Source organism: Durio zibethinus, chromosome 28 (assembly GCF_047325235.1).
Source record: "Durio zibethinus cultivar Kanyao isolate XHJ-2024 chromosome 28, ASM4732523v1, whole genome shotgun sequence".
NCBI lineage: Eukaryota > Viridiplantae > Streptophyta > Magnoliopsida > Malvales > Malvaceae > Durio > Durio zibethinus.
The window spans coordinates 2,430,763-2,707,076 of record NC_143189.1 but is presented as its reverse complement, the minus strand read 5'-3'; the positions used below and the strand labels follow the sequence as shown (position 1 = coordinate 2,707,076).

Sequence of the window (276,314 nt, the reverse complement as noted above, 5' to 3'; positions counted from 1 at the left end):
TTATAATTTATTTTATGAGATATCTTCGAAAAAGTTTAGATTTAAATTTCAATACCTATAATATTTTCCTCAATCTTCATACTATTTTCTTCTTTATACTAAAAAAAAAATGAAGAATAGGTCCCATGTATAGTTTAACCAGGAAATCCTGAAGTCTGAAGCAACAGTGAAAGCACCAAATTTAGAAATGTTGGTTTGCGTCCAAATGCCTTCCAATGCCAGAATAGACTGACGACCAACCTTACTGATGGGATGTGATCACTTTTTAAGATAGGACCCCGATTTGGCGAATGTTGTCCCCCTGGGCCTGGTGAGGTTTGTTAAACATATTGTCGTTAAGCTCAGAGCCAGAACTCAACCGCCAAAGTAATTGGCCTCTTGCGGTAATGGCAGGGAAAGAGTGATATGATATTGGGGCTTTTGATAAGAAATCCAGAACGAAACAGCCCCTTGATAACAACAGCTATGCAACTATATCGCCCCACAATCCCACCTTGGCGTCTCACATTTTCTTTTTTGAAGTTTCCCTATTTGAGTTGCCATCATATTGACCATACGGTACTCGACTATGAAAGGGAATTTTTGGTTGCATGATTACTTATAATCTGTAATTGAGCTCTCCTGAATTTAGCCAATCCATCAAATGCCAAGTATCTTCCACAAATTCGTTATAGATAAAAGACAATGACTTGCAACTTTATGATTGGTTATCTATTGTCAATGATATATGATGCCTGTTCCATTATATCCAATTTAACTTCCATCGCAAGTCTTTTTAAGTTTGATTCATATTGCTGATAGTCTCCTTTGATAAATGATTTATAAATCTAATATAAATTTCGAGGAAACTTACAACATACTTGAAATAATATAATCTCCTTTCACTTCAACTTATTTTCTAAGGTTATATAAATAAATAAATAAAAGATCCATCTATAAAAAAGGTGTAAAGCTCAAGCTAACCGTCAAGCATTTACTCTGTTTCTTCGTTTTAGCTCTCCTTCTCGTGAAGCAAAGTACATTTCTTGATGAGTAGATCTAATATAATACAAAGCCTCGTATATAAGAGACGTATACGAAGTTTGGTAAATTTTGTGAAATTTTTTTATTAAAAATGATTCAATAAAAATTAAAATTGAAAATTAAAATTGATGAATTGATAAAGTTTAATAAAAATAATAATAACATATAACAAATATTAAAAATATTATTTATAATTTAAATTTATTGTGTACTTATTTAATAGTAAAAATTACGTCAAAATTTTTACTAAAATATATATCTGAAAAATATATCAAAATTTACTAATTTTACAAACTTAATTTATATAACAAAATTTTTTAATCTATCAATTTTAAAATTTATTTTTATTAAATAATTTTAACAAAAAATTTCATGAATTTCATTAAAAGAACTTACCTTTTAAGTCTTTCCCTGTATATAATGATATCTTGAGTTAGAAATTTGCTTTTTTAAGCAATGGAGAAAAATAGACTATCATCAATATCGTCAGGGTTACATCAACTAATATTTTATACTACCATTATCTTGCCCTAGTAATTAATTTCTCCACTAAAAAATTAAAGACAAAAGTTAAAACCGTGTGCTGGTTGACAGTAGTACATTATTAGCATGTCACATGCAGCCAAATGTAATGTAAAAGAAGTTTAGAAGAGCGTATGCCATAAAAAAATTAACATTTTGATTTCCCCATGAAAACAAAATTAGAAATTCAACCTCCACGATTCCCTACACATTGTACTATAACGAATTCCTCAAGTTGTCTCCCAAATTATGTAAAAATAAAAATCAATGTCTCTAGTTTATTCATCTGAACCACCAAGCAGCTCTTCCCTGGTTTTCCTCTCTCCTTCTTACTCTCTCTGTTCCTCACTCTTAGTCTCTCACACTTGTATATAAACCCTGGGTCAACAGACAACTTTGTTTCATATCAGGAGCTTGGTTTATCTTTGAGCAATTTATCAGGGACACAAAATCCCAGATGGGTTTCAGGTGTGAATGCCTGTTGTGTTTGTTTCTCATATTTTGGTTTGTGTTCTTGCAAGAAGCAAGTGCAAGGCAACCTTACTACAATGTGACTAGATTAAGCGGTAGAAAGCAAGTGAATGGATGCAATTTGTTTCAAGGCAAATGGGTATTTGATCCTTCTTATCCTTTCTATGACTCTTCAGGATGTCCCTTCATAGATCCTGAATTTGACTGCCTTAAGTATGGCAGGCCAGATAAGCAGTATCTTAAGTACTCCTGGAAACCTGATGCCTGTAGCTTGCCAAGGTACCCTTTTTTTCCCTCTTTATTTTCTTTTAACTGTCAACCTCATTGTAGACTCTTTCACTGAGAAAGATTGCTTTTTCTTCTTTTCCTTTGCTGTTAGATTTAATGGGGTGAGTTTTCTGGCAAAATGGAAGGGGAAGAAAATAATGTTTGTGGGTGACTCACTGAGTTTGAACATGTGGGAATCTCTGGCATGTATGATTCATGCGTCGGTGCCCAACTCCAAGACCACATATGTTAGGAAGGACCCTTTGTCTTTTGTTGTTTTTGAGGTGAGTATTTGCCTTTTTGTCTTTGAAAAATCAACTTAGTTTTACACTCTGCACAGGACTGAATGTGTCTTTTTTCATTAATGCTATTCTTTTCATAAATTCTAGTTCCAAACCTCCTTCCGCTTGTTCCACGATTTCCATCTCCTTCTTTTTAGAAACTTTTCTAGTTTCTCCTTCCAATAATTAGTATTTTTTTACTCTCAATCTGTCTACCAGGAATGAGGATTAACAATATGGTTTCCCGAAATAAATCAAGTAGTTTAGGACATTGTTTGTGCGAGCTCATTTTGGGGTTTTATTTGGCAGAAGCCATGCATAAGATTTTGTCAGGACAACAATAGTAGTAATAGTAATAGTAATCATTTTCCTTAGAACTCAGAATTAATCAAGAAAATTTGCTTGGAGCATTTTGTGGGAGTGGCCAAAGCAATTATGAGAAAGTTGACCTTTATTGTTACAAATTTGTTTCCCCATATCCATCATCTCCTTCACATAACTAAATTTCACATAGACTTGGCTCTTTTATTTTCTTTTCATTTTCCATTCATGATCTTTAGATGTTTAGGATTCTAAAAGAGGAGTATGTATTTTCTTTGAAAGAATTAGAGCAAACTGATAAACCCAGTAAGCCCTATTCCTTGTTTAGTATTTCTCTGCTTAGGTGGAATTTTTTTGTTCATGGTCCAGGCATTAATGCTTTCCATCCATTTCTTTCTTCATTTATTTGCTCGTCTTAGGAGTTAGGAGCAAGAACAACTAGGGAAAGTGTTCTCTGCTTTTTGGCGTTTTATTATACTTCATAATTTATTTAATTCGAAGCTCAGTAGTAAGTCCAAATAAATTATAACTAGTAAAAAGTAGGTAGAAAAAAGGCCAAAAAAAAAAAAAACCCCACACGTGGCTTTATTCTCTACTCTCAAGAACAGAAAATGAAGCTTAAATTTGTTGCAGCATTAGTACGGAGTCATTCTCATCCATCACCATTCACCAGACACCACTGACAGCTGTTTTAAACGACCTGCCAACCTGTTTTGTTCAAGAATTATTACTCAAAGCAGCCGTCTACAATCATATAATTCACAGTCTGTCTGTAATTATTTAATCTAATTACTAAAACATTTTTGCTTACCGTTATCGTTGACATTTGCATCAATATCTTTCATTTTCTTTCAATGATTAATAAGATAAATCGTACTATGCAGAATTATGGAGTGACTCTGTATATGTATCGAACACCATACTTGGTGGATATAGTTAGAGAAAATGTTGGTGCAGTGCTTAATCTAGGCTCCATCAATGGTGGCAATGCATGGAAAGGGATGGACGTGCTGATTTTCAACAGTTGGCATTGGTGGACCCACAAAGGAAAATCTCAAGCGTAGGACTTTTCATCTTTATTCGTTTATTTTTCTTCAAATCATAAGGGAAATCAACCTGATTATTATAGTTATAATAATAATAATAAATCTTATTTTACATATGGTAGATGGGATTATATTAGAGATGGGTCTGCATTATACAAAGATATGAACCGTTTTCAGGCGTACAACAAAGGGCTAACAACCTGGGCTAACTGGGTTGACAGCAATGTTGATACCACCAAGACTAAAGTCTTCTTCCAGGGCGTATCTCCCACCCACTACGAGTGAGTAAAAAAGAACCTTGCTCTTCAAAAAATGCTAGAAGTTAACCAAGATACAGCTAATGTCAATTACCTTTTTTCCTCTTTAATCAAACCAGGGGCAGGGAGTGGAACCAACCAAAAAAAAGCTGTTATGGTGAACTACAGCCACTGTCTGGCTCTACATACCCGGCAGGTGCTCCTCCAGCTGCTGCTATTGTGAAAAAAGTTTTAAGGATGATGAAGAAACCAGTTTATTTGCTTGATATTACAACGCTCTCACAATTGAGAAAAGATGCCCATCCCTCGACCTATAGTGGTGAGCATTCGGGCAATGACTGCAGCCACTGGTGTCTTCCTGGCTTGCCTGATTCATGGAACCAGCTTTTATATGCAGCTCTCGTTATGTGAAGGTCCACATTGGGCAACAAAGAATTTATCTCTTTTCTTCTTCTTCATACAATTGTACATTCAGGACGGTACTGAAAGTTCTCATCTACTTTTGGTAGCTGTAACGATGGAGCAAAGATCGGTAGGTGATAATGAGGATTGAGGGGGCAAAGATCACCTGTAAAGTGATTGATTTTTTAAACCAAAAATAATTGCTTCAAGGTGGAAAAAAAAATCTAAACAGATGTTAATCTTCGAAGAATCTTGACCCTTGTTCAACAGTCACATCAAATTTCCATATCAAGGTTTGGAAAAATAAAGTTAGTTTTCCACCATGCTCTGTATCTCCTTACCTCTATAAGCTATGTTTCCAACTCTCCATCACCTACGACCCATAGTCTCACAATTAAAGGGCAGTTGAATTATTAATTAGGAAAACAACAATCTTTAGCAAATAAAGACTCAAAGGACATGTTGAGCGGTAAATTATTATTGTCTGAAAGAGTTTGTACAACAAGAAGATTACTTGTTTTTCTGGCAAAATTAGGGTGTTTAAAAAATCACCATGTTCCGGCTCAGGCAGCAGATTACAAAGACAGCAGTTTTACAAATAATATCTCACAAAAGAATCCCAACTTTCACGTTCTGCATACTCAAGGCTGAAGTCCACCTGCTGCTATGATCCGAGGACTCCTGCAACATATAACAACTAAGACCATTCAAATCAACATATACCAACTTGTCTAAGGTCCAACTCTAATTCAATAAAATGCAAGAGTTTTCTTTGATATGACTGGGCGAGAGATTCTGTCTCCCGAATGACCAAATTAGTCACATTTCAAGCAAAGGGATACAATGAACAAGAACACAAACTAAAATTTTCTGTGAATAACAAATAGACAAGACAACACGTGAAGCAAATCAAATAGACTACAGTCTATTACTTTAATAAAGCCCTTGACAGAAAAATGGTATCTGCTAAATCTGCATTATCAAACTACTGTTCATCTGGCATGAATTAACAACAGCAGATTTTGCATCATAACTGGCAATTAGAAGCAAGACTGAAAACTAACCTTAAAAGAAACTGTCAAGAAGGCATATGGGATACAACTAGTAGCCAACATAAACTGCAGCATTGACTATGTAACAATCATCATTCTTATCTCCCATTTCTTCTACATGCACACCACTTGAGCATATTAGTCCTCCATCCACAACTTCAACGTCCAAAATTTTTCCACTGCAATCAATGGGAAAAACAAAAACAAACAAACAAGAGAAGTTAAGAGTTTTGTAAATATTAATGCACACAAAAATATCTAGAAACGTATGGTTTCTATATCAATCCGTCACAGGATAGAAACATCTAGCAAAAAGCACTAGGAGTCTGTAATTAGTTTGTTTCACGTAGACACTCATTTGAACTCCCTGCATTTGCCAAATGTTAAATTTCAAACTCAATGAGATGAAGTAATGTAAGAAGTAATAAGATACTCAATAACTACTAAAATTGGAGACAAGCATTATGATGGACAAATAGAATAACTGCTTATTGAGAAAAGAAGTATAATTTCATGTTTGTGATGGAGGGACAAGATGGATAGAAGAAAGGCATGTTTAAATAATAGTAGTAATTAGAAGATGAGAAAGGGTTTGGTCACAGGTTTAATTTCAGAGAGTAAGTGATACAATTTAGTCACTGAGCTCATGGGAAAAGAAGGGCTGTTAACTGTATAACTTCATGCTTGCAATATATTGGTCACTATATGTTAAATGCTATTAAAAAAATTAACACCCATGCTAGGGTTAACAAGAATATATACTTAAACCAGTACAGCTGCAATTTCTGAAGGCGAACCATGATGTTAGAATTTACAAAGATGTTTTTCTGCATATCTTTTGTTTAAACAAAGAAAATAGATCACGGTTACAAGAACAAAGGCACCAACTTCCAGAGGTGTGGATACTCACTAAGGAAAAACAGACTTCACCCTCTCAATATCCAACGACTGCTGGAGAGAATTAGGAACCCCTAACTTGATGATTAGTTTCATCTGATCAAATGAGACTCCAGGTATGGATCCTGCGCCAAGTTTGTCTTATTATATCTAATGAAACAGCATTCATAAGAGTTCTTAAATCCAGCACGATTCCCAGAACAATTTATATCATACAAGTTACAAACATGGCGAAGATCTTTATCAATAAGCTGAATTTAACAATTAGAATTTTTTTTTAAGAATTTTTTTGGCCATTGTTGGTTTCATGAGTTTAAAGAACACTGAAGAGAAACAACATAACATCCAAAATCTTTCTGATCCTACTGCAAAAAGTTGAACAACAAATGCATATAAAGCAAATACTTGCCTCTCCTGAATGCAGGGATTGAATTAGAAGAAATAGCATCCCTGCATGCCCTCATTGCTGCTGATGTAATATCTTGCCTGATTCCAAGCAACAATTCAGAAAACCAACACAAACAAAACTCTTTTTATCGGATTAAACCAAACAAGCAAAAAACAAAAAAAAGGCTTTTTCTTTTATACTAAAGAGAACCTAGAAGAGCGAAGAAGACGAACCCATGTTGATCATAACCAACACCCATCTCCACAAACAGGAGTTTCATGAGTGGGTTTGAGGTGTTGCCGGTAGTGCTTGTGCCTACACTTTGATCTGTTTCCATGGCTGCAGTAGCGCTGATTGGGCGTTGAAACCTAGGACGAGCAGGATGCCGGATGATAGAGGAGAAAAGTGGTGGCTTCAATGAAAGTGAAGGGTATGTTTTGGGAGTGGAGAGAGATTCAGTGGAAGAACAAAATGGCGACTTTGAAACCAAACAGACACATATACTCATCTCCTCTCTGCCTCTGCCCCAACAAAACTAGGAAATTTGAGTAAATTCATCAAAATTTCCATTTAAATATACTTCTTTTAGTTATTAAACTTATTTTATCAATATAAAATTAAAAAAAAATGTGGGCACATGAATATTGTTTTGAAAAATAATTACTCCAATAATACATAGAGGGGTCAGGCCCATTTCTTGTCAGGCTTTATCCGATACACTCAAATCAAGCTCAAGCCTGTAATAATCGTGAAAATCTTAAGGATGTATGGTTTTAAGACCAACCCATTGATCGATCATCTCACATTCTCAAATCCAAAGCCCTTTTTCCTGACACCTAACCATTGATATAACAGCATTTATATTTCTTTCTTGTGGACTATATATGAAGCAGATGTTTATCCAACAAGAAATTTCGACGTTTAGGCAAAATTCAAAAGAACAGAAAACTGAGAAAGGGTGAGAAATCAAATCTCATTTCAGTTGGCTTCAATATTTATATAAAAACGCTAGCCATCAAAGCAGTTTTTACACACCATTATTCCTGGTTGGCTTAGGCAAGGTGCCTAAATCCCAAAACCAAGATCCTACAATTATGGAGGATACCAGTAAAATGCCAACGTACAGCAAGTCCTCGATGCATTAGTTAGTTAGTCAGTGTTCTTTTTTCTTACCTGACTCAAGCTACAATACAACCACCAGGCGCATGGAGATTAAGAAAACACAAGTACAACAGCTGGGTTTAGATAACACAATAAAATTCTCTATATCCGACAAAGATATTATTAAAGCTGGTTTAGGTGATGATGCTGTAATTCCAGTTTGAATCGGGCGTCTGAGTAAGAGCTGGCAGCATCGCAGTTTAGCTATAGAGTGAGATGAGGAACAGGAGAAAGTTTTAATGGTAACAGTCCCATTTCACATCAGTTATGCATTGGAATAAATCGAATATTGTGTAGATGGATTAATAGCAGCAGGTTGTGAATTCACAAACATGATGTTTCAATCTTTACAACTAAAATTGAAGCTGAGTTAATTTGCTAAGGAGATTGGCAAGGTGCAGAACTGCAAATAAATTGTTGTTGTTGGTTTTGGCACTGTGCATGGCTCGATCTGGCTTTGTCTCTCAGCTGTTGGAAAGCCCTCATCATTCCAACATCAAATCCTCCAGCAAACTGTCAATAAAAACAAATGTGTTACCTTCTCAAAGCAGATCAAGCAAAACTATAGTCTTGTCCAACTGACACAACAAATTAATGAGAATGTTAACATGAACAATGAAATTTTATTGAACCTGTTTCTTTCTTTTTGTTTTTCTTTTTGGTTGATGCATTTTATTGAGAAAAATAAATAAACTTTTATTGATAAAAAAAATATTATGTTTAGTCGAAAACATAAATACTAATATTTTCTTATTAGTTTAATGGTATGTTATCTGATGGATGGGTTGATATTGGGTAAACATTATATGGTAAAAAAAAAGTTGTACCACAGAAAGATTATTATTTGGGAAATTAAGATATAATATTAGTTATTATCATTACTATTTTTAAATTCAATCAATTTCATCCTATTTTGGAGCTAGCTGAAAACATCAAGCTCGAGAGTTTGAAAGCCTGGGTTCCCGGTTCAACAAAGAAAAAAGTCCATTTCGATCCATTAACATTGGTGTGGGCCCATTTAAGAATAAAAAAGGATAAATTACACGTTCAGTCATCTAATTTCAAATTATTCTTTCTTTTACTCAATTTTGAGAAATTACAATTTGATCTCTAACATTTATGGTATTACTTTTTAGTCATTCAATTGTTAGTATCTAACAATATCTTGACGTTGCCTAGATGCCGCATGGCATTACAATGTCATCTCCCATGTCACATGATATTATAATGTCATATAATATTATTAACATGATATTATAAATTTTTTTAAAGATAATTTTGGAAATTAAAAATAAAGCTAAGTTATTATATTTTTTGCTACTTACCTTTTCAAAAATTTTTATTTTAATCACTTAATTTTGAAATTTTCATAATTTGATCACTAACGTATTTGTTTGTGTAATTTATTACTATTTTTATCTTCATATCTTCATTATCAACGGTTCAATATTGTCATGGATTTCTAATGACTTCATCACCAACATTTGTAAAATTTAATATAATAAATTGTTTTATTATATAAATTGCTTATATTGAATTAAATATATTAAGATAATAGTTATATAAGTTTTCAAATTTTATAAAAAAATTAAAAATAAGCATTTTAATATTTTTATAGCATGGAATTAAATTATTAACTCTTATTTAAGGGTTAATGTCATTGCTAATCCCTCAATTATAATGAAACGTTTAATATGATACTTAAATTTTAAAATTTTTAATGTGATACTTAAATTATAAATATGTTAAGTGATAATTATCTTTAACATCATTAGCTTCAAATGATTACATATGACAGACAAACAATGTTCTAACGATTACATTAATTAACAGATTTATAATTCATGTAAAATTTTAAGTACCACATTGAATATTTTAGCATAATTTAAAAATTAGTAATGATATTATCTATTTATTTTATTGTAATTATACTATTTAAATTTTTAAAAAATTGATGAATATTATTCAATTTATAAAATTACTACATAGTTAACAAATTTATAATTCATGTAAAATTTTAAAATTTTAAGTTCCACATTAAATATTTCAATATAATTTAAAGATCAGTAATGATATTATCTATTTATTTTATTGTAATTATACTATTTAAATTTAAAAAAATTGTTGAATATTATTCAATTTATAAAATTACTAAATAGTGTTACTTCAAGTCTTTGTCATTTAGCTCATCTAAATAAATTCAAGTATTACTTATTCATATTGTTAAGATTCTAATTACAATGAAAGTTCATATATTTTATTTCATGCAATAAAATATTAAAGAAAATATAAATAACAAAAATAATAAAATAATTTATTATATCAAATTTCATAAACCTTTGGCAATTAAATCGCTATAAAGCTATGTTGACAGCGATATCCAAGTATTAATAATTTTTATAAACATTAATGATCAAATTATAAAATTTTTAAAATTAAATTATCAAAATATAAAATATCTAGATTTTAGTTATCAAAAGTGTAACTTACTTTTAATTTTAGTTTACAAATTTTATTTTTTAAAATTTATAATGTTATTTTAACAATGACTCGTGGCATGTTAGATGACATGAGGAACCGACATGATACCTTACATATAATATAGTATTATTACGTTTGCATGCCATTAATCGAACGATTAAGTTTAAAAAAAAAGATATTATATTATATACGGTTTGTAATTTTTCAAAATTTGAAGCCCGAAATGAAAAAAAAATTTTGAACAAAGTTCGTTCGTTGACTAAATACCAGTTAAAAAAAAAAAGTGGGCCTGCAGGAAATCGGAATCGGCGGACCATTCGTTAATTTAAGAAGCGGGTGAAATTAGGCTAAAGGCCGGTGAATTGTCAAAGACGAAAGACCCCTGCACGCGGGTCCAGGTAACGGTCGTATTGTCTTGTTATTTTTCTTTACTAAAGCTATTCAATAGGCCGATGATATTTTTCTATAAGATTTCAAATTCAAGTTTCATCCGAGGTCTTTTCGTTGGTTGTTTATTGTTGTTGTTCATGAAATATTTAAGGGGATTTTGATAGCGTTTTTAATTTACATCCATAACATACAAATTGTAGTACGTTCATCTCAAGTAAATGGTGTTGTCTCAAACAAATCTACTTAAAATCTGGAAATTTATCTCGAGAACACGTTATTTCTATGTGATAAGGATATTATTGCATATTTTTTCGTGTAAGTCATTGAATTACACACATTTTGCCTCGGCAACTGTGTTTAATATATATATATATATATTTGTATTTATATTAACTTGTGATTAAAGTTTGAGGATATCATTTGAGTTTTGACATCAACCAGAAAACGATTATAATAATTTCTAAAAACCAGTTACTAACGTCAACTCTTTCTGTTCTTCATTATTAATTGAGTTTTTTTTTTTTTTTTTCTTTCTTCACTTGAATTCTAGTAAGTTAATATTAGAAAGAGTATCATAATTTGAAAAAAAAAAAAAAGAATCGCAGTCTTTGTCCTTCACCTAAGATTGGAAGAATCAAGAATGTACTTTAAATTTTTATTGCAGAGAAGGATAAATTAAACATGTTCCTAAGTTGGCCTGGTGCATGCGTATATGTCACTACTCACTGGACTTATGAAAGCTTGACTCGTTCATGCATTTGGGCTGATGGCACAAAGGGTTTATATTGTAGACTTGGGCAAAGTCATCGGACGTTATCAAGATCGCCATAAAAAAACAGTTGATATGAAGCCAATCATGACAAGCATGGTTGAGTGTTTGGGGCGTGACAGAGATTTTGAAAGTCATATTTTCTAGAAGTTAATTTGTTTTATGCTTTTAGTTTAGTTCCTCCCATGTTTCTCTAAGTTAGGGCTGACGCACTATATTTTACTTTCTCTCTACTCCAAGTTTCTTTCAAAGTAATAAATCGACTTAAAAGTCATTAGTTGGATTGCTACGCTACCTGATATTCACTTTATCCTGGAATTTGAAACCAATCTGCGCCACAATTACATCATCTATGTTATTTTTCAAACTTATTATAAGCAGGTGCATCAACATATAGGTGTTTTTTGGCCCGTAGGTGCATCATATTAACTTCGACAAATTACAGAGAAAATAATCATACAGAAATAACTTCGTCAAATATGGAATATAAATCAGGACCAAACGTATCAGAGTCATTGGACTAGGTCTCCAACATATCAACATCAAGTGAACTTCACAAGTTACTTAACTTACCGTCAAACATGTTCTGACTTTTGGCGATTGCTGCTTTATCTTTTAGCAGCTTAACTATTCAAATTATAGTTAAAAAAATAGTTGGTTCAGATATATTATGGCGCCTGAAAGGACTTATATATTATCATTCTCAGTCGACTAGGTCACACCTCCAAGCTTTGATTTCTCTAGCAAGTTAAGTATTCCGTAGGGTGAAGCAGGGATATGGAATTGCGTTAGTTGCACATGCTTTGCAAGTGGGTGGAGGGTATGACTTTGTTTTGAGAATCAAAACCAGAAAGGAATCTTTTGGAAAATAAAAAAACAATGGTTGAAACCGTCACTTTTCCCACTCCACTGGCCTGTAAAATGGCAATTGGCAAAGGTTGTGTGGGAATGGTTGTGGACAGACATCTGAATTAACGTAATTTATATCTGCATCGATCCAAATATTAAATAGAATTGTCAGAAGGGATACTATTATAAAAAAAGTAGTACTAATAACAGTGATAAGAACAGCTGGAACTTGGAAGGGAAATTAGCCAGCTATAAGTACAAGGAGATCAGGTGTCTGAAATGTGAGTTGTCAAAGGTCGAGGTTCAGATCTTGTCTAGTAGGAATCTGCATGTTAGGAAAATGAAATCCAACTGATTTTAGGTTAAGTAAAGGTCATGGATTTTTTATTTTACATAGAGTTTTAGTTACTTAATAAAAAAGATGTGAGATTATTTTAAGTGTGTATCAAAAACTAAGTAGAGAAAAAAAAAGTAAAAAAAAGTAGAGAGAAAAAAAAGAAAGGAGAGTTGGTTGAACAGAAGTCGATCTGTGGTCTGATTGAGTTTGAACCTTGTCAGGAAGTTTATGATTCAGAGTTCTACATTCTGAACGGTGAAGATCGGGTTTGAAGCTCTCTAGGAACAAATCCATGGTGTATTTATTGAGTCACTTATTTGATAAGATTTCTCCAATTATTTCTCTAGTTGATTAGCTCTAGTTTTAGCTAGAGAAAAACTTTGTATACCTATTATTTGATAATGAAGATTTTTTTGGTGGTCCATGATTTTTTTCCTCTGCACTGAAGGGTTTTTCACGTAAATCTTGGTGTGCTTTATTTTTCCCACGTTTTTTAATTATTGATTGTTGTCTATTGCTTCTGTATTATTGTGATTATTGTTTCAGGTGCAACAAGTGGTATCAGAGCGAGGGTTATTTTGAGACATCGGTACAGAAACAACCCAGGATAAAAGTAAATTCTGTTTGAGATCATGGAGGGTGATACAGGTTCATGATAAAATTGTCAGCATTGAATTATTCAATTTGGAAGCCTATGATGGAGGATCATCTATACTGTAAAGATTTGTATGAGTCAGTATTGGGTGATTCGACTAAACCAACAGATATGAAAGATGAAAGCTGAAAGAAGCTAGGTAGAAAGACGCTGGCTACAATAAAAAAATGAGTTGATATCAGCGTGTTCCATCATGTAACGCAGGAGTTAGATGCTCATATTGTTTGAGAAAAATTGACAGCATTGTATGAGAAAAAAATATGTATGAATAAAGTTATGCTTATTAAAAAGCTTACAACTTTACAGTACAGGGATGGATGATCTGTTACAGAGCACTTGAGTGATTTTCAAGATATATTTAATCGGATGACTACTATGAAGCTTAAGATGGATGATGAAATGAAATCGTTATTTCTTTTGGGTTCATTACCAGACAGTTGGAATACTTTAGTTGTGACTGTTCTTAATTTAGCTCATGATTATAAGGTGACATTGGAGATGATAAAAGACAGTATGCTTAATGAAAAAGTAAGGCGAAAAGATATAAACCCTGAGAATTAAGCTCTGGTCATAGAGAATAGAGGTAGAAACATTGACAGAGGTCAAGACTCAAAAGGTCGTGATAAGTCTAAACATAGATCCAAGTCTAGAGATAAAGTGAAGTGTTTCTATTATAGTAAGGTAAGTCATATAGAACGAAACTGTAAAAGTTCAGATGATGGCAATATTGTAGTAGTGAATTCAGATAGTGATTCAATTATTTTGATTTATACACATGGTGATTGTAATCATGTTAATGATCCCGGTATTGAGTGGATAATTGACACATGAGCGACATATCATTGTGTTTCTAAAAGAGAGTTGTTTATAACTTACAAAGTAAGAGACTTTGGTTGTACCAAGATGAGAAACATGAGTGTGTCGTAGATTGTTGGGATTGATGATATTATTGTATAAACTAATACAAGTTACATGTTGACTTTAAGGGATGTCAGATACATTTCAGATATGAGAATGAACTTGCTTGCTATTAATGTCCTTGATAAGGAGGGATATGAAAGTCGATAAAAGAATGAACAGTGAAAGCTTCTCAAAGGATCTATGGTAGTTACAAGGGAAAAACTATGCTACACAATGTATAAGATATGGATACAATTGAATGGTAACCAGGTAAATATCATTGAAAATGATGCTTCAGCAAACTTGTGGCACAGGAGGCTGGCACACATAAGTGAAAAGGGGTTACAGGTTTTGACAAGGCAGTCTCTTATTCCCTTGACCAAAGGTATGTCTCTCAATTCATGTGATTATTGTTTGTTTGGTAAGCATTATAGAGTTTCTTTTCGTAAAAGTTCTCAGAGAAAAGAAAATATATTAGAATTAATTTATTCTGACATATGCGATCTCATTGAGGTTGAGTCATTAGGTGATAACATATATTTTGTTACTTTTATTGATGATGCTTCATGTAAGATTTAAATGTATATGTTGAAATACAAAAGTCAGGTACTGCAGTATTTTTAAAAATTTTATGTCATAGTTGAAAGGATGACAGGGTTACCCTTGAAGTGTATTCGAACTGATAATGATGGGGAATACATATCTAAAAGCTTTGAAGAATATTGTTCAAAACATGAGATCAGGAATGAGATGACAGAACCTGAAACACCGTAGCATAATGGTATAGCTGAAAGAATGAATCATACTATTATGGAAAAAGTCAAATGTATGTTAAGGATGACAAAATTACCAAAATCATTCTAGGGTGAAGCAGTTAACACGGCTTGTTATTTACTTAACAGATCACCATCAGTTTCTTTGGGCTTTGACATTCCAAAAAGAGTGTGAACAGGAAAAGATACTTCATACTCTCCTTGAAAGTTTTTAGGTATAAAGTATTCATGCATGTATCGAAAGAGTAAAGATCAAAGCTTGACAGTAAAATCACACAGTGTGTGTTTGTAGGATATGGTGATGAAGAATTTGGTTACAGGATATGAGATCTAGTAAAGAAAAAGACAGTCAGAAGTAGAGATGTTATCTTTCATAAAAAAAACCATAACAGACTTTGAAAAAAATGAGAAGACTACACGGGTTACTGTTGAATATGATATTTTAACATCAACAGAGATTTCACAGGAAAGAGTCACAGATGGTGAAAATGAGCAAGAAACAAAACTTAAGAATATGAATGAGTTAGCCACAGTTGGTGATGAGCCAGATACAATTAGTTTTGAGCAGTGGGAGTAATCCTCTCTACTTGAGAGTGTTAAGCAGAAAGAGCTACCTTTGGCATCAAGTGATGTAGAGTCTCAACCTAAAAGATTTACTAAAGAGCGCAAGCCATCTACCAGGTATCCAAGTTCAGATTTTATTTTAGTTACCAGTGAAAGGAGAGCCAAAAAACTTCCAAGATATGCAGGCTATTTCGGATAGAGAGCACTGGTTAAAAGTAATAAAAGAAGAGACGGAGTCATTGCGAAAGAATGGTACTTATGATCTTGCTAAACTTTCAACAAGGAAAAGGCCATTAAAGAATAAATAGGTGTTCAAGTTGAAAAAAGATGGTGACAAACTAGTGAGGTACAAAGCTCGATTGATAGTAAAAAGTTTTTCTCAGGAACCAGACATCGATTTTGATGAGATTTTTGCTCCAGTTGTAAAGATGAGTTCTATTCGAGTGACACTGGGATTAGCAGCTAGTTTGAATCTTGAGCTTAAGTAACTTGATGTTAAAATTGTATTTTTACATGGTGATTTACAGGAAGACATTTATATGAATCATCCTGAGGGTTTTGAAGTGAAAAAGAAAAGAGCACTCAGTTTATAAATTGAAGAAAAGCTTGTATGGCTTGAAACAAGTTTCGCGATAATGGTACAACAAGTTTGATTCTTTTATGGTGAGTCATATTTATAAAAAAAATAACAGAGAATTCTTGTGTGTATGTTAAACAATTCCCTAATGGTAACTTCATTATCTTATTATTATATGTTGATGATATGTCGATTGTAGGACCAAATGCTAGTATGATTTACAGGTTGAAAGAATAGTTGTCTAAATCCTTTGATATGAAAGATTTAGGTCCAGCAAAACAGATTTTTGGTATGAAAGTTATCTGGGATAGGAGAGCTGGAAAGCTATGCTTGTCATAAGAAAAGTATGTTGAACGAGTGTTTGGTAAATTCAACATGTAACATGCTAAATCAGTTAGCAGTCCACTTGTCAATCATTTTCATCTAAGTAAGAAATCTTATCCAGTGTCTAAGGAAGAACAACTAGCTATGTCTAATATTCTTTATTCTTCTGCAGTCGATTCTTTAATATATCTTATGGTTTGTACAAGGCCTGACATTGCTCATGCAGTTGGTATAGTGAGCATATTTTTTTTTAATCCGAGAAAGATTCATTGGGAAGCAGTGAAATGAATTTTTAGATATTTGAGGGGTACCTAAAAAATGTGCTTGACTTATAGAGTTTCACAACCAGTTCTAAAAGAGTTTACAGATGCTGACATGACAGGCGATCTTGATGGTAAAAAATTTACTTCAGGACATTTATTCACTTTTACAGGAAAAGCTGTATCTTGGTAATCTAAGTTACAGAAGTGTGTTGCTTTATCAACTATAGAGGTTGAGTATATTGCAGCAACCGAAGCATGTAAAAAAATGATTTGGATGAAATATTTTCTTCTTAAATTGAGGTCGAATCAGAAAGAGTATGTGACATTTTGTGATAGCCAGAATGTTTTAGATTTGAGTAAGAATACCATGTACCATGCTAGAACAAAGCACATTGATGTTAGATATCATTGGTTACGTTCAGTAATTGAAGAACAGCAGATGCTATTGAAAAAAGTTTATGTTGATAAGAATGTAACAGATATGTTGACTAAGATATTTTTTAGGAAAAAGCTTGAGCTTTGTAGTAACTTGACCAGAATGAGTTCCTTGGCTAAGGTAAGTTCTAAATGAAACTGCTATAGTGATGAATCTCCTCTTAATGGGGCTGGAAGGGGAGATTGTTAGGAAAATGAGGTCCAACCTCATGTAAGTGGTTTTGGATCAAATAAAGGTCATGGGCCTTGATCTTTCATTTTACACAGAGCCCTAGCTACTTAATAAAAAAGAGGTGGGGTTGTTTTAAGTGTGTGTCAAAAACCAAGTAGAAAAAGAAGAAAACCCAGAAAAAGCATAGAGAAAAAAGAAAAAGAAGAGTTGGTTGAACGGAAGTCGATCCGTGGTTCAATTGAGTTTGAACCTTGTCAAGAGGTTTATGATTCAGAGTTCTACATTCTGAACGGTGAAAATCGGGTTTAAAGCTCTTTAGGAACAAATGCATAGTATATTTGTTGAATCACTTATTTAGTGAGATTTCTCCAATCATTTCTCTAGTTGTTGATTAGCTCTAGTTTTAACTAGAGAAGAACTTTGTATACCTATTATTTGATAGCGAAAAATTTTCTGGTAGTCCGTGATTTTTTTCCTCTACACTGAAAGATTTTTCACGTAAATCTTGGTGTGCTTTATTTTTTTTGTATTTTTTTATTATTGATTGTTGTCTATTGTTTTTATGTTGTTGTAATTATTGATTCATGTGCAACACTGCCTAAGTTCTTTCGCCGCATAAATAAAAAGCTGGTCAAATATAATGTCTACCCGAGAAAATCGTGTTGAATTCAGTTTAGATCAGGCAATACATTAAACCCATTTCTTATATTATCTTGGCTAGTTCCATTTCTTTCTTCAGAGCAGATCTAACAATCAATCTTTTCTCAATATATGAAAACAGAATATACAAGTGCAGATCACTTAATGATCAACTAAAAAAAATTCCCATTTGTAGACGTGGATGTGATTTCAACATATGCTTTGGCCCCCTTTGTATTCTTAACCTGAATTAATTTTTTGGTTACATGAAACCGTGCTCATTCAAGCTTCGACATGATTGGCATAAGGGTGACATATTTCAATTATTTATAGTCTAAATTGACATGGTCTGTCTTCAAAAGACAAATAAAGGGGTTCATATACAATTTCCTTCTTAGATGGAATTTCTAATGAGATGAAGCATTTGTCATCACACCCAGACATGGTCTCGCACACTTTAATGGAAAAAATAGGACCATAATTTTGAATTTTAGACTTTTTACTTGTAATTTGCTGCCTTTTTGTTTTCCTGTTTTGAAAAAATTTGCAATAACGAGTTATTTGAGCAGTCTATTTCTTTGCTATTCAAATAAGAGAATTCAAATTGACCAGTAAAGTATGGAAAATCCCAAATTTAGTAAACAAGCCAAAAATTTTGATGATATTTTCTGTCGTTGATGCTAATCATTCATGAAAGTGAACGACAAGAAGAACTTCCATGAAACTGCAGCAAAGACTCATGGCCATGGAGAAAAAAAAAATTGCTCCTGGCTAGTTATTCTATCCCGAGAGGAAGGGTGTCAGACAGGTTTCACCTTTTATTTTTCTAGGAAAAGAATATGATTATGCATAAGTAGACTTTTCTAAGTTCTATTATGTTAACACTATATGATGCAATCTATTTTTCAAGAGAAGATGTTAGTATCATGACGTTCAATTTCTTCAAATAATTTCCTTATAATCAAAAGTCTTAATTCAAAATTCTTTCCAGACAGTATTCACAGCATTTTCCCCATGGGTGATTTTATTGTCGTTAATCGAACTTATCTATAGATGTCATGTCACAAGGGCACAAAACCGAAGCCTCCCTTTTCAAGTCTGGTGTCTGGCCTCTTTCTACATCCATCTTCAAACATTACTCTGTGAACAGTTAGCCTGATTATTGTATGCAATTCCCAACTTGTAAACTTGTTGCCTTTAGCTTCGGTCCGTTGGCTGAGATGTATACTTTCTTTTGGGGTTCGAAGGGGTAAGAAATTGACCTGGTGAAGGTCAAACAACCCTATAACCGTGGTTTGAAGATCATGATTGAAAATATACGACCGCAAAAGACCACAACCAAATTAACTACCACTTTAATTGATCTAATCTTTAGCAGGACCACTTCAGCTTTGAAGAGAGAGATGTAATATTGTCCACTATTTTCCATGTTCAGTTCAGCTGCGGGTCATTTCTCCTGATGTACAATGACAATTACTCTATTCCCGTTAACCAGAGACTCAGTGTACTAAAAAACTGAATTTGAGGAGAGTTATTCTATTCACATGCATTCTAGTTATATATGGTTAACTGGTTTCCATCAGCTAGAGTCGTTGAACTTGAAGCCATATTTTTGCTTGTAATTGGTTGGTACAAATAAGTGTACAGCGATGGTCATTCTCATACGTTCTTTTTTTATATATATAATTCTCTACCAACAAATTAGGTAATTGTTAATGGCTCGAATGGCCATAAGTTCGCCATTAAACCACCCATTGTAGTCAGTAACAGGTCTAGCGATAGTCTCAGGTCCTTTTGGACAACCAAAATTACCGAAGAATTAAAGTTCTTTGAATCCCACTTCATAAAAAAAGGGGAGATTAAAGCATTTATGTTATATAAATATATATGAGAAATTATTACTACAAATTCATTCAGAATTATTAATGCCCTTTTCTTGGATCTTTTCTAAATCCCTAAAATCAATAAACTTTGCCGATCAAAAAATTCTTAACAGGCGAGTAATTTTGATTGGGCCACTGCTTGTAGCAGCTAAGTAGTCATTTGATGTAGAAAAAAATTTATATGAAGTTGTCAAAGCGAAATTTATAAAAAAAATTTTATTAAAAATGAGTAAATAAAAAATAAAATTAAAAATTAAAATCAATATATTGAAAATTTTCATCACATAGATTCTAAGGGTATAAAATTTTAAAAAAATTTAATATATTTGATATATTTATTAAATAAATATTTTTTGAGTAAAAATTTATTAAATAAATATTTTTAATAAAAATATTAACAGAATTAAATTATAAATAATTTTTTAAATAATTTTTTACATATTATTAATCTTCACATTAAATTCTATCAATTTATAAATTTAAATTTTTTATTGAAATTTATATTAAATTATTTTTAAAAAATTTATAAATTTTACCTAAATAATTTCATATAAATTTTATTCATTTTGACGTTGTCATATATTTCTTGTATGGTTCTTGCGCCGTTTGCCGCTTTGGTTTAATAAAGCGATTTAAAAAAAAAAAAAAAAAAAAAAAAACTCAGTCGACCGGAATAGCCTTAAGCCAAGATATAAAGTGAACAATCTGACAAAATCAGGGGAAAGAAATGGAAGCAAGAAATACTACCGTAAGTTACCCTCGACCAAGGTTATAAGTTTCATCATCAAATAGTAAATTTATAGGCATTACTTTGATTTGTACGTCTTGCCACATCGTTAAAGACTGTCATCTTGTATTATCGGCGTCACAAACAATTTAGCTCTCACTTAAAAATTACGTTACTTCAGCCTACTTGACAAATTCAACCAAGACCGTTGAGAAAGGCATATAAATAGCCAACTTTGCTCTGTATGGGGAGCACAGGACATACACAACTTCAATAGCCTTCTAGAGCTCTTTTTGTAATTCCCTTCTTTTGTAACAACTTCTTCAATATTTTTTGTTCTAAGAGAGAAACATGCAAAACACAGTGAGGTTTTCGAGCTGCAGAGGTGTGTCCTTCGAGATCCAACCTCATGCAGACCCATTTGCCGTTCCTACTCCAGCTCAAAATGAGACTCGCAGCGGGAGCAAAAAATCTTGGTTTCCTTGGTACCAAGGGGGTTTATCCAATTCCAGGGTGTTCCCTTCTGCCATACAAAGGTCTGTGAGTCGACCAAGCAGTCACTTCTGTGACCTTGACCTTGATGAAGATGAAGATGAAAATGAAGATGATGTCATATTAGAGGGACTAGAAGAGGGCAAGGATCAGGAGAAAGAAGAGAAGCCAAATTTTCCATCTGCAAGCAAACGTGAACAAACACCAAAGCCAGCTCGCAAGCAAGAATCAAGATTATCAGTCATTTTGCTTGACCAAGGGCTGTTCACTGTATACAAAAGACTCTTTGTGGTCTGCTTAACCCTGAACATCATTGGTTTGGTGCTTGCTGCCACTGGACACTTTCCATATGCAAGAAATAGAGCTCCCCTTTTCTCGATTAGCAATATTCTTGCTTTGACACTCTGCAGAAGCGAGGCCTTCCTGCGAATAGTCTTTTGGCTTGCGGTCAAGGTGCTGGGAAGGTCTTGGGTACCTCTCCCTATCAAGACTGCTACCACATCCCTCCTTCAAAGTCTTGGTGGGATACACAGTAGCTGTGGAATTTCTTCGGTTGTATGGCTCATATATGCCTTAGTTCTTACTCTCAAAGACAGAGATAACACTTCTTCTGAGATCATAGGTGTAGCCTCTACTATTCTTTCCCTTCTCTGCCTCTCATGCATGGCCGCATTTCCTCTAGTCCGCCACCTCCATCACAACGTCTTTGAACGGATTCATAGATTCGCCGGTTGGACTGCTCTTGCTCTTCTATGGGCCTTTATCATCCTTACAATCTCCTATGACCCAATAACCAAATCTTACTCAAAAGAACTTGGTTCAAGGTTGATCAAGTGGCAAGAGTTCTGGTTCACAGTAGCCATCACCATCCTAATTATTATCCCATGGTTGACAGTAAGACGCGTGCCTGTCAAGATCTCAGCTCCTTCTGGCCATGCCTCCATTATCAAGTTTGAGGGCGGAATAAAGTCAGGTATACTAGGCAGAATCAGTCCATCACCCTTTTCAGAATGGCATGCCTTTGGAATAATTTCGGATGGAAAAACTGAGCACATGATGCTTGCTGGTGCAGTTGGCGACTTCACAAAATCCTTGGTCTCAAATCCACCAAACCATTTGTGGGTTAGACAAATGCACTTTGCTGGCTTGCCTTATCTAGTCAACATGTATGACAGGGTTTTGCTGGTGGCAACAGGTTCAGGAATCTGCGTGTTTTTGTCATTCCTTTTTCAGCCATGCTCAGCTAACGTATGTGTGCTTTGGGTGGCCAAAGGTATTGAGCAAAACTTCGGAAAAGAAATCAAAGAAATGATGAGCGGGCATCCTAAAGATAAGGTGATTGTCCATGATACAGCTGTGCTAGGCCGTCCTAACGTGTCTGAGTTGAGTGTTGATGCTGCTAAGAGATGGGGAGCTGAAGTGGTCATTGTTACAAGCAATCCAGAAGGAAGCAGAGATGTTGTCAATGCTTGCAAGGGAGCAGGAATTCCAGCCTTCGGCCCCATCTGGGACTCCTAAATTCTATAACTGATCTCACTGCACAATAAATTATTTTTCCAAGTTTTCCTTTGATTCCAAATTTATTATGGTTTGTTCTAGACAATCTCCTTTCTTCCGCATCGGCCAACCAAACGTTGAGAAAGTGATTGCTATTAGCATTATGTCACATCAGTCCTAGTTATTGTTAAAAAAAAAAAAAATTGAAATACTAAAACCGGTCACTGAAGCGTCAGTGAGGTGCAATTCCTATGAAAAGTTGTGCCCATTGGAGCTTATTTTTTAAAATGATCCGATGATCTGCTGGATAAAATGCCAGTCATCAACTAGTATTTATGTCCAGTTGATGACAGGCCATTGACTTTTTTTTTTTTTTTAATTTTATCTTTTGAATTATATTATTATATCAAAAATATTTTTATTTTTTATTATTTATTTTGATTTTTTATTTAAAAAATTTGAAATATTTTTTGTTAATTTAATATCATAAATAAAAAATTTCATTTATTAGTAATTTTTATATAATAAACAAAATTTATAAATATTAAATAATTTAAAATTATAAGTATATACATATTTTAATTTAATATCTATAATAATCAATTTATCTCACCATTAATTTTAAATTTAAATATATATTCAATTATTAATTTTAATCTTATGGATATATTAATCAATCTCATCTCATTTTCATCGTTATTTTCAAACTTATCTTACGACCAAACGATCTCTTTAAGAACAAAATATTCAATTTGAAACGTAGAAAAACCAAAGTACAAACAAAACAGACACACACAGAGGGAAAAAGGGCGGATGTTGATGCCAGCATTGCCACCAATTACTGGTACATCGACATCTGCAATATGCAATAAACAAGGCCAATAGCAGGAATCAGTTTTTCCTGAAAGTTGTAAACTTTCCAAGTGTTCTTGCATTTTATTGGCAACCTAATAGAGTATAAATAAAGCGAATTTATAGAGTACACAAAGTAAGAAGATAAATACTACCGGCCACAGTCACTTCAGCCTTTCCAGTATAGAAAGTTTTACTTAGCCCTGACCACATCAACTGTAGTCACACCAAACAACTTCCTCATCATAGGTTCCTGCTTTTTCAAAAACCTCAGCAGCAATAGGGACACTTGAAGTCACTGGATTGCTTATTATATTGACCAGAGCCTAACCCAAAAAAGTACAAAAGTCATGAGCATATGCATTAGGCAAGACATAATCACGGGACGCGAGATAAAGGGAATCATGCTGGGACAATAATTAGCAATGGCTACGCAAAAGGGTTTCACTATTCCAGCATTTATGTTGAAAAGATAATCACGTCATTCCAGGCTACCTTGGAACACCCAAAGGAATAATCACAAGGTCAGATCCTTCCAATGCTTTACCGAGCTGTTCTTCACCCACATAGCCTGTAAACTAATAGCCAAAAAAAAACAACAAAAGTGAAAAACTTCCCTAAAAGCAAGAACTTGAATTGAGAAAACATAACCCTTTATTCCCCACTTAAGAGAACAAAACTTTTTCAGTCCCAAAATTACATAAATGATATGTAATAGTAAAAGGAATTTTTTATATAAAGAAAAAGAATGCTACTTTCTGATTGAACATAAATATAAAAGAAAGGGATGTAAGAAAGAAACCAGAAGAAAAAGGACCTGAGCAGGAGAGTTAATGTGGCTGACATCAGCGGCAACACCGGGTGTGTTAGCTATATCATAAAGAGAAGGGGAAGAGACAAATGGGTTTAGCTTCATTAACAGAGCCAATGGCTGTCCAATACCCCGCCGCTCCCAATATCGCAACTTTCCTTTCAGGGTATCCTGTGGAGTAGTAGAACCGACTCAGGAGATGGGTAAATGCACATGGGCTCGGTTACACTGCCGTGACCTTCTTTAACGCAGCCCTTGCACATCTCAACATGCTAATCTTCATTTTGAGGTAGAAGAGAGGGCGAGTAGGAGTTTTTAAGTTTTGAAGACAAAATGGAGTAATGTAGTAAAGAGATCAGAGAAAATGGAGGCTGTAACCAAAAAAAAAAATGGAGAGTACCACTGAAGAAATTGAAAAGAAAAACGGAAAAAAAAAAGTTGTGGTTTTAGAGTGGTTCGATGCTGCGAATGAAATTTTGACATGTGGACAACTTATTTAAAGTTTTCTTTTATTGGTTATTTTCATCCTGGAAATACTTAAAAGAACTTTTTTATATTTCTAGTCGTCTCCTGAGGGTACCGCGAACGAGGGAGACTAGCCAGGACAGCACCCAATGTTTAATGATCCTGTGTGCAACAAAATGCACTGATAGAAAGTGACTGAAAGTCTGAAACCAGGGAAAAAAAATCGGACTCCAAAATGAAACAGACAATCACTAGAAGATGAAGATGACAGTTTGCCAACTACAAGAATAGACCATACACAATGTTGCCAAAATTTTGGTTGGTTGCCATTTTCTCTGCTTCCCTTGCTTGTATTGTTCGTTGTACTATTCTCACGCAAATGCAACAGCTTCAAGTTTTGAACGATACAACAACGATTCACTTGCAGTTTCAAGTTGTAATGTTAAAATTGGAAAACACAATGCAGAGACATGTTTCCTGGAAATCCCATAAAGAGCATACGCAAATCAGATTTCCTAGTGTTGTTGAGAATTTCAAGAGCCATTATTGTTGGCAGTACAATGACAAAATCCTCGTTTCTTTCTGCTATTCATAGGAACTTGCTGAAAGCCATTCCAAAAAGATGGCTTGGCTTGGGTTGAAACACTGAAAACATGTTTCTGAGCTTTCCACTTAATAGTAGAAATAAGTTTTCGCCGGGTTCTTTCATCGTTGCAAAGTAACAGTCGGTTAATTTCAAGAGACCTCCAAAACACTGGACCTAGTTAAGGCATTCAAGCTTTATTATTTGTATCCCTTCCTACAGCAGCTTCATGACGATCATGTAAAAGAAACAGAAACGGCTTAACATGTCAACACATAGTAATTAGAATCAATTGCTACAATTTACAAAGTATAATGCAGTAACAAGATTGACAGAAATATTATCCAGGTCAAGTAATTCTGTCCTTCTATCTTATTTCAAGCTTATGGTGCTTCAAATTTGCCTCTACTGAGGATTTGGAGGACGGCTGTTAGCAGAGGAAACTCTGGATCCCCATTCCAGCAGCTCTTTGCTAGTGTCATCTTTGTGTGCAAAAACTTCAATGAAACATAATGAATCCTTTTTTTCTCCTGTTGCTGTGGCGATTGCTTCTTTCAGTTCATCCTCTGTTCGCACCTACATTTAACAATTAAAGTATTAAGTCTATGCCTACCAATGAGGTACTCTGCATTAACTGTGGATGCATCTAATCATTTGAAAAATAAAACCACCATATGTAAACTTTGGATTTGGAATTTCTGATCAACATATGCATGCTTTCGTAATAGGCCCAGAAACCTATTGAAATATCCCAAAAACAACAACAGAATCTTTTTTTGCTATGAAGGAGATAAACTGAGAACTATAGCCCAATGGAAGTAGGGAAGAACTAATGATGATGTTTAATGTTTTGTATTCTCTTGATTAAGCTATGGCTTGTTAGGCCTTTAACTATTTATGCTAAGTTACAAACCTTGGTTGTCCAGCATTTGCCTTCACCATTTTGGATGGCATCAACAAGGCCACTGTAATTCCAGTTCTTGATAACATTGTAAGGGCCATCATGAATCTCAACTTCAATTGTATAGCCTCCATTATTGATAAGAAATATAATGTTTCTTTGTCCACATTGGATCATTGTTGAAATATCTTGAGCTGTCACCTGAACAATTGAAAGAAAAAACCATTAAATGACCAAATTCTTTACCTTATCCAAATATAGACGCTATTTGTTACTTCCAACTTCCAAGCAAATATTGCAGTATATGACCATTCTAGCCAAGATTCATCTTCTCTTATGTTTATTATCATATATATGGAGCAACTGTTTCTTGAAAAGCACTAATTCAGTTGCTTCACAACCATGTCAATGAATTGAAACAGTAAAAATTACTTGCATTATTAGAAACTTCCACCTTCTACCACTAAATTCCTTTTCTATATCAGTGTTATATCAAATGCTTGTGGTTACCCTTAAACGTGTCATTGAAGTTCTAAATGAAAATTATCTCGCTCACCTGGAAACTACCATCACCAATGCAAGCAATTATACGCTTGTCTTTAGCAGCCTGAGCATATCCAAGTGTGGCACCAACTGACCAACCAATGGATCCATACTGCATCTGGAATTCATAACTGCAAGCAATAAAAGTAAACATTTACCCTGCTGCAAAATAAACATACACGAGTCTTTTTCGAAACTCAAAGAAATGTACCATTTGAGATGATCTGGCTTACCCGCAGTTCTCTGGAAGACGGAGCTTCTGACAGTTGAACCATGAGTCTCCTGTTTCAGCAATAACTGCAGTGTCTCCACTTAGCATCTCCTGTTAAACAAGGTCAAACAATAAATTAGACAAAAAAGGTAAATGAAAGAAACAAGAATCAAATGAAGTGCCCAAATCTGGTTTTGCATTGTTACGTCTAAATGATTCACATTATAAACTAAAGCAAATGTTTCCACCTTCCAAGAAACCGAAATTAAAGCAGAAAGGGCCAAAAGGCATGTCTTACGCACTTAACTGTATTTGTTTGTTAACCATATTAATTATTCCATATGAAGGCCTCCTAAAGGGCCAATAAATCTCATATGCTCATTCCTTTAGTAAATCTATATTCTAAACTCCAAATAGTGTAGAGGATAATTTCAAATCATGACCTTAGTGCCTACCTGAATGTGCTTAAAGAGAACATTGACTCTCAGAGGCTCATCATCCCCATGCTTCAGAGGCATGCCTGGAGGGATAAAGATTCGCCTATAGTTCTCCACAGCAGTGCTGTTTCTCTTCAGCTTCTTGGCTAATGCACTTAAGAAGTCAGTCATGAAAACCCAGCCCAAAGAAGGACCATTGCCTATAGTCACACGATTAGGCTCCACCATGATTGCTTTCTCCTTCCTGATCAGTAAAGAGTAACCTACAGAGCTGTAATCGTTGAAGATCGGGCCAACAAAAACATAGGCATCAGCAGATTCCACTATCTCCGCGCAAAAGCTGGTGCTAACAGCACCCCAATATGTTCCAATAAAGTGTGGATGGTGTTCTGGCACCAATCCCTTGGCCGAGGGCATTACAGCAATTGGATACCCACTGGCATCTGCAAGCTCTACAAAGGCTTCTTGTGCCTTTGCAACCCTTAATTTGGGTCCACCTACTAGGACAGGCTTCACAGCTTTGTTCAGAAAATCAGCAGTAGCTTGCACAGCTGCTTCTAATCCTAATTGATTGCTTACCCTGCATAATTGTAAAGAATGAGCATCACGAGCATGTAACTTTGTTTCATTCATATCTGAAACAAATATCTATTTAACATGCCATTCTAATGGATGAAAAGTTCACTCAGTAAACAAGGGCAGGGCATCTTCTATTAAAAGCCCTTTGTAATAGTACTGCAAAAAACATAATATCTCTGTTTTTTTATTCAAATTTAAAAATGTTTCAACCATTTCATCTATGTAAACTAATATTTCTCTTTTGTTTAGGCCTGGCTCCTTAGCTTCAAAAAGCCTCCATTCACCAAGTTAACTATATATCATTATCAGCAATACAAGAAAGATAGATTATAATAGTCACAACTTAACAACTTTCTGCAACCATAAGAATTGTTCCTCATTTAGATGAATAGAAGAAAAAGTACCCATTTGCCAATTGCCAATCTCAATAATTTAAATGAAGTAAATTCCTCAAAATATACCACTAGCAGCGTACTGATGATAACTAAGGGAAAGATCAATCTGATTGACCGAAATGGCTAATGCCTAAATACAGTAAAATAAGAAGTTAGAGAAAAACTATACTTTGGAGCAAGAAAGAAGGGCACTGGCTCTCTATCAAATGTTGGATGAGGAATTCCAGGCAAATTGCAGCTGATACTAATGTAAACCGGCTTGCTTTCCTTCAAAGCTGTTGATATCGCAGTATCTATAAGCTCATGTGCATCATCCAAGTTATTGACCACAGCCTATCATATCAGATCACCGCCACAGCATCATTAGTTTATTAACTTACCCTAATATCAAGTAACTTAGAGCAACCATAAAAAGTTACAATCATATACGCAAATTAATACTAACTGAAAAGGTTCCCTTAACTTACTTGGGCACAGGTGACCGTTTGAAAGCATCTTAGTTCTTGGCTAAAATCAGGCAACCCAATAGTGTGATGCAATATCCGGTTGGTCCCGTAGTCATTAGAATTAGGCCCTCCAACTATGCAAATCACCGGCAAATTCTCACTATAAGCACCAGCAATAGCGTTAAGCACACTGAGGCCTCCAACGGTGAAAGTCACAACACAGGCCCCCACGCCCTTAGCACGTGCATAGCCATCAGCAGCATATCCGGCGTTAAGCTCGTTGCAGCATCCGATCAGGTTCAGCTCGGGTTCTGCTATGAGGTGATCCAAGAGGGTCAAGTTGAAGTCACCAGGAACTGAGAACACATCCTTCACACCAATCTCCACGAGCCGCCTTGCCAAGTGGCATCCCAGGGTGCCACTCGAGCCACCCCCACGGACCGGAGGGGGTAAGGAAGTGGGATATGCTGATGAACCGATTTTGTTACCAGCTTCCATGCAGTAGACTTTTTTGTAACAAAATGATTAAAAAAAGCAAGGGTAGGGAACTTTATGAAATAATTGATGTTAATGTTGAAGATGAAGTAATTTGGTGAGTTTTCAAAGGTTTTGGAGTAGGTATTAATATAAGTTTTGCGAAGAGAAGGTGGGTTTGATTTACAATGGGCTGGTGTCACGGAAAAAGACACGGGACCGCTATCCGCTAGAAAAGTTATGTTCAATGGCTAGGCTTCGGTTGGTTTTAGAGTTGAAGGAAAAACAGGATTATGCGGAAACCATGATTAGTTTTTTTTTTTTTTTATTTAAACTATCCTTAAATTTTTTATTTTATTATTTATTTAATTATAAAGGACATTTATGTATAAATTTTTTCGAATCAATAATTTTTAAATATCAATTTTAATAATATGTATTTGATAAAAAAAATAATCAACTCTTTTTTAAAAGTTGGTGGTTTGCTAAACTTTAAGTTTTTTTTGTTGCCTGATTTGTGGTGTAGTTGTCGGTTTCGAACTGTGATTTTGATTATTATAAGATTATAGGCGGGAATATTTAAGATTTATGTCAGGAAATATAGGAAGGAGATGAAAGGGACCACTATATTGGAAAACAGGAGCAAGTTGGTCTGGTTTTACATTACATTTGTCTCCCTTGAATTTCTCAATTCATGGCTTCTTTTAGATTAATAAAAACATTGCACATTGTCCTAAAACTTGAAAATTCTTGTCTTGAGAAATTATTGAATGTCTTAGGCTTGAATGTTGACTGAACTTTTCCATTTCAGAAGCTTATAAATGGTTTTTTTTTTTTTTTTTTCCAATGGGTAAAAATGAAAATTCATTTGGTATGGAAACAAATATACTTCTCTTTTACTTTTTCTATATCAGGAAAAACAGAATTTCTATTCTACATCTCTATCAGCATTGAACGATTGAACCTGCTTACGGATTCTGTTCATAGTGATTATCTATTATTCTATGAATAAATAACTTGCTCTTCCTTTTTTTAGCCCACTGTTTCCTTTCTCCCTCGCCCACCAAAGGTTAAAAAAGAAGACGCATGTGCATCTAGTCTTGGGGAACAAGTAGATTGATAGACATTACCCCAAAAAAAGAGGTCAGAGGTCAGATTTATTTGTTGAATTTGTAAAGCCAAATTTTTTTACAAGTCGCATATATACGTAGAATATTCTATTCTATTTCTAATCAAAGGTGTGCCATGGTGGAACTGGGGTTGATTTTATACAGTGGCAGCCATATGTTTTGTATTGGTCAAGGCAACGAAAATTATTTTGCAACGTTGACCAATTGATCTTATTATTTGTCTGATTAAGTTGGAGATTGTGTGATTGTTAATCTGACATATACCTGATTGAAATAATCCAGGTTGAAAAGAGAAGAAAAAGAACTCATGTTCTAAAATGAAGTACGATTCAATATTTCTAACAAGGGATCTTAGAGGTGAACCACTTGATGACCAGGATGGGAGCCTTGATCAAACCTAGTGCAAACTCAATTACGGTGGTTAAGCACAAGCAAAATGGGCAGATGCAAGTCAACACCAACCTACGGCATCACAAAAACAACCCCATTAAATCATATTAAAAGCAGCAATTAACATCCTACAATCCAGATGCCAACAAGGAGGGATAAAAAGAAGAAGGGCAGATCCAACAGGAAGCCTAAGGGCCTGCATTCACAATCATCACAGCAGCAACAGCAAGACATATTTCTTGTTCATAACTCTCAATCCTGTTCTTTGCTCTTTGTTCATTTTTTTTATTTCAGTTTTCTTGCTTTTCTTGATTAATTTCTTCGATCTCTCATTAAAAAAATCTATAATACAATGATAAATTTGAACTAAAAATTATAAAAACACTTCAACCTCTTATCTCAGAGAAAATATCACTACTGATTAGGTTATATCTCAAATATTAATGTTATATAATGAAATTAAAAGCATATTTTAGGACTAAAGAGGTCAATTAACTTTTTGCAGGACATAACTAGGCCTAAGAACAATTCGGCCTGCCGTTACGTGCTTTCTACCTAAGCCTAATGGATTAGTCTTATAATATGGGCTTCATCTACTTTCATGATAGTTTGGGCTGCAAGGCAAGGCAAGCCTATTGGTCACTTGATTACCTTCAGAAAGCCAAATATAAGAAGAATATCCTAAATGATACTTCTCAAGGATTGACTTTGATTTTCAAATAACAGTTTTTACATTGTCAGTTATCATTCATATGTGAAGATTATCCATGTTTGTGAAGATTACTAATTAACTTAATTGAATTAGTTCAGTCAAGGGCTCACTGAAGGAGTCAAGGAACCTCGACGTTTGGTATTTGCAATCTCAATGCCTGGTGATGGGTGAGAATGACGCACTCCTCATGATTTGGCATGCGGAAAACAACTACTGAATACTAAATATATATAGCTTGTCAAGTAGCTATTTTATAAGCTTTATATTCTTAGCATTCGAGATGCTCTGAGATAAGTATGTACACATCTCGATGATCGAAGTTTCACAATTCTTACTAGAAATTATTGGAAGTGACAAACAGAGCTACCCCGACCACATTGTCTCTAGGGCAATGCTGGTGTATGGTTGATCCTCAAGTAAATGGGAGGTAGCTAGTTATGTTAAGGATCAGGCCCTCCTGTTGAAATTCTTGTTGCATCCGTCAATACTCTCATGTCATGCTTCATTGCGCACAAATCATAGCCTGCCAATGCATGGATGATGGTTTGACTATCAATCTTTTTCTGCATTGTCTTATGCCTGGCATAACTCTTTGCTTCGACAATATTAATTGCATTTGCTGATAAAATGAGTAATATGACTAGTGAAGCCTGCAGTGATGGTTGCAGGCATTTCTAAGCTGAATGTACCGAATCCAAGGAAACTGATCAGTAGTAGATAGATATGGATGGCAATGGCAAATGGCCATTTTATGGTAACATAAATCTCATTCTCATATATATTTGGAAATTCATGGCAAACGTCCAAGATTTCACAGCTCAGGAAACAATGGTGTGGAGTATGCAAGTTGACAAATCCGTAGGGATATTTGTTTTAGTTTTCTAGAAGGTTTATTATTTTTCCTACCATTACCTGTTTACTTTAACTATCCCTTGCATAAAGGCCAAAGCATTTGTCTAAGGTCCCCACACGAGCATACCCACATCTTTGGCTTGGTTATTCATTTCTCATTAAAAGACATAACAGGAACAAAGTTGAGCAACCCCTGAAAATAAAATTGTTAAAGGATATAAAATCCTTGAACCACAGGACGTGAAAGAGACAAACATGGTCAAATTTCATTGAAGTCATTGTTGCGTTTAGTTTTTGTCTCTTGTTGATCACAAAGTGACTCTGAAAAAAGAATGCGTCTTTGCCACTTTACATGTTAGGACAGTGTTCTTCCACGGGGTTATTAATATCACACAGCACCTATTTGATTCCCAATTTGGCAATTTTTACCTTTTTTTTTTCTTTTTAATTAGGTCTGCTTTTCTAATTTGCAACTTACATTTATAAAATTTTAATTTTATCTCATAAAAAATGTCTCACAAATTTAGAACAATATTATTTTTATGCAGACCCGTACTCTTTGTCCCACATAAGGTGAGTCATAAGTTTGGGTTTGTACTATTTTGTAGAGATTTGTATCTAATTTACGAGATATTATTCATTTTGATCCAAAATTTTTATAATTTTATCCTACAAAAAGTTTTTCATAAGTTTAAGTTTAAGCTCTGCTTAAATATTACAGCAAATCTTCAAAATCTTTTGATATAAGATTGAAGTATCATAAATTCCAATCATTGAAGCTTGGCGGGGAGCAAAATATATAAATCTATTGAATCACACTAAATGTTAGGCAAGCTCAACATAAAATACATATAAATCACAGAATCAAACATAACACAAAATACACTCAAATTACAAGATTACACCAGACGTTAAAATTTTAAAAGTGACTCTCATTGTGTAACATTTAGCTCTCGTAAGATTTTAAAAATGACTCTATGATATAGTACTTAGCGCACTCATAAAATTTTAAAAGTAACTCTCACGATGTAACATTCACTTATCGTCCGACTGATAACTATTTTAATATTATTTATAAACATTTATACTTAATCTAAAAAATATTATTTATTATGATTTAAAAATTTTATGATTTTACCTTATAGAAAGTAACTCATATGTTTAAATTTAAATCTCCATTAAATATCATAATAAATTATGAAGACGTGAGGTGTCACAAATTTTTTTTTATTTTTTATTTTTTGGCTCAACGGTGACTCGTAACATTATACTGCGTCCCTAATCAATTGAAAAGTGGGTCTGGTATTTCTCGTTGTCTTGCATAAAGAACTTTCGAACTTTATAAGCCATTTTGTCAGAGGTCGAAGGACGTTGCCAGTTTTTGTCTTATTATTTTTTAAACTCCTAATAAAAAAAAGTAACATATGAATTTTTTTTATATAATCTACCAGAAGGCAAAAGTTATGTCAGTATACACTTGATCTGTACGCCTGATTTTCTGTCGACCATTTTCTTTGTTATGCTTTAAACTATGATATAAACAATACCTGAGTACGAACCCCCATGGCCAGAATCAAATTCAAGATATCCCTTTTGTTTGGGTTTTTTTTTTTTTTTTTCAATTACTTACACTTCTTTTGATTCACGCTTCAGCTTTTTTTTTTTTTTTTTTTTTTTCATTTTATTAAAAAATAACACTCCATTAGTTCAATCAGTGTCCTCTCCATTTTATTGCAAATACATTTTCATTTTGAATAGAAAACTGCTTCGCCTCAGCAAGCAACAGTATCATTTAATCCTGTTAAACACTTAAACTACTTCTTAATGTCAACATCAAAATGCTGGAACCATCGAAGTTGAGGGTTGCAGTTAAGGAGGTGCATCTGCTTTGGAACATTTGTAATAACCAAATGATCAGAACGTCAATTGTGAAATTTGTTCTCTAGGAAGTTGATGATTTAGTAATTAGATAAAACTGTTTGTAAAGATACTGATAGGGTTGAATGAATGAATATATAAATTCAATCATCCAAAAAAACACAAAAAAAAGAAAAGAAAAGCTGCTGAATGCTGATGTATGATGCCAGTGCATGCATGCTGTATGTTCTTCTAATTAACACACGGCTGAAGGCCTGAAATCCTTGAATTCTTAAAGAAAATATTGTGTCCTGATCAGGTCAGTGCTATATGTAACTTGATTTATATGGTATATCATCCATTGCTAAATCCAATTGGTTTTCAACTGCTTGATTATAGGAAAGCTAGACATCTCCTCCTGTGCATGCATTTTCCACTTTGAAATGTATGACTACTCTAATTTAAAAAAAAAACAAAAGTATGGCCACTATTAATTAAAATTTAACTGATGGATACTGCAATCAATATTAAACAAGAATCAGAAGATTGAGAATGTGGAGTTTGAACTTTTAACTTAAAAATGGTCGCTTAAGGTTAGGGATGCTAATCTTATTTATATTTAACAAGGAATTCGATTTCTTACTCAAATGAAGATGAGAATAGATATTATATTATGGATATGAAAATAGAGATGAGTATGATTTTAAATTTTTATTGAGTATAAGGATAAATACAAATAATATAACATTCATTTTGTATCCATACTTTACATATATTTTATATATATTTAGTAAATAAATTTTTTAAAATAATATAAATTATTATTTTAAATTAATTAAAATTAATATAATTTTATTAAAAAATATATTATATATGTTTATAAAAAATTATTTAAATATACAAGATAAAAATAAAAAAATAAATTTTGGTTTTTATTTTTTTAAAGAAGTTCTGGACATGAGAATTATCTATAACTATTAAATACTCACAATGTTGAGGATGAAGATAGATTTATCAAACTCGTATTATCTGCAAATTACTTGGAATAACTGATGAGAACATAAAAATTGAAAAGTGAAACGTTCATTTACTTCTGTCAAAGATAGTATACAAGCATATGTAAACCTACAAAAGGCCCTATGAGAAGATAATTTTTCATATGTAACATTGGTGTCTTGTCGAAATCCATTTTGATGCTTTTTTCCTCCATATTCAAGAGAGAGAAAGAAGGATTATATATCAACAACGTAAAGTCCACTTTAAGAAGAAGAAGAAGAAGATGTGGGTTCGGTTGTACCCGTTAGAGAAGATACCACCTCCCACTACAAAATTATAAACTAGTTATTGATGAAGTGATGATGTTGGTCAGGTCCGCTGGGACTTGTTCTATCAGCATGTTCATACTGGTATTTCGTAGCTTCTTCGTTCAGGTACCGTCTCAAGGCCTTCATAGTTTGGTTTAGATTCTTCTTCTCTATCAGAGGGCGACTCTCTGAGCCTGCAGACAAAAGTAGTAAGACCAAGGTAAGGCATACCAGATACCTAGAGACAGACATTGTGGTTAAGGTGATTAAGTGAAAACCTTGTGCTTTGACATGGTAGCTGAGAGGCTTTGCATATTTATATACTTCGTAATCAACCTTTTTACAAAGTGGATGAGGAATTTTAAATCAATCACTAGACTGTAAATTGTAATCTGACAGGGAAAGACCGTTTTTCCCGTTGGCAGAACTAATGTAAAAATACAAAGGTTTGGCCTGAGATCATTCTGACAAAGCTTTTGCCAATAAGACGTCAAACAGCCCCAAGCCAACATCTATTATTGTAAGTTTGTGGAGTATTATACTCCTTTTAGCCTATTACTGATACTGGTTGATCATTTATAAGATTCACAACTTCACACTTGGATAACTCAAGAATAGGTCAGTGTGAGGCATTGCCATTCGTATGCCATAGAGGATAAGTGGATAAACCAAACCGACCTGTGACAGTTTTGATAATAAAAATTTGAGAAAAACATTACATTAAACCAATTCGTTGAGTTAAAAGTAGAAAGCCCTTCATCTGCCACCTGTTTATCTTTATTGGTAAGGACCTCACAAGGATAAGCCAGGCCTTAAATTAATAGAGAGAACATCCTTTTGGAAAATGAAAGATTTTGCCTTTAATTTTACCATCTTTCTGTCTGATTTGCAATGCAAGATAAGATCAACATCACCGTCTTTCTATTTTGCTGTCATTGATGACACAACAAAGATTGGAACAGATTAAACACAGGCTTCAGATCATTAACTTGACCCGGGCTGTTTACTTTATGCATTAATAATAATTTGCATATAAGTAGACCTCAGGGCTATTATAGCTTACTTTATGCATTAAATGGTTGGATGGTGGGAGTTTGAATAAAATTCTAGATTCAAATTCTAGGAGCTCCCCTCTTGTATCAGAAAGAAAAAAAAAAAGAAAAAGAATCAGAGTTTTGATGTCCCCTCTAATCGTATTGTAAGGTTGAACGAAGGATCGTGAGAGAAGAGAAATAAAGTACATCTCTTCCACCCAGGCAGATGCATACATACTACTTGGTGCAGAAAAACCTATATTTTAATCTGCTTACGAGTTAAAAAGTGCCAAAAGGGGAGTTTTGCTTCAATGCTAGAGCAAGCATATATAGTTGCGTTTTCTATTCCTTTTGACTTTCAAAGTAGCTTAGCTGTTTATAAAGGTACTTCAAGCATGAATTATCCATTTTTTCTAAAGGGAAGAAGGACTGTTCTTCGTTTACAGAAGGGAAGGAGGAAGAGAGACAAGTTTTCGTTGCTTTAGATAAATTGAGACCTCTGATTCAGCTTTGGAGGTGTTGACGATAGGATTTTACAAGCCTTATACTATGAAATTAATTCTATGATTGACAAGAACTCAACAATGTATGATAAAGGTTCCTGGTACCTTTTTTTTTTCTGAATTGAAATCGGAAATGAACATATAATTCTCCTTTCCTGAGGTATCAATGCTTCATTTTATAATATCACTCTGAAGATTTCAGCAGTGAAGAAGAATCCAACCCAACTAATAGGAAATACAGCAGGATATTATAGTCTTGTTTATCTTTCCATGGATCATGGTCACTTCAAGATCCCAATTAATCGAGGTATTCAGCACCAGTAAATAGTGGTTGTCAGTCATTAAAGCTAGTTTCGGTGGTGTTTTCTAATCTATATATTAAATGAGCTAACAGATTTTCTTTCTGTGCACTTTAAGCTTCACGATCAAAGCAATACCTTTTTATGTTTGGAAGCTAATGACTTAAACAAGTTAAAGAGGTCCTTTTTCCCTCTACTATCTCAAAGAGGGCCGGTAAACCTATGAATGACAAAAGGAAAATTTACTGCACTTTTAGTCACTAAACTGCACCTTTCACAAGGAATTTTTGTAGCAGAAAACAAACCATTAAGTCAAGTCAGTCCAAATAAAAGGTTAACAAAAAGTTCAGAAACTGCAATAGGCTTCTTTTTATTTTAAATTTTTAAAAAACTATAGTACTACAACACTTTAGCCACATGCCCTCCTCCAAAGAAAGAGAATACAGCTCTAGTCTCTTTTCTCCAAACTGTAAATATATATATATATATATATATATATATATATATATATATTACATTCTTGATTCCTCACTGCTAGGTACTCTGTACTCCTATATGACTTCCCTCCAACAAATTCATCTCATTTGGAATAGCAGCATTCATAAAATTTGTTTCTCCTCATTTGGAATATCATATCACAATTTTCTTCTCTTGCTGGCAAAATTTGTTCATCCTATATGGTTCTTCTATAGTCGGTAATTGTTTTATATGGTTACTGAAAGGGATCGATAGAGTAAATAAGGAAATGAGAAACGAACAAATAACAACAGTATAGTCCCATTTTGACTTAAGTGTCTAGGCATTATGAAAGCCTTCTCGCAGGCGAATTATTAATACTTTAACATCTCATAGAAGTTGTTTCTGACAGGGGTGGAGTCAGAGTTTTAACACTAAAAGCGTTCCAAGTAAGAAGACTAGAGGGTAGGAGCACAAAAATTTTGGGGTGTCACTACTTTGTTAATGAAGGATGGAGTGATGTTGGGGATCAGGTCAGCCAGGACTCACTCGTTTTGACTCGTACAGGTTCTTGTTATTGTTTTCATTTGCCTGTCCACTCTTAAATGCTTGCCTGGCAGCCAATGCTCGAATACACTTAATCAGGTTTCGTCCCTCTGTGTATGGACCAAGAGGACGACCATCAGACCATGAGAAGGAGACCAGTAATAGTAACAGGTACACATAAAATCTCGAGCTTGCCATTTTCTTAACAAGGTTTCAGAAAAATATAGTACGCTCGTCTTGCAGGAATTCGAGCCGGAGAATTCCATAGTAAAAAACTATCACATTTTGTTTTTTAATTGAAGTGGGTGAAATGGGCCCTGAGAACATAATGGGACTGTTTTGTTGTTATTTGTTCGTTTCTCATTTTCCTATTTACTCTAACGATCCCTTTCGTTAATCATATAAAACAATTCCGACCATAGAAGAACCATATAGGTGGAACAAATTTTGTCAGCAAGAGAAAAAACTTATGATCGATCGAATGAAGATGCAAGGACTTAAAGCTTCTCAATATCCAATCTTTTTTTTCCATTGAACTTTTTTGTTGCGGGTGATGAATGTCAACATGCGAATCATGTGGTTAGAGGCAGGAAATGCTGATGGCAAAGTGCCCTCGAATTGGAGGAGCTCTCAGCTCCATATGAAATTTCTCATTCTCCGATTGGCTTGACATAGTGACATTTGGCTTCTTCTAGAGCACCCCTAAGTCCCAACCGCACTTAAACATATTTTTTGTACCACTGTTTAAGAAACTTCCAATTTTCTGTTGTCTGCATTCGGTATTCTTTGTGGAACTCCAACACCTTTTTTTTTCCCTAAAAGCTTTTTGTGTTCTCTTCAATATATATTCAATTGTGAACTTAGGATGAATCCACTGAGCAATGTAGTGGGCCGGCGATGCCGTCCCTCTTCCTCATAGATAATGAGTACTTCATATGCTCTTCTCTAGAAGATTGAAGGCATACTAGATAGCTGAACTTGGTTGTTGATTGTGCAGAAAACAATAATCTTCTCAAAACAGGTCAACTTTTCAAATGTTTATTTAGACAAATTAAGATGCCCAACAAGCATTATTGGAAGGATGAATAATTAATGATCCTAAATATGAATGGGTGGGTCATTGGGAACTGACATTCAAATACTTGATTATTAGCAACAAATACTTGATTATTAGCAAAAAAAAAAACATATCCCCCATGTGTATGCTTTCAAAAGAAGAAATTAAATACAAAAATTATCAAACCAAAAAATTTAATATTATTTCGCACTAAAATCAATTGCAGATAGTCTTATGAAATATTTAAACGCCATGAAATTTAGTTTATCCATATATATTAAAGGCATTAGTTTAATGAATTATTATTCGATGATCGCTTTTCTTTTAATTTCGTAAGAAGATTTAAGAATTTATAAGTAATTATTTAGAGTATATTTGTAAAATAATAAATAAATTTCAGTAACCTGATCATAATTATAACTTATTTTTAAAATATTAACAAGTAGTTGTTCAATAGATTAATGCCGTTCTCTTCGACGAAGAGATCTTGAATTCAAATCTTACTAATAATCATTTAGTGGAATTAAAGGGACTAAACTCCAGGATATTTTAAAAAAAAAAAAACTTACTTTTAGAATTGTTTATATATTCTAGTTTATATATATATATATATATATATCAATGACCTTCACTTATAGCATGTGAATTTTCTAAATCACAATTGTTTATAAAATGTTACTTTCATTTAGGTTTAGTAAATTGTATATTTATTTTTTATTAAATATAAAAATTATCATATTATAATTTATATTAACATGTTAAATATGAATATATTTTTTGAATTTTATTAAATTTATATATAATTTTTATTAATTTTAAATTATATTAATTTTATTTTTTATATCATACCGTCATGTTTATGGATAAAATTATTTGACGGACCTTCATTTACCTAAAGTAGTTGGCCTTGACCAATGAGCTGTTATGAGCGAATAAAATATATATCTCTACGCATATTATTGATTGAGATGACATCACCTTTCTTGGTTTGAAAAGGCAGCAAAGGTCTACCATTTTAAATGGCTACTTTTCTTCCCATCATCATTAGAGTGGAAAAAGAAAAAATAGTACACTATAGAAAGGCTTCTCCATTCAATGTTGAGTTGCTCCAACCTCTCTCTTTTCTTTTCCACGTTCAATCAAGCTTTATATCTCTTCATTTTCTCGTAACATTATGAAGTATGATCTGTAAGCTGGTTAGAGTATTCACTATTCAAATCCTTCTCAACCACCTCTGGCCATCTATCTAGCTTATATGCAGACCAAAAAAAAAAATGAAAAACCCTATTCTTGTGAGAGTTGCTAATTGAATGTTGCATTGTAAAGCTAAACTAAGCTAAAAGACCTAACAAATTTTCTGGTTGTACTTTGTGGTTTAATTATTAGGTAATTATTGTACTTGGAAATCGTTTAAGTATTAAGTTATAAACTGCATAGCTGGATTTCTGATGGGACATGACCTAATCCAACCTCAACAGAGTGGAACAACCAGATCACTAGTGGATATGTATGAAAGAGGACAGGAATTGATATTCAGAAAATCTTTTGGACACCAAATTGATTTATGAGAACAGTTTTAAAATTGAACAAAATTTCATTCCTTATATAATCATATCCAAAATAAAAACCTTTGCAATTTGATCAGAACATTAATCTACGAGGGAACAGAATTGAACCAGAAAGAGTAAAAAGTTTAACATTAAATTTGTCCCTGGCACTTTCTCTGGCAAACTTGCTTTACACTTAAAAGAACTGCAAAAGAAATTCAATATGAGCTCACTGATGGCACTCAATCTCCATTGTGCAGAAGTGTACATATACATATTGATAAAGGTGCAAGAGAACATTTGCCAAACTAAAGAAGTTAACATTGGGGAGAAAACTTCTCTCTCAAACAAATTTATGTAAGCATTCCATTTTCCAGGAAATTTGACAAAAAGAGGAGCAGGAGTCCTTCAAGAGACTGAGAATACTACTAACAGAGACTGCCAAGAACAGGAGTGCTAAATTTCATAAACCATTGCATATTCTTAATAATTGAACAATTAGTTATTCAGAGATAATCTATTACACAAATTCTATTCAATAAAAATTGAATAGATACAACATATTAATTTGGCACTTATTGCATTTGACAATTAATTTAATTCCTATCATCAGGTACAGCACTAGCTATTTTGTGCCATGATTCTGATAAGTGCTATATCTAGCACTATGAAAATCTCCACTACTAACAATTTGCTGATCAGTGGTGTTTTGGATCCGGACCTCCAGGACTCAGACGTTTTGACTCGTGCAGGTTCTTCTTCGAGTATTCATCTCTGAGTGGAATGCTAAACTGATACACTTTCCCTGAACCAGCAGTAATGGACAATGCTCGAAAAGACCTAGTTGGGTTCCTTCCCTCAGCGTATGGATTAAGAAGGCGACTTTCAGACCATGAAACTGCATACAATATCAGTATCATGCATGCACAAAGTCGCAGGCTAGCCATATGTGGTTTTTATCTTGTGCAGGTCCAAGATTGGAAGAGGTGGTATATATAGACCCGAGAAATGTTACTTTTAATTAACCAATCAAATTGGAGAAAAGAACCTCCAAAAGCATCCAATATGCTTGATTCATACTCGCAGATTGTTGCAAATTTGTCTGGTGCATAGAAATTTTCAGCATTTCTGTATGGTTCAATCTGTCTTTGATTACTGTGAGACTAAATCTTCTAGGCATTTGAGAATGCCGAGTAGGTTAGCTTTTCTCCTTATCCAATGGGGAATATCGAAGAGTCACGTCTTTCAAGTTCGGAGAAGCTTTTAGACAAACCCACTACATCAAAGTGGTGTGTTGAAAAAATAATGTTTCACCTTGGTCGATTCTTGAGTGCTCTATAACCAAGTTCGTCATAGGTTGAAAATTATTGTAAAACTAAGTCAACTCATTTAGGCCAAGTTTGGTCCATTTCATCTTATTCTGAGATCAGATAGTTTTGCTTTGGTCAGTTTACATTGTGATATTATACAATATGAATAGATCCACTCTGGTGTTTTCCTTTTTTTTCTTCCTGCATTCTGTCTTTTGCAGGGGCCAAAACACAGGCTCCCCACCAATAAATTTGAATTAAATTGAAGTCTATTTTCTGATTGTGGGTGAACAGATCTGAAAGAAGCAGAGTGGTAGCATTTTTTGGCTTCTGAAGCCAACTTAATTAATTTGTATCTTATCCCAAACTTTTTATTTTATTCATCGATCAAAGTATTTGAGCCATCAATACAATCACAGAGCAGATTTGGAAAATCATATGGAAGAGGAGAAAACTTAATCACTTTACTATAAAAGGATCATTTAGAAGTGCGATCGAACATATGATAAATGTGCGTAATGTATAATCCAGGTGCACAAACACCCAGATTTAGCTTTCCTTGTGCGTGATCGCCAAACCAAAGAAATTCACTTTGGGCCGGGGTCAATTTTTTCTGTCCAAGTTAAAGTTTTTCTCTAAATCATCATGCACATTCTTAAAACTATACTATTTATATCAAATAGATAGAATGTAAACCAAAGATCTTACCCGAATTGTATTCGAACAACATAAACCAGATGCATCGATCTCATTACTTCATAGTTGTATTTGTCATTGCAAGCAACATATTTTGTTAGTACAACCAGTTCTGATGACAAATTTATTTCTTTCATCATAAGATACTAGCTGCATTTTGGCCTGATATATGCTGATAACTGTATCTGGCTCTCATGTAACTCATTGCTATTGATTTGCAAATCAGTGATGTTTCGGATCCGGATCGCCAGGACTTGGACGCTTTGACTCGTACAAGTTTTTGTTTGTGTACTCATCTCTGATCTCTATATTAAACCGATACACCTTCCTGACCTAGTAGCAAGGGACAGGATTCTAAAAGATCTGGTTGGATTTTCCCCCTCAATTTTTTGATTTAGAAGGCGACATTCAGACCTTGAAACTGAATACAACATCAGTATCAGGCATGCAAGAAACCGCCAACAAGCCATTTTCTTGTAGTGGTTTTAGATACTGCAGTCTTGTTGTACGGATCCATGCTTGAATAGGAAGTATATATATAGGCCACAGAAACGTTACTCTCCATGACAATACCAATGAAAAAGACCCACAAAAGCATGAAATGATTATCATTAAGTGTAGTTGACCCCTGATTCATATTCGCAGATTGATGTATAAATGTCTATGGTACATGTAATTTTCAGCGTTGGAGGACTTTGATTCACGCATTCAAAAAAAGGCGGCCGCTGACTAGCCTTCCTCAAATTCAACTTTTCTCATTATCCATTTTTGAGCATGGAAGAGTCACGTCTTCTCGACTTCTCTTAAAGACTCAAGCAGAGTTTAAAATAATGGCACGAACGGACATAATAATTAATTTTGTCTTTATTAGGAATCGATCTTATCTCATCTAAGATTTTTTTTTATTATTACAACCTTAAAACACATGTGAAATCCACTAAATCAAAGTGGTCTGCTGACAAAACCATTTTTGCTTTGCTTGAATTCTTGAGTTCTTCTTCTTTATGCTCTTGCTATGGGAAATGATTATGAAGATCCATCAATTCATAGGTTGAAAAACCTTGTGAAACTAACAGTCAACTGATGTTAAGGTAGGCCAAGTTTGTTCCGTTCACGATGGACTTTATTGGAGAATAGATCAGATAGTATTTCTTTGAGATTTGATCAAATTAAAATTATGTATAGAGTCACTCTTTTATTCCTAAAGATACGAAAGTGTAAAGATGTGATACTGATAACCATTGGAAAGATGCTCAATCACTTCTCTGGATTGTTTATTTGTTTTTCTTTATTTCTGTCAGTCTTAAGGGCCAAAATATTGGCTCCCCAAAGAAATGTCCATTGGTTGAACTTAACTTCATATCCAAATCTTAAAAACAAGGCTAAACCACCCACATACTTAGATTTGACTAGGCCCAAGTTGGGTTTGAATATGGTAAAGTCTTAAATAAAATGTACTAATAAACCAGTACTATTAATTTAGGCTGGGCCCTAATTTGGGTTTGAAAAATCATAGATTCACAATGCAAGCCCATTCCAAAACAAGCCAAGTTTACGGGTTTTATTGGACCACCAACTCATGAACATAGAAGAGATAAGTTTGCATTAGGTTATGAAAATGATCACGTTTGTCTGATAACCTGATTGCGAGAAAACAAGTCTATTTTCTAATGGTGGATAGGATAAAATACAAGCAATAAACCTGAAAAGAGCACAGAGACAGACAGAGACAGACACTGACAGTACTTAATAGGAGTTCTTTTGAGGCTTAGCTTTTTTTTTGGCCAGATTAGGCTTAGATTAATATATACATTTATCTGAAGCAAATTTAAATAGGATCCAAATGTTTGTTCCTCCAACTCCGTTAGCTAATTTAAAGTAATTTGTTGCGCAGTCAATCCAAATATCCAATCACTCAGCAGATTCTAAAACATGAAAGGGGAAAATCCAATGATTTTATTAGTATAATATAAAGGTCATAGTATTTTGATTTTGAGACATACCATAACATGAAATCTTTGTCTAAATGTATAATTTAAAGTGCTTTAACACTCACAAAAGAAAGAAAATTCTCAATCAGCCGATTTAGAGTGGTTGACAAAAGAACCACCCCTCTGCACTGTGGGTTTGATGTTTAAACTATCTGAATTTTATACTCATATACACCAATTGAGTTTTCTTGGAGATTGACTCGAGTCCATCTTCAGGTCTCCTCTTTCTGCATTTCGGTTGGTAAACCAAAGATTGGGAAGAAACCAGAAGTGTTGTGTTGGATTGATCCAGAGTTGGATAGATTTGTGGAACAACGAGATTGGTAATGTCTTCAAGGGGTTTCCTTATTCTTCCTTTCTGACTGGTGGGAGGTGAAGTTTTTGTGAGAACAGATGCAGGCTTTTTGGAGGAGAAAGGAGGGATGTTCTCTTTGTTGTCATTTTCACAAAGGGAGAGAACAGCCATTTTGTTTTGATTGAGAGAAAGGAGGAGGAAAGAAAGGATAGGAGGCACCGGTGATATGGAGGAGACGAAGAGGAGACATAAGTAATGGTGGGGTTTGGAGGGGAGGAAGGGAAAGATTTCAATTTTCGGGTGTTTAGATTTGTTTTAGTTTTAGACTTTAAGTTTCATGGAGGGAATTTTGGAGGGGAGAAAAAAATGGTTTTGGTTTGGGATGATTTTTTTTTTTTTTTTAATTTTGATTCTATGGAGGGAAGGTGAAGGCGGAAACATTTTTGATGCTTTTTTTTTTATTGGTTCGAATGAATCTGAAGGTCAAAGCATGCTGGATGGAGAAGGCGCACATTTTTGCTGCTGTACATATTGGGGCACGGAGAGGGAAAACTAAAATTTTACTTGAGTTAATGTTATGAAAGATTTTAAATTATAATAAAATATTTAATTTGTATTTAAATTTAAAAAATTTTTATTATAATACATAAAATATGAATATGTTAATTAATTTTATTTTACGACTGAAAATTCAACTCCGTACTTTTGCAGTGTTTTACACAATTAAAGGCAGGGTTTGGGGCTTTTGGAGTCTTCAATTCTCTATGCCTGCTAATAAATCATTGGTTGGACAAGAGTTTCGAATGTTTATTTAGGGTTCTTGCCTTTAAGATATTACAACCAATGAAAATGAGGAGAAATTATGTAAATTGTAGATCATTTTCAACTATCTACATGATTTTTAAGGAAGTTGATCATTGTTTAGTACCAACTTATTGCATCATAAAAGATTTGGTTCAAGTACCAGCTTTCAATGAGTCAAGAGTTAAGCAGGAGTAAGCAATGAGATAAATGCAAGAAGAGAGCTGGAAAACACAACTGTATGCAATCACCATTTATACTGCAAAGTTTCTAACCATGTTGTTTAACTCTGCATGTGAAAGAGCCATCGGTCCTAACTTCCCGGGAGCGGAGAACATGCATCCTAATCCTGAGATTCGCATGGAACAAGAACTTATCAACTAAAAGGGGGAAGAAGTCAAATTACATGTCTGTATGTATGAGAGAAAGAGAGAGAGACCTTATATATGCGCCGTCTTCGCTAATGATCAAGTTGGCATTTCCTTGGATATCAATAGTTCAGCAAATTTCTGAACCATATGAACGTCTTTTCATCGTAAGGAATGTGCAATGTAAGTTAGAACGGAAAATTTTATGACAAGAAATAGTAGTACAAAATGTAAAGGATATCTTGTCTTTGAAGATGGGAAGGTTAAGCATCAGTAAATTGTTGTTGTTCACGACAGCTCGAACCAATATTTCTTTGGCTTCCTCATGTTTCTTTTTTAGCATGCTGCATATCTGCAAAGAAAACAGAACATTTACCAAATATCCGCCTCTGGTGCACAGATAGTTTTCAACTTTTCATATCTCAAATGGACTATAAATCAAATTTAAATTCACTCAAACTGTATAAATATTACTGGATTTTTTTTCCTTTTGAAGTGAAATAGATAAGTGACAATCTGAACTTCAAAGCATCACACTTTATTTTATTTGTTTTACTTACATCTTCAAGCTCCTTTCCATAAGCTTCAGCCTTTTCCACGTTTCCATCAGTTTCTATGCCTGAAGGAAATTCCAGTTCTGCCGTATTCACCTCCTGAGGAACTTCAGATCCAGAGGTTAGATGGTCACAGAGAATATCCTTTGTTGAATCCTCCATGTGAATCTGCTGATTTTGAACCTAGCATAAATGTTTGAAGTAATTAAAGTCAGAATGTAGCAAATACAACTGATTTGCACAAGGATTTCCTGCCTTTGTTCATGCAGAGATGTATGAGTTTGGTTGGTAAGATACCTCTTTATCTGCAACACTTTCAGAAGATTCTTTAAAATTCCTGCAGTTTTATTTAGTTTAAAAAAATCACCTGTTATTCTAGTGAAGAGGCCTGCAATTGGTTACAACATGTCATGTGGAGAGTTCAAAAGTAATAACACCTGCTTTCACTAATTGATTGCGAAAGCCTTTTGAGGGGTTTCAACACCAATAAGTCTCCCTTTGATTCCTATGGAATGGCTTTGAACAAATGTTAGTGGCACATGATATTAATTACATGCACACACACTTTACAGCTGCTTGAACACAATACCCATTGTAATAGCATTGTATTTAAAGATAATTCCGCATTTTTTTAATGGAAAAGATAAAAGATAATAGCACATTGAAAGTAGTAACTCATATCCAAAAGATAAAAGGGGACCTCAAATGTTTTCCGCTTCAAGGATGGGAGCTTTGGCGTTAGTTTCTCAGCATTTCCAACGGGAAGGACAATCTTAGATGTATTTCCTGGCGTATCCTTGTTTTGCTCCAAGTTTCTCAATGCATTGGTTTCCCTCTTAGAGCTTTTTTTATCCTTGTTTGGTCCTATCGTCCTACATTAGGAATGGGCGGCCTTTATTGCGAAAATTTAAGAGAGCATGCCCTCATATAAAGGGCTTGAAGAAGATTGAGATGCTATATCAGCATCATACCTTGTGCTTTTATAGCTAGAGAGACCAGGTGCTTTCTTGGCAATTTTAAGTACTTCTGAAAGAAATTTTGAGTTCTGAATGGATTCTATTTTTGGAACCTGAGGTTTGGGACTTACGGATGTCTGGCTACCAGATTCAGTTGTCTTCTCAGCATAGTTGGGAGGATTAGCTTGCAAACTGCAAGTAATCCACACAAGCTTGCAAAGCTTAGTCAACAATTTGCTAAAGGTTCCAAAGAAATTATGAGCAGATTAAGTAATGGAAAGATTAAAGGCACTAAATGATATACATTAAGTTTTAACATTTTAATAGAAGATGAAGATCAAATTATCGAAATTTCACAATTATGCAAATAAAAGACTCACAAGATAAAACAAGAAACAGGAGAAAAGTATAGAAGTTTTAAGAAATGTTAGCAATATATATCCCAAAGAAAGAAGATAATCTTTGAAAAGATGAAAAAAATCAATAACTAAATCAAAGCTCATCTGAGTAATTTTGATATTCATTTATAAAGTGAGTTGTCCATGATAATTTATGAATAAATGAAACATGCCAAGGAATGAGAATCCCCAATTGGATGCGTTACAAGAACATCTTGACCTTTAACTTGCACAATGATGAAGCTTTGACCAAGTATCAGAGTTAAATGCCAGGTACACCCGTGCTTACTTTGCTTATTCTAAAAATTGCATGAGACAATCATGTTTGTGGAGTTAAGATTGACAGACAAATATAAATATAAGCTCAAATATGATGCCTCACCTAACATTCTTTTCACTTTTTAAAAGGACAGGCTCTCCTTTAGTAGCTGCTGTATCTTGCACACTTGATTTACCAATTAATTTGCTGCCACCATTTTGTACAGCATCAGCATCGAAACCATCCCTGTTAAACATTGCATGTATAATATCATATAAGAAGTGAAATATTACATATTTATTTTTTCTAAACTTAAAATTTCTAATCACATCTCAAAACGGACGAGCAAATTTCATAACACTGTTACAGAAATTTACTAATTTTTCACCTGATATCACTAGAACTTCCAACATTTTTTTCACTTAGAAGCAAAACAGGCCTCCCTTTTGTCAATTCCTGGGTACTTAATTTTGAATAACCAACCAATTTTCTTCCATTTTGTGCTTTGCTACCATCTGTATCCTCCCTGTCGAAGATGAGAAGAGTATAAAGAGTCTATCTATCTTGGAACAGCACTATTACAGTTGTTAGAGAAAGCATTGCACACCTTTTCTTATTTGAGGAACAAAAATGCATGTCACCTATCTTTTTTCTGCTAAATGATGAAACCTCTTTTCCAGTTGGTGATGGTTGATGCAATTGAGATTTGGTTTCTTCTGATCTTCCAAAAAACCTCTAGCAAATAGCCCCAGCTTCTTTGTCTTTTCTTGCTGTCACATCAGTGACTGTTGGTTCACTGCTTCCAGTAAATCAAAGTTAGCAGCAATATGAAACTTGCATATAATGCTTAGCATCAAAGGTGATAGCAACATGTTAGCATAAAATAGCAAGCACTTTGTTGATAAGTGTCGTTTAAGCAGTTCAGTAGCAGGAGTTTTATTTCTTTCTTATCTTCAAACCTATAACTAATAATATGGGATTTAACTTATCATCAGCTATTTCTCTCATTCAATAATTCATCTACAAAATCAATGATTAGAACATTTCAATACTTTTCCTATCTTGTGGCCAAAAGAACATTTCAATAATTAAACATTGATGGCACATTATAAAAGATTTGTGGATTATCTGACCTGTCCGATGAAACCAAAGGAAGTTCGGGAGTTGGATTCTGCATATCCTCCTTGGCTTCAGTGTGGTCTATTTCTCTTGATAAACTTGCAGTGGAAATATCTTTCAGAATTATACCACCTTTCGCCAATCGACTATTGTCTCTTTCTTTAAGGATATTGCCACCTGTCCCTTTTCTGTCATCTCTATCACTCTCTGATAGTGAAAATGAGTTCTTCCAGTCCAATTTTTCATGAATAGACACCTCATTGGTTATCATTTGGTCACAAACATTGTATTCTGCTGCTAAACTGGTATTTATTCTTCTTCCCTGTGAACAAAGTTCTGCCTGCTTATAGGAAACAGTTTCTTGGTTTGAATTCTTCCCACTGAGGGAATCCATGGGTGAACTTTGTAAGAACTTCTGATCATAGAGTTCTGAGGAAACTGCCCTCTCTGACAAGGGACTTGATTTATATGTTTCTTTGGCATTTGAATCCACTGTTTTCTCTGGAGAAATTCTGAAACCTTGTGCTGAAACCAAATTTCCAGGCACAAGCCCCTGAATAGGAACTGCTTTTGAAGGACAGGAATCATCTACGGAATTGCAAGCCTCTACCCCACCTTTGGATGTCTCACCCTTTGAATTGGTTCCATCCTTTGATGCTGGAAGTTTTGCAGTTATGCAATCATCCTCAAGTGCCCGGTCAATTTTAGGAACTTCACTACTCTCAGAAGCAACTGCTTCGCTGTCCTGGCTTTTCTTACAAGTCTTCTCTTCTTTCGTTGGGCTTGAATCAAAATCAAAACCATCCAACCTGCAGTGGACAAGAGATGCAAGCTAACTAATAAAAAATTTTATTGTGAAGTTGACTTATATGGCTAATAAAAGATTTTACAGTGAAAGCATGTTATAACAAATCTTACAAAAAGTTTCTGATAAGATTAGGTTTAAGCTTTACTTAAATATTAACACTCAAATCACAGGATCATACCATACGTTAAAATTTTAAAAGTGATTTTTATCATGTAACATTTAATATTTGTAAAATTTTAAAAATGACTCTTATGATATAACACTTAACATATTTTAATAAAATTTTAAAAATAATTCTCACGATGTAACATTTAATTAACGTCCGATTGTAATTATTTTAATATTATTTATAAATATTCATACTTAATTTTAAAAATATTATCTATTATAATTTAAAAATTTTATAATTTTATCTTATAAAAAATAATTCATATATTTAAATTTAAATCTCACTTAAATATCATAATAAATTATGAGGACGTGAGTTGTCACAACTTGTTTTTTATTTTTTATTTTTTTGGCTCAACCTTAACTCGTAACATTGTACTGCGTCCCTAATCAATTGAAAAGTGGGTCTGGCATTTCTCGTTGTCTTGCATAAAGAACTTCGAACTTTATAAGCCATTTCGTCAGAGGTCGAAAGACGTTGCCAGTTTTTGTCTTATTATTTTTTTAAAATCCTAATAAAAAAAAATAACATACGAATTTTTTTTATATAATCTACCAGAAGGCAAAAGTTATGTTAGTATACACTTGATCTGTACGCCTGATTTTCTGTCAACCATTTTCTTTGTTGTGCTTTAAATTATGATATAAACAATACCTGAGTACAAACCCCCCATGGCCAGAATCAAATTCAAGATATACCTTTTGTTTGGGTTTGTTTTTTTTTTTTTTTTCAATTACTTACACTTCTTTTGATTCATGCTTCAGCTTTTTTTTTGTGTGTTTAATTTATTTTTTATTTTTTGTTTTTCATTTTATTAAAAAGTAACACTCCATTAGTTCAATCAGTTAAGAAAATGGGGTCCAATATCATGTAAGTGATTTTGGACCAAGTAAAGGCCATGGGCCTTCATCTTTCATTTTATACAGAACCCTAGCTACTTAATAAAAAAGAAGTGAATTTATTTTAAGTGTGTGTTGAAAATCAAGTAGAGAAAAGAAGAAAAGCTAGAAAAAGTAAAGAGAAAAATGAGAAAGGAGAGTTGGTTGAACGGAAATCGATCCGTGGTCCGATTGAATTGAAACATTGTCAGAAGGTTTATGGTTCAGAGTTCTACATTCTAAACGGTGACGATCGGGTTTGAAGCTTTCTAGGAACAAATTCAGGGTGTATTTGAGTCACTTATTTGGTGAGATTTCTCCAATTGTTTCTCTAGTTGTTGATTAGCTTTAGTTTTAGCTAGAAAAGAACTTTGTATACCTATTATTTGATAATGAAGATTTTTCTAGTGGTCTGTGATTTTTTTCCTCTACACTGAAAGGTTTTTTACGTAAATCTTGGTGTGCTTTATTTTTTCTGCGTCTTTGATTATTGATTGTTGTCTATTTCTTCTGTATTGTTGTGATTATTGCGTCAGGTGCAACAAGTGGTATCAGAGCGAGTGTTATTTTGAGACATCGATACAGAAGCAACCTAAGATAGAAGTAAATTCTGTTTGAGATCATGGAGGGTAATACAGATTCTATGATAAAATTGACAGCATCGAATTATTCAATTTGAAAGCCTATGATGGAGGATCATCTTTGTATGAGTCAGTATTGAGTGATTCGGCTAAACCAGCAGATATGAAATATGAAAGCTGAAAGAAGCTAGGTAGAAAGACGCTGGTTACAATAAAAAAATGAGTTGATATCAGCGTGTTCCATCATGTAGCGCAGGAGTCAGATGCTCACATTGTTTGAAAAAAATTGACAGCATTATATAAGAGAAAATTAGGTATGAATAAAGTTATGCTTGTTAAAAAGCTTGTAACTTTACAGTACAGGGATGGACGATCTGTTACAGAGCACTTGAGTGATTTTCAAGATATATTTAATCGGATGACTATTATGGAGCTTAAGATGGATGATGAAATGAAAGCGTTATTTATTTTGGGTTCATTGCCAGATAGTTGAAATACTCTAATTGTGACTGTTCTTAATTTAGCTCCTAATTATAAGGTGACATTGGAGATGGTAAAAGACAGTATGCTTAATGAAGAAGCGAGGTGAAAAGATGTAGACCCTGAAAATCAAGCTCTGGTCATAGAAAATAAGGGTAGAAACATCGACAGAGGTCAGGACTTAAAAGGTCATGGTAAGTCTAAACATAGATCCAAGTCTAGAGGTAAAGTGAAGTGTTTCTATTGTGGTAAGACGGGTCATATAAAATGAAACTGTAGAATCTTGAAGCAATAACGAAAAGATGAGAAAGATAAGAGTTTAGATGATGGTAATGTTACAGTAGTGAATTCAGGTAGTGATTCAGTTACTTTGATTTATACACATGGTGATTGTAATCATGTTAGTGATCTCGACATTGAGTGGATAGTTAACACAGGAGCGGCATATCATTGTGTTCCTAAGAGAGAGTTGTTTACAACTTACAAAGTAAGAGACTTTGGTTGTATCAAGATAAAAAATAAGAGTATGTCACAGATTATTGAGATTGATGATATTATTGTACAAACTAGTACATGCTGTATGTTGATTTTGAGGGATGTCAGACACATTCCAGATATGAGAATGAACTTGCTTGCTATTAATGTCCTTGATAAGGAGGGATATGAAAGCTGACAAAAGAATGGACAGTGAAAGCTTCTCAAAGGATCTATGATAGTTACAAGGAGAAAACTATGCTGCACAAATGTATAAGACATGGATGCAATTGAACAGTAACCAGGTAAATACATTAAAAATGATGCTTCAACAAACTTGTGACACATAAGGCTGGCACACATGAATGAAAAAAGGTTACAGATTTTGACAAGATAATCTCTCATTCTCTTGACCAAAGGTATGTCTCTCGATTCATGTGATTATTGTTTATTTGGTAAGTATCATAGAGTTCTTTTTCGTAAAAATTCTCAGAGAAAAGAAAATATATTTGAATTAATTTATTCTGATGTATGTGGTCCAATTGAGGTTGAGTAATTAGGTGGTAGCAGATATTTTGTTACTTTTATTGATGATGCTTCACGTAAGACTTGGGTGTATATGTTGAAATACAAAAGTCAAGTACTGTAGTATTTTTAAAAATTTCATACAATGGTTGAAAGGATAACAGAGTTACCCTTAAAGTGTATTCCAACTGATAATGATGGGGAATACGCATCTAAAGGCTTTGAAGAGTATTGCTCAAAGCATGGGATCAGGCATGAGAGGACAAAACCTGAAACACCACAGCATAATGGTATAGCTGAAAGAATGAATCGCACCATTGTAAAAAAAGTCAGATGTATGTTGAGGATGGTAAAATTATCAAAGCCATTCTGGGGTAAAATAGTCAACACAGGTTGTTATTTACTTAACAGGTCACCATTAGTTTCTTTGGGCTTTGACATTCCAAAAAGAATGTGAACAGAGAAAGATACTTCATACTCTCACTTAAAAGTTTTTGGGTGTAAAGCATTCATGCATGTACCAAAAGAGTAGAGATCAAAGCTTGACAGTAAAGCTACACAGTGTGTGTTTGTAGGATATGATGATGAGAAATTTAGCTACAGGGTATGAGATCCAGTAAAGAAAAAGACAGTCAGAAGCAGAGCTGTGGTCTTTCATGAAAAAGAAACCATAACAGACTTTGAAAAAAATGAAAAGACTACACGGGTTACTGTTGAGTGTGATGTTTCAACACCGACAGGAATTTCACAGAAAAGAGCCACAGATGATTGAAATGAACAAGAAACAGAACTTGAGGATATGAATGAGCCAACCACAGTTGGTGATGAGCCAGATGCTATTAGTTTTGAGTAGGGGAAGCAATCCTCTCTACTTGAGAGTGTTAAGCAAGGGGAGCTACCTTCAGCATCAAGTTATGTAAAGTCTCAGCCTATGAGATCTACTAGAGAGCGCAGGCAATCTACCAGGTATCAAAGTTCAGATTTTATTTTAGTTACCAGTGAAGGAGAGTCAGAAAGCTTTCAAGATGTGCAGACTACTCTGAATAGAGAGCACTGATTAAAAGCAATGAAAAAAAGATGAAGTCATTACGAAAGAATGGTACTTATGATCTTGTTAAACTTCCAATAAGGAAGAGGCCATTAAAGAATAAATGGGTGTTTAAGTTGAAAAAAGATGGTGACAAACTAGTGAGGTATAAAGCTCGATTGATAGTAAAAGATTTTTCTCAGAAACCAGGCATCGATTTTGATGAGATTTTTGCTCCAGTTGTAAAGATGAGTTTTATTCGAGTGGTACTGGGATTGATAACTAGTTTGAATCTTGAGCTTGAGTAACTTGATGTTAAAACTATATTTTTATATGGTGATTTACAAGAGGACATTTATATGAATCAGCCTGAAGGTTTTGAAGTGAAAGGGAAAGAGCATTTTAGTTTGTAAATTGAAAAAAAGCTTGTATGGCTTGAAACAAGCTCCGTGACAGTGGTACAAGAAGTTTGATTCTTTTATGATGAGTCATAGCTATAAAAAAATAGCAACGAATTCTTGTGTGTATGTTAAACAATTCTCTAATGATAACTTCATTATCTTATTATTATATGTTGATGATATATTGATTGTAGAACAAGATGCTAATATGGTTTGCAGGTTGAAAGAACAATTGTCTAAGTCTTTTGATATGAAGGATTTAGGTCCAGCAAAATAGATTCTTAGTATGGACATTATCTGAGATAGAAAAGCTGAAAAGCTATGGTTGTCATAGGAAAAACATGTTGAAAGAGTGCTTGGTAGATTCAACATGCAACATGCTAAATCAGTTAGTAGTTTACTTATCAACCATTTTCATCTAAGTAAAAAATCTTGTCCAGTGTCTAAGGAAAAACAACTAGCTATGTCTAGTATTCCTTATTCTTCTGCAGTCGGTTCTTTAATATATCTTATGGTTTGTACAATGTCTGACATTGCTCATGCAGTTGGTGTAGTGAGCAGATTTCTTTCTAATCCAAAGAAGGTTTATTGGGAAGCAGTGAAATGAATTTTTAGATATTTGAGGGGTAGCTCAAAAATGTGCTTGACTTATGGAGTTTCACAACCAATTCTAGAAGGGTTTACGGATGCTGACATGATAGGCGATCTTGATGGTAGGAAATCTACTTCAGGATATTTGTTCACTTTTGCAAGAGGAGATGTATCTTGGTAATCTAAGTTACAGAAGTGTGTTGCTTTGTCAACTACAGAGGTTGAGTATATTGTAGCAACTGAAGCATGTAAAGAAATGCTTTGGATGAAATATTTTTTTCTTGAATTGGGGTTGAATCAGAAAGAGTATGTGATATTTTGTGATAGCCAGAGTGCTTTAGATTTGAGTAAGAATACCATGTATCATACTAGAACAAAGCACATTGATGTTAGATATCATTGGTTACGTTCAGTGATTGAAAAACAGCAGATGTTGAAGAAAGTCCATACTGATAAGAATATAACAGATATTTTAACTAAGATACTTCCCAGGAAAAAGCTTGAGCTTTACAGTAACTTGGCTGGAATGAGTTCCCTGACCAAGGTAAGTTCCAAATGAAACTGCTATGGTGATGAATCTACTCCTAATGAGGCTGAAAGGGGAGATTGTTAGGAAAATGAGGTCCAGTCTCATGTAAGTGGTTTTGGATCAAGTAAAGGCCATGGGCCTTGATCTTTCATTTTACACAGAGCCCTAGCTACTTAATAAAAAAGAGGTGGGGTTGTTTTAAGTGTGTGTCGAAAACCAAGTAGAGAAAAAAAGAAAAGTAAAAAAAAGTAGAGAGAAAAAGAGAGAAGGGAGAGTTGGTTCAAAAAAAGTCGATCTGTGGTCTGATTGAGTTGAAACCTTGTCAGAAGGTTTATGGTTCAGAGTTTTACATTCTGAACGGTGACGATCGGGTTTGAAGCTCTCTAGGAACAAATCCATGGTGTATTTGTTGAGTCACTTATTTGATGAGATTTCTCTAATTGTTTCTCTAGTTGTTTATTAGCTCTAGTTTTAGTTAGAGAAAAACTTTGTATACCTATTATTTGATAGTGAAGATTTTTCTAGTGGTCCGTGATTTTTTTCCTCTACACTGGAGGATTTTTCACGTAAATCTTGGTGTGCTTTATTTTTCCTGCGTCTTTGATTATTGATTGTTGTTTATTACTTCTGTATTGTTGTGATTATTGCTTCAGACGCAACACAATCCGTGTCCTCTCCATTTTATTGCAAATACATTTTCATTTTGAATAGAAACTGCTTCGCCTCAGCAAGCAACAGTATCATTTAATCCTGTTAAACATTTAAAACTACTTCTTAATGTCAACATCAAAATGCTGGAACCATCGAAGTTGAGGGTTGCAGTTAAGGAGGTGCATCTGCTTTGGAACATTTGTAATAACCAAATGATCAGAACGTCAATTGTGAAATTTGTTCTCTAGGAAGTTGATGATTTAGTAATTAGATAAAACTGTTTGTAAAGATACTGATAGGGTTGAATGAATGAATATATAAATTCAATCATCCAATAAAACACAAAAAAAAAAAAAAAAAGAAAAGCTGCTGAATGCTGATGTATGATGCCAGTGCATGCATGCTGTTATGTTCTTTCTAATTAACACACGGCTGAAGCCCTGAAATCTTTGAATTCTTAAAGAAAATATCGTGTCATGATCAGGTCAGTGCTATATGTAACTTGATTTATATGGTATATCATCCATTGCTAAATCCAATTGGTTTTCAACTGCTTGATTATAGCAAAGCTAGACATTTCCTCCTGTGCATGCATTTTCCACTTTGAAATGTATGACTACTCTAATTTAAAAAAAAAAACAAAAGTATGGCCGCTATTAATTAAAATTTAACTGATGGATACTGCAATCAATATTAAACAAGAATCAGAAGATTGAGAATGTAGAGTTTGAACTTTTAACTTAAATGGTTGCTTAAAGTTAGGGATGCTAATCTTATTTATATTTAATAAGGAATTCGATTTCTTACTCAAATGAAGATGAAAATAGATATTATATTGTGGATATAAAAATAGAGATGAGTATGATTTTAAATTTTTATTGAGTATAAAGATAATTATAGATAATATAACATTCATTCTGTATCCATACTTTACATATATTTTATATATAGTTAGCAAATAAATTTTTTTAAATAATATAAATTATTATTTTAAATTAATTAAAATTAATATAATTTTATTAAAAAATATATTATATATGTTTATAAAAAATTATTTAAATATACAAGATAAAAGTAAAAAAATAAAAAAATAAAATTTATTTTTTATTTTTTTAAAGGAGTTATGGGCACAAGAATTATCTATAACTATTAAATACAATCACTTGAGGATGAAGATAAGTTTATCAAACTCGTATTATCTGCAAATTACTCGAAATAACTGATGAGAACATAAAAATTGAAAAGTGAAACGTTCATTTACTTCTGTCAAAGATAGTATACAAGCATATGTAAACCTACAAAAGGCCCATGAGAAGATAATTTTTCATATGTAACATTGGTGTCTTGTCCCTTCTTTTTAAATGAAATCCATTTTGATGCTTTTTTCCTCCATATTCAAGAGAGAGAAAGAAGGAGTTATATATCAACAACGTAAAGTCCACTTTAAGAAGAAGAAGAAGAAGATGTGGGTTCGGTTGTAGCCGTTAGAGAAGATACCACCTCCCACTACAAAAATATATACTGGTTATTGATGAAGTGATGATGTTGGTCAGGTCCGCTGGGACTTGTTCTATCCGCATGTTCATACTGGTATTTCGTAGCTTCTTCGTTCAGGCACCGTCTCAAGGCCTTCATAGTTTGGCTTAGATTCCTCTTCTCTATCAGAGGGCGACTCTCTGAGCCTGCAGACAAAAGTAGTAAGACCAAGGTAAGGCATACCAGATACCTAGAGACAGACATTGTGGTTAAGCTGATTAAGTGAAAACCTTGTGCTTTGACATGGTAGTTGAGAGGCTTTGCATATTTATATACTTCGTAATCAACCTTTTTACAAAGTGGATGAGGAATTTTAAATCAATCACTAGACTGTAAATTGTAATCTGACAGGGAAAGACCGTTTTTCCCGTTGGCAGAACTAATGTAAAAATACAAAGGTTTGGCCTGAGATCATTCTGAGCTTTTGCCAATAAGACGTCAAACAGCCCCAAGCCAACATCTATTATTGTAAGTTTGTGGAGTATTATACTCCTTTTAGCCTATTACTGATACTGGTTGATCATTTATAAGACTCACAACTTCACACTTGGATAACTCAAGAATACGTCAGTGTGAGGCATTGCCATTCGTATGCCATAGAGGATAAGAGGATAAACCAAACCGACCTGTGACAGTTTTGATAATAAAAATTTGAGAAAAACATTACATTAAACCAACTCGTTGAGTTAAAAGTAGAAAGCCCTTCATCTGCCACCTGTTTATCTTTATTGGTAAGGACCTCACAAGGATAAGCCAGGCCTTAAATTAATAGAGAGAACATCCTTTTGGAAAATCAAGGATGTTGCCTTTAATTTTACCATCTTTCTGTCTGATTTGCAATGCAGATAAGATCAACATCACCATCTTTCTATTTTGCTGTCATTGATGACACAACAAAGATTGGAACAGATTAAATACAGGCTTCAGATCATTAACTTGACCCGGGCTGTTTACTTTATGCATTAATAATAATTTGCATATAAGTAGACCTCAGGGCTGTTATAGCTTACTTTATGCATTAAATGGTTGGATGGTGGGAGTTTGAATAAAAATTCTAGATTCAAATTCTTGGAGCTCCCCTCTTGTATCAGAAAGAAAAAAAAAAAAAGAATCAGAGTTTTGATGTCCCCTCTAATCGTATTGTAAGGTTGAACGAAGGATCGTGAGAGAAGAGAAATAAAGTTCTTCTCTTCCACCCAGGCAGATGCATACATACTACTTGGTGCAGAAAAACCTATACTTTAATCTGCTTACGAGTTAAAAGTGCCAAAGGGGAGTTTTGCTTCAATGCTAGAGCAAGCATATATAGTTGCGTTTTCTATTCATTTTGACTTTCAAAGCAGCTTAGCTGTTTATAAAGGTACTTCAAGCATGAATTATCCATTTTTTTCTAAAGGGAAGAGGGACGTTCTTCGTTTACAGAAGGGAAGGAGGAAGAGAGACAAGTTTTCGTTGCTTTAGATAAATTGAGACCTCTGATTCAGCTTTGGAGGTGTTGACGATGGGATTTTACAAGCCTTATACTTTGAAATTAATTCTATGATTGACAAGAACTCAACAATGTATGATAAAGGTTCCTGGTACCTTTTTTTTTCTGAATTGAAATCGGAAATGAACATATAATTCTCCTTTCCTGAGGTATCAATGCTTCATTTTATAATATCACTTTGAAGATTTCAGCAGTGAAGAAGAATCCAACCCAACTAATAGGATATACAGCAGGATATTATAGTCTTGTTTATCTTTCCATGGATCATGGTCACTTCAAGATCCCAATTAATCGAGGCGTTGAGCACCAGTAAATAGTGGTTATCAGTTATTAAAGCTAGTTTCGGTGGTGTTTTCTAATCTATATATTAAAGGAGCTAACAGATTTTCTTTTTGTGCACTTTAAGCTTCATGATCAAAGCAATACCTTTTATGTTTGGAAGCTAATGACTTAAACAAGTTAAAGAGGTCCTTTTTCCCTCCACTATCTCAAAGAGGGCCGGTAAACCTATGAATGACAAAAGAAAAATTTACTGCACTTTTAGTCACTAAACTGCACCTTTCACAAGGAATTTTTGTAGCAGAAAACAAACCATTAAGTCAAGTCAGTCCAAATAAAAGGTTAACAAAAAGTTCAGAAACTGCAATAGGCTTCTTTTTATTTTAAATTTTAAAAAAACTATAGTACTACAACACTTTAGCCACATGCCCTCCTCCAAAGAAAGAGAATACAGCTCTAGTTATGTTGGTCTTGCAGGAATTCGAGCCGGAGGATTCCATAGTTAAAAACTATCACATTTTGTTTTTTAATTGAAGTGGGTGAAATGGGCCCTGAGAACATAATGGGACTGTTTTGTTGTTATTTGTTCGTTTCTCATTTTCCTATTTACTCTAACGATCCCTTTCGTTAATCATATTAAACAATTCCGACCATAGAAGAACCATATAGGTGGAACAAATTTTGTCAGCAAGAGAAAAAACTTATGATCGATCGAATGAAGGTGCAAGGACTAAAAGCTTCTCAATATCCAATCTTTTCTTTCCATTGAACTTTTTTGTTGCGGATGATTAATGTCAACATGCGAATCATGTGGTTAGAGGCAGGAAATGCTGATGGCAAAGTGCCCTCGAATTGGAGGAGCTCTCAGCTCCATATGAAATTTCTCATTCTCCGATTGGCTTGACATAGTGACATTTGGCTTCTTCTAGAGCACCCCTAAGTCCCAACCGCACTTAAACATATTTTTGTACCACTGTTTAAGAAACTTCCAATTTTCTGTTGTCTGCATTCGGTATTCTTTGTGGAACTCCAACACCTTTTTTTTTTCCCTAAAAGCTTTTTATGCTCTCTTCAATATATATTCAATTGTGAACTTAGGATGAATCCACTGAGCAATGTAGTGGGCCGGCGATGCCGTCCCTCTTCCTCATAGATAATGAGTACTTCATGTGCTCTTTCTCTAGAAGATTGAAGGCATACTAGATAGCTGAACTTGGTTGTTGATTGTGCAGAAAACAATAATCTTCTCAAAACAGGTCAACTTTTCAAATGTTTATTTAGACAAATTAAGATGCCCAACAAGCATTATTGGAAGGATGAATAATTAATGATCCTAAATATGAATGGGTGGGTCATTGGGAACTGACATTCAAATACTTGATTATTAGCAACAAATATTTGATTATTAGCAAAAAAAAAAAACATATCCCCCATGTGTATGCTTTCAAAAGAAGAAATTAAATACAAAAATTATCAAACCAAAAAATTTAATGTTATTTCGCACTAAAATCAATGACAGATAATCTTATGAAATATTTAAACGTCATGAAATTTAGTTTATCCATATATATTAAAGGTATTAGTTTAATGAATTATTATTTAATTTGTCGTTGATGATCGCTTTTCTTTTAATTTCGTAAGAAGATTTAAGAATTTATAAGTAATTATTTACAATATATTTGAAAAATAATAAATAAACTTCAGTAACCTGATCATAGTTATAACTTACTTTTAGAACATTAATAAGTGATTAGTTTAATTAGTTAATATTATTCTCTTCGACGAAAAGATCTTAAGTTCGAATTTTATTGATAACCGTTTGTTGGGATTAAGAGGATTGAACTCTTAGATATTTAAAAAAAAATATATTTTTAGAATTGTTTATATATTCTAGTTTATATATATATATATATATACATATTAAAGACCTTCACTTATAGCATGTGGATTTTCTAAATCACAATTATTTATAAAATGTTACTTTCATTTAGGTTTAGTAATTTGTATATTTATTTTTTATTAAATATAAAAATTATCATGTTATAATTTATATTAACATGTTAAATATGAATATATTTTTTGAATTTTATTAAATTTATATATAATTTATATTAATTTTATTTTTTATATCATTCCATCATGTTTATGGATAAAATTGTTTGACAGACCTTCATTTACCTAAATTAGTTGGCCTTGACCAATGAGCTGTTATGAGCGAATAAAATATATATCTCTACGCATATTATTGATTGAGATGACATCACCTTTCTTGGTTTGAAAAGGCAGCAAAGGACTACCATTTTAAATGGCTGCTTTTCTTCCCATCATCATTAGAGTGGAAAAAGAAAAAATAGTACACTATAGAAAGGCTTCTCCATTCAATGTTGAGTTGCTCCAACCTCCCTCTTTTCTTTTCCACGTTCAATCAAGCTTTATATCTCTTCATTTTCTCATAACATTATGAAGTATGATCTGTAAGCTGGTTAGAGATTCACTATTCAAATCCTTCTCAACCACCTCTGGCCATCTATCTAGCTTATATGCAGACCAAAAAAAAAAAAGAAAAACCCTATTCTTGTGAGAGTTGCTAATTGAATGTTGCATTGTAAAGCTAAACTAAGCTAAAAGACCTAACAAATTTTCTGGTTGTACTTTGTGGTTTAATTATTAGGTAATTATTGCACTTGGAAATCGTTTAAGTATTAAGTTATAAACAGCATAGCTGGATTTCTGATGGGACATGACCTAATCCAACCTCAACAGAGTGGAACAACCAGATCACTAGTGGATATGTATGAAAGAGGACAGGAATTGATATTCAGAAAATCTTTTGGACACCAAATTGATTTATGAGAACAGTTTTAAAATTCAACAAAATTTCATTCCTTATATAATCATATCCAAAATAAATCAGAACATTAATCTACGAGGGAACAGAATTGAACGAGAAAGAGTAAAAAGTTTAACATTAAATTTGTCCCTGGCACTTTCTCTGGCAAACTTGCTTTACACTTAAAAGAACTGCAAAAGAAATTCAATATGAGCTCACTGATGGCACTCAATATCCATTGTGCAGAAGTGTACATATACATATTGATAAAGGTGCAAGAGAACATTTGCCAAACTAAAGAAGTTAACATTGGGGAGAAAACTTCTCTCTCAAACAAATTTATGTAAGCATTCCATTTTCCAGGAAATTTGACAAAAAGAGGAGCAGGAGTCCTTCAAGAGACTGAGAATACTATTAACAGAGACTGCCAAGAACAGGAGTGCTAAATTTTCAAAAACCATTGCATATTCTTAATAATTGAACAATTAGTTATTAAGAGATAATCTATCACACAAATTCTATTCAATAAAAATTGAATAGATACAACATATTAATTTGGCACTTATTGCATTTGACAATTAATTTAATTCCTATCATCAGGTACAGCACTAGCTATTTTGTGCCATGATTCTGATAAGTGCTATATCTAGCACTATGAAAATCTCCACTACTAACAATTTGCTGATCAGTGGTGTTTTGGATCCGGACCTCCAGGACTCAGACGTTTTGACTCGTGCAGGTTCTTCTTCGAGTATTCATCTCTGAGTGGAATGCTAAACTGATACACTTTCCCTGAACCAGCAGTAATGGACAATGCTCGAAAAGACCTAGTTGGGTTCCTTCCCTCAGCGTATGGATTAAGAAGGCGACTTTCAGACCATGAAACTGCATACAATATCAGTATCATGCATGCACAAAGTCGCAGGCTAGCCATATGTGGTCTTTATCTTGTGCCGGTCCAAGATTGGAAGAGGTGGTATATATAGACCCGAGAAATGTTGCTTTTAATTAACCAATCAAATTGGAGAAAAGAACCTCCAAAAGCATCCAATATGCTTGATTCATACTCGCAGATTGTTGCAAATTTGTGTGGTGCATATAAATTTTCAGCATTTCTGTATGGTTCAATCTGTCTTTGATTACTGTGAGACTAAATCTTCTAGGCATTTGAGAATGCCGAGTAGGTTAGCTTTTCTCCTTATCCAATAGGGAATATCGAAGAGTCACTTCTTTCAAGTTCGGAGAAGCTTTTAGACAAACCCACTACATCAAAGTGGTGTGTTGAAAAAATAATGTTTCACCTTGGTCGATTCTTGAGTGCTCTATAACCAAGTTCGTCATAGGTTGAAAATTATTGTCAAAGTAAGTCAACTCATTTAGGCCAAGTTTGTTCCATTTCATCTTATTCTGAGATCAGATAGTTTTGCTTTGATCAGTTTACATTGTGATATTATGCAATATGAATAGATCCACTCTGGTGTTTTCCTTTTTTTTCTTCCTGCATTCTGTCATTTACAGGGGCCAAAACACAGGCTCCCCACCAATAAATTTGAATTAAATTGAAGTCGATTTTCTGATTGTGGATACAACAGATCTGAAATAAGCAGAGTGGTAGCATTTTTTGGCTTCTGAAGCCAACTTAATTAATTTGTATCTTATCCCAAACTTTTTATTTTATTCATCGATCAAAGTATTTGAGCCATCAATACAATCACTGAGCAGATTTGGAAAATCATATGGAAGAGGAGAAAACTTAATCACTTTACTATAAAAGGATCATTTAGAAGTGCGATCGAACATATGATAAATGTGCGTAATGTATAATCCAGGTGCACAAACACCCAGATTTAGCTTTCCTTGTGCATGATTGCCAAACCAAAGAAATTCACTTTGGGCCGGGGTCAATTTTTGCTGTCCAAGTTAAAGTTTTTCTCTAAATCATCATGCACATTCTTAAAACTATACTATTTATATCAAATAGATAGAATGTAAACCAAAGATTTTACCCGGATTGTATTCGAACAACATAAACCAGATGCATCGATCTCATTACTTCATAGTTGTATTTGTCATTGCATGCAACATATTTTGTTAGTACAACCAGTTCTGATGACAAATTTACTTCTTTCATCATAAGATACTAGCTGCATTTTGGCCTGATATATGCTGATAACTGTATCTGGCTCTCATGAAACTCATTGCTATTGATTTGCAAATCAGTGATGTTTCGGATCCGGATCCCCAGGACTTGGACGCTTTGACTCGTACAAGTTTTTGTTTGTGTACTCATCTCTGATCTCTATATTAAACCGATACACCTTCCCTGACCTAGTAGCAAGGGACAGGATTCTAAAAGATCTGGTTGGATTTTCCCCCTCAAATTTTTGATTTAGAAGGCGACATTCAGACCTTGAAACTGAATACAATATCAGTATCAGGCATGCAAGAAACCGCCAACAAGCCATTTTCTTGTAGTGGTTTTAGATACTGCAGTCTTATTGTACGGATCCATGCTTGAATAGGAAGTATATATATAGGCCACAGAAACGTTACTCTCCATGATAATACCAATGAAAAGGACCCACAAAAGCATGAAATGATTATCATTAAGTGTAGTTGACCCCTGATTCATATTCGCAGATTGATGTATAAATGTCTATGGTACATGTAATTTTCAGCGTTGGAGGACTTTGATTCACGCATTCAAAAAAAGCTGGCCGCTGACTAGCCTTCCTCAAATTCAACTTTTCTCATTATCCACTTTTGAGCATGGAAGAGTCACGTCTTCTCGACTTCTCTTAAAGACTCAAGCAGAGTTAAAAATAATGGCCCGAGCAGACATAATAATTAATTTTGTCTTTATTAGGAATCGATCTTATCTCATCTAAGATTTTTTATTATTATTACAACCTTAAAACACATGTCAAATCCACTAAATCAAAGTGGTCTGCTGACAACCATTTTTGCTTTCTTGAGTTCTTCATCATTATCCTCTTGCTATGGGAAATGATTATGAAGATCCATCAATTCATAGGTTGAAAAACCTTGTGAAACTAACAGTCAGCTGATGTTAAGGTAGGCCAAGTTTGTTCCGTTCACGATGGACTTTATTGGAGAATAGATCAGATAGTATTTCTTTGAGATTTGATCAAATTAAAAATTATGTATAGAGTCACTCTTTTATTCTTAAAGATACGAAAGTGTAAAGATGTGATACTGATAACCATTGGAAAGATGCTCAATCACTTCTCTGGATTGTTTATTTGTTTTTCTTTATTTCTGTCAGTCTTATGGGCCAAAATATTGGCTCCCCAAAGAAATGTCCATTGGTTGAACTTAACTTCATATCCAAATCTTAAAAACAAGGCTAAACCACCCACATACTCAGATTCGACTAGGCCCAAGTTGGGTTTGAATATGGTAAAGTCTTAAATAAAATGTACTAATAAACCAGTACTATTAATTTAGGCTGGGCCTTAATTTGCGTTTGAAAAATCATAGATTCACAATTCAAGCCCATTCCAAAACAAGCCGAGTTTATGGGGTTTTGTTGGACCACCAACCCATGAACATAGAAGAGATAAGTTTGCATTAGGTTATGAAAATGATCACATTTGTCTGATAACCTGATTGCGAAAAAACAAGTCTATTTTCTAATTGTGGATAGGATAAAATACAAGCAATAAACCTGAAAAGAGCACAGAGACAGACACTGACAGTACCTAACTAGGAGTTCTTTTGAGGCTTAGCTTTTTTTTGGCCAGATTAGGGTTAGATTAATATATAAATTTGTCTGAAGCAAATTTTATGGATTTATATCGTACCCCAAAATGTTTATTCCTCCAACTCCGTTAGCTAATTTAAAGTAATTTGTTGCGCAGTCAATCCAAATATCCAATCACTCAGCAGATTCTAAAACATGAAAGGGGAAAATCCAATGATTTTATTAGTATAATATAAAGGTCATAGTATTTTGATTTTGAGACATACCATAACATGAAATCTTTGTCTAAATGTATAATTTAAAGTGCTTTAACACTCACAAAAGAAAGAAAATTCTCAATCAGCCGATTTAGAGTGGTTGACAAAAGAACCACCCCTCTGCACTGTGGGTTTGATGTTTAAACTATCTGAATTTTATACTCATATACACCAATTGAGTTTTCTTGGAGATTGACTCGAGTCCATCTTCAGGTCTCCTCTTTCTGCATTTCGGTTGGTAAACCAAAGATTGGGAAGAAACCAGAAGTGTTGTGTTGGATTGATCCAGAGTTGGATAGATTTGTGGAACAACGAGAATGGTAATGTCTTCAAGGGGTTTCCTTATTATTCCTTTCTGACTGGTGGGAGGTGAAGATTTTGTGAGAACAGATGCAGGCTTTTTGGAGGAGAAAGGAGGGATGTTCTCTTTCTTGTCATTTTCACAAAGGGAGAGAACAGCCATTTTGTTTTGATTGAGAGAAAGGAGGAGGAAAGAAAGGATAGGAGGCACTGGTGATATGGAGGAGACGAAGAGGAGACATAAGTAATGGTGGGTTTTGGAGGGGAGGAAGGGAAAGATTCCAATTCAAGTTGTTTTCGGGTATTTAGATTTGTTTTAGTTTGAGACTTTAAGTTTCATGGAGGGAATTTTGGAGGGGAGAAAAAAATGGTTTTGGTTCGGGATGATTTTTTTTTTTTTTTTAATTTTGATTCTACGGAGGAAAGGTGAAGGCGTAAACATTTTTTATGCTTTTTTTTTATTGGTTCGAATGAATCTGAAGGTCAAAGCATGCTGGATGGAGAAGGCGCACATTTTTGCTACTGTACAAATTGGGGCACGGAGAGGGAAAACTAAAATTTTACTTGTGTTAATGTTATGAAAGATTTTAAATTATAATAAAATATTTAATTTGTATTTAAATTTTAAAAAATTTTATTATAATACATAAAATATGAATACGTTAATTAAATTTATTTTATGACTGAAATTCAACTCCGTACTTTTGCAGTGTTTTACACAATTAAAGGCAGGGTTTGGGGCTTTTGGAGTCTTCAATTCTCTATGCCTGCTAATAAATCATTGGTTGGACAAGAATTTCGAATGTTTATTTAGGGTTCTTGCCTTTAAGATATTACAACCAATGAAAATGAGGAGAAATTATGTAAATTGTAGATCATTTTCAACTATCTACATGATTTTTAAGGAAGTTGATCATTGTTTAGTACCAACTTATTGCATCATAAAAGATTTGGTTCAAGTACCAACTTTCAATGAGTCAAGAGTTAAGCAGGAGTAAGCAATGAGATAAATGCAAGAAGAGAGCTGGAAAACACAACTGTATGCAATCACCATTTATACTGCAAAGTTTCTAACCATGTTGTTTAACTCTGCATGTGAAAGAGCCATCGGTCCTAACTTCCCGAGGACGGAGAACATGCATCCTAATCCTGAGATTCGCATGGAACAAGAACTTATCAACTAAAAGGGGGAAGAAGTCAAATTACATGTCTGCATGTATGAGAGAAAGAGAGAGAGACCTTATATATGCGCCGTCTTCGCTAATGATCAAGTTGGCATTTCCTTGGATATCAATAGTTCAGCAAATTTCTGAACCATATGAACGTTTTTTATCGTGAAGGAATGTGCAATGTAAGTTAGAACGGAAAGTTTTATGACAAGAAATAGTAGTACAAAATGTAAAGGATATCTTGTCTTTAAAGATGGGAAGGTTAAGCATCAGTAAATTGTTGTTGTTCACGACAGCTCGAACCAATATTTCTTTGGCTTCCTCATGTTTCTTTTTTAGCATGCTGCATATCTGCAAAGAAAACAGAACATTTACCAAATATCCGCCTCTGGTGCACAGATAGTTTTCAACTTTTCATATCTCAAATGGACTATAAATCAAATTTAAATTCACTCAAACTGTATAAATATTACTGATTTTTTTTTCTTTTGAAGTGAAATAGATAAGTGACAATCTGAACTTCAAAGCATCACACTTTATTTTATTTGTTTTACTTACATCTTCAAGCTCCTTTCCATAAGCTTCAGCCTTTTCCACGTTTCCATCTGTTTCTATGCCTGAAGGAAATTCCAGTTCTGCCGTATTCACCTCCTGAGGAACTTCAGATCCAGAGGTTAGATGGTCACAGAGAATATCCTTTGTTGAATCCTCCATGTGAATCTGCTGATTTTGAACCTAGCATAAATGTTTGAAGTAATTAAAGTCAGAATGTAGCAAATACAACTGATTTGCACAAGGATTTCCTGCCTTTGTTCATGCAGAGATGTATGAGTTTGGCTGGTAAGATACCTCTTTATCAGCAACACTTTCAGAAGATTCTTTAAAATTCCTGCAGTTTTATTTAGTTTAAAAAAATCACCTGTTATTCTAGTGAAGAGGCCTGCAATTGGTTACAACATGTCATGTGGAGAGTTCAAAAGTAATAACACCTGCTTTCACTAATTGATTGCGAAAGCCTTTTGAGGGGTTTCAACACCAATAAGTCTCCCTTTGATTCCTATGGAATGGCTTTGAACAAATGTTAGTGGCACATGATATTAATTACATGAACACACACTTTACAGTTGCTTGAACAGAATACCCATTGTAATAACATTGTATTTAAAGATAATTCCGCATTTTTTTAATGAAAAAGATAAAAGATAATAGCACATTGAAAGCAGTAACTCATATCCAAATAAAAGGGGACCTCAAATGTTTTCCGCTTCAAGGATGGGAGCTTTGGTGTTAGTTTCTCAGCATTTCCAACAGGAAGGACAATCTTAGATGTATTTCCTGGCGTATCCTTGTTTTGCTCCAAGTTTCTCAATGCATTGGTTTCCCTCTTAGAGCTTTTTTTATCCTTGTTTGGTCCTATCGTCCTACATTAGGAATGGGCGGCCTTTATTACGAAAATTTAAGAGAGCATGCCCTCATATAAAAGGCTTGAAGAAGATTGAGATGCTATATCAGCATCATACTTTGTGCTTTTATAGCTAGAGAGACCAGGTGCTTTCTTGGCAATTTTAAGTACTTCTGAAAGAAATTTTGAGTTCTGAATGGATTCTATTTTTGGAACCTGAGGTTTGGGATTTACGGATGTCTGGCTACCACATTCAGTTGTCTTCTCAGCGTAGTTAGGAGGATTAGCTTGCAAACTGCAAGTAATCCACACAAGCTTGCAAAGCTTAGTCAACAATTTGCTAAGGGTTCCAAAGAAATTATGAGCAGATTAAGTAGTGGAAAGATTAAAGGCACTAAATGATATACATTAAGTTTTAACATTTTAATAGAAGATGAAGATGAAATTATCGAAATTTCACAATTATGCAAATAAAAGACTCACAAGATAAAACAAGAAACAGGAGAAAAGTATAGAAGTTTTAAGAAATGTTAGCAATATATATCCCAAAGAAAGAAGATAATCTTTGAAAAGAGGAAAAAAATCAATAACTAAATCAAAGCTCATCTGAGAATTTTGATATTCATTTATAAAGTGAGTTGTCCATGATAATTTATGAATAAATGAAACATGCCAAGGAATGAGAATCCCCAATTGGATGCGTTACAAGAACATCTTGACCTTTCACTTGCACAATGATGAAGCTTTGACCAAGTATCAGAGTTAAATGCCAGGTACACCCGTGCTTACTTTGCTTATTCTAAAAATTGCATGAGAAAATCATGTTTGTGGAGTTAAGATTGACAGACAAATATAAATATAAGCTCAAATATGATGCCTCACCTAACATTCTTTTCACTTTTTAAAAGGACAGGCTCTCCTTTAGTAGCTGCTGTATCTTGCACACTTGATTTACCAATTAATTTGCTGCCACCATTTTGTACAGCATCAGCATCGAAACCATCCCTGTTAAACATTGCATGTATAATATCATATAAGAAGTGAACTTTGTAAGAACTTCTGATCATAGAGTTCTGAGGAAACTGCCCTCTCTGACAAGGGACTTGATTTATATGTTTCTTTGGCATTTGAATCCACTGTTTTCTCTGGAGAAATTCTGAAACCTTGTGCTGAAACCAAATTTCCAGGCACAAGCCCCTGAATAGGAACTGCTTTTGAAGGACAGGAATCATCTACGGAATTGCAAGCCTCTACCCCACCTTTGGATGTCTCACCCTTTGAATTGGTTCCATCCTTTGATGCTGGAAGTTTTGCAGTTATGCAATCATCCTCAAGTGCCCGGTCAATTTTAGGAACTTCACTACTCTCAGAAGCAACTGCTTCGCTGTCCTGGCTTTTCTTACAAGTCTTCTCTTCTTTCGTTGGGCTTGAATCAAAATCAAAACCATCCAACCTGCAGTGGACAAGAGATGCAAGCTAACTAATAAAAAATTTGATTGCGAAGTTCACTTATATGGCTAATAAAAGATTTTACAGTGAAAGCATGTTATAACAAATCTTACAAAAAGTTTCTCGTAAGTTTAGGTTTAGGCTTTACTTAAATATTAACACTCAAAGTTACAAGATCACACAAGACATTAAAATTTTAAAAGTGATTCTCATCATGTAACATTTAACTTTTATAAAATTTTAAAAATGATTCTTATGATATAACACTTAATGCATTCTAATAAAATTTTAAAAATAATTTTCACGATGTAACATTTAATTCACGTCTGATTGTAACTATTTTAATATTATTTATAAACATTCATACTTAATTTAAAAAACATTATCCATAATAATTTAAAAATTTTATGATTTTACCTTATAAAAAATAACTCATATGTTTAAATTTAAATCTCAGTTAAATATCATAATAAATTATGAAGACGTGAGGTGTCACAACTTCATTTTTATGTTTTATTTTTTTGGCTCAACGCTGACTCGTAACATATACTGCGTCCCTAATCAATTGAAAAATGGGTCTGGTATTTCTCGTTGTCTTGCATAAAGAACTTCGAACTTTATAAGCCATTTCGTCAGAGGTCGAAAGACGTTGCCAGTTTTTGTCATATTATTTTTTAAAATCCTAATAAAAAAAAGGAACATATGAATTTTTTTTATATAATCTACCAGAAGGCAAAAGTTAAGTCAGTATACATTTGATCCGTACGCCTGATTTTCTGTCGACCATTTTCTTTGTTATGCTTTAAATTATGATATAAACAATACCCGAGTACGAACCCCCCATGGCCAGAATCAAATTCAAGATATACCTTTTGTTTGGGTTTGTTCTTTTTTTTTTTTCAATTACTTAACACTTCTTTTGATTCATGCTTCAGCTTCTTTTGTTTTTTGTGTTTAATTTATTTTTTATTTTTTGTTTTTCATTTTATTAAAAAATAACACTCCATTAGTTCAATCTATTAGGAAAATGGGGTCCAATATCATGTAAATAGTTTTGGACCAAGTAAAGGCCATGGGCCTTGATCTTTCATTTTACACAGAGCCCTAGCTACTTAATAAAAAAGAGGTGAGGTTGTTTTAAGTGTGTGTCGAAAACCAAGTAGAGAAAAGAAGAAAAGCTAAAAAAAATAGAGAGAAAAAAAAAAAAGGAGAGTTAGTTGAACGGAAGTCGATCCATGGTCCGATTGAGTTGAAACCTTGTCAGGAGGTTTATGGTTTAGAGTTCTACATTTGAACGGTGACGATCGGGTTTAAAGCTCTCTAAGAACAAATCCAGTGTGTATTTGTTGAGTCATTTATTTAGTGAGATTTCTCTAATTATTTCTCTAATTATTTCTCTAGTTGTTGATTAGCTCTAGTTTTAGCTATAGAAGAACTTTGTATACCTATTATTTGATAGTGAAGATTTTTCTAGTGGTCCGTGGTTTTTTCCCTCTACATTGAGGGTTTTTCATGTAAATCTTGGTGTGCTTTATTTTTTCTGCGTCTTTTATAATTGATTTTTATCTATTGCTTCTGTATTATTGTGATTATTGCATCAGGCGCAACAAGTGGTATCAGAGCGAGTGTTATTTTGAGACATCGATACAAAAGCAACCCAGGATAAAAGTAAATTCTGTTTGAGATTATGGAAGGTGATACAGGTTTCATGATAAAATTGACAGCATCAAATTATTCAATTTGAAAGCCTATGATGGAGGATCATCTATACTGCAAAGATTTATATGAGCTAGTATTGAGTGATTCGGCTAAACCAACAGATATGAAAGATGAAAGCTGGAAGAAGCTAGGTAGAAAGACGCTGGCTACAATAAAAAAATAGGTTGATATCAGCGTATTCCATCATGTAGCGTAGGAGTCAGATGCTCACATTGTTTAGAAAAAATTGATCGCATTATATGAGAGAAAAATAGGTATGAATAAAGTTATGCTTGTTAAAAAGCTTGCAACTTTATAGTACAGGGATGGACGATCTGTTACAGAGCACTTGAGTGATTTTTAAGATATATTTAATCGGATGATTATTATGGAGCTTAAGATGGATGATGAAATGAATGTGTTATTTATTTTGGGTTCATTGCCAGACAGCTGAAATACTCTAGTTGTGACTATTCTTAATTCAGCTCCTAATTATAAGGTGACATTAGAGATGGTAAATGACAGTATGCTTAATGAAAAAGCGAGGTGAAAAGATGTAGACCTTGAAAATCAAGCTCTGGTCACAGAAAATAGGGGTAGAAACATCGACAGAGGTTAGGACTCAAAAGGTCGTGATAAGTCTAAACATAGATCCAAGTCTAGAGGTAAAGTGAAGTGTTTCTATTATGGTAAGACGGGTCATACAAAATGAAACTGTAGAATCTTGAAGCAAGAGCGAAAAGATGAGAAAGACAAGAGTTCAAATGATGGTAATATTATAGTAGTGAATTCATATAGTGATTCAGTTACTTTGATTTGTACACATGGTGATTGTAATCATGTTAGTGATCCCGACATTGAGTGGATAGTTGACACAGAAGCGGCATATCATTGTGTTCTTAAGAGAAAATTGTTTACAACTTACAAAGCAAGAGACTTTGATTGTACCAAGATGGGAAACAAGAGTGTGTCACAGATTATTGAGATTGGTGATATTATTGTACAAACTAGTACAAGTTGCATGTTGACTTTGAAGGATGTCAGACACATTTCAGATATGAGAATAAACTTACTTGCTATTAATGTCGTTGATAATGAGGGATATGAAAACCGATAAAAGAATGGACAGTGAAAGCTTCTCAAAAGATCTATGATAGTTACAAGGAGAAAATTATAATGTACAATGTATAAGATATGGATGCAATTGAACGGTAACCAGGTAAATACCGTTGAAAATGATGCTTCAGCAAACTTGTGGCACAAGAGGCTGGCACACATAAGTGAAAAAAGATTACAGGTTTTGGCAAGGCAGTCTCTCATTCCCTTGACCAAAGGTATGTCTCTCGATTCATGTGATTATTGTTTATTTGGTAAGCATCATAGAGTTTTTTTTCGTAAAAGTTCTCAGAGAAAAGAAAATATATTATAATTAATTTATTCTGACGTACGTGGTCCCATTGATGTTGAGTCATTAGGTGGTAGCAGATATTTTGTTACTTTTATTGATGATGCTTCACGTAAGACTTGGATGTATATGTTGAAATACAAAAGTCAGGTATTGTAATATTTTTAAAAATTTCATGCAATTGTTGAAAGGATAACAGGGTTACCCTTGAAGTGTATTCGAACTGATAATGGTGGAGAATACACATCTAAAGGCTTTGAAGAGTATTGCTCAAAGTATGAGATCAGGCATGAGATGACAGAACTTGAAACACCGCAGCATAATGGTATAGCTGAAAGAATGAATCGCACCATTGTGAAAAAAGTCAGATGTATGTTAAGGATGGTAAAATTACCAAAGTCATTCTAGGGTAAAGCAGTCAACACAACTTGTTATTTACTTAACAGGTCACCATCAGTTTCTTTGGGCTTTGACATTCCAGAAAGAGTGTGGATAGGGAAAGATACTTTATACTCTCACTTAAAAGTTTTTGGGTGTAAAGCATTCATACATATACCGAAAGAGCAGATATCAAAGCTTGACAGTAAAGTTACATAGTGTGTATTTGTAGGATATGGTGATGAAAAATTTAGCTACAAGGTATGGGATCCAGTAAAGAGAAAGACAATCAGAAGCAGAGATATGGTCTTTCATGAAAAAAAAACCATAACAGACTTTGAGAAAAATGAGAAGACTACACGGGTTACTGTTGAGTGTGATGTTTCAACACCGACAGGGATTCTACAAAAAAGAGCCACAGATGGTAGAAATGAGCAAGAAACAGAACTTGGGGATATGAATGAGCCAACCACAGTTGGTGATGAGCCAGATGCTATTAGTTTTGAGCAGGGGGAGCAATTCTCTCTACCTGAAAGTGTTGAGCAGGGGGAGCTACCTTCGGCATCAAATGATGTAGAGTTCAGCCCAGGAGATCTACTAGAGAGCACAGGTAATCTACCAGGTATCCAAGTTTAGATTTTATTTTAGTTACCAGTGAAGGGGAGTTAGAAAGCTTTCAAGATATGCAAGTTACTCCGGATAGAGAGCATTGATTAAAAGTAATGAAAAAAAGATAGAGTCATTACGAAAGAATGGTACTTATGATTTTGTTAAACTTTCAACAGGAAAGATGCCATTAAAGAATAAATGGGTGTTCAAGTTGAAAAAGGATGGTGACAAACTAGTGAGGTACAAAGCTCGATTGATAGTAAAAGGTTTTTCTCAGAAACCAGGCATCAATTTTGATGAGATTTTTGCTACAGTTGTAAAGATGAGTTCTATTCAAGTGGTATTGGGATTGACAGCTAGTTTGAATCTTGAGCTTGAGCAACTTAATGTTAAAACTATATTTTTGCATGGTGATTTACAAGAGGACATTTATATGAATTAGCCTGAGGGTTTTGAAGTGAAAGAAAAAGAGCACTTAGTTTGTAAATTGAAAAAAAGCTTGTATGGCTTGAAAAAAGCTCTGTGACAGTGGTGTAAGAAGTTTGATTCTTTTATGGTGAGTCATAGCTAAAAAAGAACAGCAACATATTCTTGTGTGTATGTTAAACAATTCTCTAATGATAATTTCATTATCCTATTATTATATGTTGATGATATGTTGATTGTAGGACAATATGCTAGTATAGTTTACAAGTTGAAAGAATAATTGTCTAAGTCATTTGATATGAAGGATTTAGGTCCAACAAAACAGATTTTTGGTATGGACATTATCCGGGATAGAAAAGCTGAAAAGCTATGGTTGTCACAAGAAAAATATGTCCTATTATTATATGTTGATGATATGTTGACTGTAGGACAAGATGCTAGTATGGTTTGCAGGTTGAAAGAACAATTGTCTAAGTCTTTTGATATGAAGGATTTAGGTCCAGCAAAGCAGATTTTTGGTATAGACATTATCCGGGATAAGAAATCTGAAAAGTTATGGTTGTCACAGGAAAAGTATGTTGAACGAGTGCTTGGTAGATTCAATATGCAACATGCTAAATCAGTTAGTAGTTCGCTTGCCAACCATTTTCATCTAAGTAAGAAATCTTGTCCAATGTCTAAGAAAGAGCAACTAGCTATGTCTAGTATTCCTTATTCTTCTACAATCAGTTCTTTAATGTATCTTATGATTTGTATAAGGCCTAACATTGCTCATGCAGTTGGTGTAGTGAGCAAATTTTTTTTAATCCAGGGAAGATTCACTGGGAAACAGTGAAAAGAATTTTTAGATATTTGAGGGGTAGCTCAAAAATGTGCTTGACTTATGGAGTTTCACAACCAATTCTAGAAGGGTTTATGGATGCTGACATGACAGGCGATCTTGATGGTAGAAAATCTACTTCAAGGTATTTGTTCACTTTTACAGGAAGAGCTGTATCTTGGCAATCTAAGTTGCAGAAGTGTGTTGCTTTGTCAACTACAGAGGCTGGGTATATTGCAACAACTGAAGCATGTAAAGAAATGCTTTGGATTAACATTTTTTTTTTGAATTGGGGTTAAATCAGAAAGAGTATGTGATATTTTATGATAACCAGAGTGCTTTAGATTTGAGTAAGAATACCATGTACCATGCTAGAACAAAGCACATTGATGTTAGATAGCATTGGTTACGTTCAGGTATTGAAGAACAGCAGATGTTGAAGAAAGTCTATACTGATAAGAATGTAGCAGATATGTTGACTAAGATACTTCTCAGGAAAAAGCTTGAGCTTTGCAGTAACTTGGCCGGAATGAGTTTCCTGGCCAAGGTAAGTTCCAAATGAAACTGCTATGGTGATGAATCTCCTCCAATGAGGCTGGAGGGGGAAATTGTTAGGAAAATGAGGTCCAGTCTCATGTAAGTGGTTTTGGACCAAGTAAAGGCCATGGGCCTTGATCTTTCATTTTACACAGAGCCCTAGCTACTTAATAAAAAAGAGGTGGGGTTGTTTTAAGTGTGTGTCGAAAACCAAGTAAAGAAAAGAAGAAAAGCCAGAAAAAATAGAGAAAAAAAGGATAAGGGAGAGTTAGTTGAACGGAAGTCGATCCGTGATCCGATTGAATTGAAACCTTGTCAGAAGGTTTATGGTTCAGAGTTCTACATTCTGAACGGTGACGATCGGGTTTAAAGCTCTCTAGGAACAAATCCAAGGTGTATTTGTTGAGTCACTTATTTGGTGAAATTTCTCCAATTGTTTCTCTAGTTGTTGATTAGATCTAGTTTTAGCAAGAGAAGAACTTTGTATACTTATTATTTGATAGTGAAGATTTTTTTAGTGGTCCGTGGTTTTTTTCCTCTACACTGGAGAGTTTTTCACGTAAATCTTGGTGTGCTTTATTTTTCCTGTATTTTTTATTATTAATTGTTGTCTATTACTTCTGTATTATTGTGATTATTGCTTCAGGTGCAACACAATCAGTGTCCTCTCCATTTTATTGCAAATACATTTTCATTTTGAATAGAAAACTGCTTCGCCTCAGCAAGCAACAGTATCATTTAATCCTGTTAAACACTTAAACTACTTCTTAATGTCAACATCAAAATGCTGGAACCATCGAAGTTGAGGGTTGCAGTTAAGGAGGTGCATCTGCTTTGGAACATTTGTAATAACCAAATGATCAGAACGTCAATTGTGAAATTTGTTCACTAGGAAGTTGATGATTTAGTAATTAGATAAAACTGTTTGTAAAGATACTGATAGGGTTGAATGAATGAATATATAAATTCAATCATCCAATAAAACACAAAAAAAAAAGAAAAGAAAAGTTGCTGAATGCTGATGTATGATGCCAGTGCATGCATGCTGTATGTTCTTTCTAATTAACACACGGCTGAAGGCTTGAAATCCTTGAATTCTTAAAGAAAATATCGTGTCATTATCAGGTCAGTGCTATATGTAACTTGATTTATATGGTATATCATCCATTGCTAAATCCAATTGGTTTTCAACTGCTTGATTATAGGAAAGATAGACATCTCCTCCTGTGCATGCATTTTCCACTTTGAAATGTATGACTACTCTAAATTAAAAAAAAAAAACAAAAGTATGGCCGCTATTAATTAAAATTTAACTGATGGATACTGCAATCAATATTAAACAAGAATCAGAAGATTGAGAATGTGGAGTTTGAACTTTTAACTTAAATGGTTGCTTAAGGTTAGGGATGCTAATCTTATTTATATTTAACAAGAAATTCGATTTCTTACTCAAATGAAGATGGAAATAGATATTATATTGTGGATATAAAAATAGAGATGAGTATGATTTTAAATTTTTATTGAGTATAAAGATAAATACAGATAATATAACATTCATTATGTATCCATACTTTACATATATTTTATATATATTTAGTAAATAAACTTTTTTAAATAATATAAATTATTATTTTAAATTAATTAAAATTAATATAATTTTATTAAAAAATATATTATATATGTTTATAAAAAATTATTTAAATATACAAGATAAAAGTAAAAAGATAAATTTTATTTTTTATTTTTTATTCTTTTAAAGGAGTTATAGGCACAAGAATTATCTATAACTATTAAATACTCACTTGAGGATGAAGATAGATTTATCAAACTCGTATTATCTGCAAATTATTCGGAATAGCTGATGAGAACATAAAAATTGAAAAGTGAAACGTTCATTTACTTCTGTCAAAGATAGTATACAAGCATATGTAAACCTACAAAAGGCCCATGAGAAGATAATTTTTCATATGTAACATTGGTGTCTTGTCCCTTCTTTTTAAGTGAAATCCATTTTGATGCTTTTTTCCTCCATATTCAAGAGAGAGAAAGAAGGAGTTATATATCAACAACGTAAAGTCCACTTTAAGAAGAAGAAGAAGAAGATGTGGGTTCGGTTGTACCCGTTAGAGAAGATACCACCTCCCACTACAAAAATATATACTGGTTATTGATGAAGTGATGATGTTGGTCAGGTCCGCTGGGACTTGTTCTATCCGCATGTTCATACTGGTATTTCGTAGCTTCTTTGTTCAGGCACCGTCTCAAGGCCTTCATAGTTTGGCTTAGATTCCTCTTCTCTATCAGAGGGCGACTCTCTGAGCCTGCAGACAAAAGTAGTAAGACCAAGGTAAGGCATACCAGATACCTAGAGACAGACATTGTGGTAAGGTGATTAAGTGAAAACCTTGTGCTTTGACATGGTAGTTGAGAGGCTTTGCATATTTATATACTTCGTAATCAACCTTTTTACAAAGTGAATGAGGAATTTTAAATCAATCGCTAGACTGTAAATTGTAATCTGACACGGAAAGACCGTTTTTCCCGTTGGCAGAACTAATGTAAAAATACAAAGGTTTGGCCTGAGATCATTCTGACAAAGCTTTTGCCAATAAGACGTCAAACAGCCCCAAGCCAACATCTATTATTGTGAGTTTGTGGAGTATTATACTCCTTTTAGCCTATTACTGATACTGGTTGATCATTTATAAGATTCACAACTTCACACTTGGATAACTCAAGAATACGTCAGTGTGAGGCATTGCCATTCGTATGCCATAGAGGATAAGAGGATAAACCAAACCGACCTGTGACAGTTTTGATAATAAAAATTTGAGAAAAACATTACATTAAACCAACTCGTTGAGTTAAAAGTAGAAAGCCCTTCATCTGCCACCTGTTTATCTTTATTGGTAAGGACCTCACAAGGATAAGCCAGGCCTTAAATTAATAGAGAGAACATCCTTTTGGAAAATCAAGGATTTTGCCTTTAATTTTACCATCTTTCTGTCTGATTTGCAATGCAAGATAAGATCAACATCACCATCTTTCTATTTTGCTGTCATTGATGACACAACAAAGATTGGAACAGATTAAACACAGGCTTCAGATCATTAACTTGACCCGGGCTGTTTACTTTATGCATTAATAATAATTTGCATATAAGTAGACCTCAGGGCTGTTATAGCTTACTTTATGCATTAAATGGTTGGATGGTGGGAGTTTGAATAAAAATTCTAGATTCAAATTCTTGGAGCTCCCCTCTTGTATCAGAAAGAAAAAAAAGAATCAGAGTTTTGATGTCCCCTCCAATCGTATTGTAAGGTTGAACGAAGGATCGTGAGAGAAGAGAAATAAAGTTCTTCTCTTCCACCCAGGCAGATGCATACATACTACTTGGTGCAGAAAAACCTATACTTTAATCTGCTTACGAGTTAAAAAGTGCCAAAGGGGAGTTTTGCTTCAATGCTAGAGCAAGCATATATAGTTGCTTTTTCTATTCATTTTGACTTTCAAAGTAGCTTAGCTGTTTATAAAGGTACTTCAAGCATGAATTATCCATTTTTTTCTAAAGGGAAGAAGGACGGTTTTTCGTTTACAGAAGGGAAGGAGGAAGAGAGACAAGTTTTCGTTGCTTTAGATAAATTGAGACCTCTGATTCAGCTTTGGAGGTGTTGACGATGGGATTTTACAAGCCTTATACTTTGAAATTAATTCTATGATTGACAAGAACTCAACAATGTATGATAAAGGTTCCTGGTACCTTTTTTTTTCTGAATTGAAATCGGAAATGAACATATAACTCTCCTTTCCTGAGGTATCAATGCTTCATTTTATAATATCACTCTGAAGATTTCAGCAGTGAAGAGGAATCCAACCCAACTAATAGGATATACAGCAGGATATTATAGTCTTGTTTATCTTTCCATGGATCATGGTCACTTCAAGATCCCAATTAATCGAGGCGTTGAGCACCAGTAAATAGTGGTTATCAGTTATTAAAGCTAGTTTCGGTGGTGTTTTCTAATCTATATATTAAAGGAGCTAACAGATTTTCTTTCTGTGCACTTTAAGCTTCATGATCAAAGCAATACCTTTTTATGTTTGGAAGCTAATGACTTAAACAAGTTAAAGAGGTCCTTTTTCCCTCCACTATCTCAGAGAGGGCCACATGCCCTCTTTATTAAAAAAACTATAGTACTACAACACTTTAGCCACATGCCCTCCTCCAAAGAAAGAGAATACAGCTCTAGTTATGTTGGTCTTGCAGGAATTCGAGCCGAGGATTCCATAGTTAAAAACTATCACATTTTGTTTTTTAATTGAAGTGGGTGAAATGGGCCCTGAGAACATAATGGGACTGTTTTGTTGTTATTTGTTCGTTTCTCATTTTCCTATTTACTCTAACGATCCCTTTCGTTAATCATATAAAACAATTCCGACCACAGAAGAACCATATAGGTGGAACAAATTTTGTCAGCAAGAGAAAAAACTTATGATTGATCGAATGAAGGTGCAAGAACTAAAAGCTTCTCAATATCCAATCTTTTCTTTCCATTGAACTTTTTTGTTGCAGGTGATGAATGTCAACATGCGAATCATGTGGTTAGAGGCAGGAAATGCTGATGGCAAAGTGCCCTTGAATTGGAGGAGCTCTCAGCTCCATATGAAATTTCTCATTCTCTGATTGGCTTGACATACTGACATTTGGCTTCTTCTAGAGCACCCCTAAGTCCCATCCGCACTTAAACATATTTTTTGTACCACTGTTTAAGAAACTTCCAATTTTCTGTTGTCTGCATTCGGTATTCTTTGTGGAACTCCAACACCTTTTTTTTTCCCTAGATGCTTTTCATTCTCTCTTCAATATATATTCAATTGTGAACTTAGGATGAATCCACTGAGCAATGTAGTGGGCCGGCGATGCCGTCCCTCTTCCTCATAGATAATGAGTACTTCATATGCTCTTCTCTAGAAGATTGAAAGCATATTAGATAGCTGAACTTGGTTGTTGATTGTGCAGAAAACAATAATCTTCTCAAAACAGGTCAACTTTTCAAATGTTTATTTAGACAAATTAAGATGCCCAACAAGCATTGTTGGAAGGATGAATAATTAATGATCCTAAATATGAATGGGTCATTGGAAACCATATTTGATAATTAGCTTGAGAATTATGAACCATCGTTTACTAAATTTGCTTTCAAGGGAGACTAAATTGTAACCAACAGGCAGGGTTTACCATGATTCTGATCAATGATCTCGAGACAAACTGAAGTTAATGACTTATGAGCAAAGTATGAAATGAACTTCGAACTCCATTTTTTTTTTGTGTTCCTAAATCCTAATTGGCTAATGGACATTGGCATACAATGAGGGAATACTAGAATTTAGTTAATGTCGAATTGGCAACGGAAAGAGCTCTTTCAGGGTTTATTTATTTATTTATTTTTAATTTCTGCCAAAGAAAATCAAAAGAAAATAATATGTATTTGTGTTTCTTATTGAAATCTTTTTCATTGTAGAGGGCATGAAAGAGATGCGTTATTCAGGATTAGATCTTTCAAGGGAACCCCTGAAAATGTGGAATATTGTTTAAATTTATTTTACAAAATTAATCGTATAAATAAATTATAATTATAATTAAACAATCCCCAACTTGTCCTGGCAAAAAAATATATATCCCCCACGTGTATGCTTTCAAAAGAAGAAATTAAATACAAAAATTATCAAACCAAAAAATTTAATGTTATTTCACACTAAAATCAATGGCAGATAATCTTATGAAATATTTAAACCCCATGAAATTTAGTTTATCCATATATATTAAAGGCATTAGTTTAATGAATTATTATTTAATTTGTTGATGATGATCGTTTTTTTTTTAATTTCGTAAAAAGATTTAAGAATTTATAAATAATTATTTACATTATATTTATAAAATAATAAATAAACTTTATTAACTTGATCATAGTTATAACTTACTTTTAGAACATTAATAAGTTGTTAGTTTAATTAGTTAATGTTATTCTCTTCGATGAAGAGGTCTTGAGTTTGAATTTTATTGATAATCGTTTATTGAAATTAAGATGACTGAATTCCTAGATATTTAAAAAAAAATTTATTTTTAAAATTGTTTATATATTCTAATTTATATATATATATATACATATTAATGACCTTCACTTATAGTATGTGGATTTTCTAAATCACAATTGTTTATAAAATGTTACTTTCATTTAGGTTTAGTAATTTGTATATTTATTTTTTATTAAATATAAAAATTATCATGTTATAATTTATATTAACATGTTAAATATGAATATATTTTTTGAATTTTATTAAATTTATATATAATTTATATTAATTTTATTTTTTATATTATTCCATCATGTTTATGGATAAAATTATTTGACAGACCCTCATTTACCTAAATTAGTTGGCCTTGACCAATGAGCTGTTATGAACGAATAAAATATATATCTCTACGCATATTATTGATTGAGATGACATCACCTTTCTTGGTTTGAAAAGGCAGCAAAGGTCTACCATTTTAAATGGCTACTTTTCTTCCCATCATCATTAGAGTGGAAAAAGAAAAAATAGTACACTATAGAAAGGCTTCTCCATTCAATGTTGAGTTGCTCCAACCTCTCTCTTTTCTTTTCCACGTTCAATCAAGCTTTATATCTCTTCATTTTCTCGTAACATTATGAAGTATGATCTGTAAGCTGGTTAGAGTATTCACTATTCAAATCCTTCTCAACCACCTCTGGCCATCTATCTAGCTTATATGCAGACCAAAAAAAAAAATGAAAAACCCTATTCTTGTGAGAGTTGCTAATTGAATGTTGCATTGTAAAGCTAAACTAAGCTAAAAGACCTAACAAATTTTCTGGTTGTACTTTGTGGTTTAATTATTAGGTAATTATTGCACTTGGAAATCGTTTTAAGTATTAAGTTATAAACTGCATAGCTGGATTTCTGATGTGACATGACCTAATCCAACCTCAACAGAGTGGAACAACCAGATCACTAGTGGATATGTATGAAAGAGGACAGGAATTGATTTTCAGAAAATCTTTTGGACACCAAATTGATTTATGAGAACAGTTTTAAAATTCAACAAAATTTCATTCCTTATATAATCATATCCAAAATAAAAACCTTTGCAATTTGATCAGAACATTAATCTACGAGGGAACAGAATTGAACCAGAAAGAGTAAAAAGTTTAACATTAAATTTGTCCCTGGCACTTTCTCTGGCAAACTTGCTTTACACTTAAAAGAACTGCAAAAGAAATTCAATATGAGCTCACTGATGGCACTCAATCTCCATTGTGCAGAAGTGAACATATACATATTGATAAAGGTGCAAGAGAACATTTGCCAAACTAAAGAAGTTAACATTGGGGAGAAAACTTCTCTCTCAAACAAATTTATGTAAGCATTCCATTTTCCAGGAAATTTGACAAAAAGAGGAGCAGGAGTCCTTCAAGAGAGTGAGAATACTACTAACAGAGACTGCCAAGAACAGGAGTGCTAAATTTCATAAACCATTGCATATTCTTAATAATTGAACAATTAGTTATTCAGAGATAATCTATTACACAAATTCTATTCAATAAAAATTGAATAGATACAACATATTAATTTGGCACTTATTGCATTTGACAATTAATTTAATTCCTATCATCAGGTACAGCACTAGCTATTTTGTGCCATGATTCTGATAAGTGCTATATCTAGCACTATGAAAATCTCCACTACTAACAATTTGCTGATCAGTGGTGTTTTGGATCCGGACCTCCAGGACTCAGACGTTTTGACTCGTGCAGGTTCTTCTTCGAGTATTCATCTCTGAGTGGAATGCTAAACTGATACACTTTCCCTGAACCAGCAGTAATGGACAATGCTCGAAAAGACCTAGTTGGGTTCCTTCCCTCAGCGTATGGATTAAGAAGGCGACTTTCAGACCATGAAACTGCATACAATATCAGTATCATGCATGCACAAAGTCGCAGGCTAGCCATATGTGGTCTTTATCTTGTGCAGGTCCAAGATTGGAAGAGGTGGTATATATAGACCCGAGAAATGTTACTTTTAATTAACCAATCAAATTGGAGAAATGAACCTCCAAAAGCATCCAATATGCTTGATTCATACTCGCAGATTGTTGCAAATTTGTGTGGTGCATATAAATTTTCAGCATTTCTGTATGGTTCAATCTGTCTTTGATTACTGTGAGACTAAATCTTCTAGGCATTTGAGAATGCCGAGTAGGTTAGCTTTTCTCCTTATCCAATGGGGAATATCGAAGAGTCACGTCTTTCAAGTTCGGAGAAGCTTTTAGACAAACCCACTACATCAAAGTGGTGTGTTGAAAAAATAATCTTTCACCTTGGTCGATTCTTTAGTGCTCTATAACCAAGTTCGTCATAGGTTGAAAATTATTGTAAAACTAAGTCAACTCATTTAGGCCAAGTTTGGTCCATTTCATCTTATTCTGAGATCAGATAGTTTTGCTTTGGTAAGTTTACATTGTGATATTATACAATATGAATAGATCCACTCTGGTGTTTTCCTTTTTTTTCTTCCTGCATTCTGTCTTTTGCAGGGGCCAAAACACAGGCTCCCCACCAATAAATTTGAATTAAATTGAAGTCTATTTTCTGATTGTGGGTGAACAGATCTGAAAGAAGCAGAGTGGTAGCATTTTTTGGCTTCTGAAGCCAACTTAATTAATTTGTATCTTATCCCAAACTTTTTATTTTATTCATCGATCAAAGTATTTGAGCCATCAATACAATCACTGAGCAGATTTGGAAAATCATATGGAAGAGGAGAAAACTTAATCACTTTACTATAAAAGGATCATTTAGAAGTGCGATCGAACATATGATAAATGTGCGTAATGTATAATCCAGGTGCACAAACACCCAGATTTAGCTTTCCTTGTGCGTGATTGCCAAATCAAAGAAATTCACTTTGGGCCGGGGTCAATTTTTTCTGTCCAAGTTAAAAGTTTTTCTCTAAATCATCATGCACATCCTTAAAACTATACTATTTATATCAAATAGATAGAATGTAAACCAAAGATCTTACCCGAATTGTATTCGAACAACATAAACCAGATGCATCGATCTCATTACTTCATAGTTGTATTTGTCATTGCATGCAACATATTTTGTTAGTACAACCAGTTCTGATGACAAATTTATTTCTTTCATCATAAGATACTAGCTGCATTTTGGCCTGATATATGCTGATAACTGTATCTGGCTCTCATGAAACTCATTGCTATTGATTTGCAAATCAGTGATGTTTCGGATCCGGATCCCCAGGACTTGGACGCTTTGACTCGTACAAGTTTTTGTTTGTGTACTCATCTCTGATCTCTATATTAAACCGGTACACCTTCCTGACCTAGTAGCAAGGGACAGGATTCTAAAAGATCTGGTTGGATTTTCCCCCTCAAATTTTTGATTTAGAAGGCGACATTCAGACCTTGAAACTGAATACAATATCAGTATCAGGCATGCAAGAAACCGCCAACAAGCCATTTTCTTGTAGTGGTTTTAGATACTGCAGTCTTGTTGTACGGATCCATGCTTGAATAGGAAGTATATATATAGGCCACAGAAACGTTACTCTCCATGACAATACCAATGAAAAAGACCCACAAAAGCATGAAATGATTATCATTAAGTGTAGTTGACCCCTGATTCATATTCGCAGATTGATGTATAAATGTCTATGGTACATGTAATTTTCAGCGTTGGAGGACTTTGATTCACGCATTCAAAAAAAGCCGGCCGCTGACTAGCCTTCCTCAAATTCAACTTTTCTCATTATCCACTTTTGAGCATGGAAGAGTCACGTCTTCTCGACTTCTCTTAAAGACTCAAGCAGAGTTAAAAATAATGGCACGAACGGAAATAATAATTAATTTTGTCTTTATTAGGAATCGATCTTATCTCATCTAAGATTTTTTTTTATTATTACAACCTTAAAACACATGTCAAATCCACTAAATCAAAGTGGTCTGCTGACAAAACCATTTTTGCTTTGCTTGAATTCTTGAGTTCTTCATCATTATGCTCTTGCTATGGGAAATGATTATGAAGATCCATCAATTCATAGGTTGAAAAACCTTGTGAAACTAACAGTCAACTGATGTTAAGGTAGGCCAAGTTTGTTCCGTTCACGATGGACTTTATTGGAGAATAGATCAGATAGTATTTCTTTGAGATTTGATCAAATTAAAAATTATGTATAGAGTCACTCTTTTATTCCTAAAGATACGAAAGTGTAAAGATGTGATACTGATAACCATTGGAAAGATGCTCAATCACTTCTCTGAATTGTTTATTTGTTTTTCTTTATTTCTGTCAGTCTTAAGGGCCAAAATATTGGCTCCCCAAAGACATGTCCATTGGTTGAACTTAACTTCATATCCAAATCTTAAAAACAAGGCTAAACCACCCACATACTCAGATTTCACTAGGCCCAAGTTGGGTTTGAATATGGTAAAGTCTTAAATAAAATGTACTAATAAACCAGTACTATTAATTTAGGCTAGGCCCTAATTTGGGTTTGAAAAATCATAGATTCACAAATTTTCAAGCCCATTCCAAAACAAGCCAAGCTTACGGGTTTTATTGGACCACCAACCCATGAACATAGAAGAGATAAGTTTGCATTAGGTTATGAAAATGATCACATTTGTCTGATAACCTGATTGCGAAAAAACAAGTCTATTTTCTAATCGTGGATAGGATAAAATACAAGCAATAAACCTGAAAAGAGCACAGAGACAGACACTGACAGTACTTACTAGGAGTTCTTTTGAGGCTTAGCTTTATTTTTGGCCAGATTAGGCTTAGATTAATATATACATTTATCTGAAGCAAATTTAAATAGGATCCAAATGTTTGTTCCTCCAACTCCGTTAGCTAATTTAAAGTAATTTGTTGCGCTGTCAATCCAAATATCCAATCACTCAGCAGATTCTAAAACATGAAAGAGGGGAAAATCCAATGATTTTATTAGTATAATATAAAGGTCATAGTATTTTGATTTTGAGACATACCATAACATGAAATCTTTGAGTAAACGTATAATTTAAAGTGCTTTAACACTCACAAATGAAAGAAAATTTTCAATCAGCAGATTTAGAGTGGTTGACAAAAGAACCACCCCTCTGCACTGTGGGTTTGATGTTTAAACTATCTGAATTTTGTACTCATATACACCAATTGAGTTTTCTTGGAGATTGACTCGAGTCCATCTTCAGGTCTCCTCTTTCTGCATTTCGGTTGGTAAACCAAAGATTGGGAAGAAACCGGAAGTGTTGTGTTGGATTGATCCAGAGTTGGATAGATTTGTGGAACAACGAGACTGGTAATGTCTTCAAGGGGTTTCCTTATTCTTCCTTTCTGACTGGTGGGAGGTGAAGATTTTGTGAGAACAGATACAGGCTTTTTGGAGGAGAAAGGAGGGATGTTCTCTTTCTTGTCATTTTCACAAAGGGAGAGAACAGCCATTTTGTTTTGATTGAGAGAAAGGAGGAGGAAAGAAAGGATGGGAGGCACTGATGATGCGGAGGAGAGGAAGAGGAGACATAAGTAATGGTGGGTTTTGGAGGGGAGGAAGGGAAAGATTTCAATTCAAGTTGTTTTCGGGTGTTTAGATTTGTTTTAGTTTAGACTTTAAGTTTCATGGAGGGAATTTTGGAAGGGAGAAAAAAATGGTTTTGGTTTGGGATGATTTTTTTTTTTTTTTTTAATTTTGATTCTATGGGGGGAAGGTGAAGGCGGAAACATTTTTTATGCTTTTTTTTTATAGGTTTGAATGAATCTGAAGGTCAAAGCATGCTGGATGGAGAAGGCGCACATTTTTGCTGCTGTACAAATTGGGGCACGGAGAGGGAAAACTAAAATTTTACTTGAGTTAATGTTACGAAAGATTTTAAATTATAATAAAATATTTAATTTGTATTTAAATTTTAAAATTTTTTATTATAATACATAAAATATGAATATGTTAATTAAATTTATTTTATGACTGAAAATTCAACTCCGTACTTTTGCAGTGTTTTACACAATTAAAGGCAGGGTTTGGGGCTTTTGGAGTCTTCAATTCTCTATGCCTGCTAATAAATCATTGGTTGGACAAGAATTTCGAATGTTTATTTAGGGTTCTTGCCTTCAAGATATTACAACCAATGAAAATGAGGAGAAATTATGTAAATTGTAGATCATTTTCAACTATCTAGATGATTTTTAAGGAAGTTGATCGTTGTTTAGTACCAACTTATTGCATCATAAAAGATTTGGTTCAAGTACCAGCTTTCAATGAGTCAAGAGTTAAGCAGGAGTAAGCAATGAGATAAATGCAAGAAGAGAGCTGGAAAACACAACTGTATGCAATCACCATTTATACTGCAAAGTTTCTAACCATGTTGTTTAACTCTGCATGTGAAAGAGCCATCGGTCCTAACTTCCCGGGAACGGAGAACATGCATCCTAATCCTGAGATTCGCATGGAACAAGAACTTATCAACTAAAATGGGGAAGAAGTCAAATTACATGTCTCTATGTATGAGAGAAAGAGAGAGAGACCTTATATATGCGCCGTCTTCGCTAATGATCAAGTTGGCATTTCCTTGGATATCAATAGTTCAGCAAATTTCTGAACCATACGAACGTTTTTTTTATCGTGAAGGAATGTGCAATGTAAGTTAGAACGGAAAGTTTTATGACAAGAAATAGTAGTACAAAATGTAAAGGATATCTTCTCTTTAAAGATGGGAAGGTTAAGCATCAGTAAATTGTTGTTGTTCACGACAGCTCGAACCAATATTTCTTTGGCTTCCGCATGTTTCTTTTTTAGCATGCTGCATATCTGCAAAGAAAACAGAACATTTACCAAACATCCGCCTCTGGTGCACAGATAGTTTTCAACTTTTCATATCTTAAATGGACTATAAATCAAATTTAAATTCACTCAAACTGTATAAATATTACTGATTTTTTTTCTTTTGAAGTGAAATAGGTAAGTGACAATCTGAACTTCAAAGCATCACACTTTATTTGATTTGTTTTACTTACATCTTCAAGCTCCTTTCCATAAGCTTCAGCCTTTTCCACGTTTCCATCAGTTTCCATGACTGAAGGAAATTCCAGTTCTGCCGTATTCACCTCCTGAGGAACTTCAGATCCAGAGGTTAGATGGTCACAGAGAATATCCTTTGTTAAATCCTCCATGTGAATCTGCTGATTTTGAACCTAGCATAAATGTTTGAAGTAATTAAAGTCAGAATGTAGCACATACAACTGATTTGCACAAGGATTTCCTGCCTTTGTTCATGCAGAGATGTATGAGTTTGGTTGGTAAGATACCTCTTTATCTGCAACACTTTCAGAAGATTCTTTAAAATTCCTGCAGTTTTATTTAGTTTAAAAAAATCACCTGTTATTCTAGCGAAGAGGCCTGCAATTGGTTACAACATGTCATGTGTAGAGTTCAAAAGTAATAACACCTGCTTTCACTGATTGATTGCGAAAGCCTTTTGAGGGGTTTCAACACCAATAAGTCTCCCTTTGATTCCTATGGAATGGCTTTGAACAAATGTTAGTGGCACATGATATTAATTACATGAACACACACTTTACAGCTGCTTGAACAGAATACCCATTGTAATAACATTGTATTTAAAGATAATTCCGCATTTTTTTAATGAAAAAGATAAAAGATAATAGCACATTGAAAGCAGTAACTCATATCCAAAAGATAAAAGGGGACCTCAAATGTTTTCCGCTTCAAGGATGGGAGCTTTGGTGTTAGTTTCTCAGCATTTCCAACGGGAAGGACAATCTTAGATGTATTTCCTGGCGTATCCTTGTTTTGCTCCAAGTTTCTCAATGAATTGGTTTCCCTCTTAGAGCTTTTTTTATCCTTGTTTGGTCCTATCGTCCTACATTAGGAATGGGCGGCCTTTATTACGAAAATTTAAGAGAGCATGCCCTCATATAAAGGCCTTGAAGAAGATTGAGATGCTATATCAGCATCATACCTTGTGCTTTTATAGCTAGAGAGACCAGGTGCTTTCTTGGCAATTTTAAGTACTTCTGAAAGAAATTTTGAGTTCTGAATGGATTCTATTTTTGGAACCTGAGGTTTGGGATTTACGGATGTCTGGCTACCACATTCAGTTGTCTTCTCAGCATAGTTAGGAGGATTAGCTTGCAAACTGCAAGTAATCCACACAAGCTTGCAAAGCTTAGTCAACAATTTGCTAAAGGTTCCAAAGAAATTATGAGCAGATTAAGCAATGGAAAGATTAAAGGCACTAAATGATATACATTAAGTTTTAACATTTTAATGGAAGATGAAGATCAAATTATCGAAAATTCACAATTATGCAAATAAAAGACTCACAAGATAAAACAAGAAACAGTAGAAAAGTATAGAAGTTTTAAGAAATGTTAGCAATATATATCCCAAAGAAAGAAGATAATCTTTGAAAAGAGGAAAAAAATCAATAACTAAATCAAAGCTCATCTGAGTAATTTTGATATTCATTTATAAAGTGAGTTGTCCATGATAATTTATGAATAAATGAAACATGCCAAGGAATGAGAATCCCCAATTGGATGCGTTACAAGAACATCTTGACCTTTCACTTACACAATGATGAAGCTTTGACCAAGTATCAGAGTTAAATGCCAGGTATACCCGTGCTTACTTTGCTTATTCTAAAAATTGCATGAGAAAATCATGTTTGTGGAGTTAAGATTGACAGACAAATATAAATATAAGCTCAAATATGATGCCTCACCTAACATTCTTTTCACTTTTTAAAAGGGCAGGCTCTCCTTTAGCAGCTGCTGTATCTTGCGCACTTGATTTACCAATTAATTTGCTGCCACCATTTTCTACAGCATCAGCATCGAAACCATCCCTGTTAAACATTGCATAGATAATATCATATAAGAAGTGAAATATTACATATTTATTTTTTCTAAAGTTAAAATTTCTAATCACATCTCAAAACGGACTAGCAAATTTCATAACACTGTTACAGAAATTTACTAATTTTTCACCTGATATCACTAGAACTTCCAACATTTTTTTCACTTAGAAGCAAAACAGGCCTCCCTTTTGTCAATTCCTGGGTACTTAATTTTGAATAACCAACCAATTTTCTTCCATTTTGTGCTTCGCTACCATCAGTATCCTCCCTGTCGAAGATGAAAAGAGTATAAAGAGTCTATCTATCTTGGAACAGCACTATTACAGTTGTTAGAGAAAGCATTGCACACCTTTTCTTATTTGAGGAACAAAAATGCATGTCACCTATCTTTTTTCTGCTAAATGATGAAACCTCTTTTCCAGTTGGTGATGGTTGATGCAATTGAGATTTGGTTTCTTCTGATCTTCTAAAAAACCTCGAGCAAATAGCCCCAGCTTCTTTGTCTTTTCTTGCTGTCACATCAGTGACTGTTGGTTCACTGCTTCTAGTAAATCAAAGTTAGCAGCAATATGAAACTTGCATATAATGCTTAGCATCAAAGGTAATAGCAACATGTTAGCATAAAATAGCAAGCACTTTGTTGATCAGTGTCGTTTAAGCAGTTCAGTAGCAGGAGTTTTATTTCTTTCTTATCTTCAAACCTATAACTAATAACATGGGATTTAACTTATCATCAGCTATTTCTCTCATTCAATAATTCATCTACAAAATCAATGATTAGAACATTTCAATACTTTTCCTATCTTGTGGCCAAAAGAACATTTCAATAATTAAGCATTGATGGCACATTATAAAAGATTTGTGGATTATCTGACCTGTCCGATGAAACCAAAGGAAGTTCGGGAGTTGGATTCTGCATATCCTCCTTGGCTTCAGTGTGGTCTATTTCTCTTGATAAACTTGCAGTGGAAATATCTTTCAGAATTATACCACCTTTCGCCAATCGACCATCGTCTCTTTCTTTAAGGATATTGCCACCTGCCCCTTTTCTGTCATCTCTATCACTATCTGATAGCGCAAATGAGTTCTTCCAGTGCAATTTTTCATGAATGGACACCTCATCGGTTATCATTTGGTCACAAACATTGTGTTCTGCTGCTAAACTGGTATTTATTCTTCTTCCCTGTGAACAAACTTCTGCCTGCATATAGGAAACAGTTTCTTGGTTTGAATTCTTCCCAATGAGGGAATCCATGGGTGAACTTTTTAAGAACTTCTGATCATAGAGTTCTGAGGAAACTGCCCTCTCTGACAAGGGACTTGATTTATATGTTTCTTTGGCATTTGAATCCCCTGTTTTCTCTGGAGAAATTCTTGAACCTTGTGCTGAAACCAAATTTCCAGGCACAAGCCTCTGAATAGGAACTGCTTTTGAAGGACAGGAATCATCTACGGAATTGCAAGCCTCTACCCCACCTTTGGATGTCTCACCCTTTGAATTGGTTCCATCCTTTGATGCTGGAAGTTTTGCAGTTATGCAATCATCCTCAAGTGCCCGGTCAATTTTAGGAACTTCACTACTCTCAGAAGCAACTGCTTCGCTGTCCTGGCTTTTCTTACAAGTCTTCTCTTCTTTCGTTGGGCTTGAATCAAAATCAAAACCATCCAACCTGCAGTGGACAAGAGATGCAAGCTAACTAATAAAAAATTGGAATGTGAAGTTGATTTATATGGCTAATAAAAGATTTTACAGTGAAAGCTAAAACAATGCGATGATTCAACATAAAAGCTTTCCACTCACTCATTAAAATCAAAAGAGAAGCTAAAGCGATCTCTTTTCACTTGTTTCTTCCTGCTGTTAGTTTCCTCTTTAGATTTTTCCTTAGGTTTTGCATTTTGTTTGGAGGGTGATGAGAAGTCAAGATCGGGCATGTCCATTTTGAATGATGATAACTTTTCAAAATCACCATCCAGATTAAAATCCATGTCCCTGAGGAGAAAATATGTCTTCATAAGAGTTTAAATAGCAGTGGACGGTTCATACATATCTCAATTTTTTATCCTACTCCTAAAAGTAAGTTGCATGGCATAAAGCACATTGTTGAATCTATACTGAAGAACACATGGTGTACCAAAAACGAGGGTAAAGTGAAGTCACTATAAAAAGAAACAGAATGAGACCAACCAAGCTAGGTTCTGATATGATACGTGGAAGAGACCAACCAAGCTAGGTTCTGATATGATACAATGAGACCCTCATTTTACAATAGCAAACTAAAAGCTCCAAGAATTGGCAGCACTTACAGCTTGTCAAAGTTAAATGGCTTTTTCTTGCCCTTTGAGATTGTCTCAAAGCTAAAATCCAGAGCATCGTCTTGTGTCACCGTCATAGACTTCCAGGAGCTAAGGAAGTCCCTTCCAATTTCCTCATCTGTTTTGAGTGGAATATAGGATCTCAGTACATAATTCATTTCAATTTTGAAACAGCTAACACTAGAAAGATTACTTCCATCATCCTCAGACTTTAGAATTGATTGACAAATCATTTCTATTCTAGCGAACACCTAGAGATTTCCAGAGTAATCAATCACAAAAGGTTAAGGGTTAGCCAACTCCAAAATGAGATTACAAGATGCTGATATTGTTTCTAACAGTGTCTTTATTAAGGACATCCACTATATAGCTGCAACCTACTGTGCATTTTGCGTTTTTGTCTAAAGCATTTTTTTACGTCTTTCTTATAGATACTAGAACTTTCTAGCACAACCACTAGGGTCAAGACATTGCCAATTAGTTGGGAGTTGGAATGTAAAATTAGAAGATGACCCTAATTTTATCATGCTACTATCTTCTCCAGGACAAGGGTACAGAAAAAAAAACATTAAGTTGAATTTCTTAATACATGCCACGCGTAAGGACAGCCACAGGAATACCTAGTACTGATCTTTTCTCCTTTGCTTTTGAATCAACAGCTGAAGAACTTGTCTTCTCTGGCTCTGCCATCTGCAGGCAACATAAATAAAACTTATTCTCAACTGCAGCCATCCAAAAGACTGTCACTATTAATTACAATAGGAATAAAAGGAAAATAAAATGGTGTTCCAGCAACATATTGAAGACTCAAGGATCAAAGCAACAGTGACAAGTGCAAATATAATGAGAAAAAAAGCGACAAGTGACAACAAGTTCCTCCAAATGCCTGTGGCGAATAATACTGATCCAGTTCCTATAGGTAAGTACAATATCAATGAGCTTAAAAGTCACATGTTAGAAAACCGAATCGAACAAATTTGAATCATGTGATGCTGCTCATCAGATTACCAATCGACCGGATCAATGGACTACCCATTAGGTCATGGAGTAGTGGACCAAATTTGAATCATGTGATGTCGCTCATCAGATGTTAGCAAACCAAATGCTTAGTGTTTATGGAGTAATGCATTACCGATGAGGTTCCTTTGCTTATTCACATCAGATAGCATATTTCATAATTCGATGTAAAGCAGGTATGTAAAACATCAACATGCACCCTTTCAAAATCAAATTGAATATGAAATATATCAACCACGAGTTCTAATGCATGCAATAGCAATGTGTATCGAATATATGCATATCTCCAAAACACTTTACTAGTAAAACATCAGGGATCAAACTCGAACACAACATGATTGTCAACTCAATAGACCTAACCTGATCAACAAAAATTTCTAGATCAAATTAGTAACAAAGAAGTACACGCAAAGAATCTTTCAACAAAGCTGAAAGCACATTCAGTAGAAAGAAATATAAAGACAATGCACATCAAAGAAATCGTGTGATTATTACAGAGAGTTAAAGATGAAATCAAACTGATCCAATGCCTAACACAGTTACAAATTCAAAAACCGGGAGTTAATTCGCCAAAAGAATCGATCACCGAAACCGATCTGATATAATAAAAAAAAAAATCGAAGGTCAATTCCAAATCGATCCTCGGATACAATAAAAAAAAGCTCAATAAATCAATTCAAAATTCAAAACCATAGATGTTTCAAATTTTCAATCAAAGGTATAAAAAGAAAACCTGCAGTTGGTGTTACTCGGTATCTTTGATTTTACAAGGTTTAGGACTTGAATGCTAGGGAGAGAAAGAGAGGAGACTTGCCTCCTTAATCTTTGTGAGAGAATGTGAGAAACGAGACTGTTTGGAAGGAAAGAAAATTGGTCAAGGAAATCTTTGAGGAGGAGAAGAAACTATAGGTTTTTGGATGATGAGTTTTCTGTTCAAATGTGCTCCGTATTTATAGCTCTGAAGTTGAAGAAGCGGGACTGAGGCAGTGAATACGAAGCGTTTTAAGTTACCGTTTCTTCTGATTGACACGAACCTCTGATATGGGCTAAAGCCCTTTACCTAAAGCAAGTTGGACTTTGTTTGGATTAGTTTTCCAGTATCCAGACCCGATTTGGAATGAGAAAAGCAAAACTATTTTATTCTATTTTGATTAGAAACTTCACAATTTCGCTCAGTTTCTGACCTTGACCACATTACACAACCATTCCTCAACAGCTATTTAAAAATGTCTAGGGATAAAGAAATTATTAAGAAATGTATTCTTTATTACCAGCACGCCAGGAGCCAGGTCATCTCCTCAGCCAACTCCACCGCCCTCCACCACTTCTACCCTCTGGCAGGCTCTCTCTGCCGTGCCAGCAACGGTGGGTGTGAGCTTTTTTGTGAGGTGGATCAATGCCTACCACTTGTCAATGCCAGCGTGGACTGCACATTGGATTCAATAAATTACCTTGATGTCCCTGATAGGAATTCAGTTGAACAGTTGGTTCCTGACCCGAGCCCGGAAGAAACGTTGGTCAACCCCTGTATTTTACAAGTAACGGTGTTCAAATGTTGGGGCGGCCAATCATAATGCTTTGTGTGATGGGCTTGGTGCAACCCAGTTTTTCTGTATGGAGGTTGATTTGGCACGTGGAGTGGACCCAGGTAAAATTTGAGCCTGTTTGGGTCCGAGCTGCTCTTCTGTGTCCAAGAAAACCGCCAAAAGTCGAAGGCCCAGTTCGGGAGTTTCTGAGCTTGGAGAAAGAGTTCAACCCTAAAAAACAGGATGTTGGACGTGTTGTGAGGGAGTGTTTTAATGTGGAGGATGAATGCTTAGACCAGCTCAATGGAATTTATGACCGGTGATTTTCATTGTTGATATAAACAGGATGAAAGCCGCTAAGATTCCAGGTGATGAGACAGTGAAGTTTGCTTATTTAATGAACATCCGCAAACTAGTAAAACCACCATTACCTGCTGGATACTTGGCAGCTGTTGCGTTGCAATGTATGCAAAGCTCAGCGCCAAGGATCTAATTGAGCAGCCTCTGTGGAAAACGGCAGAGCTGATCAACAAGAGCAAAAGCAATGCCAGTGATGAGCACGTGCGTTCTTTTATTGACTTACAAGAGCTGCGCTACGAAGAAGTTTTCACAGCTGGAAAAGGAGTGAGTGGGTTCACAGATTGGAGACACTTGGGCCATTCAGCAGTAGATTTTGGTTGGGGAGGTCCTGTAACTGTGTTGCCACTTTCAACCAATTTCCATGGGAGAATGGAGCGATGCTTTTTCTTTCATCCAATAAGGGCAAGACTAAAGGGTTTAAAGTCTTGGTGAGCTTGCGTGAGAGTGCCATGCCTGCTTTCAGGTAAGAGATGGAAAATTTTAGTAGGGAAGAATTTGACATTTGAGCTGTGTCCTGAATCCTGATAGCGATTTGTCTTGTTGCCGCATTGTATTTATATCTGACGCTAGGCAAAACTGACACCAGAGCTTTGTCTTGCTTTTTATTTGTGGTGAATTTGGCTAATAAATTCTCTATTGCCTGTTTTATTGAGCTCTCAGCTATTCAGCCGTCAATTTCGAGTCCTGTATTTGGCTTTTGAATCCCATCAAGATGATGATGAGATGCCTACTAATGTTTAATGCTCAATTTAATAATAAATTAGTACCAATTCTTGTGAAAAATCTTATCTCATGAAATAGAAAATATTTAAAAAAATAGACAATTATTAGGTAATTTGTTTAATTGCACAAAAAGAGGGTAAAGCGATAAAGAGCATTAAAGAACGGTGATTTCTTTGGTTCCCTGTCTCTAAAGGCAATTCCAGGCCACGTTTTTAACAATTAAAAGAAAAAAAAAAAAAAAAAAAAGGCAATTATATTGTGCACCAGAAAATGTGAGATTTATAGCAGTTCATTTTTTTAGAAAAAAAATACTAAGCGGTCCCTATATAATAAAACCGAAATTAAACTAACAAATTTTATTTTTTATTTTTTATAAAAAGTCATAAATACGAGAATAAATTATACATTTTAAATTTTATACATCAAATTTATATAAATCAACAAAATTAAATTTTAAATTTATCAATTTTATATTTCAAACTTTGTTTTATTTGGTCAGTACCCAAAAAAAATAAAATATACTACTACAAAGTTTCTAGGCTCTATGCACCATTAAGCTGCTTTATGGGGTTTATATTTCTAAGATTTATAGCAATTAATATATGACATTATGAGTTGTGACAAGATGACAAAGGCAAAGGCAAAGAAAGAATGAAATCTATCTTCTTATCCGCAACCCAACAAACCAATAAGAAACCATGTCCAGCCGCGAGAGTCAAGTAATCTTATAAACTGTGACAGATTTACACCACTCACTGAAAAAGAGAAGAAAAAAGGCAGGGAGTGGTATGGCTGCCGTACTAGGAACTTCATCAACCGCAATCTTAGCTTCTCGGTCTCTCGTTTCTGCTTCCTCAAAGCTTGCCATTCCCTCTATCTCCATTAACTCAGGTACATTCCTCTATCAAACTAACTTAACTATGCACTTCACTTTATCTTCTTCGCATTCCAGTTCTGATAGTATGAAACCAAATTAATGTAAGATTTAGGCTTTGGGTATTTTCCATGGGCTCAGATTTGACATTTTTTGTGGTGGTTCAGGGCAGAGTTCTGGAAGAAAGTTTTACGGAGGGATTGGGATTCAGGGAAGGAAGGGAAGGCCACAGTTTCATATCGCAGTAGCTAATGTTGCCACTGAGATTAACTCTGTTGAACAGGTATTTAATTAACTTTGTTCTCTTCTTTTATTTCATGCCATTTTGAGATCAAACATTTATTTGGTTGTTTAGAATCTTTAGAAATAAAAGTGGCATCTTGGAGAGTTGTGTAATTCTGTTTTGTATTTGAAGAAATTGTTTTTTTTTTTTTAATTTTTTTATATTTATAATAGCACCTGAAGAGTTGGGTGTTTGAAGAAAACGCTATTGGACAGGAGGATATAGAGCATAGCAGAACTGTAAATGATAGCTTTTGAATTTATGTGAATGAAGCTTGTGAACTTAATGATTTTCAGGCTCAGAAGCTTGCTGCTAAAGAAAGTCAGAGACCAGTGTATCCATTTGCTGCTATAGTAGGACAGGATGAGATGAAATTGTGTCTTCTGTTGAATGTGATTGATCCCAAGATTGGAGGTGTTATGATCATGGGTGATAGGGGAACTGGGAAATCCACAGCTGTTAGGTCCTTGGTTGATTTATTGCCCGAAATCAAGGTAGTGTTTGGTGACCCTTATAACTCAGACCCGGAAGATCCAGAATCAATGGGTATAGAAGTCAGAGAGAAGATTACAAAAGGAGAGGAACTGACAATTACAATGAGTAAAATCAACATGGTCGATTTGCCATTGGGTGCTACTGAAGATAGGGTCTGTGGAACCATTGACATTGAGAAAGCCCTCACTGAGGGTGTAAAGGCATTTGAGCCTGGGCTTCTTGCTAAAGCCAATCGAGGGATTCTTTACGTGGATGAAGTTAATCTTTTAGATGACCACTTGGTGGATGTTCTTTTGGATTCTGCTGCCTCAGGATGGAATACAGTTGAGAGAGAAGGTATTTCCATCTCACATCCTGCACGGTTTATTCTGATTGGCTCAGGTAATCCAGAGGAAGGGGAGCTTAGACCACAGCTTCTTGATCGGTTTGGAATGCATGCTCAAGTGGGGACTGTGAGGGATGCTGAACTTAGAGTGAAGATTGTAGAGGAGAGAGCTAGGTTTGACAAAAACCCCAAAGAATTCCGTGATTCTTACAAGGCAGAGCAAGAGAAGCTCCAACAACAGATTGCCTCGGCTAGGAGTTCTCTTTCTTCTGTTCAGATTGATCATGATCTAAAGGTTAAAATATCCAAGGTTTGTGCTGAGTTGAATGTCGATGGATTGAGAGGAGATATTGTGACTAATAGAGCTGCAAAAGCTCTTGCTGCTCTAAAGGGAAGAGATAAAGTCACTGCAGAAGATATTGCCACTGTCATTGCCAATTGCTTGCGGCACCGTCTTCGTAAGGATCCTTTGGAGTCAATTGACTCTGGTTTACTTGTCCTTGAGAAATTCTATGAGGTTTTTGTCTGAGAGATGCATAAGAAAGTCCTTTTTCTAATGTTTTTATCTGCTTCCAAATTGTTTTCTTAGTTTTGTTCCTTCGTTGATTTTGTTAGCCTTTCTTTTGATACAATCCAATATTGTGGGACATTCAAATCAAACTAGATTCTTGGTCTGTCATGTGAAGGAAGAGTAAAACGAAGGGAAGATTGCTATGAATGAATACTCTGTTTAGAATTTCTGCTGGCCACTTTCTGGATGCCTATGATGCATAGGTTTCTTTTACTAAATTGTTTCCTATAATGCATCATAGTTGATTATATGCTCTTTCCTCTCAGAGTTAAATAGTTTAGTTTCTCAGTCCCTTTGATTTGGTTTCTTCGTTTCTTTCCTTCTTTTAGCCCATTATACTGTCATCAATTGGTGGTATTTTACTGCTTTGAATTCGATGATATTGTCAGCTGCAGTAATAGTGCTTGCCAGACCATATCATCCCTTTAAGACACGATGTTAGAACTTTAGCTCAAAACCAAGCACTCAGCATACATTATATGAGCAGGCATGAACTCATGGTTGAACTTAGTGCAACTAGCCTACTAGCTACTGTTTGCAAAAATATACATCCTAAGTTATCAAGCATATGTAAATGCAATCAAGACCAGAGGATCTGTTTTTAAAAAATAATTCATGATTAATTGGTGGCACTTGGATTGCTTCATGACAATGCACTTGTAATCTTCAATGATATGATTGTAAAGAAGGCTGGTAGAAAGGTTATCCTAAACACAATGTCCTATATGAAACCATGAAAATGCTGAATTCACAGCTTAGGGATGACCCTACTTATGGCCATATCCCAGAACTTCGGTCTCAGCTCTAGAAAAGCAGGTGGCCGCTGGTAAACTATTGATGCAACCTTGATCAAGATTCCAGCCGTCAATGCCCAGATCACGTACTTTTTATTTTCTGCTTCATAGTCAAAGTACTGGAGCAAATACTTTTCTCCCATCCATTCTCTCTCTTCTGCCCACCGGTTTTCATCCTGTGTTCAGCACAATGAGATAAACCACAAATCAAGGCAATGTAATGTAATAAGATTCCTTTTTGTCAACCAGTAATGAAGCCAAGGAGCAACAACGGAAATAGAATAATACCTTGAGAAACATTTCCAAAGGAGAATCAAATATTGCTTCCACTTCATCCGCACATGGAGATGGACTGAATGCCTTTGCATCTGACAGTATACCCACCACAGGGACGACCATCATGCGACGCTGTGAACAGAAACAAGTTCCAGATTAAAAGTTAAGTATGCCTAGAAACAGCAATGTTATACAATTGAAGTTATCATTTCCATTTTCAGGCAACCTAATGATGCTGAAGGACCTCAAATTAAAACAGCCGGTGGAATAACATGCTAGGAGAAACACTTGCGAAATCCAACATTAAGAAGGGCAATAAAAAGAACAGTTTCTCATGGCTATAACCTATAGCACATCTGCAACATCAATCTAGCAACCTAGCTACCTCATCTCTTAAAGCCAAAGATCGCTGATGGTGGGGTGATCAGTTTAGGGTATAGATCCCAGGTTTTTCAAGCAACCACCAACCTTTTTCGCCAAAATAGGATACTTAAATCTAAATTATGAATTCCTTCCATGGCATAGTGAAAAAAACAGGTTAGCCATGGAGCGTCTTCACATTTAACATACTAGATTTCTGAAGTACTGTCACAAATGACGGCATTAAAATTAATCAGATGAAGCAATCAAATTCCTTGCAAAATTATATTTCTACAAATAGAATTTTGAAACCAGATTGCCGAATTCAAGGTACAGTGATTGACCTTGGTGAAAATTGGTTCAAGGACAGTAACAACATTGACAAGCGAAGGGTCCAAGCCAATCTCTTCTTTTGCCTCCCTCAATGCAGTCTCTACATCATCAGCATCAGTTTCCTCTCTTTTCCCTCCAGGCAATGCAACTTCACCTAAAACCAACCACACCCCACTTACTCTTTTAACACCCAAAAAACATCAAGACATCATGAGACAAGATATATATCAAGGTAGTACCAGAGTGAGAAGACAGAGTTGATGAACGTTTGGTCAGTATTACACGGAGATCATCATTGTTTCCTTGAAAGATACAGACAAGAACGGCAGCTCTTTTGAGCTTTTCAGGATGGTGGTAATCTGATTCTGGGATGTTGCTGACAGATTTTCCAATGGAACATTGTATTTCATGAGAAACTGATTCTGGGATTTGATGAAGAAGAGGCGGTTTATAAAGGCGAAGCCGTTGAGCCAAGTTTTCGAGTGCATCAGATCTTAATCTGGGATTGTTGTACGAACCCATGAGCTTGAGTTTTGAGATTTTTCTCTGCTTCTCAACTATTGTTTTGACTTTGTCTGATCCGGATCATCCAGGACGTCCATTTATGCTTTGACAGTTGCCTTCCTTGACCTTAATTATTATGGTAATTAAAATTCAATACCTAACAAACTATATCAATTATATAATCTGTTTTTTCCACTAATAAATGAATTAATGTTCATTATTAACTGTACCAACTATTTTTATAATGGAAGCTAATCATAACTTATTAATAATGCATTAATCCCTTATTTGTTTTTTTTTTTAGAATTATTTAGACTTTGGGAAAATTGAACAAAAAAATTTACAAATTGCTCAAATAGTTAATATATTAATTTTGTTTTTATTTATTATGTTATAAATTAACATTATTCATTTTTTTTTATTTTTTTAATATTAATCATATTATTACTTCACATGTTTTTGCAATTAATTGAATTAACCGTGCAGTAATATACATTTCAAAATTTATTTTTTTCAACTATGAAGTAATAATTCTTTTCTGTCTTTCCTTTGTGGGCCTCGTTTTATTTTTATCCTCACTTTCACTGTCCCTGGCCACCATCAATGATCGGACCCTGCCAGTGGTCCAATCTCTCTTGCTCTACCTCCATGCTCTCTTTCTCTCCCCGGTTTTCTTCAAGAAAGAACACAAAAAGGTTGAGCTGCCCTAAAATTGTACTTAGAATCCCCATTGAACTCATATTCTATATAAATAAATATGTTATATAGATTTGGAGAAGGTTGACTTCTTATTCTCAATCTCATAGTCAAAGAAGTGAAGAAGATACTTCTCTCCCATCCATTCCATTTTAATTCTGAGCCAAGCAATTCATACACTGTTTTAAAAAGGGTAAAACGATACAGAAAGAGTCGAAGAGGAAAACCTTGATAAACGTTTCCAGGGATGGATAAGCAACAAAACTACCCCCAATACTAGAGAGAGAGGGCCTGTTCTCCTTTTCTGGTGATTACTTGTAGAGCCTCCATCTGCTCGGCAGTCAAAGCTACGAGAACAAGGGGCCATCATCAAGGGGCATCAAGGAAGCTGGTTGTTTTCTGTCAAGAATCAATTAAAGGATAGAGCTGGAGTTTCATTATAGTAGTTCAACTAGAAGAAAAAAATCTGGCGATTACCTATAGAAAAGGCTGCAAATAGAGACAGTCTTTAAAAGGCCTGCTCCAAGCATAAAACTTCACTCCATTCGGATCTAATTTTGATGTCTGCATTGAATGTGAATCTCCAATCTTGATACCAATAAGCGGGCAAAGGTAGTTGAAGTTCTGCTAACAAATTTGTAAAGTTCCTTTGTTAATGGAAGGGGAAGATGGTATCAGAATTAAACAGTGGAATTTGAATCGCGATATTGCAGTACAAATTTCATGATATACGAAACAGAAGATAAACGAAAAGAAAACAAAAGCAACAACTAGAAAGAATCACCATTACTGCCCCAAAACCAAGCCGTTCTTTAATTTCTGTTCTCATGCAATGCATACTCTCACCACTTCATATACAAGCTAGAAACATCGTATAAATACATATATATTTCCACACCAAAATAAAAGAAAATGGAATGTGCTCACTCATAGCTGATAAGTTCTCCGCAACACGAATTTTTGAAAACTAAATGGTCACTCTAACTATATCTTCGGCTTGCTGCTAAGTCGCTATCTCTTCTTTTTTGGCCGTTTGCTTCTTCAGCTTTAGTACTTTCTTGACGTGCAGCTGGTTTATCAGCACCAGGGTACGACAACCTCCTAGGCTTCATGGTTCCCTTTCCATTGGACATGGGGTTTAACTGAAACTGATGCTTTTGGTTTCGGTGAATTTGAGTTTTTACCAGCCTATTCTGCGCTTTCTTAGGGGTAATGGACTGAGTAGGGAGGCGGCTTTCCCATGGGCGAACAGCAATCCAGCGTTTCACCCAGCTCCAACCCCAATTAGCTTTAGCAAGCTCATAATTACCAAGCCCATTATTGTTAGAGTTGGGGGCCCTCCACTGCAAATCATGCATAACTCACGGTGATTGCGTGTATAACTTTCACTAAAATAACAAAAATGACAGCTCATGAGAATGGCATACCTGATGGGAAAAGGCATATGCCATAGTCCGCTCTCTCTTAACAGCTGCTTCTTCTCTCAGATGTATTTTTGTTAGAATTTCCTCCATTGTTTCATGGCCACCAGACCATTCCACCTGTCATTCATTTAAACCGTTATTAAGAGAGAGCTGAATAGGCGGGCCTACAGCGGGTAGTTTAAGAGGAAATAGAAGAACAAAGATATCTGGAGCCTTTCAACAGGAACTAGGAGCACCTGGGATTATTTGATTTGACAAATGAAGCCAATATTTTACACATTGCCAACAAATAAAATATCAAACATCTTAAACTAAAAAATGCTAATAAAATTGTAGACAGTAGGACATAAACTTTGCTATTCTAATTTCTAAGACCAGTCTAAAGGGATCAAAAGGTCTCTGGATCAGAGCGAGTCTTCATCCAATAATTCCACCCGTTAGGATTCAGACATCACCTTGTATCATGAACTGTTAAAGACTACTCATACCATTATTGACTCAGGAGCATCAAATAAGTTTGCAATATACAGGAATTGCAGTCTATAGGATGATTTACTTTTAAAGTAGAATTCATATCAGGAAAGCTGATAAAAGACAAATGTCCCCTTAGATACGGATAGGTAAAGATGGAATACAGGAAATGTGATGCAAAAAAATAAATAAATAACTATATAAGCAACAACTTAAGAGAATTAAAAACAAGATTCTAGGCTATCATAGATTTAAACCTCAACAATTTGTCTTCTGATTTCTGTTTACAGTGATTTGTTGCAATTTAGTATATCAAATCATAACACATACTTCATTAAGAAAATGGAAAGGTGACTTGGAATGAACAAAAACTACCAATAGACAATAAAATAGAATATGCATGCCAAATGACCATTCCTACTGTTATCCAGACATCAAACCTTCTCCCACTTGAATCCTGGCAAGCTCTTAAATTGTACTGATTATTAAATGTAAAACATGATCCCACGGAAAATAATGTGATGCTAATTATCCACAATAGTAAGATGCTTAAAATAGCAATCATAGATGAATTCACATGTTTAAGATGAATAGCCTTAACAAGCATGCTGTCAACATGAGCTAGGGCTGTTGATCTAACCTCTAAGTCATGCAGTTTTGCCTCAAGCTTTAGCTGATTTGCTATTTTCTTCTGTCTAAGACGACCTTCAGTTACCATACAGAGTCGACGAGCTCTTATCTGAGCCTGTATGTTGCTCCATGAATGAAGATAATTTAATGTTGTTGTAGCTTGCCTTTTGATGGAATAAGTTTGGGTTTGAGCCTTTAATCTTACTATACCTTTCAATCTACGTAAACGTTTTCTACCCTGAATCATGAGAAAAGAAATTATTAAACCATTCTACCTACTCAATGTTGAACATGTATCTTATATTTATAAGATACCTTCAAGTGGATTAAAGGGCGAAAGAGGAGAACAAAAGCCACACTTGCATTTTCAACATATAATTGAATTTAGAAACAGGGGAGATACTTAGACGCATGGTCTCCATATCAATTAATTATACAATATCATGTGCCTATATTGCTTCTCTACTAGAAAGATTTGCACAAATGCACTCAATAAATTATCAAATACCAGTCACTCCAATTTGGTGATTCAATGAGCTGAGAATGATGCATTAACAAGCAGAATACAATTAAATGTGTTGAAGCTACAATGTTGAAATACTAGATAGTTCTATCACCAAAAGTAAATAAGTAAAATCAGGTTGAATCTGACAACTAGACTCTTTGGGTAAGCAAAAACAGAGAGCAAGAAGATTCTTATTGGCATGATGCTATGACAAAATAACTCCATAGCAAGCAAACCATCTGTTGTCAGGTTCATGACATCCAGTATGATAGTCAAACATGCTTCTTTATAGTATAATATATTCAGTGCCTACTATTCACCTCATAAACAAGGCACAGAGAACAATGGCATACACTAAAATTTCCTAGAAGAAAGAAAATCTTTTCAGCAATATGGCAATACCTTACATATTCAAGATATGTCAACTTGCAATTCTCTAACAATAATATATAACAACAATTGGAAGAGTTTCTTGATTACTCAGTGACAAAAACATCATTGAGACACAACCACGAATGCAATGGGACACATGCATATAGATGAGTAAATGCATACACGTAAGCACATGTGCTCACATATTATGATGTTAATTTATAGAACTAGCACATCAACATACTCTATAGGACCGGAATGCAGTTTGGATCTGAGTTGCAGCTAAATCCTCAATTGGCATGCCAAGAGTGTTGGAATTTCCACTAGTTAAACTCGTTTTACTGGATGCCTTTTGCTGGCGTTTCTTCCATTTGAAGCCATTGGATTTTGTAGAAGCTGAAGATCCCTGTGCCAAACAGATGAGACCAGTTACAAGGTCAAGTTTACCTCAATAAGGAGATCAAATAAATGATAAAGTGAATGAAGCAAATGGTATCAAGGAAGGTGGTATTCACACTTATGGCTTAATATGAGCTTGGTGTTCGTGAGAGATCAAAGTAATTAAAAGCTTCAAAAATATCATTCCAATGGTAAATAAGATTAACCTTACAAAAGGTTTGGCTGAAGGATAACATTAATCCAAAAGATTCAAATTGCAAATAAATTATCTGAGAAGCAAACTCAGATTTATTTATAACTAGAAAACAGAAACATTTGCATAGCTTAATTTATGATTGTTAAGTAAAAGCCTTTGTAAGCTGGTAAATACCTTCACTTGCTTTGAGCCGTCATCTTTCACCTTCTTTATCATTGTCTTCAACAAATTTCCAGAACCCATTGTTGATTGTAAGTATCTGTATCCAACTTAGCATCAACCTGGTGGTATTTTTCAATGCAAAAATAATCAGAAACTGGAAATTTGGAACACAAATAATTCAGTTCCGTACAAGAACATGCCAGAAAGTTTAAAAGTTAGGATTTTTTATGCTATAAACATGATTTGATTTGAAAGTTGGAACATTTATTCATGGAAAGTAACTCCCAATTCCTAAAACTCAATCAGCAAACTTTTCACCAAATGAACAAATAGGCAACTATCCCAGTCACCCACCTATCTACTAACAGAAACAAGACAGTATTGCAAGAAGCGGAAAAATGCGGCAGCAACATAAACCCCATCATATTAGATAACCAAACATTATATTTTTAGAGGAAAAATTAGTTTCAAATTTTGACTCCATGCAAATTCGCTTAATAATACTAATAACATCCAGAACCCAGATCCCATCCATCCCTCCCAATCATGGGTATCACCAAAATGACATTTGTTTCCCTTATGAAAGCAAACAAAACCAGAAGCAATAAGAAACCAAACCAAAAATATGGGTTACCAATGACTTACCAACAAAGCTGTCAAAAAACCAAAAAGGAGGTGCTTTCAGAGGAAGGAAGACACTCAAAGCAAAGATTTTGGGAGGGCTAAAAAAAGGAAAAGTTGGTGACACCAATAGTACAAGTTGTAGTAAAAAAGAAGGAAAGCCGGAAATCAAAGAAAAAAAATAAGAGAAGGGGAGGTGTGGAATGTGGATTGTCATGGCCCATTACCAGCTTTTCCTCACTCTTGTTATTTATTTTCCTTCTGTTTGTTTTTTGTTTTGGTCTCAAAAAGAATAAAAAAGCTGGTCTACAAGAAAAGAAAAAGAGAAATTATATTAAAAAGATGTTTTTGATATCTCCCTCTCATCAATCAGGGGCTCAACAACTGATATGAAGAGCTGGGGGAGTTTGTCTTAGTGGGTGTTGGCTGGGTTTTTCTTTTTGAGAAAGTTCAACTCAAGGGAGATGGGCTAACAACAAAGACAGGACTACAAACAATGACATTCTAAGGTAGATAGGCTGCCTATCTATAAATTCAACTGCAGATTTTATTTGTACATAAATTACTGCATTAGTAGCATGGAATATGAATTTTTAGAATTGTCAGATGGAATCAAGTGGTCATTTTTCAATAGTGTTGGATTGGAAGAGGATGGAAGCAAAATGGATGTTTTTCATGTGATTATTGTTTTGGTTAGGGAACTTCATGGTGTATGGGTTTATGACAGCTATTATCTTTGTGGAATCTTGACCGTTTGTTTCTTGTAAAATGAATGATCTGATTTTAAACTGGTCAACGTTGTTTACCGGTTAACGGGTGGGTTGATTGATTCGCGTGACTGACGAGCCAATATACAAAAGATGGTCCCGGCGGGGCTCGAACCCGCGACCTTCGGCTCATAAGACCAACGCTCTAACCAACTGAGCTACGGGACCACTTGATTATTTTCGTACACCTTTCTTATACTATACTATTTTTTATTGAACCAAATTTCTCCTTTTTTTTTACATCAAATTTAATATTTTTCTTCGAAATTATTGCATATATAAGAATCGAAAGCTTCTTAACCTTATATTTGATAAGGTTAATAAATTAAAATTAACAATATTCTCATTAAAAAATGTAAAAGGCGTCAAAATATATAGAAGTTACAAGTAAAGGAGAGCAAAGTCATTCGGGAAAGAGGAAATTTGTAGCTCAAATTAGGACTTGACCATGGAAGATGATAGTCACCCTTTTAAGTTAATTGTTTAATGGTATTAAACTATTAATATTTCAGTCTGCTTACGGAAAGATAATGTCAACATGTAATTGACAATAGGTTACGTAAATCAAGCGGCATTACCTATGGTTGAAGATTTTACACCAGATATCGTTGGAAATTTTTTATGTACGCCGTAGACTTGGAAACTAAGTTTCTCTTTCAATCAATATTCATTTTTCTTAATTCTTCAGCGAACGCACTATTATATAGACATAGATTGGTAAACAATGTTAGGAGTATTGTAAAGTCAAACTCATGGCAGGAAATGAAAGGTTGGGTAGCTAGCTTCAACAATATATATCCTGCTCTAAAAGTTTATTATTCAATGCCCTGCGCACAGCATTTCTTACAATTCACATTACAAAGCTAAAACCAAAGAAGATTCTTCTCATAGAATTTGTTATATATATACCTCTAATATTGGCTTCCGTTGAAGAGAAATTAGGCCAACTATGGGTCCGAAAGATGACGATGTTAGAAAATTTGGTTTCAGCCGCACGATCATGGTCGCGGCAATTGCCTCTTTACTTGGAGTTGTGATGCTCATGATATTGCTTCATCTCTATGGAAGGTATCTTCTGAGACGCGAAGAAAGGAGACGACGTGCCGCCCTGTATTCCCTGAGAACTCAAATTGAAACGATCGGTGGAAGTTCCATCAACGAGGCACCCATGTCAGGGCTCGACCCTTTGGTCATAGCCTCATTGCCGAAGTTCACATACAACCTAACCACCAGCGAGGTTGATCATTATGAGCCCACGGAATGCTCGGTTTGTTTGGGAACCATCACGGAGGAATCCATGGTCAGGCTTTTGCCAAATTGTAAGCACATATTTCATGTGGAGTGTATAGATTCGTGGCTTGGATCAAATACAACTTGCCCCATATGTCGCACCGTGGCTGAACCGACGTTCCAGGTGCCAGAGGACAAGGGGCTTGGCAGCAGGGTTCATCCCACGGCTCCTCCTATAGAGGAAAACGCGTCTGATAGTGCAGCCCAAATGGAAAAGGAAGGTGGACCATCAGGGTCAGGATCACGATTTGCTTCCTTTAGAAGGATGCTTGGTAAGGAGAGATCATCAAGTAGGAGCCATAGTCAAGATTTAGAGAGCCAGTGATGGGTAAAATCATTTTATTAATTTTTCTAGAAAATATTGTCTTTTTTAGGGATATTACTTAGTTTTTTTTTTTTTTTTAATGTAGGGTTATTACTTAATTATTATTTCTACATGTATTAGTAGTCTATGTACATTCGTTTGAAACCAGCTGCTCAATATTCTTAAGAAATATTATGTAAGAAGGGAGTATATATATTTATATATCTTGATTCCAAGATACAAAGAGATTTATCTTGATAAATAATGAAGCAATGAACAAATTACAAAAAAAAAAAAAAAAAAAGATAAAAACTTTGTGCTAAATGTGGACAAGGGGTTTATAGTTTATACCTTAATTAATCGTTTCTTTTTCTTTTGATTTTATTTTTACAATCTTTTATGGAGAGATTAATTCAAAGCTCATTATTCTTTTTCATATATTTTTTTAAAAAAATTACTTTCCAAAACTAAATGCAAATCTTTGGTATAAGTCTGTTCTTTTTGGTACATATTGTATATATCTTTTGATACTAACTGGGTGAAGTAATTATCAATTAATTTAGGAGATCTTGTTGTAAGAAAAAGAAATTAATCTGGCAAAAGAATTAAGGCTTAAATCTCTATAAACTAATCAATAAGAGTTAGGATTGAATTGAAATTTGAATGCTTTCAAACTAGTTATAGGCATTTGTCATACAATCATTTTCTAGAGCTTCAAATTAACCATGTAAAGAAATTTGCTGATGGAAGCATCAATGCTATTAGCTTCAGGCTAAATCAATAGTCCAATTTAAAATAAGAATTCTCATAAATGGAATTTTTATTTAATTAATTTCAAAACCTAAAATTGTGCCCTTGTTTGCACCTTTAGATTCATAAATATATATACATGATAGATCAACTTATACAAAGTAAAATTTTTTTAATTTTATATAATATAAATTAATTTTTCTTCATATATATATATATATATATATATTCAATTAAAAGACTTAATCATGATTTGAAGATGCTTTTTATAACGACATAAGATGATCATCTCTTCTAACTAGGGACGGCAATCAAGCTCGTCCCCGACGGATTTCGGCCCGACCCGATCCTATAGGGTTGGATTTTTTTTTTTTTTAATTTCGAGTTTCGGGTCGGGATCGAGTTCAGGTATGCCTAAAACCCGACCCGACATTATTAAAAAATTATTTTTTAATTAATTAATTAATTATTTATATATATATTTATATAAGGATATTTTTAAATATTTATATTTAAAAAATAATATTTTATATTTTAAAAATAATATTTTTATTAATTTCGGGTCGGATCGAATCGTGTACGATTTACATATTGTCGGATTCGAGTATTAAAAAATTGGAATCATATTCAGATTCGAATTTAATAAAACATAAAATCGGATCAGGTTCGAGACAAGCAAAATCCGACTCGAATTCGACCCGATGCCATCCTTACCTAACCCATGTGACCAACAATTTTGTTGCTTGCCAAAATTTTCAACCAGCCACCCTATTATTGCACAGGTAAATTAATGATAAAAACAAGAAAAGGGAAAAAAAAATTTTTAGGGCAAACATACTAAATTTACATTGATTCCCGAACAAAGATTTGCTTTAACAGGCAGTAAGGTTTGAATCTAGTTGTGAAATTTTAGTATGTTTTTAATATCAAAGATGCCTTTTCACCTGGGGATTTTTTTTTCCCTCTTTCATTTATTACCATAATTTACCAATGTTTTCCCATTATTAGTGAAGCTTTCCTTAATTCCTTTTTCGTATATGATTATTCTTTATGGTAATTAATTATTAATTCATTAATTATTTAATGAAATTATTTTTAACAAAAGTTTCTTATACGATTTTATAACATAAATATAGTTATCTAATTAATTTTTCAAGATTGAGAAATTGAATATTCAAGTACTATATTTTTATTTATAAAAACTAAATTTATGTTTTTTTTTTTTAATTTATATGATCTATTCATTGTTGAGGGTTTACTTGAAAATCCAATTAAAAAAATTTTCACCGCATAAATAGTGCATTTTAAATCCAATGCACTTTCCAATATAATAAGAACCCCTCTACTTGAGTTCTCAAATAGATTTGTCAATTAATATTTTTTTATTATATAAAATATTAATAATTTATGTATTTATATTATATTTTATACGTTATAATTTATGTCGATTTAAAAATATATTTTTTTTATTAAATTCATTTATAATTTTTATTAAAATTTTAAACCATGTTCATAATCTATTTTAAAATTACCTTGAATTAATAAGGCTTTTCATTCATGCAAACGTTAATGCTTGGCAAAATTGGGGTCTACTTCCGAACTACTAACCAAAATTAGCACCAATTAATGTCTTATTATTCTAAGTGGGGCCCAAAACAAACTCCTTAAATTCCATGAAAATGTGTTACTCTAAAGTGGGCAGTGGCATTTAAAAACTCCCAACTGCTTATGAAAATGGCAAAGATTTTCAGAGATTTTGAGACACATACTGCTATGGACCTTCATGAACAAAGGCACTAGCAAAGCAGCAACTCTCTTGGACAGTTTCATCTTCTTATATACTCACTACTGACAAAGGGATTTCGATGATAGCTAAGTTCAAATTTATAACATCGTTTTTTTCTCTTTATAAGATCTTTTATCCGCTTAAAACAGGGGTAGACTTTCCTTAGTGCCACTTCTTCATTACGCATAAGTAGCCTCTTTCAACTCTATACATCTTTCGAGATTTCATTTTCTTGTATCTCGGTTTTTTGAGTGATTTTTGTTTCTTCTTTTAGATTTGCGATCTTGAAAATAGGGATTTCTTACCACTTTCATTGCTTCGTCTTTGTTATTTAAATGTTTAGATTGATGGTCTTTTAATGCCTTATTACATTGGTGTTCGTGCAGGAAAACCAGACCAATGTGCAGCAACAATACAGGCAACAACGCTGGTGTTCGTGGGGTTACCAATGCCAGTGGTGTGGTGGGTGATCATGACGACTATGAAAGTTCTAGTTTAAGGAAGGGAAAGAAACAAAGAATCCCCAAAAGAGGGCCTGGAGTGGCTGAACTAGAAAAGATATTGCGAGAACAAGAGAAAAAAGATGGTCAAGTAGAGAAAGGAGAGATAATTGGAGGGATCTCTTCGTCCTTAGTTCCCTCTCTTCCCAATACTTTTCCTCCTCCTTGTTCTTCCTTTGCCTCCTCCTCAAATTCTTTACCACAAATTGTTCCTTTCCTTCCTGATCATAATCATCTCTGCAACAGTACTCCTAGTACTCCACTTCTTCCTCCAGTGACGACCCTCCATGTTAATGGTAGTTGTGATCTTAAGGGTAATTCACAGTGGGGCAGTATGGATGGTAATGGTCGTAGTAAAGGAGTCTATATTGGCGGATCAGGCATATTTTTGCCTGAACAAACGTTATTGCCAATAACGTGGGGCTCCCCTGAGACAAGAAAAGGCGAGGAAAGTTCTAAAACGGCTACTGAATTTTCATTTCCTATACTTGTTTCAAACAGATCTGATCATAACAAAATTTTTTCTCCTCCCATGTTGCAAAAGAACCATGGCCCTTGCCATCCTCCAATGGTAAAAATCAAGAAATTGTCAAGTTTATGCAATTTTTTAATTAAATTTGTGATTATTTCTACTCTTTCTAATTTCAAGATTGGTCATCATGAATTCAAGCAGATGAATCTTTTTCCGCCGTCAACAATATCGTCTTCATCAACCCCATCATCATCATCTGCAGGGATGTATCATCATATTGAGCCCCCTTCAAACCAAAAATCTTGTCACAACTACACAACTACATTGCCTGAGGAAGACAAGGCATGTGCAAATTTAAATGCTGTATATTTTATTTATGTTTGTCTTAATTATATATATAGTTCTCTTGATTCTTTTAATAAATCAGAAAATCTGCTACATGGGTTTCTTTCCTTTTTTTTTTTTTTTTTGGCTAAATATATAAATATAATTCTTTAATTTGAATGCTCACGTTTTTTGTGCTGTTTTTCTTCACCCATTTCAATGTGGATTCAGTTCTTTGCTTCTCTTTAAGGATGCTTTAATTAAAAATGTAAGAGAAGATGATAACTAAACCAACATTTCACAACATATTCTAAATATATTATCATCGGTTCTCAACACAGTCGATGAAACTAGAACTTAGTGAGTGTAACTGCATGTGAATTCGATTCTTTATCTAAAAATTCTATATATAGGCCTTTAATCTGACTTGTTTTATTGATTGAGAAGGATCAACTGCGAATATGGAGTCCTTCCTAATGCCAAATTTACTTATTTTAATTAGATGATCGGCGCCAAGCGGCCAAGGCCTAATTTCCCTGTCGACAACTGGCCACCAGCTCCTCCTCATATGCCATGTCAACTCCCCCCTTTCCACCTTCAGATTTCCAGGCTTGATCCTTCATCTTCGTCCAGCAACCATGGTGGGTTCAATCTCGGAACAGCATCCAGGTTAGCCTCCTCACCTGATATTTTCATTAATATATGTAAATACATGAGGTTCCACATCCTCACCAGCTCATAATTTTAAGTGATTTTGGCTATATTTATCTTTTTTGGGGCTTTTGAAATTATCAGAGACCCAATGCCGAGTAGCCCTTCGGAGCTGAAAGTAAAAACATGTGTCAATTATCATGGGAACCCTAGTAGCAATGGCAGTGGCCCCCCATTAGGCTCTCCAACAACTCCTTTGCCATCAACTCAAAATTGTCAACCAGACATCTCCAAATTCATCAAGCGATTCCCTTTCCAAGTAAGATATTGAACTTTAAAAGGGAATCTGTTTTCATTTTGCTTGGTTTGAAAAGTGTGTTTTGCTTGCATGATTTTCATTGTGCTTTACTTTTGTTTGTCTTTTTTCATTTTCAGGAAATGAAGGAAAACACTGAGGGGTTGCTCCAAAGGTCATCATCAGGATCAGAAGTATCAGTTCACAACAAGAATTTCTTTAGATTCTTATTATCACCAGAAGACCAAAAGGGTGCAGCCGAAGCTACTCTAAGCTTAAAAAATGAGAAATTTTGTACTGAAAAAACAGGAGACTCCTCCATTGATCTTAACCTAAAGCTCTAAATCGGTGCATGCCCTCTTTAATTAGAGAATGTAGTTCCAAACAAGTTTAGATTAAGGGGCATGCTATCTACAATAGACTGGTTTTGTTTTATGGATATTAAATGATCTTGTGAATAACATATATTTGCTTTTAATGGATGAAATATCTCTTATGTATACAAGCCCCAAGAAGATTACCAAACCATCACATTGTTCATGAACACCACACCATAAAGCTCCCCCATCCCTTTTAAAATATTAGTAACAAATGCATATGGCTCGATTTCAAAATTCATTCAAAACACAAAGCATATATACAAGTCAGAGAGAAATAACCTCTGAAATTGTCAAAGAGATACGGCCATTTTTGTTTTCTGTTTTGCTGAAGTTATTGTCATCAATGCTAGTTTGAAGCTCAAGGCCAAGGGTATTACCACATATGAGTCCAAGAATGAGGGAATGTTTGCGGAAGTAGGGAAGTCCATACTCTATATATATGTGTTGTCATGAGGGGATTTTTTAGCAGAATTGTAATAGCAGTTCCCAGAGTGATGAGAAAAGCAGCCTTGGAGTGATTCCACCATGGTTTATCAGTATCCCTTCTCTCTTCACTCCCTTTCTTGGAAGGCAACAAACTTTGCTCCTCTTCATTATTGTTTTTCTGCATTTGCAAGTAAACGTTCATGACAACATGATTTTCCACTTTTGAACAAAATCCTACCGTATTGATTGATTTATTTATGCCCTTGAATTTGCACTAATGTGAAAACCGTCTGCTCTCTCCCTGAGCAAGATCATTTGCATCATTATTTGCCTTGTTTAGCCAATTTGAGACTCCTCTAACAAATTCTGTTTCATTTATATTAGAATCACCAGAGATGCCCAACTCTTTCTATTGGAATCATGGCAAGAACGAAGTGGACATAACAGTGTCCAATTGTCACAAAGATAGACAACAGGGGATAAAAATATATGTATGTGAGATATGTTGACATGAAGTTAGCATTGCACACTTTCTTTTGGAAGAAAATTTATAATCAAAACCTCAGTGCGGTAAAACGGATGAACTGCCAATTAGAAGAACATTAAGGTGAAGAAGAAATCACTTGAAGAGGAACATCCCTTCAATAATCTAAGAACAAATAAACAAAACAAGTATCACATTCTTCGAAGGATAAGAAGGTTACCATCACATTGACTCCCTGCTGCACTTGTCCAGCAATTCTCAAGGCAGTCAGTGGATGAAGGGATTGTACCGTTAAGAAAACAACTTTGGGCTTTTAAATGCTTTGTCTTCGACTATTAATTGAAGTGTTGCCCCCAAGCTATTGATTTTTTTGGGGGGGTTTTCTATAATCATTTTAACCACAATAAATTGAGCAAACAAGTTTTTCCTTTAAAATATCAAATTAAAAAACGCAATATAATTAGTTATAAATTAATGATATTATTATAGTTAAACCGATTATTAATTAAACACAATTCATTTGGAAATTGGAAATTAAACATTTAAGATAACGGTCTTTTAAAAAGTAGATATAAAAAAAAGGAGTGTGAGCGCGGGGACTAATTCTAGTTTATTTTTAAAATTAAAAAAACAAAATGGAATGCTTATTTAAGTTCACAATCAACTTTAACAAACTGGGTCACGTTCTACATAATCATACTTATGAAATTGTCTTTCAGATACAGCCTTCCACACATTCTAAGAAGTATGCAATGGTTGCTCAACTACAATTAAACTTGAATAGGATACTCAAATTCCTAATGCTATCCCTTCAACTTTAAATCAATCTCCAGAGGACTAGAATGGCTGTTGTTAGATCCCGATGAGTCTTAAAACTCATCAGCATCCTGAATCAAACAAAACTTGTCACGAAATGATGGTAGGTTTTAACAAATCAATGACTTCTCTTTGTATTCTTCAGGTACAAACAGATTCTCCAAATTTTGATCATCATTGTACTCTGTTTCATGCATCAAACTACCGGTAGCCTCTTCCTCTTCCGCGTCCTGCCCAACCCCTCCCCCTCCCCCTGCCTCTTCCACCACCCCTCCCACCATATGATATGCCTTCCAATGCTCTATTAACAAGCTGGTTTTGCATGCCACCAGCTCCACGGCCCTTCTTTGTCACCAAATTATTTGACCCATTAGCTGCAGTAGCAGGTCGCTTCAACCTGCACAACAATTATGCAACATAGAAATTGTTCTCTTTCAGGGGCACACTGTAGCAAGAGTCAACTTGATACATGTATGAAAACGAATTTAATTTTATTTGGTTTTATTCTATTAAAGTTATGCAGCTCATAAACCCCTGCATCAGGTTTTAATCATGCGGTCTGATTCTCAGTAAAGCCAAAAATACATGAAGGGTAGAAAGAAATCTAACATCGAGCAGAAAACAACAACGGTTAAAGATCAAACAGGTAACTTACCCAGTTGCAGTTGCACTGGAGGGCACAGAAGGTTTTATAGCTTCTTTCCAAGAAAGGTTGACACTCTTATCTCCAATAAATACAGGTGTTTTTGAATGTAAGGGCTGAAAAGGTAAATAATAATAGATAAGCTGCTGAGAGTTTAGGCACACATGGCACAAGCTTAGAAGACAAATTTTACTCCCTTTTACCTTTGTCATAGCTAAAATGTTATTGCAGGTACGCAATCCAGTTGTAGTATTCTGCTTTTGAGTTTTCTGCAAGCAGAAAATGCAGGATAAAGTCAAAAAGGAAACAGAAAATATAATATGCAGGTTTTTAAGAATAAACTCACAATGATATCCTTCGCTTCATCGGATTTAGCAGCTGCCATTGCTTTGTTGTGCCCAGCCATTCCCTGAGTTAATTTCTTCATGGTGGCCCTAGTTAGGTCTTCAACACTACTCAATCTGGATCACCATTCATTAAAAAGTTAGTATGAATAGCACACAAGAAGCATTATCAAAAATGATGACAACAATTCAACTGAGGATTATTGGTTTGAGGGCACTTCAAATTTTCTTTCCATCGGAGCATTCTAGATTGATTTGTGTAGTTAGCTTGCAGCCAACCTGGACCTCTATGTTGAATTTAAACAATGGATTACAGCCCCACCTTAAACAACCCTAGAGCAATTGTTTGTTCCTCAACAAATTGTGTAAGTCTGTTTGATAGATTGTATCTTTTGTTTTTTCTTTAAAAATAGAAGTCATTGGTAAATATCTCAATTAATTCACAGATTCAACATATATATCAGTTTAAGCACTTGTTAAAAACTGGGAACAAAATGGGAGTAAGAAAGAAACAGGTCATTAACAGATGTCTGTCTAACATACTTCATCTAGTGATACCTAAATAACTCACATCAGATTTTATTGCTATAAGATCCCTGTTGCTCAACTTCTATTCACTACTTCCGCAAGAATTTTTAAGATAAAACGATACAAATAATGTCTTCAACAAAATGAACTTATTGATATGTACTTACACAAATAAACACAAATAAATTATGACTGTTATAAACAGAGAAAGCTTCATCAAGATACAGTAAGACGAAAAGAATCAGTTATTTTTTATATTTTAAAATTTTATAGCATAGGGTAGAAGAGAGTCAAGGTTACCTCTCAGTGAAGTCCTTATAATACTCTAAGAAGTCCTCCCCAAGCCTATCTGACGGTTGACCAGTCACAATCTTGTAACCACATAGATTATTTGTGGCATTGGGAGCCTATGTAACAATAATAATCGAATAAGAATTGCATAATTTATGTGGGTAAGAAAATTTTGTTTTTAAAAAGTTTTTGGAGGAAAAAAAAAAAAAAAAAACAACCTTGTGAGCTAAATGGTGAAATGAAAACAACAAGCATTCAACATAGGTAAAGTTTGTTTCTTCTCCAATCTTCCTCCGAGGCATGTACTTCTGAGAAAGAAAAAAAAAAGATTTATAGATAATAGAGTTGATATAACTATAAACATGTGTGAGACAATTATTATCACAAAACTCCAAGAACTCAACAAGATATGATAAGAAAATGCGCACTCATACCTTTAAAAGCTGAACAACAGAAGGAAGAATCTGGCGTGAATCCTGTGGTGTGGTGTGAGGAGAAATTTCTGCTAAAGCTTTGAGCAAATCTAGCTTTCGTTCCTCTGGAAGCTGTAAGACACAAATATTTTAGAATGTATTCCTTACCACAGTGCTACCAACTCAGTAAAACAATTGAGGGTCATGCAAGAGTCTTCACAAAACAGAGTTCCTCAAGAATTTCTAGTACAAAGTAATTCCCATTTTCAGGGAACATTCAGATGTATAAAAATGACCAAGAGACACCTCATCATATTTTAGAAACTTTTCTAGGGCTTTTAAGGCATTACCATTTCAAATTTTTCTACCAAATGGATGTTAATATATGTTAAGGCATGCTAAATTTTATAAATGACACTGATATTATTGGCCACTAGCTACTTTCCAGCAAACTCCGTTGCCATTCAGAATATAGCCTGAACCATATGACATGAAACTTTTGCATTAACACTTCCATGCCCTCCAGATTTCCCACCAACAAGAAGGTAAATAGACTAAAATAAACATATTGTTGGATCAGATCAATCCTAATTTCAGAAGCTCTGATTATTAACTAAAAGGTACCAAGCGAATAAAGGAATTCAAAAACTTCAAATAGAAAAAAATAAATGCCCAAGCTCTGGAGCTCAGAGAAAAACTTAAAAGATCCATCCACATCTATGACAAAATGCAAATCTTCATAATCACTAGAGACTAGAAAAATAATCATAAGCACTTTTCATTAAGTATCAAAATAACAGTGCTAACAGTAAAGAAGAAGGAACTAACTAGAATGAATGTATATTTACTGCAATAATACCAGGATTCATGCAAAATGAGCTTAGATTACACGTGTTGCAGTAGTTGAGGTCACAAAATAGTATTTCACCTTATCAAAAACAGGTATAATGTGCTTGTTTAAGTAGTTGAGGAATTTGCTCCCAGATGCACCCCTCTGTAAAATGATTTAGAGGTAATAGACAGATAAGAAATTTCATATATCAGAAGAATATTTAACGGGAGAAAAGCAGATATTTAGTAATATCAAAAGCAATTCTTACCACAAAAAATGGAAGAGCCATGAACAGGCATGATATCAACCTATCTATATGATCTGCATCTGAAACCTGCATCCAAAAGCCATTTGAATAGTTACAAAGTAATTTCACAAAATGACAGTGCAATGATGAACCTGAATGAGACAATGTTGACTGGTACAACTATTTTTAAATTTTAAGGTGCGACATCCTCTCTAATGAGTATTACATTAACTTATGCAAAGAGGTGACTTGGTATATGTAATACATCATATAGAATCAAGTCAGGCATCATAAAGAAAAGATTTTAAACCAATATTCAGCAAACAAGCACTCACATCAAATTGTGCATCTAAATCAGCCTGCCCTTCAATTATTCCAATAAGTTCAGTCAAGTGCTCAGGAGGAGCTTTCTCCCCAAATATGCTTAAACTTTTTAGAAAGTCCATAAACATTCTGAATTCAGCTCCAGTTACATCTCCTAAACTCTGCAATGGAATTAAATAAAATCAATCCAGCGTCTTCCAGTCCAAGTTCAAAATTGAAAGTTTGCAATTCTGGTGGAAGAAGGAGAGACTAGAAAAAATGATGAATGCTTAGAGTAAAATCAAAATAGTACCTTTTTAATTAAATCAGTTACATGCTTTTCCATTTCCTCCTGAGGTCTCAAGAGTTCAACTTTAAGAGGAAAAACCTACAAACATAGTTGATTTCCCCCAATTATCACACAAAACAATGCACTAGAATAGCAATAACGGGTAAACAAAGAAGCAGTCTTAACCTTATCTCGTATAAAGCACAAAACCTTGTCGCGTATAGTGTCATCTTGACTTGGGTCCTCAACATTCCAAATGTTCTTGAACAATGCAGTCAAGGACTCTGCATTCACAAGAAAATCTAGTCATCAAGGATAAAACGAGAAACAAAAATTCCAGAAAATGAAGTGTTCACATAATTGATTGGTGCCAAATTTACAAGGATATTACAGCATAAAAAAGTGGTTGATTACACTTATCAATTTAACCATTGCAATCTAACTTAGTATTTCATTAAGTAGATGCCCAAAGTTCTTTTATTCACAAAGCTCTTGACCTACATAAACAACCCAAACATCTTCTTGCCCATTGAAGAGGAAATGAATAAAGGCAATATGAACCATAAGACCCACAAATTTAGTGACAAAACCCTAGTGAAAAAGCCACATTAAAAGAAGCACTTATAAAAAGCACAGTGACCAAATATCATGGATTTTGGAGACATTAAAAGACATGAAATCTGCCTTGGCCGATAAAGAATGGTATCAACTCAAAGTATCAATATAACCAAACTCAAATTCTAACAAATTTGGTCTAATAACTCAAACATGTAATATTACCAATAACTTAGAGTCAAATTTCACCATTACAATAAAATTAAAGCATAAATTACCAGATTTCATGAGAATGCAACATTACCTTTCACATCCTGCCTCAACACAGACATTAGGGCTTTATGAACAGCATCACGCTCCACAATCTCCTCTAGAACAAACAAAGTAAAGCAAAGACAAGGTTAAATACACAACAAAAAACACATAATTTGACATAGTAACTGTACAAACTATTAAAAGGAATTATATTTTTACCAGCAGTAAGGAGTTGCCCTAAAATGTCTACTATTTTAGAAATATACTCCTTTGTATCCTTGCAAAATAAAGGAAGGCCCCGAATCGCTTGCACCCGAACCTATAAAAAGTTTAAATTTAATTAAATTGAAGACAGTTACTAAAAATTCCACTTTAATTACCCAATTTGTCAGTACCCAGATATAGTAAAAACGAAAATAAATGTAAAGAATACTTGTATAGCGGTGAAAAGAGCGTAGATTATATATGAACTAACCGCCAAATCTTCTTCTTCAATCAAATCGAAGTGCGCATTGAGAGCACGGCTGGAGAGGTTGGGGAAGAACTTGAAGAAGCGAGGAATTAGCTGCGCAGCCAATTGCTTCGCCTTTAAGCTTGTTTTCGTGGCATCGATGATTCCTTCGTAGTCTCTGACACTCTGTACCAGAGATTAAACAAGTTACAGATAGAAAAGAAAAACCCTAGGTATAGAGAGGGAGGAGGGGCCAACCTGAGACTTATCCTTGGCCTCGTTGAGGCGTTCGCCGAATTCGTAGAGCTTCTCGATTTGCTTGGCTTCCTCGGCAGCGTCAGCCATTTGGTGGATTTAAGGAACTAAGAGACTGAAAATTCAACAATATTAACATAACAATAAAAAAAAAGAATTCAACTGAAAATTTATATTATTAATTTGAGAGAGAGAGAGAAATTAAAAATATATACTTGGAGTGGGTTTTTCTAGGTTTTTTTGTTCTCCGTTTGGTAACTGGGAAACTGAGATAAAAAAACAAAAGAATGGAATTAGGAGATTTCGTTTCAACGTACCGACCCGACCCGAGTCGTCGGATCCATTATTATTATATGAATTATTTGTTTGCTAATGATTATATTTGCAATAAAAAATATAAAAAATAATTGTTCAAAAAGAAATAAAGGAAATAAAAACCTTATTCAATTGCAATTGGAATGTAAGTTCTTCACGTTCATCATTTCTTTTATGAGCACTCATTACATACGAAACAAGCAGGGTCGAGCATGACCTCTGTTAGAAACATAACATATTTGCCTCAGTGGAAACATTACTGCTTCAGACTTCTTCACAAAGCAGCATTGCAGTTCAGCAAATGTCATTAAAAGAAGCTATAGATTGGGCATGTCCAAGGCTTTGTCACACATCCTTGAACTCAAAATCGTGTGTTTCTTTATTGAAACGTTCAACCAGCTTGTACCTGGAATCATTCAGATAAAAAGATAGAGTGGTTTCCAGGAGCCACTTCGCTTCCTCGTCACTAAGCTTACAAAAACAACAATAAACTAAGTTTTATATCCCATAACTCTGGGGTTAGCTTTCTCGTTACTAAACTTAGCTGGTAAAAATGATATCTCCTCGAATAAGTACCAAGTCCTTGCTTTCTGTAAATTCTGTGTAAAAGGATGCAGTGAAGTAAGGAGCCGATTGAGTTCCTCTTGCTTTGTAATCTTCAGGACGGGTGAAAAGCATGTGTGGCAACTGCACTGCAAGAAAATTGTGAATAAACGCTCGAGCAAACTAACAACTTCATGGATGGATATAGAACTTGTTTGTCTACTTCACTGGCATCTGCCATCTAAATACCCTAATGGGGGAGGCTAATGCATGACATAATTAGTATTTAATAACCCTAATTGCATCCCTAAGCATTCATCACAAATATTTTGGAAGTCAACAGCCAAAAAGTCAGTTACATTTCTTTGATTCATCATCCAAGCACGCACCAAGAACAGCCAATAGATTGAAACTCCTGCAGCCAAGGCATTTTCAAAGGCTATTTTCAACTGCAGAAGCCATAACAGCTATGATGCTTTGTCTAATAGTATCATACACTACGTTAAAGAAGAGAATGACAAACATGTGAATAATTACAACGGGAAACTGGTATTATCTTGATTGATAATACACGTATTGCTGAACTTAATAGCTACCACATGCACGAGTCAATAACTCATAACGTGATTATGAGCATCGTTGAATGCAAAATACTTTCCCTTATTTGGGTCAAGGGTTATATAGCTCATAGACCTAAGAATTCAACCAACACAAAAAGAAATCAGCTTTCAAATAAAAGCAATATTACAAAATTCAAAGACTAATGAACATTGAACAAACCTTGAGAAAACATTGTTCTGTAACCACTTCCTCTCCACAAAGGAGTTGCCAAGACAGATAGAAGTAAGACAAGCAACGATTATGGAACCAAATAATGAGTTTGTAACAACAGAAAGTAAAGTTTTGCCTTCTTAGTCAACCCAATATGACCTCTTCCCAAGTGATACTGAACGTTTAAAAAAAATTCTTAACCAATTTGTTCTCTTATATTAGTAACATGAAAATGAAAGGGATAAAAAAGTTGAGTAATGACGCAAGGTCCTCAGGTAAACGGTTCTTTGCTGTGTCCAAATCCATGATGGAATCCAATGGCTTGGGTTGTAAAGGCGTGAACCCAGTTGCAAACCTCGAAGTCCTGCAATAACCAAGCGAACCCCATTTCAAGAAACGTCCTGGGATAGTTCTTTTTGCGGGATTTGGCCATATTGTTGCTGCAAAGAGAAAGCAGAAAGCAGAGAAGCTGCGCTTTGGAAGCCAAGAAGAAGAAGATGGTGCTTCATTGAAGAGGATCCCTATCAGTGACTCGGAAGGTTTTGCGGTTCTGGTGATTCTTGATGTTAAGCTTTGCATTGTATATTAGTATTCGAGTTTTGAAGTCCGGTGTCAACTCAGGTCCAACTCGATTTGTTCGGTGATTTTATCAAACGCTCTTCGTGCAGGTGCTACTTATTGGTGAAACCGGAGACAGATACGCGCCCATAGAAGAAAACGCAGCGTTTGGGAAAGTCTGGCTTAAATTGTGAATAAAAGATAACCTGGATCTTGGGATCCAATTTGTTTGACCCAAAAACAAATCTTGGGCTGGATTCAGGCTCTAGCCCACTGAAAAAGAATTAGGAATTGGGCTAGCTTGGACCTACCTTTTGGAACTCAAATGCTATATATTTTGGCCCAAAGAAATATTCATGTTAAAATTATATTATATAATATAATAAGAAAAATATAACAATGAAATAATTATTTAAGGCATGTCATCAGGCTTTAAAATGGCACAAACCATATACAAGTATAATGCCCACACATGAGAGCCACAATCACACACCTGATTTATCTTGTAGTTTCACCAAATTCCAAAAAGAGAGAGAGAGAGAGAGAGAGAGAGAGAGAGAGAGAATGTGTCTATTAAAACCTGATTGGGAGTTGGGGCCAAATTTGAGTGGGAAAATGTCCACCAAACCCAGCACTGAGTCGAGCAAACTGAATACAGTAATCCAAAAGCTTACGTGAGATTTCTCTATTCAAAAGGGGGATACCACAGCAAACTACTGCCTATTCCTGACTCCTCCAATATGCCCCTTTTTCTGTCTACAAATCTAGTGGTATCAAAAGTTAAAAAAAGGAATTTGAGCGTGAGATAGTCCTCGCAGCTTTTGCTATGCTCACAAGGGAAAGCTTACCTCCACTTAAAACATTACTGAAAAGGGCAAGTAAAGCAAATGGCTCTGATTAGTCTGTTTGTCAAAAGAGCTACGATATGGTGATTTCCCATGTTTGCACATGCATCGCATTTAAGAACTCAAGTTTGGTTGGCAAGTGGGTTTGACTGATGTCAGCTTTTGCCGAGCCTTCTGTTTTTGTAGTCAGCCACAATATTGACTGTTTGCTTCCTTGCTGTTGCTTAATTAACTACCAAGATACCATCGGCATTAAAAACTAACTACTCCATTTTCTTTTTCTTTTTTTCATATAAACAGGTTAATGTTTATATGATAAAAGATTATTGTTTTCTAACATGGATATGATTAAGCAGATCCTAGTGTCGAAGGGCAATATGTTATTCATACACACTGATTGTCTTTGCTTCAGGGTTTCAGAGTTCCTCCATTCCTTACCCCAATGTTAATGACTTGAACACTCTCTTTCCCTCTCTTGTACGATTGGTTTCACGGGAGTTGATTATGATCTTCTTTGATTGCGGCAATCTGTCCCAATACAAACTTTTGCACCTTTTCTAACACTTTTATATTCTGCACTACTATTGCTCACTTTGTCCTAAGCTGCCCACTATAGACTGTACAATCATGGCTGTCCTTTATCCATCTTCTTCTTCTTCCTCCTCCTCCTCCTCTTCCTCCTTTTTCACTTGCTTGCTTATCATTTTCTTTCTAACTATAAGCTCCTTCAATTGTGTAGCCATCAAATCCAATGCCGCACTTCCCCCACACCAACTTTCTGTCAATTACTATGCAAAATCTTGCCCTCAAGTTGAACAACTCATCGGCTCCATCACCTCTCAACAATTCAAAGAAGCCCCTGTCTCTGCACCGGCCACCATTCGTCTCTTCTTCCATGACTGCTTTGTAGAAGTAATACAGATTATATTCCGTTGATTAGTTCTACACGCATGCATCCAACCGTGAAAGTTTTAGCAGTTGATTAATCAAATTTTTGCATGGATCATTGTTGTAATGTAGGGCTGTGATGCGTCTATCCTTCTAGAAACAAAGCCTGGAAGTAAGATATTAGCTGAGAAGGATGCTGAGGACAACAAGAACCTGAGAACTGAAGGGTTTGATACAATAATGAGAGCCAAGACTTTGGTCGAGAGCAAATGCCCTGGCGTTGTTTCTTGTGCTGATATTCTAGCAATTGCAGCCAGAGATTTTGTCCATTTGGTTAGTGCTTATAATTTCTCCTTCTTTCCTTTTATTAGTGTCGATTTGCTTCCGATTTTGAAAATTAATGTTTCCAGACAGGGGGACCTTATTACCAAGTGAAGAAAGGCAGGTGGGATGGGAAAATATCAATGGCAACCAGGGTCCCCAACAACCTCCCACGTGCAAATTCAACCGTCGATCGAATGATCAAACTCTTCATCTCAAAAGGGTTGACTGTCCAAGACCTGGTTGTACTCTCAGGTGCCCACACTATCGGCTTTGCCCACTGCGAGCACTTTGTGGGCCGACTTTATGATTATAAGGGCACTAAGCAGCCTGACCCCTCCATTGATCCAAGACTCCTAAAGGCCCTAAAAATGTCATGTCCACATATTGGTGGCAATGCTGACATTGTCGCTCCATTCGATGTTACCACCCCTTTCTTATTCGACCATGCTTATTATGCAAATTTGGAGGGCAAATTGGGTTTGTTAGCTTCAGACCAAGGTCTATTTTTGGACCCAAGTACCAAGCCTCTGGTCCAATCTCTTGGTCAGGACAAGGCAAAGTTCTTCCAGGCGTTCTCTGCCGCCATGGATAAAATGGGCTCAATTGGTGCCCAAAGGGGAAGAACACATGGAGAGAAACGGAAAGATTGTAGTATGCGCATCTGAATCTTGTTGCTTCCCTCTATTTCGGTTTTTCCCTTGTAGATTTCTTCATTTTGTTGGGTTCTAGGCTTTTTCTTTTATTTATTGGCTTTGACAATGTGGGTCCTGTGGGATTTATTGTTGTCTTATAGATGAGGCTTTTGTGAATGTTTATAGAGTTTAATCCTGAAAGAACCTAGGAGACTTGCCGGTTAGTTGCCATAATTATTGTCCCAAGCTAATATAACTTCCTGTTACCTATGCTTGAGGTTTTTATTTTTTTATCTTAACATCAAAGATGCAGAAGGGAATTTTTATATATAGTAAAATTTTTTAACCTTACAAAATAAATTAAAAAATTACCAAATATCTCAACTTCAACAAGAAGACATTTTATGATACAAAATTTTCTTCTGTCAAACTAACCGCTGAAAAATTGTATACATAGCTCTAGTTATGAAAAAGTCACATAATAATTCCAGTGATCCCTGTTGCATTAAATTTACATGTGGTAAAGCATTATCAATACTTCACCTACACATACGTTTAATCTCCATACAAGAAATAATAAAAATAAATTAACACTAGCATGAATATTTTTTTTTATCACTCAACCATTCGAATATCAATCCTGGATCATTGAATCGATGACAGGACGATTAACAATAAACAACTTGGTGTATGCCTTCACGGTTGGGTGAATTGAATCAAAAAATACATATTTAGATGCATCATCGCACACATACGATCCTGGATTACACAAAAATCCTGCTTCCAAGTAACCACTCCCACAGCAGCCGTCGCTAACCTCGTCAAAATCTACAGAGAAAAAGTAAACGAAAAAAAGGAAGATGAAAAAAAGGGTGATATGTGATATAACTACTAACGACTTTGTTTCTAGAATATATTAGAAGTTAATTTTATGCTTACCAAGTTTTCCAAGGCCTTGGATCATGTCAACCAATGGTGTGAAAATGTCAACGTAATAGACTTTTGCACCAAGATGAGTTAATCTACCACGCATGGAATTCACTTCATTTTGGAGCATTTGGTTATATTCCATTCCAACCCGAGAATATTTTTCTATGCAATCACGCTCGAGGATGGCGTTTTCAGAGTTGAGAGTGATAACAACCGGTAAACAACCCATTGGAGGCAGCCCGGTGACTGCGATTCTCCGAGCTCCTTCATCCCATAAATCCTGTGATAATGAGCTACTAATTAATCAAAACTTTCAAGTTCCCTCTATGCCACCCAGCAAGATGATCAACATGTAATTAATGTTTGGACCCCAAGCACCCCTTACAATCTTTTCTGGATCTTGATTCAGACTCTAGACTCAACGACCATACAACCTTTAATTATCCAGCAACTATGTGTACTGACTGTTGGTCCCCAAAGTAGGGGTAATTATTCACATTTCAGATGGTCGAAATTTGGACTGTTCATCATGAACTATAGTGTAGATTATTTCTAGTTATTAACAATCTACTCATTTGATTTATTAAATTAATTATCATGAACTCTTTGATAATTGTAACAGTTCTCCATCCAAACCTGTAGAAGCTGCTTCACATTTTGCAAGATGAAGCGTTGATAAGCTGAGACAGTATAGTTCCGTCGTCGAATTGGTAAGGTGAAATAGTTGACTACAAAGTCGTTGGTACCGGCACTGATGAGGAACACAGCTTTCTCGATAGTATCTTCCATCCTTTTCTTTCCAACGGCAGATTGCAGTCTTTTTTTGTACTCTTTAAAATACTCTAGCTGATTTGGTATCGAAACCACGCTCTGCGATTTGAACAAACACAGGATATCAAACTTTAGTCACTTTGCACGTTCAACATAAACAAAGTCTATAACATATCAAAGAGAAATAAGGAAAGGGAAAGATTCGAACGGATATCTGTGGTGTAAGTGGATCAAATCCAGAGCCGGCAGAGGCGAAGCTAACTCCTGTCATCAGCTCCTCAATGCTAAGGCTTGGATCCAAATATGGTGGCAAATATTCTTTTATGCCTATATATGAAACTGCCCCCATACACAAATTTAAGCATAACTGTAAAATAAAGTCACATTTGCACCACAAGGGCATGTATATATAGAATCAACCTACCAATGAGATCAGTAGAGAGCTTCCCGTTAGTAAACCTTCCGGTGGGCGTTTGGTCTTTAAAATCCTTTCCATAAGGAGGAAAATTGCTCCTAAAGAAAGTCTGTACATAGTTATTGTTTCCAGGATCTACCGTCGAATCTCCAAAGACAAAACCAGCCGAAACCTTGTTGTTGAAGGGCCTTTGCTTTATTGAAGCATCAGCTTTAGCAACGAAAAAGAATGACATGTAGAGAAAGAGAACAATAAGAGGAAGAGAATATTTATGACAAGATTCCATGTAATCAGCTAACTGATTTTGGGATCTTAAACAATATGTAGACTATTTGATTTTTGAATGCAGACTGGCCACTGGGATCGATATGCTTATGTTTTTTATAGTTCCCTGTTTTTTTTTTTTTTTTATCACAAAAATAAAAATGGGTCACGCACCAGTTGAATTCTCTTAACAAAAACATCGGTGGTGTGTACAGCGTTTCATCACTGTTTCTATTTTAGTTTGGTTGCTGTGGTTTGGAAACCAAACATTTCCTGCTTAATCAGTCTTAGCTTCTCAACTACCTTGGCCAAGGAAAAGCTATTAGATTTTGAAATTACAGAGCAAATATTACCAAATTCATTAGTCAGAGGCTTTTTTTTAATATTAGATAGATTGCAGTATCCTTTGAAAAAAAAAAAATTGATTTGGTAAGTGAAATTAATCTTCGGACCAAAATTTTTTTATAGTAATCATGGAAAATGCTTTTTTTCCCATTTGATGAGAGTGATTGAACATGTTGAAACTTGAAAGTAAGAAGCTCCAGCTAGAAATTTGATGTTTCATTTTCTTTACACCCATACCAACAAGATTATCACATGATCTTACTATATGAATGTTAGATTAGACTGTCATGTCATACATGATAGTTAATTGATCAAATACATTGAAGTATAAAACAGATTACATAGTTTCTTTTTTTCCTTTTTATCATGAAGTCATGTTTTGAGAAGAAATTATAAATATTTGAATTTGAATCAACGGACAATTGGGTTAAATTTCATGTTCAAATTAAATTATCTTTCAACTTTTAATTTTCAACCACAATTTTTGAGTAAATATTCTAATCTGATTTATTTCCCACAAAAGTTAATACTACTATGCAGTACATTAATTATCAGAAGGTGTGGTAGTTACTGATTAATAAAGGGGTGTTTTTAATTATATTATATACTATATAATAATGGAGGCGTGGATCCGGTTAATAGGAGGAAAAACCAGAAGATAAAAACAGTTGAGATTTAGTGAGGATAAAGCTGCATAAACATAATAATCTTTGTCAGTATGCAGTAAGCTAAAGCTGCATAAACATATTAACCTTTGTCTGTATGCAGTAAGCTAGGACAGATTATAAAATGAAGCTTTTTTATGAGAAAATGTTCGTAAAACGATCTTGATCTGACCTCTGCTGGATCTTTTTGTTGAATCTATCTTGAATCTTATTCATTAACAAATGAAATTACTTGACAGATTATAACCATACATAATGCCCTGTAGATTTCAGAATTCTACTTTGCTAATCAAATTGAGGCTAATGGTTTACAATATTGTGAAAATGAAAGCAAATTAATCAAAGCTGTGAAGAACTTGTTTCTTTCTGTGCTTTTAATATTCTTCCATACAAAGTAATTGTGTCCTCGATCAGCTCTTTATCATCATTTAATAAATGCAAGCAAATTTATGATCCATGGAGGTTAATTCGTCATATGAATGCATGGAAGGCAGTAGTGATTCTCCCTTTATAATTGATTTATCATCAGGGGGGCCGGGGCTGGTACCTGCTACCAGACAGTGCCACAGTGGGGGCTAATGGAGCAGATTCCTGTATGCTGCCATAATAGCATACGGACCGGTGGCTCCTGTTCAAGCAAGCCATTACATTGAAAGCAATTCAATTGGAGAAATTAATGTGGTTGTCCCATCTTTCCTTTTACAATCCGTTCTCAAAGTTACATTCAGAATTGATTCGTTTATTTATAATTCCTCCCTGCAGGAAAAACCAGCTGTGTGGAAAAGGACAGTAAGATAGCAACAAGGTGAGGGAATAAGTAGTTAGTCAAGACAAATTGCGTTGCATGCAACAGAGTAGGCATTGAATAATTGTTATGTCTGCGTGTGTGTGGAAGATGATTAGGTACCGAAAGGTCAATGGGTGAAACATGTCTATTTATCTCAAACCGAAAGAGATGGATCATTAAATCGATTAGTATCATCATAAAAGTCCGTACAATTATCTAAAAGCACTGTGAGATGAGATTAGTCCTTATCAATGGGAGTTTGGGACCCAGAACTCACACCATTGATGTTCTTTGAATAGAGGAAATCAAGCTTTCAAAAATGAATAACAAAAAAAAAAAAAAAAGGAGAAAAAAGAAAAATTACAGTATGATAGTACGACTATCTTGAATCATATTACTTATACAGCACGTATAGAAAGACAGATGGCCATGGCACATAATTGGCTTAATTACTTTACATTATTGCCATTTCCAGATTACTGATGACAAAACGCATTTGGAAGCTACTGATGCAAGAACTTAATTAATTTCCAGCTCAAGAACTTAATTTCATGGATGATCAGACAGATGGACGTGAGACTGAATTGTGATCAACTACCAATGTGCTTCATTAAGTTGCATTTGCTCTTCAAATCTAATTGTAATAATTGATCTACCACCCCTAATTATATTGACTTTGATGCCTAAATCGCATGTTTCCTCAATGGAAATATAAAGCTAAGATAATGGTGACCCATGAACCACCATTAGCAACCATAAACTGAAACTTTTAATTTTTGGGTACGTTTTCTTTGAATGTTGGACCCAGCCTCCAACTTACTTGAAAGCCCATTAACGATCCTTAATTAACAGACCACGAAAGTAGGAATTCATGTTATTCGAGTGTTATTACAGTCATCAGAATCACAAAAACAAAGAGCTAGTGCCTCAAACATTAATAACAAATTCTGCACTAATAATACACATACCATACTTTCATTTAGGTAAAAAAAAATCATTTTGCAAAATTAAAAAAAAAAATCTGCTTAAAATGAAAGTTGAACTAAAACTAATGTACTCTTCCGTAAAATTAAATTGGATAGATCATATTTAAGTCGAAATAAATTTGATAATTCGTATTTAAATATTTGATAATTAATTCATTATGGGTAGTAGTTAGTGTGTTAAACCAAACATTTTTTTTTTATCATTCAAGAGAGGACAAAATTTTATATTAAGAGAGAGGGAAGGAGATAAAAATTCGAATCTCGATCTTGACGTCTTTTTTAAGATTATCTTAATTATTAAGTTAAAGTAGCTGAAGACAATCAAATATCTTTTTTTGCTAATATATATTTGCGCTGATTTTGGTGTGAGGAAAAAAAATTTTCTGAGTACCATGGAGGCATAGGAGCAAGAGTCAATCATAGTGGCAAATTGGCACACTCTTGATTGAGCCTGAACCAATCATATCCGTTGGTTCCGATTACTTGATTTAGTCTCTGAAGTTTTCTTCCCTCGATACATCGAATCCTAACCGCCGCGTTTGCTTAATACCCTCCAATTTTCTTTGGTCTCAAGCATTTAATCACCTGCTTTCCCGGTTGAATTTTTCATTTAAATGTTGAAGCGTGTGGCCTTATAAAATTATCCTTGCAATGAGTTTGATCTTATTCCTGGATTAAGGATGCCATTGTTTGGATACCAAGAAAACTGGATTTGCATTGAGGCATCTACCGCATTTATTCACAAAACAGACAATTTTGAAACATCAGACAGTGGGAAAACAGCTAAACAGGATTTCAACTAAATTGGTGCACTGCAATTCTTTTGGGATTTTTTAAGCAAAAAGGAATTTTAGATAAAAAAGGAATAAATCACGTGTAAAATATGATATTTAATGTGGTTCAATCTAAATTTTTTATATTCACAAATAAGAAAAAAAATTTATTATAAACATAAAGATTATAAATAATATAAAATATAAAAAAAGCCATTAATCTCAAACCTTTAAAACAATTTTAATATATAACCTATGAAATATCATTTTTTTTCGTACAATTGATTTTTTTTTTAACAAACTTATTTTCACAAACTTATAAACTTATTTTTCATATACAGATCACGTAATTATAATTCTTTCTTATAATTTTAAAGGCTAAGACTCATTTCGTATTTATAAAACCTCATTCTTGATCACCAAAAATTTTTGTTTATTAAGAATTTTTATCAATTAAAAATATATTTTTTAAAATAAAATTAATTACTAAACAATTCTCTAACTAATTAAATTTCATTGAAATTCAAATTCAATTCCATTTAGAATTTGAGTTGGTTAATTATAGGAACAACTGGCATAAAATCATTTAACATAATATATATTATTGTTAGAATATTAAATTTAATTCAATTAATTTATATAATTATTTTTAAAAAATTACATTAAACAAATTTAAAATTATAATTTTAATACGAACTCTTTTTAAAAAAAAAAAAACATATATTATTGGCCAAAACCTGTACTGATACTAAGAGAGCAGAATAAAATATATCATAACCAGATATCTTCAGCAACAACTAGGATGGAAAGGAATAAGGGCGGAGTTAGAGGAGGGCAAGCAGGGCCATGGCCCCCAAAAATTTTTTGCCTCCCTTATTATATAATAAATTATTACTTTTGTCCCCTCTTCTTTTTTGAAATTATTGCTTGGCTTCTCCTTCTATCAATTTCTTGCCTTCGCCTGTGAAAGGAAAGATTGGTAGGGAATCTCAACGGAAACAATCATTTTAAAAAGCTACATTATGAGATGAATATACAAAGAAACAACTCAGAATTCTTTAGGTTTCCCTCTCAACTCTTTTTCAAACGTACATAGTCATTATCCTTGATATTTCAGCAACTTGGGTTAGAGGTTAAAGGGGTAAGCCTCCTATCATCTGAGAAATTAATGCTTCATACCAAATCGAGGCAATATATTTCTTTGAAGGAATGTGTAAAACAAATGATGGGAAGGTTTTGTTTAGGTGATAACATATGTAGAAAGTGCTACCAGTGGAATACTATAAAATGCCAAAATGCAGTAGTTGAACATTATAAAAGTCGATTGATTCTTTAGCCAGCTTTCCTTTCCCCTCTTTCCGCTGTTTCTTATGAGATTGACCATGAATTACATGAAAGATTTCAGAAAAAACTATATAATATATATACAAAGTGCAGGTATCTGCACAAATTAAGCCTCCAAATGATTAGACCAACCACATAAGTCAACATTAGCTTCTTAAAATACTCAAAATCCACTTATTTCTTTATTGTTTGAAGTCTAATTCCTTTCCATGAATTAAGCGGGTCAGTTGATTAAATGACAAGTTTCTAACTGGAATTTGTCATGGAGGAGGATAAAGGTTCAAATTACGTGTATTTATAGCTTTATATTTCTCAATTCTGAAACCCCTCTGGTCTCTACTCTATATCTGGTGACTCTGGGAGATTGAAATTTGTAGATAGCAAGATGGCTGTAGAAAGCAGTCAACATGCAGCATATGATCAGTCAATACTAGAGAATGTATGGGCGAACTTCATTGGAGGAGAAGAAGCTGATAAAACAACTAGCAATGCAACAAAATCATCGTCCAAATCATGGGAAGAACTGCCTAGCTTTGATGGGAGAGACGGATCCATGGAGACTTTACAAAGGCTACCAAGTCTTGGGAGGTGGATATCAATGGGAGCTGGCGCCTGGGAGGATCTTCTTGATGGAAATATTCCTTCTGGAAAAATAGAGCAATCCTGTAATGATAATACAAGCAAAGACACAAGCAGTCGAGGGCTTAAAGTGAATTCTGTGAGAGTAGAGAAAGTGGCAAAAAGACACTACCGGGGAGTGAGGAGGCGGCCTTGGGGAAAGTATGCAGCAGAGATAAGGGACTCGTCGAGGAAAGGAGCTCGAGTTTGGCTTGGGACTTTTGGCACAGCTGAGGAAGCAGCTATGGCTTACGACAAGGCTGCCCTGAGAATTAGAGGCCCCAAGGCATATCTTAACTTCCCAATAGAGACAGTTGCTAAGGCTATGGGAATTGACTACACAAAAACTGACCCCAACTGTTGTTGGTCTGCAACTTGTCAAGGTAACGACTCTGCTTTCACAGGTCTCCGCTGCGATGAAAATTTCACAAATCACCGAAAAAGAGAGTCTAGAGATTGGGAAGAAAACACTGAGTTTGTGATGGTTGAACAGCAAACAGTAAAGAGAATGGCAATTGTTGAACAAGTGCTTGAGGATGGATCTGATGTATTTGAGTTTCAGGATTTGGGGAGTGATTATTTGGATAGTTTGCTGTCTTCTTTTTGACAGAATTCGGAAAACTGAAAGAGTCGAAGGGATACAATTGAAAGATTACAACTGTACATCGAGATTGAAATTTTATACAACTTTGCTTTAAACAATTGTCAAATGAAAATAATTAAGAACCTTGAAACCTTCTTCAAACCAAAACTAACTCGACAATCTAAATCTAACTATCAAATCTTCAGAATTTTGTGTATGTGCTACATTCAAATATTATTCTAGTTTTCTCATGGATTCAATGATTGAGTGGCTATGAACAGAGAAAATGTTGCCTTAACAGAAACAAATCGATGAAATGCAACATAATCTCCTCCTTCAAGTCTCTAAAAAAGCCTGTAAAACGGGATGCTGATTGCTGAACCAGTGCCTGGCTCAGTCCTACTTGTAATTCATATCATTTTCTTTCATTGGTAGAAGGGACAAGATCTGCTTGACAACATACATGAAGCAAATTTCTTGTAAAATTGTTTTTGGGTTCGATCTGGGCACAATTAATTTTTTGGGCTAAAACAGGAATTGGTCTATTTTCTTATGTCAGCCATTTGCAGCCCATTCTGCTCAACTTATATTTTCTTTCCCAAAGCCCAGCTAACGACACCGTACAGACCTAACCATTTTTCCCAAGCTACCAAAAATGGAGTAAACATTTTTTAAACGAGAAGATGCATAACCATTTAAAAATTTTTCGGTGATTTAAACCTATAGTTTAGGACTTTGTCCAAAAACAAGTGGGTTAATTGGAGTTTCATGTTAGTTTAAAAAGCAAAAGGGCTTTTTTTTATTATTATTTGAATTCAAAAAAAAAATAAAATTGTAAGTAGATATACAATTTAGACCTTAGTTATACTCCAAAAAAAAAAAAAATGAAAACGAAATGATTTGATTGATACTTGATATTGTTTTATTCTATTTTAATTAATTAATTATTGACATAACTAAGAATTTAATTCTGAAATTAAGAAACGTACAAAAGCAATCTTATCTATTGGGCTAAAAACACAAAGATCGCAATTCACGTCACGCTATCGATCATTTTTTTTTAATTTATTCGGAAAAATGATGAAATTTAAAAAATATATATTATTATAATTATAATTTAAAAAATTTATTAAATTTAATATTTAAATTTAATTGATAATAATTAAAATTTAATTACGTTTCATTAAAGGTGCAGTTGCGTGGCTGACTCTCTTTCGCCGCCCATAATTGTGAACCAAATTCTGAATTTGCTTTCTCCTTTTATCCCACTTGAAAATAAAAGTATAAAATTCTTCTAGGTTTGACCGTTTAAACATGGGAGTAGGTGGGATTTTTATACAAGCTCTTGATACTTTCATTATTTGATTTTTATACAAACTTTTGTCAAATTCGATCCCAACAATACCACCAACTATTCTCTCTTGGATCCTTTGACAAGCAAACTAGGTAGGTAAATTGTCACATGCATAGATTAAATGGGGAAGATTTTATTTTAATAAAAGTCTTTTGTTGCAAATTGCTATTGTTTTACTTTTATTAATATTTTTTTTATGGTCAAAAAGAAATCAAATTGATGCACTTGTGCTAGGAAACCAAAAGGTCCAATTTAATACTATTCAACTTGTTCAGATGCAATGGATCTAATAAAAATTTAGCATTCTCATTGTGAGAAAACAATACGATCTTTTTCGGGAAAAGAAAGAGAAAAAAAAATGCAGAGCTAAAGTCAATTTCGTCGTGCATGAAGCAGATATGTTGTAAAGAGAAGAAAAAACTCATATTTAGTGAGTTTGGATTCTATCACAGCTTTAGTATGATGTAATTGATCTTATGATATCATTAATTAAATTTAAATATCAATTTTAATAAAATTTATTTCATATAAATTTTTTTTCAATCATATTCCAATAATTCCATTCAACTCTTTCTTCACCATTCTAATTACATCTTTCGCCTTACTGACAAACCTGTTGTAAAACAATAAGATTGAAATACTCGTTTTCAAATAGCATTTGTGCACTTGTTGCAATCTGCATTGGACACCGACGATCTAACTATTTCCTTTATATACAAAAATGGTAAGGACACCATTAGGAAAACAGAAAATCAAAAGGGAAAATGTAACCCCACAAATGAAGCATCAAAGGGAAAATGAAAACTTTCACACATCTGAATCCTAGTGTTTTTTTGGGACTTTTGGTCCCGGGTGAATGGTAGATTCTGATTCCTCGAGGCCTGTCTTAGAAAACTTTCAAGGACTTGTCCAAGTGATCTGATTTTGACCCTTATTATGGGACTCCCCAGTTGTGCTGCTTTCTGATTCTGATTTTGATGGCCCAACTGAAAGCGTGCTGGAGCTACTACCTAAATCCAGATTAGTTTTTTCTAAGCTTGTTGAGCTTAAGTTTGGCCTTAATATTTGGACCGACGACGCAGCCACAACTTCAGCTGGAAAATTGAGCAACGCCTTGGAACCACGCATCCTGAAAGCTGCACTGTCATAAGCCAAAGCAGCTTCTTCAGCTGTTTTGAATGTGCCTAGCCACACGCGTGCACCATTTCGAGTGGAGTCACGGATCTCTGCGGCGTATTTGCCCCACGGGCGACGCCTGACACCCCTGTAGTGCTTCTTGGCGATGGTCCTGGCTGGGTCAAGCACGTTTGTTACGGCAGTTTGGTTCCTTGCGGGTACATGAAACTGATGAAAGTTATTGATTGCCAGGGCATGAGAGTTCGCTTCGTTCAAGACTTGGTAGATGAACATGTCTTGAGAGTCATTCTCATTAAACGGCAGCTGATGATCATTCTGGGACTGTGAGACTCGAACCATGGATTCCTTCCAGGCCCTTTCTTCTCTATGGGATGACATGTTGGTTTCTGGAGTCTTGACGGGATAGTGTTTGATGAGGCCTGAAGTTTGTACAAAGTGGCTCTAGACTAGAATTTAAGAAAGAAGAATCGTGGGTGCATGTAGGGTCCTTCCTTGGAATTTTAGACCAAAGGAAGGTGCGAGGAATCAGCGAATGGACAAGATTTTGCTCTTCCTTGGTCTATTCTACTTTAATTTAATTCTTCACAGGTGCTTACACGAAATTAAATTTGCCCCCGTATTTTTCTAGTCATTACAGGGACACATTTCTTTTCTCCCAAATATATTTGTTTCTTTAGCTAGGCTCCTCTTGTCTTAGATACGTGAATTATAAAAAAGACATGGAGAAATTTCAGGAAGGATGTGATGTTTGTCTTATGGACCATTGCAGATTTAGATAAGAACAACACCTTTGCTGAGGTGGGTTTTGAAAAGCTGAAAACTTTTGGGGTTTGTCTGAGACTCAGAAAGGGACAGATGTTCTTCTTTGGATAAATTCGGATTCATCAATTATCATGAAAATTAGATGAAGCCAAAGTTGGGTTTCATGTCAATTTTGAACACATCATTTTGTTGAACATAGAATACCGGTATTATCTTTGATTTCTTAGAAGGATTATGAAAACATATTTTAGTGTCACGAGTCGAAATTTAAGCTTCGAATTTATGCGTCTCCGATATCTGGATATTCATCTTTTCGACGTCTCAGATCAGTCTTTCTGTCACGATTCATACCCTTGTGAGGTATTGTCTGCTCTGATCTCTTGATCTCATAATTTTATCCTACAAATAGCATCTCACAAGGCGAAAATGATGTAAACCATTTTATACCTCAGGGATTCTCTTATTATATTCGATATAAAATTCAAGACTCTTCCTTAAGTTCGTGATACTAATACATAGATAATAACTTAACAATCACCACATTTTACAGCTGGATAATGAATTAGGGGATGGAAAAAAGCTTATGAAAAATGGAAGTAATAAAAATGATGGGACAATTTTGCAATTGATTGTTAAGTTGTGGCAAATGTATTAATATATAAAGCTGAGGGTCTAGTCTTTTTCGCTTTATTAAAGGTGAAGTCATCCAGGATGACCTTTGCTACTATCAGGATGCAATGGATGACGCAAATGGTTTGGCAATTCATGGAAACAGAAGCTTTTGAGCTCATCAGGGTCGTCATAGTTCTTTCTAGATCACGAGGGGGGGGCTTTGGAATAAAATGTTGCAAATCAATCACCATCTTGACTTTTCTAACAATTGAGGTTTAAGCGCACAATGAAAATACAAAAGATGAAAAGCACAACTCTATTCATTTATAAATCATAAAAGCATATACCATAAAACTTTGAAAGTCAAAAGAAAGAAAAAAAGAACTAAATTGATCTATTTGTAATTCTTTTTCCAAGGATGGTCCAAAGAGAAGACTAAACCACAGCACACGTGACTTTGAATGAATGACGAAATGAAAATGGGGGAAACGAAATTAAAGGTTATTTATAACATCATTTTACAGATGTTGGATCTTAAAATTTATTGTATAAATTAATTTAAATTTGTGAATTAGCAAATTCATTTTGTATACATTTGTGATTTAGTAATTTCGCATCTTGCCATATGATACATTCATTGTGTATGTTTTTCATTGGAAAATGGTAATTATTTGTTAATATCTCCTAATATGTTTCTTGACCCAACATTTTATCAAACCATATGTGATAAAAATTCTTTGATGCATGAAATTTTCACATGAAAGTATTGCATTGTAAGATCTAAAAACTCTAATTAAGCATAATCTATCACCCTTTTGAAGTTTTTTAAAATCAAAATAAAATATTGAAAAAAAATAGATTTCACCGCAGCTCTTCAACTAAAATTATAATAATTAAAAAAAAATGTGTAAATAAAAATCGAATCAAAGGCATCAACGTACCCATACCAACAAGGGGCTCGTCAATGAAACAACTGATATATTAGCAGAGGCATGGGGAGATGTTGTGAGAAGGCCGCAAGGGTATTACTAAGAAATGGCCCATGAGGCAAGTCTGCAATTATTGGGCTATAAATCCTTAACAAAATTAAAATCAGCTACCAACATGGGCATCTAATAACCAAAGCCGATAAGGAGAAATTATTTGATATATTAAGGGTGAAATTTTTTAATTTTAGAAGTGAAATTAAAATAGTGATATATATCTTTTTTTTAAATGAATTTTTTTTATTTTTTAATATACATTAAAAAACATGTATTACTGTTTTAATTTTATTTAAAAAATTAAAAAATTTTACTGTTAATATATTTAATAATTTCTCCAAAAAAATACTACTAAAGTATATAGAGGTATTAGTTTGAAACCAAAACCCCCTCTCTTTTCTCATGGACTATACCCATTACAAAGGAAAAAAAATCACTTAAGTATATAAATTCACTTCAATTTGTAGGGAAAAGAGAAACCTCTCAATCCCTCAATCATATAATATGCCATGATTAACACAGACAATAATAAAACAAAATTAAAACCAATTCTAGTGTTCATGTGTTTTTTATGAATAGAAATTGGGTTCCCAGATTCCTTCTCCACATATTTTTTTGCTTCACTTAAAAACTTTAGCAGGATTGTTTGAATCTTTGTCGCTAAATTTAAGAGTTCAATATTTTATGAATAAATTTTAACTCTGATGTTTTAAGACATAATTTATTGAGTTTAACTTTAGTTGAATAAAATGTAAATACCAAATCGATAATTAACAGAAGGAAAAGATGAAAATTGATAAACCTCTTTCAATATATAGTAATATCTAAAAGTATTTCTAATATACTACTAATATAATGTGCTCTATAATCAAAATCTAACTGATCACATAATTAACTATGATGAATAAATAGCATTATGAATATTGCAATACTTTTCAATGCAAACCTCTCCCTTGAGAACCACTAACAGAGCCATCAATATATGCATGGAGTCTTCCTAATTTGCTTCCTCTCTGATGATGTCCTTGATTAAAAGAAGCTGGCGGCCTCATGGCAGAATTACCCGGGATTTGATTTCTCTGCAGGTCTTGCTTTGGTAAAAGAGCAGTTGTTTCATGAGCAACAGCATCAAGACCTCCTTCTTGCAATATTACTGATCTCCCTTGCCCTTGCGGAATTGCGTGGTAATTAGGAATACCTGGAAAATAATTATCTAGTCCTGGGTTTTCGATATTGTCAGCTCTTTGCAATAATCCAGCGTAATTATTCATGATTACATCTAATCCTAAATTTGGGTTATTAGCATAACCAAAATTTGTAGCATTGATGTTGGTATCAGCTACAATTCCAGCAGAATTGTTGTTGAATCCAATCAAACCAGACCTCTGGTAAGGCACAACAATATTCTGCTGTGGATTCTGCTGATTTTTCAACAACTCAAGCTCTCTCTCCAGCTTCCTGAAAAGCCCTAAAGGCCCTTGAATTGGATCTTCCTTCCAAGCAAACGCTTCCCATTCAAGGGATTCGACAGCCCTTTTCCTGTCATGGGGACTAAGATTTTCCAAGATACTTGTCGCGTTTTTTACTCCAAAAATCTTGTGAACTTCTCGGAAATAATTTGCCCTAGTTGCCGGGAAGTGGGAAGCAAAAACACAATCCTTTTCGCACTTTTTCCTTTGATGCTTGCAAGCTGCGCATGCATGGCGAGAATTTAGGGGTTCTTCGGCGTTTCCAGCTGACATTATGTTATTACTATGGACAAAGAATATTAGGAAGAAGAATATTAGGTTTGTTTGATAGAACATAGGGTTTTTTTTTTTTCCAAGGGCTTAAGCGAGGTTTTATATATCATAATTAAATTAAAGTTTTAAAACTCAATTTTGGCCTTTTAATAATGTTTATGAAATTCTTAACTACATGCAAGTATTCATTATTAGTATTATGTAGATAAATCTCTTATAGTCATTGGATTTATGGACCTTATAACTTTTATTTTTATTTTAATAGTACTTAAATTAATAGCAGGTTTTAACTAATATAAGAGGTATTATTATGGGAAAATCCTAGCCAAAAGAATGAACTACTTTCATGTTTATTGAATCAGTCACGACCCACCATCTCATCTAAACTACATCATTAATTAAGTTTAATTTAAAGAGTTTAGTGAAATCCAATGTACAAGTCATTTAAAATAAATAAAATATAAGCTCCTAAGAAAAATTGTTTTTATGGTGATAAAACAAAATAAACATCCACAGAAAATTTGTTTTATATCTGCATGATCAAACCCCACATAATTTAACTTGAATTTTTTGTAGTTTGCTTAGAATTGAAAGGGTAGTGTGTAGTGTTTTATATATATTAAAAAAAAAAAAAAACAATGGCAGATTATGTCTTGAAGAAAAACATTTTTATGCTATTTTGACAAGTGGATAATTACTTTGAAATTGATTTATTTTCACGAGTTTAAAAAAAAAAATTATAGATACTCAGTTAGGTGCTGTAATTCTACTATTGTGGTTTAAAAATTTTTAGAAATTGATCATCGAACTTTTATTAATCAAAAGTTATATACAGTTTACGAACAATATGTCTGAAAATATGAATATGATGAACGTTATGACAGGAAATTTTTGTTTCTTTTACTATTTCAAACAAAAGAGGAATTAAATTTAGAATCCCCTTGAACTGTAGTAATAAATTACTGAAAAACTCTCAAGAATTTGCACTAAAAATCTCATCGGTAGCCTAAAGCTAGATTTTCATCCTTATATTAGTTTTTGTGATTCAAGTTCATGGTTGCATAGGACCTCTACAATTTAATTCAGGGCACGTTGTTTTGTTCGTTTTTACTCTGGGTCCAAATGCTTGCTCCAGCCGTGAGCTTTCGACTTGCGGCTTAGGCGTACAATAAAGTCATATAATAGAGTCTGCCATTCCATATGCAACTCGATCTTAATAGCTATGGCAAAGATCAATGATTCGGAACCATAAGATGTATTATAATAACAAATAGATTTCATTTTGATCAATCATAAGATTTTTCCTAAAACCTTATAAACATAAATATGAATAATTCTTTACCCTTTTTCTTCATTGAAAAAGCAAGAGGAACGACATTAATTCCTCAGCTCCAATTCCCACCCTACCGCACTGCATTCTTTTTTTTTTTTTTTTCACTAACTCATGAGTGATGCTTCTCAATTTACGGCACATGGTGCTAAAGGGCATTTAATTTTTACTATTAACCCAAAAATGTATAGAGTTATCAGGACATTCTCTTACAAGTTACACCATCCCTTAAATGGATAATTAGAAAGGTTACCTTAATTGTAAAGATGAGTTACTTCTTGGATTTTAAGTTTCAAAAAATTGGTGGGGACAGAGGCAAGCTAATCTGCACGTATAAGCGCCAAATGATAATTATGCTGTCGCTCAAATGGCACTTTGTGAAGGATAGTACAAGTTTTGGACTGGTTATTAATTCCATCATGGTGTATTGGCTAATGAAGCAACTTCTTTCTTATCAAACTATTATCATCATTAGTTCTATGACCTCCCTTCCTCAACATTTAAACCAACCAACACCAGCACCAAACCTATACTTTAGTCACCTATTTCTAGTCATGTCCTTGCACTTAAAGAAAAGAAATCCCACCCTTCAATCATTCTATGTTGGATCAGCAACGGCTAAAGTTGGGTAATGGGATTGTAGCAGGTTGTTAAAAGCCGACCCTCAACTTCCATTTCTTTTCATACTTTCACAATCTCCCTCCATTTTCTTATTATAGTTGATCATAGTTTTTATAACCATATAAGTTGCGATCAAATTTAGGATCATATATTGAAGGAAGCAGCAAGGAGGGGAGAAGATGAGCACAGCAAGATTTATCAAGTGCGTTACAGTAGGGGATGGAGCGGTGGGAAAGACTTGCATGCTCATTTCCTATACTAGCAATATTTTTCCAACGGTAATGATGGGATCATGGAATATTTCATGGATGTGGTGGACTTGATCATGCCGATTATTATGACATCACGAGAAAAGTGACAATAATGCAATGGCTTTTTTTTTGTTTTTCTTTTGGTTTTTCTTTCTGATACAGGATTATGTTCCAACAGTATTTGACAACTTTAGTGCCAATGTGGTGGTGGATGGCAGCATAGTGAACCTAGGCCTATGGGATACTGCCGGTAAGTTCATGAGTCTGCAGCCTTAAAATCCTAGCTTCCATAATTTCTGTGAAATTACTGATCGTTCAAATCAATGCTGTGACCTCTGAGTAAATTTGTGAATTTCAGGACAGGAAGATTACAACAGGCTAAGGCCTTTAAGTTATAGAGGAGCTGATGTGTTTTTGCTGGCCTTTTCCCTGGTTAGCAAGCCCAGTTATGAAAATATCTACAAAAAGGTAATTTTTCTGGCATACCTACACTCTCGTTTCCAGTTTTCTATAATATCTTTCTTTAATTTAACATCCTCAAGTTCCTTGATTTTGACAAAAATATTGAATTCATGGCTAACAGTGGATCCCGGAGCTTAGACATTATGCTCCTAACGTGCCAATTGTGCTTGTTGGAACCAAACTAGGTAAACTACCCCCATCTTTAAATCACTTCAAGCACAATTGAGAAAGCCCCAAGTTTAGAAAGAAAACAGACTACATTTTTATTCCTATGCACCTAACTCTGCATTTCAGGGTCTTGGATTACACATAAACATCTTGGAATGTACTGTTAGAATAGTAGATCATTCTCTGTATCGGTCAATTCTGTCTTTCAATTTTGTACACTCCTGTATATTTGACTCTAATTGAATGTAGATTTGCGAGATGACAAGCAGTTCTTGAGTGATCACCCAGGAGCAACAGCAATAACAACTTCTCAGGCAAGTTAACAATTAAAGCATTCATAATACTAATATACTTTAATAGTGTTCAACTAATACTGATAGTTCATTGTTTGTTTCAATGAAAACATGGTGGGCAGGGAGAGGAACTAAAGAAAATGATAGGAGCAGTTACTTACATTGAATGCAGTTCCAAAACTCAACAGGTACTCTACTTCTATGCAGCCTTTATCATAGAATTTACCATTTTTTCCAATATCCTCTTAAAAATCATTTTATAGGCTACACTTGATGGCAGAATTTAGTGTTTTGCTACAAAATTTGTTCAATGATATGCACTGCCTTAATATATATTTGATTTGATTTTAAACAAGACAACATTCCTAGTTAACTGTTAGAACTGCAAATGTTTAAAAGACTAACTTTCCTTTGTTCTGTTTCTTCAGAATGTGAAGGCTGTTTTTGATGCTGCAATAAAAGTAGCTCTGAGGCCACCAAAACCAAAGAGAAAGCCTCAGAAGAGAAGATCATGTACTTTCCTTTGAAACTAAACTACAGTAAAATACTTATAAAAAACTGTCTGCCGATAAATGCTATCTGCTATACTTTCTAATATATATTTTTTTCCATAAATTTCAATAAAGGTGGTTCATTTTAATCCTATTTGTCATAGCTAGCTTTTCAAATGCGAGAGCCTCTTTACAGTTGTCTGAGTTATAGCTTAGATTGCAATTCAATGGAAGAACATTTGCTTGCTTTCACAATGGAGTACTCCAACTGTTTACAAGCGGTTGGTGGTCTACCTCAACATCATTTCAGCTCCAACCATACACTTGAAAATTTTCCTAATTAAACAACCATGATAATCAATGTTCAAGCTTGTTAAGTTACTTTATTTGATAATAAATTCTTTGTTTTTTTTCCAAGACACTATGTTAATATTACAACAATCGCTAATACATCCCTAATCTGGTTGATTAAAAAGTGAACCATTTGTGAATCTATAACTTAACTCAGTTGGTTCATGCTGTCGCTCTTAAAGAGATAGTATCCAACATGTTTAAAGTTCAAATTTCAATACCTGAAACCTTTTTTTATATCTTTAGATTATGGTATTTTTTATATATAAAAAAAAAAAAACTATTTGTGCTAAATAAAACCATATGGAGCCTAATTAATATGTCACTCTTCTTTGCTGCATGACCAAGAAATTTGAGTTTGACGTTCAAGTTAAAGAGTTTGAGATCCGCCTAACATGCCCTTTGAACCATGCAAAATTTGCAGAATATGTAAACAAGGAGTTCAGGTAATTGCGCATATTCACCAATAACTATATCCCTTGGTCTAAAGTGTAAACATATTTATTTCTTCTTCTCAGAATCCAAAAATGTTTGACCCTGTTAAATCCTAGTTTCTAATGAATTAGTTCAAACCAATTTATTGATGATCCAGTTGTAGACACGCCACCCTTTCCCCCAGATTGTCAAAGTGGGGAAAACCATATGTTTAAAGCACAGTCATCAGAACTAATCAAAGTCATAGTTCTTAAAGGCCATTGCTATTGACTTTTTTTCTCTAGGATAGTTATACTTTGAATGCGATCAGTACAAAGTTGCCATGAACAAAAGTGCCATGTCATGTGAACAACAGCCGTTGAAGTTGAAAATTAATAGGCTCTCTTTTCCATCCTTCTCTCTTTGGAAAGGTGGGTCAATTACTTTAATTACTTTTAAATTAACTGTTCTTTAGAAATCTTTTTACAATGTTCCCTTTTATGAGACAAGTACAAAGAAAGATCTTTTATTCAATAAGAATATATGTTAAACACTAATAAATATTTTAATTTTCAAGTACAAAACATTTCGTAGGAAATACAATAATATTCCAAATCTATTCTTTCAATTCGGCACAAGCATTTGACATTCCTAGCTAGTTTTGGAGTTATGATTTAATTTATGATATGAACATATTGTGTATATTTGTGCATGGTTAATTATTTAGTAGGGTCAATGAAAAACTAATCCAGCTGAAATGGAGTTTGGGAACTTCTTAATTTCCCAAAAGGATGTATCCATGATTCACGGATTAAACTATATATAATTAAGCCATAACCAGTTTTAGAGGTTTAATTTTCTTTGTCATTGATAAGCAAAACAGGGAATGGAAAAATCAAATATCAAATTGCCTTCCCAAGAAAGGGAAAACGATATTCATAGCTCTCATTTATAATCTTTCAAAAAAATTTGATCTAAGACAAAATAGTTGTTTGAAATAAAAAATTTAATTCAATTCGTTTATATAATTATCTTTAAAAAGTTTTATCCACTAAATTTGAAGTTCAAATTACAATATTTATATTATTTTTTTATTCTTAAATTATAATCTTTTGTAAAAAATAAAGGTTGTTTGCATATATATAGTATGGGTATGTTTGGTTCCATTAAATTTCATTTTAGAGATCATATATAAAAGGTCCACGAGTAAAAAACCTCTAAAAGCTTGTCTTTTTTTTTTTTTGAATTCAAATGCCAATGAAGTTTTAATTAAAAGAGGTTTTGCTTATGAATAAAGAGCTAACACCTGAAATCATTGCAATTCATGAGCAAGCAACCTAGAAATCTCATATAGGAAGAAATACCAAAACAAAATGTTAGTAGTATGTCTTTTTTAATTAATGAGAGAATGAAGCAGTCCACCAATGGATAATTTCCAAACAATAACATTACTTTCAAATCCTCCCCCAAATTTTCTGTGCCATAGATAAATTCATAAGAGCAGAAAGAGCCTCAGTCTGAAATTTTTGTTCAACAGTATTGGAATATTATATGATGGTTTGCATGTGCACCCAAATTTAGGCATTTAAGCTTTATCCATGTAGAGTATTTACTACAAGCACGTTTGCATTAAGTGACTGTTCTCTTTAGCGCATTTCTAGCTAAAACACACATATACAAATACCCATTTTCATGTTGCCTTTGCTTTGCCCTTGATTGATTAAATTCCAGCAACATTTATTGTAATCATGTGCATCCAACTTCTGCTCTTTTTTATTTATTTAAAAATTAACTGAAATTAATTTGTTCAGAGTTTTGCTCTTTAATTTATTGTGATGCATTCATGTTGAAAAGGGGTATCAGAAATAAATTAAGGATTTTAATTCATCAAAATTGGTAGGACCAGAAAAGATGAAAGATGAGCAGAACGGGAAAGTGACACAAAAACAGAAATAAGTCTAATAAATGAATAGTAGCAAATTAGCAATGCACGGAATTGCAGCAGAGATCCCCTCACCTCCCATCCCCAGAGGCCATGGTCCTGCAAAGATCATTTATAAAGAGAAGGAGGGGAAGGGATGGGTAGGGAGGAAAAGGCCTACTGCGTAAAGGGTAGGGTTCACTTTCGCATGACTCTCATTCAATCATCATAATTAACAAAGCCAAAAGCCCTACACACGTACGTTTGCAAAGGCAGCGACATAAAGGCCAAAGTGCCAAAACTAATACTTTCCCATGCACAGTACTCGTCTACTTCTACTTCAGTTTTTTGCTAAAGACCTTTGATGGAATCGTCTTCTGCAATTTCTTAAGCCTTCTTGTCTGTCTCCCCCTAACAGGGAGCAAGAAAGACTTATTCTTATACAAACAGGCCATGGTCCCATATCTTCCTTGTGTCAGAGCTTGCAAGTGGGGGATTTTATCTTCTGCAACTCTTATCGCATGTATATATAAGTTTCACTTTTCTAAGCCTAATAATCTATAGCATTAGAATTTTTGGAATCTACTCAATAATGGGTCTGAAAGTAGTGCTAGCACTGTTATTTGTAATTGATAGCTTATGCTAGCATTAGGAAATAAGAATTATGATATTATGTACTAAAGAAGGGTATTAATTCAATTTAAAACCAATAAATTAAAAAAAAAAAAAAAACTTGGAATTGTTTTAAAGTGAGAGGTGAGATCGCAAGCACCGAAGCTTGCCGCAAATTTTTCACGTTGGAATGGGACAGACACCGCGTAGACCCAAAATCTCCAGACAACTAATCCTACCCTCTGTCCCTCTTTAACTCCCTCTCAGTCTCTGCATGGGAAGCGGAGGATATCTGTATTTCTACTTTTCTTTGTTGCTTTGGTCATCTTTTTACGAGTCATAACTACAAAATAAAAATGAAGATGCTAGCCCTCTTTCGTAGCCAAGAAAACAGGATGGTCTGCTTCCCATTATTGTCCCATAAATTCCCTCAAATCTTATATAGAGAGGTATTCTTATAAGGCTTAAGGATTGTCCCATAAGCATGTGAGTCCGACACATAAGATATTGCATGGGCGGCACCGTACACTAGTTATGATTTTCTATCTTTACAATCATGGTTTTGTTGGGTTTTGGCATTAATATTACAGTCTATTAATTATACTATATAAAATGAGCTTAGCAGTTTTAATGATTTTGTTCACATAGTCTAATAAGCTACCAAATTAATAATTTTACTATATAATATTGGTCTCACTCAACAATACACTAGATGGGAGCAAAAAAAATGTGTTTTTTTAAGATTTTTTTTTCAAATAATTAATCTGAGGCTGGTATGTTCTGTTGCAAGCATAAAAAATTTGCCCAATAGTACTCTTTAACATTTTTCTTGGAATGAGAAATGCTGGTGATGAATTGATCACTTAACTTTCAACATTTTTGTATCTATGATTATCAAATACATAAAGGTAATAATATAAATATATATTCATAAAAAAAAAAAAGTGCTGGTTTTGTGATTTTCTGATACAGAGAGAATTGATAATTGATATATGAATCTTTTCACTAAAGGCATAACAACAGATAAGTCAAATTATCCAGGTTGTAAAATTCTATCTGATAAAAATACCAATGACTCTGGAAAGACTTTCAATCCTGCTAACATCTCATACTGATTAAGAAAACGAGAATTTCGAGGATGGTAATTGAGTACAGCCAGCCATCACTAGTACGTACCAACATCAACCTATGTGCATGCGAATGCAATGTCCTTTGCATAAGTGCACAAATGTTTTGCCCTGTTTACAGTATAATTTTGGAACTGCTCAATTTAATTCAATATGAATGGACAAATAAATTCACTTCAATTCAACAGAAAAAAAAAAAAAAAAAGAAAACTATGCGAATAAACAATAAACAAGGCCCTCGAGTCAATCCAAGCCCCACTTACTTTGCCCAAAATAAAGCAGACCTTGTGAAGTTGCAATTACTATCCCACCAATTGATTCCCATTATCAAAGTATCAAACCCTACATGCCCTTCTCGACTTTCAAACACCCCACGCCCCCTATTTATTCTTGCAACAACCTTTTCCATTAGAATAATCCGACACTTATATCTGCCCCTACACCCTTCCATTAATACATTGCAAGATAAAACCGAAGAGAGCAATAGAATCCCCTCTCTCCATAGACAACTGAAAAAGAAAATAGAGACAAGGTGATCAGAACAACCCATTTCTCTAAAGCAAAAAACAAAACCTCTTTTCTCTGTCCACTCTTTGGAGTTACAAACCTTACTCACTTCACTTCTCGTTTGCATGAAGAGCTTTCTCTGTCACCTCTGATGAAGATTCTAATTAAACACCAGCAAGTATTCTTACCCATGTTTCCTTTGCTTCTAGTCTGGGGGAATTGACTTGTACTTTGAGTAGAAAAGACGTATTTCAGTTTTAGTGTAAAATTGTAAGGAAAGGTTGGGCGAGTACTTTCAGTCTTCCCCTTTTCATTTATTTAAATTCCATTTTTGTTTGTCTTTCAGCAGGGGATTCCTGTTGTGGATTTTGCCTGCTCTATAGTTATTTATCAAAAATATCATTTTTATATTTTCTTTGGGAAATGGGAATGACTGTTCATTTAATTAAGAGAAAATTATCACAAGGGTAGTTGAGGAGGCCATAAGAAGAGATGTTACGTTTGCCTAGTGCAAAGCAGTACCAAAAACTAGAATAACAAAAGGGCAGTTGTATTTCTTGTTTCTCTTTTGGTTGCTGGCTATTTTAGATTAGAGATATCTAACTTAGATTTTGGCCACTATCATCAGCATCTTCATCATCATGGCTTCGTCAAACAGACACTGGCCTAGCATGTTCAAATCCAAGCCTTGCAACACTCACCACCAATGGCAGAGTGACATCAACCCATCTCTCATGTCAAGAGCCCCTTACACCTCAGGTAAATGATACAATTATCAGTAGCAATGAGAACATTTATTCTGTGTTCTTGTTCTCTTCTATACTCAATGGTTGCCAGAACCATTTTCATGCTTGAATAAGGGCCAGCTATAGTCATCTAGCTCACCTGAACTCCTTCATACTTTAGGCATCTCGAATTTGTAAGTTCCCATATAAATAAGTCGTCACTTATCTCATTAATTTGCTCCTTTAAACTGATAATCTTTTACAGTATTACTTGATAATTTTATGTTGAATGGCATGACCCTAATTAAGAAAGCAATGGATTATTATAATGTGTTGTTTGAATTCTTTTCAATTGTATGATAATTTCATCTGCAACAGTTGCAGGATGTGAAGAGCGTAGTCCTGAGCCTAAACCAAGATGGAACCCGAAACCTGAACAAATTCGCATACTGGAAGCCATATTCAACTCCGGAATGGTTAACCCACCAAGGGATGAGATAAGGAAAATCAGAGCTCAATTGCAGGAGTATGGCCAAGTAGGTGATGCCAATGTGTTTTACTGGTTCCAAAACAGAAAATCAAGAAGCAAACACAAGCTGCGCAACATTGAAAACTCTAAACAACAGTCCCTACAAAATCAACAAGCCCAGGAAACTCCTCCAATCACCAATATTACCACTATCACTGCACCTTCCTCTTCATCATCCTCATCCGAGAAATCTTCACCAAAAGGAGCTAAAAGGAGTACTCTCTCTTTGAGTTCTCCAAATGTCATCGATGTTTCCAACTCTCCAACTGCTTCTATGAACCAGACCTACTTTCATCAGCCTCAAAACGAGTTCTTGAACGAACCTTTTTTCTTTCCTGCGCAACAGGCCACTGCAGGAGCCGGATTTACACAAGGGTTGGGCTTCTCTGAGCTAACCAATGTTATTCAAGTTCCTGAACAACCAGTTGGACCCTGTACAAATCTATTGTTGAGTGAGATATTGAGCCATGGGTCTTCAAGGAAAGAACATGAAGAAAAGATGAAGATGCAGCTTCAGCTTAGTTACACTGTCACCACTGCTCCCAGTACTCACACTATTGCTCCTCCTAATGCTTCCACCAGTGCTACAATTACTGTTCCATTAAATCACCACATTCAAGGTAAAAAATTTCAATAATTTTCTTTATTCTTCTAATATTAGGGATGTTATTAGCTGATTTGTCTTTATTAATAGAAAAGGTTATATAAGAATATATACACCAACATTTCATGGGCCTGCTAATGGATGTATCAAAATTTTTGCACACGAGGGTAGAATATTTTGGTCATTCGTGGTAGAAAATGAGGATAAAAGTGTCATTTAGGATGGGGATTTTTGATCATTGCCTGTAGATGGACGTGTGCATGGCTTGTTCTCTCTGGAATTGACTACTGCATTGGTGTTAAATATACTTATATGTTGAGTGATTCCCTGTTGGCAGGTGGTGTGGAATCTGGTGCAGTGGGTCCTGTAGGTGCGTCTAGATCGACGGTGTTTATCAATGATGTAGCCTTTGAGGTGGCCGTGGGGCCATTCAACGTGCGGGAGGCCTTTGGCGATGATGCAATCCTGATCAACTCCGCTGGTCAACCTGTTCTCACGAACGAGTGGGGGGTAACCCTTCAGTCTCTTCAGCATGGTGGATTTTACTATCTGGTGCGCTCATTAAGCCCCTTCGCCGCATAATGAAGGTGACAAACTTTGGAAAACCTCCCCTAAAATTTTTTTACTGTTATAAAATTCAAAGATGTACTTATATATAGTATATAATGTGTATGACAGCTTGTTATTCAAAGAAGATGAAGGTCCTTCTTCTCGTGTAAACACTGGAAGTTTTTATTGCTTACCAATTAAATTTGTTGATTAGTGTGTTTTTCTTGAATTGCAGAGTTAGAAACATGTGAAAATGGATGACATAGGCTGACACCGCTGGTCTCTTCCTCGTTTCTCTCTGATCTCAAGGTTGAAATTTAGCTTTAGCTCTAGCTTTAGCTGTAGTCCTCAGGACACTAAGTTAGTACGGCTGTGATTTGTAATAGTATGAAAACTTTCTGGACCAAAACGTGTTCTCTAATCTCTTGTTAAGGCAATATATGAAATATGCTATTCTAATTTTAATATGTGCAAGAAACATTAACTTGTCTACAAAAACACTTATTAAAACCCTACTGTATATAACTAATATAATTTCATGATCATTTTTTTGGTGTGGATAATTAAGCATATTACATTAATTCAACTATGTGAATTGTGAAGTCATTCTCTCGTAAACATCATAAGCACATGCCGTTTTGCATTTTACTTTCTGATTATTTTTTAAGAAACTGAAGCTAAAACTCTTTTTTTTTTTTTTTCATATTATATATTTGACAGTCAGAAATTTAGCCGCCTTAATAGCTCAAACAATTGAAGTTGGATTTTCGAGTGATGATTTATAACGTTTTAATTTACTATATTTAGGGTTAGAGTACTTTTCCGATCTAAAATGAACCAATTTGGGTTTTTCTTTTCCAAGATATACCACTCGGCAAGAAAATGTCAATGGAGGGCAGCTGTATTTCATTTCATGCATGCAAGACTGTTCAGTGCTATATATATTATTTGAAAATTGAAATTTGAAACATTGATTAATTACTGATCAACAAGGCCTATTAATTAATTATGCAGTGACGATTGAGTTTAATTTATGAAGGAGGCTTTGAAAATTCGATATTAACTTTAGAAAAAGATGTTCAAAGAGGAAATAGATTGAGAGAATCAATGATATTGATAAGTAATCAAATATTTTGTCTCTATGTTCTATAGGCCTCTAAATTTGTCTTACTTGTACACGATAAAGTTTGCAAAAGACCTTTCCACTTTGTCCACATGTAATTCAGAAATAGGGTTTTACTTAGGATTCACCCAACATCAAACAACCCATTCAAAGCCCATCTGTTATGTTAGAGCGACGAAATTCATTGTTTCAAACCATTTTCTCACACGATTCTGAAGGACTGAAACCCTGCCACCCAAAAATGGTTGGTCGGCCAGGTCTGCAAACATTTCCTGTTGTTTTTCGTATTGCAACTATGAGCTATGGCTATGATCTGAATCCTGATGAGTGGTTAAAGGAGGGAGTCAATATTGGTGTTGAGTGGTTCAGATTTTTGACGTGCACTCTGGTGAGAACAGTGTATGATTCCCTCTCTTTAGCCCCCACACTTTCGATTTGACAAAGCGAATTGGATATGTCAAAAGGGAAATTCCTCTCCTTTTCCAGCTCCTTCCACCCCGCTATGTCACATTTCAAAAAAGTCACTGTCTTTTTTGCATGAACCATCACCAATGATAATCATGACACCTCCCGACCCCAAAAATCAAAATAACTTGGATTCCAAAGTGGAATATGGAGAAAGAGACAATGGCTTTTACCTGGAGGTTCCAGGGGCTGAGAAATGGGAGATCTGTCATGAACATGACACGTGGCGTAAGCGGAGTGGTCAGGTTTTTCCATACATGGCCACACGAGGGAATTGGTGTGTCAACAGTAGGTTTGATTGGATAGTTCTGCCGTTTTGAGCAGAGGACTTAATTTTGTCCAAGCACATTGCAAAGTGGAAACAAAACAAAGATCGGTACGCTGCTGCTAAGCTAGGCAGGCTCTCCATTCGCCATGAAAAGTACGTAATGGGTCACAAAACATGACGTTTCAGCTTGCATATAAGACAAAGATTAGATTGCAGTTCTCAATCATGAAAAACTTTTTCTCTGTCCAAGTCTTCAAGATGATTCAAGTTTTCTTTCTTTGATAAATGGCAGATTCAAAAATTTTTGGTAGAAAACGAAAGAAAAATTCATTTATTCTATGATATTTATTAATCAGGGTCATCCATGCATGTGTTCTGATTTATAGATTAACAAATAAGAAAGTTGGAACTTAGAAATGAGTTTCTTTTTCATCAAAATCTAAAAAAAAAAATTTATTTATTTGTTTTCATCATAACATTTGCAGTAACGATTCTTCAAATTAAAGCATTTAAAAAAATAGCTTGTTTGATTTTGGTTATGGCCTAATTCTTTCGATGGCCCATTGGGCTTAACACGATTGCATTTGGCAGTACATTACAGACCACCCAATCTTGCATGTGGGGTTACTCCTTTTTGTCTTATATATTTGATTAAATGGGATTTTGGATTTCATCGTAATTTTAATGTAATTTAATTGAATTTATTATATTATCAATTAATTTAAATGTTAATAGCAGTAAGATTCATTCAATAAATTTTTTTATAATTTTTTTAATTACAATTACAATAATTTTTTTAATTATAATTATAATAATTTTTATTACTATTTTTATTTTTATCGAAACTAATTTCATTGTCTATTCAAATAAATCCTAAATGTATTATAAATATCAATCATTTTTTTCATTCGATATTAAACAATTTATGTTCACAAGGAAGAAAAAAAATTTTAGGACATTATTAGGTATGTTGTTGTTGCAATCATTCACTATGGCTGCTTCCTATGTTTAGTGGAATTGATGATAATTAATTCATGCCACCAAAGTTGGATCTTGATTTGTTTCTTTTCCTTTTCCCATTCCTTACTCTTTCATGATTTTACAGAAAGGCAGTTAGTTATAACAAAAATATCTAAACCATTTAAGAAACCAACAAATTTTTTAATATATAAATATACATATAATGTCATACAATTCCAAAATTTTTCTTTTTTTTTTTTTAATTTTTAAATCCTTTTACATAGTTTGACATTGTTCCAAATCCCACAATGCTAGTATGCTAATTGAATTTATATATCAATTTTGATGAGATTCATTCAATATAATTATTTTTATAATTTTTTAATTATAATTATAATTATTTTTATTTTTATCAAAATTAATCATAATATCTATTCAAATAGGATTGACAACCCAATTCAAGTCCGATTGTTCCAATCCAATCCAACCTCATAAGATCAATTTTTTTTTTTAAATCGGGTTTCGGATTAGATCGGATATTATTAAAAAAAAATCAAGTCAGGTTTAGTTCGAGTTTTAAATAAATCCAATTAAATCCAACCTAACCCAACCTAATATTATATTAAAAATTATTTTTTAATTTTTAATTTATATATAATTATATAATTATATATTTATATTTAAAATAATAATATTTTATATTTTAAAAAATAATATTTTATTAATTTTAGATCATATCGAGTCGGGTATGATTTATACAAATATCGAGTCGAATCAGATTGCGTTCGAGTATAAAAAATTAAAAAAAATTTTAAACCAAATCGAATTCAAATTTTATGATTATAAAATTAGATCAAATTTAATATGAATAAAAATTCGTTCAAACCCGATCTATTACCAAACCTACATTCAAATATATTCTTAATTAATTTCGTGTACATGTACCATACTCTTTTTTAATGTGAAATTATGAGAAACCCGTTACCCAAACAAACTTTTTTTCCAAAATCTCGTGAAAAGAGGTTAATTGTGGTTAACCGACCACCAGCCAATATAATCATAGCCATTTGCCAACTAAAAGACTTGAAGCTTTTAGCCGTTTCTTTTTTTTCTTCAGACCATCCCAAACCCAGAACCAAAACCAATGCTACCCAAATAACAAGAAAAAAAAAAAAAAGAAAAACGCGTTTCTTTTTTGTTTTTATTTTCCTTTTTACGTAATTTGAAGCAAATCAAAGACAACATCGGACGACAAAGAACAAGAACAAGACAAGAAGAGAAAGGAAAGAAAGAAACAAGATTAGGAGAGAAATGGGAGCTTACAGGGCGGATGATGACTACGATTACTTGTTTAAGGTTGTCCTGATCGGTGACTCTGGTGTTGGAAAATCCAACCTTTTGTCTAGATTTACAAGAAACGAGTTTAGCCTTGAATCTAAGTCTACTATTGGGGTTGAGTTTGCCACCCGTAGCATTCATGTTGATGATAAGGTTGTTAAAGCTCAGATTTGGGACACTGCTGGACAGGAAAGGTATTTGTTGTTTGCCATTCTTTTCTGGGGTGCAGATCTTGATCTGGGTTTTATGATTTACGCTTTATTTTTGCTTAATTTGAGGGTTCGTATTCTTTTTTGGTGTTATCTGAATGTTGGTATTTCACAAAATTGGAAATTTATGAGATTCAGTTCCTGCAAATGATTAAATTATTTACTGTTTTTGGTAATTCTACACTTATGGGATTTCAATTGGAAATAATAGATTGCTTTGTTAAACAAAATTGCTTGCTTGTCTATTCATTCTTGTCATCGTATTGAATTTTGGTGGAATAGAACTTGGCTAGCACACTGTATTTGCTTGAATTGTGGATTTGTAATGTCTATGTCACCCATAATAGGAAACTGGTCCTTCTATTGTAATGTGGTTGCCTGCTTTATGTTGTGTATTGAGAGCCACTTCTTTGTTTCATTGCTGGAGTGATACTTAGTGAAATTGGCATTTAAATTTTGTTTCAATTTGGCCTTTTTTTCTCATATTAATTATGGTCTATAATGCATATTGTTCTATATCAAATATAGAAGGAACTTTCTTCTTGTTTTTTCTTTCATTTTAATTATGATCTATAATGAAAATTCTGACAGCATAATGTTCATAAATAAGACCAACTATTACTGCTATGGGGGTTAAGAAGGATGGAAGAGAGATTCTATGATTCCTAATTTTCTTTCTCTGTGCCTTAATCAGCTGCCTTTACTCTTGAAAGTTGAATTTATACTTACAAGTGTTGGAGAGTGACCTTTAATGTATTAATCCTGGCTTACCAAAGAAGACAGAAAAGAGAGCATTTTTATACAATTCCCTGCAGTATGATATGACTGGTTTTTCTTTTTTGAATCACCCTTTTACAATTATCTTCAAGATTTTTTTTTTCTGAATTTGTTGCAAATCATGAAGTTTTAAGGCTGTTCATCTAATCTCTCTGTCAACTCTGTTTTGCCAAAGATATCGTGCAATAACCAGTGCGTATTACCGTGGTGCTGTTGGTGCTTTACTAGTCTACGATGTCACCCGTCATGTTACGTTTGAAAATGTAGAAAGGTGGTTGAAGGAACTTAGAGATCACACCGATGCCAACATTGTGATTATGCTAGTTGGGAACAAGGCAGACCTGCGTCACTTGCGAGCAGTTTCCACTGAAGATGCCAAAGCTTTTGCTGAACGAGAGAACACCTTTTTCATGGAAACATCTGCATTGGAGTCTCTGAATGTTGAGAATGCCTTCACGGAAGTTCTGACCCAGATTTATCATGTTGTAAGCAGGAAAGCTCTTGATATTGGTGATGACCCAGCAGCTTTGCCCAAAGGCCAGACGATCAGTGTTGGATCTAAAGACGATGTATCAGCCGTTAAGCAAGTTGGATGTTGTTCAGCTTAATCCTGGAGGAATCTAAAGATATTTTTCTTTGAAATTTATGCCTTTGTTCATAGCTACATAGAAGTTTCCCTGACAGCACAAAAAGGCGAACATCAACAATGTATTAACCAGTTGACTTTGTGCTTTGGATCATGCTAAACACAACTCATCTATGTTAGCTTGAACTCAAGGACTAGAGATTAATGGTTTTGTGTTGTTTTTCTTTGTTAATTTCAAACATTTTGCTTTTGTTTCCCTCTTTGTTCATTGGTTTAAGTGCTAAACCATCTTAGTTTTATATGAAGTTCAGTTTGTTTCGAATCATTTCCTGATGATTGGCTTTTGATGGAACGCCAAAATAACATGCTTAGAGCGTTTGATGGTAGGCGTTTTATATGATATTGGAAATCAAAGCTCCTCATATAGTATCTTGTTTGATCGTTACATGCCAGTTACTCTTATTCATCTTCGTGATTGATTAAAACTAGGCTCCTTTGACATTTTTGGATGCATATGATGATGATTCCTATCATATTATTTGCCATAGTTTCACAAGAAATGAAACCGGTTGATCTCCTGGTTTAGCCACACGGCTGATTTGCTTGAACCAATTACAGGGCATGTTGAGGAGGCATAGCCCTCTGAAGAAGGGCGTTGTTTTGAAGACTTGGCTTGAAGTTTTGTTAAGACATTTTTGTTTTTCAACAGGGAAGTAGGTAACATCGTTCTTGACTATAAACTCCGCAGAAATTAAACAGACCCTTTTCTCTGCATGGTCGATCTTTTTCTCTTAAAAAAGGAATGAGAAGAAAGACACCATGAAAAAAAAAACCAGTTCAAAACGGTGAGGTTGGCAGGCCGGCGGCAAGAGAACAGATAAATATCTTTAGAAAAATTTATACCATACTCCGTAAGATAATAGAGCAACTGTGAACAAGACGAGTGGCTTAAAGAAAACAAATTCTAAGGACTCCATTTTTCTTTAAGATGCGGTCACACTTAGCGTAAGTGAATCAGAACAGCAGCTTTTAGCGGCTTTTCTTCCAGGTCAACATGGCCTCTCCAACAGGAAGTTCATTCTGGATCAACAGTCGAAAAAAGAAGCATATCTATCCACTGTCTAGAAAGAAACAACTAGGCAAATTTCAGAACTATGAACAATTATAGTACGGACAACACAGCAGTAAAATGCATGTTCTTTTAGCAAAGTCACAAAATATTGCTTTTGAGTTTTGACCAATTTTTAGGTGGATTATCTCTGAAATAAACCAAATATCATTGCAGCAAAACAGTAGTGGAAGCATATAATACTATCAAAACGAAAGCAGGCTGAATTTTTTTGCAAGTTCTGCATTCTTGAAGTTTGAAATGCTAATTCTTATTCAATAAATGATATAAAAAGGAATTCTGCATTCTAATTCCAATTTAAAAACTATAAAAAGGAATCCCATGAGCGTGAATAAATCAATTATATTCAGAGTTCAAACAAAAATAGAAAAGAAATCTAATTCAAGCGCTGCAATTATCAAATCAAACACCCAACGCGAAAAGAGATATCAAGTAAACTAAAACTGACCGAAAATTTGATGAAGCATCGAAGATCACTATTTATTATCATTTTTTGTCAGGATCAGACCTGAAAGAGGGAAGAGGATTAGAGCCCGTGATGCTCCAACCAAGGGCAAAAAACGATACCCCAGCCAGAATTGCCGTGCCCCACGCGTGAGAGTACCATTTACTGTATTGCGTGATGGCATACCTCCATTGATCTCTCAGTGTACCCGGGTCCGGGTTTGTTAGGTCGGGTGGGTTCGGGTAACGGACCTTTTCTTGACCAGACAAACCAGAGGCCATGTTATTGCCGACTTCTGGGATTGATTTAGAAAAGGAAGAAGGAGGAGGAGGCAGGTTTTGAGGAGGTTCGGGCTTTTTGTGCTCTGACACTTTATTAGTACTTACGGCCGCTGAACTTCGAGTTCAAGAGCAAATCTTTGTTTGAAACAAGAAAGGCTCAAGAAAGACTTTTCTAACAGTTCGACGTTTACAATGTAAGCTGTATATTTGGGCAAACGTGGCGATACGCAGACGATTCCCTTTACTAGAACCTTTTCTTCCTTTTCTTTTCATTTTTTTTTATTCGTTTCGGTATCATAATAAAGAGAACAATATTTTTGGTGATTTTAATTGTCAGCTCGCCCAGAGGAAATGCACAATCTTTTCTTCAATACACTTCAAGCCAAATCTGTTTCTCCTTGCAGGCTTGAGCATTGAGGCCCCCATTTTCGTTTTCTCTTATTAAAATAGAAAATCCAGCCACATTAAAATGCCAACAAGTTCAGACTCAGAGCAGCAACACTTCCCTCCAGTTCAAGGCAGGATAAAGAGTGTTCCCTGCCTTTCCCCAATCCCTGAGTTTCTACTTTGACAATGAATATCCCATAACAGCCGGTAAAATTAGCAGAGCATAATTAATCTATTTAATTCAAAAACCACAACGGAATTATCAAATTATGTGCCACCAAATGGGAAAAAATTATGTCTGTGTAATAAGCAACACTTTGAAAATAACAAATCTTTTAATGAAAACCATATATTAGATAAACTGTAGAGAGCACATATTTCTTCTACTAAAGGAAACACTTGTTGTGTATGAAGCTTTGTTGGAAAGTCATTTACGAGCTTCAACCTTCTTCTGCTCCCTGGCTGAAACAATTAAATATGAATGTTCATCAATTTCTAAGTGTCTAATACCAGAAAACAAGTTAACAAATAATCATGGCGGCTCCAAAATCTTACCAGCTTTTTCCTCTTCTCGTTTTCTAGCAGCTTCTTCTCGCTGTTGACGTGTAAGGGATAGACGCTCTGTATCACAGTAAAATTCAAAATAACTCTCTTTCTTTTGTTTTTCATTTGAAGGGAAAAATGGCAGTATACAAAGCAGAATCAACAAGATTGAGTTATAAAATAATGTCTCTAACCATCATACAAAGCAGGATCACAAGATTGTGTTATAAAAATTTTCCAGTGAACAGTGGTGGTTAGGTATATATAGACCATTGTGCTTGTAAGTTAGGATGCACAAAGCGACCTGGCATGATTAAGATTTTAAAAGCATTCAGCTTGTCCATTCTATCACAGGCAAATATATCTCCTGAGTCTAATGTACAATCATTGCAGCCCTTTAGGACTTTTAACCCACAGGAACAGTTCCCTAAAATGTTACCAAAGAGACAAAACAAAAGTCGAGTAAGCCCTAAACTGAAGTAGGTAGAGGCAGGGAATCATCAGTTGCAAGATAAAATGATGATTTCGATCATAAGTAAATTCTTTTTATATATGTCAAGAAGTAATCTGAAGTATGTGTAGTTATGCTTACCACCTTAAATGTTCAAAATAGTATAGCCACAGAGGTTCTGCAGCTTAGACCATTTTTTATTGAAATCTGATAGGAGAAGTAAGTAATGCAGGTATGTTTGACATGAGGTATAGTGATATTAATTAGCTTACCCAAATCCTTCCTTGCTTGTTCTGTTTTACCTTGCTCTTGCAGCCTGATATATCGTTCATGGGCTCTCTGCTTTTCTAATTCCTCCCTACAAACAAAGAGAGGTATAAGATGAAAGCATTCACACAAGAAACATACAAAAACATACAAAGTTTTAGCTAAAGACAGAATAATGGATCCAAACAACAAACAATGAGTAAAAGGTATCCAAAGTAGAATTTAAAAGGAAAATGATAGGACCATTTACAAACCTTTCACGCCTTGATAGTTCATTGGTTTTCCCAGTCTGCACATGACAGAGAGGAAAAAAAAATCAAACATAAAATAAAGCACCAGTTATAAAACATACAATCACTGAAACAATTTATAGAAGATGTCATGAAACTTACATCAGCATCTCTAGCTTTCAAGTTCTTTGGCTTCACCAGATTAGGATTGTTGATCTCGATAATACCTTGAGTTACCTTGTGCTTTTGCTATTGGTTGGCAATGAGAAATAAATACAGATTTCATTAGTCATTCACAAAAATAACCCAACCCATATGCAAAAACGATTGGCATGCAATATATAAAACCCAATCAACTATATACTTACTTCAGTTTCACCATCAGATTCTTCTCCAGACTCCTGACCACATTCCTCAGATTCTTCCTCCTCTCTATATTCAGCTTCTTGTTAACAAAATTAAAGAGTAAAGAATCAGTTCTTATGCTGTTAAAACACCTATGCTCATACAAAGTGTCCATTGAGCACGTCTGTAAGAGAGAGCACCCGCTTAAATGTGCGAGGACGAGAAGAGGTACCAGCAACTGCAAACACAAAATCAGAAACGAAACAAGGTTCCATTCAGGCAGTGTGCTCACAAAATTGATTTAAGAATAAAGAGCATCAGTTAACCCTAACCCTAACTCAACAATGTTTCATTATCATCAGCAAATTCAATCTTTACTAGCAAGAATTAACCTAAATTTTACTCGAAGCAGACAACATGAATTAAAAAAAAAAAAAAACTGTTCTACCTTTTTTCAGCCTCGTTTTATTCAATAAACCACGGGAAAAAATGCTCAAGCTGATCAAATTTTCTCAAATTGAAGTAACAGTTTTGCAAATTCCACTGTCTTTGTCAAGCATTAAATTAAAGGCGTATACTTCCACAATTTCAAATAAAATCATTAAAAGATTTGAAAATTCTACTTTTCCTCAAATTTTCTTGGGAAAATAAATCGAAACAAACATAAAAATAGAAAATTTTAGAAGAAGAATTCTTACGCATCTCTTCTGGAGTGGAGAAGTGGCGTTGCCCAGTGGGCTTTGCCTTGAATTTTCCTCTTCCCATTGTTAATAACAGAGACAAAGATAATCGCCAAACGAACACGAACGGTAGCTTTTCTAATCTTTAGAATAATTTTCCCAAGAGGAAAAAAACATAAAGTTTTGATATTTATTTTATTTCCTTTTATCCCTTGGAGTCGCTGATTCGAAGAACCCTAGTCTTCTCAACCCGTGCAGTTGCTTTTAGTGGCGTTGGGTTTTCTTCTGTGCGACTGATCGTATAGGAACCCTTCTTTTTCTATACTGGTGAAAAAAAAAACCCTCTATTTGTGATTGTCCGTTATGCGAATCTGAGGAGTACTTATACAGGGAGAATGATCCGACGGTGCTGGTGGATGTGAAACGTTGTGGGCTGCACTTTTCACTTTCAAAATTAATACCGAGTGAGTTGAGATTTTGGGAGGGTTTTTCATTTTTGACAGTTGAGGGCAGGCGCATGTTAGCAAAATGGACACGTGGACTCTTTTGGGCTTGTTGGGTTTTTGGTTTAGGGGTTCGGAACAAATGCACGTTTCTGGGCTTCAACCTTTATCACAAAAACGCCGTCGTTTTTCTAACGTAAGCAGACCGCCTTAGAATACTATAAATAAAACAAGATAAATCCTCTATTTCTCCTTCGAAAAGCATCGAAAAAGTTAGGGTTTGCACTCTTCACGCGAATCGCAATCATACTCTGGTAAGTTCAATTATTCAATTTATTTTCCTCGTCTATGAAGTTTAAATTTTGTTATCCTTCAGTTTTCAAATAAAATTATAATGTTTTTCTTCTTGGATAAATTTGGTGGATATTTTCATCGATCGGGTTGATTAGCCTTTGAAATCCGCCATAATTTTAATTTTTTATGTTTATTATTCTTAAGAAGAAAAGAAAATTAAAGAAAGGTTTAAACTTTTGTGAGGAATTTGAGAAAAGAGAAAATAGATTTGATTTTCCGCTTAACCTAATTGTTTTATCCCAAAAAAAAAAAAATTTAAGCCTGAAATAATTAGTTAGGGTTTGAAGTGAAGAATCTGAGTTTTGGTAAGAAATTCTTTAAGTTTGTAGTAAATCTGAAATTGTTATGCTCACTTTGGTTGTGAATTGACATGTTTTAGGAATTGAAGTATGGGAAAGAGGAAATCAAGAGCAAAGCCTGCTCCTAAGAAGCGAATGGATAAGCTTGACACCGTTTTCAGTTGTCCCTTTTGTAACCATGGCACCAGTGTTGAATGCCGCCTGTAAGTGTAAACTTCTTATATCTGTTTATGAGAAATTTTACCCTTATTGGACTTAATAACTGATATAATTTTGAGGCAATTCTTTCTATTCAATGGTTGGCAAAGGAAAGCGTTGGTGTTTATGTAAGAACATTGAAATACATAGATTGCCCTCTAGCTAAAACCAGATTATCTTTTTATCTTTGATGAAGATAAAAGAGAAAACATGTATTATGTTAAAATTAATGTCCTGTATCATAAGAAGTTATCTAAGATGTTATAGTTGTGTTTTGCTAAGTTTTAAGTTGGTGTTTATCTGTTCCAGTGATATGAAGAACTTGATTGGCGAAGCCTCTTGCAGGATATGCCAGGAAAGTTTCAGCACTGTTATAACAGGTACTTATGATGCTGTTAACTTTTGGCTGGTGAAGTTGAAATTTTTTTGTGGTTGTGATGAAAACTAAGTTGACAGTCATTTATTAACTCATCTGTGTTTCTTTTGTCTCTGTATTTGCAGCTTTGACTGAACCAATAGACATGTAAGTGCTATCAATCTGGTGTTTATTCTCTCTGTCTCTCACACGTGATCTCTCTTGTATATTTATTCTTCTTGTGACTTTCCAGATACAGTGAATGGATCGATGAATGTGAACGGGTTAACAACCTTGAAGATGATGGAGATCAGGATGAAGGTTTGATGCCTAGAAAACGGGTTTCAACGTCTGAGTGGGATTAGCAATAGCCAGGAATGCTCTAGAACTTCATAAGCCTGTAATTATGATAGTTCCCACAGGGAATCTGTGATGTGCCAGCATGCACATTTTAACAGCATCTTATGATGAATGGCTCAAGTGATCGATTGTATGGTAAGGGCTATTAGCTATTGTTTCAAGTTGTATGAACAAATTTATGTTGATGTAATGCAATATGAATGATGCTTTCCAGATTTAATTGGATAGGCCATGGGCTGATCACTGATGAGAAAATTTCCTAATTTTAAAGGGTTAAAATTAAAAATAGAAATTGTTTGCATGCTGCCGCTCATGATTGTGCAAAGTTATACAGTGTTATCTTCGAGGAATGCTGAAAGACGAGAGGATTTTCAATGGCAGGCGATGTTCAAATCATTTTTTATTGAATATCATATTTTCCAGTGCCCTATCCTCTGTATCAAACCTGCCCCACAAGAAAACAGCCGAAAATCTGGTATGAGTTAGCTGAATCCAAAATCATTTACAAGTTCTCAAGCATAGATCAAGCAATATAGACTTAAGAAATGTATTTGATTATATATCCGGTTACAGAACGTGACATCTTTAATGAGCGACTGGAATATTTAGCTCAAACTGTTGAAACCCTGGAAAATAATTAGCTTCTATTGTATACCATGTCTTATTAGGTAGTATCAAAGAGGGCTGATGAAAAACAGCCATTTCTCTTGCCTGTAACCGTCTCTGGCGTCGTTGATTGTCTAAAAGACTAATGCAGAACATCTGTGTGCAAATGAACTGTACAAGTTTTTGGCCATAAAATATAAGAGCTTGACTTGGTTTTCTAATCATGAAAACCTACAGAACAGACTAGTAAAAATGCAGAATATCCCACCACTTCTAAATAATTCAGCAGATATATAACTAGTAGATGAATGGATGAAGCTACTTCAGCTTTTATCCAACTTTCTTCGACTATGTTAGATAATAACCACTTAAATTGTCAACAAGATAGTTGTACTGCACACCAAGCCCATAATTCAACTTCTCACTTGTTGCCACCACATTTGGAGTGGAATAAAGATTTCCAACACAAAACTTCGCGCTAATCTTGGCCCTTCCTTTGACATAGAGCTTGTTATCAGAAGGGAACTCTGCAGTAAGCCTTCCCATCTGCTTCTGCAGATAAGCAACCGTATCATTCGCTGATTGCCCCTTTGCACTTTTCTTACCATCAACAAGCTTCAATTCCAACCTATACAAGGCACAAACATCACACATGTTGATTTCATATTCATAAAGGTGCCACTCGAAAGGGTTTAGTGGCTGTGGATCCATGTAGTATGATCTCTTCAGTCCTCCAAATTCATTCATGATTTGCTTTCTTGACTCATGCCAGCCACGCCCACTATAATCTGGCAAAGACCTCTGCTTTCTGTTCCCACTTTCAAATGCTCTTCTAGGCTTATCAAAAAACAGCCACTCCCTAATTGATTCACCGTCAAGAACCGAAAGATCAAAGAACTCTGCAATCACGGGAGAAAATTAATTAATTTCCCAAAAATCATAAAGAACATTGTGAATGATTAGAGAATATATTCTGTTCCCACTCATAAAAGTCGCCACTAGAACTGAGCAAAGCAAGATTGATAAGACATACCAGGAGCATTCCATGGAGACTTGGCAGTTGCAGCTCCCTCACATTCCGGTATACCCACATCTTTTCCTTCTGCCTTAGCACTGAGAGCAGCAAAGAGCAGACCGTCCTTGAGGCCTATGCCACAAGGTCGCAGAATCGGGCCCATTCCAGGTGAACCTTCATTCATTGCTAAAGCAGCATGAAAGCTACTACAGTAGTCCTGACACCAGTCCAATGCTTGAACAGGCCTTAGACAATCCCAAAGTGCACACTTTGGTCCTAAGAATGCAGATGGTGGGGGGCACATACTTGCAATATAGCTACAAGTATTAGGCATGGCATCCTCCTCACAAAAACCTGCACTGTTAAAACCTGTGTAGAAGTGCTCAAAATCTTGATGCAAATCAAACTGATTGTATTCCAATTGAGTAGCCGCTCGCAAATTGTTAATTGACATGGCAGGAAGTCCTAAAGGCGAGCCTTTGCAATGATCAACTAATGGAAACACACGTTCATGCTGCCCCTGATTCACTCCATAACCCTGTAAGGACATATTGATTATAAAACTTGACAGTGAATGTCTTTTTCAACATAATAAGATGCCAAAGAAAAGTGGAAACTGTTAACTACAAAACATTCATGAAATATAATTAAGAGAAAAAACAAAGGATACGAACTTATGCTCTCGGGAAAGATAACGTTTAATGCAAAAGCACAACAAGAAAAGGTAAATTTAAAGCCCCGGTAAGCTCAAATCATGATCTAAGTACAAAAATACGCATAAAGCTGAAGAGGAAAGTACACATTAGCAATTAGTTACGCTATCCCTTCTAACAACATAAGGAAAAATTAATGAAACTTCTCAACCTTGCCACCTGCACAGCCCAGAAGCACACTCTAAGCATTCGGGCCCTTTTAGACAGAAGTTTGGTCCCCCTTATCTGCACACATGATAATTCTGTACTGAACCCCCCATTCCACATGACTACCTTGCCAGGCTCAGTCTTATCACCTTTGCCCGATAAAGTAAGATGGCAGCAAAGCAATTGATTTGATAGGTGCCTATAATACTAATATACAATATTGTCAACATCTTAATTAGCTCAATTTAGATTCTAGATGGCAATTTTAAAGGAATGATAATTTACCTCAGTTACACTGACATGACTTGCAAACTAAATTGTTAAAAAGAAGGATACAAAGGAGAAGTGTTCATTAAACAGAAAATAAGATAAGCAATTATTGGTGCTGTGAGAAATCTTAGAATGAAATATACTAGCTATGCCTGTCTTCCTATCCATTGAGTGTGCAATGAACGAAAATATTTAATGCTCTGGCCTCTTGAAAAATATCATATATCCTATCCTATCTTTCACAGCAACACCCACTTAATCTTAAGGAAACCAGTTCAAGATAACCAAACCTTATTTATCACAACTCTCATTAAAGCCCAACTAGAAGAGAATTGCAATCATATTATAGTAGCCTTCTCTACTCTGTAGCACCATTCCAGGAAAGAAGCAAATTAGAAACAATCATACGCAACATAATTTTTAATTGTTTATCTCATTTACCACATTCTAGAAACTAAAAAACAATCATGAACATAAAATTTAAACATATACAGTTCCAAATTCTGTATTTACAAAAGAATGCAACCAAACGCCTTCCAGGCTCCAGCAATAAAAAAATCTCATTCCTCAGGATGGACAACTTAACTTGAAGTTCATGTAGGCCTAAGCATACTCAACAGACTTGTTTTCAGTCCAACCATCATGCAAATTCCAAAAGAAAATGAAAAGCAAAGGATCCAAGGACAAAGAGAAATCACCTCTTGAAAAGCAGCAGTATCTCCTACTTGCAGGTTTTGATCATTAGGCTCAGGCTTTGGTGCAGCAAGTACACTAGTTGCATCATCTTCCTCCTCGCAAAGCTGCAAAAGCTGATAAATGTCCGACGAAAATGAACCAAGACTCCCACCCTGTAAATCACCATGAAGATCACAATTCACTATCACACATTGTAGACAGTATTTTCAGTCCCTTGAGATTAAAACTGATAAGCATTTATCTTAGTTACATTCTGTAACCGCCAGACCAAACCCTACAAACCACATACAACCTATTAAAACACACATCCACACAAACTCACACTGATAAATTTATACAAGTCATTCAAATGAAATTTATATGTGCAGTGATAACTTGTTGCAATGAAGAAGCTGGAGAAGGTTCGTTGAGCTCGGCTTTCCATTCACGGAGCATCTGATGGACTTGTTCCTCAAGGACTGCAACATCAATGCTACGGCTCTCCTTCCTGGCAAACTGCAGATCCAAGAACATTCCCTGCAGGTCATCCACACGGTTTTTTGCCCTGTCCTTGAAGAGTTTGTGGGATGCTGACTTACAGTTGCTTTTTGAACCTTTCCCCATTAAAATAAACAGTCCTCAACGATTCCCACCAAAACCCTGCAATCCAAAGCGCAATAAAACACAATTTAAGACCAACCCAGACGAAAATTCAATCCAATAATCACTACTGTAATTCTTAAAATTTGTAACTAAATATCAGCTTACAACTAATAATAGTGGGGGAAAATCCATAAGGCTTATAACAAATTAAACTCCACACTTTCAAATCAAAGAAACTGAGATTGCCACAGTTATCTAACTCCCACAGTTATCTAACTCCCGTTAAAAAGAAACCAAGCTAGAAAATATTATTGAAATCATGGTTACTAAATTTACATCAAACCCATAAAACAAAAGTCTCATAAACAGGGAAAAATCATAAAATTAATTAAAAAGCATACCAAAATCTGAATTATATGTAAAAGGAAAAGTAACCCAGTTTTCCAAAAACCTTAAAACAGAGATAAAATGAAAGCAGCATGAGATCGAAGACAAATTATAAGTTGAAAAGGGTTGGAAATAGTTATCTTAGAAAGCTAACCAGAGAGAGATCAAAGACTCAGGAGCTCCTCCACTTTCCTCCGAGACAAAAGTAGAGTGAGAGAAATAGAGAAAGAAAGTGCAGGGAAATGGCAAGAAAGAGAGAAAGTAAATATTCGATAAAACACAAACGTCCACAGTTCATTCAGGCCATAGACAAAATGCTAAAAGAAGAGATGCTCCTCACCTCTATGTTCTTCTTTCTTTTTCCTTGTACTTAAGTTTTTGGTTTTATTAGGAAATGAGAGGATTTACCATGGAAATTACAGATATAAAGGTTATTAGATTTGGATCAACCCGAATAAAAATGGAAGAATCTGATACCTTTGGGATAATGGGGCGGTCAAAAGTGTTTTTATGGCCGAGGAAATTAATTCCATATGGGTTTCAATATGGGTCGTATATGATTCATCTGATAATCCTTCAGCGACACATGACTCATCTGATAATCCTTAAGCGAGAGTTCCTTTCTCTTTATGAATACTTCAAAGTATGGTAAGATTCAAGCCTAGATCTTTCACCAGCATATGACTGTACAAGTGATTTCTTTTTACATGTCTCGCGCTGCTTTTACAATGCTCAAATCCTGAATTAACCATTCTGGTGCTTCCAAGAGTCATGGCAAATGCAACCACACCATTTTAACAAGTATGCTTCAATTATATCATTGCGCCAGAAGAATAGTTCTTCGTGAAAATGTTAATAAGACCGTACAGCCAAACAAAAGAATGCGCCTCTGATGGATTGTAAGCTCATTGTGCACAAATGCAAGCAGAAGAACTCGATGCAAACCCATATATTGCAAGTCTTTAATAACTAGCCATGGCAACTACAGAAGAAACACAAAATTGCAAAGGAGAATCAAATACTAACAATATGCGCCTATCTTAGATGGTCCTAATCAAGTTCGACAATTTTTGAAAACCAAGAAGACACAAAAATTTCTTCATTCTTTTTCAGATCAGAGTTTTTTCAACAATAGAGATCACACCAACCAATTCCTATGTATTCCATAACTCCCATGGTTATTTCCAAATATCAGATTCAATTTCGTGTATGAACATCATAAGACTAGGCCTTCTCTCCAGCCTAAGTGAAGAAGACCAGAATAAAAATAATAATGAACAAAACTAGCAAAACTAATATCATCATAATCTGGCCCTTAGCGCTGGCCTTCTTCATAATCATAGCCACTTTTTTCTGCACGGAAAAATGAGGAAATTTTCATCAAAGAACTAATTCAAGACAAGCTACGTAATTAATGAGCAGCAGTTCAGCTCAAGTTGGCAGATAAGCACAAAGGGCCAACCATTTAATTTTCAGATCATGGAAACGATTGTTTTATATCCACAATACCAAATTGAGAGAATCACCTGAACAAAATCCAGTCGGTTTGTTGTGCTGTCCATTTCAGTACCCAACTCATCTATTATCTTCTCCTGAAACACCAAGGGATTCAAATATTAGCATGTGAAATAGTCAATATTGATCCTATACTGACAGTGAACAGAACACATTGACTACAGTAGCAATTCATTCAAGAATAGGTAAAGATAAAAAAAATGTGTGCTTAAAGCATTAAGATCAGGTAAACTAGAGAGATTATAGTGGATGCATTACAGGGAAGATCACCAGTAAGTACTCACCTGTGCAAGAAGTTCTTCATGTATAGTAAGCCCAACACCTCCTATTCTCTCAACACTTGCACTGAGCTCATCCAACTCCTCATCCTGCTGCCTGTAACCACCAATAAATAAACAATCAAAAACTAGTAAAATTGGACAAGGTAGCATGTTGATGACACATGCACATGGAGGAGTAATAATAGAAACAGGAAGCCGAATTCAAGAACACTCTACTTAATAAGAAGCATTTGTCTATCTGATTCTGATGCTATAAAGTCATCATTATCTTCTGCAGTATACAGGTTGGACCTATCTGGCTGGTGTAAATTTGGCAGTCTCATTAATTCTCGATGCATCACACTTGCACAATTACCATTTTTTCCAGCTACTACAGCTTTCTTCACATTTCCCACCTGATCAAACAAAATGATCCTTAATGCGGATCCCTAACTGAAAATGTAGAAGACTAAGATTTACCATGTGTTACATAATCCAAATTTTGCATGAATCACAAATTCCATCAACTATAATAACAGGAAAAAAGCCTGCACTGCGCCACTTAGCAAATAAACATTACTGATATCTTCACTCTTTGATAAAATTTAAAATCCATAAGATGATACCTGAGTACGGGCAGTGCTGGTCCATCTCCTCCGCTTTACAAGTTCTGCTTCATCAATGCCGTACCAAGAAGGATCTCTAGCTGCCACAGAAATTGCTTTGTCCAATTCATCCACCTTGCAATCAAAAAAGAAGTATTTTCAGCAGTTGCAAATCGGATTAAAATTGTTCAATTAACCCATAAACATAATGTAAAACACATCATCCCAACATAGAATTTTGCCCATTTTAAGGATCCAATCCAATTAAAGAAGGAAAACTTAATTTGAGTACCTGCCATTGAACGCTCTCACAATTAGCAAGTAGCTCTTTTGCGAGATGTACTTGCTCTCCAGTGTCAGGAGGAAACCTTTCCCATTGGTGAAAACTTGATTGCAATTTATCAATCTAAGCCAACAAACAAAACACCCAAAACGTCATCTAATTGAAAATCCAAAATAAAAAGACCAATAAGACAACTACCGAGGAAACCATGCAATCTTTTTTCTCCAACAGGGTGTAGAAAAAGAAAAGAAAAAACCCAACTTACAGATTCTTGAATCTCTTCTTTGACAATATAAAATGGATCTTGAGCTTTAGACATCTTGTTAAGTAATGGAAGTAACTTATATCCTGTAAACATTCAAAAAAAAAAAAATTTCTTTAGCGATAATTCAGGTTAAAAAAAAAGCATCAACTTTTACATGGTTCCTTACCTTTGCCACCGACCGTAGAAAACCCCAGTCAGGAAAATCGATGTTTCCACAGTTTGGGAGGGTAAAATAATTGTAAGCCCTAAAACAGAGCAGATGAAAGATTCATGATTTTGGAATCCGAGCTCCTGCCATGTTTTTCATTTATGGGCTGTCTGGTTTGTCAATTCCTCGCCTTCTTCTGTTTTGTGGGTTTCCCACCATTTGAGGCCTAGTAGTGTTTGAAGGAGTCATTGTTTTCGTAATTTTGGGCCAAATGACTTTAAATGGTTAAAGATATTCCTTTTTTTTTTTTTCTTGGACTGTAAAAGGGTTAAGGATACTCCAATGATCATTATCGGCTTTTGATTTTTAAGTACAACGATCTGACAATGAGAGCGAAATACATATTAAAACTTTGAAAAGTCAACAACAACATATTGCTAATTAATGCTTATTATACCGGAACTACGGAGGATTCTTAAATCCAACATTAATTGTGTACTAAAATTAGTTACGAGATATAAAAATTTACATATTTTTTTATTATAATATATTTTTTATGAGATAAAATTATAAAATTAAAAATATTAAAATAAATAATATATCATAAAAATATAAATTATGATAGATAAATTGATTTAAAATATCGAATGAGTGTATACTTAGATCTTGAAATCGTACAGACCTGAAGGTTAAGTTTGAACCCTTGACAAGTGATATCAAAATTAGCTCTTGAGGAACTAATAATATATTATTGAAGACGATGGGCCTTTGTTAGAGTACAAAAAGATGTCACAAATTTAAAAAAGAGTCTTAAATTTCATATCGATTGTGTATTAAAATTAATCATGGAATATAAAAGTTCATACGTTACTTTCATTGTGAAATCATTTTTTTGAGATAAAATCGTGAGATCAAAGGGATCAGAACGAATAATACATCATAAATATGTGAACTATAATAAGTAAATTGATCAAAAATATCGAATAAATGTATTTTCAGATCCTAAAATCATTCAGACCTAAAAATTGAGTATCGACATGTGATACTTAACATGTGCATATTGATTAAAATAATAATTTTAACAATATTTAACAGAACTAACATTTATTATAATATAAAGTACATTCTTGAGAAAATCGTACATATATTTTTACATGAATAATTTATATTTTTTATATATTTATGTAATATAAAATATAAATATTTTATATATTTATATCATATTTTGCATAAAAATAATAAATTAAAATTTATTTCAATACAAGTAAATTAAATATTTTTTATTTTATTTAACTTATATATGATTTTTATTAAAATTTTAAATCATATCAATTTTATATTTTTTGTTTATATTATTTTTATATTGTATCACAATATATATTTTAAATTAATAAACCTAATTTTTACACATGGTATCATATAAATAATTCTTAAACTTATATTATTTTTCAAATAATCTTATCTAATCAATTTTCAATATTTAAAATTTATAAAGATTAATTTTTTAAAATCTTTTAACTCATATATTTTATTGTATTTAAATCAAACAAAATTTATTTCCCAACTTATCGTTGTCAAATATTTACCATATTTAAAATTTTATAGGATTTTTACAACATTTTAAATTTTAGACAGCTTTAAAATTTTAATAATTAAAATTTATCTATTCATCATAATTGTTATCAAAGAATTATCATTTTAAGTCCATAAATAGAATATCCTACATTATTCCCTTTTTTTTTTCAATTTACAAATGTTCGTTTAAAGGTATATTATTTTTTATTTTTTAATCTCTATAACTTTTTTTTCTTTGACACACGTTTCTTAACTTTTTTTTTTGTATTTTATTTAGTAATTAATCAAAATTATGCCAATTTTTTTTTAATGTCTTGATTCATCATTTAACAATATATTATAAATTAAAATATTATAGTTTATTTTCAATAAAATTATTAAATTTATATTTCAAATAAATGTGACACTAAATTATTTTTTTGAAATTGGATATATATCGATGTGACTATATATCTTTCATGTAGAAAGATATATGCATGTTATCAAACATAATTTCTTGTATAATTTTATCTTAAAATTTTATTTTATTTTTTAATAAATTATAATTATTAATTAGATTTGAGAAAAAAATATTATTTTTAATTTTGTTCACTTTTCTCTCTCTTTTTTTTTTCTTTAAAGTTGTTTTTTCAAAGCTCAGATCTTGAATTAGTGTGAGCTATGCCTATTTATATCCACCACCATAGTTGCATCATTCTTATTTTGCTTTTAATTGATGTTCGCCTGTTTAAGAATTTAATTTTATCTTATTATAAAAAAAATAAATGTTATGTTTAGATAAAAAAAAATCATAGTTACTTGCTTAAAAATTTTAATTGAAAATTATAACAGAATATGTTATAAATTTTGAAAACTTGAATATAATTTTGAAAAAAATGTTAATTTGTGTATATCCACACTTTACTTCACAATATTTTACAAATTTTTAAATTATAAAATAAAATTTTTGTTTTTTATTAATAAAAATAAAATAAAATAAAATCCAATGTATTATAAAGTAAAAAAAAAAATCTAAAAGAAAAAAAAATTACGTTTTATCAAAGAACCCTAGTCTAATTTGCACCCAAAAAAAAAAAAAAAAAAAAAACCTTCGTCTAATGGAAAACCGAAGTCTTTCTAAAACAAAACAGATAACAGTAGAGGTCAAGTCCTCCTCTAATAAATTTCCTCGAACTCCAGCATTTTCCATTCAATTCTCCTTCTTTTCGTTAAACCCCTCCGTTTCGTTTAGGTGCTCTTCTGATTCTCTGTTCTTTTAGTTATTCTTTTGTTTAGTTTAGGTTTTCATGTTTGATCGGCTGCTCCTAAGGTATGTTCGGTAAAAAAAAAAATAATTCGATAATTAAAATTTATAATTATTTTTTTATTTTATTATTTAATCAATAAATTAATAATGGAAACCTGAGGGGCCATGGCCTTGGCCCCCAAAATTTTTAAACCTCCTTAAGCAAGTATATATATTTAAATTGGCCCTCTAACCAAAAAATATTAATTTTGTTATGTTTTGTATTTTATAAATTAAATTTATGTATTGTAATTTAAGAAAAATTCAAATTATATTTATATTTGTTTATTTATTATTATCTAACAATTATTTCTTGTAAATTTTTAAAATTATTAGATTTGTCAAAAATTTTAAATCACGACCGATCTTAAGAAAAGTCAATTTAACCTTTTAACTTATTCAAAAAAATTCAAGTTTTCAACAACGTGCCAAATATATTTTTTTTATTTTTACTTTAAATCTCTATCACATGTTGTTGCAATTATTTTTTTCAAAATAAAAATATCATATGGAACTACTTTACAAAATGATAGAAAAAAAAGTCAAATTTTCAGTCTCAAATTTCATTTTTATTATTTTAAAAGTATATTTATTTTCTTATTTTAATAAAACGTTTAATGATTTTTTTATTTATATTTTTTATTTCTCTTTTAATTTGTCAAAAAAATCAAAAAATTTTATGTAATTAATAATTTAACAATTAATTACAAATCATATTATTATTAAAAATATAATGTAATCATAGTAATATTTTTATTTTATAATTTTATACGCTTATCATGTTTTATTAATATATTATTTACATATATATTAATAAATATGATAAAATACATCTTAAAAAATAAAATAATATATATTATACATTATGAATTGATTCTCTTAAAATTATATGTGAAAATCCGTAACTAAAAAAAAAAACTTTAGTTTCTTTGCCTTTATCTTGACTTAGAAAATTCTGATGAAGAATTCCCTTCATCCCCACGTTGCCGTACCAAATTGACCATGGGTCTGTTTTTCTTACCGGGTTAAAAGAGTCAATATGCAACTCTGTTTTCTTCTCTGCTGAAATTTCTCTTGAAAAACAGGGCCATATCGAATCAAAGTGACGGTTTCAAAGATTTTCTGTTTATTTTAGTTAGTGGGATTTGATTAAATAAAACATTGGAATTGGATCTCATACTGTTCTGTTGCTAAACAAAGTTTTTTTTTTTTTTTTTAAGAGAGAACGGTAAACATAGTTTTATTAAGATTAAAAATATTTTCCATGTGATTGGCGGATTAAGGTGTTAGGTTTGGAAAATTTTTGTTTACTTTTCTAGAACATTTGAATTCATGCTGCTTTTGACGTTTTGGTGTTCATCCATCATCATTTATAATTTAATCATTTGAAATAGTCTCTCCATTTTATTGGAATAATTTGTTACCGGAAGTAAAACAACAGAGCTCAGCCATGACGTTTTAAGACTCAGTAGATTATTAATGATAGAAGCTATGATTATTAATTATTAATTTAAATCTAATCTATACTTAAAAGACCGTTGTTATTGATTAAAATCGTAATGCTTTCTTGTTTTTGGATAATTGTTTTTATAAAATATTAGGTTTTGACAAAAAACAGTAATCTTTTTGGATTTTTAGAATGATTTAATGAATAATGTTGTATTATACTAGGCATATTAAATTAAAAAAAAAGTTTATATGTTAAATAATATATAAACTGTTGAAAATTTACTTTGAATATCTTATTTTCATATTAAAAATTGAGCAGAATTATAAAAATTGAGAATTTATTTTGAATTTACGTAAAAAGTTTAATAAAGTTATAAACGGGTTCACTCTTATAAATAAAATATAAAATATTTTGATTTTAGTAGAATAATTTCAGATACTTAGATATCGAAAGAATATCTAAGTAAGTTGACTATTAAAAAAATGTAATTAAATTTTAGGTTAGATTTTGAGTAAAAGGTTTTTAGTAATTTTTTTTATTTTAAAAGTCTCATTTTTTTAAAAATTTATTTGTTAATAAATTAAGTTCGGAATAAGTCACTTAAAATTGAATCGAACCAAGTATGTTTGTCTGATTTTATTTTTGTTTTGAGTTTGTTATATTATTTACATGTTAGGGTGTTGTGCGTGTTTGTTTTTTCATAATATAAACAATTTATAAATAAATAATTAATTAATAATTTAAATATTTTTAAGTTAATTTATGTATTAAATATTAAATAGTTAAATATTTTATTCTCTATCATATATTATTCATATATCATAAAAAATAATACAATAAAAGATGTGATTAAGTAATTTTATAATCTCTTAACGAAATATAAAAATCTTACATTTTTTTATATCAAACCAAATGCAAGAGTCATCCATTCTCCAAAAATTTTCAAGTTAGGCGACAAGGGGAATCATTTTCCCAAAAGAAATCATACTTTTAGTTAACCAAAACATCCTTAGGATTAATTATTCCTAATGTAATTCTAACAAATTTAGTCTCAAAATCGTAAATAACTCTTTAATTCAATAAAATTGAGATACAATGCTAAATTTCAAATTCGAATTACATTATAGCAGCAAATTACACCTTAATCTCTCATAAAATTAAAAGGAATTGTTCAAAGTTGATTTCTTATGTTTTTTATAATTCCATTCATTTTCGAAGAATAAAAAAGCTAAATGTCTATAATGATCCATGGTTAAAAAGAAAAGAAAATATATACATTTCAATAGTTAAGAGTTTATTTGTCCTTTTCCAGGAAAATTCCACTCTATAAAATTAAGAGCCATTTGGATGCAGGAGTTTGTACCTGGCCAAACGGTATGCAGCCAGGTTTTGTAATTATAATTATTTAATTAAAATAAAATTTTGGGTTCATTATCATATAAAATTTAAATAAATTTTGTATACTTTTAAATTATGATCTATAATTATATTATTACAGGTGTTATACTCCTTCATCCGAACAGGCTATAAATAAGTGTCCTCTTCATTGTTTAGATAAACGCCTCACTTCTTGATTTCCTCTCAAATCTCAATCATTACTCATTTTCTACTAGTTGTGCAAAGCAGAATAATTTTTCATCCCAGAAACATCAAAACAGGCTGATCTTTCTGAGAAGCAAACTGATCTTTTGAGTCATGGATCAAGAAGCCACTGAATCCTATCAAGCTCAAGCTTATTTGTATAAGCATATATTAAATTATGTCAGTTCAACGTCACTCAAGTCTGCTGTTCAGCTTGGAATACCAGATATAATCCACAACCATGGCGAACCTATCACTCTTTCTGAATTGGTCTCGGCTCTTCGCATTGATCCAACCAAAACTAGTTGCATATACCGGCTGATGCGGGTGCTGGTGCTCTCGGGCTTCTTTGCTACAATAAAAGTGGATAAAAATCAAGAAAAGGAAGCTTATGCTCTCACACCTTTTTCCAAGATACTTGTCAAAGACAATATCATTTGCTCATCACCCCTTGTTATGGTAATGCTTGATCCTAATGTTTTGAATCCATGGCAATTCTTAGCAGACTGGATACAAGGAACCAAGCAGCAGGGGCCATTTGAGAGTGCAAATGGGAAAACATTTTGGAAGTATATGGACCAGGACCCAGAATTCAGAAACCTTTTCCATGATGCAATGCAAAGTGATTCTCAATTGATGAATTTGATTGTTAAAGACTGCAAGCCTGTTTTCGAGGGCCTGGGTTCTTTGGCTGATGTAGGGGGTGGTACGGGAACGCTAGCCAGGGTTATTTCAGAAGCTTATCCCCATTTGAAATGCACAGTGTTCGACCTCCCACACGTTGTGGCTAACTTGCCAGCTACAGCTAGTGGGAACTTGAATTTTGTTGCAGGTGATATGCTTCAGTATATCCCTTCTGCAGATGCCATTCTAATGAAGGTAGGCAAAAATTTCTGATCATGACACGATGATATATAGTACTTAGAAATCAGCTTTGAATTATGTTGAAAAGAAGTTATTTTGCAGCTTGTTTTACATGCCTTCGGCGACGAGGATTGCATAAACGTACTGAAGAGATGCAGAGAAGCCATCCCAACACAGGGTGGAAAGGTGATTATCATAGAAATTGTGATAAATGAGGAGAAAGATGAACGTGAATTAACTGAAGCAAAGCTCTTCTTCGACTTGACGATGATGGTTGCAGCTACTGGAAGAGAGAGAACTGAACAAGAATGGGAAAAACTATTCATTGCAGCCGGTTTCAGTGACTACAAAATCACTCCCTTATTTGGTTTGAGGTCCCTCATCGAGGTCTACCCTTAAGTTGGCCCAAAAATCATAGATGTTGTTTATCATTTTATGTCTGCAGAAATAAATCATGTGTTAAAGCGTGATTGAATATCACTCTTGAACATAATCACGTGTTTTGAGTTTAATTAATAATACTTGTTATGCTATATTTTCTAAATTACTTTTGTCCATATATCAAACTACTTTACTTTATTTGTGAATTTTTTATTTTAGATTATCAAGAATTAATCCAACTTTATATTTAAAACTTAAACAATATAATATATAACTAAATTGTAGAAACCAAAGGTTGATTTCTTCTCATCAAGGTGGCAGGTAATTTTAATTTATGTTTGGTGCATAAAATAATAAGTAGGATAAAATGATAATCATTTTATATTATGTTTGATTTATATTTAAAGAAAAAAATGAGATTACAAAGAAGATTATCATCCTTTTGGTCTAAGATGATTCAATCCTATTAAAATAAAGATAATTATTTTTAATTAATGGGATTAAACTTATATTTTTTATTATACTCTTAAAAATTATATCAATAATTTAATTTATATAAATAATTTTTATTAATAAATAAATTATTTTATTTTTATTTGTGCGCACATCAAACATAAGATAATATGATATTATTTAATCTAATCTTTTTAATAATATCATCATATCTTATCTTATCATAAATTTATATACAAACACATCCAAAGTCTTACAAAAATATATATTTCAAATATTTTACACCCATGTTGAAAGGAATAATTTTAGAGGATGTCATCAAATTTGGATAACGATGGTGTTTTAATTTCAAATGAGATTAAGTGGTTGTAATTTTTTAATATATATATATTATTTATCAAAAATATATATATCATCCTATTAATGTTTTTGAAGTTTAAAAATTTAATTGTAAGTAAATGTGGTAATACTATAATAAAATCATTAAATAATTTCATATCTATAACTTATAATTAACGGTAATCTTCCTCAATTTAATATTAGCTTGACATGTGACTTTTTAATTACTTCATACGTTCTTGACAATTGCCTTTCAATGATTGGTGTTGGATTAAGTTTATTAATTTTTTTTACTTAAAAAAATAAGTTAGTTGAGTGATGATATTAGTGGGATTTGGCTGCAAGGTAAATTGTTTGAATTTGATAATTGCTCAATATTAATAATAAATAAATATTATATGAATGGATTGAATTATTATGTATGTATTGTTGGATTTTGATTTAATTTATATAATCCATTTAAAGTAGTCTTCTAGATTTAAAAGAAAAATCAACACTTGTCCTTGTCACTGAATTATAGTTTTAATTTTTTAATTCATTTTTAAAAGATTATATTTTTTAAAAATAAAACACTAAAAATTATTTAATTTTTAACTTATTATTAAGTTAACCAAATTAAATAATTTATATTTCATCAAAATAAAAGAAATTTGCAACCCTAAGCATAGCCGGCAAAATTTTCTAGTTTGTATTATTCCCAAATTAAGTTCTATTAGGTTTAACTATTTACTTTTTTTTTTTTAATTTTATTTGCCAGTTTTAACACAAAATTTGTGAACTTCACCAAATATGTAAACTTAGGCTATTCCTTGAGTTCTTTCACCACAAAACTTGTTCTTGGTTATATATCTTCAGTCTCCAGTGCCCCTTTATTTTCCATTATGAAATCTTCTTTCTTCTAATATTTACCTAAAGCGTACAGTGAGTTAGATCAACCAAAAAAAAATTTTTTTTTCCAACAGTTCCACATGATATTGCAAATTGCCTGTAGATCCCTGTATATGAAAGTCAAGGATTTCATATCAACAATTTCTCGGGATCTCATCAATAAACAATTCCAGGACGCTAATGATGAATGCTCCTTGTAAAACAAGTTACGAGCTAAATTTCAAGATATATAATCCTTCAACTCCTCCACTATCATTTAATCAGTTGATTCCGGGCAGGGAAAATTTGAAAAGCAATGTCTTTCAGAAAGGCGGAACTTGATTTGATTTTGGTCCCTGCTGGGTTGCTGATCATGTTTGTTTACCATCTAATCCTCTTCTACAGATACCTGCATCGTCCTCACACCACAGTCATTGGCTTTGAAAACAATGACAAAGAAGCTTGGGTTGAAAGAGTTATGCAGGCAAGGCTTTTTCTTAGTTTCTCCTTTTCTTTTGCAACCAAATCGATCAACCAGGCTTTTCTTGTCTAATTACATGGTTTGATTGGTGTTTGCAGGCTGACAAGGATGATATTAGTAATGCATTGACTGTGATCGGATCCAACACATCGGCTGCAACGTCCCTGTGCTCAGTCTGTTTGACTCTAAGCTCCCTCATTGGAACCTGGCTTGTAAACTCTTCAGATAATTTCTTTCAAAGCAATTTAATTTATGGAGATACAAGGCCATCCGCCATGTCCATCAAGTACATTTGTCTTCTGACCTGTTTCCTCATTGCTTTTTCTTGCTTTGTTCAATCAGCCAGGAACTTTGTTCATGCAAACTATCTAATAACCACACCAAACAGTGATGTACCAGTCGAGTCTGTGAAAATAGCAGTTCTCAGGGGAGGTGATTGCTGGTCACTTGGGCTTAGAGCACTTTATTTTGCTCTTGATTTGCTTCTCTGGTTTTTTGGTCCAATCCCAATGTTTGTTTCTTCAATAGTCATGGTACTCATCCTCCATTACCTTGATACCAATACCAAACCAATGCATCCCCATCTAAAAACAACCACCCAGAAAGGTCTCCGCTAGAAGTTATCGTCGTGGTTTAGTTCTGCAGGTTTGATTTTTCAGTTCAATGAATTTGAAAACAAAAAATATAGATATATCCAACGTTCTCCTTTACATACGCAATTACAATTGCAGTGGGAGCAGCATGCATAAGAGTTGAAGCAACCACTTGGAATGCACATCATGGAAGTTTCAAAGGATTGAGACAGCCGATGGCTAAAATTTGTTAGTTTCGAAATGGACAAAATTTTTGTTATTATAACTTGTTAGTTGTTGATTGATTGTGTTTGATTTGTTGATAAATGATGATAAAAGTTGCAATTTTTTCATCAACAACTAGAACCCCTCACAATCATGTGCAGTGTTCCTTCATTAGCAAGCAAAGTTAAACGTTTTAGCAATTAATTCTACATTAAATTGATTTGGAAATTAACATTGCAATTATGTTAAAGTAGTACTAAATAATAAACCAAACTCTGTTTGACTTGCTCTGAAATATAAATATTTGAAACCACCTGGCTGATTCTGGACCTCAAAAGTTTCTTTCGTTATTGCAAATTGAGATTCTACGTTTCTTTACCTTTTTTCTTTTTTTTTTTAAATTTATAATGATTCCTCTTAATATATGAATATCTTTAACTTTAATTCATGCTAGAAAATTTTTATGTGCAGTTGAGCACCATAATTATTTTTATGATTTTTTTTACATAAAATTTAAGATAAATAAATTATTCAATTATTTAAATCAAGATAATTGTACTATATCTTATAATTTAAAATAAATAATTATAGATCGTACATTCGAAATGACGTTAATAACCAATCACTGACAATTTAATTTATACTTCTTATATTAGCAATTTAATTGAACAATTTTTTTTAATTTTGTAAATAATCCTTTTGATTTTTCCTTCCATATCAATCTTACCAATAAGGATAAAAGTTTTCTCATCTCTTGGAGGGAAAAAGGAAAATCTCTTCTCCAGGCCCAAATTCAAATAGGCCCATGATCATAAAAAATGGACAATGTATTAAAGCCCAATGAAACTTGAGTATTCAAATAGGTTATTATAATTATGCCTAATAATTTGTATATTTTTATGGTATTTTATATGAAAATTAAATATTATAATTTATATTTTTTATTTTCAGTATTTATATAAAAAAAATTTTAATTTTAAATAATATCATATTTTATGTATTTTTCCGGTTGTCTCCTGTTTAAATTACGATCCAACTTTTAGGAGTTACTTCTGTTTTTTTTTTTTTTTTTTACAACACATGCTGCTTCTGTTAAATAAATAGATTATTTTGGGGCTGGAAATTTGGAAATAAAAATTTTGAAGGATCAAAGAAAAAGCATTCTCTTTGGATTGATATTAACATAAATTAGATTCAGAGACACTGATAAGTGTATTTGGATTATACAAGGAATCCAAGTGAGCGACACCGTTTTGGGCAATTAAGTCTGCCGGTCCCGTCCCGTGTGATGGCTGCTTTCATATGCATTTTGGCCGTACGATAGAATTGTTAGAGTAAATGTGTTAACCTCAATTGATAGCCGACAGATTCTGCTCAGACAAAGACCGATCTAGTTCCTTTTGGCAAGTCTCATGTGGGTCCTACCGACCACATATCTTACGCCACGTGTTCTGGCCAGAATCTTGGGATACGTGTAAGTGAAACTATAAAAAGAAACTAAACTGCGAAGGAGAAAGTTGGGGATTCTCGAGGAGGAAGAAGAAAGAAAGAGGTTGGATATCGAAACGTAGTTAAGACTTAAAGTTAAAAACCACAACCTGAAATGGCGAAACTACCCTCCCTCAGATGCTGAAGGAAGGGCGTAGGCACAAAAGAAGCATAGGGGCGCGTTCGAGGATGATTGACATGACCAAACGTACGATGAAAGGCTGAGACAAATGCAGAGAGAAAGGCAGAGCAGCAACCCCCGTAAAAGTCGAGCGGTCTCTCTCTCTGCAGGAAAAAAAAAAAAAGAAAGGCCTAACTTTAGTCATTTGGGGCAACACTTTTCCCCTTTCTCTGCAGAAACGCTGCATCACATCCCATTTCACCCCAATCCCACGCGCCCCCATCGACCGTGCTGCAGCCTCTCAGTTTCAAAATCACACTAATATCTTCGTCGTTTTTTGGGGTTCAGAAAAGTACCTTTGTCTTTTGCAACTTTAACAAAATTTACTTTTACTGATATACTTTTTGAAGCTTTTTAAACAAGTTTGAGTTCAATTCAACAAAGCTGGATTCACATGTTCCTAAATAACTAAGCTTTATGTCCTTGAGTCTAAATTGTATAGGAAATTAAATTAAAGATACGTGGATTCATATGTCATTTCGAATCAAACCCTTTTATCATGTACCATGCACCAGTAGTATGCCTTCTTTTTAGTATTAAAAAGTACTCAAAAACAGACATCAAAATCGAACGAGATGAATGAAATATCAAGTGTGGATATTTGAGGGGGTGGTCTTGCGTGTGAGAGGACGTACCATTAGCCACGATGGTCGACATGTAGATTGGGGGAGGAGATTGTTCACTTGAAAAGTGCGCACTCAATAGTCCATAGCCATTATTAGTATTATTATTTTTCGATGATGATCTGGCTTGGGCTTGGGCTGGGTCCAGGTCCATTCCTGATCCTTACATGATTTTTGTACGGTCCAACAAAATTTGTTGAACGAACAGAAATCTTGCAATTTTTTTTTTCCTTTTATTGTCAGATACATTGAATTGATAAATAAAAAAAATAAAAATATGTACATTACACTTTTAACAATCGTCATGTCACATTACCACATCGATAATATACATGAAATATAAAAGGAGGATAAAATTATGCATGTAATCTACTATTTTTTCCTCTCCTCACATTCTTTCTTCTTTTCCATCAAACACTTAATTAATTTTAATGTTGAATTGCATCTCAAAATCCTATTTAAAAAAAGTTCAACATGGAAATGATTTTTATATCAGACGACAAAATGAGCTACAAACATCTTGCTTTTTGCTTTTGCTTCTCCTTAATTTTTGGCAAACCCACCTTTGCTTCCTCTCTCTCTCTCTCTCTTTCAATTTGATATAATTAACACATAAGAGGGTACTAATTAGAGTAAATAGCTAAACAAATTTTTAAAATAGTACCCAAAAAAAAAAAAAAAAAGATGCTCAATATGTAAGTAGGGCCCGGAAGCCATTATTCGTTTGGCTAATTTCAACAAAGTAGAAGTACATTGGTTTGATGAGTCTCAATGTGAATCTAAGAATAACTTTATGGTACTTCCCTTGTTGTTTCAAAAAGCAAATTATTAATTTAGGGAACCCGTGCACAAGTAATAATTTTGATTTTCTTATGCCACGAACCCTTTACCAACCTTATAAGATGCGACAAAATTAACCAATTCTTGTCTTAAAACATCTGTTATAAGACATCATTATAAGATTGTTTTAAGATAAGATCATATGTTTTATTTAAATATAAATCCTGATTAACAAAACATTATGATATCTCAAGCATTATCGGTTTCATCCTTTTTTTTTTTTTTTTTCTGGTTCTTTTTTATTATAGGGTGCACGTGAGACAGAGCATCATCATTTCTTTCTTTAACTCATATGTGACTGCTAAAAGGCTTTGCTTTTGATTAGGTTAGGTCTCTTTTCCTTTTGCCATTTCATTTTGATTTCGAAACTTTGCTAGCTGCTACTCACATTTTCTAAGCATCATCATGGATTTTGCCTTTACCTTAACAGAACACATTTACAATTATTAAAGAAATTAAACATATACAAATCTAAATACATTCAAATATTTTCTTAAATAATAAATGTATATTGTTTGGAGAAAATTTTGAATTCAAATAATTATTTTTTAAATTATCCTTGAAACGAAAAAATTATACAAGTCATGAATTAATTTAACAAAATTATTTCATATAATTAAAAAAAAAAACCTTTTTTTTTTTTTTTGACAAGGACAATCTGCCTTCTATCAAAGGGATAGAATGCCCTAAAAATCAGGGTTGTGACTAGAAAATGGCGATGCCTAACCAAGTCCTTATTAATGCATGCAGGTGGAGTTAAAAGGGTATGAATAATGTTTATGCTTTCCAAACAGGGTAACTGCCCAACATTGCATTTCACTCCAAAACTAGTCAAAAATACCACAAACCCGTAAAAGAGGAAGTTATTAGGGGCACTTCCTGTTTGTTTTTTTTTTTTTTAATTCATGGCCCCCTCCCTTCTTTAAACATGATTACAGGTTTCGCTTGCTAAGAATTAGAGGCGCCCCATTTTTCAAAAGTAAATGGGCGCCCAAATCAACAGCCAGTCTAATAATGAAACAATCTTAGTGCGGTTGGTGGGACTGACGCAAAAGATTAAAGTGAGGCAAAAGGGAAAGTTATATAAAATATGTTTGCCCCACGCTTTCGTAACGCGCGTTCTTCCACGTTCCGTTTTTTTGACATTTTAATTAATTTTAATGTGATAGATAGAAATACTAATTAATTTTTATTTTTTTTCTCGTAAGTAAAAGATTGAATTGTTAAAAGGTTCATGCATTGGATATAACGAAAATATAAATTTATTAAAAATATAAAAAATTTTATTTATTTATTTGAGCTTTTTAATCATTCCATCAATTTTGATTGATAAAATTATAAAGCAAAAGCACTAATAATGATTCAAACAGCTTTAAACGCTCCATGGTGGCGAGTGGAATGGAAGGTTTCTTCTATAGGATAACAGCGTAAAAGCAGTGACAACCAATTGGGCATTGAGTTGTAACCCGTTTTGTCCGGGTTATCTGCCTACGGCCTGCCGTCTCGCTCGGCTAGGCTTTAGGCCTTGGTTGGGTTCTTTGCAATTGATGGCTCTGACAAAGACGTGCCTCTTTGCTTTACTGTCACACATTAATCCATACAATCCCAATTCCCATTTCTACCCTTTTTTTTTTCCTCTCCAAATTACTGATTTTAATGGATCCCTTTGCTTTCTAATTACGATGCTAACAACCCATTAACCTAATCCTTATTTTATTAAAATTTGAATCATAATTATAAAAATTAAAATTTTAATCACTAATAAAATTTGTAGTCTCTAAGACGGGTTTGATCAAGGGATTATCCCCTAATTAAATCTTAGACCATTACAAAAAATTTTATGTGCGAATATGGCAGAAATATGTAACCTCAAAAGATTTATTTTTATTTAATTTTCAACTATAATAAAAAAATCATTAAATTTTCTTCATTTATTGATTGATTCTCGTCACACCAAATTATAGTTTTATATAAGTTATTGACGATCTATTAGAAGTTCTGGCTGAAAACAAGACAAGGGTTTAACTCTGATTGGGGCTGTCAAGTTTGTAGATAAAATGACAGTTTCAAGTAAATTTTTACAACTTAGCAGCTTTTAAATTGACATAGATGAGAAGGGTCATTCCTTCCATGATTGGTCAGGCATAATGGCCTGCACTTCTCATTGCTTTTTACCCAAGAAAACAAAACCATAATGGCCAACAAGACCATGCATCAAAGTCAAAACTTTGGCGGAGCTGGAATCATGGAAGAGAAAAGATCAATACCGTAATCTTTACATGTGCATGTAAGCTTACAACTTGGCAAGTTGGAGATCATGGTTGTTCAAATATGAATGCCAAACTCAACCAAATAAGCTGTGGGTATGGGGCTTTCCAGACAGAATATAGGCTTGGATTTGAAGTTGGGAAAAGTTTGTCCCTCTAATAGAAAGGTTAGCTAACTCTGGTCTCTATCAGGGTTTGGCTAATTTACAGAAAATCTATCCCTGCTTTTCTTAAAAAATAAAATGTCAAATGCCAGGAAAGTAACAGAAGAGAAAAAAAAAGTTTTAAGCTGTAATATCCAAGAAATGATGTTTAATAGGTGCAAAAGAATACTGACAAAGGAGAGGTTTAGTGGGGAGGGACATGAGTGAGATTTGGGTAAGTAGAAGGGGACAGAATAGACATCCGCCCGGAAATACTGGGAGCAGTACAGGAACCCTCAGCTTTCACTTTTCTCCTTCTCTCTCTTTTTAATAGTCAGTTGGTATTTTATATGCATTGGAGTTGGATTTAACTTTCAAAGTAAAAACCCCCGTTTTAAAGTTCTCATAGTTCTCTTTACTCTCTCTCTTTCTGCCACACATCACTCTGAGCAGTCGCAGCATTGCAGCAGCAACAGTTGCAGCACTGCTACTGCTCAGTTTGCAGTCAAGAAGCCAAAAAAGAAAACATCGAAAACACCTTCCTTCCATAATAATCCAAAAAAAATATTACTCCATGTACTACCATATATATACATATACATGTCTAATTATTGCTATAAATATTAATATTATCATTTAATTAAAGCTCACAAAAGCTTGATTTGACTAAAACCCCATCACCCCCTAAAAAAAAGAAATTTGGTTTTTTTTTCTTTTTTTTTTTAGGGTCTTGATTCAACTTCCTTTTGCAATGCCAAAGTTGCACTTGCTCTTTTATCTTGAAAAACCTTTCTCTAAAGTGCATTCATGAAATAGTAATACCTCTTCTTCGTTACTCACTGCTTCCTGTCAAAAAAACCTAAACTTTCCTTCAACTTCTCCAAAAAACCGTTTCTTTCTAGGCTTTTTTTGGACTAGCCAATGGGGGGTTTAATCGATCTGAACACTACAGAAGACGACGAAACGCCGTTATCTGGTTCTTTATCTCCATCTTCGTCTTCAGCTTCCGTGTTGAGTGTCTCTGGTGCTGCTGCTTCTGGTTCTAGTTCTAGTTCTTCAGTTTGTTTAGAGCTTTGGCATGCGTGTGCTGGTCCACTTATATCTTTGCCAAAGAGAGGAAGTGTAGTGGTGTACTTCCCTCAGGGGCACTTGGAACAAGTGTCCGATTTTTCCGGCGTAGCTGCAGCTTATGATCTCCCTCCCCACGTGATTTGTCGGGTTGTTGATGTCAAGCTCCATGTAAGCCACCTATACATGTTTTAAACACTGCCACTCTTATCTTGTGTGTTCTATTAATTTTCTTTGTCTAACAAATGTTTCCTTGAGCTTTTGGGTTTTAGGAAAATTTTCTTTTTCTTTTTTGTTTTTGAGGTTTTAAAGCGGAGAGCTTTGAAGTTTGGATTTTTTGTGAGAAAATAGAATTATGGCTGTGGTTTTATGGGTTTGAATTCTTCAAAATTTTTTTTGCTCTTTGGGTTTTGCATCTGGGTGATTTAGTTTCAAGAGAATTGGGTTTGATGTAGAGCTAATTCTATAAGGAAATCTGACAGGCCGTGTGAAGTTAATTTTAAGTTTTTTATCATGGGCAATTAGGTGTTGCAAGTATTTGAAGATTACCCATATTTTTTCTATATCTGTTTTCCAAACAAGGTTGTTTTTTTTTTTTATTTGAATTTGCTATGAACTGTTTGCTTCTGTTGGCAGGCTGAGGGTGCCACGGATGAGGTTTACTCGCAAGTTTCACTAGTTCCTGAAAGTGAGGTGGGCTATATTCAAGTTTCTTGTTTTGTTTGGTTAAAGATTGCTTATAAAAATAGCAACCATGGGAAAATTATAATCATTATGAACCAAGTTGCTTTAGCTTAAGTGTTCATTTTCTTTAAACGGATGGAGATCGGATAGGACAATGACATCATTCTGAATTAGAAATCATTGTGCAATGATGAATTGAATTGAATTTTTAATTTTGGTGTGTCATTTTTGTTGCTTAATGTAGTTGTGTCTTATCGTTTCCGTTCAAAGTGCTTTTCCCTGGTTACGTCCAATTTTTGGGTCTGATTTTGCATAAATTGTGCCTTGTGTAGCAAATTGAGCAGAAGTTGCAAGAGAGGAAGACAGAGGCAGCTGGTGAAGATGAGGATGCAGAAGTTGATATCAAGTCAACCACGCCTCACATGTTCTGCAAGACCCTTACGGCTTCTGATACCAGTACACATGGAGGCTTCTCTGTACCTCGTCGAGCTGCTGAGGACTGCTTCCCTCCCTTGGTAATTCTTCTGCACTTTTCCCCTTATTTGATTTATATTTTCATTGTTTATTTCTGTATTTTTAAAGCGTTCTTCTGTATAGCGATTGAGTTTAAGTAGATTGGTATTGTAGGATTATAATCAGCAGAGGCCCTCACAAGAGCTTGTTGCAAAAGACCTGCATGGCTTGGAATGGAGATTTCGACACATTTATAGGGGTATGTGCTAATGTTGGATGCATTTTAATGTAACATATCGTAATGATGGATTTCCTCTTATGCAACAAAGGCATGTGGATCAGGGCCTTGATTAGCTGTTTGTTTCTCTATTTGCTGCTAAGATAATTTCGGTTTGAGCAGGGCAACCACGGAGGCATTTGCTCACTACTGGATGGAGTGCTTTTGTAAATAAGAAGAAGCTTGTCTCTGGAGATGCTGTGCTTTTTCTTAGGTTACAAATTTCCCCTTTTCTGAAGTTTTAATTAATATCCTATAGGAATCTGATTTAGTGTCCGTGGCAGGGGTGAGGATGGAGAACTGAGGCTGGGAATCCGAAGAGTTACTCAAATTAAAAATGGCACTTCTTTTCCATCCTTGTGCAGTCAGCAGTTGAACAGCAGCACTTTTGTAGATGTGGTCCATGCTATATCTATGAAAAGTGTTTTCAGCATTTACTACAATCCAAGGTATGTAGCTGCCCCATTCAGATATTTGACAAGCAATATTCTGAGGATGCAATTTTAAAATTCTTGAGTGAACTTCTAGATTTTTTTACAATGTTGGCATTGGGGAGTGAAATAAATTTGAAATGAGAGATCGGTAAAGCGTTAATGTTTAAATGCTAAATTTTGTGCTTGTAGCTCCCTATTTTTTGCTGCTATGTCTACTTTGATGTGCTAAAAAAAAAATTATTTTGAAGTGGTTGATGTGGGGCTGGCATTTTTTCACTTGTTTCCTCAATTTTCTGGTCACTTAAAGCCTGAATCTCATTTTACCTTTTACCTTATTCGGACACCCTTTTAATATCCCAAAATAATTTATAATGTCTAATACAAAGGAAGATTCTGATAATTATCTTTTAGTTTAGATATGTGGTGTCATATGTACAAGCTAGTAATATTTTGGGAAAATCTTCATAAGCTTGCCCCTTGGTCCTTGCTGTCATCATTGGTGGTTAATTCCTTGTGACTCATTTGTGCTTACTGTACTTTTAAGCTTTTGTTTGCTATAATTGCATGTTATACTTATTCTCATGCTTTCTTGGTCATTCTCTACAGTCATTTTCTTGATGTGATCTAAAACTATTATTTTGTTGATATCTAGCAGAGCCAGTTCATCAGAGTTCATAATACCATTGCATAAATTCTGGAAGAGTCTTGATCATTCTTTTTCTATTGGAATGAGGTTCAAAATGCGGTTTGAAACTGAAGATGCTGTAGAACGAAGGTGTGACCTGATTGAACCTGCAACTCTTCGGTTAAATTATATGGTTTTTAGCCTCAAGAATGGTGGGAAGACTTACTCAACTATGCTACCAAGGCCTTAACTGAAATTTTCTTTTTTGCAGATATACAGGATTAGTAACAGGAATTGGTGATATGGATCCTGTTAGATGGCCTGGTTCTAAGTGGAGATGCCTGCTGGTATGGCTGCTAATCTTGCTTAAGTGGAGATCCTCGTTAGTTTTGTGATTTTATCAAAAATTACTAGAGTTAATGCTATAGTTCTTTCTGGCTTATTCTTGCAGGTAAGGTGGGATGATATTGACACCAATAGGCATTGCAGGGTTTCTCCCTGGGAAATCGAATCATCTGGTTCAATTTCTAGTTCTAACATCTTGCTCACTCCTGGTTCAAAAAGGAGCAGGGTTGGATTGCCTTCAGGAAAACCTGAATTTGTGGTTACTGGTATGTTCTTCTGCATAACCATATTTCTTTCCTGTTTCAACGCAACATTGTTTGACTTAGTCCTTCATTCTTCTGACAGATGGCATTGGAGCATCCAACTTTGGGGAATCTTCAAGATTCCCAAAGGTCTTGCAAGGTCAAGAAATTTTGGGTTTTAACACACTTTATGATGGTGCTGATAGTCAAAATATGCATCAGTCTGATATAAGGCGGTGCTTTCCTGGTTCTAATGGTTCTGGTATTGCTGCAATAGGAAATGTTGGTAGAGACCCACCCGTGAATCCTGATATTTCCTATAAAGGTGTAGGCTTTGGGGAATCTTTCCAATTCCATAAGGTCTTGCAAGGTCAAGAAATTTTTGTAAGCCCTTCATATAGAAGAGGCCCAACTGCAGATGAGAATCGAGAAAATGACGGTCCTGGTGTCTCGGATGCTGGTCAGTTGTCAGGAACTCGAAGTAGATGGTCTTCTTTGATGCAGGGCCATAATGCTCATAGTCGTATACTACCATCTGCACAAGTGTCCTCACCATCTTCAGTGTTAATGTTCCAACACGCAAGCAATCCAATTCCAAACCTCAATAGCGAGGAAAAGGAGCAGGGAGTTAACAAGCGGGGTTCTTTTCGTGCTCCTGAGACTTGTGGGGGAAAGTTATTGCCATCTTCTGCTGGTGAATACAATTCCCGTCCGAGGGATCTTGGAAGTGTGGATTCTTTTGGTCATTCAATTGCTTTTGTTCAACTTGGTGATACTCACCCTCTGGCAGCTCAGCCAGCATTTAGGACTACTCAAGAATTAGCTTCCTCATGTAAAAGTAGCTGCAGACTTTTTGGTTTCTCCTTGACTGAGGGAAGACATGATGCTACTAAGGAGGACAACATGGTGCAAGCAACCTCATCATTGGCTCCTGGAGCATTTCTACCTCGTATTGGAGAACAGTTTCACCCAAAGCCTCCAGCAATGACAAACACTGTTCGAAGCAATTGTACCAAAGTAAGCAACCTCTATGCCGTCAGACATGCGTTTTGATATTGCATGTAGTGTAGTCATGAAATAGGGTGCAGGTCAGCTGGTAAAGAGTTTTGTATACAGGGTTTTGGATGGCTAGAGCTTGATGATTATGATGATGTGATTGGAAAATTGTAATTTTTATTAGGCAGCTTATTTTGGGGGAGAAATGATGAAAATATTTTACAAAGAAAAGGAAGATTCTTGATATGGTCGTTTGTGGAGATTAACTGCTGGCTTTTTAATTTTCTATTAGGAGTGATCCTTAGATTTGGGAGCAAGTACATGCTAGTGTCAAACCTGAAAGTATTCATTCTAGACTGCCTTGGGGATGCATGGAGAATGTTATCTGGTGTCACACAACTTGGAGAGTAGTTGGTTTGAAAAATGTTTCATTCGTGTGGTATGCCATTTGATTTGAAGTGCTTCGCAGCATTTCCACAGAATCGGGGTCTGATTGTTTTTCAAAAATGGCTATGTTTCCGGTTCTCAAGTTAATCTGATATCAATGGTTAACTTTTTTTACAGGGAATTCTTCGACATTGTCTCAAAAATTATGATATATACTGATGAAGATGCCGCAGAAGCAGCTGATGTTGGGCAGGAAGATGCCTATGGTTGCTCTAGTTGCTTGTGTGTTTTGATTGTAAGAATCTATCTGATGACCTAAAATTGGAAAATTGTAATTATTCTATGAAATGACTTGATTTTATCTTAACTGCCTTGTGGCTATCATAAGAAGACCATGTGTTAACCCTTGTGATTGTATTCTATTCAAACCCCATGCAGTTCCATTCTATTTCGGTTGGTTGATGAACCCAATCTGCTACATTGAAAATAGTCATGGTTTTTCAACTTCAATGATCAGGTTGAAATCAAATCTAACAGTATCAATTTTAAAAAAGGGTACGGATAAACATTAAATGCAGAACAAGTTAATAACCTGCAGTTAACCGGAATCGAATATGACGGGATCGTCCCAATTCAAGCACTGCCGACCGTTGACGCCTGGAAGAATAGCGAAAATAAATGTTGCCTGCAGTCATTTTGAATCATCACATCAGCCGCTTATTAATTTGCTATGCCAATAACTGGTTAATGGTTTATGGCAGGTGGGATGGTCCCTGAGCTTGGCCCTAAGGCATATCAGTTAATTTGGCAATGGAAATTATTTATTAGAGGCATTCTTGCAGTTGGCTCAAGTAGAGGTAAAAGAAGTTGATTTCTGTCAATCTTACAATAAAACGGGACTAGAAAATTCTGGTGAAAACTCCAACATCCAAGAAGAAAAATTCTGGCTCAGCCAATGCCACTACAAATAAAACATATGTTTCGCATTTAGATTGTTTTTCAACTACATAAAAGTTATGGGAAGTGAAGTGAGCTTAGGGAAGACGAAGAAGAGGTTAGGCAATAGGTGCGATGCTTCAAGCTGGGCCCATGCGGCAAAAACATTTACTTCTATGGTGTCAATGCCCTGCCGGCCAAGTCCATTTGATGGCCAATTTCACTGGACACTTCTTTACTCTCATAAAAAGTGCCTTTTTTTTAAAATTCCACTTGATTGGATTCCAATTTGAATTTTTTGTTCGGATGTTTAGATCGGATGATTTATATATTTATATCATATAAAATATTAAAATTTATGTATTTATATTATATTTTATATAAAAATTACGTGATATAATTTATATCAATATAAAAATATAAAATATATTTTATTAAATTTAAATATAATTATTATTAAAATCTTAAATTATATAATTTTTATATTTTATAAATATATTATATTTATATTATATAATTATATCATATTTTAAATTATCAAATCTACCAATCATATAATTGATGTTTCAAACATACAGAAGATATCCATTTTTTCTTTTTATTACTATAAAATTTGAACGTACTAGGCCCATGCTTTTCGGTCGAGAGACAGCCAAGAACTTGTTCTTTGCAGACAAAAATTAAAACTCGCTAGGTTTGGATTATAACAACACTTAGGAAAAAAAGACAATTTTTTATACAAAAGAACACAATTTAAGGGTAGAAAAAAATTGCATACATTAAAATTTAAAATTATAAAATATTATTTTTTAAAATAATTATACTAAAAAAATGAATTAAGTTCTAAATTAAAGAAAAGAAACATAATTAAGCTACAAAGTGACAAAACAAAAGGAAAACCATGGGAGGAGTTAGTCTACACCAACAACAACGTTAGAAAAACAGCCGCAGTTTTGAAAGCATTTTTCTCTGCTTTTCACATTCTGCCGTAGGTTTTTATTATTTCTCTTTCTCGCTTAAGATCTGTTTAGATGATAATGATATTGTAATAAAATAAAAGATAATAATAAAATTTATTATAATTATAATTAATAAATTAATAAATTTTTTTAAAAATAAATTTTATTAAAATTAATATTTAAATTTAATTAATGATACGATAAATTTAATCATATTATATAAAAAGTACTATAAAATTCATACGAACCCTTAATCATTACGCGCCCGCAGCTTTGAACTGTTACTATGTAAACCGATGTTCTTTTCATTATTTGGTAAGATATGACCGCTTATTTTCTGAGTGGACCGACCCACCTCAATTTTCCAAAGTAAACACCTCCACCTCTCTATGTTGAAATATTATTATCATTTTTTTTTATTAATAATAAGACTAAAAATAGCATTTCTTTTGGGACAGAACAACCACCCCCAACATGATTATTAAATTAAAAAAAAATCATTAGCCTAGTAATTTGAGCAATATTAAATTCACTAGCAGTTCAAAAATAATTTAATCAATAGTGGTGCGTTAAAAATTTCCTCAATCTTTTCTTGGAATGGTCTCAGTAAAATACCGAGCTTTGTCACTGCAGCACTAGAGAAGCTTCCTAATCTGTTCAAGGCACTTGCTGCGGATGGGGAATTTTGTAGGTTAATATTGTCCATTACCTGAGAAAAGTCGTGTCCGTTAACGTTGAATTTTTCCACAATTTGAGCCAAAGAAACTGTGAAGCCATCGGAAAAAGGATGTCATCCTTTCGGCTTTTTGCTACACACACAGTGCAGAAGATAAAGGAAAGGTCACATTCAGTTGGGGACCTAACAATACCAAGATATGGGAATCCGACGTACAGCAACGTCACCCACAGGCCATAGTCCACAGTCTACCTGACGTACTTTTGTGCGTAAATGGCGTTGACGTTAGAGTCTTCTCCCCATTTATAAACCCCCCACCCCATCTGCCTCATCATCAAAAACCAGTCTCTCATTTGATCCAATCTCTTCAACTACTAGCACCATCATAATCATATATATGTAATTGTAACCATATATATAATCTATGCAAGAAGCAATCCCCTATAAATCATACATGGCCTCCACCGCCACCGGCAGCCGCTCCCCGCTTCGTAACTTTTTTGATGGTTCCAATGGTACTGAAAATAGTGTAACGAAATTGGTTGTGGAGAAAGCGGTGATAGTTTTTGGTAGACGTGGTTGCTGCATGTGCCAGGTTGTGAATAAGTTGCTACTAGGGCTTGGGGTGAATCCGGCAGTTTGCGAAGTTGAGGAAGAGATGGAAGAGGCTGTGCTCAATGAATTGTCAATAATCAATGGTGAGAGAGGTGGGATTCAGTTCCCAGCTGTTTTCGTTGGAGGGAAGTTGTTTGGGGGATTGGATAGGGTTATGTCTACTCATATTTCAGGTGAATTGGTGCCTATTTTGAAAGATGCTGGGGCTTTATGGCTATGACTTGTAAACCTGTTTCATGTCTTGCTTCTTCTTCTTCCGGGCTTCAGTTCAGGACTTGCAGATCGGTTTTGCTTTACAGTTAGAATAGTTTGTCATATAAAACTTCTTTCAAATGAACTGAAATCGAATGTAAGATCTATGCCAAGTTCTTTTTCTTTTGAAAAATTAGTGAGAAGATAAGAGTAAAACTGTAGTTTTTTTTTTTTCATTTTTAATCTCTGTTAATTTGAAGCTGAAGGCTTGAATCATGGATATGGATTCCACACGCTAAACCTGGATTAGGGTGTTCTTTAAAATTCAAGAAATCAACCAATAACAAGTAAAATCAAACAATTCAACTACCATAAGTTTGTCAAAGTATGCAAAATTATTACCTACGCAAAAAAAAAAAAAAAAAAGATACGATGATTGACCTCAGATGATAATGATGCAGAATCGTATATACGAGTACTCATGTTGCCGTAAGTAGACTAATTATCACAAAGATAAATTTGTTCAACGATGTGAGGGAAAAAATAAATTAATACAATAAATCTCCATTGAATCAATCAATATTGATTTAATTTCTTTCACATAAAGTGGACTTTGGAGCTTAATTTGATAAATGATCATGTTGATAAGGTGCTTAGAAGGGAAATTTTTTTTTTTTTAAAAAGAAATCATGGGGGAGCCAGAACTATAAGCTAAAGACTTTTAGGCTATGTTTATTTCGTAAAAAATAATTTATATTTTTTTAATTGAAAGAGATTTTCAGTTATTTAGATGAGTTAATGAAAAATATTTTTTATTATTTAATTATTTTTTAGATCATTTATTTTTTTTAAATAATATTAATTAACTATTAAAATATTTAAAATTATTTATTATTAAAATATATTAAAATTATTTATTATTAAAATTATTAAAATTTAAAAAAATAATTATATTTTAATAATAATATTTAATATTAAAATATTACGTTAATATAAAAAACTTAAAATAAAACTATTTATTATTCTTTATATTATTTATTAAGACATTATAATATTATTTATTTATAATATTTATTAATATATTAATTAATAGTATATTATTTATTAATGTATTATTATAATATTTATTAATTAAATTAATAATATTATTATATTATTTATTAATATAATATTTTTTAAATTAATATTTATTTATAATAATATTTATTAATATATTATAATATTATAATATTATAATATTATTTATTAATATATTATATTAATATAAAATTATATTATTTATTAATATATTATAATATTATTTAAAAATAAAATTATGTTCAAAAGTATTGATAAATAATTTTACTCATAGATAATTTTTTTTCAAAAAATATCTTTTTATTTTTAAATCCGTAAGACAACTTTTAAAAAAATAATCTCATTTTTAATTGATCAAAAAATTATTTTTCATTGATCAATTAATTTTTTAAAAAATAAACACTTAAAAATGTAAAAATTATTTTTCACGAAGCAAAGGGAGGTTTTGCATTATAGCATCTGCACCAAGCTTCAGGTCAACCAAATTCGGCTTTATCTGTTTTCTTTTTGGCAGGAAATGTTCATCTTTGTCTATTTTTTCCCCATTTTCTCCTTTTTTTTTTTCTTTTTCCTTTGTGGCCAAAATTTAATGTTTGGCGATTAATTTCTGTATTTAATAGTTAGGCTGAGGATGGATACATTGAACAAATTAATTTCACATTGACAAGACTTAATCACATCACTTAAATTTCCTTAGCTGGCAGAATATGGTGCTTTTTTAACACAATGTTTGATAGCTAGGAAAGGAAGAAACTAGAAAGAAAGAATAAGGGTGAGGAAATAGAGGAAAATTATTTATTTTCATCCTATTTGGTATGAACAATTAAAAATATGAAGAAATAAAGAGGTTAAGGATAAAATTATAAATAAATTATTAATTTAAGTGTTTTTTTTACATTTAAAAGGATTGGATTTGAAGAAAAAAAATGCAAATTCATTCATTTTCTTGACTTCTTTCTTTTTTTTTTCTTCTACCAAGGGTAAGGAAAAAATAGAAAGAAAGTAATTTTTTTTTTTTTACTTTTTTTTTATATCAAATATAGTGTAAAATAATTAATAATATTGATCAAATTATCCAATAAGGCCACACGTTAGTCATGACCAAATGTTAAACAATCCCCAAATACTACGAAATAAATTTAATAGTAATTAAGGGTTTCTAGATATATAAAAATAAAAAATGGATAATTCTTTTTCACTAAAAAAATATTTGATGCATAAAATTATAAATAGAATATGATGATCTATCTTATGTTTGGTTACACGTAAAGGTGACGATTGAATTGCGTAGAAGATTAGTTACTCTCAAGTATAGAATAGCTTAATCATTTCCAAATGAGAAGAATTATTTCTAATCCTATGAGATTAGATATTAGAAACTTATAAATTATCTATTTTATTCTTAAAATTTATATTTACAAATTCACTAAAACATTTAATAAGTTAACATATGTCATTATAATTAATTGATTAATCCAAATTATTTTTTACTTTCCCTTATTTTTCTTTTTTCCTGTTTTACTTTTTCTTATTTTTCTTTTTGTTTTTCCATCCTATTCTTTCTTTTTTTTTTAAAACTTTTTTCCACTTTTTCTTTTTTTTTAAGTAAATAAAAAATATAGTTTTGATAAAAACTAATTTTGAATTTTTTGAAAAATTAATTTACTTTTTTTTTGGAAATAACTAGTTTTTAACTTAGTTTTTAAAAATAAATTTAAGTGTTAACGATAAATATTATTCTAAATTAAATATTTTTCAGTTAATTAATTTTGAATTATTAAATTTAAACAGTATTTTTTCTTTTTTTTTCATTTTCCATTTTTGTTTTCTCTCGTTTTTCCTTTTTTCTTTTTAAAAAACAAAATTTTTCCCTCTTGTCGAGAGGGAGAATAAAAGAAAATGAGAAAAAAATAAAAAGAAAAAATAGATAAAAATATATTTTTAAAAAAATTAAATTACTTTTTTGGAAAAATAAATTTTTAAAAATAATTTTAGCTCTCAATCATATAAATTATTTTAAATTTAAATTATAAAAAGCGAGAAAACAAAAGAAAAAAGAAAGAAAATAAAAAAATAATTTTGACAAAAGTTAAATTTTGAAAAAAGTTTTTTAAAAAATAATTTAACTTTTTAAAATGATTGATTATTTATTAAAAGATAAATTTTAGGGAAAAAATAAATTTAACTCTTATCTAAAAAAAATTATCGTAAAATATCTATTTTTAGTTAAAAATTTTTTTTAACTACATTTATATAAAAAAATCATAAAAGAAAATTATATTTATTTAAATGAAGAATCATTTTGACTAAAAAATTTGTTTTATCTTACTTTTAATTTTATACATAACAATTATAATCAAAGATAAAAATCATTAATTTTATGATACTCTTAATTTTTGTACATATCAAATATAAGAAATAATAATATCATTTAATCTAATCTTATTTATAATCTTATATATTTCTATTCTATCTATGCATTAAATATGTTCTAAGCATATTTAATAATGATCGCCCAATCATTCCCCAAACATAAACAAAAATGGTGGAGTACATCTGGATATGGATGGAAGCTTTGTTTCTGCCATTAATTTGGTCCACAATAATTACACGTGTTAGCTTAAAATCTTGTTTGTGCAATCCTTTTGAATAATTTCCATTAGGATTTAGGACCACCATACACATAATTCACTCAGCTCCATGCTGCATTTGAAGCATGATGCATGGGAGCATTTTCATTGTATTTTATGTATTTTTGCGTTCTCATGACTAGAATTCACTAGGAAAACACTCTGCTGGATCATAGAACCTGACCCATACAGGACTACATTTCTCTGCAATTGGTTACAAACATTTTTCAAGCGATTTGAACCATTAAAGATGAATCTTGATCACTAAAACTAAGATTCACGACAAAGAGCCGTTCAAAAGTAGGATGGAATTTGATTTAACGAAAGATACAAGTAGGATGATGATGATCTGTAAACATATTACCGAGATAAGTCAGCTTTTTGCTGTCAGTAGAATCTTTTCTCGAGAAATATATGCTACCAAGAAAGTTATTCCCGAATCTTCACTTAGGGATCTGTTCAGAGTTTTGATGTTAATAGTAAATGGAACGAATAGCCTTAATCTGTAAGCATCCCATCCCACGTGATTCTCATTATATTAAGAATAAGCATCTTGAATCAGGCCCTGACAATATTCGGAGCCGCCTAGGAATTGATTGCTGGTTCATTCAGTGGCAAAAGCAAAAATGTTTCTTGTTCATCAGTTACACAGCTTAGCCTTCTGTCTCTTCCACTAGTTTTTTCCTTTACAAATGTATCAGCAATTTTGAATCTCTGCCAATCTATATGATCAGACGATTTTTTTGTTTCGACAAGAAAAAAAAATGGCGGCTTCTCTGCCAATATGCATGAGTTTGAAATCAACTTTAAGAACTTTTACATTAGCTTCTGCATTTTAGAATGGTAAAGCAAAATCATTCATTTGGGTAAAATGTTAGTACTTTGATTATTTTAAACTGAAGAGATTCCAGAAAGATGTCGTTTTCTGATTAAATGGCATTGCTTTTGTCTTTTGTTTTTTTGTATCTTCTTTGATCAACGATTTCGCAGCAAGAAGCCAATCAATTCAACCAAATGTAATTTTCAATGAGGCTGTTAATGTTATTGCTCATTTCTATGACGGTAAAACAAGCCAATTGAAAGAGTATATCATAATGTCAAATATGCAGGCCTAGGATTCGGATTTTTGGCTCCAGACTCTACTTGGTCTCTGCAAACAAGAGGCGCGAGCGCAAAGAAGAAACAAAAATAAGAAGAAAGCAAAACTTTTATATCTTACGTGTGTTTTTTTTTTTTCCTTTAATATTAATTCGAGCAGGGCAAGACAACTCTTGGAATAAGTTCAAGTAAATTTGAACGAGAAACTTAATGGTTTAATATCAAATCGCGACCTTTGTAATTCTTTCTTTTATCCTCATGCTACGACTTCCATTTTGTGAAAAGATGAAGATAATGGTATAGTTTATAAAACTCCATTGTTTTGTCAGAAACCCTTCAATGAAGTTTCTCAATAGCATGCTTAAATAATCTTGGCTGAAGCAACGGGAGGATTTGATATGCAATGGTCAACAGCTTGCATATATAAAAAATGCACATTAAATTGTTAGCAACAAATTATTATTAGGAATAAGTTAGGATCATATGAATATCATTGACATATATATATATATATATATATATGATTAGATTATATCTTATAATGAAGACAATCTGTAAGACCAAAAACACAATCTGTCGAGGACATTCCATTGAGCCCTCAAAAGGGTTCAAAGGGTTGTGGAGATATTTGATAAATACGAAGTCTGTTGCCTTAACTACACTGTAAGAAGAGTAATATATTGATGAAAGTTATTTTCTTGGAATCAACACCAGTGGTCCTTCGTGTCTTTTTCCACTCCAGACATGACAAACCAAATTTTTACAGAATTTTTTTACCTGTATTCAGATAATTAATTGTGCTTGTACGAAACAAAAAGTTACTATTAATTACCTACAAAGATATTTCTTTTCCTTCACCAAATCTGATAATTTGCTGATAACACTCCTGCAATGATTTGTTTCAAGCTGAGCTTGAAATAAAGTAATCAATAATCAGCCTTTGTTCTTGTTTCGACTTAGTTTCCAAATTGTATCTGATTTTTCCATACGGCCAAGGGAAATATGCTTCTATGCCAACTTGTCAACAGCTTGCATGGATGCCGACATCCAATGAATCAGGATTCAGGGAGTACTTAAATAATATTATTATTGAATACATGCAATGCCATGCATAACTTCATATAATCCTTTCTTACCGTCGAAACCAGATTGAAAAGATATACGTTCCCATTATGATCAGGTCATTTTCACTGAAACCAGAATTGCTTACATTGCAAGTACTTCTTGAGGATATTCGCTGGCATCTGCTGTAAGCCTGTATCTATTACTTGACTTTCTAAGATATTATTACAGTGAGAATTACAATGAAAAATATTGAAAGTCCAGTTAGAAGAAAATCCAATTCTTTGACAAGCAGAGTTTACTTTGCAATTTCAAGGAAGATAAAAATGAAAAGCAGACTTTTGTTTTTTCATACAAAATCAATTGGGTCATAGATCTCAATGCCTTCTCTTCTTTTTCCTATTATGGCCGTCATCCTTGTAAGAATCGTTTCAAGACGCTTTCCCCCCAATAAGCTGCAGGATTATGATACATATCCCTCAGTCCATAATGTTAAAGTCGTCATGCATCTATCAAAATCAAACCATGCATTGGCAAAAAAGGGGGATTCTTAATTTTTGTGTTCATTAATGACAGGTCAATGCAACATTGCTTCGGTCTCGAAATCTGTAAAATGTTAATTGAAAGTTATGACAAGAACTAAGAAAGCTGGAAAAACCATTATTTTAATAGTTGCAACCAATCAGTGCGAGGATGTTACCAGAAGATTCACCCATGAATTTTGGTTGAAGACGCATTCTAGCTATAGCAGATGGCTCATTGGTAAAAGCTTTCCTTATACACTGTCTTATTTCATGCAGCGAAGCTTCTGAACCTAATATTTTTTAAATTAAACCCGTATTATCCCTCTGCAGAAACAAATTGCACGGCAACCAACAAAGAAAGCGGCATCATTTTGTGATAAAAGTTGCATAAGAGAGAAAATAACCATATCCTTTTCAACTGCATGAAAGATTAGTAACCATGCATGTAAACCAAATACAAAACAACACATCGAAATCCAATTATTAGATAGCGGCGACAATTATTTATTATTATTACTATTATATATGGTGGTCTCTCCAAGATTTCCACAAATTTATTTATTTCCTTGTACAAATTCTAATATAAATACCAAGAAAGTGATTCGAAATATCTTCCCACCATCCCACGAAATGTTTGGAACGAACAGGTCAAGTGCTACTCTCCCACCAGGCTTCAGATTCCATCCTACAGATGAAGAGCTTATCATTCATTATCTAGTGCCGAAGGCCTCGACTTCCTCAAATCCGTTACTCTCAATGATAGCTGATGTCAATATCTACAAGTTCAATCCGTGGGAATTGCCCGGTAGTCCTTTTCTTGTCATCTGATCTTTATATCTTATTTCATATACATCTGTGGCTTGGTATATGCATGTTTGAGTGTGTTTATGTGCATGGTGCATGTGCTTTCACAATGAGTCAAAGAGAGTATCCTTATAAATTTTTTGTTCATTCATGTCATTTAATTTTGTTTCCTGTTTGTTTTGCTTATATTTTACAGATAAGGCTTTTTTTGGGGAGGATGAGTGGTTTTTCTTTAGTCCAAGAGATAGGAAGTATCCAAACGGAACACGTCCGAACAGAGCAGCTGCATCTGGCTACTGGAAAGCCACTGGGACTGATAAACCAATCATCACTTCTGTTGGATCACAATGTCTTGGAATGAAGAAAGCTCTTGTATTTTATACAGGGCGTCCTCCGAAAGGTGTAAAAACAGAGTGGATGATGAGTGAATATAGGCTTCTCGATGATTACTTTCCATCTCGAAGGCCTAAAGAATCGATGCGGGTAAGTTAATTTCTTTAAATAGGCTTACACAATTATGACAATTAACATTTCAAACTTTCATCAGTGAGTCTGACTTTAATCTCTTCTCCATATATCTTCTTGTTTTAATTAGTTGGATGATTGGGTTCTGTGCCGATTCCGGCAGAAAAGCAAGGTTCCTCAACAAATAGGAGGAAGACACTGTGATAGCAGTTCTAGCTGTTCCCCTCCATTGGCTCGTGGGTGCTTACAAGGTCAAGAGATGATAATACAGAATTACACCATTCCCCAAGGCAATATTATGCATCAGCCACCTGCAGATCAGTACCAGATGGCTCATGAAAAGGGACAAATGGAGTTCCAAGGAGGCTCTCCAGATTACTCACTCTCAACTCCCACTTCCAACTCTCAAACAACCATTGATTCTAATTTCAGAGAAGTGCTCAAATCCATTGAAAGGGTACTTTCTGTTGGAAATTTGGATGAAATAATGCTATCAAAACCAGAGGAAATATTGAAGGCCGCTTCCACTTCAAGTAACAATGTCAACGCATCAGTTTTTGAAATTTCTTCTCCGGCCCACCTCTTCTCACAGTTCTAATTCATACTATCCTCGTCTGTCAAACATTCTTTATTTCTTTACTAATCACAACAGTCCCGAGGCTGAGGGTTCCATTACCAATACCAAACAAAGAATTATTCTTGTTGTTACACCAACAATAATAATTATGTTCGATTTGCTTTGCTACAACAAAGAGACGCAAAGATATATACTTATTAGTAGTGAAAGAAAGAGAAGCGTTCTCCAATGCTTCAGGAGAGGTAATTAATGAACTGTGTGATTTTCGTTGAATGAAAGATTTCGTTTATGTTTCAACTTTCAAATGACAACTGAACATGGCTGGAAGACTATGATCCCACGTTGCTCTCAAATCTAATATCATGTTATTTGTTTTTTTTTCTTGTTTCTTTATAATGAATTATCAATATATAAGAAAAATCTGTATATGTTCCATTAAAGTGAACCTCTAATTCTTTTTTTTTTTTAAATGAATCTTAAAATTTTGGGTGCGAGTACCAAGAGGTTTTATTTTACTAGCCAAATCAGACAGTACATGGTGATATTTTTGGTATATAATCAATTTGTTTTGACATGAAAATTCAAATTCATTTGGCCAAATTTGGTTTATTGTAGAAAATATGAGGGAAATTTGTTAAAATAAAAGCATAAAAACATTAAAAAAAATAGGATTTCACTTTTTTTTTTTTGGCATTATCTTTGATAGGAAGAAAAGGAAAGGGAAGGAAAGAACGTGGTAGAAAAAATTGCTTTCTATTTTTTTCAGAAGAGAAATAAGAAAAAAAAAAGAAAATGAGTAAATTTAGGATTTTTAAATTTAATATTTTTAAATGTAAAAAAACACCTTTTTTTTTTTTTTAATTTTTCATCATTCATACCAAATATAATAATTTTTTTTTTCTTAACTTTTTTCCCTTCCTTCATATCAAACATAACGTTAATGTCTAAAAAAAACTTTAGAATAAAAATAATAATTTTGGAATTCTTTTTTACAAATATTTTCTTACATAAAGGCCTAATATAAAGTGATAAAGTGAGCAAGAAATAAAATAAAATAATTAAAAAAATTAAAAACAATTCGGCGAAGTAGCTTTATTATCACGCTGTCGTTCTGGATATGAGACCAAATAGTTTAAAAAGACGAAAAAACCCTTTCTCTACGCCCACAATAACCAAAAGAACCACGTATATCAGCGTAATTTTACACCTCCATCCTCAGTATCCTATAACAAAGCCCAAAGGTCTTGTTCGCTTCATCTTTCTTTTCCCACCCCATTTTTAAACCTCTCGTTCAGTAGTGTGGAAAAACCAATAAAACGGTGCAAAAACAAAGCCCCCAAAAGATTCTAAAATTAAAAACCAAAGTAAAAAAAAGGCGAAGAGAAATTAGAGAGAAAATCAATTGAACGGAGGATCTGAGCGAAGATGATGAAATTTTTTGGTAGAGGAAAAGACTCAACCGGTGATGTGTCGCCGCAGTCATTTGGTCACTCGGCGTCTCTATCGTCGTCGTCGGTGTCTCCGGTGACCGGTCCTGCGAGACCGATTCGGTTGTTGTACTGCGACGAGAAAGGGAGGTTTCGGATGGATCCGGAAGCGGTCGCGGCTTTGCGGCTTGTTAAGGAACCAATTGGAGTCGTTTCCGTCTGTGGCCGAGCTCGTCAGGGCAAGAGCTTCATTTTAAATCAGGTTATTTCCTTTTTTTATTTTACTTCTTTTGAAGATAAGGTGGAGGAAATTTATGTTCTTTTGGTGTTTTGGTAGGTGAAACAGTGAAGTCTAGGGTTTGAGACTTCAGAAGTAGAAAATGTTGTAAATTTAGGGTTTTAGAGGTCAAGGGTATAAATTGTGATTAATTGAACTGCTTTTTGTTATAAATTTGCTGTTTTTAGAAGCTTTTATTTATTATAGCCGTAAGTGGAAAATATCAGCATCAAATTTAAGCTTTTATTATATAAGTGCATTTGGGTGGAGATTACTAATGAGGTTGAGTAATGTATGCTTGCTAGAAAAAAGAACATCGGCAAAGGTAATTGTAATTTTGAGTTAATGACTTGTAATTGAGTATGAATATAAAGAAAATTATGCAAGTGTTTAACATGAACACATTCACTCTACGCCTAGGAGTTTGATGTGAATGTTATTATAAAACTGATTCTTATGAACTGATCTGACCAGCTAAACTGTATCTTTTTTAAGGAACCAAGTTTTAAGCTGGATTAACTTTTTTTTGTCTCCTTTTATTCTCAATCTTTGTATAGCATTGATTGGTGAGTTATTTGTGGTATCACAGTTAAATATTATACTTGTAAGCAATTTTTCCTATTGAAGCTTGTATGGTATCTGTTTTTATCGGCTTTGTCTGATGTATCTATGACTGATGGCTATGCTTTCATTTTTGTGCTCTAGCTTCTTGGAAGGAGTAGTGGATTTCAAGTAGCGTCAACTCATCGACCATGTACAAAAGGGCTTTGGTTGTGGAGTGCTCCATTAAAGAGAACTGCTCTTGATGGAACTGAGTACAATCTTTTGCTATTAGATACTGAAGGAATAGATGCCTACGATCAGACAGTTAGTTTTCACTTGCTTTTTGTGGAATGGATTGCTTATTAATTGGTTATTTTGACTTATGATCTTATCTTGCAAACTTGACAGGGAACGTACAGCACTCAGATATTTTCATTAGCTGTCCTCTTATCTAGTATGTTCATCTACAACCAGGTTGGTACTGCTTTTTTCTTTTTTTTTAACATGACTTTTGCCACCATTCTCTCCCAGTTTTGATTGTATACTTCTTATATTTAGATGGGAGGGATAGATGAAGCTGCACTGGATCGTCTCTCACTTGTTACTCAAATGACAAAACATATTCGAGTCAAAGCTGGAGGAAGAACAACCACAGCTTCTGAACTTGGGCAGTTCTCCCCAATATTTGTTTGGCTTCTCAGGGTATTATTTTATTACACAGAGACACCAATGCACTCTATGATATTATTGGTTATCACATGTTTGGTTCTTGAATATGGATGTCATGAACTTTCTTATGGTTGTTATATATTCTTTTTTCCAGTTTTCTTTTGTAAAATATTCATCTTACTTGCAGGATTTTTATCTGGATTTGGTGGAGGATAATAGGAAAATTACTCCCCGTGACTACCTAGAGCTTGCTTTACGGCCAGTTCAAGGTAGTGGGAAAGATATAGCTGTTAAAAATGAGGTAATTCTTAACATGGATTTAATTGGGGAATAAAAGAAATCAATATCAATTATGTGGAGGCATGATGAAAAGAGAGTGTCTTAATGCTTAATATGCAAATTTTGTTGCTATTTGAATAATTTTTATTGGCTGAAGCTAGATATGCCAGAGATTCTAAGAGGACTGTCCTTAGTATTTTCCTAATGGCATTCCTGTCTTAATAGATTAAGATTCATTTCTCCAATGTTTATCATGAAGGATGTGAAGAACTAAAGTATTTGAAATTTTGTTCTCTGTGATAGACACTGATTATGCATCGTTAGTTATTGATAGATCCGGGACTCCATTCGAGCTCTGTTTCCTGATAGAGAATGCTTTACCCTTGTGAGGCCTTTGAACAATGAAAATGATCTCAAAAGGCTTGATCAAATTTCGGTTAGTATCTGTCTCCATATATGCCATTCTCTCTCTTGTTCTCTATTATCCTTTTCCTTTCCTCTCCCACTCCCTCCCTATCTCGGGCTTGACCATGCCTTTTCTGTTTAGCACGCATCATTTATGTACTAAGACCTTGGTTTTCATGTGCAGCTTGACAAACTGAGACCTGAATTTTGAGCTGGACTTGATGCATTGACAAAGTTTGTTTTTGAGAGAACAAGGCCGAAGCAGGTTGGGGCTACTGTACTGACAGGTCCTGTTCTCATTGGTATCACAGAATCTTATCTGGATGCTTTAAATAATGGTGCAGTGCCCACAATATCATCCTCATGGCAGGTAAGTTACTGTTGTCAAGAAATGCTACTGGATGTATCATTAAATTGGACCAAGGACGGTTAAAGAAAATACATTGATGCTGAAAAAAGTTAAAGAAAAATTCCAAAGCACAAAAAATATAAACATTTCCTCATTTTCCAGAGAATAATTCTTGAGTGTTATTTTCGTTCAGAGTGTTGAAGAATCTGAGTGTCGAAAGGCATATGATTCTGCTGCAGAGTATTATATGTCAACTTTCGACCGTACAAAGCCGCTTGAGGAAGTAAGTGATGCTTTTATCATAATCGTTTTGTGGTTGTTTTGATAAATTCTTAAACATTTCTAATCTTGATGTTCCTAGGTGGCATTGAGGGAGGCTCATGAAGAAGCAGTTCAAAAGTCGCTGGCTTTATATAATGCTAGTGCTGTAGGGATTGGTTCAATGAGGAAGAAGTATGAGGAACTTCTGCAGAAATTTTTCAGAAAGGCGTTTGAGGTATGCAATTAGTCAAAGGCTACATCTATAGGTTAAAGTCTTTATTTCTATGTGATCAAAATGCATGGTAAGCCCTGAATTGTTGTATTGGTCATTTATGCAGGATTATAAAAGGAATGCATTTATGGAAGCAGATTTGCGATGTTCAAATGCCATACAGAGCATGGGAAAGAGGTTGAGGGCAGCATGCCATGCTTCTAATGCGAGCATAGATAATGTTGTGAAGGTAAGTTGTTGTCGAAATGCCCTTATTCTTCATATGAAGGACTTCAATCTAATTCCATAACGTTATTGCTCTTTATTAACTGTTGTTTTGAGATGATATTGCAAATTTAGATTTTACAGCACTAAAATTGTAAGGATGAAGGGTTAGTTTATCAATCAACCTGAGTGGAGTCATAATTTATTTCCTTTCTTTTGGTCCTATGAAAAATTCCACTGATTTTTTTTTTTTTATTTTTATAATCTATGTATACAAGTGATAGAGATATTATGTGGTATTGGCTTTTTCCATAGGATGCCTTTCGTTGGGTTTGATTAGAATGTTACATGCAGGTTCTTGACGCTCTTTTATCTGAGTATGAAGCCTCATGCCATGGCCCTGGAAAATGGCAGAAACTGGCTGCATTTTTAGAGCAAAGGTTTGTGTCAATATTTTTATTCATTCTTTAAGATGGTTGTATCAAGTGCAATGGGCTTAAGTCTCTAGTTTTGGATATCAACCTTCTTTTTCTATCAATTAAACTGTCAGTATGGAGGGGCCAGTACTGGATTTCACCAAGAGACTTATAGATCAGATTGGATCAGAGAAGAGTTCCCTTGAATTGAAATGCCGTTCAATTGAGGATAAGATGAAGTTACTTAACAAGCAACTGGAAGATAGTGAGAAATATAAATCTGAATATCTGAAGCGTTATGATGATGCTATCAATGACAAAAGGAAGCTTGCTGATGAATATGCAAACCGAATGAATAATTTGCAAGGTGATAACAGTTCACTGAAGGAGAGATGTTCTAGTTTAATGAAAGCACTGGATTCTGCCAAGCAAGAAACCTTAGACTGTAGAAGAAAATATGATCAGGTGCTATCAAAGCAGAAAGCCAATGAAGATCAGGCCACCTCAGAAATGGAAGTGCTCAAGTCCCGGAGCACTGCTGCTGAAGCAAGGCTGGCTGCTGCTAGGGAGCAAGCTGAGTCTGCTCAAGAGGAGGCTGAGGAGTGGAAAAGGAAGTATGACTTTGCTGTCAGGGAGGCAAAAGCTGCTTTGGAGAAGGCAGCAATTGTGCAAGAGCGAAACAGCAAGGAAACTCAACTTAGGGAAGATACACTGAGGGAGGAGTTTTCACATACATTGGCTGAGAAGGTACTCTCTCTTTCTCACCTCACATTCTTATTCATTCAATCATGTATTATGCAAATGCAAGATGCAGCAAGAAAATGTGATTTGTTTATCTGCTGATCAAACATTGCAGGAAGAGGAAATAAAGGACAAGTCAGCAAAGATTGAGTATGCTGAGCAGTGCTTGACAACTGTAAAGTTAGAGTTGAAGGTTAGCTTCTTATATATGTACATATATGATTTTGCTTGTTTATCTATGTATTGTATATATAATGATTGGAATATGATTACTTTAAGAAATATTAACTATGATTTACAGTGATTATTCACTCAACCACTGCATTTTATCATAAGCCTAACTGGTTTGGTAGGCTTACATTCTTTACTGTATTGCGCAAGGTTAAGTGCTTTTGCCAAGGTTGCAATATTTAACAACATGAAATGCTTTGCAGGCTGCTGAGTCAAAAATCAAGAGTTATGATGCAGAGATATCATCACTAAAGGTTGAAATCAGGGAGTTAGTTGATAACCTAGAAAATGCTAATAACAAGGCCCTGTCATTTGAGAGAGAAGCTAAGATTTTGGAACAGGAGAAGATCCATTTGGAGCAGAAGTATTCATCTGAGTTCAGGAGGTTTGAAGAAGTTGAAGAAAGGTGTAGAGTAGCTGAGAAAGAGGCGAAGAAAGCGACAGAATTGGCTGATAAAGCACAAGCAGAATCAGTAGCTGCTCAAAAGGAGAAAAGCGAGATACAGAAGATGGCAATGGAAAGATTAGCTCAGATTGAGAGGGCCGAGAGGCAAATTGAGAACTTGCAGAGACAGAAAACAGACTTGGAGGATGAATTACATAGAATAAGTGTGTCAGAGATGGATGCAGTTTCGAAAGTTGCATTATTAGAGGCTAGAGTTGATGAGAGGGAGAAAGAGATAGAGTCATTATTAAAAACAAACAATGCACAGAGGGCTAGTACAGTTAAATCCCTTCAGGATCTTTTGGACTCTGAACGCGCAGCACATGCTGATGCAAATGACAGGGCTGAAGCTCTCTCTTTTCAGCTACAGGCTGCGCAGGCAAAACTTGATTCACTCCAGCAAGAGTTGACTTCCGTTCGTCTAAATGAAACAGCATTGGATAGTAAGCTCAAAACTGCTTCCCATGGAAAGCGATTGAGGGCAGATGATTATGAAATGGGGGTGGGATCTGTTCAAGATATGGACATGAGTGACAGAATTTTGAGAGCAAATAAGAAGTTGAGAAGCACAACTAGCCCCCTCGGATATTCACAATCAGAAGATGGCGGGTCAGTATTCAAAGGTGATGATGACAACCTGAATCAGCAAAACAATCAAGAGGATTATACGAAGTTCACTGTCCAGAAACTTAGGCAGGAACTCACGAAACATAATTTTGGTGCCGAGCTACTTGCACTGAGGAATCCGAATAAGAAAGAAATCCTTGCTTTGTATGAGAAATGTGTTCTGCGGAAGTCATAACAGTTTTTTCTGCTGACTAATGATTTGTATATATGGAGGGGCATGTAATTTACTGTTAGTTGATAGAGTTGTGAGTTTATAAGCCTTAGGAGAAGTTTTAAGTTCTCTTTGGGTTGGAAATTCTTACCAACGTTTCGTTTCTTTAATATTTGATTTAAACTGACGTCAAGAATTCTAGGATAAGATTGTACCGTCTTGTGTAGGCACTTGTGTGAATTTGGTTGTGGTGGCCGAGTGGGCTCGTTAGATTGAATAAAATTATACAATGGTGTGATTTTTGCAGTTCAGAATCTGCATCCTATTTTGAGGAATATTCAAGTTTGAATGTATTTTTCGCCTTGGGCTAATGCCTATGGGCTATAGCCGGAAAGATTAAAGATTGGGTATCGCCTTGTCTGCAAGTCAAGAACATATGGGCTTTTCTAATTTCTTTTCTTTAATTTGATTTTTCAAAAAGAAATTCTTATTTGTCCTTTCTGTTTTGCCCTTTGAGTTCTTTTTTTTTTTTATTGGCTATATATTCAACATCTTATAAAAGTGGATAGTTAATCCATTGCAAATTTCTTAGTATGATTCTTTGTTCGGATCACTACAAAAAGTCTCACTTCACATCCGACTGATGTAATTAAAAACCTTCTTTCTGTTGCCTCTTCTGAAGAACCGCCATAGGATTTACTGTCGTGTTCTGCAGTTGCTTCGATTGCAAGGAAATGGAGTATCGTCATTCTAAATCCCCCAAATTTCCTGCTTTATAGTAGGTGTTGGCATCTTCACTGAAAATTTCTTTTTTTTAGAAAAAAATTCTCAAAATAATAGAAATATGAACAATAATAAAATATCAGTTGGGTGGAAAAAGGAAAGAAAAAAAAGGAGATAATAATGATAACAATTACTTGGTCGGCTGATAAAATCTATCAATTGATAAAGTGAGTAACAACAATCGTGTAATATGTCGATAAAATAAGTGATCATGATATAATTTCTACAATCTCAAATATGAAACAAATATTCACTGGGAAGAGAAAAACCTTCTTAATTAAGCTTATGTCTAGTTACCATAATGACCTTCCCTTCCGTAATTTTTAGCATGCGGAATGCAACCCGCCAAGCTTTGCTTTCTTCTTTAAGGAAATGTCAACAACTAATATCACAATTTCTTAGAAGTTTAAAGAAAAAAAGCATGATACGAAGAGGGTTACTTAGAAAAATGGTTTCTAATGGTCAGAACTTATTGTTTTTTCTTTTGTTTTTGAGTAGGAAATTATGACCAAAAATTCCCAACCTTGCTTTGCTGATAAGTTTGCTGAACATTCTTCCATTCCTAGTGCTTCTCTGTTGAAAACTCGTTGTCAATAGAATAACCGAATAATGACAGCTAAAGGAAGACTTTTCGACATTTTTAGTTTCCAAATTAAGGATTCCATTCTCAAGTGATCTCAAAGTACTTAAATATTGGTCATTATGCTAGTCTTCTACAACCTTTTAGCCTAAAGGAACTATGATATTCATACAATTCCATGTTCGGGCATACTTATCTTTCTTTCACATTCTCCCTCTAATTTGTAATTTCATTTGAACCACCAAATGAATTCACACAAGCTTCCAATATTCTTCTTGTGTCATCCAATATGACATCACAAAAAGTAGATTTCTCCGGGAACATGGATTCTTCATCTTGTTGGTCTGCTCAAAAGAAGTCAGAAATTAACGGAAAAATGACAAATAATAATAGAAATTAAGGGGAAAATGAAAAATAATAATAGTAATAGTAAAGGTGAAGGTTGGTTTAGGAAGAATGTTTTACTTGTTCTCTTGATTTGTCACAGTTGATTCAAGATCATCTTTTATGTATAGCATGTTAGGAAAATGAGGTTCAACCCCATGTAATTGGTTTTAGACCAATCAAAGGTCATGTGCTTTGATATTTTTTTTTACATAGAGCCCTAACTACTTAATAAAAAGAGGTGAGGTTGTTTTAAGGTGGTGTCGTAAATAAAAAAAAAAAAGAAAAGTCAAAAAAATAGAGAGAAAAAGAATAATGGAGAGTTGATTGAACGGAAGTCGATCTGTGGTTCGATTGAACTAAAATTTTATCAACAAGTTTATGATTTAGAGTTCTATATTTGAACAATGAAGATCGGGTTTGAAGCTCTCTAAGATCAAATTCAAGGTGTATTTGTTGAGTTACCTATTTTATGAGATTTTTTCAGATGCCTCTCTCTAGTTGTTGATTAGCTCTAGTTTTAGCTAGAGAAGAATTTTGTATATCTATTATTTATAGTAAAGATTTTTCTGGTGGTTTATGATTTTTTCCTCTACACTAGAGGATTTTCCACGTAAATCTTGATGTGCTTTATTTTTTTTGCGTTGTTGATTGTTGATTGTTGTTTATTATTGTGGATTTGTTGTGATATATTGCTTTTACGTTGTTGTGTTTATTGCTTCAGGTCTAATAAATGATATCAGAGCAAGAGTTATTTTGAGACAACGATACAGAAGCAGTCTAAAACAAAAGTAAATTTTGTTTGAGATCATAGAGAGTGATACAAGTTCTATGATAAAATTGACAGCATTAAATTATTTAATTTGGAAGCCTATAATAGAAGATCATTTATACTGTAAAAATTTATATGAGTCGGTATTAGGTGATTTGGCTAAACCAATAGATATGAAAGATGAAAACTGAAAAAAGTTAGGCAGAAAAACGATGACTAAAATTAAAAAATAAGTTGATATAAGCGTGTTTCATCATGTAACGCAGTAGACAGATGCCCACATTGTTTGAGAAAACTTGACAGCATGTATGAGAAAAAAATAGGTATGAATAAAATTATGCTTGTTAAAAAGCTTGTAACTTTACAGTACAAGGATGAACAATTGATTATAGAGCACTTAGATAATTTTTAAGATATATTTAATTGGATAACTACTATGGAGCTTAAGATGAATGATGAAATAAAGACGTTATTTCTTTTGAGTTCATTGCTAGACAATTGAAATACTCTAGTTGTGACTGTTCTTAATTCAGCCCCTGATTACAAGTTGACATTGGAGATGGTAAATGATAGTATGCTTAATGAAAAAGCAAGATGAAAAGATGTAAACCCTGAGAATCAAGCTTTGGTCACAGAGAACAGGGGTAGAAACATCGACAGATGTCAGAATTTAAAAGGTCGTAGTAAGTTTAAATATAGATCCAAGTTCAGAGATAAAGTGAAGTATTTTCACTGTGATAAAGTAAGTCATATAAAATGACATTGTAAAATCTTGAAGTAAGAGCGAAAAGATGAGAAAGACAATAGTTTAGATGATGGCAATGGTGTAGTAGTAAATTTAGATAATGATTCAGTTACTTTAATTTATACACATGACATTATAATCATGTTAGTGATTCCGACATTGAGTGGATAGTTGACACAGGAACGATATATTATTGTCTTTCTAAGAGAGTTATTTACAATTTACAAAATAAGAGACTTTGGTTGCACCGAGTGAAAAACAAGAGTGTGTCGTAGATTGTTAAGATTGGTGATATTATTGTACAAACTAGTGCAAGCTGCATGTTAAATTTGAAAGATGTCAAACATATTTTGGATATGAAAATGAACTTATTTGCTATTAATGTCCTTGATAAGAAGGGATATGAGAGTCGACAAAAGAATGGATAGTGAAAGCTTCTCAAAAGATTTATGGTAGTTACAAAAAAAAAAATTATGCTGCATAATGTATAAGACATGGATGCGATTAAATGGCAATTAGATAAATATCGTTGAGGATGATGCTTCAGCAAACTTGTGGCACAAGAGGCTGGCACACATAAGCAAGAAGAGATTATAGGTTTTGACAAGGTAGTCTTTCATTCCCCTAACCAAAGGTATATCTCTCGATTTATATGATTATTGTTTGTTTGGTAAGCATCGTAGAGTTTCTTTTCGTAAGAGTTCTCAGAGAAAAAAATAAATTGAAATTGATTTATTCTGACATATGTGGTCTCATTAAGGTTGAGTTATTAGGTGACAGCAGGTATTTTGTTACTTTTATTAATGATACTTTACATAAAACTTGGATGTATATGTTGAAAAACAAAAGTCAAGTATTGTAGTATTTTTAAAAATTTCATGTCATGGTGAAAAGAATGGCATGATTACCTTTAAAGTGTATTTAGACTATTAATGATAGAGAATACACATTCAAAGACTTTGAAGAGTACTGTTCAAAATATATGATCAGAAATGAGATGACAGAACCTGAAACACCATAGTATAATGGTATAGTTGAAAGGATGAATCACACAATTATGAAAAAAGTCAGATGTATATTAAGGATGAAAAAATTATCAAAGTCATTCTGGGGTGAAACAGTCAGCACACCTTATTATTTACTTAACAGATCACCATAAGTTTCTTTAAGCTTTGACATTTTATAAAGAGTATGGACAAAGAAAGATGCTTCATACTCTCACTTGAAAGTTTTTTAGTGTAAAGCATTCATGCATATGTTGAAAGAGTAAATGTTAAAGTTTGACGGTAAAATCATACAGTGTGTGTTTGAAGGATATGGTGATGAAGAATTTGGCTACAGGGTATGGGATCTAGTAAAGAGAAAGACAGTCAAAAGTAGAGATGTGATCTTTCATGAAAAAAAATCATAACAAACCTTGAGAAAAATAAAAAGACTAAACGGGTTACTGTTGAGTGTAATGTTTCAACACCGATAGGAGTTTTACAGGAAATAGACACAGATAGTAAAAATAAGCAAAAAATAGAACTTGAAGATATGAATAAACTAGCCACAGTTAGTAATGAGCCAGATGCAATCAGTTTTAAGCAAGAAAAATAATTTTCTCCACCAGAGAGTGTTGAGCAGAGAGAGCTACCTTCGGCATCAGGTGATGTAGAGTTTCAGTCGAAGAGATCTATTAAAGAGCGCAGACTATTTATCAGGTATCCAAGTTTAAATTTTATTTTACTTACCAGTGAGAGAGAGCCAGAGAGCTTCCAAAATGTACATGCTATTTCAGATAGAGAGCATTGGTTAAAAGTAATAAAAGAAAAGATGGAGTCATTGTAAAAAAATGATACTTATAATCTTGTTAAACTTTTGAAAGGGAAGAGGCATTTGAAAAATAAATAGGTGTTTAAGTTGAAAAAGGATGGTGACAAGCTAGTGATGTATAAAGCTGAATTGATGGTGAAAGATTTTTCTTAGAAACATGACATCGATTTTGATAATATATTCTCTCCAGTTGTAAAGATGAGTTTCATTCGAGTAGTGCTAGGATTAGTAGCTAGTTTAAGTCTTAAGCTTGAGTAACTTGATATCAAGACTGCATGTTTGCATGGTGACTTGTAGAAGGACATTTATATGAATTAACATGAAGGTTTTGAAGTGAAAGGGAAAGAGCACTTAGTTTACAAACTAAAGAAAAGCTTGTATGACTTGAAACAAACTCTACAATAATGGTACAAAAAGTTTGATTCTTTTATTGTGAACCACAGCTTTAAAAGAACAGTAGCAGATCATTGTGTGTATGTAAGAAAATTCTCTTATGATAACTTCATTATTTTTTTATTATATGTTGATGATATGTTGATTGTAGGATAAGATACTAGTATAGTTTGCAAGTTGAAAGAATAATTGTCTAAGTCTTTTGATATGAAAGATTTAGGTCTAGCAAAGCAGATTCTCAGTATGGACATTATCCGGGATAAAAAACCTAAAAAGCTATGGTTGTCACAGGAAAAATATGTTGAACGGGTGTCTATTAGATTCAACATATAACATGCTAAATTAGTTAGCAGTCCACTTGCCAACTATTTTTATTTGAGTAAAAAATCTTGGCCGGTGTCTAAAAAAGAGCAACTAGCTATATTTAGTATTATTTATTCTTCTACATTCAGTTTTTTAATGTATCATATGATTTGTATACGGCTTGATATTGCTCATGCAGTTGGTGTAGTGAGCAAATTTTTTTTTTATCCTGAAAAAGTTTATTGAGAAGCAGTGAAATAAATTTTTAGATATTTGAAGGGCACTTTAAAAATGTGTTTGAGTTATGAAGTTTCACAACTAGTTCTAAAAGGGTTTATTGATGCTGACATGATAGGTGATCTTGATGGTAGAAAATTTACTTCAAGGTATTTATTCACTTTTGTAAGAGAAGTTGTGTCTTAGCAGTCTAAGTTACAGAAGTGTATTGTTTTATCAACTACAGAAACTGAGTATATTGCAGCAACAGAAGCAAGTAAAGAAATGCTTTGGATGAAATATTTTTTTTTTGAATTGGATTGAATCAGAAAGAATATGTGGTATTTTGTGATAGTGAAAGTACTTTAAATTTGAGTAAGAATGTCATGTATCATGCTAAAATAAAGCACATTGATGTTAGATATCACTGGTTATATTCAATGATTGAGGAACAACAAATGCTATTGAAGAAAGTCCATACTGATGAGAATATAACAAATATATTGACTAAGATACTTTTCATGAAAAAGCTTGAGCTTGTAGTAAATTGGTCGGAATGAGTTCCTTAGCCAAGATAAGTTTCAAATGAAACTACTATGGTGATGAATATCTTTCTAATAGGGCTGAATGGAGAGATTGTTAGAAAAATGTGATCCATCCCTATGTAATTGGTTTTGGACAAATCAAAGGCCATAGTTATACAAAGCTCTAGCTACTTAATAAAATGAGGTGGGGCTATTTTAAGATGGTGTTGCAAACCAAGCAAAGAAAGAAGAAAAGCCATAAAAATGGAGAGAAAAGAGAGAAATGAGAGTTGATTGAACGGAAGTTAATTTGTGGTCTGATTGAGCTGAAATTTTATCAACAGATTTATGATTCAAAGTTCTATATTTTGAATGGTGAATATTGAGTTTAAAGCTCTCTATGAACAAATCATAAGGTGTATTTGTTGAGTCACCTATTTGGTGAGATTTCTCCAATTGTCTCTCTTTGGTTGTTGATTAGCTTTAGTTTTAGTTAGAGAAGAACTTTGTATGTCTACTATTTAATAGTTGAGATTTTTCTGATATCCGTGATTTTTCTCTCTACATTGGAGGATTTTTCATGTAAATCTTGGTGTGCTTTATTTTTTTTGCGTTATTGATAGTTGATTGTTGTCTATTACTGTGAGTTTATTACGATATACTGCTTTTATGTTGTTGTGTTTATTGCTTAAGGCCCAACATAGCAAGGCCAAAGGCTTGTTCTAGCAGCTATGACCGCTCTTTTGTATAGAAAAAAAAATGTGTAAGTTCTCATTTGGCTATTCAATTTAAGATTAACATGCAAATCCTAATTATGCTATTAAACCAAAAGTTATTAAATATATATATATTATGTATTCATTCAAATCCTGAAAAGGGTATGAGAAAAACTTAATCAAATTTACAATTGCACAAAAAAATCCATGATAGAATTAAAACAATTATATTTTTGCAATCTCGAGTTTCTAACATATATACTAGTAGATGACAAATGGTAAAACTAATTAAAATCTGTAGGACTATTAACAGAAGTTTATGGGAGTAATCCTTGTACAATATCCTATTATAAATGCCATAAAACCTTAAAAATGTGTAAATATAAATATTATGCAAATGGGTATATAAAATAGGGCACCAGCTCCCTTTTCCAGTGCTTTAATGCTCAAGAACGTGGTTATATATGGGCAAATCTTGCAAAGCATCGATCCGACTGACTCTTTTTGTCTTTAACAAAAGAAGACATTCACCTTATTCTTTAATTCCATCCTTTCCTCAGCAAAAGCACAATCTGATCATTTATTTGATTATTACAGCGCAACAGCAACAACACCAACCAAATATGTCCTTCTCGTACGTAGCTGCTCTATCAAATGCTCATCTTTCCATTATGCCTATTTCTTTCAGGTCACACTTTGCTTGTATCAGAGGCTAATCGAAAAAAGGAAGATCCATCACCTTGAACAACCAAATTTGGAATTAGCTGAGGTGGGCTTTCTCTATTATGATGACTCCCATGATCATATGAAATAAAAGGTGGATTGTAATATTCAACAAAAGCGACACTGCTACTCTTCGCTATAGGACTTTCATGGCGGCTTCGATTTTTCAACTTTCTATCAAGTGTATCCTTAACACTACTTGGACCACATTGTCTAGGTTGAGTTTGGTAAAAAACTTTTGAAACCACTAACTCTCCATCTTTCTCTTCTTCATTGTTGCCAAGGTGATATTGATGCATCACCCAGTTTGTCTTCTCAGGCTTCCTTTGCCTGCCATAGTTGGTGTAGAGTACTAAAATCTTTTTGAAACCCTTCACTGCCCCACCAACCAAAACTGCTCTGGTCTTTCCGGTTTTATGCCACCTTGTTTCGCTTCCATCTTCATCCGTGTGAACTTTTCTTCTCTTCCTAGTCCCGGTTGTGTATGCCTTGGAGGGTCGATGAAAGAAGTGTCGAATTTGGCCATCTTTGCTTACTCCTGCACCGTTAAAATGTGAACAGATCAAAGGATATTTAGTTCTACGAATGAAACTATATCATTAGATCAATAGCTTAATCGTACGAGTCAGAATGGAAATTAAGATATGCTAATATTTGATTGGATTACTAACCACTCATTTCCCTTTAGACAAGCAGTTAGGCCACTTAAAGCAATAGCTAGCAAACTATTATCAGGTGATCATCCTAACTTTGACTATTCAAGAGTCATGAAGTTCGCCATCATTGCATACTTGATTCACGTAATATGGCCTCTTAATTTATCAATTTAGATTTTCGATTTTTATTTTTATTTAATCGTTAAAAAATTTCACAAACTTCTTGTAAAAAACATATATCCAAATCTTTTCCAGAACTAACAAAATATTATGGAAATCATGAAATGATGAAAGGCAATGCCTAATCACATGTCTCAAAGAAAATATGTGGCTGCTTGAGTAGAACCAAAGGATCTCGCGTAATTAGGCCAACACACTAGCAATCCTTGCAGTTAATATTAGCCAACTTGGTTACTTCCTTACAATATACTTAACTGGATTCTGTAAAATGCAGTAAGTTCTTCACGTTTTCATCTAAATTCGTCTAGCAAAATAGATCATACATAATGGCCAAGCAAAAAAAGAAAACGCAGATCATTGATATAGCCCTAAAACAAAGTGGAAAAAGAAAAACTATGTACTTGAAGAGAAAAGAAGTTGAAGAAAACCCATAAAAGGTCAGAAAGCTAGTGAGTTTGGAGCAAAAAAGAAAGCATCAAAGTACCTGGCAGCCTCTCTGGATGAGTATAGCAAATCCCGTTTTCTCCTTCCAGCGTAGGAATAAACTCATCAATCAGAGGATGAAGCTTGCGCATATCAGATATTACCTTTGCCTCTAAATGCTCTAGAATCTCTTGGTCAGTTGGATCAAACTTCACTCCTGCTGGTAACCCGGGCAAATCATGAATTCCCGCCTAACCCCACATAAATAATAGTATTTTAGTACATCAAACTACATGAAATAAACCAAAAAAAATAAAACTATAGAGTAATTTATGATTAAAATATGTACCTGATCTTGGTAGGGTATGTCATGGCCACATGAAGGGCAAATAATGATTGGGGTTTCTTGAGCAGTTTTGGAGTCGGAAATAGCTGCGGTGGCGGCGATAGCAACTGCAGGTTCTTTGGTGGCGGCTGCTGTAACTAACTGTAGAGCTCTATCATCATCAGGGTTATTGCACCATGACATCTCTCTTGATCTGCTGATCTTATTCTCATCACAAAGCTGAATTCTGCTTCTGCCTTCTTCCCCCACTTCCTCAACACGCACGCGAAATTCTAGCAAGATTGACACATAAAACAAAACCAAACAACAAAAAACAAACAAGTAAAGCAAAACTTGTCTCTTTTAGAGCACGTTTTCAGATACCCACTTTTTCTTTCTTGATGGTCGGCAAGGAATTTAACTCTTCCACTTTTGTTATTCTCTTTTTTTTCCAAATTTTCTGCTTATGATCAAGGGTATAGCTGCTGTGTGCTATATACTCAGTTCTGGGCAAACAAGAGAAAAAGAAAGAGAAGATTAAAGGGAGGGTATAAAAGAAAAGAGAGAATGATATTTATCCATTTTATTTCTTTTTCTAGAAACATAATAAAAAAATTATAATATATATTACTTGGACGTCAAGTTTGGTTATGCTAAGTATATACGCTTGAATGACAGAATAAATGCAGTCTTTGGACATTGCTTTTGGGGTAGGTCTAAACATATATGAAAGGATTTATACTGTGCATCCCAAAAAAAAAAAAAAAGATTTACACTGCTTTAATTAAAATCTTAATAAGGAAGTTGACAGTGAATTCAAGCTAACTTAATTTTGTTAGTCATATAACCACTTCGAAAATACGATATTCATATTAATATTCGGAGTTCATATCTCAATATTTATAATTTTTTTATTTTTAAATGATGCGTCATTTATAAAAAAAAAAATTAACAATAAATAATTGACTTAATTAAAATAAAATTAAAAAAAATTTTTGAGTAGGACGTTTTACCACTTGAGAGGGAGATGGGGATGCATTTTAGGAAAAAGCTTTCAGCTCCAGTGTCAAATTGGAGTATTCTTAAAGCTATGGAGCAAAAAAAAAAAAAAAAAAGTTAAGGTGAAATTATATAATATTGTAACATATAAAATACGAACCAACAATTTTGAATGTAAAAAAAAGTTAATTCACCAAACTTTTTGTATAGTTTTTAATCCATTTCTTCACGTAGACTTCTCATGATAAGCAAGGAATATTCACCATCCCTTCTCTCTCTTTTAGGTTTAGATGTGTAGTTTAGGATGAAAGTTTAAAGGTAAAGTTTCTCATATATGTCTTTGTTATTTATTTGTTGTTTTGTAGGTTATATTTGTGTTTCATTTATGGTTTTGATAATTCCTCCTATAGCCTTGTTTAAAAGAGATTAATTATATATTTGATATAAGATATTCTAGTTTTTTTTTTTAATCCAAGTTGGTGGTAATTATACATATTGGCTTTTATAAAAATAATTTTATATATTTAAAATTATTAAAATTGAATTCTTAAAAATCTAAAAAAAGCTGGCATTAATTAAAATTTCTTAAAAAATTTATTTATTAATGCGATATTATCATTTAATTCATTTCATCATTTGATTTTTTGATAATATATAAAATTTTTACATTGATAATGTATCAAATATAAATTCTAAAATAAATTTGTTAAAATTAATGAGATTAGATTAAGATATATACACACAATTCACAATTATATAGAAATTATTTAATTTAATCATTTACAATTTTTTAGTATTTGAAAATTTTAAATTTAAATTTAATCATTAAAATGCAAAATATAATGTTTTATAAATAGATTGCATTGCTTTAGGCAACAATTTATAACTTTCTTTTTTATTATTTGTGGTATTATTTTATTATTTTTATTAAAGTTTTATTTGTGCTAAACATTGCTTTAGGCACACGAAGATATCCAATGAGCAGCTAGGAGACTGGATAATGAAACCATATCAGTAGCCTGCACGTTTCTGAAAGTATATTTTTATTAATTTCTCTCTTAAACCGAATCATTGATCACCCAAGATGATCTGATGCTGTAGCCTTCGATCAGACGACTGAGAAGCAAACAACTTATGAAAGAAGGATATCACCTTTGGATTATAATTAATTAATCAAAATTTAAAATTATAAATGATAAATTTTTTATATAATTTTTTTATTATGATTAAAAAATTATAAGGGGAATATTGTAGTTGAAAAGTGTAAGACCGCGGAAAATCCATCCTTGACGTAATTAACTTATGTCACAGCCGACATGATCCTTCTTGTTCACGTTCGAAAGCTTCTCTCAGAAGCCACGCGGCAACAAGAAACTTCTTTGTTGAAACCTTTGAAACTTTGACGTAAGGGTTAGGTTTTTCTTTCTTTTTTGGAACTTTGTGATGATATGTGTTTTGTTTCCAAGATACCTCCACACAAATAATTGTCCCCTTACTGATCAGGTTTTGGCTGCGTCTGTCTGATCTGATAGGTATCCTTTTGTTCATATAATCTCATACAGAAAAAACCCTTGTTTTTGTTGTCTGATCTAATCAGTTTCTTTTTGTTCATACAATTTCATAAAAAAAAAAAAAAAACTGTTTTTCTTTTTTGTTGCTGTTTAGCTGACAAAGAAAGTATTCAAGAAAATTAAAAACTCCGATGGAGACGTTCAAACAAGAAAAAAGATTTACATAAAAGAAATTCATAAAATTTTTTATTAAAAATAAGTAAATAAAATTTAAAATTGATAGATTGAATGATTTTATTACATAAAAAAAATGTAATATATTTATTAAATAAATATTTTTAGTTAAATATTTATAAAATTTTTATAATTAAATAAATATAGATTAAATTTAAATTATAAATAATATTTTTAATATTTTTTATATATTATTAATTTTTATATTAAATTTATTAATTTATTAATTTAAATTTTTTATTTATTTAATTTTAATAAAACTTTTATGAATTTTACTTATAAAATTTCATGTAAATTATGCTCACAAATAAGAGAACGATTGGTTTTGTTTACTAAAGCTCGATTAGCAACCCAAGTTTGGGGACAGGGGAGAAAGAGCAAGATTGCCAGGCAAATATAAGATCATTTTCAAGCATTTGATTCCAACTTTTCGATCTAAAATACTGAAAGAGAATGGTCATTTCAAAGTCGTGGTTTTATTAGGGCTTCAATGGGAATCTACGACTTGTTTGCAACTTCCTACTTTTTCACAAACAATAATTTTTAACCCTTCTGTTGCGCATCTGCATGGCCCCTAAATGTGAAACACGACCGGATATTGTAAGTTTTAATTTTTTAATTTTTAATTTTAATTTAATGAGGGAACTTTGATATGTTAAACGCATTGAGAATTTTTTTTTTTTTCTCTCCATCTCTGTCTCGATGTGGGAATTTCCAACCCTATGCTCTTTTCATCCTGTAAAGCAAACATCAAGTGGGTGTACAATGATTGAAAAGCAAAACCACTCAATCCTTTCCATATCACACTCTCGTGGCCTTGTTTTTGGAACAAGCTATGAAGAAAATTTTCTAAAGACACACTTCCTTGATCTGAGGCATATAGATTCATAGTAGTAAGGAATCAATTTTCCCATCCTTTTTAGCAGCCTTGGGCAGGTTATCATTAGCAGCTTCTTGCAACAGCTTAACCACCCTTCTCATTGACGGGCGGTTGATTGGGAGTGGATTAGTACAGAGGAGTCCGATGTCGAGGACCTTGTATATTTCTTCCTTTAAACAAGGGTCAAGTTTGGAATCAAGAACATGATCCAGTCCTTTCTGATTTTGAGTGATGCAGACCCATGTTACCAGATCCTTCTCCCCGAACTCTGGGTCAATTGGGAGTCTGCCTGTGACCATCTCAAGTATAACTACGCCAAAACTGTAGATGTCACTCTTCTCATCCACTAGAAGAGTATATGCATACTCTGCACCAATTTTTTTTTTTTTTTAGTTTAGATTGAGTGAAAAATAACATCAGAAACAATTAAAGATTGCACTCTCATTAAAGATTGTCATTAAACATGAATACAATCCGATAAATAGACATCTATGTATAGTGTTTGTTGCAGCTAATCGCTCAATATTTCTGACTGAGCATTCAAAGATTTAAGTATAAACTAATAGCAGCAAGGTAATAATTAAAACTTTCAATCACTAGAATGATGATAAAGTTTTGGTCAACTAACCTGGAGCAATGTAACCACAAGACCCTGCAATCACAGACATGGACTTGGCATCCTTTCCAGTTGCATCAACCACCTTGGCAACTCCAAAATCAGCCACTCTAGCGCCAAAATCCCCATCCAACAAGATATTGTTGGACTTGATATCTCTATGCACAATTGGAGGCACACAATCGTGATGCAAATAAGAAAGTCCCTCAGCTGCATCCACAATAATCTTATACCTCGTCTGCCAATCCAGCAAACAACCATTATTGCCATGCAACAAATCTCCCAAGCTACCATTTGGCATGTATTCATACCCCAAAAGCTTGCAATCCCGAGTAGTACAAGAGCACCACAACTTAACAATATTCTTGTGCCTAATCTTCCCCAACGTCTCGACCTCAGCTTGAAACCTATCATCCAGAACCTGAGCCTGACCTGTCTCAAGATCTACACTCTCACAACCCTTTTTCAGTCCTCCCCAAAGCTTCTTCACAGCAACAGCCTCTCCATTACTAAGCACAACCTTGTAAACTTTCCCTGAAGATCCTCTCCCTATCACATTATCCTCATCAAGACAATCCAATATCTCATACTCACTAAAACCCAACTTATGAAACGAAATCAAAGTCCACATAGACTTATCCCTTGCTTTCTTATTACTCAGGTACTTGAAGTAAAACCAAACCACACCAACAACAAACACCAAAGCGGCTAAAACAAAAATGGATCTAAACAACCAAATATAACCTTTATGCTTAGCTCCATCCCTCCCAACATACAAACCAGGATTGCCTAAAAAGCTGTTTTTGTATATTTCAATATCAAACCAAGGCGGGATCTGACCGGATAACAAATTATTCGACAGGTTAAGCTGATTGAGCTTCAAATTCTGAAAACCGAAGGGAATCCTTCCCGTTAACTGATTATTAGAAAAATCAAGATAATTCAACACAGACAAACTCCCTATTCCATCAGGAATCTTCCCCGAAAACTCATTATTAGCTAAATTCAACACGTTTAACTTCTTCAAAGACTCAATTCCACTAGGCAATTCCCCTTCCAGCCCATTCCCATGAAGATCAAGGATCCCTAGTCCATCGAGCGTCACTATACTTTTAGGCAACGCCCCGCTAAACTTATTGTTACTAGCAGAAATTTGAAGTAAAGTATGTACTAAACCAATTTCTTCAGGCAACGAACCACTAAACTCGTTGCTTGATATAATCAACCGCAACAAAGTCGCTGCATTTGCGATTGATTTCCCAATTTGACCCGAGAACGAGTTATTAACAAGCTCGAGTAAATACACGTGAGGGAGACCCCAGAAACCGGCGGGTATTTCACCGGATAATTTGTTGTAACTGAGTCGGATCCGGTTCAGGCTCCGACACTCGGCTAAAGTCGACGGTATTTGACCCGAAAAGGAGTTGTATATCATCAGAATCCCTTCTAGGTTCCCTTTCTCGCATAAACTCGGTGGTATAGGGCCGGTAAATTGGTTTTCGGAGACGTCGAGCCATCTAAGCGGCGAGTTTTTGCCGAGGTTTTGAGGTAACTCTCCCGTGAGTCTGTTCTGAAAGATTTTGAGTTCGTACAGAGCTGGAGAGTCGGCGATACTCGGTGGTAAAGTTCCTTCGAAGCTGTTGAGGTAAAGGTTGAGACTTTCGAGTGGCAGCTGAGTCAACTCGTCCGGAATCTTTCCCGTTAACTGGTTCGTCGAAACGTCGAGGACTCTCAGCTTGCTCAAATTCGAGAACCCGCGAGGTAACTCGCCGGACAGCCAGTTGTTGTACAGCTCAATCTGAACTACACTAACCAACCCAGTGAGCGAACTCGGAATCTTCCCTACCAAGTGGTTAATGGCAAGGTCCAAATATGTGAGTTTGTTGAGTCGACCCAGGGAGTCAGGAATCTCGCCAACTAAATTACAGTTAGTGACCCACAAAATCTCTAAGTAAGTTAAGTTGCCAAGTTCCGGTGGTATCCGAGCAGGATTAAACGGGTTGTAGGATAAATTAAGCATTTTTAGCGTACTAATGTTTCCTAAAAATGCGGGGATTGTGCCATCGAGGAGGTTGTAAACGAGCGACAAAACCTCGAGCTTTTGGAACCGACCGAAGGACTCCGGAAGATCTCCTGATAGATTGTTAGCAGTTAAATCGAGGTATTTAAGGTTAGGGAGGTCAGCCAAAGTGCGGGGGAGTTCACCAGTGAGGAGGTTTTGGGAGAGATCGAGGTGGATAAGATTCTGACACGTGGAGATGTCGGAAGGGATGGTGGAATTGATGCTGTTGTTGCAGAAGTTAACGAAGGAAAGGTTTTGAAGACGGCAAAGAAGGGAAGGGAAAGGCCCTGCGAGGTTGGTGTTAGAGAGGTCAAGGGAAGTGACGGAGCCAGTGGCAGAGTCACACGAAACGCCACGCCAGTTGCATGGGGTTGGGTCACTAAAGTTCCATGAGGAAAGGGTGGAGTCAGGGTCGGAAAGGGAGGCTTTGACTTGGAAAAGGTAGATGCCTTCTTGGTTGAGAGAAAGGGAAGGTGAAGGAAAGGTGAAGAAGAAAAAAGAGAGGACAAGGAGAAGCATTTTTGCTAAGAGTTTTGGTTTGAAAAAATTTGAGCCAGCTGAAGAGAGAGATTTTGAGTAAGCTTTTAAGAAGGAAAAAGATGGTGCTTTCTGCTTTGCTATTGGAGACACAGGAAGAAGAAGAAGAACAAGAAGAAGAGTGGGTAATGTTATGATGGGCATTTTTGTTGTTGTCTATGGTGAGTTTTAAACAGAATTATGGAGGGAGGAAAAAAATGCGAAGTTAAATTTTTTTTTAAAAATTACAAACTGAGACCTTTTTACTCCAAAAATTTGTAATTTTGAAAGAAGAGTATGAGAGAATCAAATGGGTTTAAGACAAGGGAGAGGAAGCCAAGAAGTGCATCAAATGGATCGCATCATGAGGTCAGGGAGGGAATAATCTCGATGAAGATAAAAAATCAGAAAGATGGTGGAGATTTTGAGGGGGAGAGACAAACAGCATAGTAGCAGTAGTAATAGTAATTTATTAACGAGACAATGACTTTAAGCTCTGTTTTCTTACGACTGCAGCAGAACAGTGCACACAAAAAGACAGCAATCCTTTCGCACAAAAAAAAAAAAAAAACGGAAATATGTCCTGTGAAAGTCCTATGCTTAGCATGCAAGAGAAAACTGTTGCCACACGGATTTAAACATTGAACAGAGTGACACCATTTCTTCTAATTTCTTCTTTCACTGCTGCTAAGTTATGAGATCTTCAAGTGAGATCTCTTCATAACTAATTATTACTAATTATAGTTAAACATTGAAAAACAAAATTGAATGATTTACTGATACAGTGTTAAATTTTTAATTTAATAATTTAAAATATAAAAATAATTATAATTTAAGTTTTTAGGATGAAAAATAGAATCAAAGATAAATCTCAAATATTTGAATGCAGCACATTTAATATTTAATGCTTTCAAATAAGTTGGACATTTAGATTTATTGGTTTGAATTTAAATTTTAAAGCAAGTAGCTATCTAATTTGTTTCAACGTCAAGTAAAAACATTTGACTGTATATAAGTTTGAAGTAAACTTAAAGAATGAGTAAAGTATATGAAATCTTAGATTAATTCCCGTGTGCACTATATTTTAAATTTTCCTACAAAATCGGCTAAAAAAAATGAACGGGGAAACAGGAAAAGTAAATGAAAGCAGTGAGAGCTGTTGACAAACTTCGTGGCTCCCTAATTCCCACATGATTCCAGATTCTCTGGAACCTTTTCCCCCGAAATGGGTGCGAGTTTTTAAACCACAAAGCCCTGTATCAAGCCACTTGCCTTAACCATGCGGTCAGGACTCAGGGTCAGGTTCTTGTTCGGTCCAAAAACGCTTTAAAGATGGACAACGGCGGGCTGTCTCTACTGTTTTCTCTGCGCGTGAGACAGTATTCCTTGCATCTACCTCCTTCGTATCTGTAAAAAAAACTGATAAAAAAAACTACAGGTATACATTATACAGGGTAATCCTACGTCTCCATATTTATTTAAGAAAAAGAAACATGAGGATGTGGTCCATAAAGGAAGAGTGAAACATGAATGGACTTAATCAGTTATTGTTTCTTTCATCCCGGAGAAGGAGAATAAGTGCAATTGAATGCCTGCTTGCACAAGTGACAATACTACTTTCTCGTATGAAATGTCTGTTTGTGACTTGTAAGCTCAAACTATGTATAAAAAGCAAGCAAGCTTCATATTCATTTGAAAAAGAAAATGACATCTGAATCTGATGCTGTAAATATCTAGTCCTTGGAATGCGATTTCATATTAATAAATCTTATTGTCATTTTCTCGTTGAATGGAATTTTCTTCACATGGTTACCAATGAACGTTTACTTAAAAGCAATTGTTGAGTCAACAGGGGTCCCTGGTTGATGTTCACGAGCGTCTTGGGCTGGCCACACGAGTGACCTCACGAATTGGAGCAAAGCGTTATCTGAGATATATGGCTTACAAAAATAGCAAAGCGATAATCTTCGGCGACGAGTGGTACCCACCAGGGCAATAATAGCAAGTATCACTTTGAGACCTGCTTGTCACGGGGACCCAGAAACAGGAGAAATGCTATCGTCACGTTGATGTGCTGCCACGAGAAAGCAGCAATTGTTCCAAATGAAACAATGGTTTTGAATGATTTACGGGATACGATTAATTCTCGATTAATGCAAATGGAAATATAGGGACCCCAGCCAGCATGTGAGCCTCAACAGAGGTTCTGTCTTGTCTAATGGATGTCAGCTGTGACATTACTAATATTATCTTAATTCAAAAGAATTAAGACTAGTTTATATGTATATTACAAAGCAAAACAAATATATTTTGAGATGATTTTCGATTTCTCAAAAATTAAAAAATATATATATATATAAATAACTCTAGTTGTTTTAAATTTGAACATAAATTCAAGTAATAACAAATAAGAAATTAAAACTGATGAACTGATATTCTTTATCAATCAAGCAGCAACTACACCCAGTTTTCCTATCCAATAATTAAAGCTGTCAGATAAAGCTATATAGCTACAATTGGTTGTCCACCTAAAAACAATAAAAAACCAAAATAAGAAGACTTCGAAGTCAATGAGATGCTTTGAGCTTCATATTCCTGATCTAAAAGATGAATCCTTAGTGGGCCACATAGTGCAAGAACTGTTCTAAATAGCTCCATGACAACCCACAACACTTTTTAAAAGATTGGGAATCATTTTTTTTATGGACCCATTTGCCAAGATTTGAAAGAGACCAAAAATATATCAAGTCCTTATGCAAACTTTGAGAGAAGTATATGCTTTGATTCGTTCTAATAAGGTTGATATAAAAGATGCAAAAGATTAGTAAAAGGGCAATGGTGACTCCAACCCATTTGAGCCACAGTCATGGTTGTCCTTTTATGCTTCAATTCTACATTTCTTCTGTTCACACCAAGCCCCAACTTTTGTTACTGCCCTTTTTGCAGCAAAAAGAAGCTTTGCATTTGTTATGGCAAAATTTTTCTTTATTCTAATTTTCTCTTCTTTTGATACAAACTTGAAACTCCTTTCTTGGTCTTATGAATGATTAGTGGGTGGCTACTTGGAAAGATCGCAGAAAAGATTTTTTGTTATTCTTTTTGTTTTTTTTATTTAAAAAACAAGGATGTGGATGAGAGTTGAGATACATTAGTTTACTCAGTGAGGACCAAGTGTGAGATTTTTCTTGATTCTGTTTATTCAAAGCAAGCTCTACATATATACAATCAAAAGGATACAGCGTCGAAGCAGACATAAGATAAAAGAGAAGGCCAAACAACGAATTTAATAAAAAAAAGGAGAATCGTATAATCATTCAACTTATCTGGATAGAATGCTAATGCAGTTCCATATGTTTATCACGTGAATTAGAAAATGGAAGAAATTATTACTATTGAACTCAAGGCTAAGGGCCTGACTAATATCTGGTTAGACCTAAAGCAATAAACATAATAAAGTAAAAATAACAATCAACAATCAATAATACAAGAAAAATAAAGCACATCAAGATTTATGTGAAAAACTTTTCAGTGTAGAAGAAAAAATCACGAATCACCAAAAAAATCTTTACTATCAAATAATGGATATACAAAGTTTTCTTTAGCTAAAACTAGAGTTAATCAACAACTATACAGAGATAATTGGAGAAATCTCATTAAATAAATGACTCAAAAAGTATACATTAGATTTGTTCCTGGGGAGCTACAAATCTGATCTTTACCGTTCATAATGTAAAACTCTGAATCATAAATTTGTTGACAAAATTTTAGCTCAATCGGATCACGGATCGACTTTTGTTCAATAAACTCTCCCTTTTTTTCTCTTTTTTCTATTTTTTTTAGCTTTTTTTTTTTCTTTTCTTGGTTTGTGATACCACCTTAAAACAACCCTATTTTTTTTTATTAAGTAACTAGGGCTCTGTATAAAAAGAAAGACTAAGGCTTATGACTTTCGATTGGTCCAAAATCAATTACATAGGGCTAGACCCCATATATCATAACAATCTCCCCCTCCAGCCCCATTAGGAGGAGATTCTTCACCATAACAGTTTCATTTGGAACTTACCTTGGTCAATGAGCTCATTTTGGCCAAGTTACTATAGAGCTTAAGTTTCTCCTTGAGAAATGTCTTAGTCAACATATCTGTTACATTCTTATCAGTATGAACTTTTTTCAATAGCATCTGTTGTTTCTCAATCACTGAATGTAACCAGTGATATGTAACATTAATATGCTTTGTTCTAGCATGATACATGGCATTCTTACTTAAATCTAAAGCACTTTAGCTATCACAAAATATCATATACTCTTTCTGATTCAACCTCAATTCAAGAAAAAAAATGTTTCATCCAAAACATTTTTTTACCTGTTTCGGTTGCTGAAATATACTCAGCTTCTATAGTTGACAAAGCAACACACATTTATAACTTAAACTGTCAAGACACAATTTTTTCTGTAAAAATAAAAAAATACCCTAAATTAGATTTTCTATCATCAAGATCACCTGCCATGTCAGCATCAGTAAACTCTTCTAGAATTGGTTATGAAACTTCATAACTCAAGTATATTTTTGAGGTGCCCCTCAAATATTTAAAAATCTATTTCACTGCTTTTCAGTAAACTTTTCTCGGATTAAAAAAAAATTGCTTACTAACCAATTGCATGAGTAATGTTAGGTTGTGTACAAACTATAAGATACATTAAAGAATCGACTGCAGAAGAATAAGAAATACTAGACATAGTTAGTTACTCTTTATTAGACATCGAATAAAATTTTTTACTAAGATGAAAATAGTTAGCAAGTGGACTGCTAATTGATTTAGCATGTTACATGTTAAATCTACTATGCACCTTTTTAACATACTTTTCCTATGATAACCATAGCTTTTCAACTTTTTTATCCTATATAATGTTCATACTAAGAATCTATTTTGTTGGATCTAAGTCTTTTATATCAAAGAACTTAGACAATTGTTCTTTCAACTTGCAAATCATACTAACATCTTGTCTCACAATCAATATATCATCAACATATAATAAGAGAATAATGAAGTTACCATCCAAAAATTTTTTGATATACACACAAGGATTCACTACTGTTATTTTATAGCTATGATTTATCATAAAAAAATCAAACTTTTTGTACCATTGTCGCAAACTTGTTTTAAGCTATATAAGTTTTTCTTCAGTTTATAAACTAAGTGCTCTTTCTCTTTCACTTCAAAACCCTCGGGTTAATTCATATAAATGTCTTTATGCAAGTCACCATGTAAGAATGCAATCTTAACATCAAATTACTTAAGCTTAATAATTAAACTAGCTGTTAATTCTAGTACCACGTAAATGGAATTCATTTTCATAATTGAAAAAAAGATCTTATCAAAATCGATGTCTGATTTCTGAGAAAAATCTTTCACCACTAATTGAGTTTTGTACCTCACTAGCTTGTTACCATCATTTTTTAACTTACGTCCATTTATTTTTCAATAGTTTTTTCCCTTTTGAAAGTTTAACAAAATCATAAGTACTATTTTTTACAATGACTTTATCTCTTCTTTCATTGCTTTTAACTAATGCTCTTTATTCGGAGTAGCCTATACATCTTGAAAGCTCTTTGGCTCTCTTTCATTGGTAACTAAAATAAAATTTAAACTTGAATACTTGATAAATAGTTTGTGCTCTCTAGTAGATCTTCTATATTGAAACTCTACACCATCTGATGCCAATGATAGCTCCTTCTACTTAACACTCTCTAGTGGAGATGATTGCTCATTCTACTTAAAACTAATTTCATCTGGCTCATCATTAATTATGACAGACTCATTCATATCTTTAAATTCTATTTCTTGCTCATTTGTGGCTCTTTCCTATGAAATTTATATCGGTGTTAAAACATCACAATTAATAGTAACCTGTGTAGTCTTCTCATTTTTCATAAAGTTTGCTATGATTTCTTTTTCATGGAAGACCATATCTCTATTTTTTACTATTTTTTTTTCATTTGACCCATACCCTATAGCTAAATTTTTCATCATCATATCTTATAAATACACATTGTGTAGCTTTACTATCAAGCTTTGACCTTTATTTTTTTGCACATGCATAATGCTTTACATTCGAAAACTTTTAAATGAGAGTATGAAGCATTTTTTCCTATTCACACTATTACTGAAATATCAAAGCCCAAAAAAACTAATGGTGACCTGTTGAACAAATAACAAGTTGTGTTGACTGCTTCATCTCAAAATGGTTTTGGTAATTTTATCATCCTCAATAGACATATGACTTTTTTTATAATGGTGCAGTTTATCCTTTTAGCTATACCATTATGCTACGATGTTTCAAGTTCTGTTATCTCGTGCTTTGAACAGTACTCTTTAAAGTCTTTGAATGTGTATTTCTCATCATTATCAGTTTGAATACACTTCAAGGGTAATCCTGTCATCCTTTCTATCATGGCATGAAATTTTTAAAAATACTGCAATACCTGACTTTTATTTTTCAACATATACACTCAAATTTTACATTAAGTATCATCAATAAAAGTAATAAAATACTTGTTATCCTTTAATGACTCAACCTTAATGAGACCACATACGTTAGAATAAATCAATTTTAATATATTTTCTTTTATTTGAGAACTTTTATGAAAAAAAACTCTACGATACTTACCAAATAAACAACGATTACATAAATCGAGAGACATACTTTTGATCAAAAAAATGAGAGACTGCATTGTCAAAACTTGTAACCCTTCTCACTCATGTGTTCTTGCCTCTTATACCACAAATTTGTTAAAACATCATCTTCAATAGTATTTATCTGGTTACCATTCAATTACATCCATGTCTTATATATTATGCAGCATAGTTTTTCCATTATAACTATCATAAATCTTTTAAAAAACTTTCATTGTCTATTCTTTTATCGACTTTTGTATCTCTCCTTATCAAGGACATTAATAACAAGTAAGTTCATTCTCATATCCAGAATGTGTCTAACATCCCTCAAAGTTAATATACAACCTGTACAAATTTGTACAACAATATCATCAATCCTAATAATCTGTGACATACTATTGTTTACCATCTTGGTGCAACCAAAGTCTTTTATTTTGTAAGTTATAAATAACTATATCTTAGAAACACAATGATATGCCATTTCTATATCAACTATCCACTCAATGTCGGGATCATCAATATGATTACAATTATCATATGTACAAATCAAAGTAACTAAATCACTATCTGAATTTACTACTATAATATTGTCATCATCTGAACTCTTGCTTTTCTCATATTTTCACTCTTACTTTAAGATTTTACAATGTCATTTTATATTACCTGCTTTACCACAATGAAAACACTTTACTTTATTTTTGAACTTAGATCTATATTTAGATTTACTACAGTCTTTTAAGTTATGATCTCTGTCGATATTTTACCTCTATTCTTTATAGCTAAAGCTTGATTCTCAGTGTCTATATCTTTTTATCTTGCTTTTTTATTAAGCATATTGTCCTTTACCATCTTCAATGTCACATTATAATAATGAGTTAAATTAAGAACAGTCATAATTAGAGTGTTTTAACTGTCTAACAATGAACCTAAAAAAAACAATGTCTTCATTTCATTATCCATCTTAAGCTCTACAGTAGTTATCCGATTAAATATATCTTGAAAATCATTTAAGTGCTTTATAATAGATCATCATTCTCTAGACTGTAAAGTTGTAAGCTTTTTAATAAGCATAACTTTATTCATACTTGTCTGCTAATTTTTCTTATAAAATGCTGCTAATTTTTCTCAAATAGTATGGCCATCTGTCTCTTATACTACATGATGAAATACGTTAATATTAATAATTTTTTGATTATAGCTAGCATTTTTCTATCTAATTCCTTTTAGCTTTCATCTTTTATATTTGTTGGTTTAGTCGAATTACTCAATATCGGCTCATACAAATCTTTACAGTATAAATGATCTTTCATCACAGGTTTTTAAATTGAATAGTTTTATGCTATTAATTTTATCATGAAACTTGTATCACCTTTCATAATCTCAAACAAAATTTACTTCTGTCTTAGGCTAGTTTTGTATCGATATATCAAAATAACCATCACTTTGATACTACTTGTTGAGCTTGAAGTAATAAACACAACGTAAAAGTAATATATTGCAATAAACCCATAATAATAGACAACAATCAATAATCAACAATGCAAGAAAACTAAAGCACACCAAAATTTACGTGAAAAACCTTCCAGTATAGAAGAAAAAATCACATACCATCAGAAAAATCTCTACTATCAATAATAGATATACAAAGTTCTTCTCTAGTTACAACTAGAGGTAATCAACAATTAGAAATAGACAATTTAAGAAATCCCACCAAATAAGTGACTCAATAAATATACATTAGATTTGTTCTTAGAGAACTTCAAACCGATCTTCACCATTCAGAATGTAAAACTTTGAATCATAAATCTGTTGATAAAATTTCAGCTTAATCGAATCACGATTTGACTTCCATTCAATCAACTTTTTTTTTATTTATTTTTATTTTTTTGACTTTTTTTTGCGACATTATCTTAAAATAGCCCCATATTTTTTTATTAAATAACTAAGATTCTGTATAAAAAAAAAAAAAAATCAAAACCCATTACTTTTAACTTATCTAAAATCAATTACAGGAGATTAAACCCCACATATCCTAACATACTTTTGAAAATTATTGTAAGAAAAATTCAACGACATGGCTACAAACACAACTATAATTTTGCTGATTATTTTATGTGAACATATTAAATTGAATGGCATCAAAATCTATTTGAATCAAACAGAGACCTTTATCCAAAATACCAGTTTCCTCTTAATTTTAAATAGCTGATATGAGATATCCACTGACATATATTAACCTCATCTCAACATATTGTCATTATATTTTTAGCAATCTGACCCATTTTTTAAATTTATAAATTATTCAAAGAAGGTAAATGGAGTGGAACGTAGTGTTCAGAGGAAGGCAATTTTAATGTTGATAAATAATATTTTAGCCTTTGTAAAATCAGCGTGCAAAACCATATTCCCAACAAATTTAAGAGAGAAAAAAAAAAAGAAAAAAACAGAACCGTCTTCAAAATCATATTTAAGAGAAAGATTTTAAGAGAAAGATGTTGCTTACAACTCGCTGTCGGGAAATGAAGCAAGTGATCCGAAAATATTTGGAAAATCAAGCAGCTAGTGCGGTTTGTCATCAGTGACGAGTAACTATTTCGCGGCTTGCGCCGTCGCATTCCCGCATAAACCAGCCTGATGCAGGCCTATGTGGCCCATTATTTTTAGCCCACAAAGTATTAGTAAAGAAATTCTATTAAGACCCCAAACTGTCCAATATTAGACCATTTGTTCGTTCTTCTTTTTTTTTTTTTTTTATCACCATAACAATTCAAAAAATTCACTTATAACGAAAAATTATTAATATCACGATTAAATTTGATAATTTTAAATATGATATTATAATATTATATAAAAATAATATAAATAAAAATTATAAAAATAACATAATTTAAAATTTTAATAAAAATTTTATTTTATATTTTTATATTAATATAAATTATAATATATATATTTTATATAAAATATAATATAAATATATATTATTAATATTTTATATAATACAAATATATAAATTTTCAAATCCACACAACACAAATAGTGTTCACTTTTCACCGCACAAGAAAAAGAATGATCGGAGACGATAAAGGATTTTTTTAGAAAAACATGGGAAGAGACCACTCCTTCACCTGGGATAAGTAATCGCCCGAACCCTGATATTTGTCTCCCCCAATATCCTACCCTACCTAAATCCTCAGCCACAATTAATCTCTCCACTACATTAGACATAAGCATATCCAATCACCTCTTTCAGTATTCCTTTTTTATTCTCCACCGTTGATCAACAATCTCCGCGGATTTTCCTCTTTACTCTACGTGATCAAGAAGAGCACACAGTATATTATGATGCGGCTCGTTGCAGGGGATCAAAACGACGTAATTATTTGAGAATCCAGAGCCGCTAAAATAGAAATTATTAATAATTTGAAAAAAAAAGAAGAAAATTCTGTTATTTCCCTCCCTCCATTAAGAGCTCACTCCAGCTACCTTGTTCTCTGTCTCTCATGAGCAATGGAGTCGCGATTGTTGTCACGCGCGTCCACCATTACTGGCTTCCCTCAGCTCAGGCCTAAACTTTCGCGTGAGAGCGTTAAGGTGTCATTTGCTTCGGCTAAGCCGATCGGAGCCGTCGGAGAAGGCGGGAACGTGATATGGGGGAGACAGCTAAGGCCGGCCCTGGTACTAGAAAGCTGGCCAGCTAGTGAGCGCGAGACTTTGAAACCAGTTTTGCCTCCGCGTCGTCTCCAGCCGAGGGAGGTGATTCAGCGGGGTGAGGTCTGTTACCTCCTTTGTGACTCGGTGAACTCGTGTACCCTTCAGTCTCTGACTCACTCACTCGGTGTTATTGCAGGGACGCAAAGATCGCTCCGGTTGGCCTCTTCGAGAATTATCCCGCTCTTGTTACCGGCTTTTTCTTCTTCGTGTGGTAATTACCAAAAGTGGTCAACAAGTTTAACTGCCAACTGTTCGACCGGTCAAAGGGTAGTTAAGATTCGGTAAAGTTCACTTCATTCTAGTGAAATTACAAGATCGTCCTTTTGTTTTTTTTTTTTTTTTTTGCAGGTACTTCTTGAATGTGATATTTAGCATTATCAACAAGAAGATTTACAATTACTTCCCTTATCCTCAGTGAGTGATTGACTTTCTTATATATTTTAAAAGGTTTTTTCATGGCATGGTTTCATGAATGGTTAGTTTCGTGGCATTTTTGGCGCAGTTTTGTGTCGGTTGTTCACCTGTTCGTCGGGGTGGTTTACTGTTTGATCAGCTGGGCCGTGGGCCTCCCTAAGCGGGCTGTAAATGAACCTTCTAAGCCCACCATCTCAATGTTACAATTCTTTCAAAGAAAACATTAGGAATTTTGCAGCTATTGTGCACTGATAGCACCACGTAATTTTTGTTTTTCATGTTTAGCCTATTGACTCAAACCTACTGAAGTTGTTGATCCCCGTTGCTGTATGCCATGCCCTAGGCCATGTAACTAGCAATGTATCCTTTGCAGCTGTTGCTGTCTCTTTCACCCACACAATCAAAGGTGATTACATTTCATGAATCTATTCTCTTGTGCGCATATATATATATATATATATATATATATATAGCTGGATGCTATTCTATATATGCATTTAACATTCTGTCAGCAGGTCAGTTCGCTACTACTGCTCTGGCTCATAAAGTCATAACATGTTTGTTTTTCAGCTCTTGAGCCTTTCTTCAATGCTGCTGCTTCCCAGTTCATACTTGGACAATCCATACCAATTACTCTATGGCTGTCTCTTGCTTCTGTTGTTATTGGTAATTTCTCTGTTCTTTGTTTTGATCACCTGATCATACAAATAAGTTCAAGTGTAAAATGTGTTCTTTTAATGGGCTCTAGCTCTCTGTTACTACAGTAGCATATTGCACTTGAATTGTTAAAGTGCCACCCTGTTTGGGTGTTATTTAATTGCAAACCGAATGCCGGTGTATCTATGGCATCACTAACTGAGCTGTCATTCAATTGGATGGGTTTCATTAGCGCAATGATTTCCAACATCTCATTCACTTACAGGAGTATCTATTCCAAGAAAGCCATGGTGACTTTCTTCGAAACCCTTCTCCTTTTTTTTCAAAAGAATCAAACAGAGCTTTTCCTTTCCTTCTCTTCTTCACATCCTTTCTGTTTTTTCAGTTTGTGCCGAACTCAGAATTTTTATTTTACCTGATAAATCATTTTATAGTAATTGTTGTTTTTTCATATGCAGATCGATATTGGATAGTACAAATGTCTATCCATATATTTCCATCATTGCTCTCTTTGTCTGTATTCCCCCAGCCAACATTGTAAATAAAAATCATTCTGAGGGCAACTGGATTAAAATATTAAGCACACAGTCCTTTAAAGTCTTCCATGTTTTCCCACCTGCCTGATGCAGTTCGTGGGTCCTCAACTGATAAAGCATGGATTCAATTATGCTATTACTAAAGTAGGTATGACTAAATTCATCTCCAATCTCTTTTGGGTGGGAATGTTTTACCATCTCTATATTCAGGTACCATTGTTTTTAGTTTTTTTTTTTTACAAGTTTTATTTTTTTACAGGTGCATCTTAACATTATTATACTAAGCAGATGAAGCTTTTTTCACCTTTTTTTTTTGCTATTCAGTTGGCTTACCAATGCTCTGGAGAGGGTGGCACCACTTACCCATGCAATTGGTAATGTGCTTAAACGTGTGTTTGTCATTGGCTTTTCAATCCTGATCTTTGGTAGGTTTATATCTTACACATTTATACTCCTTTGAAGAATTGTTTTGCTTTTTTGTGTTTGGTCATAAAATCTTTGGACCTAATATATGATAATCTAATTCTTACAAAAAACAAGATTTCAACACAGACAGGCATAGGAACAATCATAGCAATTGCTGGAGTGGCAGTTTACTCTTTCATCAAGGCCAATATGGAAGAAGAGAAACAAGTGAATAAAACACTCTGATAAAAACACACACTATTACTTAAACTGATTGCTATAATTGACCTTTAATTTAAAACTGAATTGACCCAGCTTTGCAAATTCTCAAGTCAACACAGACTTTTGAATGAGGGCCATGTTGAAATAAGAACCTTGGTTTTTGGTTTTATTGTTTCACCTAAGTTAATCTCTTTAACTAGTGAATATGAGATACATGGGCAGAGGAAGGGTGAGGGTTGCATCTTACATGCTGTTTTATACTTCTAGTGTTGTTATAGCTGCCATTATTGTAATAATTTTCCGGTCATATTTCAAGAAGTGAAAAATGATAATTATAATTTAAAATAATGCCAAATGGGATTTTCTTTTTGCAGCAAATGAAAGCAGCATGAGAAGAAAAGAGGCATGGAAATGGAGGAAGTCACGGATTTAAAGTTATAATATGTCTTTCATTATGGACATAAAAGTTGACATTGAATTAAAATCCATAGTTATTATGAATTTTTTTTTTCCCATCAAATTTTCTTTAATTCAGAGCCCAAACTCTTGCTAATTTTGGATCAGCCTGTGTTGACAGAAAATAATGTACTATCACTTGTTCTGTCTCTCAAATTAAGCTTTATTTCATTAGAATATGTGACAAAAATAGAAGATATGTGAATAGTATGTACACTCTTTTTTTAACATTTGGAGATCTTAATGGCAAGTAATTAATCAGAAAGAAGACATAATTAAAATGCAAAGAATATAACATGATTTATAGAACATACATCCATCTATTAATATATATATTTTTTATTATTATTGGAATCATGGTGTCATGGCATGCAATCGATTTTGAAGAGTTTTAGGTATGAGATGTTTGGTAAGTATTAATTTATATTTGCAGCATGCCAAACAACTAAAAACTTGTTGACCCAATGCTAAAACCAATGCATAAAATTTTATAATTGTGAAAAAAAAAATCAAATGATTATTTTACGTTAGCATATGTTATTTTCATACATATTATATCTTGTAATCTCATTATTAAAAAAAATTAATCAATTATTACACATCATATGTATTAACTTATTAAAATAAATATTTATAATTTAATTAAATAGTTATTTTTTTTAAAAATAATTACATAATATAATTTGAAGTAGAGTGATATATGATGATGTAAAATAATTATTTCATAAATTATTTATCGCTAAATTAGGAAAAAAATATTTGCATTCTTTTTTATGATGATTAGAAGGAAAAGAAATAAGGAGTCAAGGAAGACTATTTTCCTTTTGTTTTGTTTTTATTATTTTTAATTCTTTTTGTTCTTTCTTCTAATTCATTGTTCTTCTTTGATGATAATTGTCATCCTTTCCCTTTCTTCACTTCCACGATATTTCGTGTTTTTAGAGAGACAAACAGAAGAAAAGAGCGAGAGAAGAGTTTTTTTTGGAAACCCTAAGTTTTGCTATTTGATTTTGGATCTCGTTCAATGGAGCCTGGTTCAGAAGGAGAAAATAATCAGATAAAAAATCAAAATAAAAACATTGGCAGTTCCAATGACGGTTACGTTAATTCCAAACGACAGATGAAGACTCCGTATTGCCTATGCTTGTATGTTGTTCATCTCTCTCTTAGCTTGGTGAAAATTTTTTTATTTTCATTTACTTTTTGGAAATGTCCGGTGATGTTTCGTATTTTTTTTCTTAGTGGAGACGTATACCTCGGAAGCGACGCGAGTGCGATTATCGGAGAAATCAGGATTATCAGATCGGCAGTTACAGATGTGGTTTTGTCACCGGAGATTGAAAGAAAAGAAGGAAACTCCTTCAAAAAGACCGCGAAAAGCCCCCGGGTTACCACCTGAATCTCCAATCGATGAGTTACGGGCCGGGCCGGAGCCGGACCACGGGTTCGGGATCCAGTCCGTATATGGACTCAAGGAAGTTGTGGGGAAGTTCTTCTCGGGGCATGATGGAGGATGTGCCGACGGTGAGGAGGTATTGTGAATCGCAACAGTTGATAATGGAGCTGAGAGCAATTGATTGCGTGGAGGCACAATTGGGGAGGCCATTGAGGGATGATGGGCCTATGCTCGGAATGGAGTTTGATTCATTGCCCCCTGATTCATTCGGAGGTATAAGTAACATGTTTTCTGTTATTTGAATGTTTGATGGTTATGTTGTTTTATAGAATTTATATTTTCATGAAATGTAAACTACATTTGTGCTTTATTATTCATGGAATTATAAAGTTACATGTTGTTTAGTGTGTGTTTTTAATAGATTGTTTAGTGTAGTTTATTTAGTAGGCCTTGTTGGTGGGATTGCATGGATTTTATTTTAATTTGTTTGTTCTTTTGTAAACAGCGATTCCTGAGCCCCATAAGAGGTTTGGACATCCTTATGAGAGCAAGGTATATGAGGGACATGATGGCCGGGCAAGCAAAGGTGGTTTCTCAAATTCCATATACATTTAACTGCCAGTATATCTAGAAATTAGAATGCTTTATATTTTAATGTAGTTGTGACTCCATGGTAGGATGAATTCTCCATTTGTTTTTCCAAATGATTTTACGTCAAATTTAGTGACAATATATTGCTGAACTCTTTCATTTTCAGAATGCTAGTTGTCCCTTCATTATGTGTTTCTTTGGGACGGGTTAACTGATTCAACAATGTGGTCTTTTTGTTGTGCTGGCTGTTATGTAGTTGGTTTAGCAGTCTAGGATGTTTAAATTGATATGCAGTTGGGATGATTATCTTTGATCCTTTTTTTATTCAGAAGTTATGCTTTATTTAAAATGTAAAATGCTTAATTGTTCTTCTTGTTTTGATGTGAATGAAAATTATATTACATAGTTTATATGGGTTGACTTATTGATATCATATGTACTAATAATCCGAGGCCACTGCAAGGGCTTTTCATGAGTATCCATTTCTTCAAGAGCATTCAAATCTTAGATCTGATGCATATGGACAAGTTACTGAGTCTCATTTTCATGAATCCCCAGTCGATGGTGCAAGGAGTAGAGCTACATCATTTGTGCATGGAGAGGAACCATTGTCCAGGGTTCATGGTATCCTAGGTCATGGATCTCGAGCTCATGTTTTACCTTAACAAGAGAAGACAGGAATTATTCCTTCATCATCTCGAGTGGCTGATGATTCTCATGGAGAAAGGGAGTCATTTACAAATGGGAGAAATACTCAGTCTCTTTGCCATCCGGTTTTATGATCTGAAGATTCATATATGTTTTCCGCTGGGCAAACCTTGAATAATGATGCTGATATACAATACAATAGGAAGCGCAAGGTGTCTAGCTTCGTAGAATATGCTTTTTATATTGTCTATTTCCTTCCATGATTCTGATTTTATGTATTATCTATTTCATATATCATTTTTCTTCTCGTAGAGTGATGAAAATAGAATTGCGAGGGAAGTTGAAGCACATGAGAACAGAATCTGTAAAGAGCTTGAGAAACTAGATAATAAAAGGTGAAAGGTTTTCTGATTTTTATTTTTTTATTGACCTTGAATTTTGCTCCCTTGGGAATCCCCTATTTTCACTCATATTATGAAAATTGTTTTTCTCAGAGTGAAGAAAGGATAAGGAAAGAAATGAAAAGGTACAAACGTGAAAAAAGGAAAGAATAAGAGACGTTGATGCGTGAGAAGCAGCGGGAAGAAGAGAGATCACAGTGTGAGGAAAAACATGAAATGGAAAGAAGACAAAAGTTTTTGCAGAAAGAATCTTTAAGAGTAAGAATATTTTCCGGACAATGTTATGACCTTAATCATAACTGATGAAAATTCTCTCTTCCTTCAAGTCATTGGTTTTGATTTTGGGATTTACCTTTTAGGCTGAGAAAAAGAGACAAAAGGAAGAGCTTTGCGGAGAGAAAGAGGAAGAGAGACTTAGAGCTGCCAGGGAGAAGGCAACTGCACGTAAAATTGCTAGAGTCCATGGATCTTCTTGAAGATGAACAGCTAGAACTCATGGAGTTGGCTGCTGCTAGCAAGGGGATATCCTCAATTATTCATCTTGATCATGATAGTTTGCAAAATCTTGAGTTGTTTAGAGGTAAATGTCACTTGAAATTTGAATTAGTCTGGTGGCTGTAATTTAGTTTATACTTTGATTGGAGAGCATTTTGGATAAGAGAAAAAACCCTAGAATTCTGAGATTACTTGCTACACAGTTGAAAATAATATATTTTCAGATTCTCTTGAGCTTTTTTGTTTTCTTTCCTTTTGCCCTCAAAACATTTGGATGAAAATACTGGATGCCACTAATATAATGAATGTTTTCAATGTGGTTGGTTGGAATAATTTTATGTTCCCTTTAATGAATAATCAGAATTATTTCTTGGTTAGGATGAAAATACTGGATGCCACTAACATAATGAATGTTCTCAATGTGGTTGGTTGGAATAATGTTATGTTGCCTTTTATGAATAATTAGAATTATTTCTTGGTTAGGAGCTTATGATGCTAGGTGCACTAATCATATTTCTTTCACTTGGATTTGCAGAAGGATTGTTTTATGTCTCTTAACGTTTATGTTTAGTTTTAATAATCCTTTGATTTCTCATTTTTTGAGTCATGTTCTTTTGTCATCTATTTTGACTCTTTAGCACCTTTGGGCTGATAATAACACTAATATTTCTGTTTTAGATTCTTTAAGCTCGTTTCCCCCCAAGTTTGTGCAATTAAAAGACCATTTGCCATTCAACCATGGATTGATTCAGAGGAGAATGTTGGGAATGTTCTCATGGTATGGCATACTCATCAGTTTTTCCTATGCTTTAAAGTTACAAGTCTGATGATCTTTTTTAGGCTATTTATATTGAGTTTGTTTCCTAAATGTTTAAGGTAAGTTATAAATATAGTGCCTTCTATTTCTAAATGTAAAAGGTCTGATAACACAGTTTACGTTATCAGGCATGGAGATTTTCTATTACTTTTGCTGATGTTCTCAATCTATGGCCTTTTACTCTTGATGAGTTTGTCCACGCTTTTCATGACTATGTGAGTATCTGATGGAATGTCTTGTTTTCTAATTTTCATTTTTATTCATATTTCTATTGGTAATGTTCTTACCGTTTTGATATCAGGATTCAAGGTTGTTGAGTGAGATTCATGTTGTACTTTTGAAATTAATAATAAAAGACATTGAAGATGTTGCAATAACACCAGCGTCTGGATTAGGGATGAATCAGTACTGTGCTGCCAACCCTGAAGGTGGACACCCTCAGATTGTTGAAGGGGTAAGCCGTATTATAGGTTTGTCATGTTGCTTATTTTTCATTGTTGCTGAATCCCTTTGCATTTGGTGTTTACTAGGCATATTCCTGGGGTTTTGACATCTGCAATTGGCAGCATCACTTGAATCCACTGACATGGCCTGAAATTTTCCGGCAATTAGCACTATCTGCAGGCTTTGGGCCTCAGTTGAAGAAACGAAGTGCTCCATGGACATACATGGGTGATAGGGATGAGGTTCTTGTGTCTTTATGGCTCTCCTTGCCTTCTGCATGATGATGATCAACATCTCTCTCCCATAATAATATTTAGTGTGTGCACGTGCGTGTGTATGTGTATATACATGCATATATGCCACAATGGTAATGCTTTAAAGGCTGGATATGTTGCTTGGAAGTTGGAACTCCTCTTTTTAGGATAAGTATGTCCTGATTCCTGACAAAATCACTTCTGATGGTTAGGATGGTGAAGATAAAAGAGTACTAATAAGTGGTACAATAGGAAAGCCTCTTAGATGATCTGTGTTGTTATATTTCTGGCAATAATTCTTTTGGATAAATTTGAATTGCTATTTTCCAGACCAATGATATTATCTATCAGTATTGTGTCAGGTTATATCTTAATGTACCAAAATATGTTGAGATGCTAATAGATTGCCTTATCATAATAGGTTATAGTTCCCTGCTTATTGCTCTAAACTTGATTATGCTAGGGCATCATCAAATGTTTAAGTTGGACAAATTTGAGGTTTTGTATTAGCATCTTTTAATAGTTATTTGTTTCTGTGATGTGGTATAATCAGATTAAAATAGCTGATTGGTATTGGCTCATTGTCTGAGTGTATTATTGTATCTGTATCTGCAGGGTAAACATTGTGAAGATGTAGTTTCTACTCTACGCAATGGTTCAGCAGCTGAGAATGCATTTGCATTGATGCGAGAAAAAGGTCTGTTACTTCCAAGAAGATCAAGGCATCGTTTGACGCCTGGAACTGTCAAATTTGCAGCTTTTCATGTTCTTTCACTGGAGGAAAGCAAAGGATTAACAGTTTTAGAACTTGCAGATAAGATTCAGAGGAGTTTGGATTGTGTTCCTATAAGGTCTCAAATTAGTTTGTATCTTTTACGTGCCTTTTACTACTTTATCTGTTTCCAATAAGAAATCCGGACTTCGGGACCTACAACTAGCAAGACGCCAGAGGCTTCTATTTCAGTTGCTTTGACTAGGGATGCAAAGCTTTTTGAAAGAATAGCTCCTTCAACTTATTTTTTACGAACTGCCTATAGGAAAGATCCCACTGATGCCAAGGCCATACTTGCAGCAGCAAGGAAAAAGATTTGGCAATTTGAAAATGGGTTTTTAGGTGGAGAAGATGCTGATGAAGTTGAAAGAGATGAGGTGGAAAGAGGTGAAGACTCCGAATGTGATGTTGACAAGGATCCTGAAGTTGATGATATAGCTATTCCCTCAAATGCAAACAAATATGCTGACTACACCAAAGATGAAGTAAACACTTGTTCTGGAATGAAAAAGTCCATGCTTCAACTGATGATGCACTAAATGTTCCAGGTGAATTTGATAAGGATTTTCCATCTTTCCCTTCAAATACTGTGAAGGATGCCAATGGTCCAAGTAACACTGGACAATATGTTGCTGGTGAGGAGAATAGAACAGGCAATCCTGATCAACAGAATATTGAAATCAATGAAAGCAAATCTGGTGAGTCATGGATTGAAGGTCTTTCAGAAGGCGAGTATTCTCATCTTAGTGTTGAGGAGTGCCTTAATGCCCTTGTTGCCCTAAATGGCATTGCAAATGAAGGGAGATCTATCTGCGCTGTGCTTGAGGTAGATCCTTAACTACAATTTTGTCTGATTGTGCTGTTGCTATGATTGAAAAGGCGCTAATCATTTTCCTTTTTGTAATTTGATTTATGAATTCACAGGATCGTTTAGAAGCAGCAAATTCTCTTAAAAAGCAAATGTGGGCTGAGGCTCAGCTGGATAAAAGTCCTCTGAAGGAAGAAACTATTATTAAAATGGATTTTCCTTCTCTGACAGGAATCAAGGCTGAAGCTCAACTGCCTAATTCTGCTGTGAAGGGCATTCTAGAAGACCAAAAACACTTACTATGTTCACAAATCAGAATGACCTCTATAATTATCCTGCTGAAAGGGTCTTGGTACTTCAAGAGGCCTCCATGGGTCCTGATAACTTCTCTGCTCAGCAGCATGGATATGCTTCGAAAAGATCACGTTCACAGTTCAAATCATATGTTGCCTACATAGCGGAAGAGATGTATGTATACAGGTCCTTACCTCTCGGTCAAGATTGTAAACATGATAGATACTGCCAGTTTGTTGCTTCTGCTTCTAAAAATGATCCTTTTTCTGGCCGGATAATTGTTGAATTACATGATGGAAATTGGAGGCTGATTGATTCTGAAGAGGTATGCTATACTAATTAGAAAGAAAACTCTCTTGATAAATGTTGGGATGAATTACTAGAATAGTGGAACAAACATGATAACTTTTGTATCTTACATGTGGTTGTTTTTTCTTATGTATTCAATCAATTTCTCTGTAGGCCTTCGATGCTCTTTTGGCATCTTTGGGTGCACGAGGAATTAGGGAATCCCATTTATGGATAATGTTGCAAAAGATTGAATCCTCCTTCAAAGAAAATGTTCGCTGGAACTTGCAATGTGCCAGATCTATGGCCCGAAGTGAAAGGTCCACTGAGAATGGAGCTTCTGAAATAGATTCTAGTCCTGATTTTCCTGCTAGTTTTGACAGTCCTGGTAGTTCAATCTGTGGATTGAACTATGATGCATTGAAGACATTACCTTCTTTTAAAATTCAGCTTGGGAGAAATGAAAATGAGAAAAAGTCAGCCTTGAAGAGGTAGCAAGATTTCCAAAGGTGGATGTGGAAAGAGTGTTTTAATTCCTCGACTTTGTGTGCCATGAAATATGGAAAGAAGAGATGTGTGCAGCCATTTGCTATTTGTGATACCTGCCTTGGCTCTCATATCCCAGAGGAGATGCACCATGGTCACTGCCACCAGACATTTTGCTCCATTAACAATAGTTTTAATTTCTCAGAACATGTGAATCGGTGCAAAGAAAACAAGAAGTTCAACAAGGATAAACATATTCTTGATTCTTCTCTTCCCCTGGGAATCAGCTTGCTAAAGTCCTTGTGTGCTCTAGTTGAGGTGAGCTAGCAACAACTCACTAATGAATTTCCTGTATAAAATGGAATTTTTTGTCTGAGTTATGTATTTATCTTTTTGTTTCAAAATTTCCTTTGGCAGGTATCTGTTCTGCCAGAAGCACTTGAATCAATTTGGACAGAAGGCCATTGAAAGATTCAGGGCAGGAAGCTGAATTCATCTTCTTCAGCAGATGAACTCCTAAAGGTTTTCATTTAATTGAAGAAGGCTAAATTCCCCAATAGGATTCATTTAATTAAAATTTTCATTTTTCTTTGCTCAAATTTTCTTTTGAGGATTTAACATATTATTTTGATCAATTTAGGATTTTAACTTTTTTAGATTTACCTAATAAAGGAAAATTGATAAAGAAGTTAGTGTTTATTGTTAATGGGACTAACAACTGCCATTAGTCTAAGTAATCATATACTACGATATCCATTTTCCTTAATTAGACAAATCCTAACTTTTGATAGTTAGCATTTAGCCTTTTAGTAATGTTTATGAAATTTATCTAACCAATCTGCCAAGTTCTTTGCTCATTTTTCTTGTTCCATGCATTTTTATCATTTCGAGGCTATCTTATAACAGATGCTGTAACCATTTTGCATGTGCCTATTGTTGCTAACTAATCACTGATATTACATTGCCTATCAAATGATTAAATGTTTCTGTAGAGACAGTTCTGATCTTGGTTTCGCTCAAATACTATATTGGTGTTGCAGATGATCACTCACCTTGAGAGTGCCATAAAAAGAGATTATTTATCGTTTAACTTTGAGACAACCAGAGAATCATTAGGTTCTTGTCCTCAGTCATAGAGTGATTCTACTGATTCTGTGCTTCCATGGATACCCAAACTACTCCGGCTGTAGCTTTAAGGCTTTTGGAGCTTGATATGTCCATCATGTATATATAGTGAGTGTTTCAATGCCTTCTATTCCCCTCCTTGAATCCTTCATAGCGTGTGGGTATATTTTAATGTGACCTATCAGTAGGCTAAATGGTTAAATGCACTTGGTATTTTCCACAGAGGTTGGCATTTTATGAATGTGCCTAGAATCTAACTAACCACCTAATTTTCTCTCAATTTTTTTCCTCCGGTCACTATATCATGTTATTGCAGCATGCTGGACTTTGGCATTTAATTTTTGAAATGTAATCTAGTCACTTTTGTCAAATATACAGAAGCTTCCTTCAAGAACCTTTCTTTTCATGAAGAATAAAGAGCTTGAATTAAAAGAACTAGACCGAGAAGAGTCTATGAAGGAAGAAAACTTTGCTGACCTGAGTAACAGCAGGCGCAACAACTATAAACGTGGAAGAGGGGGTCGTGAACATGGATCTGGTAGAAAGTGGCAGAGGAGAGCTTCTGGTTCTAAATGTGATGCTGGCAAGCAAAGTGCTAGAGAAAACAATAATTTAAGTCTCCATCTCAAACAACGGGGCCAAAGAACAAATGGTCAGAGTTCTGGATGTGGCCGCAGAACAGTTAGTAAGAGAGCTGGAAGGAGGGCTGCTAATAATACAACGGTGCTTGTATGGCTGATGTGATAAAACCCAAGGCCAGTACAGTATCTGTAAGAGACTTGGATGAAGAATGGAGGGCTGAAAAATTAAGGATGATGCAAATGGTAAATCTTCCTGATAGTAACAGTGCAGAAGAGGAGTCCGATGACAATGCCCAAGGTGAGGGATACGAGGAAGGAAAATGGGAGCTAGATTTTAACGGTGCCTTTAATGGGTGGAATGGAGAACCAATGGAAGCTAGTGATGAAAATGACGATGCCTATGAAGACGATAACGGCATTGAACAGCTGGGAGAAGAAGATTCAGATAGCGATTTCGAGATGAGTGATGCATTAGACGAAGTAACAAATAAAACTAGAAAATAACGATGGCTCAGACTCGGCAGTTTCTGAAGATTATAGTGATTAAACTGTCGCATTAGAAAAAATTTTGGTGGTGCATGAGCTGCATCATGTTTTTAAAATTGCAGCTTCGAAAGGCGACTGAATAACGGCAGGGGAAGAACAAAAGTACCAGCTTGGATTGGCTCCTTCCCTCTCGACCGTCAGGGTTAAGTAATTTTAGAAAATTAGAGATTAATGTAGATCTGAAAATGAAATTGATTACAACAGGTTGCCAACCTGAGGACATTCTTTTTAGGAATCTTCAAAATGTAATGGCATGTTTTGTAGCAGAAAATTATTAATAAAGTATAAGTTATTCATATTTTTCCAACATAAATGATTATAAATTTTTGGAGGAATCACAACAGTTTCATCCATAGCAAATAGACCATGATGGTCAAAATTGTTCTACATCACAACTTTGCTTTCTCTGCAGTGCTAAATAGATTATACATTTATTCTTCTAGATATCAAATGCATTACTTTAAAGCATAAACTAAAACATTACAAATTACGTAGCCTTGACCAGGAAGGGAAAGAGCAGAAGATACTCACAAGTTTAAGCTTATATTTTTCCTAATGATGATCGGTGTTCCACTTTATGGTGCCAATAACTTCTTGATTCCAGACTTCTGCTCTGCAGTTAACCTCATTGGGAATTTAATATTGAATTTGATTCTCAGGTTACCTCTCTTCGAGGGGTCCTTTGGAATTGGCATGCCTTCCCTTGGGACAACCTCCTCATAGTTTGGATGAATCACATTGGTGACGGGGATAGTCAAGCTCCTTCCATCCAATGTTGTAAGATGGACAGTGTAGCCTGTTAATGCTTCGGCCAGTGATATCTTTTGCGAGACAACGAGGTCATTGCCCTCCCGTGTAAATGTGCTGTGTGGTTTCTCATCAATAATGAAAACAAGATCTGCAGGGACTACATTCGGTTGTTCATTTCCTTTCTCAGGGAAGGTAATCTTTGTTCCCTTTTTCCAACCAGGCTTGATATCAATGGTCAGGATTTCATCCACTGGCAATGTCTTCCTGCAACACAGTAAAATTTGTTAGGTCACCATGTCAGCAAACAGAAAGAAAACACAAAAAAATGCAGCCATGAAACAGTTGGTATTATTAGGTCTGTTGGAACTGGGGATCCTTCCTCAGATTGGAGTGTTTCTAGACAATGAGTGTCACTCGTGTCATTCAAAAAACGCACAAAATGATCAAAGACAAACTCTTGCAGGCTAAAGTAGACTTAAACAAAACAATTATCAAGTTGTCCGCTCGTTTTCACAAAGCAACAAATGCATTTCCATATTTCATTCCAGGTATGAATAGCTTTGTAGCATTAATCCTGCAAGCATATATACTGTACTACAAAGAGAACTTCATTTTACTTTTGAAAGATATCTACCGAAATCAATAAACATTCAGCTGGAAAATAAAAATTAGCAAATGCGTAACAGAAAAACCCTAAAAAATAAATAGAGATTCGAAGAAAAATTATAGAAAAGGAGACATACCCGCTAGCATCCGCAATTTCTCTTGAAATCTTCATCTTCTTTGTGGTTCCTTTATATAACTCCTCAAGGCTACAAGGCAGCGTTTTTTCAATAGGAGGAGCTTTACGAGGAGCCTGATTCATTGGTCTTCCTTCGCCAAAGGAACTGAATAATATATCATCACCAAACATGTCACCAAATGTCCTTGAACCACCTCTCATCCCACTGCCAGCACCACCGCGTCCCATTCCCCCAAAGGGGCTAGAAAACCCAAAAAACTCAGCAAAAATGTCATTAGCATTTCTGGGGTGGAATCTAAACACATTTGGACCATCTCCAGTTTGGAAAAATGTCGCTCCACCAGCATCTGGAGGTGGTACTTGGCCCTTTAGCCCCTCTTCACCATACTGATCATAGATCGCTCTCTTCTGTGGATCGCTCAGAACCTGCAAACATGAAAGTTGGTCAGCCTTTAGCATGAGTCTAGATTTTGTTTTCGTAAAGATCAAAATTTTAATTGATGGGCAATCTTAAGACTAGAATTTAGCAGACACAGATGATGAATATTTGATTTTGATATGAGAGTCCCAGGAACCAAAGAGAAAGAACTAGACTTCATTGATGAAGATCGTGCTGATTCTAAATAAAGGAACGCATATTTTCTTTAGAGTTTAAAATCAATAAACAAAAAAAAAAATTGAAAATAGAAAAGCTAACCTCATAGGCTTCAGAGATTTGCTTGAACTTGGCCTCAGCTTCTTTTTTATTATTTGGGTTCTTATCAGGATGCCACTTCATGGCAAGCTTCCTATACGCCTTCTTCAAATCATCATCTTTTGCATTCTTGTCAACTTGCAGAACCTTGTAATAATCTACACCCATCTCCTTTTCTTCTTCTACCTCTTCCTTTTGCTCTTCTTCTTATTGTTTTGCAGCAAAAAAATTTTTTTTTAAATGGAACTTGAAAAACTATATCACCTATAAGCTAGAGGTTTCGGTGCTTACTTATTATGTTTCTGAATGTTTTGATGTGTTGCTGGAATTAATTTGGATGAGTTTGGTGTAGATTTAAGGGGCAAAGGCAGGACAAAGAGATACGTCTGGACTCTGGAAGGCTAACGAAAAGGACCAGAAGACTGTAGAGGATTCCAGACATTGACCAAAGAACCAAAACAGCTACCCGATGTTTCCCGATTTTGTTTCTGAGTTACTTCATGAAAATTTACATCGGTCAGGACGTCAAAATCTACCAATAGATACAATAATTACTATGAAGTAATAAAAATTGAAACACTTTTAATGTAATTAAATATATCATTTTAAGTTAACTAGGTTATAACCGTGCGAAAGATAATAATTTTATTTATTTAATATGAATATATATGTATAAATTAATTTTTTTAAAATTATATTTAAAATTTTAAAATTTATAATATATATAAAATTTTTATATATTGATTTGTTATTAAAAAATAAAATTTTTAAAAACAGTAAAAAAAATATGCATTTATTTTGGATATTTTTTTTACAATAATATGTATACACTTATAAAATTATATCAAATAAAAATAAATTATATATTTTTTTTAAAAAAAATTATTGAATGATAAATTAAATAATAAAATAAGTATTAACACACTTTCACTTTAGTAATCTTGACTAAATTATTATACAAAATATAAAAAATGTTAGAAAATATGTGAAAAAATAAAAAATAAATTAAAAAAATATTTTTCATAAGAATGAAATTGTAATAACAATAAAATATATCTTAGAAAAAATTTATAAACAAAAAAAAAATTGCAATAGTAATATAATATACCTTAAAAAAGAGTTAGTAAAAAAATAAAAGATTTGGTGTATGACACGTTACATTTGTAATCTTAAATTTGTAAAAGAATTTTTTAATGGCAATTAGAATTAAATAAATAATTTTTAAAATTTAAATTGGAAATAATAAGTGATGTATATAATATTAAATTTTTGGCATTTATTTGAAATATAAATTTGATAATTATAGTTCAAATGGATATAATCATTTTGATAATTTTATTATTTAAAGATTTAAGATTAAAATTTTTTGAATTTTCAAAATCTTACATAAAATTGTTTAAATTTTTAATGTTTTAAGTAAATTTTTTTAAAAAATAATTATTTAAATAAAAATTTTTAAATCAAAATTGAAAAGATTACTAAAAGATTTGGATAAACTTAATCTTTATAATTTTTAAACATGTTTGAAAGATTTTGATAATTAAATAATTTTTAAATAAATTTATTTGGTAAACAATTAAAATTATGCATTAAAAAAATAAAATCCATATGTTATGTTTTTTAATTTTAGAATATATATCTCTAAATTAATTTGATTTTCAATTATAATTTCAATAAATTTAAAATTATCTAATTTGCAATTACAATAAATTATTTTATTCTTTTAAAAAATTATCATATGTGTCCTTCAAGTGAATTGTTCATATAAGTGGTGTTTATGTAACAAATTTATTTATGTATACTGTTATATATATATATATATATATATATATATATTAGATAAGGGTAATGAATTTTGGCAACAAAGGATAATGAATATTATTAGAAATTATGGATAGGTAATCAATTGAATTTTACTCAATTATGAATAAAAAATTAACTTAAATTTGAATTATCGAAATAGTAATTAGATAAAAGATGATAAAACACACAATATTATAAGCAAAATCATTTTATATATTTGAATTCTATTTTCAGAAAAACATTAACTTATGACGATGCATCAATTAATTTTATTTATTTAGATATATATATATGTGTACACTAATTAACAATTTTAAGACTATATTCAAGTTTTTAAAACTTATAACATATATAAAATTTATATATGAAATATGTTATAAAAAAATTAAAAATTTTGAAAAAGCTTTGGTAAATTCTAAATATGTAATAAACAATATTATTGAGCAAGAAGAAAATATTAAAATAAATAAAGGCTAAAATATTAAAAAACCTTTATACTTTCTCAAAAATTTTCAAAATTTTTTTATTTTTTTTATTATATCCAATTCAGCCTTTAAAATATTATATATATATATTTTAATTCTTTTTAAATCCTTTTTAAATTGTATTTTCCATTTGATGATGGGCCCAGGCCCTGAACTTTATGCATTATTGATAATGGGCCAAAGGAAAAGAAAAGAGGGCCCATCTCTTTTAACTTTTCTGGACCAGATTATGACTTTGTAGCAAACGTCGAGAAGCGCTATCTCTCTATCTTGGATCTTGGATCTTGGATCTTGGATCTTGGATCAAGGATCGGGGATCCACTTGCTACCGCTTCAATCTACAGATACACGTGTCACCTCTACCTTAAAATTTGGTTGGAAAATGAAAAAGAGAAGCGCCGGTCAAAGGATCATGCACTGCGCGTGATATTTTCTACACCGCCTTAACGGACCAATTAATTTGCTGACGTGGCATAGATTTAAGGTAGATCTTCACGGTTACTTCTTGATTTCGTCCGCATTCACTCCACTTCTCCACCTTCTTCAAAGCATTACATAATACACAGCTGCAGCAAAAATTTCTCAGTCCAATGGCTGCACTCTCCTTTCCTTTCCTCAAACCAAACACTTCATTTTCTTCTTTACCGTTCACTCCATTGCCGCTCCTTTCTAGAAACATCTCTTTCTTTCCAATCCTCTATGCGCCCCCTCACCGAGCCACTCTCACACTCGCTTCCTCCTCCGCCAAACCTCCTCCCGCCACATCCACTTCCGTGACCGTCGAAACCGCCACTGAGAATCATGCTAACTCAACTGTTGTCGTTATCCGCGCGCGTAACCGGATCGGTCTCCTCCAAGTCATCACGCGTGTATTCAATTTTCTCGGCCTACGCATCGACAAAGCCAGCATAAACTTTGAAGGAGACTGTTTTATCAAAACGTTCTTCGTAACCGATTCTCACGGCAACAAGATCGACGATAAAGAGAGTTTGGAGAGGATCAAGAAGGCCTTGATCGAGGCAATCGACGGTGACGGTGACGGTGACGATGACGTTGCCGTGTCTGTGGAGTCGGCGGCCAGACGGATCGTGGTTAATAAGCCTCGGTTAAGTTTTGGGGAGAAGAAATCCAAAGTTGAGAGGATTTTTGAACTGATGGATGGTTTCTTGAAGAACGATCCGACTAGCTTACAAAATGATATTTTACATCATGTTGAGTACACGGTGGCTCGATCACGGTTTAGTTTCGATGATTTTGAAGCTTATCAGGTAAAACTTAGCGTGTGATTGTTGATTTGAGAGTGAGTTGTGACACTTTTAAATTTTGGCGGGAATGTATTGCGGGTTTCATGTAATTTGATTTTGATTGTTTAACATATTTGTAGGCTTTAGCACACAGTGTAAGAGATCGGTTGATTGAACGTTGGCATGATACTCAGATGCATTTCAAGAGAAAAGACCCAAAGCGAATTTACTTCCTTTCACTTGAGTTTCTTATGGGTATTTTTTTACCTTTATCTAAGCCTTATTATTATCATGATTGTTTAAAATTTAAAATGATTGATAATGTTAAGAGCTCTCTCAGAGTTTGGTTTTGTGTTCTAGTACTCCCCTAGTACTTATAATGTATCAATGCTAAAGGATCAAACTGGTGGTTTCTATTACAGAGTAGAATGAGTTTCTTGGATTTACACATTATTCTGGTTTGTCTTCGTCGCTTTGAATTGAGTTTATGCTAAAGCACTGTGTGTAATTTTTAATTTCAGGCCGTTCCTTGTCAAATAGTGTCATCAACCTTGGAATCCGAGACCAATTTGCAGATGCTTTAAGCCAACTTGGTTTTGAGTTAGAGGTTTTAGCGGAGCAGGTTAGCTTGACATTTGCTTTTTGTACTCCTTGATTGTCCTAATCTTAGATTATCTTTACTCGGCGGATCGAGATTTTAAGTACAAGTAATTGTTTGATTGTGAGAACAATTGAACACATGAAGTAAATATTAGCGGTCATGCATTGTGTGAACTGGAGATTTAAACTTTGTGAAATGAGGTGATTCATTGACCAAGTATGAATGCCCATATTGTAGGGAACATAGAGACATAAACCTTTACGTTGTTAAGGTGTGCTTGTCCTGTCAAAACAAGCCTATCCATCTAATTATAACTAGAGAGAGATATCTTGTTTTAACAAGTGGCATAAAAGTGAATTCTTAATGCACGTAGCAAGGAAGCTTTTTGGCTTGTTTTATTTTTTATAATTGGTATACTCAGATAATATTCACTTCCTCTTTAGCTTATTCATTATGATATTCAAAGGAAGGAGATGCCGCCCTGGGTAATGGAGGCCTTGCTCGTCTTTCGGCATGTCAAATGGATTCTCTAGCAACTCTGGACTATCCTGCGGTAGGGTATGCCTCTATTCGATGATTTGCTTGTAAGATTTGTAGGTATTTCAAGTCAAAAGTAACTCATCTAAGCCTTGCCTTAAGTAGGGACTCTGAATAATTATCCATACTGGTTTTGAAACCAAAATTGTCTGTGAAGCTGACTAGTATATCTTATAACAAGTATCGGCTTTTCCATAATATATACTAGTTTTCCTTTTCAAAGTCAGTTTAGGAAGTCTTCATCAATATCCAGTTGATCAGATCCTGCATAACTTGCATATCCTCTAATGAATCTTGGCTTTTATTTGTAATGAATCTAATTCTGGGAATCATGTCTCTTCTTCTGCAGTTATGGATTACGCTACCAGTATGGGTTGTTCCGCCAAGTCATATTGGATGGGTTTCAACATGAACAGCCTGATTTTTGGTTGAATTTTGGAAACCCTTGGGAGATAGAGCGGGTTCATGTCACATATCCTGTTAAGGTTTGCAAGTACTTATCTGTTTTAACATTGGATATTTGACATTATCTTATTATTCATTTACAATTCTGTTCTGTTTTCTAAACTTCTGCCTTCACTGCCACTCTATTTTCCTGGATGGTTCAGTTCTATGGGACTGTCACAGATGAACTTTTGAATGAAGAGAAATGTAAAGTTTGGGTTCCCAGAGAAACGGTAAGGCAGTAATTCTTTTCATAAATTAAAGCTTGCACTTTTTTTATAAAACTCTTTATCCATTGGTTATGTCCTTGGTGATGGATGATTTAAATGAGGGATAAATTTAAGTTTATGTGATTGGTAATTTATTTTAGCTTAGCAACATGTCTTCATGTTGGTAGGTTGAAGCCGTGGCCTATGACAATCCAATACCTGGTTATGGAACAAGGAATACCATTAATCTCCGCCTTTGGGCTGCTAAACCAAGTGATCAGCATAATATGGTAATTTTGACAAAGTCCAACAGCATTCATCTGTGTATTAATTAGTAATAGTAGCATGAGTTTTATGTCTATCTTCACTTTCATTTAGATAGGATTAAACTAAGGTAAGACCATGCTGTGTACAGAATTATTTTCAGGCTCTATATTTGCTAGAAATGCCATCATTTGACTGACCTTTCAAATTATGATTTGGTTGCTTAAACTAAGTTACATATGCAACTATGTGGTTTTTCCTGTATGCATCATTTCTAATGCCCTCTCATTATCAATCTCCATTTATCATCATTCCCTCATACAAAAGTATTGAATTATATCTGAAACTGAATTGTTGCCATCAAATAATCTGTTCTCTCTCTCTCTCTCTCTTGGGGGGGGGGGGGGGGGGCGGTTGTAAAATTTTAATTTTAATACTTTGAACATGTATTGCTGGGTTCATAAATTTAGTTTGGCATAATTTCATCATTATCCAAATCATGTAATCTGCAGGAATCCTATAACACTGGAGATTACATCAATGCTGTGGTCGAAAGACAGAGAGCAGAAAATATTAGTAGCATATTATACCCGGATGATCGTTCTTATCAGGTGTGGTTGCTTTTCCTTAACTTGATTACTTATATCAAAATTAGACTCTGCCCATCTATCAATTTTTTCATGCTTATTTTCTACGGCATTTTCTGGAACTGTTTGGTTTTTGGCAATTAATTGGACTTCAATGGAGATTATTCATGTTGCTTTGATTAAAAACTTGATTAAAATGTTTGCAAAGGAACTAACTGAATATGTTTCTTTATTATTGGCCAAAAAAAGAATATGTTTCTTTATTGTCTTTTTCTAGAGCTACATTCATATTGCATTGAGGTAGTTTCTTTCAGGGTAAAGAATTGCGGTTGAAACAGCAATATTTCTTTGTCTCAGCATCAGTGCAAGACATCATCAGAAGATTCAAAGATGCTCACAGTACCTTTGACGATTTTCCAGAGAAGGTTCTTAGCTGCATCTTTCACATATCTATTAGTGCCAAAAGCATATGTTAAAACACTTACAAAAGGGCTAGTGCTTACTGGTCTTGTCATGTGGGTGAGATGACATGGCTCAGTTCTAACCTCCTGAATTTTGAGTAAAATAGCTGTTCTCAAGGCTCAATCTAGTTTTCAATGGCGGATCCTTGCTAAATCATTGTGAGTTTAGATGATGGCAGGAGTGGGAGTTGAGTGTAGGAAGCTTTCTGTACATTGAGAAGATTCTCTTTCCACTTTAATTATTATTCATAGGTTGAGTGCTGCACTGCTGCTTGACAACTTCAATTGCATTTTATATAGGTTGCACTGCACCTGAATGATACTCATCCATCTCTTGCAATAGCTGAGGTAATGAGAGTGCTTGTGGATGAAGAGCATTTAGGCTGGAACAGAGCATGGAACATCATATGCAAAGTATTTACATTCACAACGCATACTGTATCACCTGAAGGATTGGAGAAAATCCCCGTGGATCTACTGGGCAGCCTTCTCCCTCGACACTTGCAGGTGTATTTTATTTGAATGTTGCAATGTATTTTCTGTTAAATAAAGTTTCCCTGATACCTGGAATAATTTTATGTGACTGAAAGTATGATTAGTTTTAGGGAATAAGCTTCATTTTAAGAAATTTCTTGCATTGTGTCATCATTCTTTCAAGGTACAGAAGCCACCGTGTGGACTATTATTATTTTTGCAAAATATTTCCTGTATTTTCGACTTCTTTAGATTTTTATTTATTAATCTGATTGGTTGTCAATTTGTTTACTAGTTTTACAAAATTTGCTCTTCTCCAGATTATATATGACATAAACTTCAAATTTGTGGAAGAGCTAAAGAAGAGGATTGGTTTAGATTACAATCGGCTGGCCAGGATGTCAATTGTTGAGGAAGGTGCTGTGAAGGTATTTCACCAGGCCATCTCAAAATGCGTAGATTTTCAAAATTTTTGTTGTGTTGGTGGATTGCTAGAATATTATGTGAACTGAAACTTCATACCATCTCTTTTGCCAGAGTATTCAAATGGCAAACCTATCAATTCTTTGTTCTCACACTGTGAATGGTGTCTCAAGAGTACATTCAAAATTGTTAACAACAAAGTTATTCAAGGTAAAACTTAAATTTGTTTTTAGCTACTCAAAGCATTGCTTTTCCTATTTGGCTTGTAATAAATTTGAAATTGCTAAGCTTCAGGGAGCATCTTTAATTGGTTGATCTTAACTGTTAGTATCTATTAAATCTTTGCAGGACTTCTATGAGCTGTGGCCTGAAAAATTTCAATACAAGACAAATGGAGTGACCCAGGTTTAATAAGTTGCAATCTTCACTTCATTTGTTACCTTACTGATAGATTAAGTTGCATGCTGCATTTCAATAAAATTTTGGAATTCTTACTTTAATGCAGTGATGCATCTAGCGCTGATGACTAAAATTTCATGAATAATATGAACTCATCTGCTGTGTATTGATTTTGATATGTTAACATATGATTTCTCAGCGTCGCTGGATTGTTGTGAGCAATCCTAGTTTATGTGCTCTTATCTCAAAATGGCTTGGAACAGAAGATTGGATCCGTGATATTGACCATTTAATAGGATTGAGAGAACATGCAGCTAATGGCGAATTGCATCAAGAATGGAAGATGGTACTTTTGTAGTAAGCAGGATTAGCTTTGAAAATAGAACACATAATTGGCTAAATCATTAATTTATTATTAATTACTATGTCATAGGTTAAGAAGGTCAACAAAATAAGGCTTGCTGAGTACATTGAAGCAATGAGTGGTTTGAAGGTTGTGAAGAAAGCTTTAATTTATGTCCTTAAATTCCCTTGTCCTGTCTTAGAGGAGCTTGTAATGATCTGATGCTGGCGTGCATTATTTGTAATGGGCAGGTCAGCTTGGATGCAATGTTTGATGTTCAGACAAAGCGGATACATGAATATAAACGGCAGCTGCTTAATATACTTGGCATTATCCATAGATATGACTGTATCAAGGTTAACACTATCTTTGGCTGAAAGAGATATGAAAACAAATTGAATTTATTAAATGCTGCTTCTTATACATGCCTGATTAACTTGTCCATGTAGAAACTAACAATTAGAGGTTTAAGTTATTACCATCTTGCGGCTGGATGTGTGCAAGATCTAAGGTTCCTTACTCATTTTGTTTGCATACATCCTGAACTGTTAGGTACGAGTAGATTATCCATTCTCCTTAAGCATGATCTTTTTGGCTTTGCATAAAGATGTTAAGTTATACAGATTTTATATGTTTTCAAACATTCTACCTTTAAGTTAAAAAAATCACCAATTTTTCTTGATTTCATGATTTGAATGTGGCACTCAGTGGTATCTTGCACATGCTATTCTCTCCTTGGTGCAGAATATGGACAAGAATGACAGGATAAAGGTTGTACCACGTGTCTGCATAATTGGAGGAAAAGCTGCTCCAGGTTATGAAACTGCAAAGAAAATTATCAAACTTTGTCATGCTGTGGCTGAAAAAATCAACAATGACAGTGATATTGGAGATCTTTTAAAGTTGGTAAGCCAATATTATTTTTTCAAATGTGTTTGCTGAATGTAAGTGTAACTAAGAAAGCGTATTATTTACTCAGAAGGGACTAATTACCCCTAAACAGAAATAATCAGCAATCAAGATGATGAAATAAAGCTGTAAGGATCTGTGGACCTGTCTTATAATAAATCTGTCTTCCTAAGTCTGGTTAACTATAACTGCAGGTTTTTATCCCTGATTACAATGTTTCTGTTGCTGAGTTGGTAATACCAGGGGCTGACATTTCTCAACATCTAAGGTAGAAAGCATAAGCTTTTCACTTCAGATGGAATCACGAGTTCTGTTAGCAGTTATCTCATCTTTTGCAGCAATCACTGAGTGGGATTTTACTTGGTGTTTTTGTATTGTCAACTATTGGCTTCATTTATAGAGATATATTTTGCACTCTAAAGATGGATATGTCCATTTTAGCAGTAAATTTGGGTTGCATGTTATTGGAATCTTTTAGCATTAATTGTCATTAAGCTTTTGTAATTAATATCATTGAAAAGGTGGAATAATTTTGTCATTCAAAAGTACAGATTAGGCAGTTCAAAAGAGATTAGGATGATGAAACGATATAATAGGCAAGTGATTGGTGCAGAATTCCCCTCCCCACCTCTGAAGCCCCTTTTTCCATAACCATTTTAAGAAAAATATTTTCTCCCACTCAATTCATCTGCTTCTGATCTACACTTCTTTTACCTAAAGTATCCTGATTCGGTTGCAGCACTGCAGGACATGAGGCATCAGGAACCGGCAGCATGAAGTTTTTGATGAATGGTTGTTTACTTTTAGCTACAGTAGATGGTTCTACAGTTGAAATTATTGAAGAAATTGGGGAGGATAACATGGTAAGTACAACTTAACATTGGCCTATAAATTGATGCTGAATGTAACAACACATATACAAACGGTAATCAACAATATTAGTAGGACTGGATTTCTGATAAGGTTTCTTTCAGTTTTTGTTTGGTGCAAAAGTGCATGAAGTTTCTGCATTGCGTGAGAAAGGACCTGCTCTTAAAGTTCCTCTGCAATTTTCACGTGTCGTAAGGTATATCATGGAACTTTGGCCCCCCCACCCCTTCATTCCATGTAATGTACAGCCATATCAATAATATGCATCTCAACCCTTGTTTTCTTATACAGAGTTTGAGCTGCTTCAAATATGATATGAATTTCAAGTGATTCAATGTTATTGTGTTACTATATGTAGAATGGTTCGTGATGGTTATTTTGGGTTTAAAGACTATTTCAAATCGTTGTGCGACAACATAGAGGGTGGGCAGGACTATTATCTACTTGGTGCTGATTTTACAAGCTATCTAGAGGCCCAGGTAATACTGGTTTTGCGATCCCTTGATTTTGCTTCCATCATGTAGAAATTAGAATGGCTTGAGGATTTAATCGTGAACATGTGGAAACAACAGGCAGCTGCAGATAAAGCATATGTTGATCAAGAGAGATGGACTGAAATGAGTATACTTAGCACTGCTGGCTCTGGGAGATTTAGCAGTGATAGGACAGTTGAAGAGTATGCCCAAAAGACGTGGGGAATTCAACCCTGCAGATGCCCCTTTTGAAAATCCACGCTCTGGGAGGCTGAGAAGCTATATCACCAACTTTTCAATTTCGATAATAATAATACACTATTAAGTAAGTATTTGTAGTAAACAGAAATGCCTTTTTTTTTTTAACAAAAAATTAAAAATCTATTTGAAGTGGCAAAAAGAAAAATAATTTATATTTGTGTTGTCAGCTCGAAAGTTCTTCATTTGGTAACTCTAGGATTTTATAAGCTTCGACTACCACTATTCTTTCCTTCTTGCAGGAAGAAAGAAAAGATTTTTACAGGAAGCAGGAATAGCGGCTTATATGGTTCTCCCTCCCATGTTATATTTAGGTGCTGTTATCACAAGTTCAGCTAGGTCAAGAAATCTTCCATTCAGGGTAGTGGCTTACCCTGGAATAGTGGACAAGCTGCTGCAGTTTGTCTTCTCTACTCTTCTTTCTTTTACGTTTTGGTTTTGCTATCAAAGGTCAAAGAAGAGTTGGCACATGTTCACCCCACAGCACTGGGTCTATTGGTGTATGTATAATCATCACAATGGTTGCCAATGACACGAGTTTACATAGAAATATTCCAGGATCCACATCAATACATTGTGATACTTGATCCAAATTTTGATTTGCCAGGCTTATGCTATTGGCATCTATTTGTATCAAAGCTTGCTTTTCTAGTATCAAATGACGCGTACCAAATGATTTTCATAATTATTGCATTACGTTTTTGTTTTTTCTTTATCCCCTTACATGGGATAACTGGCCTATCTATTTCTATGAAAATTTGAGTTTAACCAATTCGGGTCAAGTAACTCTAATTTAAAAAACTAAAGAATGGCCGTGGCATTCATGAATCATGATTAACTGTTAAACAAAACCCAAATGAGGATTTATTGTTGTTCTCTCTTATCCTGTTCAATCCAGTTCCCGTTAAAGATGAAAATTTCGTTGTCTCGGAATTGTGTAATACTAAATTCTTATGCTTATCAATTCCCTTGTCAACATTGGATTTTCTTGTTTATTTGGACGGTAGTAGCTTGGTGAATTTTCCTGATATATAACCCACCAAACTCCAACTGCACTAACTGAAAATCTACTATGCAAATTCTATTTAGTTGAATTTTGCAAGCAGCTATCCTGGAATTTACCTCAAATTTTGGAGGCCATTGCATTGAATTTATTCAATCAAGATGGTCAGATTTTGGTGTTCAATAAAAATGTGGTTTGGTTTCGATTAGTTAAGGGTTTTGTCTAATCTTTAGGGCTAACACCATGTTTCTACAGCTTCTGCTTCATTGCACTAATCACTTTGAATACTGTCTTTTTCTCTTCTGTTAATCTCCTTTCAGTTCGGCAAATTCTTTTTCAAAATTGGGCAGAAGTGATGGATTCATGATTTGTACGGCTGAAAAGCTTCCCCAACGGTAATCACGCAACTAAGCTTCACTTAATCCAAGGAAAGGAAAAAGAAAGCAAAAGTAAAAGCCAAAACAAAACAAAACAAAATCTATTTGATTGGTTAAACACTGGTGTTGACAATAAAGCATTTCTAATTAAATTCTATACCATTTTTATCCAACCTTTTTTTTTCTAATTTTTTTACTTAAAAGTATAATTTTGATAATTGAAATTAAAAATTTAATATTTTATTAACAAATTATACTGACTGTTGACTATAAAATATTTTCTGCAGTGAATAATCAATCAAATTGTAGTTTAAGCCCCAAACGAAGGCCTAAACCCAATTATCAAAAATGCTGTATGAACTATTCGATATTTGCCAACTTCAAGATTAGATTTTTATATCTATCAATCTTACTCATATCTAATGTGAAATTCAAAATTTTACTTGAACAAAAATTACGATAGATATTACATTATGGGTATGTGAATGAAAATGAATATAATTTTAAATTTTTATTGAATACGAAAGCGAAGATAGATAATATAATACTTATTCCGTACTTACATCATACATATATTTTTTATATATTTAATAAATAAATTTTTTATTAAATAATAAAATTATTATTTTAAATTAATTAAAATTAATATATTTATTAAAAAATTATCTAAATATACAAAATAAAATAAAAAAACTAAAATATATATATTATTTTTATTTTTTAAAAAAAGTTATATGAAATTATCAATATCCATTAAATACCCATAAAAATAAAGATGAGGACTGATTTGATAATCTATTGAATATGAATATAAGTAAGAATATGAAAATAAATATAATATAAAAATCCATGATGAGATTGAAAATATTTTGCTTTTTTTATATCCTAGGCATTAAAATCCTTACATGTCTTCATCAAGAGTTTTCTAGGTTAGACTTAAAGTCGTCCTTTCATTTTTTATCGAGAAAAAAACTCCTATAATTACATTTTTGTAAGAATTTTCACCAAAATCTGGTTCCTTTGGCTTCATTTTTTTTATTATGTTTATTTTGTTATTGGTTGAGTCATTGGTGCTTGAATTTTTAATGCACAAAGCACAAAGTTGAGTCAAGCTCATTATGAACAGAAGCTTCTTTTTCTTTTTTGTTTTATTTTTTCCCTTTAATATTGGCGCCAATCATATTCTTAAAGTTTAGTAAAAACATTTGGTGACCAACATTAAATTACAATAAAAGAATATGGATGGATACATCAATATCTCTATCCAGCCCTCTTTCATGATGATATTGCAAGTTTTGTTCCTTAACCATATTATGGAGCTTTAAATTGATATATACTTATGAAAGAAAAAAAAAATGAATTGAGTGATGAGGAAGATTCAGATTTTGGTTAGAGATGTGGACTTCTCTAAGAATTGTCTATCTCCTTTGGGTTTTTATTTCATCTTTGGATTGCAACTCAAAATTCTTCCAACACGTCATTGCATGGCCAAATTTAGATAAATAACTACCAGTTGGATGCATTAAAATATGTATTTAAGGATATGTCTCCCTATTGGTAATGAAAGTTAAGTAATTTGTGTATGAAGCAAAGTAAGGTAAAAGTCTTGTCAATTTCATGTCTTGAATTGGATTCATTTGAATTAATCATTAGTTGATTTTTCTATAACTAGAACCAAGATTACAAGTTAATTATTTTTCCCAATGTGATAATATTGAGCACATGAATACAGTCAATATTGATCATATGAACAAGATATTGCACTTGTATAATTAGCAAAGGGAATGGGTCCTTTGCAAATGAGGCTTGCAATGCGCATGGCTGATGGCACTTTAAAGAAGGGAAGCAGTACTGGAGGGATGGGGCCAGGGCCAGCAGTTGGTCGATCCTCCCTGTAGAAAAAGGTTAGGTCTGCCCCTAATATCAGACAAAGAATAGAGGGGCAGCACATGCAGAGAGGAACTAAATGTCATCATTTTATGTCCCACCCCTCAATCCTTGCATAACACTTGCATCCCCTTTCATCTATACTCTTTCTTCCTTTTGTTTTTGGCTTAGGGTACCCTTGTTCACAATGCCTCTTATTTTCCCATTAATCCCAACCTACTTTAACCTACTTCGGAAATAGAAGTTAGGAAAAAGAACCAAAGAAAAGAAAGAAACTACTTTTTCTTTTTTTTATTACCATCTTTGATATACGAGAGATGAAAAATGAAACTAGAAATAAAGTTGAAAGTAAAATTAAATAGCACTAATTGAAGAAATATAATATTGTATCATATATGATAAATTATGAGTACTCCTACTATTTTATTCCCTTGGTCATCCAATTATATATCAAACATACCCTTACGCTGAAATTTAATGTGGATGGCTCGGCAAGAGGGAAACCAGGCTTTCAAGATTCAAATATTGCTGAAATCATGGCTATTAAGACTGCTATTAAGTCTTTCTATTGGCTGACAAAAGAAAAAAAAAATACCCTTATTGGCCACTATGCCTTACAGTAAGGTTACTGCAATAAGGTCAATTTAGCTTTTATTTAGGGTTTATAGTTTTAATAGGATCGTGGAGATTATGTTGACCGTTACACAAGGTAATCTTGAGAGAAATGGCTAGGACATCTTTAACTACAGTGGGGAAATGGGATCATAAGAACAAACACAAAGGGAAGGCCTCTTTTGATAAAGTTCTCTTGTGCAAGGGACCACAGTCATCACCATCCCGCGTCTCATTTCCACCTAATTGAGTAGAAAATTTTAAAACGGAGAAAACAAAAGATTGGTCTTTCTATATAAAGATTCTGTACCATCAGAATTTCTCATCAGTGTGCACTCTTAGACACAAAGAAGCATTAGCTACAATATTCGCTTTCCCTAGCCATGGCTTCCTCACCAAACATCATCTCTTTCCTCTTCCTCTTTGCCTTTTTTTCCATGCAAATTCATGCCAGGGAATTCTTCAGCAAAATCCCAAGTGTCAACAACAATGAGAGAAAGACGACAACCATCCCTGACACGATAGGACAAGAGCATGAGACCTTCATTTCCGAGACCCAAAAGAGTTCACTTCCCTACAGAGAAGAGCAGACTTTCGGGAAGCAAGAGCAAGAGCCAAGGTTTATCCCTGAGACCCAAAATGGATATGGCCTTTATGGGCACGGGTCAGGCCAGCTCCCTCCCAGCAGCACCACCACTACCAAAGAAACCTACGAACCCTATGTTACCCCTGTTAGATACCACCCTGATGAACCCTACAACAGCATTCCTGCATCCTACAACAACAATAACAAAAATACTTATTATTACAACAAGAATTCCTACGAGACTGAGCAGGAAAACTTTGGTAAGGCCAGGTTCACAGAGAAAGGATGGAGCACTGAGGAAAACAAGAACAACAACTACTACAATGGATACAACAATGGTGAGAAGCAAGGCATGAGCGACACTAGATACTTGGAGAATGGAAGGTACTACTATGACGTTAAGAATGAGAACAACTATTATCCAAACCAGTACGAGAACTCCAGGGGAGTTGCTTCAAGGAACGAGTACAATGAGAATCGTTACAACAACATGGGAAGGTACAACCAGAACCAAGAGGAGTTCGAAGAAAACGAGGAAGTGTTCGAGCCATGAGCTGTAATACTCTACAGTTGAGTGAAGAACATCTACTAAAACAAGCACTGGTTTGTATTAGCTGTTAAGTATGGTAATTAACTAGGAAAAGAGTAAAGAATATAAAACTTTATTTATTGGATATTGCTGTTAATTTGTGATTGATCTTTTTATTTTTTGGTTTGCATAGTGTTCTTTGCTTTGAAATGCATAGGGTATGTGAGTTATGTGTTTTTTTTTTTTTTTTTTATTAAATAAAAATGTAAGAATTCTCTAATATTAGCTCTTTATATGTTTCTTCGTTTCTAGTTGCTAAAATTTCATGTAGAAGTCCGATTACACCGGATGGTACGTTTATTTTTTTATCAGAAACATGAAATACTTTCATTACTCTGGTGAAAAATCAACATTAGTGATAGAAACAGGGAGACCCTCCCACACTTGGACCTGACCTCCAATACCACCTAGCCTAGTAACATTATGAGCTAAAGCATTTGCATGTCGGTTTACATGAGAAAAGCAGCAAAATCTGTAATGTGAAGCTGCACTTAACACGTCCATTGTTATGCCTGTTCCTTTCCAATTTGAGTCCCCAGCCTTAGCAACCTCCTGTATCACCGTTGCTGCATCAGACTCACCTCCACCTCCTTGAAGCCATCTTCCCTCGCAATGCCAACTCCAAACAGGACTGACTTCATTTTTGCATGGAGGGAGCTCTTCATATTCCCTCGCTGCGGTTTACTTAGGGTTACTGCATGATTAAATCTTTAATCAGATATAAAAAAAATATTTTTACCAATCGAATTATCAAGCAAAACTTAAATTGCACAAAAAAATTCACTTAATTAGCACAAAGAAAATCAACTTCTTTAGTTTTTCACACTGACGTCGTACATTGGATGTTTCATGATTCGCACTAAGGATAATCTTGACAGCCTCACTAAAATTTCAGATAAAAAATTTTTAATCTTTCATGATATTATTGGATCTTTTCCTCTTGGGTGGTTTATATGAACCCCTCTAAACCAACCATTAAAGAAGCTAAATTAAAAAGTTAAAAGTGTAGAGTTCATATTGATGAAACAATCCAAGGAAGATTGGTACATATAGAACTATATTTTTTTATATACAGCTTCAGTGGATAATCATCAGGTGGAAATCCTCGATGCTAGTCGTCATCAGTCATCTCACATATGGATATATACCGATTTTCAACTGCCATAAACAAATGAAGAAATCTCTAGCTAGCTAGTTATGTACCACTTCCATGTGATGGTATCTTTACGGTGTGAAGAAATAAATGTTGGGTTCAATGCTTTGGATGAAAATTAATAAATATTATTGATCAAGTAATTAGATGCGTGTAATTCTTAATGCATTAATCTATACGGTCCACAAAAATCATGCTTAGGTTAGACTTTCAAAACCAAGAAAAAGAAAGCAAATATCAATCAAAAACTCCTTATTTGAAACAAGTGCTCCTAATTCAAACAATGAATCCCTTTTCATTATTATAAATTAAACTAATTTATATTTGATGTATTATCAGTGTATAAATTTTATACACTATTAATGAATCAAATGATACCATCTCATTAATTAGTAAATATCAACATTTAAAATAAATATATAAAAATTTAATTTTTTTTTAAATTTACTCATTAATAAGGTAGTATCATCTTAATTACTAATAGTATATAGAATTTATATACTGATAGTGTATTAAATATAGACTCTTATAAAATATATAAGCAACCAATAGGATTTTTTTTAATTTTTTTTTCTATTTCTTGTCATACTTAATTAGTAATTTAGTTATGTGGCAGAACTACTAAATTTACATTTTCCCCTTATAAATGTTTCTCTCCCCTAAATCCCATTTAGTTGTCAATTTACTATCAATATCACCTTAGCCCTTAGAGTGTTAATTAAGAAAGGTAATCCACCAAATTGATGCTCAAGAGTTAATTATGGTAGTTGGTAGACACTAAACAACAAGGGAAAGTTATGTAGGGCCAACCTAAATTTTATCATCATAAAAGTAAAAGTTAGAAAAAGAATAAAAATGATTAACATATCATTCAAAGACAAGGCTAAGTGAAAATTTTTAAATAAAGTTAGTAATGTTTTCTATTATAAATGATTTTATAAAAATTTATTTTAAAAATTAAAATTTATATATGAATTAATCGAGTTGAATAAAAAATCAATATATAAACAATTATTAAAAATATCTAATCAAAAATTTAATCAATACTTATTCATAAAAATATCTAACTAAAATTTAATCAGTACTTATTTAACGGTAAAATTATATCAAAATTTTTAATAAAATATTTAGGTAAAAAATCATTAAACTTTATTAGAATTTTTTTAAATTTTGTATATTTAATTTATGTAATAAAACATTTAAATTTATTAATTTAGATTTTTTATGTGAATTTTTTTAAATTCATTTTAATAAAAGGATTTCACAAATTTTACTTAAAAATTTTTTAAAGTCAGATTCTAATTCAAAACTCTAAAAGAAAGAGAAAGGAGAAAAAGAAAAATCATCATTTTCAATCGAGAAAATTAATTGTATAAAACAGTTATTTCATGTCAGCATAAATTTTTTTCATTCAAATTATGTCATATAATCATGTTATTAAAAAAAATCAATCATTTATTACATATCACATGCGATAATTAAATGATAATTATTTATTTCAATAAACTTATGCATATAATGTATAATAAATAATTAATTTTTTTATTAATTTCATTTTATTTGACATGATTTAAATAAAAAAAGACATATATTGATATAAAATAACTATTTCATACTATCTTTATTTTTCAATTGGACTATCGTCTCCCTTAAACGAAGTATACATTGTGATTTTTTTTTTCAACTTTATTTGTTTTCCAAAGCTTCAGGGGTCCTCTTTCTTTTTGACTAGCATAAGAACTTACTGCAATCCAAAGACTTGTGTTTTGTAGGTCTTTGTCACGGTGGAATGTTTATAAGTATAATTTTTAGGGTTTGGTTCTGGTCCTTAATAAGATATTGATAAGAAGCACTTGAAGTCTTAGGCTAACCCAACTAATTATTTGGGACCAGGCCTAGCAAAAATGCTGTTCCTGAAATTTAGGTAAAGTTCCTTAATGGATATGGAACCCCATTTCAGCATGCAAGAATTTATTGACACCCCCAGAAATAGAAGCATATAATTGGGGGAGGTACTCATGATGCTGGGGATTGAATGGTTAAAATTGAAAAAAAAAAAAAATGAAATGGGTCATCTGGAAGAGATATATGATAGTAGAACAAACCAATAATTACACCCACCCAGGCTTTCACAGTTCCTTTGTTCCTTCCATCATTGGTCGTTGTACCTCCATTTATGATCATACTTTTCATTCCCAGAACTGTTTCAGAATTTTTATGCAAATATTAACCAAGTTTTGGTAAAAAAAAAATTTACATGTAAAAGCACAGGCCAATGGATCCGTCACTTCATCATTTCATTTCTGATCAGTTGATCTGCTTTGCTTTAATTGGAAATTTAAGAGACATTAGCTGATGAACCAGACTTGTATATGGAATTCAATATGGAGATATCAGTGTCACCTCTCTCTCTTATCTAATTCCCTGTCTTTGGGGACACAGGGCATCAACTTGTTGTCAGACTGGTAAGGAAGCATGATTCATAGGGGTTGACTGAATGGAGCTGAGCTAGCACATATCGTTGGCATAAAATCAAATTTCTTGGAATCAAGCAGTTTTTTTTTTAAGAGCTTAGAATCTTGGCATTTAGCTTAGAGCCTAACCCAGGCCCATCACCCAGTAGTCCAGTAGGACTAGTACCCATCTATGCTGGGCCTTCTGGCTAGGGCATACATTAGAAACCAAAAGAACTTGATTGGGCTTGGAGACTCGGTTGTGGGCTTGTAAAGCATCCGGCTCTTCTCTCACCATCGCTACCTCTTGGGCTTTTGGCTTGTTCAACCAATCATTTCTTCTGACCTTTTCTGTACGTTTTGTCTAAACATATCACTCTCTGACAACTCCAAGTCACGGCAGTCACCATCTAACCACCAAAATTGATCCATGTTTTAATGACCCAAATCCCTGACTTTGGTCAATATGAAAGGAAAATGTCTTAAATTTCTCATGCAATCGTTTTATGACCATAACCCATTTTCCTACGACCTTTTAAACTATTGGTCTTTCAAGAACATTGAAGAAGTCTACGATTGATGTATTAAAAGTTCAGGATAACAAAGTAATGAAAGACAAAGGAAGTCAGTTGAGTTCATTTCAGAATCCATCTTCAAAAATTTGTTTTGCTTTAACTAGGCTGTCATTTAGCAGTTGTTGTGCTATTATTAGTGTCTGAAAATTCTGAGCTGAAATCTCAACAGCGTGAAATTTAAATGACAAAGAAAGAAAGTAAAGGGTGTGAAGTTAATGATTCTAACAACCCAAACATTGATTGATTTCAACTTTTTTAACTCCAAATTAAACTGGATAGTAATGTTTTTCAGTTAGCTCAGCCAAAAAAAAGAAAAAAAAAAGAAACTACAAGAAGCTTTCCCCTGAAATATGAACCACAACTTTTTGGCCCCATATTCCTGTCATGACCTGCCTCTCTTAAGTTTCACCTGTCAGCAATGCCAGCCAGTTACTTATAAATTAACACTCCGACGTGAAATCTAAGGAAATAAGTCAATGTCATACCTTAAAATCCGGTAAAAACCAATTATAGATCCTTAGAAAATTTTTTATTTAATGGCTTTGGCTCTTCTCAAAGTGCATGTATTCTTATTTGAAGGAAAGTGAATGCAGGTATTATGGTGTGAGTGAAGTATGAATT

At 33.9% G+C, this 276,314-nt stretch overlaps 35 protein-coding genes, 1 non-coding gene and 9 pseudogenes across 65 annotated transcripts; 23 read left to right on the top strand and 22 right to left on the bottom strand.

Moving 5' to 3' along the window:
* The first annotated feature begins 1,833 nt into the window (after positions 1-1,833).
* LOC111281252 (protein trichome birefringence-like 38) lies at positions 1,834-4,834 on the top strand. Its single transcript, XM_022868950.2, has 5 exons — positions 1,834-2,295; positions 2,396-2,567; positions 3,770-3,945; positions 4,054-4,212; positions 4,308-4,834. Exons 1-5 carry the CDS (start codon positions 2,003-2,005, stop codon positions 4,597-4,599), a joined length of 1,092 nt encoding a protein of 363 aa, XP_022724685.1. The 5' UTR covers positions 1,834-2,002; the 3' UTR covers positions 4,600-4,834.
* A 190-nt stretch (positions 4,835-5,024) lies between these two features.
* LOC111281251 (uncharacterized) lies at positions 5,025-7,498 on the bottom strand. The gene is made up of 5 exons (XM_022868949.2): positions 7,161-7,498; positions 6,949-7,025; positions 6,553-6,664; positions 5,655-5,821; positions 5,025-5,271 (listed from the first exon to the last, which is right to left on the bottom strand). Exons 1-4 carry the CDS (start codon positions 7,433-7,435, stop codon positions 5,692-5,694), a joined length of 594 nt encoding a protein of 197 aa, XP_022724684.2. The 5' UTR covers positions 7,436-7,498; the 3' UTR covers positions 5,025-5,271; positions 5,655-5,691.
* Positions 7,499-8,466: 968 nt separating this feature from the next.
* LOC149510631 (protein INCREASED PETAL GROWTH ANISOTROPY 1-like) lies at positions 8,467-14,483 on the bottom strand. The gene is made up of 5 exons (XM_089757047.1): positions 14,446-14,483; positions 12,451-12,554; positions 12,302-12,355; positions 12,035-12,078; positions 8,467-8,601 (listed from the first exon to the last, which is right to left on the bottom strand). The coding sequence occupies exons 1-5, from the start codon at positions 14,481-14,483 to the stop codon at positions 8,467-8,469; spliced, it is 375 nt and encodes a 124-aa protein (XP_089613173.1).
* Positions 14,484-21,093: 6,610 nt separating this feature from the next.
* LOC111281219 (adenylate-forming reductase 03009) lies at positions 21,094-23,106 on the top strand. 2 transcript variants are annotated; one of them, XM_022868885.2, is made up of 2 exons: positions 21,094-21,985; positions 22,070-23,106. In XM_022868885.2, exons 1-2 carry the CDS (start codon positions 21,178-21,180, stop codon positions 22,834-22,836), a joined length of 1,575 nt encoding a protein of 524 aa, XP_022724620.2. In that variant the 5' UTR covers positions 21,094-21,177; the 3' UTR covers positions 22,837-23,106. The 2 variants fall into 2 exon arrangements, with proteins under 2 accessions (XP_022724620.2, XP_089613473.1); XM_089757347.1 differs by having other exon boundaries at positions 21,094-23,106.
* A 2,598-nt stretch (positions 23,107-25,704) lies between these two features.
* LOC111281095 (pyruvate decarboxylase 1-like) lies at positions 25,705-29,811 on the bottom strand. The gene is made up of 7 exons (XM_022868701.2): positions 29,060-29,811; positions 28,762-28,925; positions 27,637-28,198; positions 27,204-27,292; positions 26,984-27,101; positions 26,440-26,628; positions 25,705-26,102 (listed from the first exon to the last, which is right to left on the bottom strand). The coding sequence occupies exons 1-7, from the start codon at positions 29,534-29,536 to the stop codon at positions 25,932-25,934; spliced, it is 1,770 nt and encodes a 589-aa protein (XP_022724436.2). The 5' UTR covers positions 29,537-29,811; the 3' UTR covers positions 25,705-25,931.
* A 16,514-nt stretch (positions 29,812-46,325) lies between these two features.
* Positions 46,326-49,572, bottom strand: LOC149510630 (uncharacterized protein At4g18490-like). 2 transcript variants are annotated; one of them, XM_089757158.1, is made up of 11 exons: positions 49,435-49,572; positions 49,216-49,353; positions 48,951-49,073; positions 48,186-48,362; positions 47,915-48,086; positions 47,652-47,719; positions 47,512-47,551; positions 47,221-47,397; positions 46,902-47,012; positions 46,732-46,827; positions 46,326-46,641 (listed from the first exon to the last, which is right to left on the bottom strand). In XM_089757158.1, the coding sequence occupies exons 1-10, from the start codon at positions 49,461-49,463 to the stop codon at positions 46,783-46,785; spliced, it is 1,080 nt and encodes a 359-aa protein (XP_089613284.1). In that variant the 5' UTR covers positions 49,464-49,572; the 3' UTR covers positions 46,326-46,641; positions 46,732-46,782. The 2 variants fall into 2 exon arrangements, with proteins under 2 accessions (XP_089613284.1, XP_089613283.1); XM_089757157.1 differs by having other exon boundaries at positions 46,732-47,012.
* LOC149510629 (uncharacterized) lies at positions 49,497-50,840 on the bottom strand. Its single transcript, XM_089757159.1, has 2 exons — positions 49,961-50,840; positions 49,497-49,623 (listed from the first exon to the last, which is right to left on the bottom strand). Exons 1-2 carry the CDS (start codon positions 50,338-50,340, stop codon positions 49,563-49,565), a joined length of 441 nt encoding a protein of 146 aa, XP_089613285.1. The 5' UTR covers positions 50,341-50,840; the 3' UTR covers positions 49,497-49,562.
* A 17,705-nt stretch (positions 50,841-68,545) lies between these two features.
* Positions 68,546-69,463, bottom strand: LOC149510628 (uncharacterized). Its single transcript, XM_089757045.1, has 4 exons — positions 69,203-69,463; positions 68,800-68,995; positions 68,682-68,757; positions 68,546-68,624 (listed from the first exon to the last, which is right to left on the bottom strand). The coding sequence occupies exons 1-4, from the start codon at positions 69,356-69,358 to the stop codon at positions 68,546-68,548; spliced, it is 507 nt and encodes a 168-aa protein (XP_089613171.1). The 5' UTR covers positions 69,359-69,463.
* A 46-nt stretch (positions 69,464-69,509) lies between these two features.
* LOC149510627 (uncharacterized) lies at positions 69,510-71,509 on the bottom strand. The gene is made up of 2 exons (XM_089756804.1): positions 70,929-71,509; positions 69,510-70,341 (listed from the first exon to the last, which is right to left on the bottom strand). The coding sequence occupies exons 1-2, from the start codon at positions 71,276-71,278 to the stop codon at positions 70,101-70,103; spliced, it is 591 nt and encodes a 196-aa protein (XP_089612930.1). The 5' UTR covers positions 71,279-71,509; the 3' UTR covers positions 69,510-70,100.
* Positions 71,510-88,023: 16,514 nt separating this feature from the next.
* On the bottom strand, positions 88,024-97,077 carry LOC111281376 (uncharacterized protein At4g18490-like). The gene is made up of 16 exons (XM_089756803.1): positions 96,944-97,077; positions 95,276-95,345; positions 94,647-94,773; positions 94,144-94,332; positions 93,218-94,012; positions 92,692-92,880; positions 92,473-92,610; positions 92,208-92,330; positions 91,443-91,619; positions 91,172-91,343; positions 90,909-90,976; positions 90,769-90,808; positions 90,478-90,654; positions 90,161-90,271; positions 89,989-90,073; positions 88,024-89,898 (listed from the first exon to the last, which is right to left on the bottom strand). The coding sequence occupies exons 2-15, from the start codon at positions 95,343-95,345 to the stop codon at positions 90,017-90,019; spliced, it is 2,433 nt and encodes an 810-aa protein (XP_089612929.1). The 5' UTR covers positions 96,944-97,077; the 3' UTR covers positions 88,024-89,898; positions 89,989-90,016.
* LOC111281190 (tetrahydroanabasine acetyltransferase-like) lies at positions 96,373-98,025 on the top strand (annotated as a pseudogene).
* An 878-nt stretch (positions 98,026-98,903) lies between these two features.
* On the top strand, positions 98,904-100,994 carry LOC111280702 (magnesium-chelatase subunit ChlI, chloroplastic). Its single transcript, XM_022868117.2, has 3 exons — positions 98,904-99,172; positions 99,323-99,438; positions 99,735-100,994. Exons 1-3 carry the CDS (start codon positions 99,070-99,072, stop codon positions 100,785-100,787), a joined length of 1,272 nt encoding a protein of 423 aa, XP_022723852.1. The 5' UTR covers positions 98,904-99,069; the 3' UTR covers positions 100,788-100,994.
* Positions 100,995-101,425: 431 nt separating this feature from the next.
* LOC111280704 (nudix hydrolase 11-like) lies at positions 101,426-104,410 on the bottom strand. Its single transcript, XM_022868118.2, has 6 exons — positions 104,270-104,410; positions 104,020-104,191; positions 102,832-103,222; positions 102,604-102,746; positions 101,912-102,031; positions 101,426-101,799 (listed from the first exon to the last, which is right to left on the bottom strand). Exons 3-6 carry the CDS (start codon positions 103,112-103,114, stop codon positions 101,578-101,580), a joined length of 768 nt encoding a protein of 255 aa, XP_022723853.2. The 5' UTR covers positions 103,115-103,222; positions 104,020-104,191; positions 104,270-104,410; the 3' UTR covers positions 101,426-101,577.
* A 143-nt stretch (positions 104,411-104,553) lies between these two features.
* Positions 104,554-109,232, bottom strand: LOC111280703 (protein IQ-DOMAIN 9-like; annotated as a pseudogene). Its single transcript, XR_016334915.1, has 6 exons — positions 108,597-109,232; positions 107,964-108,070; positions 107,439-107,600; positions 106,328-106,555; positions 105,220-105,333; positions 104,554-105,135 (listed from the first exon to the last, which is right to left on the bottom strand). The product of XR_016334915.1 is annotated as a protein IQ-DOMAIN 9-like (transcript).
* Positions 109,233-109,433: 201 nt separating this feature from the next.
* TRNAI-UAU (transfer RNA isoleucine (anticodon UAU)) lies at positions 109,434-109,507 on the bottom strand. The gene has a single exon. It is a non-coding gene; the product is annotated as a tRNA-Ile (tRNA).
* A 530-nt stretch (positions 109,508-110,037) lies between these two features.
* On the top strand, positions 110,038-111,157 carry LOC111280706 (E3 ubiquitin-protein ligase ATL41-like). The gene has a single exon (XM_022868119.2). The coding sequence runs from the start codon at positions 110,289-110,291 to the stop codon at positions 110,952-110,954; it is 666 nt and encodes a 221-aa protein (XP_022723854.2). The 5' UTR covers positions 110,038-110,288; the 3' UTR covers positions 110,955-111,157.
* Positions 111,158-113,379: 2,222 nt separating this feature from the next.
* Positions 113,380-116,220, top strand: LOC149510626 (uncharacterized). Its single transcript, XM_089757310.1, has 5 exons — positions 113,380-114,540; positions 114,643-114,783; positions 115,268-115,434; positions 115,561-115,735; positions 115,852-116,220. Exons 1-5 carry the CDS (start codon positions 113,869-113,871, stop codon positions 116,053-116,055), a joined length of 1,359 nt encoding a protein of 452 aa, XP_089613436.1. The 5' UTR covers positions 113,380-113,868; the 3' UTR covers positions 116,056-116,220.
* Positions 116,221-117,645: 1,425 nt separating this feature from the next.
* LOC111281059 (apoptosis inhibitor 5-like protein API5) lies at positions 117,646-123,678 on the bottom strand. Of its 3 annotated transcripts, XM_089757308.1 has the most exons (18): positions 123,662-123,678; positions 123,439-123,489; positions 123,227-123,338; positions 122,993-123,154; positions 122,737-122,836; positions 122,567-122,632; positions 121,894-121,991; positions 121,732-121,806; positions 121,451-121,600; positions 121,137-121,202; positions 120,965-121,030; positions 120,058-120,168; positions 119,842-119,931; positions 119,633-119,739; positions 118,807-118,921; positions 118,664-118,729; positions 118,473-118,576; positions 117,646-118,214 (listed from the first exon to the last, which is right to left on the bottom strand). In XM_089757308.1, exons 3-18 carry the CDS (start codon positions 123,311-123,313, stop codon positions 118,019-118,021), a joined length of 1,659 nt encoding a protein of 552 aa, XP_089613434.1. In that variant the 5' UTR covers positions 123,314-123,338; positions 123,439-123,489; positions 123,662-123,678; the 3' UTR covers positions 117,646-118,018. The 3 variants fall into 3 exon arrangements, with proteins under 3 accessions (XP_089613434.1, XP_022724374.1, XP_089613435.1); XM_022868639.2 differs by lacking the exon at positions 123,662-123,678 and having other exon boundaries at positions 123,439-123,559; XM_089757309.1 differs by lacking the exons at positions 123,439-123,489; positions 123,662-123,678 and having other exon boundaries at positions 123,227-123,426.
* A 70-nt stretch (positions 123,679-123,748) lies between these two features.
* Positions 123,749-125,553, bottom strand: LOC111281060 (uncharacterized; annotated as a pseudogene). The gene is made up of 4 exons (XR_016335029.1): positions 125,079-125,553; positions 124,862-124,988; positions 124,079-124,225; positions 123,749-124,009 (listed from the first exon to the last, which is right to left on the bottom strand). The product of XR_016335029.1 is annotated as an uncharacterized LOC111281060 (transcript).
* A 1,112-nt stretch (positions 125,554-126,665) lies between these two features.
* On the top strand, positions 126,666-128,276 carry LOC111280537 (peroxidase 19-like). The gene is made up of 3 exons (XM_022868008.2): positions 126,666-127,167; positions 127,276-127,476; positions 127,554-128,276. The coding sequence occupies exons 1-3, from the start codon at positions 126,883-126,885 to the stop codon at positions 128,130-128,132; spliced, it is 1,065 nt and encodes a 354-aa protein (XP_022723743.2). The 5' UTR covers positions 126,666-126,882; the 3' UTR covers positions 128,133-128,276.
* A 133-nt stretch (positions 128,277-128,409) lies between these two features.
* On the bottom strand, positions 128,410-130,731 carry LOC111281277 (GDSL esterase/lipase At5g45960-like). Its single transcript, XM_022868993.2, has 5 exons — positions 130,225-130,731; positions 130,009-130,139; positions 129,666-129,899; positions 129,039-129,309; positions 128,410-128,927 (listed from the first exon to the last, which is right to left on the bottom strand). The coding sequence occupies exons 1-5, from the start codon at positions 130,499-130,501 to the stop codon at positions 128,734-128,736; spliced, it is 1,107 nt and encodes a 368-aa protein (XP_022724728.2). The 5' UTR covers positions 130,502-130,731; the 3' UTR covers positions 128,410-128,733.
* Positions 130,732-135,459: 4,728 nt separating this feature from the next.
* LOC111280722 (ethylene-response factor C3-like) lies at positions 135,460-137,611 on the top strand. The gene has a single exon (XM_022868150.2). It carries the CDS (start codon positions 135,765-135,767, stop codon positions 136,602-136,604), a length of 840 nt encoding a protein of 279 aa, XP_022723885.1. The 5' UTR covers positions 135,460-135,764; the 3' UTR covers positions 136,605-137,611.
* Positions 137,612-138,550: 939 nt separating this feature from the next.
* Positions 138,551-140,015, bottom strand: LOC111280723 (pathogenesis-related genes transcriptional activator PTI5-like; annotated as a pseudogene).
* A 5,164-nt stretch (positions 140,016-145,179) lies between these two features.
* On the top strand, positions 145,180-146,935 carry LOC111280724 (rac-like GTP-binding protein RAC13). The gene is made up of 7 exons (XM_022868152.2): positions 145,180-145,399; positions 145,535-145,622; positions 145,731-145,840; positions 145,956-146,019; positions 146,252-146,316; positions 146,418-146,483; positions 146,724-146,935. Exons 1-7 carry the CDS (start codon positions 145,301-145,303, stop codon positions 146,820-146,822), a joined length of 591 nt encoding a protein of 196 aa, XP_022723887.2. The 5' UTR covers positions 145,180-145,300; the 3' UTR covers positions 146,823-146,935.
* Positions 146,936-152,106: 5,171 nt separating this feature from the next.
* LOC111280534 (WUSCHEL-related homeobox 9-like) lies at positions 152,107-154,559 on the top strand. Its single transcript, XM_022868006.2, has 4 exons — positions 152,107-152,477; positions 152,822-153,592; positions 153,914-154,163; positions 154,361-154,559. The coding sequence occupies exons 1-3, from the start codon at positions 152,360-152,362 to the stop codon at positions 154,156-154,158; spliced, it is 1,134 nt and encodes a 377-aa protein (XP_022723741.2). The 5' UTR covers positions 152,107-152,359; the 3' UTR covers positions 154,159-154,163; positions 154,361-154,559.
* Positions 154,560-157,929: 3,370 nt separating this feature from the next.
* Positions 157,930-160,176, top strand: LOC111280943 (ras-related protein RABA1f-like). The gene is made up of 2 exons (XM_022868492.2): positions 157,930-158,473; positions 159,441-160,176. Exons 1-2 carry the CDS (start codon positions 158,253-158,255, stop codon positions 159,871-159,873), a joined length of 654 nt encoding a protein of 217 aa, XP_022724227.1. The 5' UTR covers positions 157,930-158,252; the 3' UTR covers positions 159,874-160,176.
* Positions 160,177-160,702: 526 nt separating this feature from the next.
* On the bottom strand, positions 160,703-162,205 carry LOC149510625 (uncharacterized). Of its 3 annotated transcripts, none has more exons than XM_089757133.1 (2): positions 161,489-162,205; positions 160,703-160,972 (listed from the first exon to the last, which is right to left on the bottom strand). In XM_089757133.1, the coding sequence occupies exons 1-2, from the start codon at positions 161,704-161,706 to the stop codon at positions 160,927-160,929; spliced, it is 264 nt and encodes an 87-aa protein (XP_089613259.1). In that variant the 5' UTR covers positions 161,707-162,205; the 3' UTR covers positions 160,703-160,926. The 3 variants fall into 3 exon arrangements, with proteins under 3 accessions (XP_089613259.1, XP_089613261.1, XP_089613260.1); XM_089757135.1 differs by having other exon boundaries at positions 160,703-160,968; positions 161,429-162,173; XM_089757134.1 differs by having other exon boundaries at positions 161,429-162,163.
* Positions 162,206-162,306: 101 nt separating this feature from the next.
* Positions 162,307-165,030, bottom strand: LOC111280944 (uncharacterized). 4 transcript variants are annotated; one of them, XM_022868499.2, is made up of 8 exons: positions 164,628-165,027; positions 164,129-164,167; positions 163,953-164,032; positions 163,747-163,833; positions 163,609-163,643; positions 163,360-163,445; positions 162,649-162,714; positions 162,307-162,555 (listed from the first exon to the last, which is right to left on the bottom strand). In XM_022868499.2, exons 1-8 carry the CDS (start codon positions 164,692-164,694, stop codon positions 162,521-162,523), a joined length of 495 nt encoding a protein of 164 aa, XP_022724234.2. In that variant the 5' UTR covers positions 164,695-165,027; the 3' UTR covers positions 162,307-162,520. The 4 variants fall into 4 exon arrangements, with proteins under 4 accessions (XP_022724234.2, XP_089613258.1, XP_089613257.1 ...); XM_089757132.1 differs by lacking the exon at positions 164,129-164,167 and having other exon boundaries at positions 162,604-162,714; positions 163,953-164,029; positions 164,628-165,030; XM_089757131.1 differs by lacking the exon at positions 164,129-164,167 and having other exon boundaries at positions 163,953-164,029; positions 164,628-165,018.
* A 182-nt stretch (positions 165,031-165,212) lies between these two features.
* LOC111280945 (transcription elongation factor 1 homolog) lies at positions 165,213-166,838 on the top strand. The gene is made up of 5 exons (XM_022868500.2): positions 165,213-165,366; positions 165,786-165,908; positions 166,213-166,283; positions 166,405-166,426; positions 166,512-166,838. The coding sequence occupies exons 2-5, from the start codon at positions 165,796-165,798 to the stop codon at positions 166,621-166,623; spliced, it is 318 nt and encodes a 105-aa protein (XP_022724235.1). The 5' UTR covers positions 165,213-165,366; positions 165,786-165,795; the 3' UTR covers positions 166,624-166,838.
* A 313-nt stretch (positions 166,839-167,151) lies between these two features.
* On the bottom strand, positions 167,152-170,668 carry LOC111280941 (transcription factor VOZ1-like). Of its 2 annotated transcripts, none has more exons than XM_022868488.2 (4): positions 170,441-170,668; positions 170,068-170,217; positions 168,258-168,777; positions 167,152-168,123 (listed from the first exon to the last, which is right to left on the bottom strand). In XM_022868488.2, exons 1-4 carry the CDS (start codon positions 170,666-170,668, stop codon positions 167,573-167,575), a joined length of 1,449 nt encoding a protein of 482 aa, XP_022724223.2. In that variant the 3' UTR covers positions 167,152-167,572. The 2 variants fall into 2 exon arrangements, with proteins under 2 accessions (XP_022724223.2, XP_022724225.2); XM_022868490.2 differs by having other exon boundaries at positions 170,388-170,536.
* LOC111280942 (syntaxin-61-like) lies at positions 170,569-174,393 on the bottom strand. 3 transcript variants are annotated; one of them, XM_089757130.1, is made up of 8 exons: positions 174,129-174,386; positions 173,963-174,045; positions 173,707-173,820; positions 173,436-173,549; positions 173,047-173,225; positions 172,834-172,924; positions 172,561-172,626; positions 170,569-170,704 (listed from the first exon to the last, which is right to left on the bottom strand). In XM_089757130.1, the coding sequence occupies exons 2-8, from the start codon at positions 174,014-174,016 to the stop codon at positions 170,684-170,686; spliced, it is 639 nt and encodes a 212-aa protein (XP_089613256.1). In that variant the 5' UTR covers positions 174,017-174,045; positions 174,129-174,386; the 3' UTR covers positions 170,569-170,683. The 3 variants fall into 3 exon arrangements, with proteins under 3 accessions (XP_089613256.1, XP_089613255.1, XP_022724226.2); XM_089757129.1 differs by lacking the exon at positions 170,569-170,704 and adding an exon at positions 171,846-172,016 and having other exon boundaries at positions 174,129-174,393; XM_022868491.2 differs by lacking the exon at positions 170,569-170,704 and adding an exon at positions 172,119-172,387 and having other exon boundaries at positions 174,129-174,381.
* Positions 174,394-179,995: 5,602 nt separating this feature from the next.
* On the top strand, positions 179,996-181,444 carry LOC111281207 (trans-resveratrol di-O-methyltransferase-like). The gene is made up of 2 exons (XM_022868865.2): positions 179,996-180,880; positions 180,968-181,444. Exons 1-2 carry the CDS (start codon positions 180,116-180,118, stop codon positions 181,262-181,264), a joined length of 1,062 nt encoding a protein of 353 aa, XP_022724600.2. The 5' UTR covers positions 179,996-180,115; the 3' UTR covers positions 181,265-181,444.
* Positions 181,445-182,886: 1,442 nt separating this feature from the next.
* On the top strand, positions 182,887-184,374 carry LOC111281141 (uncharacterized). Of its 2 annotated transcripts, XM_022868777.2 has the most exons (3): positions 182,887-183,389; positions 183,485-184,031; positions 184,118-184,374. In XM_022868777.2, exons 1-2 carry the CDS (start codon positions 183,222-183,224, stop codon positions 184,001-184,003), a joined length of 687 nt encoding a protein of 228 aa, XP_022724512.1. In that variant the 5' UTR covers positions 182,887-183,221; the 3' UTR covers positions 184,004-184,031; positions 184,118-184,374. The 2 variants fall into 2 exon arrangements, with proteins under 2 accessions (XP_022724512.1, XP_022724511.1); XM_022868776.2 differs by having other exon boundaries at positions 183,485-184,373.
* Positions 184,375-190,475: 6,101 nt separating this feature from the next.
* On the top strand, positions 190,476-195,603 carry LOC111281113 (auxin response factor 3-like). 2 transcript variants are annotated; one of them, XM_022868735.2, is made up of 11 exons: positions 190,476-190,964; positions 191,430-191,486; positions 191,810-191,992; positions 192,105-192,189; positions 192,331-192,421; positions 192,492-192,656; positions 193,297-193,416; positions 193,538-193,613; positions 193,718-193,877; positions 193,957-194,870; positions 195,414-195,603. In XM_022868735.2, exons 1-11 carry the CDS (start codon positions 190,647-190,649, stop codon positions 195,453-195,455), a joined length of 2,211 nt encoding a protein of 736 aa, XP_022724470.1. In that variant the 5' UTR covers positions 190,476-190,646; the 3' UTR covers positions 195,456-195,603. The 2 variants fall into 2 exon arrangements, with proteins under 2 accessions (XP_022724470.1, XP_022724469.1); XM_022868734.2 differs by having other exon boundaries at positions 193,294-193,416.
* Positions 195,604-197,802: 2,199 nt separating this feature from the next.
* Positions 197,803-198,943, top strand: LOC111281070 (glutaredoxin-C9 pseudogene; annotated as a pseudogene). The gene has a single exon (XR_016335069.1). The product of XR_016335069.1 is annotated as a glutaredoxin-C9 pseudogene (transcript).
* A 6,359-nt stretch (positions 198,944-205,302) lies between these two features.
* LOC111281163 (NAC transcription factor 32 pseudogene) lies at positions 205,303-206,961 on the top strand (annotated as a pseudogene).
* A 1,076-nt stretch (positions 206,962-208,037) lies between these two features.
* On the top strand, positions 208,038-210,774 carry LOC149510624 (uncharacterized). 3 transcript variants are annotated; one of them, XR_016335114.1, is made up of 7 exons: positions 208,039-208,540; positions 209,261-209,422; positions 209,507-209,572; positions 209,657-209,800; positions 209,955-210,068; positions 210,371-210,482; positions 210,636-210,774. XR_016335114.1 is itself a non-coding variant. In XM_089757213.1 (7 exons), exons 1-7 carry the CDS (start codon positions 208,277-208,279, stop codon positions 210,660-210,662), a joined length of 879 nt encoding a protein of 292 aa, XP_089613339.1. In that variant the 5' UTR covers positions 208,041-208,276; the 3' UTR covers positions 210,663-210,774. The 3 variants fall into 3 exon arrangements, 2 of the variants coding, with proteins under 2 accessions (XP_089613340.1, XP_089613339.1); XM_089757213.1 differs by having other exon boundaries at positions 208,041-208,540; positions 210,381-210,482; XM_089757214.1 differs by lacking the exon at positions 209,955-210,068 and having other exon boundaries at positions 208,038-208,540; positions 210,381-210,482.
* On the top strand, positions 210,686-214,414 carry LOC111280381 (uncharacterized). 2 transcript variants are annotated; one of them, XM_089757211.1, is made up of 8 exons: positions 210,686-210,821; positions 210,994-211,083; positions 211,162-211,296; positions 211,400-211,522; positions 211,852-211,937; positions 212,048-212,660; positions 212,770-212,847; positions 213,089-214,414. In XM_089757211.1, exons 2-8 carry the CDS (start codon positions 211,048-211,050, stop codon positions 214,130-214,132), a joined length of 2,115 nt encoding a protein of 704 aa, XP_089613337.1. In that variant the 5' UTR covers positions 210,686-210,821; positions 210,994-211,047; the 3' UTR covers positions 214,133-214,414. The 2 variants fall into 2 exon arrangements, with proteins under 2 accessions (XP_089613337.1, XP_089613338.1); XM_089757212.1 differs by having other exon boundaries at positions 210,696-210,821; positions 210,963-211,083.
* Positions 214,415-221,621: 7,207 nt separating this feature from the next.
* On the bottom strand, positions 221,622-224,217 carry LOC111280889 (NAC domain-containing protein 10-like). The gene is made up of 4 exons (XM_022868420.2): positions 224,035-224,217; positions 223,671-223,939; positions 223,383-223,572; positions 221,622-222,600 (listed from the first exon to the last, which is right to left on the bottom strand). Exons 2-4 carry the CDS (start codon positions 223,848-223,850, stop codon positions 222,029-222,031), a joined length of 942 nt encoding a protein of 313 aa, XP_022724155.1. The 5' UTR covers positions 223,851-223,939; positions 224,035-224,217; the 3' UTR covers positions 221,622-222,028.
* A 2,879-nt stretch (positions 224,218-227,096) lies between these two features.
* LOC111281243 (uncharacterized) lies at positions 227,097-230,627 on the bottom strand (annotated as a pseudogene). Its single transcript, XR_016335113.1, has 2 exons — positions 227,899-230,627; positions 227,097-227,637 (listed from the first exon to the last, which is right to left on the bottom strand). The product of XR_016335113.1 is annotated as an uncharacterized LOC111281243 (transcript).
* Positions 230,628-240,175: 9,548 nt separating this feature from the next.
* On the top strand, positions 240,176-243,599 carry LOC111280884 (triose phosphate/phosphate translocator TPT, chloroplastic-like; annotated as a pseudogene). Its single transcript, XR_016335169.1, has 8 exons — positions 240,176-240,907; positions 240,989-241,063; positions 241,201-241,266; positions 241,355-241,433; positions 241,552-241,672; positions 241,837-241,932; positions 242,382-242,884; positions 243,461-243,599. The product of XR_016335169.1 is annotated as a triose phosphate/phosphate translocator TPT, chloroplastic-like (transcript).
* Positions 243,600-244,308: 709 nt separating this feature from the next.
* LOC111280399 (homeobox-DDT domain protein RLT1-like) lies at positions 244,309-253,823 on the top strand (annotated as a pseudogene). The gene is made up of 19 exons (XR_016335209.1): positions 244,309-244,688; positions 244,785-245,211; positions 245,444-245,524; positions 245,599-245,600; positions 245,982-246,389; positions 246,490-246,579; positions 246,672-246,836; positions 246,938-247,158; positions 247,752-247,851; positions 248,019-248,105; positions 248,192-248,344; positions 248,421-248,576; positions 249,204-249,428; positions 249,499-250,186; positions 250,285-250,787; positions 250,925-251,554; positions 251,654-251,758; positions 252,277-252,518; positions 252,719-253,823. The product of XR_016335209.1 is annotated as a homeobox-DDT domain protein RLT1-like (transcript).
* LOC111280397 (uncharacterized) lies at positions 253,812-256,004 on the bottom strand. The gene is made up of 3 exons (XM_022867747.2): positions 255,678-256,004; positions 254,982-255,406; positions 253,812-254,502 (listed from the first exon to the last, which is right to left on the bottom strand). The coding sequence occupies exons 1-3, from the start codon at positions 255,840-255,842 to the stop codon at positions 254,064-254,066; spliced, it is 1,029 nt and encodes a 342-aa protein (XP_022723482.1). The 5' UTR covers positions 255,843-256,004; the 3' UTR covers positions 253,812-254,063.
* Positions 256,005-258,448: 2,444 nt separating this feature from the next.
* Positions 258,449-267,146, top strand: LOC111280900 (uncharacterized). Of its 7 annotated transcripts, XR_016335107.1 has the most exons (23): positions 258,471-259,230; positions 259,347-259,461; positions 259,728-259,828; positions 260,274-260,365; positions 260,694-260,829; positions 260,953-261,021; positions 261,186-261,287; positions 261,774-261,872; positions 262,163-262,273; positions 262,610-262,816; positions 263,104-263,211; positions 263,321-263,416; positions 263,555-263,611; positions 263,805-263,951; positions 264,039-264,098; positions 264,200-264,304; positions 264,693-264,854; positions 265,052-265,125; positions 265,597-265,720; positions 265,832-265,923; positions 266,086-266,206; positions 266,300-266,525; positions 266,701-267,146. XR_016335107.1 is itself a non-coding variant. In XM_089757208.1 (22 exons), exons 1-22 carry the CDS (start codon positions 258,553-258,555, stop codon positions 266,450-266,452), a joined length of 3,009 nt encoding a protein of 1,002 aa, XP_089613334.1. In that variant the 5' UTR covers positions 258,471-258,552; the 3' UTR covers positions 266,453-266,526. The 7 variants fall into 7 exon arrangements, 1 of the variants encoding a protein (XP_089613334.1); XR_016335109.1 differs by lacking the exon at positions 266,701-267,146 and having other exon boundaries at positions 258,462-259,230; positions 266,019-266,206; positions 266,300-266,327; XM_089757208.1 differs by lacking the exon at positions 266,701-267,146 and having other exon boundaries at positions 266,300-266,526.
* A 3,503-nt stretch (positions 267,147-270,649) lies between these two features.
* Positions 270,650-271,741, top strand: LOC111281041 (protein E6-like). The gene has a single exon (XM_022868599.2). It carries the CDS (start codon positions 270,721-270,723, stop codon positions 271,474-271,476), a length of 756 nt encoding a protein of 251 aa, XP_022724334.2. The 5' UTR covers positions 270,650-270,720; the 3' UTR covers positions 271,477-271,741.
* The last annotated feature ends 4,573 nt before the right edge of the window (positions 271,742-276,314 follow it).

Coding starts and splice junctions, on each gene's coding strand:
- LOC149510625 (XM_089757133.1), bottom strand. CDS start 161,706: ATGGCCTCTGGTTTGTCTGGTCAAGAAAAGGTCCGTTACCCGAACCCA. Junction 160,973..161,488: donor AATCCTCTTCCCTCTTTCAG/GTCTGATCCTGA, acceptor GTTTCTTTCTAG/ACAGTGGATAGATATGCTTC.
- LOC111281252 (XM_022868950.2), top strand. CDS start 2,003: ATGGGTTTCAGGTGTGAATGCCTGTTGTGTTTGTTTCTCATATTTTGG. Junction 2,296..2,395: donor GATGCCTGTAGCTTGCCAAG/GTACCCTTTTTT, acceptor CTTTGCTGTTAG/ATTTAATGGGGTGAGTTTTC. Junction 4,213..4,307: donor GTATCTCCCACCCACTACGA/GTGAGTAAAAAA, acceptor TAATCAAACCAG/GGGCAGGGAGTGGAACCAAC.
- LOC111280945 (XM_022868500.2), top strand. CDS start 165,796: ATGGGAAAGAGGAAATCAAGAGCAAAGCCTGCTCCTAAGAAGCGAATG. Junction 165,909..166,212: donor ACCAGTGTTGAATGCCGCCT/GTAAGTGTAAAC, acceptor TATCTGTTCCAG/TGATATGAAGAACTTGATTG. Junction 166,427..166,511: donor TTGACTGAACCAATAGACAT/GTAAGTGCTATC, acceptor GTGACTTTCCAG/ATACAGTGAATGGATCGATG.
- LOC111280900 (XM_089757208.1), top strand. CDS start 258,553: ATGGCTGCACTCTCCTTTCCTTTCCTCAAACCAAACACTTCATTTTCT. Junction 260,830..260,952: donor ATGTCACATATCCTGTTAAG/GTTTGCAAGTAC, acceptor TGGATGGTTCAG/TTCTATGGGACTGTCACAGA. Junction 263,952..264,038: donor TGCATCAAGAATGGAAGATG/GTACTTTTGTAG, acceptor ACTATGTCATAG/GTTAAGAAGGTCAACAAAAT.
- LOC111281141 (XM_022868777.2), top strand. CDS start 183,222: ATGTCTTTCAGAAAGGCGGAACTTGATTTGATTTTGGTCCCTGCTGGG. Junction 183,390..183,484: donor GGGTTGAAAGAGTTATGCAG/GCAAGGCTTTTT, acceptor TGGTGTTTGCAG/GCTGACAAGGATGATATTAG.
- LOC111280889 (XM_022868420.2), bottom strand. CDS start 223,850: ATGTCATGGTGCAATAACCCTGATGATGATAGAGCTCTACAGTTAGTT. Junction 223,573..223,670: donor ACATACCCTACCAAGATCAG/GTACATATTTTA, acceptor ATGTGGGGTTAG/GCGGGAATTCATGATTTGCC. Junction 222,601..223,382: donor TCATCCAGAGAGGCTGCCAG/GTACTTTGATGC, acceptor TTAACGGTGCAG/GAGTAAGCAAAGATGGCCAA.
- LOC111280944 (XM_022868499.2), bottom strand. CDS start 164,694: ATGGGAAGAGGAAAATTCAAGGCAAAGCCCACTGGGCAACGCCACTTC. Junction 162,715..163,359: donor ACAAGCAAGGAAGGATTTGG/GTAAGCTAATTA, acceptor ACTGTGATACAG/AGCGTCTATCCCTTACACGT. Junction 162,556..162,648: donor ACGAGAAGAGGAAAAAGCTG/GTAAGATTTTGG, acceptor TAATTGTTTCAG/CCAGGGAGCAGAAGAAGGTT.
- LOC111281207 (XM_022868865.2), top strand. CDS start 180,116: ATGGATCAAGAAGCCACTGAATCCTATCAAGCTCAAGCTTATTTGTAT. Junction 180,881..180,967: donor CAGATGCCATTCTAATGAAG/GTAGGCAAAAAT, acceptor GTTATTTTGCAG/CTTGTTTTACATGCCTTCGG.
- LOC111281219 (XM_089757347.1), top strand. CDS start 21,178: ATGCAAAACACAGTGAGGTTTTCGAGCTGCAGAGGTGTGTCCTTCGAG.
- LOC111281113 (XM_022868734.2), top strand. CDS start 190,647: ATGGGGGGTTTAATCGATCTGAACACTACAGAAGACGACGAAACGCCG. Junction 193,878..193,956: donor ACCTGAATTTGTGGTTACTG/GTATGTTCTTCT, acceptor TTCTTCTGACAG/ATGGCATTGGAGCATCCAAC. Junction 194,871..195,413: donor TTCGAAGCAATTGTACCAAA/GTAAGCAACCTC, acceptor CTTTTTTTACAG/GGAATTCTTCGACATTGTCT.
- LOC111280724 (XM_022868152.2), top strand. CDS start 145,301: ATGAGCACAGCAAGATTTATCAAGTGCGTTACAGTAGGGGATGGAGCG. Junction 145,623..145,730: donor AGGCCTATGGGATACTGCCG/GTAAGTTCATGA, acceptor TGTGAATTTCAG/GACAGGAAGATTACAACAGG. Junction 146,317..146,417: donor CAGCAATAACAACTTCTCAG/GCAAGTTAACAA, acceptor CATGGTGGGCAG/GGAGAGGAACTAAAGAAAAT.
- LOC111280397 (XM_022867747.2), bottom strand. CDS start 255,842: ATGGGTGTAGATTATTACAAGGTTCTGCAAGTTGACAAGAATGCAAAA. Junction 255,407..255,677: donor AAATCTCTGAAGCCTATGAG/GTTAGCTTTTCT, acceptor TCATGTTTGCAG/GTTCTGAGCGATCCACAGAA. Junction 254,503..254,981: donor GAAATTGCGGATGCTAGCGG/GTATGTCTCCTT, acceptor ACTGTGTTGCAG/GAAGACATTGCCAGTGGATG.
- LOC111281095 (XM_022868701.2), bottom strand. CDS start 29,536: ATGGAAGCTGGTAACAAAATCGGTTCATCAGCATATCCCACTTCCTTA. Junction 28,199..28,761: donor CCCTTCTTTCTTGCTCCAAA/GTATAGTTTTTC, acceptor ACAATTATGCAG/GGTAAGCAATCAATTAGGAT. Junction 27,102..27,203: donor CGTCTTCCAGAGAACTGCGG/GTAAGCCAGATC, acceptor TATTGCTTGCAG/TTATGAATTCCAGATGCAGT.
- LOC149510631 (XM_089757047.1), bottom strand. CDS start 14,483: ATGTTTCTCATCTTGGTACAACCAAAGTCTCTTACTTT. Junction 12,555..14,445: donor CAACCAAAGTCTCTTACTTT/GTAAGTTATAAA, acceptor CTCAAAACAAAG/TCATACCCTCCACCCACTTG. Junction 8,602..12,034: donor GTTTCAAATTCCAGGATAAA/GTGAATATCAGG, acceptor TTTTATTGACAG/TTTGCTGGAGGATTTGATGT.
- LOC111280722 (XM_022868150.2), top strand. CDS start 135,765: ATGGCTGTAGAAAGCAGTCAACATGCAGCATATGATCAGTCAATACTA.
- LOC149510630 (XM_089757157.1), bottom strand. CDS start 49,463: ATGCATTTTTGTTCCTCAAATAAGAAAAG. Junction 49,074..49,215: donor GGAAGTTCTAGTGATATCAG/GTGAAAAATTAG, acceptor AATGTTTAACAG/GGATGGTTTCGATGCTGATG. Junction 47,013..47,220: donor ATGGAAAGGAGCTTGAAGAT/GTAAGTAAAACA, acceptor TTTTCTTTGCAG/ATATGCAGCATGCTAAAAAA.
- LOC111281277 (XM_022868993.2), bottom strand. CDS start 130,501: ATGGAATCTTGTCATAAATATTCTCTTCCTCTTATTGTTCTCTTTCTC. Junction 129,900..130,008: donor CACTTACACCACAGATATCC/GTTCGAATCTTT, acceptor TTCAAATCGCAG/AGCGTGGTTTCGATACCAAA. Junction 128,928..129,038: donor CCAAGGCCTTGGAAAACTTG/GTAAGCATAAAA, acceptor TTTTCTCTGTAG/ATTTTGACGAGGTTAGCGAC.
- LOC111280704 (XM_022868118.2), bottom strand. CDS start 103,114: ATGGGTTCGTACAACAATCCCAGATTAAGATCTGATGCACTCGAAAAC. Junction 102,747..102,831: donor AACTCTGTCTTCTCACTCTG/GTACTACCTTGA, acceptor GGTTGGTTTTAG/GTGAAGTTGCATTGCCTGGA. Junction 101,800..101,911: donor CTTTGGAAATGTTTCTCAAG/GTATTATTCTAT, acceptor TGCTGAACACAG/GATGAAAACCGGTGGGCAGA.
- LOC149510626 (XM_089757310.1), top strand. CDS start 113,869: ATGTGCAGCAACAATACAGGCAACAACGCTGGTGTTCGTGGGGTTACC. Junction 114,541..114,642: donor GCCCTTGCCATCCTCCAATG/GTAAAAATCAAG, acceptor GAATTCAAGCAG/ATGAATCTTTTTCCGCCGTC. Junction 115,736..115,851: donor TCAAGCGATTCCCTTTCCAA/GTAAGATATTGA, acceptor TTTCATTTTCAG/GAAATGAAGGAAAACACTGA.
- LOC111280941 (XM_022868488.2), bottom strand. CDS start 170,668: ATGGGGAAAGGTTCAAAAAGCAACTGTAAGTCAGCATCCCACAAACTC. Junction 168,778..170,067: donor ATACTGCTGCTTTTCAAGAG/GTGATTTCTCTT, acceptor ATGTCCTTACAG/GGTTATGGAGTGAATCAGGG. Junction 168,124..168,257: donor GTCTCCATGGAATGCTCCTG/GTATGTCTTATC, acceptor CCGTGATTGCAG/AGTTCTTTGATCTTTCGGTT.
- LOC111280381 (XM_089757211.1), top strand. CDS start 211,048: ATGTCAACTTTCGACCGTACAAAGCCGCTTGAGGAA. Junction 211,523..211,851: donor GCATAGATAATGTTGTGAAG/GTAAGTTGTTGT, acceptor TGTTACATGCAG/GTTCTTGACGCTCTTTTATC. Junction 212,848..213,088: donor CTGTAAAGTTAGAGTTGAAG/GTTAGCTTCTTA, acceptor AATGCTTTGCAG/GCTGCTGAGTCAAAAATCAA.
- LOC111280702 (XM_022868117.2), top strand. CDS start 99,070: ATGGCTGCCGTACTAGGAACTTCATCAACCGCAATCTTAGCTTCTCGG. Junction 99,173..99,322: donor CTCTATCTCCATTAACTCAG/GTACATTCCTCT, acceptor GTGGTGGTTCAG/GGCAGAGTTCTGGAAGAAAG. Junction 99,439..99,734: donor AGATTAACTCTGTTGAACAG/GTATTTAATTAA, acceptor AATGATTTTCAG/GCTCAGAAGCTTGCTGCTAA.
- LOC111281376 (XM_089756803.1), bottom strand. CDS start 95,345: ATGGCAGAGCCAGAGAAGACAAGTTCTTCAGCTGTTGATTCAAAAGCA. Junction 94,333..94,646: donor CCATTTAACTTTGACAAGCT/GTAAGTGCTGCC, acceptor TTTTCTCCTCAG/GGACATGGATTTTAATCTGG. Junction 94,013..94,143: donor TTCTCTTTTGATTTTAATGA/GTGAGTGGAAAG, acceptor TGTCCACTGCAG/GTTGGATGGTTTTGATTTTG.
- LOC111280942 (XM_089757129.1), bottom strand. CDS start 174,016: ATGTCTAAAGCTCAAGATCCATTTTATATTGTCAAAGAAGAGATTCAA. Junction 173,550..173,706: donor GTGAGAGCGTTCAATGGCAG/GTACTCAAATTA, acceptor TTTGATTGCAAG/GTGGATGAATTGGACAAAGC. Junction 172,925..173,046: donor AGACAAATGCTTCTTATTAA/GTAGAGTGTTCT, acceptor TGGTGGTTACAG/GCAGCAGGATGAGGAGTTGG.
- LOC111280534 (XM_022868006.2), top strand. CDS start 152,360: ATGGCTTCGTCAAACAGACACTGGCCTAGCATGTTCAAATCCAAGCCT. Junction 152,478..152,821: donor AAGAGCCCCTTACACCTCAG/GTAAATGATACA, acceptor CATCTGCAACAG/TTGCAGGATGTGAAGAGCGT. Junction 153,593..153,913: donor ATTAAATCACCACATTCAAG/GTAAAAAATTTC, acceptor CCCTGTTGGCAG/GTGGTGTGGAATCTGGTGCA.
- LOC149510624 (XM_089757213.1), top strand. CDS start 208,277: ATGATGAAATTTTTTGGTAGAGGAAAAGACTCAACCGGTGATGTGTCG. Junction 208,541..209,260: donor AGAGCTTCATTTTAAATCAG/GTTATTTCCTTT, acceptor TTTGTGCTCTAG/CTTCTTGGAAGGAGTAGTGG. Junction 210,483..210,635: donor AAAGGCTTGATCAAATTTCG/GTTAGTATCTGT, acceptor TTTCATGTGCAG/CTTGACAAACTGAGACCTGA.
- LOC149510627 (XM_089756804.1), bottom strand. CDS start 71,278: ATGATTCCTGTCCTTCAAAAGCAGTTCCTATTCAGGGGCTTGTGCCTG. Junction 70,342..70,928: donor AAAAGTGAAAAGAATGTTAG/GTGAGGCATCAT, acceptor GATTACTTGCAG/TTTGCAAGCTAATCCTCCTA.
- LOC149510628 (XM_089757045.1), bottom strand. CDS start 69,358: ATGGAGGATTCAACAAAGGATATTCTCTGTGACCATCTAACCTCTGGA. Junction 68,996..69,202: donor ATGGAAAGGAGCTTGAAGAT/GTAAGTAAAACA, acceptor TTTTCTTTGCAG/ATATGCAGCATGCTAAAAAA. Junction 68,625..68,681: donor TCTCTCATACATGCAGACAT/GTAATTTGACTT, acceptor TGCGAATCTCAG/GATTAGGATGCATGTTCTCC.
- LOC111281251 (XM_022868949.2), bottom strand. CDS start 7,435: ATGAGTATATGTGTCTGTTTGGTTTCAAAGTCGCCATTTTGTTCTTCC. Junction 7,026..7,160: donor GTTGGTTATGATCAACATGG/GTTCGTCTTCTT, acceptor GCTTGGAATCAG/GCAAGATATTACATCAGCAG. Junction 6,665..6,948: donor AATCCCTGCATTCAGGAGAG/GCAAGTATTTGC, acceptor AACTTGGCGCAG/GATCCATACCTGGAGTCTCA.
- LOC111281041 (XM_022868599.2), top strand. CDS start 270,721: ATGGCTTCCTCACCAAACATCATCTCTTTCCTCTTCCTCTTTGCCTTT.
- LOC111280706 (XM_022868119.2), top strand. CDS start 110,289: ATGGGTCCGAAAGATGACGATGTTAGAAAATTTGGTTTCAGCCGCACG.
- LOC111280943 (XM_022868492.2), top strand. CDS start 158,253: ATGGGAGCTTACAGGGCGGATGATGACTACGATTACTTGTTTAAGGTT. Junction 158,474..159,440: donor GACACTGCTGGACAGGAAAG/GTATTTGTTGTT, acceptor GTTTTGCCAAAG/ATATCGTGCAATAACCAGTG.
- LOC111280537 (XM_022868008.2), top strand. CDS start 126,883: ATGGCTGTCCTTTATCCATCTTCTTCTTCTTCCTCCTCCTCCTCCTCT. Junction 127,168..127,275: donor TCCATGACTGCTTTGTAGAA/GTAATACAGATT, acceptor GTTGTAATGTAG/GGCTGTGATGCGTCTATCCT. Junction 127,477..127,553: donor CCAGAGATTTTGTCCATTTG/GTTAGTGCTTAT, acceptor TAATGTTTCCAG/ACAGGGGGACCTTATTACCA.
- LOC149510629 (XM_089757159.1), bottom strand. CDS start 50,340: ATGGATTCCCTCAGTGGGAAGAATTCAAACCAAGAAACTGTTTCCTAT. Junction 49,624..49,960: donor CCTTTGGTTTCATCGGACAG/GTCAGATAATCC, acceptor TACTGGAAGCAG/TGAACCAACAGTCACTGATG.
- LOC111281059 (XM_089757308.1), bottom strand. CDS start 123,313: ATGGCTGACGCTGCCGAGGAAGCCAAGCAAATCGAGAAGCTCTACGAA. Junction 119,932..120,057: donor CTGTTGTTCAGCTTTTAAAG/GTATGAGTGCGC, acceptor TTTCTTTCTCAG/AAGTACATGCCTCGGAGGAA. Junction 118,577..118,663: donor ACATTTTAGCTATGACAAAG/GTAAAAGGGAGT, acceptor TTACCTTTTCAG/CCCTTACATTCAAAAACACC.